Raw genomic sequence first — 288,358 nt, forward strand, 5'->3', positions numbered from 1 at the left:
ATAATTACAACAATACGTGATCACAAAACCCATTATGTATATAAGTCATGACTTCATTCATACCGATAACAATAATAATAATAATAATTTCACAACCATACATTTGGCACTAACAGTGATTATATAGATTATGGCATTTTAAGTGCTTCCATAGGCTATGTATGAAATATATGAAATATAGACTATAGACCTATACAATTATTTACAAAGTAAACGAAATCATACATTTGGCTCCAACACCCTTTAACTCTCCCCTTTTACAGGAGAATTATCAGTAGTTCAAGTATCTTATTGGGTGCATTTACCCTTTAACTCTCCCTTTTTACAGGAGAAATATCAGTACCCATATATACAATGTGCATCAATCAAATACAAAATACAATATCAAAATACAAAAGGTGAAATGGGGTCAAAAGCTCTTAGAAGTCCTTGTGTTCTTGTTCAATCAGTTCGTATCATAGAAAAGTTGTATAGGTCATAATATCCTTGGAAGTTCTTGTGACTCTAGTTCCATTAGTTCGTTAATTCCTGATCCACTTCCTCACTGGGAATGAGGAAGGTAATTCACAATCCTACCAGACTGTTGAGGCAACAGGGGTAACAGATCAGGCTTCTGGATATAGCCCTGATCTAGATCTGAGGTTCTTTGGGTTGGCTGCTCGCCATCTTGTGTTGGCCCGGCACACCGCCTCGTCCCGCGTGGGCACACATGATGAGTGGTGGTTGGTCGGGACTAATGGGAACTCTTCCCGGGGGTGGAAACGGGATGGTAGAAAACCTGGCCAAAACCGCTTCTGGAAGTGGTATGTTCTTTAACAGCAACAACCTCTTCGGTTTTGTAACTGGGGGAATCTTTTATGACTGTTTGATAACTATTTCGTGGTGCTAGTTCATTTCGGTTCCATCAGTATTCAGCATCTGGTCATTCGCCGTCAATCCAGCTGATCTTCTCCTTGGAAGCTGTCTGGGATTGCACTTGGGTGGAGGGCAAGTGATACCACCGATGCAATGGTGGATGGTGTCTCTTTAGAGCCGTTGTCGATCACTTCGCAAACTAAGTGTCTTTCACAGATGGTTCTAATGATGTCTTCATTCATGCTTGCGTGCTCTGGTTCAAAGAGGTGTCTTTTCGCAAACTGTTGTATTCTTTACATCTCTTTTCTCAATATTGGGTCATCAGCTGGTCTGCTGTGTGGTCGTCTGGACAGCCCATCAGCATCTTGATTCTGTTTTCCAGCTCTGTATTGCAGCTGGAAATCGAAGGTTGATAGATCGGATAACCATCTGTAGCTTGCGGCATCAAGCTTAGCAGTGGTAAGGACATATGTCAGTGGGTTGCTATCAGTGACAGCGAGAAATGGTCTTCCGTAGAGGTAATCCTGGAACTTCTCAGTTACCGACCATTTTAAGGCAAGGAACTCCAATTTATGGGCAGGATACCTGGTTTCACATCTTGACAATCCGCGGCTTGCATAACCGATGACACGCTTCTGTCCTTGCTGCTCCTGGTAGAGGGCGGCGCCGAGACCTAGTGTGCTTGCATCAGTGTGCAATATGTAGGACTGCTTGGGGTCGGCGAAACCGAGAACAGGGGCAGTTGTCAGCCTTTCTATGATAGCGTCGAAAGCTGTCTGGCAAGCAGGGGTCCATCTGTCATCGAAGGGATCTTTAGGGTTGTGATACTTCTCGGTGTTCACTGTAGATTTTCTGTGCTTCTTCGTTGGAGGGTATCCGGCAGTAAGTGCGTTGAGGGGTTTCACTATCTTTGAATAGTCTTTGACGAATCTACGGTAGTAACCGCAGAATCCTAGAAATGCTTTCAGTTCTTTCAGTTTGGTTGGCTTTGGCCAGGTTTTGAGTGCGGTTGACTTTTCTGGGTCCGTTTCGACTCCTTTCTCAGACACTATGTGGCCTAGATACCTTACGGAGGTCTGGAAGAATTTACGCTTTTCGGGTGATAGTTTTAGCCCATACTCTTTCAGATGGCTCAGGACTCGCATGAGCCTCTCCTCGTGTTCCTCTAGTGTTGAAGAGAAGACGATTAGATTGTCCAGGAAGACGAGGGCTTGCTTCAAGTTCAGTTCTCCCACGCACCGCTCCATAAGCCTATGCAACGTGCTTGGGGCATTTGTTACTCCTTGAGGCATCCTATTGAACTCAAAGAATCCCAGCGGGCAGACGAATGCTGTCTTGTGCTTGTCCTTCTCTTCCATTTCGATCTGGTAAAAAACAGATTTGAGATCCAGCACTGAGAACCATTTGGATCCAGTCAGTGCTGAAAAGGAATCCTCCAGGTTGGGTAGGGCGTATGAGTCCTTTACTGTTTGGAGGTTCAGTTTCCTATAGTCTATGCATAGTCTGACATCGCCGTTCTTCTTCCTGATGACTACAATTGGCGACGAGAAGGGTGATTCAGATTATCGGATGACTTCAGCGTCGAGGAGCAGTTGAATGTGGTTGCGCACAGCTTCTATATCTTGAGGGTGTATAGGTCTCACCCGATGTTTGAATGGCGTCTTGTCATTGAGATTTATGTGATGCTTTATCTTGTCAGTGCATCCGAAGTCGAGATCGTGGTGTGCGAAAACGTCTTGCATGGAGTTCAGCTGTTCAGTTATCCTCTCTTTCCACTCTTGGGGTACTGGAGAGTCTCCAAAGTCAAACTTGAGCTTTGATTTTTGGTTAGTGTAACTGAGGGGTACAATTCCCTGACTGTATTGATAAGTATGGTATCATTAAACCACTACCGCTTTATGTACTTTAATTACTGGCCATACAGTACATGATATCTAAATATAATGAACACTTCCCACAATGAACCGGTTCTACACAAAGTTGTCTTTAAGTATTTATTGCAGCAAAAGGTACATAATACTTCTCTATTATACTTTGAATGCACTTGTAAGGCAAAGGAATGTGCATAGGCAAATCAATAATGAATGTCCATTCTCTGGTTACGCAGGAGGTAATTATACAACCTGAATCTTAGGGAATTATATCTATGGTACACTAGTAATATATAGCGGGAGATACTGGAAGGGTCCCCCCGGTTGTAAGCCAGCAGGGGTAGAGGATCTGTCGGTAGTAGAGAGTCTGGTCAACGATGACTAAGGAGACTCCAAGTACAGGAGACGGTGCAATAGCCTCTTGATCCACAGACGAATACAGCTGTTCTCCGTAGACTGTAGCTCCACAGTGAAGAAAGCTAGCCGGCCTCAGGCTCTCTGAGGCGCCGACTCGACTTGGCTCCTCACAGGGTAAATCCCACACGTGTAGGCGTCGGCGATTCTCCGCTCCATAAATCACAGGACCAAAGCAAATATAATCCAGCCGCAAAGGGCTATGTAGTCGTCGGGTAGATTAATCCAGTGTACATGTCCACACGGTTCTCGTCTAGGTCTCCTCGGGTGAAAGCGCCATGAAAGCAGCCCAGCCTGGATAAGCACTCTAGCTGGTACGAGGAAGCGTTGGTGATGCTGGTCACTGTAGAACTTTAGCCGCACGATACACTATACACAAATAGACTATTACTGACTTAATAGAAATATGTCGCACTCGACGGTATAGCGCCAAACTCTGACAATTCAGTTATTAATTCGCACGCGGTCTCAATGCTCTATTTGGGGCCAAACAGGCCATACTTCACCGCACGTTGTATCGTGGGTGAGGCTTCAACTTATTGGGTAACTCTGGACTTCTGACTAAGTGCTTCTGTATTCACCTGCGCCATATTTATATGCACGGCGAACAAACTAGTGCCAACCTCATTTCTGTCTCGTAGCCCTGGGCAAGGCCGGGCATGTCCAGACATGTCTTAATGGTGACTTTGAACCTGACTCTGGAGGCACGGCTCTGGCGCCTGTGGACCGCTGTCCAATAGGAGAATGAAATATTATGGTCTGGGCTAAAGGGATATTCCGTGTATATGTACAAGGAATATACAAGGGATATCAAACGATATACAAATACTATGCAATATATATCAATAAATAAATATATATATTCGGTTTAATCTGATCCTTTGTAACAGTTAGGGTCTGTCAATAGTTCTGCGTCAAGTGTCTTGAGGGACTGGACACTCATGACTGCATGTATCTCGGCTATCACAACCTTCGGGGACAGGGTGATATCGTGGTCGGACTCGTTCTTGAGGATGACTGGTATACAATGCGGCAGTTTTTGTGGTAGCTCTGCTAAGCCATCTGATACCAGTATTCCACCTGGCAAGGCCGTTGACCTTGGGGACTCTATCATCACCCAACTTCCTGCGTTGGTTGCTCTGCAACTCACTAATACCTCGAGGACTTTGGTCTGACCTGGAGCGATAGTTTCAGGGTCTTTGCTATGTAGTTTCACTTCCCCCATGCTGGAGTCCACAGACTGTTTATGTCTGGCTCCAAGAGTTTTCAAGACTACCTTGTAACCATATGGCAGGGATTGGTAGTTCTGAGATGTGGTATCTGCATACTGCTTGTACAGGATATCTAGGGCGTTTGTGCCTATCAACGCTGATGACAGAGGGGAGCGCATATCAGGCACAATCAGCGCTAGGGTGGGTGCTTCGATGTCTACTCTGAACATGCTCTTGGGAAACTTGATTGTAGTTTCGACGTAGCCGAGGTAGGGAATTTCCTGACCGTTGGCCCCTTCCATTTAAAGCAGGTTGTATAAGGAGTGGATGGGTAGATGAGACATGTTCTCTTGATAGAAGGATTTCGGGATCGTTGTCACTTGGGAGCTGTATCGAGTAAGCAGCTGCACTCCTTACCTTCTATGGTTACTTGTGCAGTGCACTTAGCTCCAACCAGTCCTTTTGGTAGGGCTACTTCTTTGGTATGAGAGGCCGAGCACATATTGGAGGCTCGCCACTTCCGTCTGGGACATCTCTCTCGTAACTCAGTTCGAGCCTGTCTCTCAGCAGAAACTGTCTTTAGTTTAAATCGGGCTTGGATGCTCTATTTTCAGCGTCCCATGTATGCTGTTTCTCCTCTAGTAATTAATTTTTCGAGACCACCAGAGAGGGGTTCGGTTCACTCTCACAGTGAGGTCTTATGTGTCCATCTTCTCCACATCTGAAGCAATACCAGGGTCTTGGTCTATTGCTTGTGTTGCTCTTTGAGTTTGGAGTCTCTGACTTTTGGAACTTGGGGGTACCTCTGTCAGTCGTCGGCTTCGGTTTAACTGATGCCGGGGCTTCTTGCTTGGGAGCTGGCCTCGCTTGTCTTTTCCTGCTGTCGTTCGGTATCATTCTTGTGAGCTGTGTCTGTAAATCTGCAACTAGAGCCTTTAAACTTTGGACTTCGGAGCTGGTGTCCGGGATCGGCTGTGAAGTGCATTCCTCCTCACACTGGTTCCAGATGCCTTGGTAGTTAGACGATACCCTTGGTTTTGAAACATTTAGGTACTGGCTCATGCGGCATTCTTTGGAAGAGCGCTTGTCTTCTGCTGTGCGGAGTAACAGGAGGAACTCTGCAAAGGTAGGTGGATTTCTCTTTCTCTGTTCTAGCTGCAGCTCGGTTATCATGGTGTTGTCCCAGCAGCCTCTGATGAATTGTCTTAGAAGTTGCTGATCAAGGTCGGTTGCAGCGACGCCTCCTCTTCTGTAGGTGGTATTCAGCATCACCTGTAGTCGTGGAAGGTAAGCTGAAGGTTTCTCTCCATTGTTTTGCATTGTATGGAGGTACTTTGCAAAAAGGTCATCTCCATCTTCGACGGTTCCGAAGGCAGAGTCGAGGATCTCCAGGTACACTTCTGGAGGACATTCAGGTGTCAGGTGCTTTATGATGTCAATGGCGGGTTTTATCAGGAAATCATACAGTTCATAGTCTGCGGCAGTATCGGTTATACCGCTAACTATGACTGAATTAGGGATTTTCACGCTGCTAGTTTGAACTACGTCCATCACTACACGTTATTTAAGGCTTCTGGCCTCTAAGACTAGTCCAGTTAACTGAGATATACTCCTCCTGGCTGGCTCGCCAAATTTATGTAGCACTTGTGTCACTAACAGTAACAGCTGTTCGCCACGGACCAGTTCTAGATTCGAATGAGGAGAGGAGTAATATACACAGTTAAAGGAATGGCAGACCAGAGACAAGGTTATAACAATGACCGGTATTTTATTTTGCAATACATACAAACGTGAAGTAGTGTGAAGTATCCCTTTTTAGGTTCTTTCTCTAACCACTCCTTCTTTCAGGAGGGTTAGTTCGATATCAGGTTCTAGGTTGATTGTATCAACACATTTGGTTCGGTTCAGACGTCTAGTTGGTTTCTTGGTGGTCAAGGTGGCTGCATATTAGTTTTCCATTGTTGCAAAAAATACACTGTGTTCTGTTCTGTGTGGGACAAAACTATTGTGTCTCATCTCAAGGCATACTGCTGGCATCGCGAGACGGCTGACTAAGCGTGGTTCACCAGACCATTTGTGGCTAAAGCAGCGAAGGTGAGTTTGTGTTACGTGTTGAAACGCTGGTGGTCTCAATTTGCTTTGTACATCAGTGGCGTCGTTAGCCCTGGGCTTCCGGGGCTTTAGCCCCGGATGTTTTTCTCCTAGCCCCGGATCTAAAAAAAAAAAAAAAAAAAAAAATGGTTTACTTTTTTTTTTTTTATGTCAGCATCCCCATTGTCTTTGCTGAATGTTTGTTAGTGTTTGGTATTTTTTATTGGTTTTTAGTACTTTTAAACATTTTTAGTAAGTAGTTTTCATTTGATCCTATAATTTTTCATTCACCGATTTGTGGACTTTTTTTTAGTGTCCTGAAAGGCGCCTTATAAATCAAATGCATTATTATTATTATTATTATTATTATTATTATTATTATTATTATTATTATTATTATTATTATTATTATTATTATTATTATTATTATTATTATTATTATTACATTATTATTATTATTATTATTATTATTATTATTATTATTATTATTATTATTATTATTATTATTATTATTATTATTATTATTATTATTATTATTATTATTATTATTATTATTATTATTATTATTATTATTATTATTATTATTATTATTATTATTATTATTATTATTATTATTATTATTATTATTATTATTATTATTATTATTATTATTATTATTATTATTATTATTATTATTATTATCATCATCATCCAGGAGGGAAAAGACACTTTGGATAGTAGGGACTGCATCTCTGCCTGTCCTGACCAGGAAACACTTTGCAACTGTGATCTCCTCTGGCAATAGTTGGATATTGTAATGTGTGGCGAGGGGTTGCAGCAATTCCACTGAGGGAAACTGGTCTGAGGCTGGATAACATGCCTGTATGCCTCTCATAAGTTGTTATCCAACTCATGAGAACCTGCTCTCAAGCTCTGGATAGAACAGTCTCTGTCTCAGCTGATCTCCTGAGCTGAGGTCTGAGCTTGTGCCACAAGATGCCATTACATATGGCCTTTGTCCTGTCATACATGTCCACTGCCATCTCTGAGGTGCGATAACCTTTGAGTGTGTCCTGCACTGTGCTTTTAAATAGTACAGATAGGTATTGAAGATGTGCACTTTAACGCAGCAGCACCTGGAGCCTCCATACCCATGTCCAGTGTCCACTGACAAAGACATGCTCATGATACTGTGATAAACTATAATAAGCTTTAATCGAACCCTGGTTCATTTCCTCGGATAGTCCGGTTGGTTTGGGGTGGTGTGAAAGCTCATTCACTCTTGCAAGTGAACCCTGCATTTGAGATGTGAATGCAAAGCGGACCAAAGGCAGGAAAATACCCAAAAATCTAATATCTTTTTTATGAGACTTTCTTTTTCGATTGCTTAAGCATGATTTTTAAAACGGGGCCCGGTGTTTCAAAACACACAATTAGCACAACCACACACACAATTATCAGAACACCTCAGATCCTTTGCTAAATTAAACACTTGTCAAAACCATACACTAATTTAAAAAAACTACATTTTGTTACTATATGAAACACGTTTTATATGACTTAATTCTGTTTGAACCAGTTACTCACACTGCTGTGCTTAACATAAAACACATTTAGCTATTCTACTTCTCAGTGATTAGAGTACTGTAAGTGAAGTACGCAGAGAATGTGCAAATATACAATAAATTCACCAAACACTACACAAGACCAATGCTGTAGACTGATGAAAATATTATTTATTTATCTACATATACCCAAATCAATGATGCAGACTGCTGGAAAAAAAACATTTTCTCTCCATATACCCAAATCAATGATGCAGACTGATGAAAATATAAATTTTCTCGCCATATAACCAAATCAGTCAACATTTCAACATGGAGAATCACAACAAAACATGTCCCAGTTTTCATGCTACTATGTGCATAACACTGTAAGCTCAGCAAATATCAGACAAACATAAAATACTGTATCCAGTAGGCCTACAGGTTAAAATTACAGTAAAACAAAAACAATTTTGAAAAAATTTAAATAGAGTACAGAAAATACTAGACATTATCTCTTTGCCTAGCTGGATCTGGCAAGATACTTTTTTGCTCTGTGTATTGTTTTGCAAAAAGTGTGAGGCTGACATTGTGCTTATAGAGGTGCAAATCTGGGCCTATGTTTTGCTCCTTGAGTGTAATGTTTTGATAATTGTGTAATACTTTTGATTTGAGTGTTTATGCAATTGAAGAAAACTGTAAAGACTAGAGATTAACTGTTTATTTCTTTTGTACATAGGCTGTGCATATGTTTGTTTGTTTGTTTATTTGCTTATGTGTATGATTCTTAACTGTTTTATTTTGTTATTGGTGTATATGTGTGTATGTATGTACAGTATATGTATATATATATATGTGTATATATGTATATTTGTACTCCTGTTGGGGCCTCTTGGACCAGATCAATGTTTTATCTGGCTAAATAAAGGTTAAATAAATAAATAAGAAACTGATGATTTGGTCCTGTTAACTTTGAATTTTCTATGGGGACTGCCCAGATCCCTCTCATGGACATGGACCTCACTTTGAGAACCTCTAATGATTCTAGTTCTTCAGTATTCATCTCTAATTACTCTAAAATTGCGTATTACTGTGTTTAAAAAAAAAGAAAAAAAAAAAAAAAGGGGGGGGGGGGGGGGGGGGGGGACCCCCCTCCACCCCCCTGGGCTGAAGCCCCCAATGTTTTCTAACCCTAAAAACGCCCCTGTTGTACATGCTCCAGAACTTGGTTAATTAATAGAAAAAATGCACAATATCACTTAATAAGCTAGGTATCATTCTAGCTAGCTAGTGTGGGTTGTGTCTTTAGCCTGGCGGACGGACCACCGTGGCCAGTGGGGAGCACTGGAGGTAGTGGGCTGTGGAGGACACAGAGAGAAAACAAATAAGTATCCACAAAAAGTTAAAGAAATAAAGAAATAAAAACACCAGAGGATTGTATACGGAAATACAATGTTAGAAAACCACGAGAGAATGAAATGTAAAAAATCACGGGAGAGTTGTATACAGGAGAATACAACATCAAGAGATCTCAACAAATATCTGTAAACAGCATAATGAAAGATAAGATAGAGGATACTTGTCAGGCCATTCTTAGGGAATATCTGACGCTGAATGAACGGAGAACCAGGCTTCTTGTAGTGCAGAGAGGATGAGTTGGAGCAGGTGTGGAATCTCCATCCATCAGCGTAATTCCTATCACCGATTGTGCCGATTGCACGCCTGTAGAGCGAGCGCTGAAGTGCAGGGGGTGTGTGAGACAGGTATGGAGGGTTGTGGAGGTGAAACCGTAACATTCTAGACCCCCGATCAGATCATTCTTAGCAGCTAGGGGCATCATTTAGTGTTAATGTGGGCAGGATAATGTGGATAATGCCATTTAAAGTTGATGATTTTGGGAGAAGCAGAGAATGGTGACTACTAGAAGCACCAACATGACCTGTGATCTGCATCCTAAAAAGCATCCACATGGAAATACCATGATATTTCCATTGGTATTAAGTGCAAATATTGTATCATGGTGATACATTGTATATATGTATTTAACTGTATTTAAAATTACCATTCAAAACTCTACCTTTTTGTAAGGGAGCATTTGCTAATGGTCAGGACTGGAAGCTTTGCTGTCCTGGCCACGTCCAGTAGTTCCATAAACACAAGATAAATGAGCTATGGCTAAGCGTGGGTCAGGGCAGGGCTTCCCCAAACTGTCCCCATGACATCAGTCATTAAATCGAGCAGACCTGAACTCAAATACACAGCAACAGAACGCACCTTGTTCTACACAGTCAAGCAGCCGTAACCAGAGGGAAACAGGCTTGAGGTCCTGTGTTAACACTGCATGTGTCACACCTGGCTTGGAGGCCAGCTTGTTTAAAAAAATAAAATAATAATTATGATATTCGTTCGTGTGTAAACATCCAACAAGATTTTACAGATCCCAATAATGTGAAGTTTAAAGACTAATCATTGGTGTTGTAAAAGGCACCTGTCATATAAACATCCTGCATGGCTATATTAATATAACTGAGATCTAAGGGTCACTGATTTGCTTGAGGCCTCGAAGATGCAAGGTTTCTCTGTTGCCCTGGTATTGCTTCCATATAGATACCATGGTTAAACATTATGACACACCTCACATTACAAGGCACATACTATGTTGCCTTTGTAATAATGTTGTAGTAAAATAAATATTTACAGAATTCCTTTGTTACTACATGGTAATCCAGGTGAGGTTCCACTGAGGAGAGAGAAAAGTAGGTCAGACATGCTGCTTACACAATCCACATTGACAGTTACACACATTACTGCAAGCAGTCTTCTGAAACCTGAACTCGACCACTGACACCCTGCCCCTGAAGACCGAGCTATGTGTTTACTATGAAATCACCCAGGCGGCCTCTCCGGCATTACCACCCTCTGTCATCAAGAGATGACAGAGTGTCAGCGTTTGGCACTGGGAATTCCGTCACGTATTATATTCATACGGAACAGCTGCTGTTGCTTTTCGTCTCACTATCAGATTCCATATCGGTATCTTCTCAAGTCCTCTTTGCATGCTGTTCTGTCCTGCCTCTCTGGCATGGTTCCCATCACTGAGCAGTACCTGGTGCTGGTGGTGACCATGTTCTCCTGGATTATTTCCAAGTGATGTCAAGAAGTCTTGTCTTGTAAAAGGATGTCTGGAAATCATAACATAAGACTTTAGGAACCAAGACCAAGACAAGGTATGATGTCAAACATGGTACATACATGTAGAGAGAGGGCAGCTGAACTGGTATAGTTTGGGTTTCCTCAAATAGCGGTCAAGATGTACACTACACACAGGAAAATGATGGTTCTTCAGCAGTTCTTTGGGTTGGTTGAGGTGCTATACAGAACCTGAGGCCCTCTGTAGCAAAATTACAACATCACTTTTAGCTTTTAGCTATTTAAAAAAAAAATCTGTAAATGTTTATTTTGTATGTTCTAAGTACATTTACATACTGTAGTCAATGGTCCTATTGTTCAGCCTCACAATGCTATTGGATAGTAAATGTGTTTATCAGCTTAAAACCTATTTCTTTGCTCAGGCATGCTCAGGCATGCTTTAACTTTTTACTGATGCACTGCTCGGTTGAATGTTAAATACCCTGTTGTATGTCCGTTCTATTTTATTATTTTTAGCCTATTTTTAAACTGAATCAAACCCCAATTTTTTATTTTTATTTTTTTTACTCTGTCTATTCTATTTTTATTATTTGTATTACTGAATGAAACTGTAAACAGATAGGCTTATTGGGATGCTAGATCCTAATGTGAAACACTGTGATTTACCTTACCTTGCTACCTCTCTATCTTTTTTATGCTTGCTTATGCCTGTATTTTTACTGTTGTGAAGCACTTTGAAGTGCAACTTCTGTATGAAAAGCGCTATACAAATAAAGTTATTATTATTAATCGGTCCGACACACTGGCCTCTGAAGTTGCTAATGTCTTTTTTATTTGGGCCTAAGGATAGGTGCCATATAGCACCAAAAGAGGTCCCTCAATGATTACAAGCAGATGTGACATTCAAAATGGCTTAGATCAAACATATTATTCTAATTGTCATAGATCATGCCTCAAAAAGCCCCCCCCCCCCCCTTTTTCCCTATTGGTTTCTTCCAAAAGTTGCAGCAGGCTGAAATTAAACATGCAGTGCGCATCAGAGGTTGTAGGTTACACAGCTGACAGTGAGCCAGTGTTGCTGAACTGGTTAGTAGTAGTAAGTCCCTGTCCCTTCATATAAACAGTTCATGTTCATGGGTGTGTTAGGTGAATGTGTATATGTGCTCAGGAAAGTATGTCCTGCTTTGTGGAGTAATGAAGTGAATTACATGATGATGAGCTATTACCACACTAACCTTGTATAATACTAACTAACGACGAATAAGCTAACCATGCAATCCTCATAATAATGCTACTGTAATGCTAATGCTAGTTTCTACCACCACTATCACTGCATAGTTGAAACATTGAATTCCATGTGATATCTCCAGGTTAAGATGCAGAGAAAAATATCAGCATTATTAAAAATAAATGTCAGTCAGGAGGTTGATAATGCAAGAGGTAGGTTATCTTAGGTGAAATGTATAGTGATCTAGGCTATTTCTCCTTCATGGAAATGTATGTTGATTTCATTTAAAGATGTGTTCCCTCCTCTTTCATATGGCCATTTCAGACCAATCAAGGGATGATGATGATGATGATGACCAGGCAGTTAAAGTTTCTCATCTGTAGCAGGTAAAGTGAATAGGAAGTGAACTTGGAGAGTTAGGGATTTCTTTTGGAGTCTTGCAGACAGATGTTAAGGTAGGCATGACAATCCTACACTTGGCTGTTATTGCCCCCCTGCCAACTCTCTTTAGTTATATTAGTGTGTGTAGGTGGTCACAGGTTATATGTACTTAGACTAGTGGTGATGATGGATCTTTCAGGAGGCTGAGCAGTTTGTAAAATAGGTTACTGCTGCTCAGTCTGAGCTTTTATTGGCAATGGAGCAGACACTGCCTGCCATGTGATGTCAGTACAGTCTCATCTGTACTGTGCTGGTTCCTATGGAGCAGACACATGTGATGTCAGTGTAGCACTTGTGTCACTAACAGTAACAGCTGTTCGCCACAGGCACAGTTCTAGGTTCGAATGAGGAGAGGAGTAATATGCACAATTAAGGGAATAGCAGACCAGAGACAAAGTTATAACAGTGACCGGTATTTTATTCTCAAGCGCGCTAGCTAGACAGTTACAATACATACAATGAGGTAGAGTAAAGTATCATTTTTTAGGTTCTTTCATTAACCACTCCTTCTTTCGGGAAGGTTAGTTCGATATCAAGTCCTAGGTTGATTGGATCAACACATTAGGTTTGGTTCAGACGTCTGAGGTTATCTCTAGCTAAAAGCTAGGTTCAAGGTTGGATATTGGATGTATCCTTTTATCATCAGTAAACTCTAAATCAGTTTATCATTAGTAAACACTATATCAGTTTATCATTTCAATAGGTAAATGTTTAAACATATTAATTTAAACCTTTAAGTGTGCAGGGAATGCAAATACCTTATTAGGTGAAATGCTCCTTTAAACTCTTCCTTTGTAGGGTGTAACACAAACAAAGTACCAATAGAAATATTCCAGGTTATAGGAATGCAAATACCTTATTAGGTGAATTTACCCTTTAAACCATCTTTCTTTACAGGAGAACCATCAGTGATTCAACTATAATCAATATGTCATCAATGGGATTCAAATATCTTATTGGGTACATTAACCCTTTAACTCGTCCTCTTTACAGGAGCACATCAGTAGTTCAGGTATCTTACTGGGCGCATTTACCCTTTAATTCTCCCTTCTTATAGGAGAAATATCAATGGTTCAAGTATCTTACTGGGTGTATTTACCCTTTAATTCTCTCTTCTTATAGGAGAATATCAGTACCCATATATCAAATTAAATCAAATCAAATACAAAATACAATATCAAAATAACAAAAGGTGAACGGGGTCGAAGCCGTTGGAAGTCCTTGTATTCTCGTTCAATCAGTTCGTGTATCAGAAAAGGATATAGGTCAGTTCAATCCTTGGAAGTTCTTATGATTCAAGTTCAATCAGTTCAATCCTACCGGACTGTTGGTGTAACAGGAGTTGAGCAACAGGGGTATTCACATCAGGCTGGCATTAGCCTTGAGCTATATCAGAGGTTCAGTGGGTTGGCTCGCCATCTTGTATCGATCCGGCACACCGCCACGTGGTGATGGGTGGTCTGGAACTGCTCCCAGGGTGGAACGGGGTGCTGGAAAAACCTGGCCTGCGTCAAGCAGGCATTCAGAAAATAAAAGCAATTTTTCTTTTATAAAAGCTATCTTTTATTCATCATCTTTTCATTGCTTTCAGAATGAATAATCAATCAGGCTACTTTTAGCTATGCCAAGCTAACATAGGCTACCTTGTCATGGCACGTGGGAATATCATTTGTCCCATGCTAATTTAGGCTAAAGTGCGCTAGCATGTGGAACGTTCCCCACGTTCATATTAAATTCTCAAAAACATTCAAAATGTATATAGACCTTGTTCTTATCGTACAGCATATCAATACAATTATAAGTACTTCTGAAATGGTTTCTTTCTAGTTTTAATTTAACCAATTTGGGCTTGGAGCTTCGCTAGCATGACTCAGAATGAAGCTACGTTAATTAGCTTGTAGCATACAGTGATGGGCAAGCTACTTGGAAAATGTAGCAAGCTACACTACAAGTTACTCTCGATTAAATATAGCTCAACTACAATGGAAGCTATCCCCAGAGAAATGTAGCAAGCTAGACTACAAGAACATGGCAAAAATAGCTAGCTACATCGGCACTACTTTTTTTTTTTTACTTCGTGATCAAGTTTCCACCAAACAAATAGGCAGGCAAAAAAAATCTCAGTTTGATTGTTTATTATAAAACTGAAACAAGCCCTCGGTCTGGCTTTTTGTGTCATCCTTTTAACATGAACTTGTATTATGTACAAAATCCAGAAAGGCAAGTTTAGCTGGGTGCAGCCTCTACAAAAGAAAAGAAAGAGACCATTTGGTTTTATCAGTTTTTATAGTATAGTTTGTTGATTACTTTTGATGCAGTAATGGTCTTTTTCTTTTCTATTCTATCTTTATGTATTATTTATCCCTAAACTCTGCATCTTCTGAAACCTGCCCACTTTATCAACCAAAAACACACTTCTTCAATATCTGAATTGTAACTGTTTTACTTCATTTTACTAGTATTATGCTACCATGTATATACTACTACCAACTATGGCACTACAGGGTACTACATGTCTGCTCTTTTGCAGCACCACAAACATGGGAACTCTCTAACTCCCCCCCCCCTTCCCCCCTCTCCCTCCCCGCTCCCCCCCCCCCCTTCCCTCCCCCATCTCTTTGAGTGCCCGTCTCCTAGCGCTGACTAAGGTGATGGATGCCTCGGGGTCTTGGCCAAGATTGCAGTGACTGCTCTACATGCACCACAGAGGCCTTGGATCAGTTACTTACCGTTGTCTGTCCGTGGTCCTGTCAACTGATTAACAGTATTAACAGACTGTTAACAGATTAACAGTCAATGCGGTTTCATTGCTGGGTTAAGTACTTCTATTCTATTCACATAATATGCTTACTTCATATATCTACTCCATTCACATATATGCCTACCACTTGTATCTATTGCTATGTCCGCCCACTACAATCACATGAGCTGTCTAACGCCTGTCCTGTCTCCCTGTCCCCCTGTGAGTTGCTGTCCTGGAGTGCTGACCGGAGTGTCGGACGTCCCGTGATGAAGGCCGGGAGGATGCGACCCCCCTCTGCGTGCCCCCCTGTCTCCGGAGGTCTTGTAGTGGTGACCGGAGTGCCGGATGTCCCGCGATGATGTCGGGGAGTTTGCGACCCTCTCTGCACCGCCCCCTATCTCCCTGTCTCCGGCTGTCCCTGAGCAATGACCGGAGTGTTGAATGTCCCGTGACTAAGACGGGGAGGACGTGACCCTCTTTGCGCCGCCCCTGTGCCTCAAATAGATCCCCTATCTGTTCTATCTTCAATCTTTCAAAATGTTCAGTTGCTATCGCTATTAGCTCTATCTTTAATCTTTCAAAATGTTCAGTTGCTATTGCATGCACTCATCTGTGTTTTACTACACACTTGAGTGCATGCTTACCAACTGTTAGTCTGCAACACTACTATCACCGACATCTAAGAAGGGAGATCCCCCCTTGAATGGCCCTTCTAAGGTTTCTCTCCTCCACACTGCCTGTGGAGCATTTTTCCCTATTGTTAGGTTTTAGTGAGTTTTTCCCTACCTTCGCGTGGGGTATGTCTGGGAGTGCTTGCATTCTTTCATTTATTTGTATTTATCTTAAATTTTTTGGACCTTATGGTGTTCTTGTTCTGTTCTTGACTTATTGTTATGTTTTCTTCTTGACTTGTTTAAAGAAGACCTGTACGGCCCATGGGGACATTAACGTGTGTTGTCGGGCCTTATAAATAAATTTGATTTGATTTGATTTATGCTAATATGTCTATACTACTACAGTATGTACTCAGAGTATAACACTCAAGCTTGACACTGACAAACAATACTACTTATCCTTGGCTGCTAGATATGTACCACTCCTGCTGACTTGTTGTACACAATTTTTTTTTTATCCACTTGTTCTCCCATTTTTCTATATTTTTCTCCCATCCCAATTTTCGTATCATCCAATTCAACCCTCCCCTGTCACGGACGCTGTTTCTGCAATGTGGACTAAGTCATACATAGCACAAGTCCCCTCCGGTACTTGAGGTAACAGCAGTCGCATCTTTTCACCTGCGCAGCTCGATCTCTCAGTGGCGAGGAGTAACGCGTGGGAGGCTCACGCTGCCCCCGACACTTCCTGATTCTACTGCGCAGGCGCACCAACCGACCTGTGGGAGTCGCTGTCCACAACGCCCGATCCCCACCCATCAGTTTCCCACCCCCTAATACGGCCAATGTGTATTAGTACGGACGACCAGCTAAACTGAAAGCAAATGTGGAGCGCTGGGCTCGAACTAGGAGCTCGAACTCGAACTCCAGCATTTCGTGGCGAGCGTCTTGCCCACTACGCCACGTAGCCGCCCATTGTTGTACACAATTTGTAAGTTGCTTTGAATGAAAGTGTCAGCTAAATGACCAAATATATTTAAATATGTAACTCACAAAACATTCCATGGCTCCAAAATCATGTGGGACCCCCCCCTGGGGGTCCTGTCCCACAGGTTGAGAACCACTGCTTTTCCCTCTTTTTTTCTTTTCTCCACCCCCATAATATTGTTCATTTTCTGCCTACAGTGAAACATCATCATGATAGCAGCTATCTGTTTGCGGACGACTCAGCCCTGCTGGTCTCTGACAAGAACAAGTTACAGGTTGAAAAAACCCTCAGCTCGGAACTAGGCAAAATATGCATATGGCTCGCTGATAACAAACTATCATTACACATGGGCAAAACAGATTCTATTCTCTTCGGTTCAAATAACAAACTCAGCAAGACCGACGGCTTCTCAGTTACAGTGGGTGACAATATTGTCACAAGGAAAGAAGATATTACCTACCTGGGTTCCATCCTAGAGGCAAATCTTTCCTGTGACAAAATGGCATCCAATGTAATAAAAAAAGTCAACCAACGAACTCGATTCTTGTACCGGATCTCCTCACTGGTAAACAAGAATACCCTGAAGACTCTGGCAGGAGCACTCATTCAAGGGTACTATGACTATGCTTGCACCTCATGGTACCAAAGCACCTCAAAGGCGCTAAAAACAAAATTACAAACATCTCAAAACAAACTGGTCAGACTACTGCTTGACCTTACTCCTAGAACCCACCTCACCCCTGCCCACTTTGACAACCTAGGATGGCTTAGAGTAGACGACAGAGTACAGCAACTTGCAATGGGCCTGGTCTACAAGATACACTACACGACCAAGGTACCCATGTACATGTCAAAATACTTTCCAAAGGTCAGTGAATACCACGATCACAACACCAGAGGGAGCTCCACAAATCATGTTAAACCCAGATTCGGCTCAAACAAGGGACTAAACACGTTTCGCAATTATGCCACATCAATGTGGAACGCACTACCCAAAGCTGTAAAGGAATGTGAATCACTACCCACTTTCAAAAATACTCTCAAAAAACACCTACGGGAGACTGCAATTCGAATCTGGCCCCTGTAAATGTCCGAACACAACCCCCTCCAATGTACAGTAAAAATGACCAAGTATGGTCTTGTCAATATTCCAATGTACAGTGTTGCTTGTACAGTTGTACAGTGTCCCCCACCCACCCCTCCTACCCAACCTCCCCCCCACTCCTACCCAACCTCCTCCAATGTACAGTACCCCCACCCCCCCCCCCCCACCCCCCCCCCCCCCACCCCCCCCCCCCCACCCCCCCCCCCCCCACCTACCCAACCTCCTCCAATGTACAGTTTCTATGTCAAATGTATATACTTCTTTTGTGGACTCTTTTCGTATCACAAACAGTACTGTATTTGCAAATCTGGTATGTCATAAATGTATAGATGTAGCAGTACTGTCTATCTGTATGTCATATATGTTACGATGAATTGAAAATGGGGGACCCTAATGTAAACAAGATGAAAGTATTTCTCTGGTCTGCATCCCCTTAACAATTGTATGTATTGAGCTGTACTGTACTGTACCCATTCTGCAATCTGTTAATAAAGTTTTCAATCAATCAATCAAATGTTAGTTAAAGCTGTTGACAAAAAGTGTACTGACTTGTGTGCTGTTTGGGAACAGTTGATTTTCATCAGCTCACCTGAATGTGTTCTCAAGTTAGTGCTGGGCGTGTGGGAAGTTGAGAGCTGCATATGTTTTAGCCGTTTTTTCAGTCAAACTCATAAATGAGTCCCAGATAGGGCCATGGAGAGGCCTTGTTGTTATTGACATCATCATCTTCATCAATGCCATCGAACCCCTCTGCCATTTCGCACGGACTGGTTCATGTAATCCGTTAAATTGCATTCATTCATTCAGTACGTCTGTGTTTTGATTTTCACTTCCTGATTTGCGGGTTGGAGTCCCGCCCTATCCTGCCTCTGATTGGCCTACCCGTAATGTTTTGGCCTACCATACCCAATCGTGAGTCGTCATACTCATATCTAAACCAACCAACCAATCAATCATAGTGGGTTTTTTACGGGGAGTTTTTTTTTCTCCTCACAAATCTTTATACTAGTCTAGACTGTTTCTCCCGACAGTAGCGTGTAGCGTTTCCTCGTCGCTACGTCACTACTTCGTTCTATAAATAGCTCCGCTACAGAGACCGCTACCCTGGTTAAAAAGTAGCGACGCTACCATCACGCTACTGAGAATTGTAGTTAAGCTATGTAGCGTCGCTACTTGTAGCTAGCTACTGCCCATCACTGGTAGCATAGAGCTAACCGTTATGCACATTCGACACATGAACAGCACAATATTGATGAAACTCACCAAAACCGCAGGCTACTTTAACTGCAACGCTTCTTCGGTTTTGCAACTGGGGGAATCTTTTATAACTGTTTGATAACTGTTTTTATCATGCTATTTCGTCTTGTTATCCAGCAACATTCAGCTGCGTCATCTCCGTGGATGTGTGTGTCTCATCTGCGTAGTGCTAGACTCACCTGCCGCAAGGCAAGGCGTGGCTGTCGTGACATCTATCTCACGTCATGAAGTAAATTAAAGGGCAGTGCTGTAATTCAAAGGATTTGGTACCCAATAATATTAACTACTTATGTTCTTACATAATAGCATTAACTATTTATGTTCTTATTCAATTGCATTAACTATTTATGTCCCTATGACTAAATAGTTATGAATCTGAAACCTGGGTTACATCAGCATAGTCTCATCTGTACTCCTGCTGCTTCCTATGCATTTTTGTGAAAATACAACTATTACCATGTTGGCAGGTTCCTTTCATATGTGCACTTGCAGGTAGCACCCCTTGATTGTGCCCCTCCAGAATTTTGTCTTGCATGACACCCCTGATTTCAAGCCAAATAACCACTTTTAGGTAGTACTGTTTAGCACCATTTTTAGGTTATAGATCATATAGCTTTACACTCTGCTCTATTGGAACTATCCCTTTATCCATTCTAACAATGAAACACTTTCTCCACATGTACACACCTATTTACCTCCGCCTGGCCACACCCACATCTGCTCCTATATAAGCGGGGTCGTGGCCACACAATCACCTCCTTCCCTACTTTCACCACCGAAAGTGTCTGTATACACCACTTTAAGTTTAGTGCCAAAAGTAGTTAATAGTAAGGAAAAGAAGAGAAAAGGAGCTGCGTTGACATTGTATCTTTGTTTTCTCTCTCACAATTTTTCGAGAAAATAAAGCGATAATGTCTTCACCACCGGAGAGTCTAGAAGATGATGATCATTCTGACCTCCACCGGTGCTTCGCATTGGGCTGTTGTCTCCGGCTCTGCAGCTGGATACTATGCCTTGGGAGGCGGTCGGCTGTGTGAGAGCTGACGGTCTCCCTGGGCGGGTGATGTTTTTGCGACGCGAGCCTCGGGTGTGTCAGTTGTGAGGGGACAACTGTGCAGCTTGCGCAAGGTCGGCTCCAGGCTAGAATCCCTTTGTTGCCCCTTATAGCGGCGTGGAGGGGGTTCTAGTTTGATGCCCCACGATAACACAGTGCTCCTCCTCAGTGAAGTCGTAGCTTTGTTTTCCTGGGGCCGTGATTCCGAGTCTGCGGTTCAATTCCCAGAGTCTCTGGAAAACGGATACCCTCTGCCACCGAGCTGGCCCCATTTTTCAAGACGAAAACACCCGGCACGAGGGATGCAAGCTTGGTGTTTCATTATGAGAATATCTCCAAGCTCGAGTCGGCTGCAGCCCGCGTACAACGGGGCTTACTGCCGATGCCGCTGTGTCTGGTAAACACCGTTCTGTGAGAGGGACGTGTGTTGCCTTTTTCCCTTTTTTCTTTCGGATAAGAAGAGGAAAAGACAGCGGCTGTCAGAAGTGTTGGCCTGTATCGCTATTTCTCACGTTATACAGCTTCAGTAGTAGCCGCTTAGCTTGCTACTGCGTTAGCTAGTGGCTATCGATAGCCGGTAGAAGCTAACTGTTAGCCAGTTAGCTGTTAGGCTAAGTCGTTACCTGGTGGCTACGCTCGGCTAGAAACGTTAGCTTGATGCTATTAGTTAGCCTGGAGTTAGCTGTTAGCTTATGCTACAACCATTGGCGCTAGCCGTGAGGAGGTAGCGGGCCCTGGCACTCTGACTACGGCGTCATCTCTGGCAGAAGATGTCGTCGGGCCTGTGCCATGACCGGTCGCAGGAGGGGGGTGTCGCACCGGAGCGAGGCTCCAGCTGTCGCCGCTTCTGGCCCTGCCAGCGAGAGGCCTTGTCAACGTGGTAGACCAACCTGTGTTTGCGGCCATTTCATCCTGCGTACGAGGTGCAGGTAAGGTGTCCGTAGGACATTGCCCCACTCTTCCTTCCTCCCCCTCCCGAATGTTTTTGGTTAATAACGATGTCTTTGTTTAACAAAACATATGTTACTTCACTGCATTTGGAGATACGACATGTGCTGTGTGAAAATTGTTTTGCTCGCTTTTTTGTATAGCTTAGGCTAGCATTGGCCAAGGCTTATGTCTTTCTCTCTACCTAAAAACAGTGTTATTTTTTATGTGAGTAAAATGAACTGGGTTTTTTTGTTGTATGATGAGGAGTTGTGTGTGTGTTCATGTTATGTAACGTTAACTTTAGACAACGTGGCTGAGTCCACAACTGGCTGGGTGTTAACCTACAGCGCTGTACATAGTGGCATGTGATCAAGAGCCTGAGTCCCTCTCTTAGCTTGTTATTTTCTTTACTTAAGGGTAATGGTAAAAATAACGAGTGGCAAGTTTTCACACATAAGCAGAGCCGTGGATAAAATCCTGTTTTCGGCTGTGGCTGGCGTGCATAATGTAAAGCTTTTACTCTACAGGTGAGTATGTGCTTCATCTGGCGCGCCATGCACCTGGTGTCACGGCTCTGTTTTTCTTTTGGCGTCGTATCAGGGGTGAGGTGGTGAGGGGGTGGGTGAAATTATTCCCCGGTTTGCCCCTGTCCGTCCCCCCCCCCCCCCTGAGGGACCCTCAGCTACTGCTGGGGTTGTGCTCTTGCTTAGGGAGAGTGCAGTTTTCTTTGAAAATTGTTTGGTCGCTATTATGTATGACTTAGCAAGGCCTGTAGCTAGCACTTGATCGAGGACTTATGTCTTCTCTCATCATAAAAGACGGCGTTCCTCTTGCAGTAGTGAGAGTGAACTTTTGCCTTTTTTATTGTGTTATGAGGGTTTTTACGTTTAAGATAAACGTGGCATTGAGTCCACAACTGGGTTAGGTGTTAGCCTACAGAAGTTTACATGTATAGCTCTTGTACCAAGGCCTTTGGCCCCTCTCTTTGGTCTGTGTTTTTTCTTTACTTTAGGGTAAAGGTATACAAATTCAGGTGGCAAGTTTCGCACATGAGCCTGAAGCCGTGTATAAAGCCCGTTTTTTGCACAAATTAGGTTATCGTCTGTGGCTGGCGTGCAGAATGTGAATCTATTACCCTAACAGGTATAATGCGCTTTCATGTAGCACGCTACGACTGGTGTCATGGCTCTGCTTTGTTGTTGCATCGTATCAGGGGTGAGGGGTCATAAGGGGTGGACTAATAAACCCCTCCCCCCTTTACCGATTGGCCGAGAGGTGGGACCTCCTGCCTGTCAGTCTCCCTGTCAGCTGAGGGGTCAGCGTGTCACAGGGAGGGGGGGTTCCCTGGTTCCACTCCATGTTAGGATGGGTGGGTCACAGGATTTCCCCCCGGCCATGGAATACGTCACTGGGCACGTATTTCCTATTGGCCATGAGACATCCGTGAGTTTTCAGGCTCTGTGCTGCAGACCGCTGTCATTGTCAAAGTTGGATGATGCAATGCATTCGAAAACTGTTTGTTTTCTGCTCTGCTCTCTATTGAAGTGTGTATTGGGCCGTTGGTCACTTGGCCCAATTATTATGTATCTTTTTCAATTGTTACTCATGTAGAGGTCTCTCTGGGGGAACATCTGTCTTCCCCTCTCATGTAAAGAGCAGAATTGACAGGGTTTTACCCTCAGACGCGTCATATGAGACCCGTGTCTGTGTCTTATAGGCCGGCTTCCTGCTGCTCGTCCCAGACAGCATGGAGGAAATGTTGTCTGGTGTTTCTTATTAGAATTCGCCATCGATATGTTTCGGGTTCTCGACGTGCATATAGCGCTGGCCCTGGGTGCTTTCCATTTGGAACCACTTTATGGCTGGCGCGCCTTGGTTGCCCAATTCATAGAAACAGCGTTTTCTATGCGGGCGGCTGGGAAGGAGATTTTATCTCTACAGAGCGCCAGTGCACTAGGTTAGACTCGACGGCTCATGTGCATCTCCGGGGGGAGATGACGGAGTAGATCAAAACATTGGCGGAGGGGTCTCACGGCCATGAGGTGGGCCACCAGGAGCAGTGCATTCGCGTACTGACCGTCTTGGTGGCACCCTCTGTGATGTTTTGGATCGCCACGCGTACCTACCCCCGGCGTGACTAGGACGCGGGACTGGTTCTGGTCACGCCGGACCAGGTCAGTTAACCCGTTGTCCGCTGGGGCGCAGATCTGCTGTTCTGGTACCCCAAAGGACTTTGTGCTTTTCCGGGGGGAAAATGCCGGGTCGGGCCGGGCCTCGCAGGGATTGATGTTGTGGATGTGTGTGTCATATGTATGCCACCACGGGTTGCCCTTAACAGTGACGTGCTTGGTCCATACTGTGTTGTACCTTGTGCTGTGTTAGGGGGCTTGGTCCCTCTCCATTTGTTTCACCCCTCCCTCCCTGCTAGGACGGGGCTGGGAGGGGGCTGTTGGGGAGATTGTTGTCAACTCCTCTAGGCATCCCTGTGTAGGTCCCAGTCCGCCGGGCCCAGGTCCGAACTCATTCTCGTCAACCTGTTGGCCTGGGTTAACCCTTTGAAAACTGAAACACTTGTGCTGCTTGTATAGCCTGTGTATACACGCAGTTATGTTTCTGAGTTTTCTTTGTGGGTTAAGGGAACAACCGCCTCCTGTTAAACTAAACATAGGGGGGTGGTTGGTTCTCCGGTGTGTTAGTAGCAGAGTCGACTCTCGGGTTGAGGCCGGGCTTGACCCCATCTGCCCGAGAGTATGCCCCCGCATCTTTCATGACGTCTGCCAATTGTGTCAGCCTCTTCTTTGAACCTCGACCTGCTGGATTGGGCGGTCGGGTTTGTGGAGGTTATGACATGGTGCACAGCATACCGAACACCCCTTCCGCCGGGATACTGTTCTTGCAGTAGACCCTTTAGGCGCCTGTCTAGTCCGCAGTGCTCCAGGCACAGGTCGAGTTCTGCTCTTGGGGCCTTTTGCCTGGATTGAGGGATCAACCTCCTTGGGGGTTGTCTCCCTGGCACGCCGACTGGCCCCGCAGTGGTAGCCTCTTGAGGAGAGTGCTTTAGATCGGCGTGCCAAGGGGGGAAGGGCCTGCTCTTGATTTGGGCCCTTTCCGATACGCTGGCGATGTGGGGGGTGGTGTCACCTTCTGGTGGGGTCTCGATGCCGCGGCCTCGTTGGCCTCACCAGGCCCCCTTTTTTCGGGGGTTCCTAGTCCTCAGGTTGTCCTAGGGCTGGGACCTCCTCCGCGCTCCGCCGCTGCAGCCTTGCCATGGGGTTGGGTTCTTCGACCCCGTGATGTTGGGGGCTGTGACAGGGATTTTTTGGCTTCCCGTCCGTTCCCTCGTGGCATGTGGGATGCGCGCCCGAGTGGTCGCGGGTCCTTCTGAACGAAGGTAAGTCCCACAGTCTGCTCATCCTGTGCGTTTGAGGTGCTAAACCCTCTTCGCACAGTCGGATCCGACTCCCTCCCGTCCTCCACTAGGGAGGACTGGGGGGCTCGGGTCCTCCCCGGTTCTGATGGTTGTAGGGGGCCTCAGCGGGGTACATCTGTCGAGCGTTTCGCTCTGCTCAGCTCCTGGGTTCCAATAGAGCAGAGCGTAAAGCTATACGATCTATAACGTAAGGTTATCCTATAACCCTAGTTATATGAGTATAGCGAGCGCTCTGCTCTGACTCACTGAGGACCCCATGGTCTTTGCCTTCGGTGGCGAAAGACTTGGGAAGGAGCCGATTGTGTGGCCACGACCCCGCTTATATAGGAGCGGATATGGGTGTGGCCAGGTGGAGGTAAATAGGTGTGTACATGTGGAGAAAGTGTTTCATTGTTGAATGGATAAAGGGATAGTTCCAATAGAGCAGAGCGCTCGCTATACTTATATAACTAGGGTTATAGGATAACCTTACGTTATGCTGCACTGTGTAACAGGGTGATATCATCTAAATCAATGGAATCCGAGGTGAATAAAGGATGAATGTGTTTAGGCGACTTTTACATGTCTGGATATTCTGTAACCCTTGTAATAAATTAATAAGTAATAAATCATTTGGACATGAATAACGGTTGAGTGGTTTTCAGATGAGGCCACACACGTGGCTTATACGCACATTCAACATCAGACTAATAGTCTGATGTCTGAATGAAACTTCACTCCTCTGAATTCTCACACGTTTCACATTTACTGGTCTCATTTGGTGGTTTTGCAACAGTCAGGGTGAGTTTGACGAAATCCTGAGGCAGCTCCATTCTTTCCACTTGGATCATAAAACCAAACTGCTTTTCAAACAGAACATTCATTTGTAGGTCGAGCCACCAGGCATTGCATGCAGTCCACCGCACGGGCCATGGAATAATTAACCAGCCCCTTTACACCACACCACTTTGATTGATTGATTGATTGAAAACTTTATTAACAGATTGCAGAATGGGTACAGTACAGTACAGCTCAATACATACAATTGTTAAGGGGATGCAGACCAGAGAAAGACTTTCGTCTTGTTTACATCAGGGTCCCCCATTTTCAATTCATCGTAACATATATGACATACATGACATACAGATAGACAGTACTGCTACATCTATACATTTATGACCTACCAGATTTGCAATTACAGTACTGTTTGTGATACAAAAAGAGTCCAGAAAAAAAGAGTATATACATTTGACGTAGAAACTGTACATTGGATTGGGTAGGTGGGGGTGGGGGGGGACTGTACATTGGAGGTGGTTGGGTGGGGGGGGGGGGGGTTGGGTAGGAGTGGGGGGGGGGGGGGGGGTTGGGTAGGAGGGGGGGGTGGGGGACACTGTACAACTGTACAAACAAAACTGTACATTGGATTATTGACAAGACCATACTTGGTAATTTACTGTACATTGGAGGGGGTTGTGTTCGGACATTTACAGGGGCCAGTTTCGAGTTGCAGTCTCCCTTAGGTGTTTTTTGAGAGTGTTTTTGAAAGTGGGTAGTGATTCACATTCCTTTACAGCTTTGGGTAGGGCGTTCCACATTGATGTGGCATAATTGCGAAACGTGTTTAGTCCCTTGTTTGAGCCGAATCTGGGTTTAACATGATTTGTGGAGCTCCCTCTGGTGTTGTGATCGTGGTATTCACTGACCTTAGGGAAGTATTTTGACATGTACATGGGTACCTTGGTCATGTAGTGTATCTTGTAGACCAGGCCCATTGCAAGTTGCTGTACTCTGTCGTCTACTCTAAGCCATCCTAGGTTGTCAAAGTGGGCAGGGGTGAGGTGGGTTCTAGGAGTAAGGTCAAGCAGTAGTCTGACCAGTTTGTTTTGAGATGTTTGTAATTTTGTTTTTAGTGCCTTTGAGGTGCTTTGGTACCATGAGGTGCAAGCATAGTCGTAGTACCCTTGAATGAGTGCTCCTGCTAGAGTCTTCAGGGTATTCTTGTTTACCAGTGAGGAGATCCGGTACAAGAATCAAGTTCGTTGGTTGACTTTTTTTATTACATTGGATGCCATTTTGTCACAGGAAAGATTTGCCTCTAGGATGGAACCCAGGTAGGTAATATCTTCTTTCCTTGTGACAATATTGTCACCCACTGTAACTGAGAAGCCGTCGGTCTTGCTGAGTTTGTTATTTGAACCGAAGAGAATGGACTCTGTTTTGCCCATGTGTAATGATAGTTTGTTATCAGCGAGCCATATGCAGATTTTGCCTAGTTCTGAGCTGAGGGTTTTTTCAACCTGTAACTTGTTCTTGTCAGAGACCAGCAGGGCTGAGTCGTCCGCAAACAGGAACAAGTTGCAGTCACACGCTGACGACATGTAATTTGCATAAATTAGGAACAGTAGCGGACCTAGTATGCTTCCTTGTGGAACACCACAGCTTACTGTGAGGGGGGGGGATAGGGTACCGTTTACCTCCACCATCTGCTCTCTCCCCTCCAGGTAGGATTGCATCCAGCTCACTGATAGACTATCAAAACCAATTGCTTTTAGCTTGTCAATCAGAATGGTGTGATTGACAGTGTCGAAGGCCTTTTGTAGGTCCAGCATGACCATGCCGCAGTATTTGCCTGCGTCCACCTCTTGTTTGATGTGGTCGTTTAAATAGAGAAGGCATGTGTCAGTGGAGTGGGATGTTCTGAAGCCAGATTGGAATTCGTAGATTAGATTTTTTTCCGCAAGGTATTTTTCCATGACTTTCGAGATGGAGGTAAGGATAGAAACAGGGCGGTAGTTGCCTGGGGCTAATTTACTGCCTTTTTTGTGCAGAGGGGTCACTCTCGCAATTTTGAAGTCCTTGGGGACGTGTCCCTGTTTTATGGAGAGGTTTATTATGTGTGTGATGACTGGGGTGATGGCGGCTGCTGAGTCTCTGAGGAATTTGGAGGGGATGTTGTCATGGCCAGTGGCCTTGTTGGGTTGGAGGGTGCTCCGTTTTTTGAGTACCTCATCTGTTGTTACCATTTCCAGTTTGAAGTCGTCTTTGTGGACCCCTAGGTTCTTGTAGTATGCTACTATGTGTTCTACCCCATAATGCCCTGAGTGGGAGGGTAGTTTGTTTACCAGTGTTGTGGCTATGTTTGTGAAGAAACTATTTAAGTAATTGGCTACATCCAGCTTTTCTGTGATGAGCGTGTTGTCCGTCTTTATGTTTATGTTTGAGAATCTGGTTTTAAGTTTTTTACTGCAGCCTAGTTGGTTATTGAGTAATTTCCAACGTTCACGTGGTTTGTTTTTGTTTTCCTCGGTTTTGTCATTGATGAAATTCTTTTTTGCTGTTTTGATCATGGAGTTTACATCATTTCTTAGTCTGTTTCTTTCCAGTTTGAGTTCAGTCACGTGGGCTTGGAGTTCACTGCTCGTGCTTATGGTAAGCTTTGACTGACTTTTACGAAACTCAGAGCATTTTTTGTCTCTGGTTTTCATAGCGGTCAGTATTTCAGCGTGCATCCACGGCTCCGCGCGATCTTTTACCCTGGTGGTTCTTAGGGGGGCCATGTTGTTTAGTATCGTTGAAAATTTGGTTTTGAAGCCAAGCCATGTTTCTTCAACCAGTGTACAATTGAGCTCATCTGTCCAGTCCAGACCCTCCAGTTCAAGGTTAAAGGCCTCGATAGAGTAGGTTTTGAGGTCTCTAGATGTGACTGTTTTGTGACAGCCAGCCTTTTGTTTTAGCTTTTTGCGCGTACAGAATATCATATAATGATCACTTAACCCGCATGCTATAACCCCTTTATTGGCGATCTTGGACTTGTCAGAGGTCAGGATGAGGTCAATGGTAGTCTGAGTTGACTCACACACACGTGTGGGTTGTGTGATTAGCTGGCTGAGGCCGTGCAGATCACAAAACCTATTTTAGGATTTGAAGATGGGTGCATCTTTTTGTTGCATATCCGTGTTCCAATCCCCAATAAGAATAATTTCTGTATCCTCAGCTCCAGCTAAGCACGCATCCAACACATCATAAAAGCCATTTTGGTCTGGCGGTCTGTAAATTGTGCCGACTAGAACAGATTTAGCCCTTTCAAATAGAATTTCTACAAAAACAGTTTCAATAGCCTCATGATCTAGGTCTGTACGGTTAATAAATTTGGTGTCTTTATGGATGTACATACAGACACCTCCTCCATGCCTGTTCCTGTCATTGCGGACTAAAGAATAGTTCTCTAATTCAATTTCCGGGTCTGTTACTGATGAGTCCAGTTAAGTTTCTGAGAAACATAGTATGTTTACCTTACCGCTACTGAAATGTTGTCTTACTTCTGCCAGTTTGTGCCTGAGGCTATTTACATTAAGATGGAAAATATGTAGTCCGTTTTTATTTGCTGTGTTGTCAATATCCTTGAGATAAAGGTAGGGTTCTTCTTCTGTGGGAAGGGGGGGGGGCTCTGTGATGTCCGGAGGGGGGGGTGGGGGATCCTTTGATCAAGGTGGGTGTCCCGCGACGGGAGGGGGGTGGGGCTGTGTTGTTATTATTTGGTCCGTGTGTGGGAGGGGGGGGGGGGGTGGGTGAGACTCTTTGTCATGTTCATCTGCTGGCGTCGATTCCGCCTGGTGGTGGAATTCCGTGGGGAGGGGGCAGGGGCCAGGGGCTGTGTTTATTCCATCCCGCCGGCTCCCTGCTGTGGAGACGGCTCGTCCTCCCGTGTGTTCCTCTGCGGCGGCGCCGGGTGTGTTGATTGCTCCGGCATCGGGTGGAAAGTAGGCACCCGAAGCCATCGTTGCATCCTAGTGCCAGACCCAGTCGTCGCGTCTGGGTTTGCGTCCTGACGGGGGTCCTGACGTGGGTTGACACTGTTGTTGTTGTTGTTGTTGTTGTTGAAAAGGATGTTGTTGTCGTTGTTGATCGCGACGGCAGTCATCACTGCTCCGGTGACGGGTGGAATGTATGCACCCGACGCCGGTGTTAGGATGTTGGTGTCGTTGAAAAGGATGTTGTTGTCATTATTGTTGATCGCGACGGTAGCCGTCACTATTTGTGGGAGCCTCTGATTCATCACTTTCTGTTGTAGTCGTGTAGTCGGGCCCGGGTTTAATTTAATATCTCCCGCAAGGAGTAGATAAAGGATGATTATCGTCCTTCGATCTAGTTTACCTGCTGGGGGCATTTTCTTCCGCTCCGGATTTGCCGTTAGGAACCCGTGGATAGCTGCGGTTCCGATGGCCAGATGTTTCTGCTCCGAGCCGTCGAGGAGGTAAAAGTCATTGTGTCTACCGCTTTCTCTTCCGATTTCTCTTTTATCCGTTTGGTTTAGCTTTCTTGATGAATTAAAGTAATCTGTAATCCATAGTAGGAAGATGATGAAATGTATGAAAAACCTTGTTGGTTTTCCGTGTTGATTATAGTTGTTGCTGGAGTTCTTGCTGGAGCTCAGAGATTTGCGACCGTCCATGGCGAGCGTGTGTGGTGATGTCATGGGTACCTGGCACTGAGATACACTGAGATAAAGATCTTGATGCATTTGTAAGATCAAAATCAAATACAAATCTGATCGTCCCCTACACGTGTAGCTACACTAATGTAAGCATGTTCTAATGCAGCAACAATTTGCAGAGAAAAGCTAATTTCACTGTCATAACAGACCTGTCAATCAAATGTACGTGAGAAAGCAATAGTGCATAGCAGACCAGGGGTGATGAGGTCACTATAGGTTACCAGGGGAACATCCATCATGACGGGGCAGACAGGGAGACACTCAGGCCTTGTACAGGAGTTTGTTTATACAGAAGTGGTGTAGTTTGTTTATACAGTATTGTTTATATAGAAGAAGTGTCGTTTTCTCACACAGTGCTACCATCAGGTGCACACTACGACAGCTTTGTCACTTCTATTTCTGACCTTGTGTTGTTATGGATCGTATATGAAGGCGTATACCAAATTATTAGATACATACATTTTACAACGATAACTTTGGTAGCCTAATGTTACAGACTTAGAAGACCCTTAGAAGGTGAATGTATTACATCACTTTTACAGCTGCAAGATTACGGCACGGCACAGCGGTATGGTGGTGCAGTGGTTAACACTGTCGCCTCACAGCAAGAAGGTCCTGGGTTTGATTCCCGCTTGGGGACCAGGTTGCTGGGTTGCCAGGTACCCATGTCTCCTGGGCCTTTCTGTGTGGAGTTTGCACGACCCGACACCTCTGCATACTCTGGAGGGAGAGAGAGAGAGAGAGAGAGAGAGAGAGAGAGAGAGAGAGAGAGAGAGAGAGAGAGAGAGAGAGAGAGAGGAGAGACAGAGAGGGAGAGACAGAGAGAGAGAGAGAGAGAGAGAGAGAGAGAGGGAGACAGAGAGAGAGATGGAGGGAGCACTTGTGGGGGGGGGGGACCTGCCGCGCCACACGGGAGAGGGGAGGAAGGGAGGCCCCCCCCCTCGTTTTCGAGAGGGTCCCACCTCCCGTGTGGCGCAGCAGGTCCCCCCCCCCCCCAAGTGCTCCCTCCCTCTCTCTCTCTGTCTCCCTCTCTCTCTGTCTCTCCCTCTCTCTCTCCCTCTCTATCTCTCTCTCTCTCTCTCTCTCCCTCCAGAGTATGCAGAGGTGTCGGGTTTCAATCTGCTTCGCAGTATGAGGAAGTAGGCGGGCATTAGCTCCAACCACAGAGCCAATCGCATCACTGTGCGCTACCCAGCGGCCGAATGACGTCACTCAGCCGTTCAAATCAAAATGGCCTGATTTACTGGAGGAGGAAAGGGGCTGAGCTGAATCAGAGCAATCCGCCAATATGGTATTTAGACACTAAAAACACATTGATACGAACTCCTATTACTATAATACAATGCTAGAGACTGAAAAATGACATTTATAGTACATGTCACCTTTAATAAAAGCGTGGGGCAGCATGAATAACTTGGCTTTGCTAATGTATCGTGCATCCATTCAAACAGACACTCGCGTGATACTTCCGTCTTCCTCTACACTCTGTCAATCCCTAGCCAGGGTACTCCTGGGTCCTAGTGCCCCCCGGTTACACTATAGTCATGCACATGTATTTTACATGTTAATAAAATTGCATTTATCTATAGTCCTAATTCTGTCACTGTTTGATGTCACAAAGAAGGGTGTATCCGAAATCTGTGTATAACATTTGTAACAGGTGATGAAAAAGTAAACAAATAATTAACTGTATTAGACATTTGTTAATGATGAATAGGCTTCACTTCAGATTAGGGCACACAATAGCATCTGTAAATGATTTATAGATGTTTTATGAATGTCTTAACAAATCATTTGTTGAACATGAACAAATAAATGGAGGTACAGTATAGTCGTTTTTTGTTGATAATGAGTTATAAATAATGTCCGTCTTTATGTTTATGTTTGAGAATCTGGTTTTAAGTTTTTTACTGCAGCCTAGTTGGTTATTGAGTCATTTCCAACGTTCACGTGGTTTGTTTTTGTTTTCCTCGGTTTTGTCATTGATGAAATTCTTTTTTGCTGTTTTGATCATGGAGTTTACATCATTTCTTAGTCTGTTTCTTTCCAGTTTGAGTTCAGTCACGTGGGCTTGGAGTTCACTGCTCGTGCTTATGGTAAGCTTTGACTGACTTTTACGAAACTCAGAGCATTTTTTGTCTCTGGTTTTCATAGCGGTCAGTATTTCAGCGTGCATCCACAGCTCCGCGCGATCTTTTACCCTGGTGGTTCTTAGGGGGGCCATGTTGTTTAGTATCGTTGAAAATTTGGTTTTGAAGCCAAGCCATGTTTCTTCAACCAGTGTACAATTGAGCTCATCTGTCCAGTCCAGACCCTCCAGTTCAAGGTTAAAGGCCTCGATAGAGTAGGTTTTGAGGTCTCTAGATGTGACTGTTTTGTGACAGCCAGCCTTTTGTTTTAGCTTTTTGCGCGTACAGAATATCATATAATGATCACTTAACCCGCATGCTATAACCCCTTTATTGGCGATCTTGGACTTGTCAGAGGTCAGGATGAGGTCAATGGTAGTCTGAGTTGACTCACACACACGTGTGGGTTGTGTGATTAGCTGGCTGAGGCCGTGCAGATCACAAAACCTATTGTAGGATTTGAAGATGGGTGCATCTTTTTGTTGCATATCCGTGTTCCAATCCCCAATAAGAATAATTTCTGTATCCTCAGCTCCAGCTAAGCACGCATCCAACACATCATAAAAGCCATTTTGGTCTGGCGGTCTGTAAATTGTGCCGACTAGAACAGATTTAGCCCTTTCAAATAGAATTTCTACAAAAACAGTTTCAATAGCCTCATGATCTAGGTCTGTACGGTTAATAAATTTGGTGTCTTTATGGATGTACATACAGACACCTCCTCCATGCCTGTTCCTGTCATTGCGGACTAAAGAATAGTTCTCTAATTCAATTTCCGGGTCTGTTACTGATGAGTCCAGTTAAGTTTCTGAGAAACATAGTATGTTTACCTTACCGCTACTGAAATGTTGTCTTATTTCTGCCAGTTTGTGCCTGAGGCTATTTACATTAAGATGAAAAATATGTAGTCCATTTTTATTTGCTGTGTTGTCAATATCCTTGAGATAAAGGTAGGGTTCTTCTTCTGTGGGAAGGGGGGGGGGCTCTGTGATGTCCGGAGGGGGGGGTGGGGGATCCTTTGATCAAGGTGGGTGTCCCGCGACGGGAGGGGGGTGGGGCTGTGTTGTTATTATTTGGTCCGTGTGTGGGAGGGGGGGGGGGGGGTGGGTGAGACTCTTTGTCATGTTCATCTGCTGGCGTCGATTCCGCCTGGTGGTGGAATTCCGTGGGGAGGGGGCAGGGGCCAGGGGCTGTGTTTATTCCATCTCGCCGGCTCCCTGCTGTGGAGACGGCTCGTCCTCCCGTGTGTTCCTCTGCGGCGGCGCCGGGTGTGTTGATTGCTCCGGCATCGGGTGGAAAGTAGGCACCCGAAGCCATCGTTGCATCCTAGTGCCAGACCCAGTCGTCGCGTCTGGGTTTGCGTCCTGACGGGGGTCCTGACGTGGGTTGACACTGTTGTTGTTATTGTTGTTGTTGAAAAGGATGTTGTTGTCGTTGTTGATCGCGACGGCAGTCATCACTGCTCCGGTGACGGGTGGAATGTATGCACCCGACGCCGGTGTTAGGATGTTGGTGTCGTTGAAAAGGATGTTGTTGTCATTATTGTTGATCGCGACGGTAGCCGTCACTATTTGTGGGAGCCTCTGATTCATCACTTTCTGTTGTAGTCGTGTAGTCGGGCCCGGGTTTAATTTAATATCTCCCGCAAGGAGTAGATAAAGGATGATTATCGTCCTTCGATCTAGTTTACCTGCTGGGGGCATTTTCTTCCGCTCCGGATTTGCCGTTAGGAACCCGTGGAGAGCTGCGGTTCCAATGGCCAGATGTTTCTGCTCCGAGCCGTCGAGGAGGTAAAAGTCATTGTGTCTACCGCTTTCTCTTCCGCTTTCTCTTTTATCCGTTTCGTTTAGCTTTCTTGATGAATTAAAGTAATCTGTAATCCATAGTAGGAAGATGATGAAATGTATGAAAAACCTTGTTGGTTTTCCGTGTTGATTATAGTTGTTGCTGGAGTTCTTGCTGGAGCTCAGAGATTTGCGACCGTCCATGGCGAGCGTGTGTGGTGATGTCATGGGTACCTGGCACTGAGATACACTGAGATAAAGATCTTGATGCATTTGTAAGATCAAAATCAAATACAAATCTGATCGTCCCCTACACGTGTAGCTACACTAATGTAAGCATGTTCTAATGCAGCAACAATTTGCAGAGAAAAGCTAATTTCACTGTCATAACAGACCTGTCAATCAAATGTACGTGAGAAAGCAATAGTGCATAGCAGACCAGGGGTGATGAGGTCACTATAGGTTACCAGGGGAACATCCATCATGACGGGGCAGACAGGGAGACACTCAGGCCTTGTACAGGAGTTTGTTTATACAGAAGTGGTGTAGTTTGTTTATACAGTATTGTTTATATAGAAGAAGTGTCGTTTTCTCACACAGTGCTACCATCAGGTGCACACTACGACAGCTTTGTCACTTCTATTTCTGACCTTGTGTTGTTATGGATCGTATATGAAGGCGTATACCAAATTATTAGATACATACATTTTACAACGATAACTTTGGTAGCCTAATGTTACAGACTTAGAAGACCCTTAGAAGGTGAATGTATTACATCACTTTTACAGCTGCAAGATTACGGCACGGCACAGCGGTATGGTGGTGCAGTGGTTAACACTGTCGCCTCACAGCAAGAAGGTCCTGGGTTTGATTCCCGCTTGGGGACCAGGTTGCTGGGTTGCCAGGTACCCATGTCTCCTGGGCCTTTCTGTGTGGAGTTTGCACGACCCGACACCTCTGCATACTCTGGAGGAGAGAGAGAGAGAGAGAGAGAGAGAGAGAGAGAGAGAGAGAGAGACAGAGAGGGAGAGACAGAGAGAGAGAGAGAGAGAGAGAGAGAGAGAGAGAGGGAGACAGAGAGAGAGATGGAGGGAGCACTTGTGGGGGGGGGGGACCTGCCGCGCCACACGGGAGAGGGGAGGAAGGGAGGCCCCCCCCCTCGTTTTCGAGAGGGTCCCACCTCCCGTGTGGCGCAGCAGGTCCCCCCCCCCCCAAGTGCTCCCTCCCTCTCTCTCTCTGTCTCCCTCTCTCTCTGTCTCTCCCTCTCTCTCTCCCTCTCTATCTCTCTCTCTCTCTCTCTCTCCCTCCAGAGTATGCAGAGGTGTCGGGTTTCAATCTGCTTCGCAGTATGAGGAAGTAGGCGGGCATTAGCTCCAACCACAGAGCCAATCGCATCACTGTGCGCTACCCAGCGGCCGAATGACGTCACTCAGCCGTTCAAATCAAAATGGCCTGATTTACTGGAGGAGGAAAGGGGCTGAGCTGAATCAGAGCAATCCGCCAATATGGTATTTAGACACTAAAACACATTGATACGAACTCCTATTACTATAATACAATGCTAGAGACTGAAAAATGACATTTATAGTACATGTCACCTTTAATAAAAGCGTGGGGCAGCATGAATAACTTGGCTTTGCTAATGTATCGTGCATCCATTCAAACAGACACTCGCGTGATACTTCCGTCTTCCTCTACACTCTGTCAATCCCTAGCCAGGGTACTCCTGGGTCCTAGTGCCCCCCGGTTACACTATAGTCATGCACATGTATTTTACATGTTAATAAAATTGCATTTATCTATAGTCCTAATTCTGTCACTGTTTGATGTCACAAAGAAGGGTGTATCCGAAATCTGTGTATAACATTTGTAACAGGTGATGAAAAAGTAAACAAATAATTAACTGTATTAGACATTTGTTAATGATGAATAGGCTTCACTTCAGATTAGGGCACACAATAGCATCTGTAAATGATTTATAGATGTTTTATGAATGTCTTAACAAATCATTTGTTGAACATGAACAAATAAATGGAGGTACAGTATAGTCGTTTTTTGTTGATAATGAGTTATAAATAATGTAGAACTAATTTGTAAATGTTATACAAATATAGTTATAAATGATTTAATAATAATTTACGAATGTATATAAATGATTTGTTCAAGATTAGTCCATTATCTACAAATACCTTATAAAGGTCTTATAACTGAGTGTTATAGTGTTACAGACTTCTTCAAGTCCAGTTTTCATTAACTTAGGTTCTATTTCATTATGGCTCCGCTCAGCATCAGTTGCATATATCTCGCTTCAGTGGATATGCACTGAATAAATTTCAAAATGTACCTTTACATACCAACATCCGTCTGACCACACCCCCATCTGCTGCCTACATAAGCAGGGGTGGGGCCACACACTCATCTCCTTCTCAAATTTCATCCACAATATAGTGCCTGTATACCAATCACTTGGCGAGGAAGAAAGTATTAGCTGGAGAAAGGAAAACAGAAGAACAAGGAGATACGTTGACATTATATCTTTATTTTCTCTCTCACTATTTTCGAGAAAATACGGCGATATTGTCTTCGTCACTGGAGTGTCTGGAAGATGATCATTCTAAATCTCCACCGGTTTTTTCGTATTAGGGGCTCGCGTCGCTGATATACTTCCCACCGGCAGTCCTCCTTGCTGCGGCTGGATAGGTAATTGAACCTCTGGTTATACAGCTGGACTGTGGAAGGCACCGTCTGTTGTGAGGGACTGGTTGTTTTCGAGCCTGGTTGAGTAATGTTTTGCTTGCGAGCGCCAGTTGTCTGTTAGTGCTATGGGGGCTAGCTGACCATTTTTATGAAAGCCGGCCCCAGATTAGGGTCCTCTGTTCGGCCTCTTAGGCGACGGCGGAGGATCTTGGTCTGAAGCCCATGATGGTCAACTAGTGGGCCGCGACCAGGACCTGGTGAACCCAGGATTCTCTGGACAAGCGGATGCTTCTCTGTCCCGTGCAGGCCCCATCTTTCACTTGAGTGGAAGTACACCCTAAACGAGGAAATGTGGGCATGGATGTTCGTTATCGGAAAATCCATGTTCAAGTCGGCTGCAGCCCAGATGGGACTTGTGCCGGCTTCGCCGTATGTCTGGTAAAATCACCGTTGTAAACTGTGTTGACATTTCTTTTTCTCTTCTCTCTTAAAGGATGAGGAGGGTTTCAGACGGCGGCCTGTCTGAAGTGTGGCTTGTTATGTCGTTGTGTACAGTTCAGGTGATAGCTGCTTAGCTTGCGTGCTAGTTGTGGCCTACCTGTTAGCCAGTCAGCTGTTAGCTGCGGCGCTAGCCCATTGTGTCACTAGGCTAGGAAACGTTAGCTTGTTGCTATCAGTCGAGAGCGGCTGTTAGATTAATGCTACACTGTTGAACGTTGCTATGACTATAACATGCCTTAAACCAGGGGTGTCAAACAAATTTTCACAGAGGGCCACATCAGCATTATGGTTGCCCTCAAAGGGCCAAAGACCGTATAAATGTTAATGTAATGTAAAATAAATGTAGCTACACATTTACATATTGTTAAACATGGTGTTTCTGTATTTATTACTTATTCAAGTTATACATATTGCATATCCATTTGCATAAATGTAAAAATATATGTTTGCATCTGACAGTTCAGACAATATTTCTTCAACCCTTTGTTACCTATTCCGCCTGGATCTTTTTTGTATTTTGGGCTGTAAAATTGTCAAAGAATGTCTGAGGAGTAAGTGTTTTTTTACCTGAGCTCTTGGGGGGCCACATCAAATGACGTGGCGGGCCGGATTTGGCCCGCGGGCCGTGAATTTGACACCTATGCCTTAAACACTCTGACTACGACGTCATCTTTGACAGAGGATGTTAGTCGAACCTACACCGGGAGCCCTGCCAGCGAGGACTGCGTCAACATGGAGAAACGTAGCGGCTGGGTGGCGCAGCGACGTTACCCTCGTCGCCAACACAGGAGATGCCGTGTTCGACTTCGGTGTCCCGTTAACGATAGGTTATAACTATAACCAAGTTCTGTTAGTAATGGTGACGCTCGGCGTCACTTCCGCACTGTACCTCGCTTGTGCATGCGCACTGAATAAAATTCCACAATGTACCTTTATATCCCAGTATTCGTCTGACCACACCCCCATCAGCTTACCTTCATAAGCAGGTGTGTGGCCACCTACTCGCCTCCTTCCCAAGCTTTCACCACAAGGTGAGATCAAGGGCTGCAGCGGCGTCGGACGCCGAGCGTCACCATTACTAACAGAACTTGGTTATAGTTATAACGTATATCGTTCTGTATCGTAACGGCTCTCGCTCGGCGTCACTTCCGCACAAAGGGAGGCCGAGCAAGAGCCATCGGCCGACAAATACACCCCGCTGAGGCCCCCCACAACCATCAGATCAGGGAGGACCGAGCCCCCCCGACCCCCCCTAATGGAGGGTACCCCCCCTATTGGAGGATCACGGGAGGGCGACAGACCCGACCGTGCGAAGAGGCACTCAAGCAACTCAACGCACAGGGTGAGCAGACCGTGGCCTGACCCCACGACTACACACATGCATAACCCGCATGCCACCCGGGAACGAACGGAAGGCACGACCTCGTTACTGCCCCCAGAAATCACAGGGTCAAGAGCAAACCCAACCCCGTGGCAAGGCCGTAGCAGCGGAGCGCGAAGGAAGACCCAGACCCACCAAAGGGACTGGATCCCCTGGAAAACGGGGGCCCGGAGAGGTCCATGATGCCCAGCATCAAGACCCCACCAGGTGGTCACTTAGTGACACCGCCCCCCACATCGCCAGCGTATTCGGACAAGGCCCCTCACAAGAGCGGGCCCTGTCTCCCCAATAGCACACCGCCTGGCACACTGACCCTGCAGCACAGGTAGTCAGCATGGCCGTAAGCACCAAAAAAGGCTTACCACGGAAGCAGGCAGCGCACCGGGGAAACCAGGCAACAGGCTGTAACCCGAGCCTGGAGCACTGCGGACGAGACAGGCGCCAGAGGGGTCAGCTGAAAACAGCCGCCCCGGCGGAAGGGGCGTATGCTGGCGTTGTTGATCACCATGACAAAGCCTCCCTTAATGAGGCAGCGAAGGCTGACACAATTGGCAGACGTCATGAACGTGCAGGGGCACACTCAACCGGGCAACCCGGGAGTTGACTCTGTTCCAACACACCAGAAAACCAACCACCCAGTCGTTACCCTATGCCAGGGGTGGCCAACCCGCGGCTCGCGAGCCGCATGCGGCTCTTTGCCCGTCAATGTGCGGCTCTTCCATCCATAAAAAAAAATTAAAAAAAAATTAAAAAAAAAAAAATTTTACTTTTTTTTTTACTTTTTTTTTTTTTTTTTACTTTTTTTTTTTTATGTCACTCATTCCATAAGGACGTAGAATAAACATTTACAATTTTTTTTTAAATGGTCCATTTGCATGTTCTTGGTATCTGAATCTAGGGACATATATGGATCAGTGTCAGAAATAGTGTGTCTGTTACTAGGCTTGAGTAAATTGTAATGAACCAAAGGAGAATATCAATTCTATTTAAAAAAAAAATTATATTTGACTGTAAATAACACCATGCTAAAATTGACCAGACCTGAAAAATCTAAGCAAATGAATAAAGGGAAGATGATTAAACAGAAGGTTTTGTAGATACAGTACTGAATTCTGCCATCTTTTTTATAATGTAAATTTCTCCACCATTTTTCATCATATTGCAACACCGTTTTTTGCAAGACATTCACAGAAAGGTAGAGAAACTAACTGCGTTCTGTTTTATGGCAATAACGTTCAGGTTTGTGGGAGATAATCCCAAAAAATAAGAGAAATTAAAAAGTAAATCCAGAAGTCAGATGATTGACAGGGGCTGGTGTGAGCTGGGTAGGGTAGTTTTTCGAAATTTGAAAGCCCTGAGTCTCTTCCTTCAAAAGACTACACTCACTTTTGGCTGTGCCACTTCCTCCTGTCAATATGCGCCGGTTTCCGACTCAATGCCCTGAGATTTCTATAATCTTATATTTCACTAATAACAGTTAAAATAATTGGTAAACAAACATAATGCTGAAAATATACACTTTTACTGTATATCTCGGGCTTAAGAGGTTAACCCTGTGAGGCCCAAATTAAAAAGAAATTAGCAACTTCAGAGGCCAGAGGGTGGGACATATAAACACATTTACTATCAAATAGCATTGTGAGGCTGAACAACAGGACCAATTGACTATACATGTGCTTAAAGGGGAACTATCTTATACATGGCTTTTTTCAGTGTTTACCATTGTTTCTTAGCTATGTGGACTTATATTAATAGGATATATGTCTCTAATTCTCATATTGGCGAATTCTTCCAATTCTCCTCTCACAATATTCACCCTCACTGAACTGAGTCATCTGAAAATGTGCATATCTGTGATGTCAGAGATTTCTCAGCTGCATAATAATGTGGCAGTTGATGTGGCAGTTGGCACCAGGCCACACAGTGGTTGGAGCCCAGCCTCAAAACGGCTTAAGATCTTGAGGTAGAAAAATGCGGTTTTTAGTACTTGATTAGAAATACAAAACAATGCATTTTTTTTGAAAAAAACCTAGGTGTTCCATAGACTCACAGGAATTGTGTAAAAGTGCCCAAATAGTGAAAGAAATAGTAAAATAGTTCCCCTTTAACATTTTTTAAATAAACATTATTTTTTTAAATGGCTAAAAGTGATTTTGTAATTTTGCAACCGTGGGTCTCACAGGGTACTTTTAACCCTGTGAGGCCCAAATAAAAAAGACATTAGCAACTTCAGAGGCCAGAGGGTGAGACCTATAAACACATGAAGGGTGCCGTGACTGAAAAAAAAGGTTGAGAAACGCTGGTATATGGTGTGGCTCTTTGTGGTACCACAGTAATTTTTTTGTGGCTCTTAGTCTCTGACTGGTTGGCCACCCCTGCCCTATGCGGTGGTTGGTCCCATAACCCCTCAAGAAAAAACTCCAAAACGTACCTGCGGGCACTACCGCAGTACAAGTGTTTCAGTTTCCAACAGGGTTATCCCAGGCCTACGGGTCGACGAAACATTACTTCGGACCGGGCCCGGCGATACGGGGAGCACAGGGTCCCCCGAGGAGGTCAAAGACCACCCCAACAGGCCCCTCTTCGCCATGCGTAAGAGAAGAGCGAAAAGAATGGAGAACCAGCCCCAAGCACCCCGTACTTGGTATTCCCAGGAGGTCTCCCAACCAAGTACTAACCAAGACCAACCTGCGTAGTGGCCGAGATCTGACGAGATCGGGCGTGTACAGGTTGGCACGGCCGTAAGCCATTATGACAGTGCAGAGTACAACGTACCCAACAAGGGTCTCCATAGCACCTAACCCTGTGACACCCGGACCGACCTGGCATTTCTCCCCCTGGAAAAAGCCCAAGTCCCTCAGGGTACCAGAACAGCAGATCAGCATCCCCGGCGGACAACGGGTTTAACTGATCCGGACCAGCGTGACCAGAACCAGTCCCGTGCCCTAACCACGCCGACATGCCTACTCCAAGAGAAGGGGCAGATATGCGTGTTTGACCTTAAAACATGAAAAGAAGGCGCCACCCAGCCGTTCGGTGCGAACCGCGCCCGGTGGCCCACCCCCAGAGCGTGAGACCCCTCTACATATGTTCAGATCCATTCCGTCATCATCCCCCAGATATGAACGAGAATCCGTCGACAACCAACATAGGTCATCGGAAGAGGAAAAAAACCCCATCCCAGTTGCTTTATAAAAACGCTGTTTTAACCCCAAGCAACCAAGGCGCGCCAGTCAGTCGCCTGATGTTCAACAGAACACCCCGAGCTAGCACTATGTGTGCATCGGGCATATCCACATCAATAAACAGGCTATTTAGACCTTTCATTGAATCCCCAAGGCGCCCAGGGGAACGACAAGAGGGGTGTGATGCTCCCTAACCCCAACTCCTTTTAATAAAAAAGAAGGAAGCATCAACAGCATAAAACCCAATCTGCACAGCCGGGAGTAAAAACTGTTTATATTTTTACATCCAGTCACCCCTTATTTAGAGGGATTAGGCCGAAAATCCCCAGAAAGCCTTCCCACATGAGTCGTAGTATGAAAAAGACATGGCAACTATGAGTCACGTGACCAACTGACTCAAGTTTACACATAAAATCGAGCGTAGCAGACCCGTAAGCCCTACGCTCTAACCCGACACTTTGACACCACAGACCTTACGTAAAGATCTAACTCACGGAAGCCGTCGTCATAGCAACGTATATGCTATGACGGGGGGAAACCCCGCACACAACTCCTGTTTGTAATAGGAGCCGCGTCAGGACAACCCTCCCCCCCCCCCCCCCCTCCCCCGCCAAGTCGTTGAACGGCTCGGCCCTGACTGGCTCAACAGGAGATGAGAAAAATCCCCTTGACCAATCAAGTGGGAAGGAGGGGTTTATTCGGCACCCCCTCACAAAAAACCCTTTACCCCTGCACACAATAACAACTGTAGCATTTGAGACCTTTGGTAGAACGCTAATGCATAGCGTAAGCTAATACAATGCACGCTACCCACAGACTGTCAACAGGATTTATAACAAAACCAAGTCGTGTGTGTGTGCAAATCCTACACCCGCATTCTATGTTGTACATAGAAAAAACACTGACAGAGAGTATAACGGCTAGGCCGTGGAACGTGTGTATATGAGTATTACTGCAACTAACACAACAGTGTTGTGGATCAACATTACTTTGTGTAAGCAACAGATCATACAACCAGCTTCTACCTGCATGTGGAGCGTCAGGCTAAGATAGAACCTTTCTATGACTGAGTGTATGCTTGCAGACCTTGCTTAATCTCATAACACGAACGTAACTCATTCCTCAATGTAAACAATGCAGATTCACATTTCGCAGCCTCATCATATGTATTGGTGAAGAAACACACAGTTTGTTTGGCCAAAAAATACAGTCCCCCTTTAAGGGGACTTTTTATTTAGGCACAAAATATGAGAGGGCCGGGGAGGGGTATAGAGGGGAACACAATAAGTACCCCCCCTATTGGAGGATCACGGGAGGGCGACAGACCCGACCGTGCGAAGAGGCACTCAAGCAACTCAACGCACAGGGTGAGCAGACCGTGGCCTGACCCCACGACTACACACATGCATAACCCGCATGCCACCCGGGAACGAACGGAAGGCACGACCTCGTTACTGCCCCCAGAAATCACAGGGTCAAGAGCAAACCCAACCCCGTGGCAAGGCCGTAGCAGCGGAGCGCGAAGGAAGACCCAGACCCACCAAAGGGACTGGATCCCCTGGAAAACGGGGGCCCGGAGAGGTCCATGATGCCCAGCATCAAGACCCCACCAGGTGGTCACTTAGTGACACCGCCCCCCACATCGCCAGCGTATTCGGACAAGGCCCCTCACAAGAGCGGGCCCTGTCTCCCCAATAGCACACCGCCTGGCACACTGACCCTGCAGCACAGGTAGTCAGCATGGCCGTAAGCACCAAAAAAGGCTTACCACGGAAGCAGGCAGCGCACCGGGGAAACCAGGCAACAGGCTGTAACCCGAGCCTGGAGCACTGCGGACGAGACAGGCGCCAGAGGGGTCAGCTGAAAACAGCCGCCCCGGCGGAAGGGGCGTATGCTGGCGTTGTTGATCACCATGACAAAGCCTCCCTTAATGAGGCAGCGAAGGCTGACACAATTGGCAGACGTCATGAACGTGCAGGGGCACACTCAACCGGGCAACCCGGGAGTTGACTCTGTTCCAACACACCAGAAAACCAACCACCCAGTCGTTACCCTATGCCAGGGGTGGCCAACCCGCGGCTCGCGAGCCGCATGCGGCTCTTTGCCCGTCAATGTGCGGCTCTTCCATCCATAAAAAAAAATTAAAAAAATTTTTTTTTTTATTTTTTTTTACTTTTTTTTTTTTTTTTACTTTTTTTTTTTTATGTCACTCATTCCATAAGGACGTAGAATAAACATTTACAATTTTTTTTTAAATGGTCCATTTGCATGTTCTTGGTATCTGAATCTAGGGACATATATGGATCAGTGTCAGAAATAGTGTGTCTGTTACTAGGCTTGAGTAAATTGTAATGAACCAAAGGAGAATATCAATTCTATTTAAAAAAAAAAATTATCTTTGACTGTAAATAACACCATGCTAAAATTGACCAGACCTGAAAAATCTAAGCAAATGAATAAAGGGAAGATGATTAAACAGAAGGTTTTGTAGATACAGTACTGAATTCTGCCATCTTTTTTATAATGTAAATTTCTCCACCATTTTTCATCATATTGCAACACCGTTTTTTGCAAGACATTCACAGAAAGGTAGAGAAACTAACTGCGTTCTGTTTTATGGCAATAACGTTCAGGTTTGTGGGAGATAATCCCAAAAAATAAGAGAAATTAAAAAGTAAATCCAGAAGTCAGATGATTGACAGGGGCTGGTGTGAGCTGGGTAGGGTAGTTTTTCGAAATTTGAAAGCCCTGAGTCTCTTCCTTCAAAAGACTACACTCACTTTTGGCTGTGCCACTTCCTCCTGTCAATATGCGCCGGTTTCCGACTCAATGCCCTGAGATTTCTATAATCTTATATTTCACTAATAACAGTTAAAATAATTGGTAAACAAACATAATGCTGAAAATATACACTTTTACTGTATATCTCGGGCTTAAGAGGTTAACCCTGTGAGGCCCAAATTAAAAAGAAATTAGCAACTTCAGAGGCCAGAGGGTGGGACATATAAACACATTTACTATCAAATAGCATTGTGAGGCTGAACAACAGGACCAATTGACTATACATGTGCTTAAAGGGGAACTATCTTATACATGGCTTTTTTCAGTGTTTACCATTGTTTCTTAGCTATGTGGACTTATATTAATAGGATATATGTCTCTAATTCTCATATTGGCGAATTCTTCCAATTCTCCTCTCACAATATTCACCCTCACTGAACTGAGTCATCTGAAAATGTGCATATCTGTGATGTCAGAGATTTCTCAGCTGCATAATAATGTGGCAGTTGATGTGGCAGTTGGCACCAGGCCACACAGTGGTTGGAGCCCAGCCTCAAAACGGCTTAAGATCTTGAGGTAGAAAAATGCGGTTTTTAGTACTTGATTAGAAATACAAAACAATGCATTTTTTTTGAAAAAAACCTAGGTGTTCCATAGACTCACAGGAATTGTGTAAAAGTGCCCAAATAGTGAAAGAAATAGTAAAATAGTTCCCCTTTAACATTTTTTAAATAAACATTATTTTTTTAAATGGCTAAAAGTGATTTTGTAATTTTGCAACCGTGGGTCTCACAGGGTACTTTTAACCCTGTGAGGCCCAAATAAAAAAGACATTAGCAACTTCAGAGGCCAGAGGGTGAGACCTATAAACACATGAAGGGTGCCGTGACTGAAAAAAAAGGTTGAGAAACGCTGGTATATGGTGTGGCTCTTTGTGGTACCACAGTAATTTTTTTGTGGCTCTTAGTCTCTGACTGGTTGGCCACCCCTGCCCTATGCGGTGGTTGGTCCCATAACCCCTCAAGAAAAAACTCCAAAACGTACCTGCGGGCACTACCGCAGTACAAGTGTTTCAGTTTCCAACAGGGTTATCCCAGGCCTACGGGTCGACGAAACATTACTTCGGACCGGGCCCGGCGATACGGGGAGCACAGGGTCCCCCGAGGAGGTCAAAGACCACCCCAACAGGCCCCTCTTCGCCATGCGTAAGAGAAGAGCGAAAATAATGGAGAACCAGCCCCAAGCACCCCGTACTTGGTATTCCCAGGAGGTCTCCCAACCAAGTACTAACCAAGACCAACCTGCGTAGTGGCCGAGATCTGACGAGATCGGGCGTGTACAGGTTGGCACGGCCGTAAGCCATTATGACAGTGCAGAGTACAACGTACCCAACAAGGGTCTCCATAGCACCTAACCCTGTGACACCCGGACCGACCTGGCATTTCTCCCCCTGGAAAAAGCCCAAGTCCCTCAGGGTACCAGAACAGCAGATCAGCATCCCCGGCGGACAACGGGTTTAACTGATCCGGACCAGCGTGACCAGAACCAGTCCCGTGCCCTAACCACGCCGACATGCCTACTCCAAGAGAAGGGGCAGATATGCGTGTTTGACCTTAAAACATGAAAAGAAGGCGCCACCCAGCCGTTCGGTGCGAACCGCGCCCGGTGGCCCACCCCCAGAGCGTGAGACCCCTCTACATATGTTCAGATCCATTCCGTCATCATCCCCCAGATATGAACGAGAATCCGTCGACAACCAACATAGGTCATCGGAAGAGGAAAAAAACCCCATCCCAGTTGCTTTATAAAAACGCTGTTTTAACCCCAAGCAACCAAGGCGCGCCAGTCAGTCGCCTGATGTTCAACAGAACACCCCGAGCTAGCACTATGTGTGCATCGGGCATATCCACATCAATAAACAGGCTATTTAGACCTTTCATTGAATCCCCAAGGCGCCCAGGGGAACGACAAGAGGGGTGTGATGCTCCCTAACCCCAACTCCTTTTAATAAAAAAGAAGGAAGCATCAACAGCATAAAACCCAATCTGCACAGCCGGGAGTAAAAACTGTTTATATTTTTACATCCAGTCACCCCTTATTTAGAGGGATTAGGCCGAAAATCCCCAGAAAGCCTTCCCACATGAGTCGTAGTATGAAAAAGACATGGCAACTATGAGTCACGTGACCAACTGACTCAAGTTTACACATAAAATCGAGCGTAGCAGACCCGTAAGCCCTACGCTCTAACCCGACACTTTGACACCACAGACCTTACGTAAAGATCTAACTCACGGAAGCCGTCGTCATAGCAACGTATATGCTATGACGGGGGGAAACCCCGCACACAACTCCTGTTTGTAATAGGAGCCGCGTCAGGACAACCCTCCCCCCCCCCCCCCCCTCCCCCGCCAAGTCGTTGAACGGCTCGGCCCTGACTGGCTCAACAGGAGATGAGAAAAATCCCCTTGACCAATCAAGTGGGAAGGAGGGGTTTATTCGGCACCCCCTCACAAAAAACCCTTTACCCCTGCACACAATAACAACTGTAGCATTTGAGACCTTTGGTAGAACGCTAATGCATAGCGTAAGCTAATACAATGCACGCTACCCACAGACTGTGAACAGGATTTATAACAAAACCAAGTCGTGTGTGTGTGCAAATCCTACACCCGCATTCTATGTTGTACATAGAAAAAACACTGACAGAGAGTATAACGGCTAGGCCGTGGAACGTGTGTATATGAGTATTACTGCAACTAACACAACAGTGTTGTGGATCAACATTACTTTGTGTAAGCAACAGATCATACAACCAGCTTCTACCTGCATGTGGAGCGTCAGGCTAAGATAGAACCTTTCTATGACTGAGTGTATGCTTGCAGACCTTGCTTAATCTCATAACACGAACGTAACTCATTCCTCAATGTAAACAATGCAGATTCACATTTCGCAGCCTCATCATATGTATTGGTGAAGAAACACACAGTTTGTTTGGCCAAAAAATACAGTCCCCCTTTAAGGGGACTTTTTATTTAGGCACAAAATATGAGAGGGCCGGGGAGGGGTATAGAGGGGAACACAATAATGGTTCTACAATATCGCCGCGGTAGGTTCCAATGCTCACATGTCCAATAGTTCTGCTGCTAGGTTCACCTCGTGTTCGGATACTAATTACGTTAAGTCCACACACACTTGCTAAGGTTCACGCTAGTTACTAAACGAACGAACTGCTTGTTAATGCTGCACACCAAACGAACTGCTGTAATACGAGCTCTTTACTTCACGTTAGGTTAGGTCGAACTTGACTCTGCTACTAGACGAACTCGGTTAACGTTACTGCGTTAACTGTAATGACGAACTGCACAATACGTTAGGTTCAACTACTGCTGTTGCATTACTTCGGACGAACTGCTACTGTTTGCGCCTTCCACAATATATATACTTAGAGGGCTTTCTAGGGCGCAACCGAAGCTCTTGTCCGGAATCAATGCGCTGGCCCAGGGCATGTCTCAACTTGTCCAGACTCGTCTTTGAACTTGTCTGAGGGGCGCGATTCTTGGCGCCTGGCGTGTCAAGGGCGTTATCCAATGAGGAAAGCGACTAATGCTATGATTCAAACGGAGGCTTAAAGGGATATAGCTTATATATATAAATAATATACAAGTTATATAAAACAATAAAACGTAGATTCTCAGTGTTAATCTGGCCCTTCACAACAACATGCGTGTTGCCTTGTCAAAGATCTCCCCACGTATTGACGGTATTATTAGCCAGCAGCAGCAGACCTCACATTGAGCTAGAAATGTCCACTGAGTGAACGAGTGCTTATTTTCTGTATTTATTAATATTTTTTGAGAAATGGTAACTTGGTGATCCTTTTCTGTATTTAAAAAAAATACATGATTTTCTGTTTTTGAGAAATGGTCAAACTTATCCAAATATTCTATTTTTATGGAGAACAGTGCCGCTGCAACAGATAGCACTTTAGTGATCCTTTTCTGTATTTAAAAAAAAAATACATGATTTTCAGTTTTTGAGAAATGGTCACACTTATCCAAATATGCTATTTTTATGGAAAAGTGTGCAGCTGCAACAGATAGCACGTTAGTGATAATTTTCTGTAATTTTATTTAAAGAAATATGCTATTTGATTTACTACTACAAGCAGTGTAATGTCAACAGTACTAAGCCATTTAGACCTGAAATACCTGTTAATAATGCATTATATAGGCATATACACACAAATGTGTTTCCCGGTTTCTTAAATAAACATTATTTTGAAAGCAAGCACTTTTGTCATCATTGTAGCAAAAAAGACAGGACCGGAAAAGTCTTTATCGTATGTAGGGGTGCCCTGGAATATTTTATTGAACACAGGGGTGCCTTGGCAGCAGAAAGGTTGAGAACCCCTGCACTAGTCCAGAGGGAGCTCCACAAACCATGTTAAACCCAGATTCGGCTCAAACAAGGGACAAAAACGCCCTACCCACAGCTGTAAAGGAATGTGAATCACTACCCACTTTCAAAACCAAAAGAGAGCACCTACGGGAGACTGCAATTCGAAACTGGCCCCTGTAAATGTCCTACCCCAACCCCCTCCAATGTACAGTAAATGTCCTAACTCAATAATACACAAGATCCTTTTCTTGGGACCAAGTAAGGTTTCGTCAATAATCCAATGTACAGTCACCCCCCCCACCCCGCCTACCCAACCCCACCCAACCACCTCCAATGTACAGTTTCCCCACCCCACCTACCCAACCCCCCCCCTCCACCCCACCTACCCAACCTCCTCCAATGTACAGTTTCTTCGTCAAATGTATATACTCTCTTTTTTAGACTATTTTTGTATCACAAACAGTACTGTATTTGTAAATCTGGTACGTCATAAATGTATAGATGTAGCAGTACTGTCTATCTGTATGTCATGTATGTCATAAATGATGAATTGAAAATGGGGGACCCTGATGTAAACAAGACGAAAGTCCCTGCATCCCCTTAACAATTGTGTGTATTGAGCCGTACTGTATTGTACCCATTCTGCAATCTGTTAATACAATTTTCAATCAATCAATCAATCAGGATGCCGCGCCTCCTATAGCTGTATTATCCTTGGATGCGATGAAGGCCTTTGACAGGTTGGAATGGTCTTATTTATGGGCAGTACTTGGAAGGATGGGGTTAGGAGAGGGGTTCATTAATATGATCAAAGTACTATATACTGTACAGATCCATCGGCCATGATTTTAACAGGTAAATTCTGCTCCCCACACTTTCCTGTGTTGCGCTCGTCTAGACAGGGTTGTCCTCTTAGTCCCGGACTATTTGCTCTATCCCTAGAGCCTTTGGCACAGTACATAAGACAATCCCAGTCCATAGCGCGGATCTCAATTAAGGGAACACAGCATTACATTAGCTTATATGCGGACGATGTATTATTGTTTATGCAAAACCCTACCACCTCCCTACCTCATCTTCTCAAAGTAATAGATGATTTTGGCAATCTATCAGGATTTAAGATAAACTGGCCAAAATCGGCCTTCCTTCCACTCAATGTGACTGCAAAGGCTACCGCCCTCCCAGCAAATATACCCACGGTAGAACACTTTAAATGTCTTGGAGTTGAAATATTCCCCATTATATGCCAAACGGTGAAGTATAATTATTCCGGATTCTTAGATAGGATCACAAATGACTTTGGCAGACGGTCAAAATGAAAAAACTCATTACAGGCCCGAGCATCAATAGTTAAGATGGATGTTTTACCCAGAATAAACTTTTTCAGCTCAATGTTACCGTTACCCCCCCCCCCCCCCACCCCCCCCCCCTGTTGGTTACTGGAAAAAATTACACTCCGCTGCATATAAATTCATTTGGAACAACAAACCTCCACGAATAAAAAGATCCACTGCACAGAGAAATAAAGCCGACGGGGGTTTAGCATTTCCAGACTTCAACTATTATTTTAAAGCGTTCTCTTTAAGACCACTGATCACCTGGTTTGATTCTCAAGCATCTGTATCCTGGAGACCATTAGAGGAGAACATAGTGGCACCACATAGACTGCAGGATATAGTGTACACCAACTTATCAATTAAGCAATGCAACTCGAGATTTGGCCCTCTTATTACACATGTGATCCGGATATGGCGTGAAACACAGAAAAAGTGTACAAACAGTCATTCTCCCCTATTTAATAACAATTTACTCCTTATTGCACAACAACCTATCAGATTTCCTAAATGGGAAAAGAAAGGCATACATACATTGGGGGATATCTTCGATGACAATGGTTTCTGCAGTTATCAAGATATATTTAACAAATTTAACCTCACCAGCTCCACTTATTTTTTCTATCTACAATTAAGAGCAGCTTTAAAGGCTCACGGAGTCCCATTAAAGATTCCACTTGAGCACCACAGATTTGACAAATTATTTTATGAAAAGGAGACATCGAGAGGCTTCGTCTCTGACTTTTATCGTCACTTACTTACGTCCTCATATGAAATCCTTCCCCTAGACTCGGTTTGGAGGAAGGATATCCCAAACTTGGAAGTAGATTTTGATTGGGATGAAGTCTGGGCAAACGTACGGCTATCATCACGTAACCCAGATCACCAACAGATTAACCTTAACTTTGTTCATAGGACTTACCTGACTCCTAGACGTTTGCACCTAATGGGGCTCAGACAAGACCCTCGATGCTCCTTATGTTTAAACGGTGATCTTGGTACATTTATGCATATGTATTAGGAATGCCCTCCTGTTAAGATATTCTGGGAAAAAGTAACCACTCAATTATCAGAATTTTTATCTCTGGCCATACCTATACCGCCTTCTGTATTGTTGTTGAATGATGTTTCTCAGTTATCAACCTCTGTACATGTAAAAAGACAAATTTTGTCCGGTCTTACGGCTGCCAAAAAGTTGATAGCGTCACGCTGGATTCAACCGGATAAAATGTGCCGGAAGGTGTGGGTTCTTACCTATCTCGATGTGATTTATCTAGAGATATCTACTGCACGAATTTTAGGTGTTAATGAAGCCAGCATAGCAATCTGGTTAGCTGTGGTGGAGAAGATAAAGGGAAGCATATGAACATGTAATTTCTGATGTTAAATGGAATAGTGGATGTATAGTCGAGCTGGTTGGCGTCGGTCTGGTAGTCGGTAGAGAGATGTGAAGAAGACCGGATCCACGAGGGGAGGGGGTACAGCCAGGTATAGGGTCTATTCAGCGCTATCCACAGGAGCGAGTGGATGTCTTTTGAAAAGCAGCATCGCAGCAGAAGAAATAACACCGTGTGCCATAAGTTTGTTATCAATACCAAGTATGATTAGGTTATGCCAAGACGAAGAGGACGTTCGGCAGATGGGCTGAAGATGAAAGTTGTTGCGTGTTAGAACCTTCAGTCAGGCTATAGCTATGTCGGCTAGTAGCAATTAGCTAAAGGCAGGGACAGGTAACTAGCGTTAGCTAACGCTAGCTAGCTAGTTTTAGCATTAGCTAACGCTAGTTACCTGTCCCTGCCTTTAGCTAATTGCTAATTGCTACGTTATCGAGTGCTAACGTGTGGCAGATAAACTAGGACTCCCAAGTTCATCCCAATGGGGGGACAATATCATGGATGCGACTGGTGAACTTTTTCATCTCCACGGTAGGAAAATGCGTCGACGTCGTCTCCTTCCAACTTTGCCATTGATTCTGCGTTAGGGTGAGTTTTTCATGCAATCTATTCTGTTCCCGCCGTGGTCTCTGTCTCTCTGTCTCTCTGTCTCTCTGTCTCTCTCTCTCTCTCTCTCTCTCTCTCTCTCTCTCTCTCTCTCTCTCTCTCTCTCTCTCTCTCTCTCTCTCTCTCTCTCTCTCTCTCTCTCTCTCTTGCTATATGTTGACAATTGACTGTATCATGCCCAACCTCGGGCAGCGCTATTATTTAAGAATATGTTGACTGTATGCCCAGCCTCGGGCAGCGCTATTATTTAAGAATATGTCGCGTTTAAATCTCGCACAGGGCCTCGCATTCCTCCCAGGCGGCCCTGAAAGGAGGCACAGTATTCCAATACACATCTCATACATCAGCGCAGGTATAATCACTGAGGCCACGTCTGGTCTTTTGTGAGTCAGAGGAGCGCAAAGTGCCGCGACGTGCATGCGCGAGTGTGCGTGACAGCCCTGCGCAGGTATATCGACCGTCTGGTCTTTTGTGAGTCAATGTGTACTCAGATATTTGTGATCGACACTGTCTCGTAACTAAAGCACTTCCAGGGGTGGGGGGGGGACTTTCCAGGCCAAGCATATGAAGCTGATTTGATTCATTTAACCTGGACACTCGCAACTACGGTTTTAGAGCAGAGAAAACTGTGCTGAAAACGGCATCAACCGTCAACGAAAAAGGACTACATGCTTTGTTTATTGTTGCCAATTGGATCGCAAAGACTGGGAAACCCCACACACTTGCAGAGAGCTTTTGGTTGCCCTGTACCAAATATGTGGTTTCTGTCCTTTGTGGACAAAGTGTTGCAGAGCAGCTCCATACAATACCGCTGTCAGCTGACACTATTTCAAGAAGAATTGACTGCATGTCGGACGATGTTAAGAGCCAAGTTGTGGTAAAAACGTAAGCAAAACCCTGTATTTAATGATTTGAAGCCCATCATCTGTAGCCACGAAGGACTCATTGATCAATTTCGGAATTATTTCCCCGAAAGAAAGAGCACGGACAATTTGAACAACTGGATCCAAGATCCGTTCATTGCGCATGACGCAACAGGCCTCCCACTGTCTGAGCAGGAGGTGTTGATCGCTCTTTTGTGTGACGAGCTACTGAAAGTCAAGTTCACTGGACAGGCCCTTGCAAAGTTCTGGATATCAGTCCGGAACGACTACCCAGTGCTGTGTAATGCTGCGCTGAAAAAGCTTGTCCCGTTTGCGTCAACATACCTCTGTGAAGCGGGATTCTCGGCTCTGACATTAATACAAAATAAATACAGATCTCGCCTCAGAGTAGAAGCGGATCTGCGCCTCTTTCTCAGCACAACGCAGCCACGTATCATGGAACTATGTTCAAATGTACAAGCACACCCTTCCCATTAAGTCTTGTTTTTGTTTATTCTTGAAAAGCGCATGTGAACGCATAAAAAATGGCTAAATATGCCTTGATCGTTTGTGTGCAGAAACAATTCCGTTTGATAATATTCATTCATTTCATTAATAACATTCTTGTCATTCTTGTAATTCCTACACTACACCATTACAATGATATGTAAAATATCATATTATATACCCATTCAATATGCACATGACATTATGCCATATAACATTTTCTGTCATGTGCATATTGAATGGGTATTATTAATCTACTATTACTACTAATACTAGCCGAGAGTAGGTCAAATTTGGGCTGGTAGGTCTCGGCTAGGTGGCAAATTAAAAAGTAGATCTTGGTTCAAAAAAGGTTGGGCACCCCTGGTGTAACCCGACACTTCCTCAAACAGGTTTTGACAGAGGCAGAGAACGAACGAGCGAGTGAGAGAGAGGGAGAGTGAGAGATAGTGAGGGAGAGAGAGAGAGGGACCGGTGGGACCGGGCAGAAGTGTGTGTAAATGTGTGTGCGCCATCTCTCTCCCTTGTCAGAGCATTTACACACAAACTTGACTGCATGTGTGTCGGGACGCATCTCTCCTCTCTCTCTCCCTCGTCAGAGCATTTACACACAAACTTGACTGCATGTGTGTCGGGGACGCATATCTCCTCTCTCTCTCTCTCTCTCTCTCTCTCTCTCTCTCTCTCTCTCTCTCTCTCTCTCTCTCTCTCTCTCTCTCTCTCTCTCTCTCTCGTATGTATCACGCTGTGTGGGTGACTGTCACTGAAAGCGCTTATGGGCGGAGCCCATCCAATAACAGTCTGAAATCCTGAGGCTGAAAAATTATGCTTTTGAGTACTTCATTCGAAATATAAAACAATGAATAAAAAAATAAATAAAACTTACAGATGTCTTCCATAGACTCATAGGAATTGTGTAAAGTTGCCCAAATAGTGCAAGGAATAGCAATGCATGTCCCCTTTAAAATTAAAATAGGCTCTGATCTGGGACTCTTACGATTTTATGGACTTCCTTGTTCCAGAATGTTTGTTTGTCTTCCCATGCTCTGTGGTCATGCACTTAATACTGAATGATGCCAGTGTGTCCTACAACAATGAGATTAGATCAAAAAGGGAGATGAAATCTCAAATTCAGCACATTAATAAAAACAAAAAACAAACAAACAAAAAACAATTACGTGATTGTCAGGAGATGATTGTTGACTGGTAACGTTTGAATCATGGCCATATGAATGTATGGTGCATTTTGGGGGAGATTTTATGATATACATTCATACGGTCATCAGGATGATGATGACATTAGTCAGCAGCACAATGTGTTTCTTTTCAAGATCACTGACTCATGACCTTGAAATCCTGTGACAAATCCCAGAGCCTGTCTTCTTCAGGGATGTGAAGTGAACCGTCTGCCCCCTTCCCTTTTCCTGATTGTGCTAGTATCCCATCCGGAATGTTCCCTTTCCTTTTCCTGATTGTGCTGTATATCCCATCCGGAATGTTCCACTTCTGATATGGAAGTCACTTTGTGTCGTGGTGGATATACGGATTGCTATGGAATGACAAAAGCTCAACTGAGATTTTGTGGAATCCTATAGCACTGCTTGACAAGTTAGCTTACAGAATAGTATTGAATTACAGCACGTGGATCAAATGTCGTTATTATTGGAGATGTGAAGAAGTCAAGGTTGTTTAGAACGTGGCCATCAGAAAGGGTTTATTTATTTGTGAAATTTGACATTTTCCAGGAACACATCCTTAAAATCAATTAAATAATGACTGCAGTAATAAACAGAGAGGTGAGTCAATTAGCTATAGCATTACCACACAGGTGACTGTTAGGTTGGGTTGGCTTTCATTTTTGAATATGTTCTACTTTCTTTTACGAGTCTCGCCATACCAGCATTTTTCTGGGAGCACGTTTCCGCATCTTGTTCCCAGACGAGTTGGATAACAACCATGCGACGTTCTCAACATGCTCGTTCATTCACAGAGGCCCACCTGTGAAACCTGTGAAACATTTCCAATATGAACCCACTTTCCATGATCTCTCCCTGCATGTGGCGCCCTGGCGGCTTTAAAAGGCATTGATTGGTCAGGCGTTTTCAATATTGGAGTAACGTTTTCCTCTGACATTTTTATGGGACTTTGTTCCTGCACATGCCAGGGCTTAGGGGGTGGAAAAGACCACTAATCACTATAGCAACACTGTGGCTTTGGACCAGGACCAAAGAGTCAATCAAACACTTTCTAGAACCTGCTTTCCAGCCCACAGAGGGAGAGAGGCTCCTTCACCGGTTAGCCACAAAACTTAACGAGAGCAACGAGCGGAGGAGGAAGAGAAGGAAGATTATACTGCACCTGTAGGAGACAACATGTGCTGTACGGAGTATGCCTGTTTGTTTTGATCCGGGATGCCGTCAAGAGTCAAGCGTGTGACCAAAAGTTTTTTAATGTTGTGAAATACATTTCTCCTGCTCTTTTTGGTTCCATAATCTCCTGCCAGGATGCTTTTTTTTGCAACAAAGCCAGCTGTTGCATTCATACTGTAGCATCAGCATGTATTATGTAAATACCTGGATAGTTTCACTAGGAAGGTTCCAGTAGGAGAAGGCTTCTTTCATGGAAGGAACTAACAATTTCAAACAATTTCAACACATTATCCCTGGTCTGACCTAAGTGTTTATAATACACCTTTCCACGTTTAATTTGCTTCGGGGAGTCTATTTGAAGTGCCCATGTAAAAAGCCTTGCCTGTTCATCATACATATTTGAAAAATGTCAAAGCCAAAGGGCAACTGGCTACACGTAATCATTTTTAATTGCCTCGTCACGACTCAATCTACACTTTCTTACACTGTACTTAACATAACTACCTTCATTATACCACTATAGTATGGTTTATTACCACAATGTATTCATACACGCCTGTCCCGTCTCCCTGTCTTCCTATGACTTGCTGTCCTGGAGTGTTGACCGGAGTGTTGGACGTCCCGTGACGAAGGCCGGGAGATTGCGACCCCCTCTGCGTGCCCCCCTGTCTCCGGAGGTCTCGTAGTGGTGACCGGAGTGCCGGATGTCCCGCGATGATGTCGGGGAGTTCGCGACCCTCTCTGCGCCACCCCCTATCTCCCTGTCTCCGGCTGTCCCTGAGCAACGACCGGAGTGTTGAATGTCCCGTGACTAAGACGGGGAGGACGTGACCCTCTTTGCGCCGCCCCTGTGCCTCAAATAGATCCGCTATCAACTCTATCTTTAATCTTTCAAAATGTTCAGTTGCTATCGCTATTAGCTCTATCTTTAATTTTTCAAAATTTACAGTTGCTATTGCATGCACTCATCTGTGTTTCACCACACACATGAGTGCATGCTTACCAACTGTCCGTCTGCAACACTACTATCACCAACATCGAAGAAGGGAGATCCCCCCTTGAATGGCCCTTCTAAGGTTTCTCTCCTCCACACTGCCTGTGGAGCTTTTTCCCCTATTGTTAGGTTTTAGTGAGTTTTTCCTTACCTTCGCGTGGGGTATGTCTGGGAGTGCTTGCATTCTTTCATTTATTTGCATTCATCTAAAAAATGTTTGGACCTTATGGTGTTCTTGTTCTGTTCTTGACTTATTGTTATGTTGTCTTCTTGACTTGTTTAAAGAAGACCTGTACGGCCCATGGGGACATTAACGTGTGTTGTCGGGCCCTATAAATAAATTTGATTTGATTTGATTTGATTATGTGTTCCACTATAATAATAATAATGTACATTATAGCTTAGCTTGATTATATAGAGTATATTCCACATATTTACATGTTGTATAATACAATGCAATACTTTGCACTCTGGTTAGACACCAACTTAATTTTTGTTATACTAAAATAAATCTAATCTAATCTAAAGACAGAAGGCAATGCATCATATACATCAACATGACGGTCTCCCACTGCATGTACATGACCCATTGAAATAATTTGTAACTGAGTTACTTCTGCTTACATCTTTTTTTCTCACATTTATAGATTAATAATATGATCCAAAGATGTCCCAGGCACAAACAGAACTTCCAAATAGCTTTTCCTATTTTAATATATGAGCTCAAGATATTGACAAAACATTGCACTGTCTGACTTTGGGATTTAAGTGCTCACTATAAAACGGCTGTAAGAAGCATTATGGTTACATAACCTTCTGGAATTAATTATCATAAGACAGATGTAGGCTGACAGCTGTATACCAATTAAACACACTTTATAGACAGTGTTGGGCAGTAACACATTCATTAGTACTAGTACGTTTATTACTTGCCCAGTAACGAGTAAATGGCTGTACAATTTCCAAAATAGTAATTATATTACAGTTACTAATCTGCCAGAATGCAATGTGTTTTTTTTGGTTTAGATTACGTTTACGTGTGGGCCGGCAGGTCAGAGCGAGGTCATGTTGGCTACTAGCCCAAATGCAGCATGGAGGGTGAGCAAGAGAGGTAACATGTTCATTAGCAGTCCGTTGTAAACTATGTGGGGGGAGCAAAAGGTTTGCAACCGCCAAAAATATGACATCTAGTTTGATGAGGCATCCGACAGGGCAGCATGCCAATGTGAAACTTAAATGTGACGCATAAACACGTTGCTGACAGGGAAGCCTCTACCAGTGCCAGTGATGGATGTAAACAAAACAACAGAAACTGGATCTAAGATCAGGACAAACACCACCCCGTGAGTGGAGAAGGTCTGAAGAAGCTCGTCGCTGGGTATATTGTCGAGGAGATGTTACCTTTTTGCGGACCTCCCAAACTTTCAAACTTTAGACTGTTTTCTTTATACGTTTTTCTTTTTCTTTCTTTCTACCACAATACACGGCCACTGATGGATCCATGGGACTTGGTAAAGCACTATGGACCCAACTATGACCACTGATAAAAACGTAACTACACTAGCGTTATAAGAGCTAAACATTGCTACCATACAAGTGCATTGGTTTAGTGCACTTCCGGTTGCCACTGAGCGGAAATGTTTGTGCGGACCTGTTCTCCCAAACTGGTAAGCAAATGACTGTTTTTACGTTATTTTCATTTTTACGTTACTATTATTATTATTATTTTTCTTTTTTTTTTTTTTTATCTTAACTGATCACTATGACTTTATTGCTTTTATCGTTATATATGCCTATAATTGTGTACAGCACTTTGAGCTACATGACATGTATGAAAGGTGCTTTATAAATACTTACTTACTTACTTACTTACTTACTTACTTACCTATTTCCACAGTTGACTCACATTTATGTTTTGACGCATCATAGAAAAAATACCCACAAAGAACAATGTCAAGCTGCCAATAGAGAAAGACATTTGCTGGCTACCTCAAGAGAGAATATGCAGGGATGTAAGCTGCTTTGAAGGCCACACTCAGAGAGGTATAAGACTTTGTTTCCACCACAGCTGACATCTGGACAGCAGAAGCTACACAGGTTGTACATAACTTTTTCGGGGGAAGCTAAAGTAACAAGTAATGTAACTAATAAATAACATAACTAATTACTTTGATACAAATGACTTTGTATCAAAGGAGTAATGAGTAATAAGTAACTACAGTAATTACACAGAATAACTTGAATAACACTGCTTATAGATGGGTTTTTTTCGACCATGTCAGACTTGGTGTGTGTGCGCATCAAGGAGGCAAAAAGGAACATAATCCTGGTCAGAACAATGGGGCAGACAACAATATTTGCATGTGTTAGCCATGCTAGTGATCTAAACAATCAATCCATGCTAAAGATATATCTAAAAGGTGAAAGACTCACACTCACAGCCATGCTGATTTGACAAAATTACATCCAGCCCAGTGGCGTTGTGGTTTTTAGTACTTTTAAACATCCGTTTTTAGTAAGTAGTAGTTTTCATTTGATCCTATAATTGTTTCATTCACCGATTTGTGTCCTGAAAGGCGCATTATAAATAAAATGCATTATTATTATTATTATTATTATCATCCAGGAGGGAAAAGACACTTTGGATAGTAGAGACTGCATCTCTGCCTGTCCTGGCCAGGAAACACTTTGCAACTGTGATCTCCTCTGGCAGTAGGATATTGTAATGTGTGGCGAGGGGTTGCAGCAATTCCAATGATAGAAACTGGTCTGAGGCTGGATAACATGCCTGTATGCCTCTCATAAGTTGTTCTCCAACTCATGAGAACCTGCTCTCAAGCTCTTGCAGCATTCTGCTGAGGACTGGATAGAACAGTCTCTGTCTCAGCTGATCTCCTGAGCTGAGGTCTGAGCTTGTGCCACAAGATGACTCAACTACATACTCGTCCATCCTTTTCTGCTTCCTCCTTTGGCTGGTAGTATGTTCCTCAATCCCAAGGCCATTACATATGGCCTTTGTCCTGTCATACATGTCCACCAGTGGCGTCGTTAGCCCTGGGCTTCCGGGGCTTTAGCCCCGGATGTTTTTCTCCTAGCCCCGGATCTAAAAAAAAAAAAAAAAAAAAAAAAGATTGTTTAATTTTTTTTTTTTTTTTTTACTTTCTTTTTTTTTTAGATGTCAGCATCCCCATTGTCTGTGCTGAATGTTTGTTAGTGTTTGTTATTTTTTGTTGGTTTTTAGTACTTTTAAACATTTTAAACATAGTTTTCATTTGATCCTATAATTTTTTCATTCACCGATTTGTGGACTTTTTTTTTAGTGTCCTGAAAGGCGCCTTATAAATCAAATGCATTATTATTATTATTATTATTATTATTATTATTATTATTATTATTATTATTATTATTATTATTATTATTATTATTATTATTATTATTATTATTATTATTATTATTATTATTATTATTATTATTATTATTATTATTATTATTATTATTATTATTATTATTATTATTATTATTATTATTATTATTATTGTTGTTGTTGTTGTTGTTGTTGTTGTTGTTGTTGTTGTTGTTGTTGTTGTTGTTGTTGTTGTTGTTGTTGTTGTTGTTGTTGTTGTTGTTGTTGTTGTTGTTGTTGTTGTTGTTGTTGTTGTTGTTGTTGTTGTTGTTGTTGTTGTTGTTGTTGTTGTTGTTGTTGTTGTTGTTGTTGTTGTTGTTGTTGTTGTTGTTGTTGTTGTTGTTGTTGTTGTTGTTGTTGTTGTTGTTGTTGTTGTTGTTGTTGTTGTTGTTGTTGTTATTATTGTTATTATTATTATTATTATTATTATTATTATTATTATTATTATTATTATTATTATTATTATTATTATTATTATTATTATTATTATTATTATTATTATTATTATTATTATTATTATTATTATTATCATCATCCAGGAGGGAAAAGACACTGCCTCTCTGCCTGTCCTGACCAGGAAACACTTTGCAACTGTGATCTCCTCTGGCAATAGTTGGATATTGTAATGTGTGGCGAGGGGTTGCAGCAATTCCACTGAGAGAAACTGGTCTGAGGCTGCCTGTATGCCTCTCATAAGTTGTTATCCAACTCATGAGAACCTGCTCTCAAGCTCTTGCAGCATTCTTTCGACGACTGGATAGAACAGTCTCTGTCTCAGCTGATATCCTGAGCTGAGGTCTGAGCTTGTGCCACAAGATGACTCAACTACATACTCGTCCATCCTTTTCTGCTTCCTCCTTTGGCTGGTAGTATGTTCCTCAATCCAAAGGCCATTACATATGGCCTTTGTCCTGTCATACATGTCCACTGCCATCTCTGAGGTGCGATAACCTTTGAGTGTGTCCTGCACTGTGCTTTTAAATAGTACAGATATTGAAGATGTGCACTTTAACGCAGCAGCACCTGGAGCCATCCATACCCATGTCCAGTGTCCTATTATTTCTCCTATAATAAGCTTTAATCGAACCTCGGATAGTCCGGTTGGTTTGGGGTGGTGTGAAAGCTCATTCACTCTTGCAAGTGAACCCTGCTGCGGTTCATTTGACATGTGAATGCAAAGCGGACCAAAGGCAGGAAAAGACCCAAAAATCTAAAAAATTAATTATGACTGAAACATATGTATATAATGAAACACACAATACAGTTTTTTTTCGATTGCCTAAGCATGATTTTGAAAACGGGGCCCGGTGTTTCAAAACACACAATTAGCACAACCACACACACAATTATCAGAACACCTCAGATCCTTTGCTAAATTAAACACTTGTCAAAACCATACACTAATTTTGTTACCATATGAAACGTGTTTCATATGACTTAATTCTGTTTGAACCAGTTACACACACTGCTGTGCTTAACCTAAAACACATTTAGCAATTCTACTTCTCAGTGATTAGAGTACTGTAAGTGAAGTACGCAGAGAATGTGCAAATATACAATAAATTCACCAAACACTACACAAGACCAATGCTGTAGACTGATGAAAATATAATTTACCCAAATCAATGATGCAGACTGATGAAAATATAAATGTTCTCTCCATATAACCAAATCAGTCAACATTTCAACATGGAGAATCACAACAATACATGTCCCAGTTTTCATGCTACTATGTGCATAACACTGTAAGCTCAGCAAATATTAGACAAACATAAAATACTGTATCCAGTACAGGTTAAAATTACAGTAAAACAAAAACTAAAATAGAAAAAATTTAAATAGAGTACAGAAAATACTAGACATTATCTCTTTGCCTAGCTGGATCTGGCAAGAGACATTTTTGTTGTGATTCTCCATGTTGACTGATTTGGGTATATGGAGAGAAAATGTTTTTTTTTCATCAGTCTGCATCATTGGTTATCTTGTGTAGTGTTTGGTGAATGTATTGTATATTTTCACGTTCTCTGTGTACAGTACTTCACTCTCATTCCATTTTGGTTGAAGTCAGGTGAACTCACCTGCTGCATTTTTATAGTGCTTAAACCTGATTGGTGTATCTACAATTAAGCAATGGTGTGGTTGTGCATCTGATGGCTGTGTTTAAACCAATTGACTCATACAGTATGTGTGGTAATTTGACATTCTGTGTGTAATGTAATGCAAGTGTGTTTAGTGTTTTGCAAATCACTGTGTGTATTGTTTTGCAAAAAGTGTGAGGCTGACTTTGTGCTTATGTGAGGTTTTGCCCGCTGCTCACTACCTTTCTCTGTTTCTTTAAGCCTATACTGTTTATTTCCCTTCTATACTGTTTATTTTCCCTTCTCACTCACTCTCTCTAGCCCCCACCCTCTCGTTCCTTACCCTTAGTGGCCACACCTGTTCGATATTCTATTATCTCTCGTGGTGGCAGGCTAATTAGTCCCCCTGTGGGCTTTAAATACCAGGGCGCTTCCCCTCGTTTTGGCGTGGGGTCGTGTTGTATACTTGCCGAGTCATATTCTCTAAACATCTAGACTCTTTCGGGAGATCCTCCGTCTGCCTATGCTGTTCCATTCTCCTGCGTCGAGATGTTTTGCTCCAGCCTTCGCCTGCTGTCGCCGTTGCCTGAGAGTGGGACTGGTCTGCGCTCCCTAGACTTCCACGGGAGGCATCCCAGTCATCCACTTCAGACCCCCCGCGCAGCTGTCGTCCTGACGCACATCCAGACCAGCGCAGACGCTCTCCAGTCCTCAGCGCGCTACGCGCATCTTCCAAGGACGCTCGAGCTTGGCACGCTCTCCAGACCAGCGCGCAACGCGCGTCTTCCAAGAACCCTCAAGCTTGGACGCTCTCCAGTCCTCAGCGCGCAACGCGCATCTTCCAAGGACGCTCGAGCTTGGCACGCTCTCCAGACCAGCGCGCAACGCGCATCTTCCAAGAACCCTCGAGCTTGGCACGCTCTCCAGACCAGCGCGCAACGCGCATCTCCTAGACCTTCGAGCTTGGCACGCTCTCCCGACCAGCGCGCAGATGCGCATCTCCTAGACCTTCGAGCTTGGCACGCTCCCCAGACCAGCGCGCTGGAGCGCATCTTCCAGACCTTCGTGCTTGGCGCACTCCTCCTCGCAGACGCACCCCGAGGCGTCTCTCTGTTCCGACGCGCACACCAAGGTGTGGCGCGCACTCTGTTCCTCGGCTCCGACAGCGGCTACCCGGTGGACGACATCCTCGCCACCGCCACTGTTCCGACGCGCACACCAAGGTGTGGCGCGCACTCTGTTCCTCGGCTCCGACAGCGGCTACCCGGTGGACGACATCCTCGCCACCGCCACTGTTCCGACGCGCACACCAAGGTGTGGCGCGCACTCTGTTCCTCGCTCCGACAGCGGCTACCCGGTGGACGACATCCTCGCCACCGCCACTGTCCCGACGCGCACACCAAGGTGTGGCGCGCACTCTGTTCCTCGGCTCCGACAGCGGCTACCCGGTGGACGACATCCTCGCCACCGCCGTTGTTCCAGCGCTCTGTTCCTCGGCTCGGACAGCCAGCCACCCGGTGGCGATGCCCTCGCCCCGTTGCTGTCCCCTTACCATTACGCATACGCCGGGGTGAGTTTTGATTGTGATGTCACTCACCCAGCGTAGTGCCCTTGCCCCCGTTCCCGTTGCTGTCCCCTTACCATTACGCATACGCCGGGGTGAGTTTTGATTGTGATGTCACTCACCCAGCGTAGTGCCCTTGCCCCCGTTCCCGTTGCTGTCCCCTTACCATTACGCATACGCCGGGGTGAGTTTTGATTGTGATGTCACTCACCCAGCGTAGTGCCCTTGCCCCCGTTCCCGCTGCTGTTCCTGTACCTTTACGCATACGCCTGGGTGAGTTTTGATTGTGATGTCACTCTCCCAGCGTATTGCCTCTGTTAGTTAGTTTGGACATTTCATCTCCCAGCGTATTGCCTCTGTTAGTTAGTTTGGACATTTCATCTCCCAGCGTATTGCCTCTGTTAGTTAGTTTGGACATTTCATCTCCCAGCGTAATGCCTCTGTTTTTTGGTTCTCACTTAGAATAGTATTTTTGGACTTTACATCTCCCCCTGTGTGTTTTTCACACGAAGATATTATTACTTTGTTCACTTTGTTATTTGGACTGTTCTGCACCTGCTCTGTTTTTTCCCCTTTTGTGCATTAACTATCTCCTCTGTCCTGCAGAGCGGCCCAGATGATTTCCACCAGTCCTCCCAGTTCCTCCCTGTTTTCCCAGCCCGCCTCCGCGGGCCTCAGTCCCCTCCGTTCCCTAGTTCTCCCCTTTCTAGTTCCACCTAGTTCCTGTTCCCTAGTTCTCCCCTTTCTAGTTCCACCTAGTTCCTGGTCCCAAGTTCTCCCCTTCTAGTTCCACCTAGTTCCTGTTCCCTAGTTCTCCCCTTTCTAGTTCCACCTAGTTCCTGTTCCCTAGTTCTCCCCTTTCTAGTTCCACCTAGTTCCTGGTCCCAAGTTCTCCCCTTCTAGTTCCACCTAGTTCCTTGTCCCTAGTTCCCCTAGTCCCCGTTTCTCCTGTTCCCTAGCTCTCCTAGTCCCTAGTCCTCTCTCCCTAGTTCTCCTTGTCCCTGGTTTACCTAGTCTCTAGTTCCTCTGTCCCAAGGCGTTCCCTTAACCTTCCCTTTGGCGTTCCCTTTTCCTGCCCGCCTCTTAAAGGCACCTTTCCTTCCCCTCATATTATATTCCTGTATTTGTGATTCTCCCTTAAAGGGACAGTGCCCTTTTCCCTGTATTTCCCTTTTGTTCAATAAATATCTGTTTCTTGGCAAACCATCATACCTGTCTTGTGTTGTGCGATTGGGGTCGGTTACAAACCATAACAGCTTATTATAGGGGTGCAAATCTGGGCCTATGTTTTGCTCCTTGAGTGTAACGTTTTGATAATTGTGTAATACTTTTGATTTGAGTGTTTATGCAATCGAAGAAAACTGTAAAGACTAGAGATTAACTGTTTATTTCTTTTGTACATAGGCTGTGCATATGTTTGTTTGTTTGTTTGTTTATTTGCTTATGTGTATGATTTTTTTTTTTTTAAACTTTGACCAGTCAGCTGGTTCTTTTAGCGTTTATCGTTTTTTTCTGGTCAAGCATGACCGACAGAAACAGGTTGAATGGGGGTATAGATCGGGGGAAAGACACTCTGAGAAAATACGGCTAGTCCGGGAGTCGAACTCGCTACCCCAGATCCGTGACGCGCACGGTTGTCCCCGACGCCGAAATAGCGTTCGAGGTACGCGGTGAGCTACTGGAGCTCCCCTATGTGTATGATTCTTAACTGTATTTTTATTTTGTTATTGGTGTATATGTGTGTATGTATGTATATGTATATATATGTATATATGTATATATGTATGTATGTATGTATGTATGTATGTATGTATGTATGTATGTATGTATGTATGTATGTATGTATGTATGTATGTATGTATGTATGTATGTATGTATGTATATATGTATATATTTGTACTCTCGTTGGGGCCTTTTGGACCAGATCAATGTTTTATCTGGCTAAATAAAGGTTAAATAAATAAATAAGAAACTGATGATTTAGTCTTGTTAACTTTGAATTTTCTATCGGGACTGCCCAGATCCCTCTCATGAACCTGGACCTCACTTTACAAAAGGGGGGGGGGGGGGGCTGAAGCCGCCAATGTTTTCTAACCCTAAAAACGCCCTGATTCCAGCCATCTTTTGTTAGAAACAACTTTTAGTCAGGGGAGTGCTATGGTTTCTCCATAGAGCCCCATTGTTTTGAGTGCAGTCGCTCACGCAGGTAGGGGTCAACTTAGTCATGTGATTCAGCGGGTATTGCTGATTGGCTCGAACATGGTATGTTTATAAACAAGAAACCAGGGGTTGGGAGTTTGAATCTTTCTGTGGTCACCCATGCTAAAATATTATACACTCATGTTACTGTAGGACACTTTCGATACAACTTTTTTTTAAATATTTTTCACAGAACTTATTGACTGACTCTCATTAAAGGGGCACTTTACCAAAAAACAATGTCACACAAATCCAACACATTTTTTTGGCACACATTCATTTAGTTTAGACAGTTATTGAGAGTAAATGTGTTGATGAAAAAATAGCAATACCTCAGGCACGTGCACACATAGAGCCCAAGGGGTGCTTGAGCACCTGCCCTTTTGAGCCTCGTAAAAAAAAAGTGCCCTTAATTTTTTTTTACCGTTGCGCATATAGACTGCCCTTCCAACTGAAAAATGTCAGGATAGAATCAAAATATTAGGTAAAGAGAGAGAGATGCCCCATATTCCATTGCAGTTTGCACAGCCTCCTCAGCGTGCCTCTCCGCGGACCTATATATTTTATGCATAGCGTGGGTGGTGATGATGATGATGATAGAAACCGCTGTGGCGCATACAGTTGAATGCTGGTATTACACTCACTGAGGGACACGAAGAAGTCAAGTCCGATGGGATTTGGGAATCTCAAATACAAATCGGGATTGGAATAAAAAATGCATTTATATTAAACAATACAGAATATACAGCACTTCTTGGGGTCTGTAAGCACTTATTCCCTCCCCCCTGAACATTTATGGAGATGTATGGGCCTTTTAAGTCAGTGATAAAAGTGTCTTTCAAGGATAAGTGAGCTCCTGCACTGATTATTATAGTTCAATATTCAATATTTGATCACCAAAACCCCCCAAAAAGCATAAAAAGCCATTTTGTTGCTGACGTCATGGTGTTGGTTTGGTGTATACACTGTGGGTTAGCTGCATAGTAAACATGGACTGTCGGGTCAGTCAAACGTTACCTACCAAACAACGGGACCGCGTGGTTCTTTTTGTATTGCTCCTGGCTGTTCAAACTAATTTTACCGTGTGAAAGAGAGAGGAAAGTTGGTTAATTTCCACAAACTACCAGTGAAAAAAAGTGTTGTTGGCACGTTGGCTCAGGCTGGTTGCACTCAGGCGGCGCGATCAGCCTGTTGGACAGGGAATGAAGATCTCCAGCGAACACTTCATTGCCTCGGATTATGTTGTTGTTGTTGTTGTTGTTGTTGTTGTTGTTGTTGTTGTTGTTGTTGTTGTCCAGAAGACCTAAATGGCTAAATGGTCCCGACGCTGGTAGTAGTGGAGCTATGTAGCCAGCAGGCTAAATGGTCCCGACGCTGGTAGTAGTGGAGCTATGTAGCCAGCAGGCTAAATGGTCCCGACACTGGTAGTAGTGGAGCTATGTAGCCAGCAGGCTAAATGGTCCCGACGCTGGTAGTAGTGGAGCTATGTAGCCAGCAGGCTAAATGGTCCCGACGCTGGTAGTAGTGGAGCTATGTAGCCAGCAGGCTAAAATGGTCCCGACGCTGAACTGCCTGGCCCTGCGCCGGTCTGTCTGTCGAAGACCGAGGGAACCGCATCAGGCTTCAGCTGATTAGTGGTCTTCTGGACAACAACAACAACAACAACAACAACAACAACAACAACAACAACAACAACAACAACAACAACAACATAATCCGAGGCAATGAAGTGTTCGCTGGAGATCTTCATTCCCTGTCCAACAGGCTGATCGCGCCGCCTGAGTGCAACCAGCCTGAGCCAACGTGCCAACCAGTGGTGCAGTGCTGGTATAACTCGGTATAACGGCGTTATACCTCGGTCACTGAGGCTGAAGTACGCGCAATCGCTTTTTACATGGCATTATCCAACCGGACTCCCGGAGAAGCATGCAGCTGCAGAGCCGCAGAGCCAGCGGCGCTCTCTGGGCCGCGCGCTGACGGCCGCGCTGTGAGGCAATAGTATCCAGCTGCAGGACGAGAGCAGCCAAAAAAAACTGTGCATGCGCGCGCACGCGCGCACGCGCACGCGCGTGGAGCGTTTGACCTACTGTCAATTTGCCACTGCACCACTGGTGCCAACAACACTGTTTTTTTCACTGGTAGTTTGTGGAAATTAACCAACTTTCCTCTCTCTTTCACACGGTAAAATTAGTTTGAACAGCCAGGAGCAATACAAAAAGAACCACTGCGGTCCCGTTGTTTGGTAGGCAACATTTGACTGACCCGACAGTCCATGTTTACTATGCAGCTAACCCACAGTGTATACACCAAACCAACACCGTGACGTCAGTAACAAAATGGCGGCGCACATGTTCATAAATGCTACATAAATGGACATTACAAATAGTTTTTTCTTAGAAACGCCTTATTTTTATAACGTGATTTTTTTTTGTGGTTTATCTAAATACTAATTTGATGCTATGACTATGTGTTTATCGCTATGCTTCATCTCCCCTTTAAGCCTGCATCATATTTACAATAGGAATCAACAGCAGTGAAATTAAACATCACTTAGTCATTCTGATAGGCCACTGCACGGCCCTTTTTACACAATCCTGCTGTGAATGAGTTGTCCTCGCTGCATGGGAGACTATGAAGTATACTGAATAAACAATCAAAGTAGAAACAGGAAACCATTTAAGACATTATTAACTGGAAATTGGCTATCTGGCTCATATAAAAAATAAGAAAACAACCCAGAAACAACAGATGGCAGCCAAGTGAAGATGATCACCGCCAATTCTCCCCATGATTCATTTTGGAAGCTTTGGCACACACCTACTGTATGCTTTCCCCTTGTCTCAGCAACGTGCTGCGAATTATAGCAATATCCATCATTGTTTCTTCCATATCCAACAACAACCGTGTATAAACTAAGAAGAATGTGACGTGTGAATGTGATTGAGGTGATGTGTTTAGGTGATGCACAATATATCTGCCATTATATCAGTCGATGACCATATTGATATCGGCCGATGATTGTGATTTTTTTTCTTTTTTTTGTCTGATGAGCAGAAGTGGGCAGATGTGAACAGGTTTTGTTTGGATGCATGTGCCCGACAGCATAGACTGTAGAAACAGGTTTTGTTTGGATGCATGTGCCCGACAGCATAGACTGCAGAAACAGTTTTTGTTTGGATGCATGTGCCCGACAGCATAGACTGCAGAAACAGGTTTTGTTTGGATGCATGTGCACGACAGCATAGACTGCAGAAACAGGTTTTGTTTGGATGCATGTGCCCGACAGCATAGACTGCAGAAACAGGTTTTGTTTGGATGCATGTGCACGACAGCATAGACTGCAGACACAGGTTTTGTTTGGATGCATGTGCCCGACAGCATAGACTGCAGACACAGGCTTTGTTTGGATGCATGTGTACGACAGCATAGACTGCAGACACAGGCTTTGTTTGGATGCATGTGCACGACAGCATAGACTGCAGACACAGGTTTTGTTTGGATGCATGTGCACGATAGCATAGACTGCAGACACAGGTTTTGTTTGGATGCATGTGCACGATAGCATAGACTGCAGAAACAGGAAGAAAGACGTAAGGACGAGAGGGAGGATTCCTTTCTTTCAATTTGTAGCTACAGAATTGGATTACCATAGGAACTGTTTTGTTGTTGTACAGACCAAATAATATGGATATAGGTTATCGGCTATAACAGAAAATTAGGGCTGTCAAAATTAATGCTTTAACTCTGGAGATTAATTAAAATTATTTAAAGCGTTAAATATTTTTTATCTAGATTAATCTATGGAGTGAAACATTTCAATATAATATAAGAAAGCGGTCTAGCTGAGTCAATGTTGATGGTTTTGTTGAACATTTGTATTTCACAGGAGAGAAACTGTATTCAAAGAAAGCTATTAAAATAGTCTTTGAATCTAAATATACTTTCTTTGTGTTGATTTTACATTAATTCCATGATTTTACTCAAGTAAATATCTGTTACAAGCTTCGGTCTTAAATAGAAAAATGCGATTTTTTATCTAGATTAATCTAGATTAATTACAGAAAATTGTGAGATTAATTAGTAATTTTTTTTACTAAAATCTAATTTTTTTACTAAAATCTATTGACAGCACTACAGAAAATGTATTATGGGTTATTTTATATCGTTGCATTTGTTTGTTTGTTTGTTTGTTTATTAACACAGTTAAACAGAAGTAAAAACAATACATAATAAGTTATAACGATTGTGAAGGAGAAGTTAGAAGCCTAGAGGCTTATCAAGAACTTCCCCTGTTTTATAAAATCAAACATACAAAAATACAAAAATATGCATATTATAAAATACCAGAATACATTAAAAAGATTTGTGTTAATACAAACATACATACACACAGTACATAACTGCATATACTGTGTACATAATAATATATAAAAACCCACCCACCTGCCTACAAACCTACCCACCCACATAACCAAATGCATACCTACATGTATGACCTATTATCTATCTACTACTTTTGGATAAGAATTATTTTGTAGTTTGCTTTAAAAATAAGCAGAGATGGAGATTTCCTCAGCATAGGATCAGCTGCATTCCAAAGATTGGACCCTCTATACCTTACTGAGAACTGCCTAAGTGAAGTACCACAATAAGGTATATGCAGGTCCCTGGACTGACGTGTAGCATATGAATGAACATCTGAATTAAAAGAAAAAAAAACTATTAAAACCATTTGGTAGATTGTGATCATGAATGCATTTGTACACAAATATACATATCTGTAAAGAATTAACCTCAGACACAGTCAGAATGTTTAGTTTCTTGAAAAGAGGAGCAGATGGTTCAAATCGATCTGAGAGGGTTGCCAGTCTAACAAATCTTTTTGAAGTAAAATAATTTTTTGAAGATGAGATGAATGAGTGCTAGCCCATATTATGTTACAATAAGATATGTAAGGAAAGATAAGACTATAATACATTATTTAAACATCCTCAGCTGAATGCAATCCATGGGAGTTGTGTACAGCCTGTCTCACACCAGACGCACCTCATCTCTGTAGGCTATAATCTGGTGTCAACCGACCCTCAACCAATCTTGGTCTGGTCTGGTCTGGGCCAAACACCTGGAGCTGTTTCCTTCTCACGGGACGGCCTGTCATGTAGGCCTAATTAGGCTGGGTTGTGACATCACCACTGTCCTCTGCCACAGACACCAGCCCTAGCCAGAAATAGTGGTGGTGAACCAGAGGACAGAGGGGGCAGGGACTGGGAAATTGGAGTAGGTAGGTGTGTGTGTGTATGTGTGTGTACACACTTATGTGGGAGTGAGTAAGAGTGTATCAGTGTGTGTGTGTGTGTGTGTGTGTGTGTGTGTGTGTGTGTGTGTGTGTGTGTGTGTGTGTGTGTGTGTGTGTGTGTGTGTGTGTGTGTGTGTGTGTGTGTGTGTGTGTGTGTGTGTGTGTGTGTGCGTGCGTGCGTGCGTGCGTGCGTGCGTGCGTGCGTGCGTGCGTGCGTGCGTGCGTGCGTGCGTGCGTGCGTGCGTGCGTGTGTGTGTGTGTGTGTGTGTCGGTTGTTGGAATGAATGGGTGTGTGTGTGTGTGTGTGTATGTGTGTGTGTGTGTAGGGTTTGTGTCCCATGCTTGTGAATCTCCATGCCAAAAGAGATGAAGGGAGGAGAAAGAGGGCTGCCTGTTGCTCTAAATAAGAAATGTGCTCTTCGTTAACTTGCCTGGTTAAACAAGGGTTAAAAGGAAGAAGAAAGGGGGGGGCCCTGCAGCTCAATTTGTCTGCCTACTGAAACATTGTGCATTGTGCCAGAGGACTTTTCATCATTTAAATACACCAAGGAGAGAGGGGGGGGGGGGGGAAGGAGGGGGAGAGAGAGAGAGGGGCAGCGCAGCTGAGAGAGAAAGAGACTGCCTCTTTGAGCTGTGGGGTAGAAGTGATGGATTCAGCTCTCAGAAAGTGACAGTCTTTTCCTAACGGACCACAGAGAGAGAGAGAGAGAGAGAGAGAGAGAGAGAGAGAGAGAGAGAGAGAGAGAGAGAGAGAGAGAGAGAGAGAGAGACAGAGAGAGAGAGAGAGAGAGAGAGAGAGAGAGAGAGAGAGAGAGAGAAAGAGAGAGAAAGAGAACAATCCTCCCTGGACTCTCACTCTTCCTCACGAAACTACCTCCAACAGAAAACTCACCCAGTGTCCTTGTAAAGTCCTACAACGCCTTTTTCTTTTTTCCAACAACCTGCGTAATGTCTACAGAAGAGTTCCCAGCATGTTGAGGCTTCTGTCGGTCTAATGAAGGTCTTTTAATAATAGGCTTTAAAACCAAGGTTACCTCCGCACTGGTGGAATGGACTCAGGTGACAAAGAGTAAGTAATAGACATAGTGTGAGAAAGGGAGAGAGGGGGACACCACGGAGCTTTACCACTTGGGATGACTTTCTATCAGGTGGAACTTCAATCAACTCTGCCGGAAGGGCAATACAACTGAAGGAGCACATTCAACAGTCTACAATTATCTGGTAAGAACTATGTGGCCTTTGACTTTCACTCTTTATTTGATTGATTGATTGATCATTAATGACCAAGTTGATTGACTGAATGAATTCATTAACATGAGGTAATATACATTTTGATTGAAGTAACATTTGATTGGATTAATATGAGGAAACAAAGGGATGACCTCTTACACTTCCGAGCCAAATTAATGTTGAGGCGATTCTGTTGCCTTTTTCCTCAAAGTAAAAGGTATGATAAACCTGGGCTGCTCACTTTGCAATGAGTCTTTCTTCGAATAACAATTTCTTAAATATAGAGTTATGAGTATAATACAGTTTTATGGGGAATTCACGGGAATTCCACCTTCTGATAATTTGAACCTGGCAGCTGACTGAGGGATCAGTCCAGTACAGAGAGGAGAGTCCCAGGTGCTTGTTAACCAGCACTCAGCTTGTCAAAACACAACGTTCTAAATGGTGAAGTGACAAAGGGCAGAGAGAGGCCGCTAGTGAATGGGGACGGTAGAAGAACGCTAAGCTTCTCACCATCAACATCTTGGCAATTGTGACACAACTCAATATGCCACAAGCGAAATATCTTTCCATGAGTAATGCGATTCAGACAAGGCAGTCAAAGGAAGGCAACAGCTCACATGCCTGTCAAAGCCTCAGTCTTTCTGGGTCAAGGTCATGGGTTGACGTTGGTTCCCTGTCCCCTACTGACAATTATCTTTTGTTTCGTGCACCCTATCTTTAATGGTTGCAAATATATCTTGGAGGATGGACACACACAAAAAAAAACACACACACACACACACACTGAGCAGTGGTTGGTATTTGATATACTTGTCCCGGAAGGCCTGGTCCATGTACAGATCAAAGGTACAGCCTACTTCTATGACCAGCACCTCTCTGTGGCTGGTGTCAACAAAAACAACGTCCGGTGTATTTGGTATGTTAGCAAAAACATCGTTGGTAAGGCCAAACCACTCTGGTTTCACTCTGGCATGTTTGTACATTGCTGCACTAGATGGTGATATGTTCCGTCCACACACACAACACACACAACACACACACACACACACACACACACACACACACACACACACACACACACACACACACACACACACACACACACACACACACACACACACACACACACACACACACACACACACACACACACACACACACACACACACACACACACACACACACACACACACACACACACACACACACACACACACACACACACACACACACACACACACACAGGTGTTATAGATGTGACAAACACAGTACATATATGCATACACATAACAACAGAGCATAAATACGTTTTCATATTGTTAAGTTTCCTATTGTTTTTCATATTAAGGAATCTTAAAAGTGTCCTCCACCTCTGTGTACAGTAGGGTAAAATAAAAGAAATTATAACTTGCTTTTCAAAATGAGCATGTGAAGCTATACATGGCCTCAGGATGTTGCCCTGAGCTCTAGAGGACAGGGAAGTCTGGTGAATCCCTGCTTTGTTTCTGCTGCCAGAACAGTGTTTGGATAAGGAGGCTTTGAGGCAGAATGTTGGAGCTTATGGAAGCAGTTCCCCGACCCCCTGCCTCACCCACAAGTGACTCCCCAACTCTAGGTAAAGGAGTCTAGGTAATTTTTTGATAATAATAATTTTATAAAAAATCTGCACCATCAAAGATTTTAAAGGTAGTTGAGTTTGAGGTTAATCATGTTTCAATCATGTCATGTTATGGGCTTACAAGGATTACATGCTTGAGGAAAGAATGAGGTCACCCTCAAGGTAATGCAGACTTCCATGAGCAAATTGAACTTGACTGTGATCCAACACATATTGGGTGTCCATGCAAGGGGCTCTGCCAGGTCTCCACACAGTTGGCGCTAATTTGAACATGCAGCACTACAAGGCTGTGTCAAAGTGCCTGCGTCTTATCTGCTACTGCTGCTGCCAAACGAGGTGCTTTATGGATCTGTTTCGGTCCGATGATCCAGACGATGATGAGATTATGGCGCATTCATTCAGAAAGCGATGACTTGCGATGGGGATGAATAGGGATTAATTGGGTCAGCAAAAACAGACTTCTATGTAACGCAGGGCTACAGGAGGTAAAGGCTACTGTGTCTGCCCTATACAGGCTCTGCTCTATCTCCCTCTCTCTGTCTCTACAGGGTCTGCTCTATCTCCCTCTCTCTGTCTCTACAGGCTCTGCTCTATCTCCCTCTCTGTGTCTCTACAGGCTCTGCTCTATCTCCCTCTCTCTGTGTCTCTACAGGCTCTGCTCTATCTCCCTCTCTGTGTCTCTACAGGCTCTGCTCTATCTCCCTCTCTGTGTCTCTACAGGCTCTGCTCTATCTCCCTCTCTGTGTCTCTACAGGCTCTGCTCTATCTCCCTCTTTCTCTGTCTCTACAGGCTCTGCTCTATCTCCCTCTCTCTGTGTCTCTACAGGCTCTGCTCTATCTCCCTCTCTCTCTGTCTCTACAGGCTCTGCTCTATCTCCCTCTCTGTGTCTCTACAGGCTCTGCTCTATCTCCCTCTCTGTGTCTCTACAGGCTCTGCTCTATCTCCCTCTCTCTGTCTCTACAGGCTCTGCTCTATCTCCCTCTCTGTGTCTCTACAGGCTCTGCTCTATCTCCCTCTCTGTGTCTCTACAGGCTCTGCTCTATCTCCCTCTCTGTGTCTCTACAGGCTCTGCTCTATCTCCCTCTCTCTGTCTCTACAGGCTCTGCTCTATCTCCCTCTCTCTGTGTCTCTACAGGCTCTGCTCTATCTCCCTCTCTCTGTCTCTACAGGCTCTGCTCTATCTCCCTCTCTGTGTCTCTACAGGCTCTGCTCTATCTCCCTCTCTGTGTCTCTACAGGCTCTGCTCTATCTCCCTCTCTGTGTCTCTACAGGCTCTGCTCTATCTCCCTCTCTCTCTGTCTCTACAGGCTCTGCTCTATCTCCCTCTCTGTGTCTCTACAGGCTCTGCTCTATCTCCCTCTCTGTGTCTCTACAGGCTCTGCTCTATCTCCCTCTCTGTGTCTCTACAGGCTCTGCTCTATCTCCCTCTCTCTCTGTCTCTACAGGCTCTGCTCTATCTCCCTCTCTCTGTGTCTCTACAGGCTCTGCTCTATCTCCCTCTCTGTGTCTCTACAGGCTCTGCTCTATCTCCCTCTCTCTGTCTCTACAGGCTCTGCTCTATCTCCCTCTCTGTGTCTCTACAGGCTCTGCTCTATCTCCCTCTCTGTGTCTCTACAGGCTCTGCTCTATCTCCCTCTCTCTCTGTGTCTCTACAGGCTCTGCTCTATCTCCCTCTCTCTGTCTCTACAGGCTCTGCTCTATCTCCCTCTCTCTCTGTCTCTACAGGCTCTGCTCTATCTCCCTCTCTCTGTCTCTACAGGCTCTGCTCTATCTCCCTCTCTGTCTCTACAGGCTCTGCTCTATCTCCCTCTCTCTGTCTCTACAGGCTCTGCTCTATCTCCCTCTCTGTCTCTACAGGCTCTGCTCTATCTCCCTCTCTCTGTCTCTACAGGCTCTGCTCTATCTCCCTCTCTGTCTCTACAGGCTCTGCTCTATCTCCCTCTCTCTGTCTCTACAGGCTCTGCTCTATCTCCCTCTCTGTCTCTACAGGCTCTGCTCTATCTCCCTCTCTGTGTCTCTACAGGCTCTGCTCTATCTCCCTCTCTGTGTCTCTACAGGCTCTGCTCTATCTCCCTCTCTCTCTGTCTCTACAGGCTCTGCTCTATCTCCCTCTCTCTGTCTCTACAGGCTCTGCTCTATCTCCCTCTCTCTGTGTCTCTACAGGCTCTGCTCTATCTCCCTCTCTCTCTGTCTCTACAGGCTCTGCTCTATCTCCCTCTCTCTGTCTCTACAGGCTCTGCTCTATCTCCCTCTCTGTGTCTCTACAGGCTCTGCTCTATCTCCCTCTCTGTGTCTCTACAGGCTCTGCTCTATCTCCCTCTCTCTGTGTCTCTACAGGCTCTGCTCTATCTCCCTCTCTGTGTCTCTACAGGCTCTATCTCCCTCCCTCTCTGTGTCTCTACAGGCTCTGCTCTATCTCCCTCCCTCTCTGTGTCTCTACAGGCTCTGCTCTATCTCCCTCTCTGTGTCTCTACAGGCTCTGCTCTATCTCCCTCTCTGTGTCTCTACAGGCTCTGCTCTATCTCCCTCTCTGTGTCTCTACAGGCTCTGCTCTATCTCCCTCTCTCTGTCTCTACAGGCTCTGCTCTATCTCCCTCTCTCTGTCTCTACAGGCTCTGCTCTATCTCCCTCTCTCTGTCTCTACAGGCTCTGCTCTATCTCCCTCTCTGTGTCTCTACAGGCTCTGCTCTATCTCCCTCTCTGTGTCTCTACAGGCTCTGCTCTATCTCCCTCTCTGTGTCTCTACAGGCTCTGCTCTATCTCCTCTCTCTGTGTCTCTACAGGCTCTGCTCTATCTCCCTCTCTGTGTCTCTACAGGCTCTGCTCTATCTCCCTCTCTGTGTCTCTACAGGCTCTGCTCTATCTCCCTCTCTGTGTCTCTACAGGCTCTGCTCTATCTCCCTCTCTCTGTCTCTACAGGCTCTGCTCTATCTCCCTCTCTGTGTCTCTACAGGCTCTGCTCTATCTCCCTCTCTGTGTCTCTACAGGCTCTGCTCTATCTCCCTCTCTCTGTGTCTCTACAGGCTCTGCTCTATCTCCCTCTCTGTGTCTCTACAGGCTCTGCTCTATCTCCCTCTCTGTGTCTCTACAGGCTCTGCTCTATCTCCCTCTCTCTCTGTCTCTACAGGCTCTGCTCTATCTCCCTCTCTGTGTCTCTACAGGCTCTGCTCTATCTCCCTCTCTGTGTCTCTACAGGCTCTGCTCTATCTCCCTCTCTGTGTCTCTACAGGCTCTGCTCTATCTCCCTCTCTGTGTCTCTACAGGCTCTGCTCTATCTCCCTCTCTCTGTGTCTCTACAGGCTCTGCTCTATCTCCCTCTCTGTGTCTCTACAGGCTCTGCTCTATCTCCCTCTCTCTGTGTCTCTACAGGCTCTGCTCTATCTCCCTCTCTCTGTGTCTCTACAGGCTCTGCTCTATCTCCCTCTCTGTGTCTCTACAGGATCTGCTCTATCTCCCTCTCTCTGTCTCTACAGGCTCTGCTCTATCTCCCTCTCTGTGTCTCTACAGGATCTGCTCTATCTCCCTCTCTCTGTCTCTACAGGCTCTGCTCTATCTCCCTCTCTGTGTCTCTACAGGCTCTGCTCTATCTCCCTCTCTCTGTGTCTCTACAGGCTCTGCTCTATCTCCCTCTCTGTGTCTCTACAGGCTCTGCTCTATCTCCCTCTCTGTGTCTCTACAGGCTCTGCTCTATCTCCCTCTCTGTGTCTCTACAGGCTCTGCTCTATCTCCCTCTCTCTGTGTCTCTACAGGCTCTGCTCTATCTCCCTCTCTCTGTCTCTACAGGCTCTGCTCTATCTCCCTCTCTCTGTCTCTACAGGCTCTGCTCTATCTCCCTCTCTCTGTCTCTACAGGCTCTGCTCTAGCTCCCTCTCTCTGTCTCTACAGGCTCTGCTCTATCTCCCTCTCTCTGTGTCTCTACAGGCTCTGCTCTATCTCCCTCTCTCTGTGTCTCTACAGGCTCTGCTCTATCTCCCTCTCTCTGTCTCTACAGGCTCTGCTCTATCTCCCTCTCTCTGTCTCTACAGGCTCTGCTCTATCTCCCTCTCTGTGTCTCTACAGGCTCTGCTCTATCTCCCTCTCTGTGTCTCTACAGGCTCTGCTCTATCTCCCTCTCTGTGTCTCTACAGGCTCTGCTCTATCTCCCTCTCTGTGTCTCTACAGGCTCTGCTCTATCTCCCTCTCTCTGTCTCTACAGGCTCTGCTCTATCTCCCTCTCTGTGTCTCTACAGGCTCTGCTCTATCTCCCTCTCTGTGTCTCTACAGGCTCTGCTCTATCTCCCTCTCTGTGTCTCTACAGGCTCTGCTCTATCTCCCTCTCTCTGTCTCTACAGGCTCTGCTCTATCTCCCTCTCTCTGTCTCTACAGGCTCTGCTCTATCTCCCTCTCTGTGTCTCTACAGGCTCTGCTCTATCTCCCTCTCTGTGTCTCTACAGGCTCTGCTCTATCTCCCTCTCTCTGTCTCTACAGGCTCTGCTCTATCTCCCTCTCTGTGTCTCTACAGGCTCTGCTCTATCTCCCTCTCTGTGTCTCTACAGGCTCTGCTCTATCTCCCTCTCTCTGTCTCTACAGGCTCTGCTCTATCTCCCTCTCTCTGTCTCTACAGGCTCTGCTCTATCTCCCTCTCTGTGTCTCTACAGGCTCTGCTCTATCTCCCTCTCTGTGTCTCTACAGGCTCTGCTCTATCTCCCTCTCTCTGTCTCTACAGGCTCTGCTCTATCTCCCTCTCTCTGTCTCTACAGGCTTATCTCCCTCTCTGTCTCTACAGGCTCTGCTCTATCTCCCTCTCTCTCTGTGTCTCTAGAGGCTCTGCTCTATCTCCCTCTCTGTGTCTCTACAGGCTCTGCTCTATCTCCCTCTCTCTGTCTCTACAGGCTCTGCTCTATCTCCCTCTCTCTGTCTCTACAGGCTCTGCTCTATCTCCCTCTCTCTGTGTCTCTACAGGCTCTGCTCTATCTCCCTCTCTCTGTCTCTACAGGCTCTGCTCTATCTCCCTCTCTGTGTCTCTACAGGCTCTGCTCTATCTCCCTCTCTCTCTGTCTCTACAGGCTCTGCTCTATCTCCCTCTCTCTGTCTCTACAGGCTCTGCTCTATCTCCCTCTCTCTCTGTCTCTACAGGCTCTGCTCTATCTCCCTCTCTGTGTCTCTACAGGCTCTGCTCTATCTCCCTCTCTGTGTCTCTACAGGCTCTGCTCTATCTCCCTCTCATCCTATATTCCATGTGTGTCTGTCTGTGGCAGCTCGCTCTAATGAGGTGGCGAAGAATGTGAGGAATGCCATGCTCTCGCTGAAACGAGAGCGGCTCGGGGTGAGAGACGTGGGCTCAGGCTGCACATCTTCTAATTACTATGTGCTGAGCAGGACTGAAAACAGCGGAGCGCGACACGGTCAGAGACACATTGACCCAGACGCTGCTGCGCTGACCAACGTCATGCTGGACCACGGCTCCGGCTAGTTCACAACAAAACAAATCAAGTCAAGTCAATGGGGCTACTGAAAACACTTGAAAGTGCACCCAAAGCAAAGTGATTAGCCCCTGGCTGTACAGTGGAGGAGGTTTCAGAGCTTGTTGTACAGAGTGAAGAATGGCCCAATTAATTTACATTCGTTTTGTGGCTAAACTAACCGGAGCCGTTATCCAGCAAGAAGCACAGCATGGGTTGTATTGAGGAAGGACTCTTACCGACAACATCATTGTGTGTCCAAAATTCTGAACTTACCCGTAAAAAACCAATACATTGTGATATAAAATAAAACCCTATTAAAGACTGCACATCAAGGAACTTCTGATCACATCAGGTAGTGAGAGTGTTGACTTTATTCCTCACCAAGCAGTGAGGCTCCAAAGTGTCCTCTGTGTGTTTCCATATATAACATTTCTCAACACCAGGGAATCATGAGAGATTGGCCAGTCAATGGCGGCTTGCTGAAGTGAACTAATTATCACAGCAATACGTGATGAGGGTTGTAAGGTAGGAGAAGGGTTGGAGGTGGCAGACAGTGGATGGCTTTAACAGACTGTTTCTACTGGGGCAGATGGAACTCTCTCTGGTCCCTGGGAGCCAAAGTGCTGCCAGCGTTGTTAATTGTACGCACACACACACACACGCGCGCGCACACACACACACACGCACGCACGCACACACACACACAAGCATACCCCTAAATCCAGACTTCACCACAAGCTGCTGACAATTTAAGGTGTAAGGGAAACCGGGAGACTCTAGAATAGAATAGAATAGAATAGACTTTTAATTGTCATTGCACAGTATACAACGAAATTTCAGGGGAGCTCCCACAGACCGTAGTACATAATACATACATGAACACATAACACATAACACTGTACATAACAGAATATTTTAAATAATAAAGTGCATAATGGGTGGTAATCAGAGATTATCAAGTGCAGTGGTAAGTGCATGGTGCACGTGAGGGGACAGTCAATGAGTGTTTAACAGTCTAACTGCTTGGGGGAAAAAGCTGTTCTTAAATCGTGTACTCTTAGCATGTATTGACCGGTATCTCCTCCCTGAGGGAAGGAGCTGAAAGAGGTGATGTGCTGGGTGCGACTGGTCCTTGATGATACATTTGGAGCGGTGGAGGCAGCGGGAGGTGAAGACGGAGGTGATGTTTGGTAGAGGAGTCCCGATGATCCTGCCTGCCGCCTTCACCACCCTCTGTAGAGCCTCTTGCTCTGCCTTTGTGCAGCTGGAGAACCACACAGACACACCGTAGGTCAGCACACTCTCAACCGCACAATGGTAAAAGTTGACAAGGAGATTTCGGGGCTGACTGCCTCCAACGTGGGGCTCCACTGTTGTGGAGGGGAAGCACACAGCGTGTCTCTGACAGGCATCAGGTTCCAGGGAGAGAAGCCACAGCAGCCACCGGCCAAATACAACCATCAGCACAGGAGAGGGAAGAGGAGCCGGGGCTATTCTGGTCCCTTTGGTTTGGGTTTACTTATAGGCTATTCTTAGACTAATAAGGTTAATAGGTTGTTATTATTATTAGACTTTTCCCCTATAGGAATTGGATCTGTTGTATGAGACATAATCACAGCATATAATTATTGTACACTGCGAGACTATCTCTTTTAATAACATTGAACACTGTACTGACAAAGAGGATCTGTCTTATCTGGACAGTGTGGTTAAGTCGTAATGATGCTGTCAATCAGCGGGTGTTGAGGTGATGTCATAATAATAATAATACTAATTCATTACATTTATATAGTGCTTTTCTAGACATTCAAAGCGCTCCCCAAAATGTAGGATGGAAATGGCCTCCTTCACCACCACTGTGGCCAGGCTTTGTCGGCAGGATTAGTGCTATGGATACGGCCCCTTGAGCTTTATTGATGTGAAGGGTTTCTAAATAAAGTTGATTCGGAGTCGACTTTGAATCTATGCAAGTTTCAAGTTTCAAGTTATTATTTGTCACAATAAAATACATGTACTTTACGGTGAAATGCTTGGTTCTGTATGAGCCCCTGAGAGTGTGCTTCATACAGTAACGAAGTAAGTAAAAAAGTAAGTAAATGAGGAATATACTATACAATACAATGTACAGTCTAAGTACAATCTAAGTACAGTGAGTAAACATTTGTAAACAGTGAGGTACAAATGTAGACAATGAGGTACAACACTTTAGGGCAAGGTGCAAATGCAAATGAGGTATGAATGTAGTGCAAATCTCTTTAGTAAATAGATAAATATACTGTAGTGTTAAAGTGTCTAAAGTGAGTGTTAATAAGGTGAGTGTTTGTTTAAAAGTGAGTGTGTGCATGTGGATGTGTGTGCAATGAGTGTAGATGATGGGTTGTTAGAGTCATTGAGCATCCTGATGGCCTGGGGATAGAAGCACCTTCTGAGTCTCTCTGTATAGTCTCTCTGCATGCACAGAGCATGTACCTTTTTGGTCCGTAACTGTCACCGACTTGTAGGCGCGGCTTTGGTGACAAAACGGGGTTAACACACTGCAGTACAGCCACGAACCAAAAAGGTCAAAGGCTCAAATGCTCTTGTTCTCGGAAAGCTCTGCATTTCTCTTCTCCACGTATCCAACCTAATGTGCTGGCAGAACGCCCAGAGTCCCAAGACAAAAACAATGTCTGCTCCCTTCTGCTTTTGAGGGCTTCCTGGGCATCATACGGTTGGTTATCTTCCTTTGTAACAGTTACGTAGGGGTGAGTGGAGCGCAATGCTTGATTTGCAAGTCATACTTAGGTAGCCAGTTAGAACTGGGGGGAAGTATATATGCACGTCTTTGCCAAGTGTTTGGATCTGACAGGCCTCTCTCTGGGCTTTGGGGAGGTGTTGCACAGGGCTGGTCTGTAATCCAATCTGCAGCAGCTTTCAATTAAGGAGCCCTGGGGGTTCAGGGCCTTGTTATCCTTTACACAGGAGTCACATTCTCCTCTTCAGTCAGTGGCATCCCCTCCGCTTCTAATAACACCCACATCACCTTCAAACGCTGCCCTCACTTATTTTTCTAATAAAAAATGCCCGCTCTTTGAAATCCGGGACCAACTACCCCGCTGCCTCGTTTCCATGTACTCCTGCAGGAAAGTTATAGGTTGTATTTCAAAGGCCACTCACTGGGGCAGTACTCCCGAGGAGATTATAATCTAAACACTGTATTATTTTCACTGAGGCAGTACTCCAGAGGAGATTATAATCTAAACACTGTATTATTTTAACCGAGGCAGTACTCCCGCAGAGATTATAATCTAAACACTGTATTATTTTAATTGAGGCTGTACCTCCAGAGGAGATTATAATCGAAACACTGTATTATTTTATTTAACTGAGGCAGTACTCCAGATGAGATTATAATCTAAACACCATATTTTAACTGAGGCAGTACTCCAGAGGAGATTATAATCTAAACACCATATTATCTTAATTGAGGCTGATAAGGGTGATGTTACATAATGTTCCTATTAGACTGTTTAATGTGTGTGCACCAGGTGGTAAAAGATGAGAGAGCAATCTCTTTAGAAGCTTCAAGTCTGGGTGAAATTTCAATGTAAAAAAAAAAAAAAAAAAAAAAAAAAAATGCTTTAAAAAGCTATCCTAATGAATAGTGATTATCTGTCAGTGCCCGAATGCATAAATACTTTGCTTCGAGTCTGATGCAACTAGATCATTATTTCAAAACAGGACCATGGATAACATCATCATCTGCTGGTGTCTCATAGTTTCCATTTACTAGAGCTGTCCAGGCCTTTGGAGGAGGGATGCAGATACTGTAGATGTGTTTTTTAATGTGTCAGGGCCCAACAGTCACCCCAGAACCACCTGAGCCAGGACGCGTCTATATTAATCCCAGCCCAAGAGTGCTTCGCGTTGCTCTGATTGGCCACAACGCCCATGTGACCGCGGCGCGCGGCAGAGCGGTAGAGCGGAAATAGGCTGCTGCCTCCGCGTCAAGAAAGACAGACAGGCATTCTATTGCCATGCTCTGCGACAAACTCTAACCTTAACCAACTCCGAAAGAATGCCTAAACTTAACCCTAACCTTAACCAACTCCGAAAGAATGCCTAAACTTAACCCTAACCTTAACCAACTCCGAAAGAATGCCTAAACTTAACCCTAACCTTAACCAACTCCGAAAGAATGCCTAAACTTAACCCTAACCTTAACCAACTCCGAAAGAATGCCTAAACTTAACCCTAACCTTAACCAACTCCGAAAGAATGCCTAAACTTAACCCTAACCTTAACCAACTCCGAAAGAATGCCTAAACTTAACCCTAACCTTAACCAACTCCGAAAGAATGCCTAAACTTAACCCTAACCTTAACCAACTCCGAAAGAATGCCTAAACTTAACCAGCGAAAGAATGCACGTTTATATAGAGAGATGATAAATTAACGAAACAAAGGAAAAAAAATTATAATTGAAGTGATTCGAACTTGTCACCAACGCACCGCAGGCTCCACAGCAACGCTCTGCCGCGGGGCGTGCTAGGCGTTGTCGCGGCCAATCAGGGAAAATGCGGAAGCACTCGGCAGCACTCTTGGGCTGGGATTAAAGAAGCTAAACTAAGCACACTCCCCGGCCTGGCAGCCATGTAATAAGCTTTAAAAAAAAAAGTTCACTTTCACTACCACACTACCATAGGGTTAACCCTTTAACTGCGACAATACAGCTGGTTAACACTTTCACTGCCACACGGCAAATGGTTAACCCTTTCACTACCACACTACAGAAGGTTAACCCTTTCACTACCACACTGAAAGGGTTAACCTTCTGTAGTGTAGTAGTGAAAGGGTTAAAACAGCCACTTGGGAGATCAGTACATCATTTGAAAAAGGGAATATTTTCCGTTGGAGGAATGAGGGAGGATTAGTGTTGTAGTTCCTGTTGAACATATTCAATAATGACACACACTCACGCTGAATTATAACCATTGAAAAGTCAAAAGGTATGATATATCTTTAGTAATGAATGCAAAAATGTCTAAAGAGAAAAACCGGATCCCGAAATTATCTGTTTGGCTGTGGTGGTCCTGCCCTCCTACCAAATTTACAATTGACCTACAGCAGGGGTGGGCAACTTTGTATATGGTGAGGGCCACTAAATTTCCACAATCAATCTGGGGGGCCGCATTGTTTATCAGCAGTCCCGCCATGAAGTAGTACCCCATCACTCAAATAGCCCATAATAGTCACAGATGTGATAAATAAGGCATATAAACTATTATAATTTGTTGTAACTTTGTTTTTATTCCATTTAAAACGCATTTAGTAACTGTATGAATTTATAAATACAGCTGAATTTGAAAGTATTGCTGTGTAACCAAAATATATACAAAAGTGACCAATTATAATGAAGGCTTCTATTAAAATAAATGTATGAACTTAAAGCCCACTGCTCAACAAACACAAAGCAGCATTCCTGCTGCATTTCACTGCAACAGTAAATCAAAAGTGCAATAATAAATGATTTTGTTAAATGTATAAACTTTTATCCTGCTACTAAACAAAACATTCCTGAGTGCCTCCCATTGACCCTTTATCAAACTGGCATGACATTCACCCTCCCCCACAGTGGGTCAATAATGGTTCTGTCTTTAATGAGAGACTTGTGGTCTCTCCTGTTGGCGCACAATAGAAGGAATGTCAACTTCAATGTTTGTGCATGCAATCTGCATCAGATGAAATAACATTTCATTTTTGTGTGCACGCGCGTACACATCCGTGCACGTACTTCTGCTCAGAAAAGTGCTGGGATGGCGTGGTACCGCGTGGCATGACCAGTGCACCCCTGATTATTAGTGACCCACAATAGATGGAAATTATGTTAGCGAACTTACCTGATGTATAATGCAGTGCAGCATTGGACACTCAACGCCACTCTGCCTTAGAAGCCCGGCGAATCCTGTGTGTTTTCCTTTCATTGCGGGTGCTCCATCGGTAACAACAGCGGACAGTTTATCAAACCCCCCATAAGTTTATCAAACCCCCCATATTGCTGCAGGGCACTTTCAACAGTGTTGAATATGTCCACACTAGGGCTGACCCCTATTAGTCGAATAGTCGACTAATCGATCGAAAGGAGCCATGGTCGACTGCCAACCTCTTAGTCGAATGCAAAAAAATAAAAATAAAATAAATAAAATGGGGCCGCATGGAGTGTCGGTGAGGGCCGCATGCGGCCCGCGGGCCGCCAGTTGCCCCTCCCTGACCTACAGTATCTGCTTCCCTCAGACAAACAAAGTTGGTTGGCTACAATGATGCACGTGTTGGGATTTGTGTTGAGTGAATAGAAGTATCCTGTACTACACAGTTGTAGCAAGTGCCCTATCTCAAGCCCCACCCTCTTTTCTTGATCCTACAATCACAAATGTTGCTTTTTCTCCCCCAAACTACATATACATGAACTACACTACCAAAACCAGGGTTGATGCCAAATATATTCAATACAATTAGACAAAACAGCCAATGGGAATACTTGTGGTATAGTACATATGTCAATAACGAGTAATATAGCAACAATGAGATTCTTAATTGATATTTAGGCAATACTGTGTCCTATACAGTATGTATTGCATAATTCAAAGTCACAGCATCCATTGACATGCTCAGCAGGAGATGTGTGCATGCTTTCATTTTGGTTCTGGTGGCCTATATTTTCTAAGAGCTCCAATGACCTACAGCCTCCCCCAGGTTGAACCGGGATGTGTAATGTATAGGGCTTCCCTGCACAGAACAACTCCCTGAGCTGTGTGCCTCTCTGCCTCTGTAATGGAGACTAGGATCTGGGCATCCTGAGGGATAACCACTTTGCCTCTGGTCTCAATCAGCCATGCTGTGAAGGACTTCATTGATGTCCTGTCAGAGTGAGTGTGCCCCCTCAGTCCTGAGAGGTTTCAACCCTACGAGCAAGGAATGGGTTTCATACAGCTCATTCTGAAGCTCTTTGGTCGAGGCTTGTCCATACTTCTGCTCGGTTCCTATTTGAGGATGCAGTGACACATCGACATTGTCTCCTCTTAGTAATACAAAATAAAAGTGGGTCAGTTTTGGCACAATGTTTGCTTTATAATATATGAATGTACCTCCTCCTTCTCCTGTTTTCTTTCTCCCTAACCATTCTCCTCAGGCTTTGGCGAGTTTGACCTAAACTTATGGAGTGCCCTCCTGTGGTCCTGCTGGGGGTGATTCTAGTGTATGGTCTAGTCTGTGGGGCCGAGCAGACCAAGGGGAGCCCTCCTTCCAGCCATGCCAGGGACCAGGCTGGAGCCAAAAAGTTTGAGACCAGCGAGGATGTCACAGACAGGGGGTTCCTGCACACAGGAAGGAGCAGGCGAGCCCCACCGGACCCACAGCAGGAGAAGTGCTCCTACACCTTCATCGTCCCCCAACAGAAGGTGACCGGAGCCATCTGTGTCAACTCCAAGGAACCCGAGGCTCTGCTGGAGAACCGGGTCAACAAGCAGGATCTGGAGCTGCTGAACGGGGAGCTGCATAAGCAGAAGAGGCAAATAGAGACCCTGCAGCAGCTGGTGGAGGTAGACGGAGGCATCGTCAACGAGGTGAAGCTGCTGAGGAAGGAGAGCCGCAACATGAACTCCAGGGTCACCCAGCTCTATATGCAGCTGCTGCATGAGATCATCCGGAAGAGAGACAATGCCCTGGAGCTGGCCCAGCTGGAGAACAAGATCCTGAACCAAACCTCCGAGATGCAGCTGCTCACCAGTCGTTACAGGGACCTGGACCATAAGTTCCACCACCTGGCCTCCCTGGCCACCAACCAGTCGGTTCTTATCGCCCTGCTCGAGGAGCATTGCCAGACTCGGCCTGTCCCCCACCCTGTCCCCCCCCAGCCCCAGCCCCGACCACGGCCCCCTCCACCGTCACCACCCCTCAGCAAGCCCTTCCAGCCCCCCATCCTCCCACGCATCAACAACAACCAAATCACCAACGAGATCCAGAGTGACCAAAAGTCCATACCGCCTGCCCTTCCAACCATGCCCAGTGGCACCCACAGTCCCTCCACCACCAACAAGCCGTCTGGTGAGTCTTTCAATTTCAGAAATGAATAGGGCTCTTTCTTCTAGAATAAAGGGATTTTGTTAACTTCCATGTATGTGGAAAAAGTGAAGCTGGTCATTTCCAATGAAATCGCACTAAAATAGACCAGTCAGCATCATTAACAGAGGTCAAAAAACAAGTGGGCCATGTGTCTGGACCTGTGTCTGAGTTAGTGGGTATATATATATATACACACACACCCCTTTATGTGCGTATGGCTCCACATTGGACCTCTTCAATTAATAATTAATCACAAGACAACAGCAACTAGCCATTGTCAGTTTAGATAATATGTCTCCTGGGAGAGAGGCTCTCAAGGAGAACAGAGATTCTGTCGTCGTCTAGACGCCTTTGAGATGCATACTGTATCATCGGGGCTGGTTAGAGCACATAATACAAAGTATAGTAAAAGGCTAGAACATCTTGGGCATCCTTATGGATAGTTGGCTCACCAGCTCGCAAGTCTTCTAAGCATATACAACCAGATGATACAAAAGATATATATAAAGTGGGTGTGAATAGTCCTTTCATTTGATTAATGGACGTGAATGGTCCTTTCATTATTTGCTGCCTGTTTTGATTTAGACAATCCTCCTTTAGTTGTATGTTAGGAAGGGGAAACAACCAAACTATAGTCTCAGTGTAACCATGGCTCTAGTTGACCCCTTTTCCATTGACATTTTGTGCTACTGCTTGCCCTTTTCACTATGCCACTGTGTGTGAACAGTACCCTCTGTGCAGAATGTTTGCAAGGTGACTTGCAATTTCCTGCCCAAGGGCTGTGCAACTCACACCCCAAAAAGTTACATAATAACTCCTTAACATGGAACGGGAGTGCTAAACAATGTGGTTATGGAGGGAGAGAGGGATCCTGGGAAGAATGAGAGAGAGATGCAGAGAGTTAGAGGCAGACAGGGACAAGAGACGGGAAGGAGTGGAGCAAGAAATACAGATACCACCAATCACGGTGATGTCATTTGTTCCACCAAAAGAGCAGACTTTTATCAGACAGGGCAGGGAAATGCAGCGCTCTGGCTTGTGTCTGCTCTGCCCAGACACACCTTATAAGACTCAGTGGCTGGTAAATAACAGGCTAGGGGATGGAGACCATCCAGAATAACCTGTGGTGGAAGAAGTACACAGTTCCTTCAAAGGTAGAAATAACCAGGTAAAGTAGTACTCTGGTGAAAGTCCTTCAAATTTCTACTTGAGTAAAAGTAGAATAGAATATTTGATATTGAATGTACTGTGACGAACCTGGTGGGTTTCAGGCTCGCCATGGTTCAAATACAAACTCATTTGAATTTCCACACAAGAGCAATATCAATCAATACAAGTATTTATTGAATTCAGGACAGAATCCAGAGGGAAAAGCAAAAGAATGGTCGTGATTCAGTCCGAGGGTCAAAAACACAAAACAGGCTCGCTGAAAAAAAGGGATTGTTCACAATTCAGGGTAGTCGTCCAGTCCAGGGTCAGTACACAAGGGGGTATCTCAGCCCGTCCAGGGTCCAGTACACAAAGAACACCTACTCGCCTTTACCTCTCCTCTTACTACCTCTCACCTTCACAACTCCGAATATAACAATCTCTCACTCTCTCAATACAACAACTCCAACCTCACCTCCGCTCCACTTACGGTGTGCACGTGAGATGTAGGTGGACTAATGATGCGCAGGTGTGTTCTATCAGTACTAATCAGCTACCTAATTGACTCTACCCCCTCCAGTGGCAAAAGTATCTCCCATCCTTCACATATCCATGGGAGGGGGGGGTGAGATCTGCCACAGTACTTAAGTATCAAGGTAAAAGTAAAAGTACACATTTTATATGACATTCTTCTATTTCCTTGCTTGGGAATGTGCAATCCTTGCTCCATTGACCTCTAAAGGTTATGTTAAAGTGGCATGTGAGGCGACAGTGGCTCGGGAGGTAGAACAGTCGTCTGGTAATCCGGAGGTTCCTGGTTCGATGAGCAAGTAGGCAGTGTAATCAAAGGTGCAGATGAGGGTCTGTATGCCCTATGAGTTAGATTATAGGTTACAATAAATATGGTCAATATATAATTTACTGTGTGGTGGAGGGGTTTCTTGCTCCCTCTTAAACACCAACAGTGGCTCAGGAGGTAGAGCAGTCGTCTGATAATCCGGAGGTTCCCGGTTCGATTCCCGCTCCTCCTGGTCAGCATGTCTAAGTGTCAGACACTTAACCCCTAACTGCTCCAGATGAGCAGGTTGGCACCTTGCATGGTTGCCTCCTCCGTCGGTGTGTGAATGTGTGAGTGAATGGGTAAAATGTGAGGAACAAATTGTAAAGCGCTTTGGATAAAAGTGCTATATAAATGCAACCATTTATCATATGTGGTCCAGATATGCTGGTTCTGATTATTATTATTATAATTTTTTTTATCCACTTTTTCTCCTCCTGTTTCTCTGTGTTTTTCTCCCATTCCAATTTAGTCGTTATGTCAATTCCCCCCTCCCCTTCCTGGTCGTTGCTCGCATGTGCCCCCCACTGGTCGGTCTAGGGAGCCCTGAAGTCTATCAGATGCTTCCTCCGAGACATAGGAGACAGCCAGAAGCATCTTTTCACCTGCCAGCGCGGACTCTCATTGGCGAGGTGTAACGTGTGGGAGGTCACACTACCCTCGCCATCTCCCTCCCTCGCTGTGCAGGCGCCCTGACCGACCTGTAGGAGTCGCTGTTTACAACGACCAGAATACCACCCCACCGGCTTCCCTCCCGCTGACTCTGCCAATTGAGCCAGTATGACGGCCGGCCAAGCCGGAGGCAACGCTGACAGCCGGATTCGATACCAGTGTCTCTCGCGTTGGTGACGAGCGCTTAGTCCGATGCGCCACCCAGCCGCCCTGATTATGTCCTCTTGAAGTTAGCAGGTTGAATTTTATTTTTATTTTTTTATCTTTCTTCCCCTCTTTTTCCCGATTTTTCTCCCATCCCACCCTTCCTGGTTGTTGCGCACTTTCCCCTACTGTTGGTCCGGGAGACCGGAGACTGTCACATGCTTTCCTCCGACGCATGTGCAGCCTGCCGGCAGGCCAGCCTGGCCTCGCAGATTCTCACCGGGGAGAGTGTAGCGTGTGGGAGGCCACACTATCTCTCCCTAGATCCTACCCTTGCTGAGCAGGCGTCCCGACAGAACTGTAGGGGTCGCTGTCCACAACGCCCAGGACCCACCTTTCAGCTTTCCCACCCTCTAATACTGCCAATATTAGTGTGAGCGGCCAGCCAGGCTGATAGCAACGCCGGGAGCTGGATTCGAACAGGCGAATCCAGCTTCTCCGGCATTCATCATCTTATGCCACATTTTGCATTCAATTTTTTTTTCTTCAAATTGACTGATGGGTTCAGATAAATGTAGTGGAGTAAATAGTACAATATTTCCTTTCCTTTCCTCCCAAGTAAAGTACAAGTACCTCTAAATTGTACTTTGATACAGTACTTGAGTGAACGTGTACTTTCCACCACTGAAAATAACATAGTACAAATAATTTGGCTTACGTGCTCTTTCTTCACTTCCAAATACTGATAGGATAATATGGATTTAATTATTGTGGCTTTGATGACTATATTGTGTCACTTCATATTTCTATATATCTGTCTGTATATAGTTATTCTATAATAATAGTAGCAGGAATTCTTCACACAAAGTGCCTCTCACCAGCCCTCTGCTTGCATTGCTATTTCACTCTGTCACAAAGTCCTGATGCAGACCCTTCTCTAATTCTTCCTGTAGCTCTATATGTATTTTCTTTTAATCTGTGTCCATTATTGCTATGCTTTGTAAACTGGGACAGTTAGCAAACTGAATAGACGTGACATCTTGAAAAGGTAAAACACTTTCACAGACAATTTAAACAATGCCTGCAGAGTGGGGAAATTCTTGGGTGTGAATGTAATGGAACACAGGCAATGTACCAATTTGTTTTAATTGATATGAACTCATTTACACAGGAAGGCCAAGTGAGACTAATAAACTAAAACTAAACATGTGCCGAGAGTCCAACATGGAAAATAAAATCCTTGTGAAATCACACATGGTGTAACATAATTAAATCCAATCCTTTGTGGACTTTGGTTACTGTCACTGTTTCTATTCATGTCTATTTTTCACAATTTTAAATCATAAAGCAGATGTAAATGATGCCATAAGGTAAAATGCCACTGAGCAATTATTGCAACCTTAGATTAAGTACATTTTTTAACGTGTTTCATTCCTCTTCACAACATACTCATGAAATACTACCTCACACAAAGTTTGGCAAAATAGCAAACTATGAGATGAAGGGGAATGTGAAGTGGAGGGCTGTGAAACTTTTGCAATATCGACTTCCTGGTAAAGAGCTGGTTGGGTAATAAGGCAATTTTCTATTTTCTTAAATTCTGGAAAGCTCTCTTCAGTTGAATGATAGATCTAGATTTTCTGTCTGATTTTAACAGTCTATACTCCCATTGAATATCAACACAATTTTAATTAATTAGGCTACCTACTGCTAATTCCAAGGAATAGGCTTAATCGGAATGGCTTATCATCCCCCAAAGGTCTAAATGGCGCAGAATTAACTCATTTGAATCAGTCATTTGATGTGTTATTACAGAATAAAACAAACTCTTTACCAAAAGGATAAAAAAAACATATCTTTTTCATTAAGAAGGATCACAAACGGTGATGTTTAGTTGTTGCTACTGTTTCATCATTGAGCCATCAGGTCTCCCTTTGCCCACATGCCAGAGTTGCTTTTGGCTGTACAGGCTGCAGCCATTTCCCTTGTGGAGAAGCAGCAGCCAAAGTCAATTCCAGTGTTTAAGCTTTTCTCATTGAAACGTGGGATTCCCTGTGACAGAGGATAACAACTCTTTATGTGCAGTTCATTCCCTTGAGATTGGGATATTCCAATTGAATGTTATGGAAGGAATTCATTGAATAGTTTTTCAATATACCTTGTTTTATTGCAGGTCCATTTAAGGACTGTCTGCAGGCTCTGGAAGATGGACACACAGCGAGTGGCATGTACCTGGTGAAACCGGAGAACGCCAACCGGCTGATGCAGGTGTGGTGTGACCAGAGACATGACCCGGGTGGCTGGACGGTGATCCAGAGGAGGGTGGACGGCTCGGTCAACTTCTTCAGGAACTGGGAGACATACAAGGTATTTAATAAAACCTCACACAAATTGAAAACATTTTAGGGTGTTTTATGTATGTTGTTTTCAACCAGATGTGAATGAATAATGAACAGGTAATTGTTGAGGTATTAGAGTGGCATTTTCCATTGCCTGATCTGTTACCTGTATCACAAACAGTACTGTATTTGCAAATCTGGTATGTCATAAATGTATAGATGTAGCAGTACTGACTATCTGTATGTCATGTATGTCATATATGTCCTGATGAATTGAAAATGGGGGACCCTGATGTAAACAAGACGAAAGTCTTTCTCTGGTCTGCATCCCCTTAACAATTGTGTGTATTGAGCTGTACTGTATTGTACCCATTCTGCAATCTGTTAATAAAGTTTTCAATCAATCAATCATGCAAGATTCTACCTCTGTCAGTCACCTTCTATGACTTGTGACTCGTAACAACCAGTAACATCAATTGGCTCTTTGAGAAATGAGTCCATTGCATAGTAACACATAGTAATAAGAAAGTCATGTCACAATCAGGGGGGTAGAAAGAAATTCTGGGCCCTGTGCACATGACATGTCTCTGCCCCCCCCCCCCCCCCCCCCCACACACTTCTGAGGGACTCCCCCAGTTTGGGGCCCCTGGGTAGTCAGTTTCACCACCCCCCCCCCCCCCCCCCCCCCCCACACACACACACACACTTCTACGCCCCTGGTCACAATACGGTATAACAGTTGGCCATGTCAACATTTCTGATACTCTGATAGTCATGAAGAACATGTCATTGGCAGCATGGAATAGTGGGGGAACACTTACCAGAGGCATATTCATTTCCTTGATCTTTTGAAAGTGCTAGAGCACTTGAACAGAGGGTGAATCAGTTCAACAGAGAACATTGGCAGGGGCTGGCAGACGATTTGCAAAGGCCCTGATTAATTCATTGGCAAGTTTAGTTAAGGGATCTTTCCAAGACCTTTAAACCACATGGAGCTCAATAATTAAATGTGCACATTCGTCATCTGAGTGAGTCTCCCCATGATTCAAAGCATGTGCAGGTTAATGGACGCCATACTAATACATGACCAGAGCTAGAATTGTGCAGTCCAGCTACATATTCTGTTACAGGATCTCAGATCCTCATTACACAAACTGACAGGCCAAGTTGTTTTCAAACAGTGGAAATCTGGGCACTCAATCCTAGCTATAAACAAAGATCATGGACCATTTGTTGTAAGATTTCCTGATAATAAACAACACTCTCTATTGCTAAAAGTACTGTAGGGCCACCTCCAGGACATACAACTGGTTCTGAATCGTCCTCAGACTAAACTAAACTAACCTTTCAAAGCCATTCAAGAGGGATTTCTCCATTATGCTGATGATGTTGTCTTCTCTCTGCCCCCTCACAGCAAGGCTTTGGTAACATTGATGGTGAGTACTGGCTGGGCCTGGAGAATATCTACTGGCTAACCAACCAAGCAAACTACAAGTTGCTGGTTACACTAGAGGACTGGTCTGGCAGGAAGGTGTTTGCAGAATACGCCAGCTTCAGACTGGAGCCTGAGGCTGACTTCTACAAGCTAAAGGTGGGACGATACCATGGGAATGCTGGAGACTCTCTCACCTGGCACAATGGCAAACAGTTCACAACGCTGGACAGAGACCACGACATATATACAGGTAGCCACTACTGCTGCATGTACTGTACATGTCTACAGCCATCTGTGTTCCTGGCCACTTAGTACCCATTGAATTCTGTGCGCAACTAGAGCTCTAATAAATAGTTTGTTGCATATCTACAGTAAAACATTTATATTTTCCTCCCTCATATACAGGTAGTAAATTATGGTACAACCGTAGACATCCTAAATCCTATAATAATAAAAATTACCTCAATAGACTACACAAGAATGCTCTTCTATGTTTATATATATGTAGGCTATATATATTCTCTATATAACATGATGTATATGCTACTGTACTGTGCAGTTCCGTATGTTTACTTTTCTTTTTCTATCTTTTCTTCCCCCGTTAATGTATCCCTCTTTTCCAGGTAACTGCGCCCACTACCAGAAGGGAGGCTGGTGGTACAACTCTTGTGCTCATTCCAACCTCAACGGAGTCTGGTACAGAGGAGGACACTACCGCAGTCGTTACCAGGACGGCGTCTACTGGGCCGAGTTCAGAGGAGGGGCCTACTCACTGAAGAAAGTTATCATGATGATCCGTCCTAACCCAAACACCTTCCACTAGGCGTCAAAAGGGTATTCCTATGGCATTTGCACCACTCCAGAACTTTGTATGCAGCTCCTAAGCTCCACCTTTTTTTAACGGAGGGGTGCTATATAAAACCAGATAACAAATATGTTGAAAGTGCAATAATTGATTAACTGTACCTCTGGTACCTCCTGACTGTCCCCATCACTCCACAAACAAAAAGGACCTTCCTATTGCTCCTTTCCCATTGGACGCAGAATAGTGATGTGCTGAATGTCTCAGGGGTTGTGTGAAGTATATTGCCTTTGATTAGATGATAATCTGCTATTTTGGCTGGATATCAACAGAGGTTTCCTTTGCTCTGCGTTACATAATGAAACATGTAACTAGATTCAACTTTAAAAAGGCCATAACTAATTCAGTTGAGTAGCTTTAGGATAGCAATCCTACAGTATATTGTAATTATAGTATGTATCTGATGCTGTATAATGCAATGACATGCAAATGCAGATGACACAGGAAACAATATCCAGTGACTAGTTTTTATTTCCCCTTAAAATAAACTCTTCAGGTGTGTAATTTATCAAAACAATAACAATATTTCTCAAATTATGATACAAGCATCTTCTCCCTTTAACACTTCAAAATACAACAACAAAGTTGTCCTAAATCTGTTACAACTATTATGATTATTGCCAGCACAATTCCTGACTGTAAGTGTAGCACACTGTTCCTCTGATGTGTATTACGCTCAGAAAGCGGAAAAATACATTTGCTTTAATTAAACATGTATTAATTTGCTTGTATAAAGCGAGCAGTGTACGTACTGTAAAGAAATTGATCGGATTTGTTAATGTCAACACATTGTGTCTGTACATAAAAGATATTTGTAATATAATGTAACAAAATCGGTCATGTATCAGTAGCAAGTTGTAATAAATACATGCAGCTCATCTTTTCTCTTTGGTGTCTCCTTGTACAGACAGCTTTCCTATTTGATACAGTTTTGGAAGTATGGTCACTGCAGTTCTGTCCGGTTGCTGACAAGACAGGTGCTAATATGAAAATGTCATTGTATAATTATTATCATGGCCAAAACTATTCATCGTATTATCTTGGTGGATACTAAAATAGGCAATAAGGAATAAGCAGTTTTGGTACCCTCTCTGCTTCTGTAAAATGATTTGCTCACACTACTCATGGTTTCATTACAATAGGTGTTACTTCTTAAAACAAGCCATGGCAGCTGTGGGGATGAAAGTGGTGATCATAAACGTTGTAAGCTTCTCTTTCTGCCCTGTGGACAGTGTTATGAGATGCCAAATCACACTGTCTGTGATCTATAGCGTGTATCAACCACCACAGACAGAGTCTTGGAAGGACAAATACAATTTGACAGGCTGGAAAACCTCAGGCTCCACAGCAGTTCCTTCTCCTCTCTGCCGAAACCACCTTTATTCCACTGTGTGTGTATCAGGCTCTTGAGAACATGTTTGGAAAATGTACCAAGAACGGGGAGGGTTTGGCGGACTCCCTAATATGCACTATACTGAGAAGACTTTGACTTCACACAGACTTGAGTCTTATGACTTGAAAGACTTGATACTCTCCCCAAGCTAAAAAATAAATAAACAATGCCATAAAAAGGACGTTGTCTTGTCAGTGCAGAATAATCTAAATGTAATATACTACTAACTATTACTCTGTTGGTTTTAAATATTTTTTTTACAAAGAATGCATTAGGACTTGTTTAGGAAAGGAAACCCAAAGTTTCAGACTTGCCTGTCCTGACTTGGGCCTTGACTCAGAACTTCAGTGTAAAGACTCAAGACTTACTTGGGACATGCAAAACAAATGACTTGGTCCCACCTCTGCTGTAAGATAAGATGCAAATAAGACACAGAGTTATAAGTGAGATATCACACCTCTTAAAACAAATTGGGCGCCGGGCATTGTGCCCATCTTATACCACTTTCTGCCAGCACTGTAAGTCTATGGAGATGTTTACCTTCTTTGCAGGGCTATAACTTTTTTAATTGTATTGCTATATTGACATTACTATGGCCCATTCAACATCGATTATCTATCGTTCAGGATGTGGGAACGTTATATTTTTTCATTCATACATTGTTGTGTTATTAGCGCCGAGAATATAAGTATGTTTTTAATCTTTTCTGCTGTAATTCCAAAAACAGTAGTTATAGGCCCTGAAGCATATATAGATTATCGATTGGCGTTTCTTCCCTATACACGCTATATTAAAAAATTCAAATGTATATGATCGGTATACATTATGCTTCATCATGTGTGAAGGAAAGGGTGGGGGGGGTCGTTTATAATTCCTTGATCGTCAGTAATGGCTTTATTTACTATGGCTTGATACGTTGATCAGATGGTTTGCAGTGAAATGAATAAACAATCAGGCTGAAAATAACGTTACTGTCCTCTTACCGTTCGCCGATGAGACTGGAGGAGAAAGATCCCAATTATTTGACGCCGATCTCCTACATCCATTTCCGGTTTGTATGGCGCAATAAACGCCGAAATCATATCGATTATTGCGTTATGGCAGCGATCCATATGCACTATAGTGTTTGTCTGTAGTCCCGTAGCAAGATATTACTGCCGGAGGAATTTCCTCGACGCACCGATCACAACATCCGGTTTTGAGAGTGTAACTCGCCCGACCATCCACCAGGCGGCGGTATTGAGGCGTTGCAGTCTCATTCAGGGTCCTGCTGCAGCACCGGAGGTTGGCAGGATGAATTATGAATGCCATGGCGAAAAAATGAAATATTGATCTAAAAAACGCTCTACAGCGTTGTTGCCGTTCAACGCATGGCGGGCAATAACGCTGTACAGCGTTTTTGGCGCCCATTGTGTTAATATATTGTGCAGAATTGGACACAGAGAGGTACGCTTGTATCGCAGTGAATTGGAATGAGTTGAATCTCAAACCCTGCCCTCTTTTCTTGATCCTCCAATCACAACTGTTGCTTCCCTCGGAAGGTCAATTGAGGTTGAATTCATTATTCTTGAAGTAATGGACCTAAGATAGACCGTGTGCCAACTGAAGAAGTGGTCATTATACACTAAAGGTGCAGAGAAGTGAATGTTATTCCTGAAAATAAAACAAAGCTTAAATAAAACTTAAAGCTCAATATCTTACACTGCCACCCGCCAGAATGAAGATGGATGGTTAAGTGAAAACAGTGAAGACACTGTGCCTACTGTATATTAGGCCGACAAACGTTGGCTGCTTCGACTGGCTCACAATTCAAAGGCTGCTGGGCTTTCTTCCCAGAGACAAAGAGAGCTTTGGATAGGCCAGAGGAAGACATCCATCTGTGGGACTGTCACTGCTGTCAGCTGTGCTTTCACTACAGATGGATGGGACAGTAAAAGCGGCCCTCAGACTTGCTTCCCCAGAGCCTTCTGTCTTTCAACAGGGGTCAATGCTAATGATGATATTTTGACAATAGCATAAAACAAGAGTAAATAACAACGTTGTTGAGAATAAATCAATCAACATGGTAAATGGACTGCATTAATATAGCGCTTTTCTAGCCTTACAAATAAGCCACACACACACACGCACACACACACACACACGCACTGCAACAACCTGTGTGAAGGGGTTCAGTATGGGTCACTTCAACACACTGCTGGTAAGAGCTGGGATCAAAGAGGGAACCTTCAGATGACCATAGTGGAGACACAGCAAAACATTGACCATTTCCAGAAATAATGACACTGAATAACTGCCCCAACTATAGAAGAAAATCCAAGGTGACTATTTCTTTTTTTTCTATTTCTATTTCCGAAATAATAATAAATATGAAATACTCATTTTTATTTTTTATTTAATAAGTTAGTGCATGTTGCAGAGGATACATTAAGTTATAGTTTATCAATCCCAGTAGGGACATTATTCTCTATATCTGACCCATCCTATACTCCGGTTGTAATGCCAGGATCTTGGTCAAGGGAAATGGCAGGAGTGCCTACTAGCGTGCCTGTCTTTTTGTGTGGAAGGAAACCCATGCAAACACGGTGAGAACCAATTGGACCTTCTTGCTGTGAGGCAACAGTGCTAAACACTGCCCCACAGTGCCTCCCGTCAATAAAACACACTAATGCACAGAAGAGAATCTTTTGTTTTCATGTGATGTCATAATGCCCCTCTGCACTTTATCAGCTGCCATTTTGTGCCCCTCCGTGGAAGCATTGCATTCAATAACATGTGGGACACAAAATGGCACCATGTGAAAAGAGTTAACTGCAAATGTCAGCAGTCTGGCTTTTCTTTGTGCTTCGCTTGAGGCAAATGCACAGCAGAAAAGGGTATGTTTCATTGTCTCCATAAACAGAGTCTCTCTGGATGCGGTGTCTGTCTGAGGAGGACTCACCGCTATGGAAAACCCTCAGTGAGGGTGGCCTAGTCCCCGCTCCCCCCTCCTTCACCAACATGGAAAACCATGCACCGACACATACTGCTCACTCAGCACAGACAGAACCACTTTCACAGAACCTACATGGGTTTAGCCTGTTTTTATCTTCTTGTTGCTAGTAACTATTATCTTAGTCACATGAGTTCTGAGAAACAGTGATCTCTGACAATTTACTGCAAAATATATGAATCACAGTGACGGGGCGATTCCCTTCCACTTACAGTAACGGAGCCTCTAATTTATGGGTTAAAGATATGCCAGCACTCCTTTCCACCTCTGAATTGAACACAGCTTCATGTACAAGGAGGACATGTTGATTCAGTGAACATCAGACGCTAGAGAGACGCTGGGTCAGTGGAGTGGAGACGGTAGTTCTTATTTTCCATTGTATCCATTTCAAGTTTTCCAGTCATTTGTGGACCATGGCCCTATAGAAAGCATGTCTGTTCATGCATATGGTCATAAAATTAAGGCTGGGGCATATAATCATAAAATAGAATTCTACATCAGCAATATTACAATTTACACTTTAAAACCCAGATTCTCGTCTTGAGAGAATCCGAACGTACTTATTTTTATTTCTGATATTGTTTTTTACAGGGACAATGCATATTTTTTTTTTATTATCTACTTTTTCTCCCCATTTTCTATTTTTCTCCCATCCCAATTTCGTATTATCCAATTCTACCCTCCCCTGTCTCGAACGTTGTTAGGCCATGCCTCCCACTGGCCGGCTGCAATGTGGACCAAGCCTTGCATCACGTGTCCCCTCTGGTACACGAGGAGGCAGCCGTCGCATCTTTTCACATGTACAGCGCGACCTGTAGGAGTCGCTGTCCACAACGTCCGATACCCACCCACCGGCTTTCCCACCCCCTAATACTGCCAATTGTATTAGTATGAACGATCAGCCAAGAGCTGGGCTCGAACCCAGCATCTCCTGCGTTAGTGGCGAGCGCCTTACCCACTGCGCCACTTAGCCGCCCTGGGGACAATGCATATTAATCAACATTGGTGTACATGTACGGGGCGACTGTGGCTTGGGAGGTAGAGCAGTCGTCTGGCAATCCGTAGGTTCCCGGTTCGATTCCCGCTCCTCCCGGGCAGCGTGTCGATGTGTCCTTGAGCAAGACACTTAACCCCTAATTGCTCCCGATGAGCAGGTTGGCACCTTGCATGGTTGCCTCCGCCGTCGGTGTGTGAATGTGTGTGTGAATGTGTGAGTGAATGGGTAAAATGTGAGGAACAAATTGTAAAGCGCTTTGGATAAAAGCGCTATATTAAAAATACAGCCATTTTGCCATGTGCCAATGTTAGCCAAAAAGCTAATTTTCTAAATAAGACGTAGCAGCATGCAAACAATTAAAAGCCAATAAAACTATAAAGGCAAAGCCAATAAAATAAGCCAAATAGTTTTCACAGTATGACACACATGAAGCAGACAATTATACATGACAAAACACAAGCAATTAGCCACAAGACATAGTTATATACAACACTAGAAGCATTAGCAGACAGGACACGTCAAGACATTTAACTGACAGACTTGCTGCAATGCCTGCAGATATCATTACCCTCCTTCTGTCAACTCTCTTTCTTCATATTTCTCTCTCTCATTTAATTGTCTTCTACATTGTAAGTATTGCTCCATCTTTCTGATGATTACTCACCGCACAGTGACACGGGCTGTCGGACTGAAAGTGACATCATGTTATTGTTTTAGTGTACATCACCTTCACCTGAAGTAGCAGGGCTCTCTCCACTGAGGAAGTATGGACACTAGTCAGCCCACTAGTACACAACATAGGCTATAATCATCACAAAAAACACAACTCTGAAAAAAGATGGAATCAGGAGCCAATAAAAGCTCAGATATAAAATAAAATCAGAAGATCTGGTAGGGCACGTCCCCTACTATTGAGCATGGGGTTATTTCGTTTTCCAAAGACTACATTTATATTGACTTCAAACTGTGGTGATATGCAGATATGCTTATGGAATCTGGGCAAAAAACCGACATTGTGATCACAGTTTCAAGTTCCTCAAACTCCTACTGTATCTGTGGTGTCTCTGCAAGGAACTGACAGGAAATCTGTCACATTTATTTTCTTGCAACAAAAATGCCATACAGGCACTTCAATACAAACATTCACGCATATAGTAGACCTTTAAACTATATCTTACTTTGGTACAATATTTAAATTTAAACTTACTTTAATTAACATAGCTTCATGAACAGTCAATCTCCATCTTTAGCTGCCCCTGGACTATCCTATATATTGAAGGCACTTTTCTAAACTCGATCAGTCGATCATTGCTAATGGGCAAAATTACTACTGGTAATTTGGTCTTTGTATAGTAACTTTGGTCAAATGTGTCAATACAGCAAGCATGAGGTATAGTATTGGTGCATAATATTTATTGAGACTGGGATGTCAATTACCTTCTGTTTGTAGTACCTTCTAAACTTCTAAAAATATTGCCCCCGACAAATACTATAATAATAATAATAATAATAATAATAATAATAATAATAATAATAATAATAATAATAATAATAATAATAATAATAATAATAAAAATGAAAATAAAACTGATACTAATAAAAACTAAACTAAACATGTTTAACTGAAACAAACACACAAACCCACTGGAAACAAATTGAAATTACATTAAATTAAAAAATATATATAATAAATGAAAAATGTAAAACTATAATAACCCTGGTGTGTAGTAGTGTGTAGCATAGCGTATGTTAGAATTATGGTTTTCAGATTGATCATTAATTCAGATTAATAGTAGCAAAATGAATGGCAGACTATTCATGAGGTCACAATATACATGACCATAACTCATTACCACTTTAACACTATAATCGCCATGGGTTAAATTCATAATTTACCATCCCTCGCCAGCTCTATTTGTCTATGGAGAAGTTCCCCTTCTTTGCAGGGCTATAACTTTTTAAATTCTATTGCTAAATTGCCATTATTATGGCCCATTCAATGTCCTATATGTATTGTTCAGGGTGTAGCAACGTTAAACTTTTTCATTCACATATTCATACTAAAATATGGTCTAAAGTATAAGTATGTTTTTATCGTTTTCTGCAGCTTTCTCCAGAACTTGATTTATAGCTCCAAATGCATTATATGCATGATGAAATACAGTTTGATAGCGATCTGTGCCAGATAATACATTTCAACTGGAGGTACTTCTAGAAGTTTCTACGTATCATCTGATGATGACCGGATGGGCGGGGGATCGTTTATAATTCCGTGGGCAGCGTTAGATGATTCATCCAGAGTGGGTCATATGTTCATCAGATCAGTTAGTATAGAAGACGTTAGAAAATAACGTTGAAACTCACCGTGGCTTCCTCGCGCCGCTGGCAGATGAGCGTGGAACAGAATTTTTTCTATTATGGGATGGAGAAATGCCTGATCCATTTCCAGGTTGTATAATAGTATATACGTCCAAATCATGTTGTTTTTTCGAGTTATTTGCACCGATCGATGTTCACTGTGTCAATACGGAGTCTCTCTAACGATAGCGAGTGGCCGGACCACATATGGATGAGCACTACCGGTTCAAAGGTTAATTTCCGGCTGCCGATCTGCCGATCGGCCACCAGATGGCGCTCTTGAACCGCTAGAGAGTTGAGTGGAGCTTTGCACTGTGTCTCAGGGCTCCGGAAAGGAAATATGATTTCGATGACAGATTTTTGAAATATTGACATCAAAGACGAGTTACGGCGTCTTCGGCAGAATGAGCATGGCTAGGAATGACGTGTAAACTCGTTCCCGGCGATCATAGTGTTAATCATTTAAAGTTGGAATATTTGGCTCCATCTCCCCGAGTCTGGTTAGGAACAACGTTTACTAGCCTGTAAGAACCACCAGGGTAAAAAATTGCGCTGAGCCGTGGATGCACACTGAAATACTGACCGCTATGAAAGCCAGAGACAAAAAATGCTCTGAATTTCATAAAAGTCAGTCAAAGCTTACCAAAAGCACGAGCAGTGAACTCCAAGCCCACGTGACTGAACTCAAACTAGAAAGAAACAGACTAAGAAATGACGTAAACTCCATGATAAAAACTGCAAAAAAAAATTTCATCAATGACAAAACTGAGGAAAACAAAAATAAACCACGTGAACTTTGGAAATTACTCAATAATCAACTAGGCTGCAGTAAAAAACTTAAAACCAGGTTCTCAAACATAAACATAAAGACGGACAACACGCTCATCACAGACAAACTGGATGTAGCCAATTACTTAAACACTTTCTTCACAAACATAGCCACAACACTGGTAAACAAACTACCCTCCCACTCAGGGCAGTATGGGGTAGAACACATAGTAGCATACTACAAGAACCTAGGCGTCCACAAAGACGATTTTAAACTGGAAATGGTAACTACAGATGAGGTACTCAATAAACTGAGCGCCCTCCAACAGAACAAGGCCACTGGCCATGACAACATCCCCTCCAAATTCCTCAGAGACTCAGCAGCCGCCATCACCCCAGTCATCACACACATAATAAACCTCTCCATAAAACAGGGACACGTCCCCAAGGACTTAAAAATAGCGAGAGTAACACCCCTGCACAAAAAGGGCAGCAAATTAGACCCAGGCAACTACCGCCCTGTTTCTATCCTTACATCCATCTCGAAAGTCATGGAAAAAATAGTATACGAACAGGTCGAAAAGTACCTTACGGATAAAAATCTAATCTACGAATTCCAATCTGGCTTCAGAACATCCCACTCCACTGACACATGCCTTCTCTATTTGAACGACCATATCAAGCAAGAGGTGGACGCGGGCAAATACTGCGGCATGGTCATGCTAGACCTACAAAAGGCCTTCGACACTGTCAATCACACCATTCTGATTGACAAGCTAAAAGCAATTGGTTTTGATAGTTTATCAGTGAGCTGGATACAATCCTACCTGGAGGGGAGAGAACAGATGGTGGAGGTAAACGGTACCCTATCCCCCCCCCCTCACAGTGAACTGTGGTGTTCCACAAGGAAGCATACTAGGACCACTACTGTTCCTAATTTATGCAAATGACATGTCGTCAGCTTGTGACTGCAACGTGTTCCTGTTTGCGGACGACTCAGCCCTGCTGGTCTCTGACAAGAACAAGTTACAGGTTGAAAAAACCCTCAGCTCGGAACTAGGCAAAATCTGCATATGGCTCGCCGACAACAAACTATCATTACACATGGGCAAAACAGAGTCCATTCTCTTCGGTTCAAATAACAAACTCAGCAAAACAGACGGCTTCTCAGTTACAGTGGGTGACAATATTGTCACAAGGAAAGATGAAATTACCTACCTGGGTTCCATCCTAGAGGCTAATCTTTCCTGTGACAAAATGGCATCCAATGTAATAAAAAAAGTCAATCAACGAACTCGATTCTTGTACCGGATCTCCTCCCTGGTAAACAAGAATACCCTGAAGACTCTGGCAGGAGCACTCATTCAAGGGTACTACGACTATGCTTGCACCTCATGGTACCAAAGCACCTCAAAGGCACTAAAAACCAAATTACAAACATCTCAAAACAAACTAGTCAGACTACTGCTTGACCTGACTCCTAGAACCCACCTCACCCCTGCACACTTTGCCAACCTAGGATGGCTTAGAGTAGACGACAGAGTACAGCAACTTGCAATGGGCCTGGTCTACAAGATACACTACACGACCAAGGTACCCATGTACATGTCAAAATACTTCCCAAAGGTCAGTGAATACCACGATCACAACACCAGAGGGAGCTCCACAAATCATGTAAAACCCAGATTCGGCTCAAACAAGGGACTAAACACGTTTCGCAATTATGCCACAACAATGTGGAACGCCCTACCCAAAGCTGTAAAGGAATGTAAATCACTACCCACCTTCAAAAACACTCTCAAAGAACACCTACGGGAGACTGCAATTCAAAACTGGCCCCTACAAATGTCCTAACCCAAGTTTCAAGTTTTCAAGTTTCTTTAATAGTTGTCATACAGAAGTACAGAATACTTTTGTACAAAATGCTTCTTACTGTTGCGCTCCAGAGACTCCAGTTGTACAATAAAGACCAAGCATGGCTATTCCAATGTACAGCCCCACCCAACCTACCCAACCTCCTCCAATGTACAGTTTCCATGTCAAATGTATGTCAGTATTCCAATGTACAGTGTCCCCCCCCCCCCCCCCCCCCCACCTCCAATGTACAGCCCCACCCCACCTACCCAACCTCCCCCAATGCACAGTTTCTATGTCAAATGTATATACTCTTCTTCTGGATTTTTTTAGTATCACAAACAGTACTGTATTTGAAAATCTGGTATGTCATAAAGGTATAGATGTAGCAGTACTGTCTATCTGTATGTCATGTGTGTCATATGATGAATTGAAAATGGGGGACCCTGATGGAAACAAGACGAAAGTCTTTCTCAGGTCTGCATCCTCTTAACAATTGTATGTATTGAGCTGTACTGTACTGTACCCATTCTGCAATCTGTTAATAAACTTTTCAATCAATCAATGTCTTAGTAAGTAAAGTACTATCTATGGGCTGGTAAAGTTTCCATCCGTGCAGACTTTCCAGTGCATGAGACAGTAAACACAGAGGCAGTTTTACAGTACAGGCTTGAGAGGAAAAATGTGTGCACTACGTTCGTTTTTATCTGAGATTAGGAACCATTCATTATTTCAGCACAACCACTCTTCTCATGAAATAGGTTATAAGGTCTGAGTTGCTTTTCAATTTCACCACAACAAGCCCAATTCAAACATTTTAAATAAAAATAGGATTATAGAAAAAGATGGAAGATATGACTGAGAACACGTTTTACAACGGTGCCAGATATGCGTGATACCGTTACCGTATAACCACAACGATTCAGTCCCTCCTTTGAAATATTACACCAGCAAGACCAATATTATGATACAATATGAGATAGATGAACATATCAACAACCAACTGAGAGAGAGAAATACAAGCAGACAGACAGAGAAACAGACACAGAGAGATGGACAGGCAGACAGACGAAGAGAGACTGACAGAGAGAGAAACAGACACAGAGAGATGGACAGGCAGACAGACAGACAAAGAGAGGGAGAGTGGAGAGGGAAATGCCTATAAATTATTTCCTCCTGAATCTTTGAACATTTGTTTTAGTTCAATACATTTGTCAGATAAGCCTACTGGGCCAATGTGATTAGCTTGGTGTTAATTGATCATTAACAACTCGACTCTTGTCAATCATTCTCCTCATTATGAGACACGATACTGTAGCTACGTTTACAATGCAACTCTATAAGCTGCACAACCCAAGAGGTTTCAGAGGTTTGTTCCTCTTCTGCCTATAAATCACTTGGAGCCATTTGGGCAGTATAGTTGTTGCATAGCTTGATGAATATAACCCCCATAGGATGCATTTTTCAACACAGTGGGGACAGAGGCAACAGCACTGCTGAACATTAGACAGAGCATTCCACTGGAGAGCCAGCAGGAAAATGGCTCTGCTGCTAGGTAGTAAATTGTGTTAGGTTAAAAACGCATTATTATTCTATGTTCTACTGGGCCTGATATTCGTGAAAGCTTGGGTTCCATAAACCCTGGATATAGCATGAAAACTCAAATGGTCAAGTTCAAAAGCAAAGACAGCCTCTTTTCATGTATTCCAACACTGTTCTTTTCCTGAAGATATCAATGGAAATCATAACTTGCAACCTTCCTACAATAACAAACTTTATAAATGTTGAGAATGCAAAACGAATTGAAGTCTATAAGTGTTTCTATATGATTGTTGAAATCTCATGGTAACTCATTAGGGTCATGGTGAGATATGGCAAGCCATATTGCTTATTCTCTACCTCCCTCTAGTGGTAGAACGGTATGGTCACATCCGTTGAACATCCATGAACTATACTTTGAAATACAACTTTACATGTTACTAGCAACACACAAATACCGTTATTAACAACTAGTGCACAACACATGGCTGTTGGTGGATTCTTATGGATAGTGATGCACTACATCCCTAGTTATGGGAGCCTCAGCCAACATACAGCAGTGTTGTCAAATGTATGTCTTGCATTAGATGTGTCAACACTAAACGTTCAAATTCCTGTTTGCTTTGTCTGCAATATATTTCTTGGGTTGAGTAAGCTGCCTGTTAATCAATGTCCCCCACTTTAACTCAAGTTCCTCACATTCCAGACGCTTTGACCAGATTGAGTTGATTAGGTGAGGACCTTTAGGTTATTTATTTAAAAAAAATATACACAAGATAAAATAAGATATTGCTTTATTGATCCCGTTGAGGGAAATCAGGCATCATAGCAGCATGGGTGAGGGGAGGTACAGGTACGGGCATGGTAATAGCAGAATACATAAATATAGGCAATACAATTATAGTAGATAAAAATAATGATATGTCTACTCTGAATATAGACAAATGAGCAAGTAGGCAGTGTAATCAATAATAAATATGACCAATATATTATTTACTGTATGGTGGCGGGTTTTCTTGCTCCCTCAGTGCTCAGGAGGTAGAGCTGTCATCTGGTAACCCAGTTCAATTCCCACTGCTCCCGGGCAGCATATCGAAGTGTCCTTGAGCAAGACACTTAACCCCTAACTGCTCCCGATGAGCAGGTCGGCACCTTGCACTGCCGTCTGTGAATGTGAATTTGAGTGAATGGGTAAAAGGTGAGGAACAAATTGTAAAGCGGTTTGGATAAATGCGCTATATAAATGCACCATTTACCAACACACACACACACATACCAGTACATAAAGGAGAAAAACAAGTTAGAGCCAAATCAGCATCTTTATTTTACAAACGAACGCATTATTCTATTGACATGTTTTTGTATCATAAAAAAGCAATTTACAAGCTTTAAGAACCAAAATAAAGCAGCACAGAATGATTATGAGTAAAATATATAATTTGAATAAATATACTTTTTTTTATTTCATGCTATAAAATAAATTCATAAATGGCAAGTTAATAGATACAACATCAGCTCTAGCTAGCTTCATTTACTTCATAGTTGTACAAAACAGTAACATTAGAGTTCTGAGGTTCACAGTTGGGTTGTGAGGTTGTATGTATGTGGACAAAGACCTGCTCTCCTGTCTCAAGTTCATGGTCCCCCTGGTTCCTCTGGCTTCAGTTCTGTGGAAAACATGGACTCAGTGAGACCTTGAGGCAGAATGTTTGGGAACCACTGACTTGAGGACTAGTTTCCCCACCTGAAGAGAAGTGCACATTGATACTATGGACATAAGCTGTACGCCCAATGAGACCACATTTTAACACTATAAACCCTGAGTTCTACTTTGTCTTTTTGCCTTATATAACCAAATACATGAGAGCAAGAGGTTAGGGAGTTTCACAGAAAAGAGACAGTGGACTAAGACTGAAAAAAAAACAGCCCTGGCCACTTCCCTTCCGACCCTGACCCATCTACAGTCTGAGGGGGTGGGGGTGGTAGGAGAGAGAGAGGGGGGGGGGGGGGGGGTAGGAGAGACCAATGAACTTCAGCATAGGAAACAGGTAGCCATTCCCCAAACAATGGCTGTACAGCCCCCCAAAATCCCTTTCATTATTTGCCATAGATGGAGGTGCAACTCTAACCAGTGCCAGCGAGTTGATGACTGAACCACACACACGCTCAGTTATTTGTGTCGCGATTCACCGGATGCGGGTTTAGATGACCGGCAAACACTGCATCTATCTGAGGGGTCCAAACTGTCCAAAAAGAAAATGTATAAAAAATGTAATTGATATCAAATCGTCCTGGTCCTACTTCAATTCAACAGCTCCCTGACATTCATTCAGTTGTGTTTGAGACGTGAGAGATTTTCAATTGGCTCAATGACACCAATGCACCACGTTTTAAAAAGGTTATTGCTTTGTATAATACACAGTGGAGAGAAACCGACAGAAAAGCTATGGAAGACTTAAGATTTTCTAAGTCCGTATCAGTGTTCGTAAACTACCTGAAGTGAGTCTTTTATAAAAGTAATAGGACGAGCTGCAAATTCAAAAAGTAGTCCCAACAGCCTTCCCAGTAAACACTTCCTTTTGATGACCTGTGGCCCATCATTCACCTCCTGTTCATCTCAGGAGTCTAGAACATAGTCAACGTGAGTGTGTCTAGATGTTCAGATGATACTGTAGGCTAGCATTGTGGTTATTAGTAACTCTAGTTCTATTACCCCCTCCATCCACTGATAATGTAATACATAGATGACTACTCATTGGATAAAAATCAATAAATAACCTGACTAGTCTAAAAGCACCATTTCAGGAGGAAAAGGTCCGTCCCAAGATAAAGTGATTGAGGCCATTGTAGCGGAGTCCCTTAACACATTGGTCGCCAAGAACGAGTTACGCCATTTTTGCCCGCTATGCGTTGAACGCCAAGAACGACTTATGCCGTTTTTGGGATCAATATTTCATTTTTTCGCCATGGCATTCATAATTCATCCAGCCAACCTCCGGACTGCAGCGGGACCCTGTATGAGATTGCAACGCCTCAATACCGCCGCCTGGTGGATGGTCGGGCGAGTTACTCTCGCCAAAACCGGAAGTGCCGATCTGTGCATCGAGGAAATCCCTCCGGCAGTGATATCTTGTTACGTGGATCCAGACAAACACTATAGTGCATTTGGATCGCTTTCTAAACGTAATAATCGATATGATTTCGGCGTTTATTGCGCCATACAAACCGGAAATGGGTCTAGGAGATGGGCGTCAAATAATTGGGATCTTTTTCCTCCAGTCTCATCGGCGAACGGTAAGAGGACAGTAACATTATTTTCAGCCCGATTGTTTATTAATTTCACTGCAAACCATCTGATCAATATATCAAACGATACTAAATAAAGCCGTTACTGACGATCAAGGAATTATAAACGACCCCCCCCCCCCTTTCCTTCACGCATGATGAAGCATAATGTATACCGATCATATACATTTAAATTTTTTAATATAGCGTGTATAGGAAATAAACGCCAATCGATAATCTATCATATGCGTCAGGGCCTATAACTCTCATTTTTGGAATTACAGCAGAAAAGCTTAAAACATACTTATATTCTAGACGGTATTAACACAACAATGTATGAATGAAAAAATATAACGTTCCCACATCCTGAACGATAGATAATCGATGTTGAATGGGCCATAGTAATGTCAATATAGCAATAGAATTTAAAAAGTTATAGCCCTGCAAAGAAGGTAAACATCTCCATAGGCTTTCAATGGTGGCAGACTGGGTACAATGATGAGCACAACCCCCGGCGCCCAATGTGTTAAGGGTGACACAAATTAAAACTAAAAGTTATTCCCCTTTGGAATAAGTATGTATTATATAGACAGCTTATCATAAGTGCATGCCAAATGACAAATACAAGAGAATGTATGGTAAACTACAAAAATAGTCATTGGCATTTTTTCTATACAATTTTGAGGGTGAGCGACGTGCAATTTAGCTCCAGTATATCAGGGCAGGCATGTTTTTTCTTCTTCTTTTTTGTTTCGCTCCACAAATTTCCAGAGTCCGCTAAATACAAAAGCAGCTGCTGTTCCCTGGCCAGATGTGTTCCAAAAGAATCATGGCAGGCCGGGGAGATAGTCTTAACTCACTCATCGCTTCATCATTAAAAGGCCTGACACTAAAGTAGATTGCTTAGATTGTCCTCAGTGCTCGGAGAGAAAGGATACAAACGAAACAGTCTCTAGGCATGGGACAAGGGGGCAGAGCTATGGAACAGGACTGCCTTAGACCTATCTCAAGCTACGCCCTCTTTTCTTGATCCTCCAATCTCAGCGGTTGACGACAGGGTTTGAGATAGGACAATTGATTGTGATCAGATGCCATGCAATCATATGACTATCAAATCTGTCCATCCCTTGAAAAAAACAAAAGGAATCAAATGGCAGATGAGAGGAGTAGGGTAACGACTTAAAAGTGAAATGAGATAAAAATGGGCGATAGTAATAAGGGAATTTTTATGTCTATTATATGGATCTCAATCCCACTAGAATAAGCTAATGTAGTCATATTTGATTATAAACTCTCAATTTAATCCATTTAAGTGTAAAGAGGCACAGAAGTCTAAGTGCCAGAGTCTAAGAAATAAAGCTTGTAGGCAAGGCACTCATTTTAAGATGCCACTTTTTCTGTGAAGAATTCTTTCTCTTGTGTGCATTGGCCTTTAGAAATTACAATATCTATTGCACAACTTAGGCTCTTAGGCATATTATTAGCTTTATTATGGCTTACTAAGATAGCATGGCTGCATAATGCCTTCGTATAGCAACTTGCTATTGTGAGCAGGTGGGAAAAGAAATCCATTGGAGATAGCTGGGGTCAGAAAGTGGGAGCTAGGCCTACATCAATTTACAAAACAAACTCTCCTAGGCAAGCATTTAGTTATACTATATAGTTTACATTTGCTGTAAATAATCAGCTATTAGATAAAGGTCTTTGGTGTGAACTCTTGGCACAATAACTTAAAGTAGTGTGTACCTCTTATTCTATTACAGCAACCCATGAATTACTCAAATAAAATGCAAGGACAGATTCACTGTGAGCTGATTAAGACTTTGCAGAGACAGATCGTGGTTAGGTTAGATCTGCTGTAAAACCTGCACAGTAAGATCATGACAAAAATCATCTTGATTTTGCAAACATTCTGAGGAAAGGTACTGTATGGTATGACATTGGGTGATGAATGATGTTCAAACTGTATATTGATTTAAAAAAAATACATGCACAAAAAGATAATGAAGAACTAGCTATTATGATCCTTGCAAACGGTCAATGTTTTGAACAGAGTTGGGTTGTTAAATGAACAATATCCTTAACTGAACCAAGACAATGAGTGTGCATTCGATGGACACGGACTGCACTTGTGACGTAACATAAGATGGACATAAAAGCAACAAAACATCACCATATCCTCCAACTAAAGTAATGATCATAAAAAGAAAATCAACAAAACAGAATTGAGCAAAATGACACAAATAGACATACTGGACGGGACAAAAAAAAAAGTATATGGCAGGGGCTCCTCCTCATCCTAAAAAAACAACAACAAGGCATTCAACTTCTGGATGGCAAACAGCCCTGGATAAAAGGGCCCATATCCCAGCTGTGCTTTACATTTACACCAAGGGCGATTGTGCTGGGATAATCAATCAGACCTCTTAAGTGCCATGTTTGTACATTTACTGTGAATGCAGATTGTTTTAAAGCACAATAGAAATAAAGACAGGCATCTACAGGCAAACTTGCTTATCCCTGGTGCCCATGGCTCAAATGATATGGATGCCATAAAATATGTTCTTATATGTATAACTTATGGCATTTAGGTAATTGAGAATTGCGGAGTCTCATCTAAGCTCACATCAGTGATGTCTTAAAACAACCTGTAGAACGAAGCTCACATTTACGAAGGTAGAGCGAAGCTCAGCAATGACCACCACGTGTTGTTAAAGCAGAATCGCAGAGATGCAGCGATACAATGTTCCTCATTTGAATATGACTCTGGTGACTACTGCTGCTTCAGACAGGCACCCAAGCCACTACCCAACACCAAAGTGCACCAACACTTTGGATCACCAGCCATCTATAAAATCCTTTACCTTCCAGCCCTAATCTTGCTATACCATCTTTAGGCCAAATTCACTAACTAGGACTGACTGAATGAGCAAAACATGACCCAAGTCCTCGAAAGACTGAAGATACAGAGTGCACAGCAGGGTTTCTCACCTGGGTCAGATTTGCTCTGTGCTCCATTAATAAAATAGTGTGTGTGAATCCAAGTATCCTGGTGCACTGGAATATTGTTTTTGGGGGTTTATTATGACCCAAGTGCTCATTTGATCCAATACAGAGAACAAAACTCTGGGATAAGTAGAGTTTCCCCCCAGAAAGAGCCTGGTGGCAAGTGTTTTGGCTGGAGTCCCAGTATGGACTGGTGGCAGATTGATAGGACCCTATCATTTCTGTAATGAATGATAAAAGATTCCATGCGGCCTTAGAATAAGCGTTGAATTGGTCAGTGAATGCTGTGATACTTTGGCCTGTTTGATTTGTTGCGGAAGTACAATTTCACAAAACATTTAGAAATTGCAAGTTTGAATGTGTGGTTGTGGGGGATGGGGAATAGAGAGAGAGAGAAAGAGAGATATATAGATTGTGTGACTAGTAGCTGTCAAAAGGCTAATATGCAAGTTGTAAAAATGAATCCATAATAAGGACACTATGCGTGACCTAGAGCAGGTGAGGAAAGAGGGACATTTAACATCAAACCTTTCTGTCCACAGCGAAGCTGATGGGGAGAGGAGTGTGTGTGTAGCCTGTGTGACAGGAGCAGGGTAGCGAGAGACAGAAAGACAGAGGGAAAGAGCAGCTGCAGCATAGTTTAACTACCACACTGTGTTAATAAAGACAAATTAAAAAGAAGCTACCCTTCGGTTAGCTAGCCTTGTGCTAGGTTTCTTCGTTACATACAGAGGACTCAAAAGACATTACCAGAGTTCTTCTAAACAACAGCTAATCTCCCGCATTTCGTTTCCATCCAGTCTCGTGCAAGTAAGGCACTTACTGACGAGGATGAGTCGAAGTGAAACGCCAGCTATGTAGCCTACTAAAATAACTAATGTTAGCTAGGTTATTAACAAACTCAGAGTTGTGATGGTTGTAAGCATCATGTGTTCACATCATTCCACGCACGGTAACATTAGCTAGCTACGTTCATCCTCAAGACTGATATTGGATGATAGGTAAAGATAATTGATCTCAGACCCGCTGTCACCTGTAGTGCGTTCATGTTGTAATCAATATATGTCACTGGTGAATTGTCCAGCTAAGCCGCTCTGCTTTAGTAACTAACTTTAGTGAAAATAAATTTATATATACCCCCCCCCCCCCCCCCCCCCCCCCAACCCTGGATGAGTCATCCCATCATAAGAAGAAAGCTAGAGAATGAAAAATAAAAAAAGGAGATATGCCATGGCAAGATGGCTGAGATTCCTTTGTTCATTCAGTTTGCATATTATTCAGAGTATGTCGATTACACACACAGAACAGTCCTCTGCTGTTCCTGCCGTGCTAATGAGGGCAACTCTACATTAGATGCACTGATTATTAACCTAGAAGCCTATCTCCAGACAAATACAACAGTTACATGTCGAATGGTAGATAATAAAACTGCCATCAGAAATATAGAACATAGCAAATTACTTCACTGCATTAGGATAAAACCATACATCCCTCAGATGATAGCATCTAAAACCATGTTGGCCAACAAGAGTGAGATCTCCAGTAGTGATAATGAGAGATATAGAAGGAAAAAGGTGTTTGAGAGAAATAAAAACAAAACAAAACAAAAATAACAAAACTAGAACTTTGTCATGTTTTGAATGTATTAGAGGGCCATTCTCTTACTCTATTCTTTGCATTTGCCAAATACAAACACGCAAGTAAGCTAACGATACCAATGCACTCCTAACATAGCACATTCTTTGTCAACAATTTAACCTGGCTGAGACATTTGACAGGGACTTAGTCCAATAGCCATACTGTACAATCAGCAAGGAATATTTCACCTAAGTATCAAGGCTTTGTGTTGAGAGAATGTTCTTTCCAGGGTTTGGCAATTAAATACATACACCCTAAGAAAACGGATATGGAACGGCAAACTCTTCAGTTCCTGGTAGGTTCTTGGCTATGAGGTAGAACCCGGTGGAGTTTCATAAAAGTTAAAATACTGTCTGTTATGAGTATGTAGTTGTATATCATGAGGTATTGAACAGATATGTCACACGAAGCTTTGCACTGGCAGAAAAATCATTCCTTGTGAGTAAGTGACCTCCTTTGGCCACATGTGCAAAAACAGGTCAGGTAAAAAGGTGATATGACAAGCATCTTACCAGAGCTTTCACATTATCAATTATTGCAACATGCCTATATAACTCTGTAAATATGTTTTAAAAAACATGGAAAGATTAAAAAACAAAACAAAACAAACAAGGGGCCTTGATTATTGGGGCCGCCTCAAAAATAGTAAGTTGTTACTCCCTTTCCTTTAAAATAATCACATTTCTAAAAAGCACCAATTTGCTTTCTGCATTCAACAATTGACTTTCACAAAATTGACAGGCAGAAACCATCGCCGGCAAGATACAAGATAGGTCCAAAGTTTGAGGGAGCGGATTCAAAAAAGGAAAAAAGTCCTTTAGGTTTGAGAGTTGAAATAAACATTTGTTAAAGCTTCCTAAACCTGAAGCAGGGCCTAAAAATCACACCGGGATGCCTGGGCCTCCTCTGGGCTGCACTTTGAACTCTCCTCCAGGTCATTAGCAGGTGCCTCCTCTGCATATTGCGCCTCGAAGGCCATCTCCTCCGAGGCGTCCTCTGGGTCCTTCTGACCCGAGCTCTCCTCCGTCCTCTCTGGAGAATCCGTATGATTGATGCCCTCTGACGCCCCCATGTGCTTCTTCCTCAGGTGCTGGTTGAGGGTGCCCTGAAAGGGGAAGCATTTGCCACAGATCTGGCAGTGGAAGGGCTTGTTGTCCGTGTGGCCACGGATGTGGTACTCCAGCTGGTCTTTCCTCGTGTACTTCTTGCCACAGAACTTGCAGACGAAGGGTGTGATCCCCATGTGCAGGCGCATGTGCCGGTCCAGGCTGCCCTTCTGGTTGAAGGTCTTGCCGCAGTAGATGCACACGAGTCTCTCGTTGTAGGGGAACCACTGGCTTTGCAGGCTCCGCTCTCTCACGTCGTTGTCGAGGCCCGCGGTTCCCAATGCCTGCTCGCTTTCCTCCGCGCCCGTTTTGAGGTGACTCAGCACCCCCGCTGGGACGGCCACGGGGCGCTTGGCCCTGGCTCTCCCACCTCTGAAGCCACTGAGCATGGACCGGGAGGGACTGGAGCTGTTGAGGCTGAGGAAGCAGGGGGAGGACAGCCCTGAGTAAGAGTAGCCAGCCGGCTGGATGACGGGACCGTAAGAGCCCACACTGACAGCTAGCACCTGCTCTCCGTCTACCAGCTCAGTGTGGTAACCGTCATCACCAGCTGAGGAGCTGTCTGAGTAAGTGGGCCTGTCGGTCTTCTCTATCTTCACATGCACATCTGTCACCTGCCCGTCCTTGCCGATCAGTTCCACTTGCTCCGTCTCTCCCTCCATGGGGGCATCCTGCTCTGACACACCATCGCTACTGCCGCGGTCTGACTGGCCCTCCTCTTGCTGCTGTCGCCCCCTGCCCAGGCCTTTCCCTGCCAGCTCAGAGCGGGCCTCCAGGGACTGGCTCTGCCGGGAGTAGTAAGGGGGGGAGATCTGGGTAGGATTAATGAACAGGTTGCTGTCATTCACTCCATTGTGGCTGACCTGAGAGCTGTCCTTCTCTGGGCTGCCAACGCCGGGCGGGACGCTGATTTTGGAGTGGATGCCCTCCAGTATTTGGGTGCACTTGTCAATGATAGTCTGCATCTGCAGGAAGCTGGCAGCCGTGAGGAAGCTGATGACATCCTTCAGCTGCAGGGACATGTGGCCCGTGTAGCAGAAAGCCAGCAGCCGCTCGAACACCTCAGGGCTTTTGATAACCGAGATGGAGAGGCCGCTCATGGTGCCGAGGGCCGAGTGGTCGCGGAAGTAGGGCGAGCTGGCCGCCAGCACGGCCTTGTGCGCTCGAAACGGCTGGCCCTGGATGTGGACGATGATGTCACACAGCTTCCCCTGTAGCCGCAGCTCGTTCAGCTGGCTCAGAACGGTGTTGCTGAACTCCGGCACGTCAAACTCTATGTAGCTGCTGCCTTCGTCCATGTCTTGGATATGTCTCTCCAGTTTGACAGCCTGATGGGGAAACGAGAGAGAGAAAGAGAGGAAACATTAGTCTCTAAAGAATAAGAAATAGAAAGGTGTGCTCAGTAGAATGCAAATCTCCACCAATCAGAAGCCACACAGTTCTTCTCTCTCTCACAGAGTGAACACACCTACAAAACGAATGCAGATTGCAGACTATTACACTAGCACAGCACACTATTACATGAATGAATGAATGAATGAATGAATGAATGAATGAATGAATGAAAACTTTATTAACAGATTGCAGAATGGGTACAGTACAGTACAGCTCAATACATACAATTGTTAAGGGGATGCAGACCAGAGAAAGACTTTCGTCTTGTTTACATCAGGGTCCCCCATTTTCAATTCATCGTAACATATATGACATACATGACATACAGATAGACAGTACTGCTACATCTATACATTTATGACATACGAGATTTGCAAATACAGTACCGTTTGTGATACGAAAAGAGTCCAGAAAAAAAAGTATATACATTTGACGTAGAAACTGTACATTGGAGGAAGTTGGGTAGGTGGGGGGGGGGGACTGTACATTGGAGGTGGTTGGGTGGGGGGGGTGTTGAATAGGAGTGTGGGGGGGGGGGGGGTGGGTAGGAGTGGGGGGGAGGTTAGGTACGAGGGGTGGGTAGGAGTGGGGGGGAGGTTAGGTAGGAGGGGTGGGTGGGGGACACTGTACCACTGTACAAGCAAAACTGTACATTGGAATATTGACAAGACCATACTTGGTAATTTACTGTACATTGGAGGGGGTTGTGTAACTTGTGTTAGGACATTTACAGGGGCCAGTTTCGAATTGCAGTCTCCCGTAGGTGTTTTTTGAGTGTTTTTGAAAGTGGGTAGTGATTCACATTCCTTTACAGCTTTGGGTAGGGCGTTCCACATTGATGTGGCATAATTGCGAAACGTGTTTAGTCCCTTGTTTGAGCCGAATCTGGGTTTAACATGATTTGTGGAGCTCCCTCTGGTGTTGTGATCGTGGTATTCACTGACCTTTGGGAAGTATTTTGACATGTACATGGGTACCTTGGTCGTGTAGTGTATCTTGTAGACCAGGCCCATTGCAAGTTGCTGTACTCTGTCGTCTACTCTAAGCCATCCTAGGTTGTCAAAGTGGGCAGGGGTGAGGTGGGTTCTAGGAGTAAGGTCAAGCAGTAGTCTGACCAGTTTGTTTTGAGATGTTTGTAATTTTGTTTTTAGCGCCTTTGAGGTGCTTTGGTACCATGAGGTGCAAGCATAGTCGTAGTACCCTTGAATGAGTGCTCCTGCCAGAGTCTTCAGGGTATTCTTGTTTACCAGTGAGGAGATCCGGTACAAGAATCGAGTTCGTTGGTTGACTTTTTTTATTACATTGGATGCCATTTTGTCACAGGAAAGATTTGCCTCTAGGATGGAACCCAGGTAGGTAATATCTTCTTTCCTTGTGACAATATTGTCACCCACTGTAACTGAGAAGCCGTCGGTCTTGCTGAGTTTGTTATTTGAACCGAAGAGAATGGACTCCGTTTTGCCCATGTGTAGTGATAGTTTGTTATTAGCGAGCCATATGCAGATTTTGCCTAGTTCTGAGCTGAGGGTTTTTTCAACCTGTAACTTGTTCTTGTCAGAGACCAGCAGGGCTGAGTCGTCCGCAAACAGGAACAAGTTGCAGTCACAAGCTGACGACATGTCATTTGCATAAATTAGGAACAGTAGCGGACCTAGTATGCTTCCTTGTGGAACACCACAGCTTACTGTGAGGGGGGGGGATAGGGTACCGTTTACCTCCACCATCTGCTCTCTCCCCTCCAGGTAGGATTGCATCCAGCTCACTGATAGACTATCAAAACCAATTGCTTTTAGCTTGTCAATCAGAATGGTGTGATTGACAGTGTCGAAGGCCTTTTGTAGGTCCAGCATGACCATGCCGCAGTATTTGCCCGCGTCCACCTCTTGTTTGATGTGGTCGTTTAAATAGAGAAGGCATGTGTCAGTGGAGTGGGATGTTCTGAAGCCAGATTGGAATTCGTAGATTAGATTTTTTTTCGCGAGGTATTTTTCGACCTGTTCGTATACAATTTTTTCCATGACTTTCGAGATGGAGGTAAGGATAGAAACAGGGCGGTAGTTGCCTGGGTCTAATTTACTGCCTTTTTTGTGCAGGGGTGTTACTCTCGCAATTTTGAAGTCCTTGGGGACGTGTCCCTGTTTTATGGAGAGGTTTATTATGTGTGTGATGACTGGGGTGATGGCGGCTGCTGAGTCTCTGAGGAATTTGGAGGGGATGTTGTCATGGCCAGTGGCCTTGTTAGGTTGGACGGCGCTCAGTTTTTTGAGTACCTCATCTGTTGTTACCATTTCCAGTTTGAAGTCGTCTTTGTGGACCCCTAGGTTCTTGTAGTATGCTACTATGTGTTCTACCCCATAATGCCCTGAGTGGGAGGGTAGTTTGTTTACCAGTGTTGTGGCTATGTTTGTGAAGAAACTGTTTAAGTAATTGGCTACATCCAGCTTGTCTGTGATGAGCGTGTTGTCCGTCTTTATGTTTATGTTTGAGAATCTGGTTTTAAGTTTTTTACTGCAGCCTAGTTGGTTATTGAGTAATTTCCAAAGTTCACGTGGTTTGTTTGTTTTCCTCGGTTTTGTCGTTGATGATTTTTTTTGTTGCTGTTTTGATCATGGAGTTTACATCATTTCTTAGTCTGTTTCTTTCTAGTTTGAGTTCAGTCACGTAGGCTTGGATTACACACTGTTAGACTATTACACACCAGGGTTAGAAATTAACAGGGGCTTGGGGCAAAATGCCCTCGAAAATTGACCAAATGCCCTTGAAAATCAGTTAAGGGGGGAGCTCCAGTAGCTCACTGCATATCTCGGCGCTATTTCTGCGTCGGGGAAAACCGTGCTGCGTCACGGATCTGGTGGACTCCGAGTTCGATTCCCGGACCCGCCGTCATTTGCCAGAATGTCTTCCCCTGATCTATATCCCGTTTCACCCTGTATCTGTCGGTCATGCTTGACCAGAAAAGCGATAAACGCTAAAAAAAAAAAGTTTAAAAAAAAAGAAAATCAGTTAAGGGGGGCAAGAAAAGCCCCAGACAGTTTACTAATTATATATATAATTATATATATGCTCTACAGTGCAAGCATTTCCCTCGTATTTGCCCCTAATAATATGTGTACACGAACCGGAAAAATCATTTACTCGCAGTGTGCGAGACGAGTGAAGATTACAAAACAGCTCCGCTATATATATTGCAGAATTTGCCCTAATCTGGACTGAAATTCCGTTTTTGGGTGGAACGTTTGTTGCAAGGAGGGAGGGAGGCGGGGACTGCTGCGTGTTACACACAACACGGAAAAATGTCCAAGCGTCTAGCTGCTTCGGTGCGTCGTTAACGTTAACATCGGAAGAAATTCCGCACTAAGCCCTAAATTCAAAAGCAGAGCAGTATCCTAATGACTTTTATGCTTCAGTCGATAAGGTGTTTTGCTAATTCTGTCAACATACCGTGGGGACTGGACCCGCAAAAACACTTGCGAAGATCACTTCAAAAGCCATGTCAGGAACAAGGACTGTGCTTCCCAAAACACACCAGCTCTCTAACGATGATCTCTGGTGATCACAATAGATACAGCTTGATTGATTGAAAACTTTATTAACAGATTGCAGAATGGGTACAGTACAGTACAGCTCAATACATACAATTGTTAAGGGGATGCAGACCAGAGAAAGACTTTCGTCTTGTTTACATCAGGGTCCCCCATTTTCAATCCATCATAGAGGGCGAGGCTAATCACTGACACTATTGTGATTTAAATAGCTATGTAACGTTACAGTATATAGGACTATAGATGGAAATGACAGCTTCTTGCTAAATCTGGTGCACCCATCTACAGTATTTGCAAATTATTGTCAGTAGGCCTACACTGTCCTTTATAAATGAAATAAACTAAAGGCGCATAAATTAAGGCTACTGACATTGTGATCACTTGAAATGTGTATTTTTTTATTGTCACATTATTTGAAAAATATTGTGTAAAATTGAACTGTATTTCTGTGTTGCAGCACTTAAAAACATTAAATGGACTGTTATATCTTATTAAATTGTGGACATTTATTCATTCCCACTTATTAGACACCATTTCTGATGGTAAAATGGGCGTAAAAGGCAAAATACAGAATTCTGAAGTATTAAAATGGAAAAAACGGAATTTGGGAAAAAATTCAATGGAAATTGGAAAATAATAAAAATGGATTTCATATGGCTCTACGTATCGGTGTGTGTGTCTCGCTCTCTCTCCCTCTCTACATCTCTCCTGAACCTATTTAATTAAAAAGGAAGACATTGATGGACAGTAGCTATAGTATAAATTATAGCTCAGTTGTAGCTGTAACAGAATAATTGTATTAACTATTAATTAACTATTATTCAATAGTGTTTCAATTATAATGAATTAAATAATTGTATGAAGAATTTTCAATGTTCTGTCATCTAATAATATATTTCATTGCCTTTCCTATCTGTATCAAAGTCAAAATGTTGGTATCATAACATCACTACAACATACAAAAGCAGCTTGACAACCGATATCCTTTGCGTCTAGTAGGCATGGGCCAATTTGTGATTTTGGTGGTATGTGCTATTTGCACAGATGTTTAGCCCTTGAATTAATGAATTAATGAAAACTTTATTTAACAGATTGAAGAATGGGTACAATACAGTACGGCTCAATACACACACAATTGTTAAGGGGATGCAGACCAGAGAAAGACTTTCGTCTTGTTTACATCAGGGCCCCCCATTTTCAATTAATAGTGTACTGTGCACACGCACAGTATAATATGCATGTGATAAATAGTTTGTTAATAAACTCTGTGTTACTTGAACAATTTTCACTGTGCTCCTAAATTTGTATTTAGATTTAATTTATTAACATTTTATTGTGCTCCTTGGGGAAAAGGTTAGCGTAGAGCCCTATGTTAGCGATAACGATATGATAATTTTATTTTATTTCTCGATATCGATAATTATCGAATTGTTATAAGCATAAAAAAAAAAAAAAAAAAAAAAAAATTTAACAACAGATGTATGTTTATTTTGCAGCAATTCTTTGTCATTGCCGCCATCTTTAGTGTTACATCCCCTCACACTCCAGTTCTCAGGCTGCAGCTGGTTTAAAAGCTAAAGTAAACCGGCTTCTCTGCTGGCTGTGGCTCCAGAGGAGTTGAACAGTTCTGGCTCTGCTAGTTTATTTTCGATCTTTTGGCGCTTTTTTGGTGGACAAACCACCGCACATGTGCACTGTGACTCGTGACTGGAGTCTAGTTCTGCTAGCACACATAGCCTACTGTGTACAGACGGTTTCAAAATGTATTTTAAATTAGAAAGCAAACAAAATAAATGGACAAGAGAAAAAGAAATCTGAATTTGGTCAGTATTGTCATTTGGACAAGCAAAGCCATTACTTTAAGTTGCAGGCAAGAAAGACAAGTCTGTCCACTGTCTCTGGTTTTAAAACTGCCCTGTTGCAGGTAAAAAAAAAAAAAAAAAAAAAGATTTTTCGATATTTTTTTTTCGATATTCGATATCGATTATTAAAATATATCGCGATATTTATCGTTATCGTTATATCGCCCAGCCCTAACACATCATTCAATTTAGCTGCTGCGGCTTATATTCAGGTGCGGCTTAGTGCGAAAAGTACGGTATATATATATATTTTTTTATATAATTTTTTTTTTATGAAACTACTGTATTTTGTATGTCTCTAAATGTTTTGATGAATTGAAAATGGAGGACCCTTATGTAAAAAAGCCGAAAGTCTTTTTCTGGTCTTCATCCTCCAATCCACTGAGCTGTACTGTATTGTACCCATTCTGTAATCTGTTAATAAAGTTTTCAATCAATCAATCAATCAGACAAATGTATAGAAAAGCTTTTATTATAACCATATAACAAGAAATTATATTATTGTTTATGAAAATGTTTTAGCCCTATGCTTGACTATTATTTTAGGCATGGCAACAAATAAAATAATAATAATAAAATGAATAAATAAAATAATAAATAAATAGGCTACACGTCTCTCTTTTTGTGTTACAAATTGTGCTCACCGATATGAACATAGGCCTCTTTACTTACTTAAAAAAAGGAAACATCAAGAAATATGTTTATGGTATTAATTCCACCATGCCATGTGTGTTTTTATTTTATAATGCTCATGAGTCATGATTATTGCTGAAGTCTGGCTTTCATAACAGACTAACTTGTCTTGCTCAAGACTTGTTTATTCGTTTTAATAAGAGAGCACTATCTCTCAACCAAAGCAATGCAACAGAACTATTTTGATTAACAGTCGATTCTGCCGATTACGTCACACCGCTTGCACCTGCGTCTGCTGTTCTTACCACCAATCGGCAAGCGCGTATTCGTTTACTTCCGGGATGTCAGCCATTGATTTTGACGAGAGCTCAACAACAAAGCTAATAAAGTTAGCTCCCCGCCGGCCATGAGTGGACTACCAGCGCTCCACAGGAGTACTAAACGAGGCATAATGATATTACTGCAACGAATGTTATAATAAAAGCTTTTCTATACATTTGTCTGATTGAAAACTTTATTAACAAATTGCGGAATGGGTACAATTCAGTACGGGCTCTCTGAGCAAAGGAAGGAACTGAGATATGAATGAGTAATGCTTGCTATGGTCGACTCGGGTAAATACGCTGATGTTATTGAACGTGTAACTATATAACGTTAATGCCACAAAACGAATGCCTTTGTTAATCATAAGTAGTAACTTTGATGCAGTAGCGTGTGTGTGTGGGGGCGGCGTTGTGCAGGTCGCTTGACTGAAACTTTTTTCAAAGTTTGAATGTGTGGACCAGATTGACGCGACACAAATTGATGGATATTTATCGGCTACTGCCATCGGCACATTTGAGTTTATCGGCCGATAGGCTGATGGCAGTCAACAAGGCACTTATCGGCCGATACCGATACCCGACCGATATATCGGTGCACCCCTACATATTTTGATTGCCTTCGGCAGACTTCAAATGAGCCATTTTAATCTAGATTAACTCCAGGATTGCAGATAGATTCATTCTAGATTACATTTTTTTTATCTATGCCCACCTCTAGTTATAATTTTATAGGCATTCTTGACTCTCCACCAATAACTAAATGACCCCCCTCACTTCTTTCCATTTTCACTCTTTCAAAGTTGCCAACATACTGGTCAGGCAGAAGCAGAGAATACAGCCTGCCGTATTATGAGCAATCTGGGAGTCTGTGCCAAAGGTAATAATGCCAACAATGACCACATTACAGCACGCAGCGTTTCACACTAACACTAGCCTGAGAAAATAACAGTATGTTTTCAACATAGACTCGTTTATGCCAGTTGGCTTTTCATTCTTTGGCAGGAAAAGCATAACAGTAGGTCCATCTAATCTCTAGAATGAATGCATTAAAAAAATATCTGCCTAAACTACCCCTGTCACTGTAAAATAAAGATTGTGCTGACGGGGGGGGCCGTCACAAGGGGAAAATCTATTTTAACTCTAATAAAAGTTAGAAGAACTCTAAGCAACACTGAGCCTACAATTTTCAAACTGAAACGTCGTGGAACTGATCGAGTGATTGTTCCTAAAAACCCACGCGAGAGGGTTGCCTGAGAGTTAGAAAACACCACCTGGTTCTCCGTAACCGGACAGGTCTCCCCTACATTTTGACACTGGTACTGGTGTTTTATGACCCCGGGTGGCAGAGCAACGAACCCAGAATGAGGAGCGGGCCTGCCCGGTTTGGCAGTTTCCCTGTGTCTGATGATCGTTAAATCGACGAGCTATGCTAATACGGTGGAACTCAGGGCTTTCTATAATGTTACTGCAGCCCAACGTCCGGCGGCCATGGACCCGCGGCGCTACCTGCATATGTGTCTGCATATCGTCCGTGGGTGTGAATGAGTGAGTGAGTGAATGAATGAATAAGTCGATGGGTGACAACAATTTTCCATGCGTAGCCCACAGCAGGAGTCCTGTGCACGCCGTGGGAAAGAAAACACCACAGTTTAGGCTATCCAGATTAAAAGTCTAAAGATAATGGTAGATTTGACCAATGATCCATTAAGAGCCTTACTCAGTCAGGCAGACTGGCTTATACAGTTGACCTTACTGAACGAGTACAATCTGGGAATGGAGACTTGAAATAAGACCCGGCAGCTGGCCAATTTCAGTCATTTGCCAAAAATAATGACTCTTAGGGATAACAGCAGCCTCATCCAAGTTTTTACACAGTATACAGCTAGTCCCATCCATTTCAGGATCAGCGTACTGTGGGTGCTAAGTCATCTGCAAAACCACTGGCAGTGTGGGTGTCCAGGCAGCCTATATTCTAATACCAACGCAGTTGTGCGTTTTGCGAATCTGATTAATGGCCACTGACGTTTCTGGTCATGTGACATGTGCACCAATCGTGTGACGGCAAGTTCTTTCGACGGTTAAGCTTAGGCACTCTTTCGAAGTTGGTTAAGGTTAGAGTTTGTCTTAGAGCATGGCGATAGAACGCCAGGTAGTTTGCAGGCTGTTCGACGCGGAAATGGGCAAAGACACAGCTCGTCACGCCATTGGGCGCACATGTCACATGACCAGAAACGTCAGTGGCCAATCAGATTCGCAAATCGCACAACTGCATAGACGCGTCCAGGCAACACCATGTTTAATCTGGGCCGGGAGCAGGCTGAAAATCAGTCATTTTTTTTGTATCTACTTTTTCTCCCATTTTTCTATTTTTCTCCCATCCCAATTTCGTATCGTCCAATTCTACCCTCCCCTGTCTCGAACGCTGTTAGGCCATGCCTCCCACAGGCCGGCTGCAATGTGGACGAAGCCTTGCATCACGTGTCCCCTCCGGTACACGAGGAGGCAGCCGTCGCATCTTTTCACCTGCACAGCGCGATCTCTCAGCGGCGAGGGCCTGCGTGAGAGGGACATGCCGCCCCCGTCGCTTCCTGATTCTGCTGCGCAGGCGCACCAACCGACCTGTAGGAGTCGCTGTCCACAACGTCCGATCCCCACCCACCAGCTTCCCACCCCTAACACTGTCAATTGCGTTAGTATGAACGACCAGCCAAGCTGGTAGCAATGCCGAGAGCTGGGCTCGAACCCAGCATCTCCTGCATTAGTGGCGAGCGCCTTGCCCACTGCGCCACTTAGCCGCCCCAAATCAATACGTCATTAATGACATTTTACATTTACATTTAGTCACTGATGCTTTTATCCAAAGTGGCCAGCATGAGGAATGTCACGGTGAGGACATTTCCCCACCGGTTAATAAACTCAGGACAACACCGGTGTTACTGGTAACACCAGACATTTGACAAGATAAAATATTCATAGATGATGCTCAATATCTGTAGAGCTTACTTTCATGAGCTTTATTACCAATCAACTGGTGTACTTCACCTGCTCGCCATGTCTGGGGCGCTCTCTGCACATGCCTGCTTCTCTGGTTATCAACCAGGCGCACTGGTGCTGGCTTATCAACATGGAGGCTGTGCTTGGTAGGGGTGAGGACATTTCTCAATTCTAAGATGCATCGCGATGCGGACGTGGACGATTCAGCATCGATGCAGTGACAGAACATAATAGATTATTAAAATAAAAAATAAAAATGTATGTTCTTTTACAATGTAGAGCTTTGGTATTTGCTCCACAACTATAAAACGCCCTACAAATCAAATATATTATTATTATTGTATTATTAAAGCTAGTGCTCTGGTCATGCATCCACTCAACTCATAGAAAATACAGCATCAGGCTATTCTAAAAGTATTGATACTAATACTGATACTAATAGTATTGAACCGTTTTTAAGAGCTGGGTATCGAGACACCTTTTTAGTATGTATCATGCAACACTAGAAATACATTTATTTTGACATTCTGATTTAAGAACTTTCTAAATAAAAGTTAATTCATCTGACTGCTTGTATTAATTGATGAAAAAGTAGCCATGTGCAGTAATATAGATTATAAAATTGAGGATGTAATATATTATTGAGCTGCATCGAGATGCATCGTAGAATCGAATCGAGGACAGCTGAATCGTAATCAAATCGAATCTGTGAAGATTCACAGCTCTAGTGCTTGGCTAGGCCTACACTTCACAACCTATGCTCTCAAAAAGGGCTGGTGTCAAGGTCTTCCAGCTGCTCCGCTCTCTCCTACCAGTGTTTCCCCTAGGATGGTGTTGTAGCAGCGGTGATGAAGCATGCAAACCTTTAATTCATTTTTTATGCGCTTGCAAAACACATCCTGCCAGGAGGTATCTCTATGTGTCTGCCGGCACCAGAAAGGCTCTCAAGCAATGTTCCCTCTAAGGCGCACATGGCAAAACGCTCCCGCGCACATCTGAAATCTGTCGCGCACAGAAACGTTTGTGTAAAATAAGCATGTAGTTAAATTGACTGGCGCGTTGCACAGAATACTACGGTACCCTACGGAAAATAATTTAAAGCGATTTTGATGCCTCAAAATTATGTTTTGGTTTGATAAGATGCTTGTTATGATACAATCATTCTAAGGATTATGTGTGTAATAAATTAGTTTTGTACACCAATTGCAAGTTATGCAAATGTAACAAATCCGAAACTGCATAGTGCACTTTTAAATTTGTATATTTGTGAGGTTACTGTTTTATAATTTGCATTACATTGAAAAGATAAAGATATATTTTTTAAAGCTGTATTTTCTAATACAGAAGAGGTATTATTTAGAACATTACTTCATATTTTTCTTGTTATTCATTTTGTCCAGTAAGACTTGAAAATATATATTATTTTGGCATAGGTTGATTTAGTTATTTTCTTGAGATTTGTCAGATATACTTTAGGCATAATACAGCATGTTGAGTAACTTTGGTTATAGAGAGATTATTTTGTTATAAAATAATATAAACAATAATTTTATATCCATACAGAGGAGGCATACTTTAAATATATTAAAATGATAAGACATCTTTGAGTAAACTTCGAGTATCATTAAGTATCTTGAGAAATCACAATATGGTCACCCTTGAAGTCGCATGATAATTCACTTAATAAAATAATGACGAGTCAGCCTCCTAAAAAGACAAAAGTTAGTGACACGACTCACACCGCCGCCGCCAATAAAGCCAAAGTAAGAACTTTGCTCTGTATCATCAATGGTCAAATAAATATTTGATTAAGGAATATAATATGCCTTTTTGTATTATTTCTGTGTATCAGCAAAATGTATAGATTTTTATGTTAGACCATTGAGGGAAATTAAGATTCTACGATTTTTCCCGCTTATCAACTAACCGGTTAATCGGCAGGTGATGTATGTTGCTCAGTTTGTTGATGTCTGCTCAGTAGGTTTGAGTGTTTGCTCAGACCGAAAAAAAATTAGAGGGAACGCTGCCCCTGTGCCTCAAATAGATCCGCTATCAGCTCTATCTTTAATCTTTAAACCCAACTCCTCGTCCAATCAACAGTCATCTCCCGCCTCGACTACTGCAACGCACTGCTCGCTGGCCTCCCGGCCACTGCCACTAAGCCTCTTCAACTCATTCAGAACGCAGCGGCCCGCCTGATCTCAAACCTACCGAGGTCGGCCCATGTCACCCCACTTCTTAGGGACCTGCACTGGCTCCCCATTGCTGCACGAATCCACATCAAGGCCCTCGGCCTAGCATACCGTGCGGCAAAGGGAACCGCTCCCGCCTACCTCCGGTCAATGGTCTCTAACTACACACCCTCAACAGGGCTCTACAGTGCGACCAAATTGCTCGCATATGCCCCTAAAAATACGTGTGTGCGAACCGTAAAAATCAATTACGCGCACGCTGTGCGAGTACAGATTACAGCCTCTCTCGTCTTTTTTTCCTCCTTTCCTTCCTTTAACGAAAAGAATCGTTAAAAAACTACAAGTCCCACATTGCACTCAAGCCAACGGTCCAATCACAGTAGAGTGACGTGACTGGTTTCATGATAAAGAAAGCAAATTACCAATCGGAAGCTCTCATTTGGCTTGTTTACTTCCTGAAACGCCACCATTGCGATATGCGAGTTTCCAGAGACATGTAACTAGGGATGCACCGAATGGGAAATTCTTGGCCGAAACCGATACCGAAAATAGGAAACAGTTGGCCGAAAACCGAATGCCGAAAGGCCGAAAATGATTAATATAAATATATATATGTTTTTTTTATTTTTTTTAGCTACCTGATTATGGCAAAAGACATGATTATGGCTAAACTTAACTAATTAAATAATATTAATAATCACTATTATGGGCCCATAAAACATTTATTCAGCACTTTTGAATGCATACATTAATTCCAGACTGTTAAGACTAAAAGACTACAACGATTGATGACTACTTCCTGTCCTCGCATTTCCATTTCCGGTTTAACGATACATTTTCAACAACAGATTGCTGCTAATTAACACTTTAACTGCCGGAAGACGCTTTTAGGCGTCCTTCCCCGCCATGCTCAAGTTGCCGAGGACGCCGTAACTCGTCTTTGATATCAATATTTCAAAAATCTGTGATCGAAATCATATTTTCTTTCCGGAGCCCTGAGATGTACTGGTGAACTCCCATCAACTGTTTAACGGTTCGAGAGCGCCATCTGGAGGGGCTCGCCAAACAGGAAGTGCTCATCCTATGTGCTCCGGGCACTCGCGATCGGTAGCCGGACTCCATCTCAACACACTGGATGATCAATCGCTCGCCCTAACTCAATAAACAACGTTATTTGGACGTATATAGTATTATACAACCTGGAAATGGTTCTTCAGGATAAACATCCCATAATCGAAAACGGTCTACACCACGCTGATCGTTTAACGGCGCGAGGAAGATACGGTAAGATTCAGCGTTATTTTTTAACGTGTTCGATATAAACTGCTCTGATATGACCCACACTAGATGAATGATATAACGCTGCCCACGGAATTATAAACGATCCCCCGCCCATCCGGTCATCATCAGATGATACGTAGAAACTTCTAGAAGTACGTCAAATTGAAATTTTTTATATCGCGCCGATTGCCATCAAACTGTATTTCATCATCAATATAATGCATTTGGGGCTATAGATCACGTTCTGGAGAAAGCTGCAGAAAGAGATGAAAACATACTTATACATTAGACCATATTTTACTATGAATATTAGGGGTGGGACAATACATCGATCCAGATCGATATATCGATCTATTATCAATAATCAAATAGGATCGACGCAACGTAAAAAGATCGATTCATATTGCGATACTCTTATTTTGAAAATCCCCGCGAGTCATATCCGCCGGCGCCCAGTATTGTGAAACTCCGTGTAGAAATTACAGCAGTGTTTGCATAGATATATGAGTGTTTGCGTCTGCTGTAAAGCACTACAGAGCGTCTATTTTGCGAGCCGATATAAGTCTGTGCAGTTTTTTCCCCGCAACGGGTCAAATGCATATAACAGGCGTTGCATCGTCGCCATTCCTTTATGCCAACGTCGCGTTAAATACCTAAATGAACGTCGCGTTGGCTGCTAAAAGCTAAGCAGCTAACCGTGAGAGAGAACAGGAGAGTGGAAAGGGGACTTGGAAGGAGGAGGGGTGGGGGCTGTGGGGGACTGTGTGTGTGTGTGTGTGTGTGTGTGTGTGTCTGTGTGTGTGTTAAAGCTCAATATATAAAAACAAAAGTGAACAGGAGGTCTATTTGTATTAAAAACAATAGATTGTTTTTCATTTAAATGTCTGGAAGAGCTCAAAAATAAATACATCAATTGATATTTCCGTAGCCTTTTTTTAGTTGATCTAAATGTGACTGATTGTGTTAAATGGGCACATAATATCGCCTCATATCGATCGCAGACACCTGAATTGAATCGTATCGTATCGTATCGTATCGTGGCAGACTTTGTGATATCGGCAAATATCGTATCGTTGTCCAAAGAATCGATATCGTATCGTATCGTGATGAAACTGATGATTCCCACCCCTAATGAATATGTGAATGAAAAAGTTTAACGTTGCTACACAATGAACAATACATATAGGACTTTGAATGGGCCATATTAATGGCAATTTAGCAATAGAATTTAAAAAGTTATAGCCCTGCAAAGGGGTACTTATCCATAGACAAATAGAGCTGGCAACCTATGGTATATCATGAATTTAGCCTTAGGCAATCAAAGTGTTAAACACTTCATTTAAACGGAGTAACGTTAACGTTATGTCGAGTTCATACGTGTAGTGTAGTATGAACTCGTCATAACGTTAACATTACTCAGTGTCCACTGTTGCTGCCACCGTTGCGTCGCAGATGGATGGTACACTGTTAGCTCCGTAGCTAATCCGCTCCTAGACTACTGATAGCAGTACCGGTAACGTCGGAGCTGATCAATACTCCGGTTTTTTCTAATTTAGTTTAGAACCGGGTTTCGGGGGGCATCCCTACTCCCAAGAGGAGTTAGTTATCACAGGCTGTAGGCAGGATGCAGGAAGAGTTGCCAAGCTGCTCACCAGGGGCGGATTTAGGATTGTAGGAGATCCGGGGCTTAGCCCAGATGGGCCCCCTATTTTTTTTTTGTTTTTTAATTTTTTTATAATCTTTTTTTTTATTTTATTTTTTTTGTTTATTTTTTTTCTAGGTCAGGCAAGGGGTGGTTTGACGACAGATTTTTTTTGAATTTAATGAACCTGTACGTGCAATTTCCTGCAATATAGAGCCTTCAATCTTGACCAATAAAGCTGCTCTTTTCACTATAAAACTCAGTTAACCATAACGTAGTTATGGTTAGATTTATATATTTGGGGGGGATATATCATATTTTTCATATTATCAAAAAGTGGTGGAGCAAGATCATACCTTTGCTCCCCCAAGTTCAATAGTGGGAGAGCAGAGATGCTCCGAATGCTCTTATGGCCAGGCGTCTATGATTCACTGATACAAAGTAAAATAGTGCAGTGCAATAAAATAGTTAGTAAAATAGAATAAAATAATGCAATAGTGCATTGCAATAAAATAGTTATCATCGTATTTTTTCGGGAGGCCGGTAAGGAGTGCATTACAGTAGTCGAGTTGGCTTGAGATAAAGGCATGGATCTGGTTTTCAGCGTCCTTTTGATTTATAAATGGTCGTACTTTAGCTATGTTTCTAAGGTGGAAGAATTAAGTTTTTGTCAACTTGTTGATTGTGATTTAATGCTTAGGTCTGAGTCTACCATAACACCAAGACTTAACTCACTCAAATACAGTTAGCAGCTGGATAGACCACAGATGGAAATTAGCTTCTGCTAAATCTGGTGCAAACATATTTTCATGTAACAATGATGAATTGTAAAAAAAAAAAAAAAAAAAAAAAAAAAAAAAAAAATCTTTTTTTTTTAAAATAGATTCGGGGCTTTTCAGAATACATCCGGGGCTTGAGCCCAGGTAGCCACCCCCTAGCTCCGCCCCTGCTGCTCACATTACATGTTGCGCATGCTACCGGTATGTCTGTAGTCGCGTTTTGATGACGTCATCACAACAACACGTTATTTGACTTTCGGTCATATATTTTCGGTGCTAAAACCGTTTTAACCATTTTCGGCCGATAATTTTCGGTAGCCGAATTTTCGGTGCATCCCCCTACATGTAACTTCTAGTCTTACCAATAGCAATATATTTTAGAACACCTAGATTTAGCAATAGTAATATAACGTTAATACAACAAAACGAATGCCTTGCTTTGGTAATCATAACGTTGATGCAGTAGCGTATGCCGTTGTGTTGACTGTAACGGACATGATAACAACATAACACTGTGTACACATTCAAATTGCGTTAATCGATTCTAACATTTTGAAATCGATGCAGTTGAATTTTCCCCTTAGGATCGATGCATTGTTACACCCCTACACCAAAGTAACTGGCCCACTGTGTATGTGTGTACAGCTAACTTGGCTAGCGTTATGAACAGCAGAGGTGGGCAATAGGGCCCAGCTGCAGCGCCGGCGGCCGGAGTGCAAGCGGTGTGACGTAATTGGCAGACTCGACTGTCAATCAATGGTCTACCTGACATGCAAACTCATAAACAATGTTTCTGTACTGGAGGTGTACAGTATTTCAATAGACAACCCTGAAACGATTATTTCTCTAGAAGAGCAACACAGCCAAAACATAGGCATTGTATGCATAAAAGGGGCTAAAGTTAAGTGACTGTTACTTTTGTAGCAGTAGTTTGATTTGATAGTTTATTTGATAGGGACAGCACATGTTAATGAACATCAAGTACAAAATACAAAATGTAAACATGCAGGGTTGTAGCAAGAGCTAATTTACACACATGCACGCACAGTACAAATATACATTTATTTTTGAAAAAAAAAACTCTTTTACTTTAAATATTTTCACTGTGCTCCTAAATATTTTTGGGTGCTCCTAAATTTCTTTGTGTGCTCCTAAGTTTTTTCATTTAGGAGCACCTGTGCCCCTAGTGAAAAAGGTTAGCGTAGAGCCCTGGGAAGGAGTGACCATCACTTTGAAGTACATGGCTTTGATGTACAGGTGTGTGTGTGTGTGTGTGTGTGTGTGTGTGTGTGTGTGTCATATAGGCCTTGATTCACATGTGATCTGCATCTAACTAATGTGGGGGAGGTCATGGCCTTGTTGAATGTAATTCCAAGTTCTTTTATTTGGAGATTATATCGTCATATATGCCTTGCTTTATATTTATTCACTACATGTGCTCTCCATTTCATCTAATATGGAGGGAGGAGTGACCATCACTTTGAGTACAATGGCTTTGATGTACAAGTTTTTACAAGGGTGTGTGTGTGTCATATAGGCCTTGATTCACATGTGATCTGCATCTAACTAATGTGGGGGAGGTCATGGCCTTGGTGAATGTAATTCCAAGTTCTTTTATTTGGAGATTATATCGTCATATAGGCCTTGATTTATATTTATTCACTACATGTGCTCTCCATTTCATCTAATATGGGGGGAGGAGTGATGGGGGGAGGAGTGACCATCACTTTGAAGTACATGGCTTTGATGTACAGGTGTGTGTGTGTGTGTGTGTGTGTGTGTGTGTGTGTGTGTGTGTGTGTGTGTGTGTGTGTGTGTCATATAGGCCTCGATTCACATGTGATCTGCATCTAACTAATGTGGGGGAGGTCATGGCCTTGTTGAATGTAATTCCAAGTTCTTTTATTTGGAGATTATATCGTCATATAGGCCTTGATTTATATTTATTCACTACATGTGCTCTCCATTTCATCTAATATGGAGGGAGGAGTGACCATCACTTTGAGTACAATGGCTTTGATGTACAAGTTTTTACAAGGGTGTGTGTGTGTCATATAGGCCTCGATTCACATGTGATCTGCATCTAACTAATGTGGGGGAGGTCATGGTCTTGTTGAATGTAATTCCAAGTTATTTTATTTGGAGATTATATCGTCATATAGGCCTTGATTTATATTTATTCACTACATGTGCTCTGCATTTCATCTAATATGGGGGGAGGAGTGACCATCACTTTGAGTACAATGGCCGCTGATTTATTTTATGTGCATTACAGGTAGGGGTGCACCGATATATCGGTCGGGTATCGGTATCGGCCGATAAGTGCCTTGTTGACTGCTATCGGCCTATAAGCTCAAATGTGCCGATAGCAGTCGCCGATAAATAACCATCAATTTGTGTAGCGTCAAAAGGCAAAAAAAAAAAGTTCACTCGCAACCTACCTGCACAACGCCCGCCGTCCCACACACACACAAGCTACTGCATCACAGATGCACCATCCAGGCATCAACGCGAGCTCCCGGTACGGTAGCTAGTTAGTTAGCACCATCCAGGCATCAACGCGAGCTCCCGGTACGGTAGCTAGTTAGTTAGCACCATCCAGGCATCAACGCGAGCTCCCGGTACGGTAGCTAGTTAGTTAGCACCATCCAGGCATCAACACGAGCTCCCGGTACGGTAGCTAGTTAGTTAGCACCATCCAGGCATCAACGCGAGCTCCCGGTACGGTAGCTAGTTAGTTAGCACCATCCAGGCATCAACGCAAGCTCCCGGTACGGTAGCTAGTTAGTTAGCACCATCCAGGCATCAACGTGAGCTCCCGGTACGGTAGCTAGTTAGTTAATAACGTTATATAGTTAGTGTTACACGTTCAATATAACATCAGCATATTATTTACCCGAACACAGCAAGTAAGCAAGGCATTATTCCGTTCATAGTTCAGTTCCATTCCGTTGCTCATTCCGTACCAAACTACCCATTCTGCAATCTGTTAATAAAGTTTTCAACCAGACAAATGTATAGAAAGGCTTTGTTTTATTATAACATTTGTTGCAGTAAAATCATTATGTCTCATTTGGTCATGCTGTGGAGCGCTGGTCGGCGGGCAGCAGCTAAGGTATTAGCTACGTTAAGTTTGTTGTGCTCTCGAGTGATTCGCAAGCAGATCAATGGCGGCATGCCCGAAAGTAGAAAATGAATAAACACTTGCCGATTGGTGGTAAGAACAGCAGGAGGTGGGTGCTAGCGGTGTGGCGTAATTTGCCGAATCGACTGTCAATCAAAATGGTTCCATTGCATTGGTTGAAAGCTCTGGTTGAGAGAATAGTATCCCGCTGCAGGCCGCCAGAATGGTTCCATTGCATTGGTTGAACGCTCTGGTTGAGAAAATAGTATCCCTCTGCAGGCCGCCAGACGATACTGGGAGAGAGATAGTGATACCATAAACATATTTCTTGATGTTTCCTTTTTTTAAGTAAGTAAAGAGGCCTACAAATACAAACATACACATACAAATATACAGTAGTTTCATTAAAAAAAAAAATAAATAAAAGAAAAATAAATAAAAAAAAATTACAAATACTTATATACAAATATACAAATATCGGTATCGGTATCGGCCGATAGTGTTAGTTGAACAATCGGTATCGGTATCGGTGGCCAATTTTCATATCGGTGCATCCCTAATTACAGGATCCGACACAGATTCAGCGTCCGGCGGTGTACACCCACATACTTGGGTATGTACTAACTGCATTCATGTATGTAAATGTATTACTATTGTGTTTTATGAGACTTACTTACTGAATGAATTCAATCCAATTCAGATTCTGGCGCAGAGAGTGACGCAGAGACTGGCAATGGCCCACACAACATAGCATCACAGTCTACTCCTGCAGGTGATTGTACATAAAATATAACACATAATGCTATATATATATATATATATATATATATATATATATCATGTAAATAAAATGACAATACGTTGCTCTAGTGTAATGTATTACATCATGTGATTCTAGAACTGGATGATAGTCGGGACATGTCGGAACCCGTTGCAGGGCGGAAACGCACATCTAATCGCGGTATGTTGGCCTCACTCTGCAAACCAGTTCCAGCTCTGACATCTCACCCCCACACCGCGTCCAGCTCTGACATCTGAACCCCACACACTCACTCATTCACTCACACACAGTTTGTAACTACGTTGACAGGTCGTGGCGTGCGACGCGGAGGAGCGAAGAGCAGGTCTGCGATCCGTCAGGACCAGGAGAATGCCTGGTCTCGTGAGGGCTGGGTGCCTCGCAGGATCCCCTTCACATCCCAACCGGGGCTGCTCCAGGACGCCGCGGCACTGAATTCGCACCGGCCTGCAAAATGGCTAGATCTGTTCCTGACAGATGACTTTCTCAACGCCATTGTTGCCCAGACCAACCTCTACGCTGATCAGTTCATTGCCCGGCTGGATCCCACGCTAACCAGTAGCAGGGCACTGGGTTGGAAGGCCCTCACATTGAAGGAGCTGAAGAAGTTCCTTGGACTCATTTTCCTGAGCAGTGTCCTTTGGAAGCCTCGCGTGGACATGATGTGGACCACTGATGAGATGATGTTCACACCGTACTACTCAGCCACCATGCCACGCAACCGGTATGAGTTGATCTGGCGATTCCTCCACTTTGCAGACAACACATCCCTAGATGTTAGAGACAAACTATGTAAGGTACGCCCTGTAGTCGACCATGTCAACATGAGGTGCAAGGAACTGTACCAGCCCGATGTGAGCTCGCCATTGACGAGGGGATGATGGCATGGCGAGGCCGCCTGGCTTTCCGTGTCTACAACCCCAACCCGGTATGGCATCAAGTCATACTTCCTGTGCGAATCACGCACAGGATATTGCTTCGCGTTCAAGCCATATTGCCGGGATAGCGCGAACCTGGGGGACACGGTCGTCGGTCTGCTTGGACGTTTGGCCGGAGCAGGGCATTCCTTATACATGGACAATTTCTATAACTCGGTGAGCATGTGCGCCAGGCTCCGACAGTTGAGGACCGACGTCTGTGGTACCCTCAGGAAGCACCGGGGGGAGCCAGCCATCGTAAAGAACCTGACCAATGCTGACATCGGTGTGGGGGAGCGCATTGCTGTCAATAGGCCTGCCACGATAACACATTTTGCTGGGCGATTAATTGCCCCCGAAAATATCGCGATAAGCGATATTATTGCGACCGCTTAGAGAATTTTTTTTGAGAAATTTATTTCCCAAAACTTTTATTTTGAAGCCCACCGCTCCGTCTTTTCCGGTTTAAGACTTTTATTTTGAAGCCCACCGACCGGACCGGAAGTATTGTTGTGATTATCCTAGCCGACAACTTGTCTCGTCCGGTTGTGTTTTTTAGTTTTAACGTTAGCTACTAACGTTAGATGCAGCTACTACAGGCAATCAACGATGAGGAGGAAGCGTCAAAGCAGTATATAATAGAATAGCTGTGGTGCGTAGGCACTGCAGCACGACTCGAAAACGACCCGTTATAATAAATGTATTCATGTTTAACTTGTCCCCGTCTCCAGTGCTTTGACTAGCCCCACCCATTCATTGTAAACAATGATGCATGTAATTGTATTAACGTTATTCTGTGTTATTCTAACGTTACACTACAAATAACGCTACTTGGTTAAAAGGAGCAACACTATTGAGAAATGTAGTTAAGCTATGTAGCGTTGCTACTGCCCCACGGAGCTCCCGTGCTGTGCTCTGTAGTAACGCCAGCGGCCCCCCACACGGAGAGAGACTGCAAGGGGCACTGGTTTCGCCTCATTAAAACAAACGCGCAAATAGCAATTAATCGCGCCCGTCAAAATCATTGCATTCATTTTAATTATCGCGGCAATTAATCGATTTATTGCTTATCGCGGCAGGCCTAGCTGTCAACAACAAGCAGGTCATGATCGTGGCATGGCGCGATAAACGGATCGTGAAGACTATCACCAGCTTCCATGAGGACACCATGGAAATGGCGAAAGTGTGGCAGAAGCAGAAGGGCAAAGCAGTGAGGGTGGAGATGCTCAAGCCGTCAACCATCATGTGTTAAGTTCAAGTTTCAAGTTTCTTTAATAGTTGTCATACAGAAGTACAGAATACTTTCATACAAAATGCTTCTTACTGTTACGCTCCAGAGACTGTGCTAGACAAGATAGTATCAAATAACATAGTATAGCATGTAGTTTAGAAGAAGAAAATGAGGTCACAGTGTTCGGTATAGACATATGTACAATGTTCTGAGTTACCATATAATATACAATACTATGCAGTGTACTAATGTACAGTACTATATAGTGCAAAGCAGAAATGGGATGAGGTACAATTTAGGTACAATTTACAGTAAGGTGTACGAGTTGTAGTGCAATCCTTCATCAATAAATATAAAGTGTGGGGAGTGGGTGCTACAGTGTGTTTGTTTAAAGTGGGTGTGTGCTATAAAGTGTGTGGAGTGGGTGCTACAGTGTGTTTGTTTAAAGTGAGTGTGTGCGTGTGGATGTGTGTGCTATGTGCGTTTGGTGGTTGTTGTTGTGTAGGGGAGGATCTATGGTGGTTGTTGTTGTGTAGTGTTCATTCATTGTTCGTTTAGCAGCCTGATGTTGCTTTACAAGCCTTACAACCGCTATATGAAAGGAGTCGACCAGCTGGATCAAAACCTGGCGTACTATCCGGCTACACGTAAGACTGGAAAGTGGACCAAAAAGTTTGTGCTGTATCTGATCCAAATATGTATGTTCAACTCTTTTGTCTTGTACAAAACCAGGCACCCACAAGGGTATTATTACAACCTCTTCCGGTACACCAGGGCTGTGGCACGGACCTACACAGGGGCTCAGGAGTTGAAGATTCCTGGGGTGGCAGAGGAGGAGGAGGGCGGCGGTGGGGGTGAGGAGGAGGAGGCAGGGGCTGAGCAGGTGGGGCGTGACAGGCAGCGCGACCCTAGGGCCCCACCGGGGGACCCGCAGAGCAGATTAGTGGGTGGCTTTGGGAAGCATGTAATGGTGGCATACAAAGCCACCCCCAAGCGAAAGCTACCATGTAGGAAATGTCGGGTCTGCCTTAGGCGTGGCCTCAGGGGTGAAACCAGATATTTTTGCACATCGTGCAAAGTCCCCCTGCATCGTGACAAATGCTTCACTCTGTATCACACAAAGAAGGATTTTTCTAAATAGTTTCTTTATTAGTTGTCATACAGAAGTACAGACTACTTCTAAATAATCCGGCACACAGAAGTACAGAATACTTCTAAATAATCCATCATTGTGTGATACAGACAGAACCATGTGTACCACTCCGGTACATAGTATAGCTAGCTGAGAGTAGTATAGTATAGTATAGTATAGTGTATGGGTAGTTGCACTGTTTTCTGTACAAGACAAATGCGTTGAACACATGTATTTGGGCCATGGTTGTCGATATTGCATAGGCATGTTTGGACTACTTGCAGATGAGACGTTATGTTAGCGTTCTAGCTGTGTCGACTCCATTCATCATTTGCATTGTGTGTGTATATAGTTTATTTTTTTATTTATCTTTTTCCCCCCCTCATTTTTACCGTTTGCACAGAACCAATGGTTGCTGACAGTCACCCAGTTTATAAAAGTATATACTGTAGGTAACGTACCACACTTTTCTAATGCAGTCCATTGGCCTCTTATTTATATACTTTGGAAGCATGTATTGGATATTTTTTGGTCCACAGATCATCTGGCGCTTCATCCATTTATCAATGGACAATGCAGTCATTGGCTGCGTTTACATGGACAGTTTATTCCCCTTTTCATTCGGAATTAACGTTAAATCCTATTTAAAGTTATCATGTAAACATCTGAAAATACTTAATTCCGAATGAAAATGGCCATTCCGAAATAAAATCCATTCCGATGTAAGTGGCCGGTTTATTCCGTTTATCATTCCGAATTAAAGCTTTTTCTGTCCATGTAAACGCTTTTTCGGAATTAGTTCCCCCCGGTCTTTCTGCACATGATCGCGCATAGGCTACAGTACACATAGATGATCGCGAACATGGGCACATATTGTTCCATAGCATACGCCTTCAGTTGATCATGACAAATCCTCTCTTACCTTGACGATTAAAAAGCCTCCATAATTTAGTAAATAAAGCTGTAGCCAGCCAGCTAGTATTGATGCTATACAAAATGCTATCCACAAAATAGCTACATAGCTAACCAACTAAATACAATGGTATCCTGAGGTAACGTTAGATACAACGTTTGCTAGTCGAAATGACTGGACACACACAGGGACAAGTTAAACATCAATCAATTAATTTATTCCAACAGGTAGTTTGAGCTGCATGTGAGCCGCGGTCTTTCTCTCCTCTCCTTTGGAAACGAATGATGATACGTTAGCTAGAAAAAGCACAGAACCGGCCGGCAAAAGTGAAGCTGCTAGCAACAGACACTATAATACTTCCGTCGGGGGATTTCAAAATAAAAGAGCGACGTCTAAAAGCACCGTAAATAGGTTTATTTTGTACATTATCTAACGTTAACACGAACCTAAACTAACTTTAGATTAGTTTAGGTTCGTGTATAGATATATATATTAGATATTGTAAAGAATAAACGTATTTACGGTGCTTTTAGACGTCGCTCTTTTATTTTGAAACCCCCCGCCCGGAAGTAAAAATTATGCTTATTTGTCTGCTTGTTATCAATGGGTTGCTACATACGGGGTACAATGTTACATAGGCTGTGCGTCGATGTTGCAGAAGCATAAAGGCCTGCAACACCTTTGCTTTGTCGATGTTGTGGTGCAGTTGCTTTGAAGTTGCTGTAGCATTTAGAGGCCTTTAACGCAGGCCTGTACATTGCGACATATATGTCGCACGTGCGACACTGACGTCAGTCTGTGCGATGAATGAATTGACTTCAGTAGCACTGGTGCGATGGCCCGTGGAGCAAGCAAAAAAAAATAAAGTGTGACGGTAAATTGAATGGACCACAGCGCCACGCTATCCACTTGGTACTTGTAGTCTCGTGCGATTAAAAACAATGTCCCGTCTCGCGTAGAGTCCATAATCAAACACCAAATCCCATAATCCCTAGCGAACAATATCCCCGCGACTAAGTTGCGAGCTCAATGTACACTGACTGAGTGACTTCGACAAGATGAAGCGCTTTTTTAAGGTATTAAATCCAACAAAAGAAGTACAAGATCAAAACCCCAAACGAGCCCGAGAGGGACCACCGTTAATAGAAACGAGACAAAAGGAGAAGATTAACAAGATGTACAGATATAACGCAGAGTGGGAAAATGATTTTCCGTGGATATTTTTTAATGAGGAAGCACAGCTATTATTATTCTGTCACTGGTGCCGGGAGACTCCGGAAAAGATCCGATCAGAGAATCCCTTGACTCGCGGGTAACAATATCCTAAAAAGGGATAACATTAATAAACACAATACGTCCCATCGACACATTCTTGCCCGGGATGCCTTCAACGCTAAACAAACTCCTGAGCGCGGGCCGGCACCCTCTTGCACTCGCTGAGTAAACAGACGACCAGAGCGGATGATGCTGATCTCCGTGAGGTAAAGTTTAAGATGAATGTGGCATATTGCATTCATGCAGAGTTCCTTGTACTTAGTTCTGATTAATGCAATAGTGTGTGTGTGTGTGTGTGTGTGGATCTGAAAAAGTGGCCAGCAGACATGATGCTGGAACTGTGACACGTGTGCAGTGCACACACACACGCACACACACACACGAATAATTATAATAATAATAATAATAATAATAATAATAATAATAATAATAATAATAATAATAATAATAATAATAATAATAATAATAATAATAATACATTTATTTATTTGGTTCCACAAATATGTACAGGTGTTTGTATGCATTATATCTATTTGTTATGTTGGTTTCTAGGTGTTTCTAGGTTGGTTTCTAGCTTTCCCTGTAATCTGAGTCCACACCAGCGCTGCCTGGTCTCGGACTGCTTCATATCGGTTATATGGTTATGTCCTTGTTCTTTTTGTTTTACATTATGGGCAAATAAAGAAAGAATGTCTAAAAGCATTTCTTGTTAAAGTTTGGATTTTGTGTGCCCTGTATGCAAGATTCATGTCCCTTGCCAGTCACATACCTATTTAAGTAATGAACTGCACTACTTGTGGTTGTTTTTAGAGATTTTAGAGACGTTTTATACTCGTGCTACAAGATTTTGGCCTGTGCTACAAAACTATCAACCTCTGTAGCACCAGTGCTATGTGCAAAAAAAGTTAACGTACAGCCCTGCTTTAACGTTAGCAGAATAGACACACCGAGAGTCTGGTTAATGTTGTTTGGTACGCTAGCACAGTAGCTGAGAATACCGGTCGCAGCTGTTTGTTTACTTCTGGTAAACGTAATGACGTTAACATCCTGTTTACGTTTACCCAATCAGAAGCCGTCCCAGCCCCAAACCTTACGATGACTCAAAAACTCCCGATTAGACAGTGACTTTCATGTAAACACCTTGTCGGAATTAAGATTTGACATGTAAACTCGCATGATTTTTTTTTACATCCGAATGATTTGATTCTGAAGTTATAATTCGGAATTAAAAGTCACCATGTAACCGCAGCCATTGATGCGAGAGACCAACTGTAAGATATGCCCTGTAGTTGATCATGTGACGTGCCTGTACTGTGAATGTTACCAGCAAACTTCTAAATGCACTGAAACAATAGTTGGTTATCATCCAGTGTTCACTTTTTATAAGGTATTGTCTTGGTAAATTACCATAATCCTATACTGTGAATGTTACCAGCAAACTTCTAAATGCACTGAAACAATGGTTGGTTATCATCCAGTGTTCACTTTTTATAAGGTATTGTCTTGGTAAATTACCATAATCCTATACTGTGAATGTTACCAGCAAACTTCTAAATGCACGGAAACAATGGTTGGTTATCATCCAGTGTTCACATTTTATAAGGTATTGTCTTGGTAAATTACCATAATCCTATACTGTGAATGTTACCAGCAAACTTCTAAATGCACTGAAACAATGGTTGGTTATCATCCAGTGTTCACTTTTTATAAGGTATTGTCTTGGTAAATTACCATAATTTTATACTGTGAATGTTACCAGCATATGTGTCTAATGCACAGCAACAATGGTTGGTACTGATGACTGTCACCCAGTTTATTGAACATATTGTGAAATAAAAATGTCACTTCATCAAAGTTTCAAGTTTTCTGCATTGTAAAGTATTCTGTATTTTATAATAATGTTTTCTGGACCTACACCAGTAGTTATAACTTACTTGTTCGTTAGCGCCAGGCATGGTGGTTGATAAGGTAGTAGTATTTCCAGGTGAAACTAATTGATATATTATCAATACAAGATATTATTACTTTATGAATGTGTTCATCATGTATGGACGAATAAATTGGAAAACAGGTAGGTACAGAGCAACACAGTGTCTACAACACAGGAGCAGATTATGCACAGTACATGAATGAGAAACAGTCGAAATGTTTGTTTTTTTTGTTTATTGCATGCACATGATCTATAATACTTGATCGGTACAATATCTACTAACCTGATCAATACAATATATTCCCACCTGATCGATATAATATTACTGCATTTCAAGTTTGTCAGTCAGTCAGTCGGACTGTCAGTCAGTCAGTCGGACTGTCAATCAATCAAACAATCAATCAATCAAACAATCAAACAATCACACAAACAAACAATCAATCAATCAATCAAACAAACAAACAATCAATCAAGCAATCAATCAAACAATCAATCAATCAAACAATCACACAAACAAACAATCAATCAATCAATCAAACAAACAAACAATCAATCAATCAATCAAACCATCCATCAAACCATCCATCCATCCATCCCAGTCTAAATTGCTTTATAACAGGTAACTAGAGCTGCCGCGATTACCGCATTACCGCGGTATCGCTGTTACATCACGGCCACCGCAGAGTAGGCTGAATACCGCGTCACCGCTGTTTTTTATAATAATAATAATAATTTACCCTCCTCTCGTTGGGCTTGCGGCTCTGCAGATATACCCTACTCGTCTATCGAGGTTCCAAGCGACCCTATTGGGTACCAGAAAAGTCACGTGAAACATTGCAGACCACTGATTGGTCAGAAGAGAGACGCGTCACACGTTTTTACGTCCTGAATGTCAGTTCATCACAACAGCTAATAACGTTAGCTTTAACTCTCCGCCGGAGTGGACTATCATCGCTCTTCAGGAGTACTAAACGAGACATAATGATTTTACTGTCTGCAACGAATGTTATAATAAAAGCCCTTCGTTCTATACACTTGTCTGATTGAAAACTTTATTAACAGACCGCAGAATGGGACAACGCAGCACGCTCTGAGCAAAGAAAGGAACTGAGATATGAATAGAGTATTGCTTGCTATGGTCCGGTAAATACGCTGATGTTATTGAACGCATAACTATATAATGTCAATGCCACAAAACGAATGCCTTTATTATAAAGTAGTAACTTTATAGTAATAATAATAAGAAAGGGTCGGGGGGGTGCCCGCGACACCGAGTGAACTGCGCATCCGTGTTTCACTTTCAATAACTAATGCGTGCTTGCCGAATCCCAAACAATATTCATGCTGCAAAGTCATCCTCTAAAGATAGACATTTAGACTAGAGGCAGGCTATATGCTATAAAGAGTAGACTACTACTAAAAAAAAAATGCATTCAAACTTTTTTTTAAATTTTTTGTGTGCGTGCGGTAAAAACCGCGGCGGTAGGAAATATTTTGCAAATTTGTGCGATAAGGAAATAATCAATACCGCGGCAGCTCTACAGGTAACTATTATCACCCCCCGTCATTTCCGGATTTCTGGCTGGCGACCAAAGTGTTAAGGGGGGGCAAAAAAAGCCCTTGTAATTTCTAACCCTGCCGTTCACATTTGAACCGATACGGTACCGGTACCCAACGGTACCTTTTTTCGGTACTTTAGTCTCTAAAAATGTAATCTACCTACCTCAGTTGTGAAAAGAAAAAAATCTAAACTTCAAATAACCACACTTTCGACCGTTTTCGGCTTGCCATTGCCCCGACTGCTTTGTTGTTGAATCAAGTCAAATCCTAGGTAAGCGTATATTGTGCGTGTGAACGTTAACACTTTGGCGACCACTGGGCTTAGTCTAATTAGTGGCTAGAGGACCGGGCAATGTAAACAGACGTGACCCTGTTTGTTGAGCTATATCTATACTTTATATTATTGCTATCTGTCCATTCTCATTGTCAATTGAGTTCATAAACGTTCCCTTCAAAATGGCTTAAAAAAAATTCATCGGTAGGTTATCATTTTATAGCGCCGTGAATATAAGCTTTATCGCAGATTTTGTCTCATATATTTTCTGGAAAGCTAGTTATGGAGCTAATGGCTACTAACGTTATATTCAACGGCATTTCCGTTTTATATATGCTAATGAAATAACTCAAACTGCATATGATCCGGGCTGTCCCAGAGCATGTATGGATGAAAGGGGGGGGGGGGGGGGGGGGGCGGGAGACGTCGTTTAGTATTATTGATTACCAATACAGTGTCCGTGTAACTAGCCACATTCACTGATCGAATGCTTGCGTCTCACAGCAAGGTCTGATCCGGCTGTAATTTAGGTGAATAAGGTCTTACCGTGAGCCCGTGGGATACCCCCGGGCATTTCCCCGTTATCGATCAGCATCTGGTAGATCGATATGTCCATTGGCTGATGATAAATCCCATTATTCCATGGTGAAATCTGCAATTCGAAACGTGATCCACAGTACATTGTGTTTGTTCAGGATCCGGGTACTAGGAAACTGAAACTGAATGAAAAAAAAGTTTTCCATTTGCCCACAAGGCATACTGCAGTGGAGCGATGGCGCCCCTAAGAGGATCTGGCCGGTATTGCATGTTCGCGATTCCACAGACGAGGGTAGATCTGCAGAGCCGGTTATTAATATGGAATAAAACAATAACAACTTGCCACAGCTATATACGTGCCTCTGGTCCACAACGCATGGCACCGAAACCCGTATAAACTTGTGGCTGGTCCTTAATGTGTTAAAGTAAGAAAAAAAAGAAAAAATAGTCATATATATATATATATATATTTTTTTTTTTACAGTACCGAAATCTGGCACAGACGGATCTCACGTGAATCGGTACTTGGTAGTACCGACGTGATTCGGTAGATGTACCTTTAAAAGTACCTAATTTGGCACCCATCCCTAATGCCTATGTGCCTGTAGAGGCAAATACTATGTTCTCCACCCTCTTCTCCCATTCCATCTGCCCCTCTCTCGCTCACACTCCCTCCCTCCCACTGCTGCTGCTCCTCCTCGACTCTGGCTGGCAGCATGATCTTCTGCGCATTGAGTCTCTGTCAGCACTTGGGGGAACGTAAACACTTTCTCCAATTGCCAAGCCTTGCCAAGACACCTGTCCCTCAAACCATATGTTCTCATCCGGGCACAGGGGAGAAGCAAAACACACTGAATAGGGAAGAGATTAACATTATGTTCACTCTGCCGTACCAGGCTTCAAATATACTATGTATAATTAAGCATGCTGGTGATGTCTGCCAACACACACACACACACACACACACACAAACTGACAGCCAAGTTGAAGTGCAGCCAAAGAATGCATGCTCAGTGACTGAGATGCACTCAGTGAGCGAGGGTCACATGCAAAGCTCATGTGGGAGAAGCCAAAATGCTTTCAACTCAGCTGAAAAGCTCTGGCGCTCAAAGTGCTTTGCTCGATAATAACGGGCCTACGTACTCGACTCAGCCCTTTCTCTCACCTATACAGTATGTATGTCATCTGATCTAAGAACTCTTCTTCATCTTATCCAAGATCAAGAGTGTTATGACAAGCTGATTGTCAGGTCAGCAGCACGGCACAAGTATTGATGGCTTCTACTCATCACCCAGAATACTTGTCCTCAAATCCATAACGTGGGTGTGCCCCACGTTAAGGAAAAAAAAGAGATTAGAGGAAAAATGAAAGTCAGCGAGCAGCGAATGTTTTCTTCCAAGATCAGCAGTACTTCACCTTATTTTCCAAAACAGCTTATGGGGCACAGCTGGTAAAAAATTGCTTTACATGGGTGGAGAGGAGTAACAGAAATGGATGACAGAAGATAAGAGAAATTAGGGGTGGGCAATATGACAATATTTAGAGCTGCCACGGTTACCGCATTACCGCGGTATAGCTGTTACATCACGCCCACCGCAGAGTTTAGCTGAATACCGCATCACCGCTGTTTTTTATAATAATACTCTCAACCAAAGCAATGCAACGGAACAATTTTGATTGACAGTCGATTCTGCCAATTACGTCACACCGCTTGCACCCGCCTCTGCTGTTACCACCAATCGGCAAGCGCGTATTCGTTTTTTACTAACTGGATGTCAGCCATTGATCAGATCTCACAACAAGGCTAATAACGTTAGCTCCCCGCCGGAGTGGACTACCAGCGCTCCACAGGACTAAACGAGGCATAATGATTTTACTGCAACAAATGTTATAATAAAAGCCCTTTGTTCAATACACTTGTCTGATTGAAAACTTTATTAACAGACCGCAGAATGGGCACAACTCAGCACGCTCTGAGCAAAGGAAGGAACTGAGATATGAATTGAGTAATGCTTGCCTTGCTATGGTCCGGTAAATACGCTGATGTTATTGAACGTGTAACTATATAACATTAATGCCACAAAACGAATTCCTTTGTTAATCATAAGTAGTAACTTTATAATAATAATAATAAGAAATGGTCGGGGGGGGGTAACTGCCGGGCACTACGACCCCTGCCCGCGACACCGAGTGAACGGCGCACGACCAGAGAGGAGACTTCGAATCCGTGTTTCACTTTCAATAACGAATGCGTGCTTGCCGAATCCCAAACAATATTCATGCTGCAAAGTCATCCTCTAAAGATAGACATTTAGACTAGAGGCAGGCTATATGCTATAAAGAGTAGACTACTAAAAAAATTTAAATAAATTAAAAAAATTGCATTCAAACTTCTTTTTTTGTGGTAACCGTGGCGGTAGGAAATATTTTGCAAATTTGTGCGGTAAGGAAAAAAATCAATACCGCGGCAGCCCTAACGATATTAAATAAATATCAGGTACAATTCATTAATGATACACTTTTTAAACATAGTGGACATTGCGATGTTTTGCACAAAACCTCACGTCAGTTTCTAAGCCGCCGCAGCTGAAATGACTTACTTTAGCGCAGCACTTTCCTCTCTCCCTCACAGACACTCGCCCAATTTACATCACGTACACGCACATACACACCTAGAGAGGTGGTAACTAAGTTAGCCGTTAACTAAGCTAAGCTAACTAACGTTAGCCGCTAACCCTGGAAACGCTCACAGGGGAGTGATCCACGACACCAGTTCCATTAGTGAGAAAAGGGGGGGTGGGGGAGGGGGGGGGGGTTATATTGACAACAGAGGTTTATATAATCATCATATTGGCGTGACTGTATCCATCAAAGGGTTAAATCAAGCATTTTTAAGTGCTTTAAAGTTTAGAGGAAATATCAAAATATCGCAATATATATCGTGTATCGTGATAGAGCAAAAACATATTGTGATATAATTTAGAGGCAACATCGCCCAGCCCTAGGAGAAATAGCCTTAATTTAGGTCAAATTAGAGGTGAGGGACACAGTGAGGAACTTAATTGCTACTAAGAAAGACAAAAGTTGTATAGTGTGTGTGTGTGTGTGTGTGTGTGTGTGTGTGTGTGTGTGTGTGTGTGTGTGTGTGTGTGTGTGTGTGTGTGTGCGTGCGTGCGTGTGTCAGGGTTTCCGTTAGAAAAAATTGTTGCCGGTCTCCGTGACCTGCAAGATTTCAATCTACCGGACAAATGAGATTAATTCCGGTCATAGTTTATTGAGCTTTAAAACAATTGAATAAAGAATGTCATCCTCAAGGCATGTAGATTTATAATATTATTACTTAAAACTATAGGCAACTTTTGCGTATACAGTCATTAATATATTCCAAATAAAATAAGTCCCTCGATACTCCGTGCTGCTGCTGACTTGAAATAAAATAGACCGCGTATGTGGGCAGTCGGTCCGACACTAAACAGCAGTCTGTTATAATCACATTTTTATGAGCTAACGAATTCCGTTATATTGGACATTTGTATTAATTATATCAAGCGAAAAACTGAGAAATTTTGCATCATTATCGTGGGTTTGCGTTAGGGCTGGGCGATATGGCCTAAATATGATATCACGATATTTTCTGACCTTTCGGCGATACACGATACGCATCACGATGTTTTTCTTTTTTTCCCCCAAACAATTCATTATGAGGCTTACCAAGACAGTATTTGAGTTTGCAAGCTAACATTAAAGACAAAATAAAATACCCATGCATTTAGCATTTTTATATTATATATTAGATTTAGATTATTGGATTATTAGATTATATATTGCATATATTTAGCAATGAGATATTATATGATTTAGATACGAAATATGATGAATTGAAAATGGGGGACCCTGATGTAAACAAGACGAAAGTCTTTCTCTGGTCTGCATCCTCCAGTCCACTGTTGACTGTTGTTGTATTGAGCTGTACTGTATTGTACCTATGCTGCAATCTGTTAATAACGTTTATATTCATTCAGTCGGCAAACAGAATCAGTTTGATTGACAGTCGCGTCTGCCAATTACGTCACATCGCTTGCACCCGCCCTGCTGTTCTTAGCACCAATCGGCAAGCGCGTATTAATTTTTTACTTCCGCTATTGGAGAGCTCAATGAAAACAACAATGGCAGCGGTAGCTCGCCGCGGCCGACTTTTACCTTTTAGCTCTGCAGAATGACTAAACGACTGGAGGCATAATGATTTTACTGCAACGGATGTTATAATAAAAGCATTTCCATACATCTGTCTGATTGAAAACGTTATTAACAGACCGCAGAATGGGCACAACGGAGTCAGCACGGGCTGAGATATGAACGGCTAATGCTTGCTATATCTAGGTCGACCTCGGTCGTTGCTATGTAAATACGCTGATGTTATTGAAAGTGTAACTATATAACGTCAATGCCACAAAACGAATGCCTTTGTTATCATAAGTAGTAACTTTTGATGCAGTAGTGTGTGTGTGGGGCGGCGCTGTTCAAAAGTGTCAACGTGTGGACCAGATTGACGCAACACAAGCCTCTTGGGCAAAACATCACGATATCCACGATACGTTTAAAAAGTGTATCGTTAATGAACTGTACCCGATATTTATATAATATCGTCATATCGCCCAGCCCTAGTTTGCGTGATGTATATATCCACCTCCCAACGACTTGGTGCTGGTCATAATGTCCGGTGAAAACAACTCCCTCCAAGCACAACTTGACCACCCGAACCGTACCAAAACAGGCCAAAATTAAATAGCCCATGCGACGAACGATTCATTACATTCGTTTCATCGTTGCTCCACCAAGCAGCCGGTCCAACAATGAAAGCTGTTATCAGCGCGAGTCGGCCGCAGTTAGTTTGCAAGAAGCATCCAGCTGCAGACCCGCAGAGCAGCTTTCCAGGTCTGGGGACCGCACTGTGCCAGCAAAGCTGGTGGGTTCTGTGGGTCTGCAGCTGCATGCCTTCCGCAAATCCAGCAGCAAGCTCTCGCTGAGCGAAGCAACGACAACAAACGCAATGATTGTTTCGTTCATCGCATAGGCCACCCAACTCCAGCCCATCCAAATACAATTCAAATAATCAAACTGTGCCCAGAGGGAACTATTTTCACCGGACACTATGACCGGAGAGATTAAATATGTCGGACTTCAACAGATTTTGCCGGTCAAATACCGGTAATTACCGGCTAACGGAAACGCTGGCGTGTGTGTGACAGTGGGAGCTAATGTGGTTCAATATTTTTATTCTACCCTGGTCATCAATCTCCAGATTTTGATTCGATAAGCATTAGGGCTGTCTTAAATACTTCGAAGCTTCGTTCGATGGCACAAGCTTCGAACATTAAAATTTTTTTTTTTTTTTTTTTTACTTCGGTGTGTGTGTGTGTGTGTGTGTGTGTGCATGGGGCCATTGGGTGGGGCCGGGGGACAAATACACTGGAGGAAAGGAACCCAGCTCAGCACTGCCCAAATTATATCATCACTATTGCCTGTTTGAAGGATATCATCCTCAAACACATATACACCACCTACACGCCTATTCTCAGTCCTTGCCCCACAATGGTGGAATGAACTACCCACCCCAGTTAGGACAGCCGAATCCCGTCCAATCTTTCGCCGTCGACTAAAGACGCACTTCTTCAACCATTATCTGAAATAAAATAAAAGAAATAAAATAAAATAAATCTAACCCTAACTAACCTTACTGTCATGCACTTGTCCTAATAAACTAACCTACACTGTAACACGCAACACTTTGATGAATATTGTTACTCAGCTGATAGAGTTGTATCCTTCCTGATGACCTGTCATACAGAACTTGTAAGTCGCTTTGGATAAAAGCGTCAGCTAAATGACTAAATGTAAATGTGAATGTAAATGCCTTGTAGAATTCCACACATAAGAAAGAAAGATACTGGGATGAATAAACAAAATAGGAAATAAAATGTAGAAATGCATGAAATACATAAATAAATATGAATCTCCATATATGAAATAGAACATTTAGATAAGGTGCTACTGAGATGTTTTGGTGAGTTCTTTGTTTTTTTGTGGAAGTAGCCCTTCTTAAAAATGCATGAACATTCACTGATAATTGGTCTGTAGTGGAGTCTACAAGGTCTACATTGCCGGACCATGTAGAATCCGGACCTTGTAGACTGACATTAGGGCTGGGCGATATGGACAAAAATCATATTGCGATAACGATATGATAATGTTATCATATTTCTCGATATCGATAATTATCGAATTGTTATAAGTATTTAAAAAAAAAATAAAAAAAAAATTAACAACAGATGTATGTTTATTTTGCAGCAATTCTTTGTCATTGCCGCCATCTTTAGTGTTACATCCCCTCACACTCCAGTTATCAGGCTGCAGCTGGTTTAAAAGTGAAAGTAAACTGGCTTCTCTGCTGGCTGTGGCTCCAGGGGAGTTGAACAGTTCTGGCTCTGCTAGTTTATTTTCGATCTTTTGGCGCTTTTTTGGTGGACAAACCACCGCACCGTGACTTGTGACTGGAGTCTAGTTCTGCTAGCACACATAGCCTACTGTGTACAGACGGTTTCAAACTGTATTTTAAATTAGAAAGCAAACAAAATAAATGGACAAGAGAAAAAGAAATCTCAATTTGGTCAGTATTGTCATTTGGACAAGCAAAGCCATTACTTTAAGTTGCAGGCAAGAAAGACAAGTCTGTCCACTGTCTCTGGTTTTAAAACTGCCCTGTTGCAGGTCACAAAAAAAAAAGTATATAAAAAAAAAAAAAAAAAAAAAAAAATTATTTCGATATTCGATATCGATTATTAAAATATATCGCGATATTTATCATTATCGTTATATCGCCCAGCCCTAACCGACATAATTCTGTGCATAGTTTAGTCTACACAGGCCATATTTCAAATAATCAAAATCTTACTTCATTCATCTTAAACATTCTTGATTTGGGGGATTGGTAGTTCCCATGAAATCTGAAGTTGCGATCCACCTTGAATTAAATCACACAGCCGTGTTGGCTGCGTCACAGTCACGAAAGGGGCTACTTAATTCATTAATCCAATCCACTTTATTTATAGAGCACATTTAAAAACAACAAAGTTTACCAAAGTGCTGTACAAGTCCCACGACATAAGATAAAAAAAATAAATAAAAAATTATATAAAAAAAAATTTATTCAATTTTTTTTAATTCGAAGCTTCGAATTAAAATCGAAGCTCGGCCCCGAAGCTTCGATTGCCAAAAAAAAATTCGAAGGTCAGCCCTAATAAGCATCAAGTTTAGAGAGAAAAGCTTCTCATTAGGGGTGTATTTCTGCCACAGATCCTGATCCGAGTCATTTAATATTGAGTATCTGCTGATACAGTCCCGATCCCATGTTTATATTTTCCTAGATAAAATAGCAGCACAGTGCACACTTAGAAGTATATTAAAGTTAGTAAAACCATTTCAATGTAGGTAAGATAAGCTTGATAATTGAATAGTTCTGCTTAAAGAAAGAAAATGGCATACATCACAGCTTTCCCTTAACTCTTTCTGCACCATTCACGTATACGTGTTTGCTCGCCAACCGTTGAGTGCCAATCACGTATATATACGTGATTTGGTCCGTTCAATTTTAATAATCTATGCAGTCACACGGACCTCTATGTTACTGTTGAAAGCCATACTGAGACCCTGAGAGTGCAATACCGGCCAGGTCCTGCTAGGTGGCAGTATCGCCCACCCTTTGAAACCCTGTTCCAGACTGTGTGTCACATCTAATGTCGTCCGGGCGGAGAATTTTGGCCCAGGCAAGTCTAGCCATTCATCTGAGCACATTGGAACGCGTCCAGGACACTCGATCCATGTGTTGTGCCAGATTATGTCGGGGACCCGATGGACATCAATACTGGAAATCGCGATCAGACAATTGGAATATTATTTTTGGAATAACCCCGATCAAAGGTAAGGACTATCTGACGTCAATTCCACCTTGATCCTAAAATGATTTCATATCGATCCTGCCGATCAACGTATGTAGTATTCAAAACGAATGCCGTTGCTGGTGATCAGAGCATCAAAAAAACGACCCCCCCCCCTTTGATGCATTCATGATGAAACATAATACCTATATCACGATAACGATATGACTCGATATTGATAATTATCGATATTGTTATAAGTATTAAAAAAATAAAATAAAGTTTTGAATTGTTTTAAGAACAGATGTATGTTTATTTTGCAGCAATTATTTGTCGTTGCCGCCATCTTTAGTGTTACAGCCCCTCACACTCAGTTCTCAGGCTGCAGCTGGTTTGAAACCTAAAGTAAACAGGCTTCTCTGCTGGCTGTGGCTCCAGGGGAGTTGAATAGTTCTGGCTCTGCTAGTTTATTTTCTATCTTTTGGCGCTTTTTTGGTGGACTAACCACTGCACATGTGCACCGTGACTCGCGACTAGCTCTGCTAGCACACATAACCTACTGTGTACAAACGGTTTCAAACTGTATTTTTAATTAGAAAGCAAACTAAATAAATGGACAAGAGAAAAATAAATCTCAATATGATCAATATTGTCATTTGGACAAGCAAAGCCATTACTTTAAGTTGCAGGCAAGAAAGACAAGTCTGTCCACTGTCTCTGGTTTTAAAGCTGCCCTGTTGCAGAAAAAAAAGGAAAAAAAAAAGATTTTTGTATCGATTTTTTTTTTTATTATCGATCGATATCGATTATTAAAATATATCGTGATAATTATTGTTATCGTTTTATTGCCCAGCCCTATTATATACCTTTGATTTGGAAACTGTAGCGTGTCCAGGCGAGCAACGCGAACGCATTTAGTAAAATTCACATATCGCTCCATAACGCAGTTTCCAGGAATTTAGCCAGGATCACTCTGAAACAATATTCACGACGGGATAACACGCAAACAACATATACATGAAAAAATGTATTCTTTTTTACATGTTGGACGAGGGATAGTTACGGTCAAATGAGCCATAGTATTGTCTCCATAGCTATAATATAGAATATAGATATAGCCCTGCAAACACTGCGACGCACAGTGAAAATGCCTATCTTTTAGCGTGGCCCAGTGAGAACGGGATAAGGATAATAGCTGGCAGTGTAGGGCTGGGCGATATAACGATAACGATAAATATCGCGATATATTTTAATAATCGATATCGAATATCGAAATAAAAAAAAAAGGTACCGTTGGGTACCGGTATCGATTCACAGGTACCGGTATCGGTTCAAATGTGAAAGGTACCCATCCCTACCAGTCACGAGTCACGGTGCACATGTGCAGTGGTTTGTCCACCAAAAAAGCGCCAAAAGATCAAAAAAAAACTAGCAGAGCCAGAACTGTTCCAACTCCCCTGGAGCCACAGCCAGCAGAGAAGCCGGTTTACTTTCGCTTTTAAACCAGCTGCAGCCTGAGAACTGGAGTGTGAGGGGATGTAACACTAAAGATGGCGGCAACGACAAAGAATTGCTGCAAAATAAACATACATCTGTTGTTTAAAAAAAATTTAAAAAATTATAATAATATATATATTTTTTATACTTATAACAATTTTCGATAATTATCGATATCGAGAAATATGATAACATTATCATATCGTTATCGCGATATGATTTTTTTCCATATCGCCCAGCCCCATGGCAGTGAATGAGTTAATGGTTTTCATTTGTTGTTTTTTAACAAAAAAGGATCTGAATTTGATTGGACTTAATATACCCAATACCAATCAATACTAAACCATTCAAATATGCTGTGAACAGCTCCCATTCCGATCCAATCAGGACATCCCTACTTCTCATCTTTAATTGTCTCCTATTTATAGACTAACATGTTGGCCAGATGAACACAGGGGATTTCACTAATGTAGCCCACTGTTGTCTTTTCTCTCTATACATAAACCACGTCCACTGTAACCTCTAGAGGAGCTGCACAGTTTAAAAATTCCAACTGTGGGTTAAAAAAGGATTTTCAAAAAGCAGTTTGGTATTGGTTTTCATGATACGACAAATTCACCCTATGATGCTAGACCAACGCCCAACCAAAGATGGAAACACCCAAGAAATCCCCCATTCCTCACTTAACAAGACTGAAATAATTCACCAAAGACTGCAAGGAACAACTTAGGACAGTTAGGAGGAAGAGAAAGAAGAAGGAGTCCCAACAACAATGTAGCCTAATTTACTCTAATTGTAATGGTCATGTGAGTATTCAGTAGACACGAGAGACACAATACCAGAAAAATCGTTGGACTAATTCTAATGTGATTATGGAGGAAGGTTGACTGCCCTACTGCCCATATAAAGTAGGACCTGTCCTCCAGAACTAGAACTATAGAGAACAGCACTATGAGTAGGATGAATGCATCAGTGGAAGGCAGGGATATGGTAGTAGAGGGGAAGACACTCCAGATCTGTCCATCTGTCCACAGTAAAAGGCCTCAGAATACAGGGAAAGAAGAAGTGCTTGGTAGAGGGAGCCTAGGGCAGGGGTCAGCAACCTTTACTATCAAAAGAGCCACTTTTCCCCCGTCCCACAAAATAAAATGCTCAGGGAGCCGCACAACCTATTTACCCTTAAAATGAAGATAACACAGTGTATAACGTTTTATATATCCCCAAGCATACCCCACATTTAGCATAAAACGCCTGACAATTGCATACCCAAAGTAATTTGCGATGTATTATACTTTATACTTATAGCACACAGTTTGTTGCATTAATGGGATTATAAAGCAACAAAAAGAAAATGTTTGACTTTTTAATTGCTGTTTTTACCTGTTATAACAAAGGAAAACCTCAAACTCTTATGAAGAGAAAAAATACTGGCTGTGTAGACCTATTTTTAAATAAAACACAGAAGAGACAAAACACTGGTGTCTGTAGACCGACTTTGAAATAAAACCCGGAACTATTAAGGTATATTTGAGTCTTTCCCTTATTTGTGGAACATTTATAAAATAGAAATTAGTCCACTTTGAAAAAAGAATACCATGTGTAGACCTACTTTGAAATAAAACACAGAAAAGGAGAAAAAAACACTGGAATCTGTAGACCTACTTTGAAATAAAACCCTGAACTATGCAGCTCTATTAGAGTCCTTCCCTTATTTGTGGAAAATCTATAAAATAAAAAGTAAATTTTTCATTGTTCGCAAATTTCGCACCACATATCAAATTGCTCGCATATGCCCCTAAAAATATGTGTGTGCGAACCGTAAAAATCTATTACGCGCACGCTGTGCGAGTACAGATTACAGCCTCTCGTCTTTTTTTTCATCCGCTGCGAGAATCGTTAAAAAACTACAAGTCCCACATTGCACTCAAGCCAACGGTCCAATCACAGTAGAGTGACGTGACTGGTTTCATGAGAAATAAAGCAAATGACCAATCGGAAGCTCTCATTTGGCTTGTTTACTTCCTGAAACGCCACCATTGCGATATGCGAGTTTCCCGAGACATGTAACTTCTAGTCTTACCAATAGCAATATATTTTAGAACACCTAGATTTAGCGATAGCAATAGTAATATAACGTTAATGCAACAAAACGAATGCCTTGCTTTGTTAACACTTTAATCGCCGGGAACGCCGTAACTCGTCTTTGCTCGCCATGCTCATTCTGCCGAAGACGCCGTAACTCGTCTTTGATATCAATATTTCAAAAATCTGTGATCGAAATCATATTTCTCCTCCGGAGACATGAGATGTACTGGTGAGCTCCACTCAACTGTCTAACGGTTCAAGAGCGCCATCTGGTGGCCGATCGGCAGATCGGCCAACAGGACGTGACGCGCCAAACAGGAAGTGCTCATCCATATTTCGTCCGGGCACTTGCGATCGTTAGCCGGACTCCATCTCAACACACTGGATAATCAATCGCTCGCCCTAACTCAATAAACAACATTATTTGGACGTATATAGTATTATACAACCTGGAAATGGTTCATCTATATCAACATCCCATAATTGAAAACTGTCTACTCCAAGCTGATCGTCCAACGGCGCGAGGGAGATACGGTAAGATCTAGCGTTATTTTCTAACGTGTTCCATATAAACTGCTCTGATGACCATATGACCCACACTAAATCAAGTTCTGGAGAAAGCTGCAGAAAACGATAAAAACATACTTATACTTTAGACCATATTTTAGTATGAATATGTGAATGAAAAAGTATAACGTTGCTACACCCTGAACAATGGATATAGGACATTGAATGGGCCATAATAATGTCAATTTAGCAATAGAATTAAAAAAGTTATAGACCTGCAAAGAAGGGGAACTTCTCCATAGACAAATAGAGCTGGCTAGGGATGGTAAATTATGAATTTAACCATGGCGATCAAAGTGTTAATCATAACGTTGATGCAGTAGCGTATGCCATTGTGTTGACTGTAACGGACATGATAACAACATAACACTGTGTACACATTCAAATTGCGATAATCGATTCTAACATTTTCAAATCGATGCAGTTGAATTTTCCCCTTAGGATCGATGCATTGTTACACCCCTACACCAAAGTAACTGGCCCACTGTGTATGTGCGTACAGCTAACTTGGCTAGCGTTATGAACAGCAGAGGTGGGCAATAGGGTCCAGCTGCAGCGCCGGACGGCCGGAGTGCAAGCGGTGTGACGTAATTGGCAGACTCGACTGTCAATCAATGGTCTACCTGACACACAAACTCATAAACAATGTTTCTGTACTGGAGGTGTACAGTATTTCAATAGGCAACCCTGAAAGGATTATTTCTCTAGAAGAGCAACACAGCCAAAACATAGGCATTGTATGCATAAAAGGGGTAAAAGCTAAAGTTAAGTGACTGTTACTTTTGTAGCAGTAGTTTGATTTGATAGTTTATTTGATAGGGACATCACATGTTAATGAACATCAAGTACAAAATACAAAATGTAAACATGCAGGGTTGTAGCAAGAGCTAATTTACACACATGCACGCACAGTACAAATATACATTTATTTTTGAAAAAAAAAAAAAACTTTTACTTGAAATATTTTCACTGTGCTCCTAAATATTTTTGGGTGCTCCTAAATTTATTTGTGTGCTCCTAACTTTTTTCATTTAGGAGTACCTGTGCCCCTAGTGAAAAAGGTTAGTGTAGAGCCCTGAGTAGGGCGCTAAAATATTTGGAATCATAGATAGAAAGAGGGTGGGGAGATTGCAGCCAGCTAAGTTCAGACGCCAGAGAGAAATGTGAAGGAGAGGAGACAGTGGAGAAAGCAGTGGAGAAAAGCTACAGTGGATGAGAGAGAGGGAATTAATGTTTTTCAGGAATAACTAAGTCGGTTAGTAGTACTAGTACCAGCGTTTCCGTTAGCCGGTAATTACCGGTATTTGACCGGCAAAATATGTTGAAGTCCGAATATTTAAATCTCTCCGGTCATAATGTCCGGTGAAAATAATTTCTCTAAGCACAATTTTATTATTTGAATTGTATTAAAATAGGCTAAAATTAAATAGCCTATGCGATGAACGAAACAATCATTACATGTTGCTTCACTCTGATAAAGCGCGGATGGCGCCGCTCGGATGTGAATCTTTTTTTCTTTCTTTTTTTGAGCCTGTCTGGCCACCATAACGACAAACAGGTATACGAGCGAGAGAGAGAGATGGCCAAAACAAGCTAAGCAGAGCTTAACAAATATTTCATGAAACCAAGCACAAGCAGGTCTAATAATAATGACAACGAAGATGAGTCTTCTGAACTTGAAGTCACAGAGACCGCTGATGCCGTGGTGAAAGAAAACAGAAACAGAAATGTCGAGCGTTCAGGCCCGAGTGGAACGTTTAATTCTCCTGGCTGAGGTGCGACATTATATCCACATTTTCCAGTTCACTGATCCAGCCAGGGTTACCACAGTTCATTCTGGAACCTCAGATCCCCGCTGATCATGGAGTTCTACAGTATCGCGTTGGATCCATACACGTATCGATTTTTTCGAATGGTGATCAGGAATTGGAATATACCAGTTGGATACCATCTGATGTCAGGTAAGGACTCTATGTTATCAGTGTTAGGATAATCAGAATAAGTTTGATGAAGTTATAAGCTGTTTTGTGAAATGTCTTCTTTCGGTTTCACTGTAAAAGTCCGAGAGGAAATCAACGGGGCGATTATCCGCGCGCGGCCGTAATGTGCTTGCGTGCACGTATAATATTGATCATCTAGCGTTTACTTGAAAACGATTCATAAAAAGGCAGGCGAATATCAACGTTGTGGAATATTCCACTAAAAGACGATTTTCATAGAATGCTCCAGAATGAGCTGTTTTTTATCTGAAAACGGGGGCTTTTCTAAATGCTCTGAAACGGAAACGACGCGATAAACAGCCTTGACAGCACTGACTGGAAAATAGTCTTTGATAATGCGATGGGCAGATTAGACACATAGCCATAATTTAAAACATAGATTAGGCGATATTAACGTTAACATTGGCGCCGATGGTGGCATTCAGCCGGTAAAAAGGAAAACCAGGCTGACCGGAATTTCTCGAATATGTCCGGGGATAGAAATCTTGCAGGACACCCAGACCGGCACGAATATGTTCTAACGGAAACGCTGACTAGTACTCAGGTGGGCAGAACAACTTAGGAAGAAGAGAAAGAAGACGGAGCAAGTCAGGACAGCATTTTATAGGGATCCATTTAAGTTTGTTAAAGGAATGTTCATCCAAGGAAAGGGAGGGCAACTCAAAGCTTCAAAGCAAGAGGTAGAAGAATATTTTTTAAAGACTTAGTCAGATACAGGAAAGAATAGAGAAACGGGCCTTCCTCCAGATATACCACTGTTAGGAGATGTAGAGTATACAATGGATGTTAGGCCACCAAGATGGAAGGAAGTGGAAGCTGTAGTAAGGCGTGCAAAGGCTTATTCAGCCCCAGGGCATGGAGTCCCTTACCGGGTTTATAACAGTGTGACAGTCAGATGTACTTAGATTCTTGTGGAGGTTATTGAGAGTAGTATGGGATAAAAAGGTTATACCAAGAGCTTGGTGTAGAGCAGGGGGAATCCTAATTCCCAAGGAGAAAGAGTCCTCAGTTTTAAGCCAGTTTCAGACTATAGCCCTCCTGAATAGAGAATGGAGAATAGTTAGCACTTGGTTGAGGAGAAATAATGTCAACTGGGGGCCAAAGTAAACAATGGGTAAGAGTATTCCTTTACTTTTCTGTTGTTGTGTTTCATGTGCGATATTGTTATCAGGAGTAGTTCTGTTTTCAACACAAGGATAGGATAACACAAGGAACTGTTCTGCATGTGGGTATCATGGACAGTGAGAGCTAGTATGGAAGGGAGTGGTTCTAGCACGCTGGAGCTAACTGTCGAGCCTTCCTGAGGTGCCGTGGGCCTAACTTGAAACACAAGTAAAGGGAGGTAACCCTGGTTGGGTTGTGGTGGCCATTAGTGGCCATGTGGTAGGGTAGCATTGTCAATACCTGGAGCTCGCAGAACGGGCATGGGTCTGTTGAAGTTGGCAATGCTGTTTGGGGGCCATTGTGGGCCATCTAATACATTTGTAGTGTGTAGTTTCATAGAATAATTATTTATAGGCATGTTATACTTACTTTTAACAATGGGATTTGATTTCTTCATTGAGCGCATATCCTTATCATTAGGGCAAAAGTGTCTTGTGTTTATTATAAATCAAAATATGAATCACATCATAATGAATTGTTTAAGTCATTGGAAAAGGAAAAGGCTTATTAGTCATACCAAGTGAACATTTTGTTCAGTAATAGACATTACTTAACACTTTGGTTGCCTAAGGTTAAATTAATGATATACCATAGATTGCCAGCGCTATTTGTCTATGGAGAAAGTCCCCTTCTTTGCAGGGCTATAACTTTTTAAATTCTATTGCTACATTGCCATTATTAGGGCCCATTCAAAGTCCTATATGTATTGTTCATTGTGTAGCAACGTTAAACTTTTTCATTCACATATTCATAGTAAAGTATGGTCTAATGTATAAGTATGTTTTCATCTCTTTCTGCAGCTTTCTCCAGAACGTGATATATAGCCCCAAATGCATTATATTGATGATGAAATACAGTTTGATGGCAATCGGGGCGATATAAAAAATTCCAACTAGACGTACTTCTAGAAGTTACTACACGTCATCTGATGTTGACCGGATGGGCGAGGGGGCGTTTATAATTCCGTGGGCAGCGTTATACCAATCATCTAATGTGGGTCAAATGTTCATCATAGCAGTTAGTGTCGAACACGGTAATATTACACGCTAAAACTCACCCCAGTCTCCGCGGGCCGTTGGGCGATCAGCGTGGGGTAGACAGTTTTCCATTATGGGATGTTGAAATAGTCGGTCCATTTCCAGGTTGTATAATAATATATACGTCCAAATCATGTTGTTTTTTCGAGTTATTTGCAGCGATCGATGTTCACTGTGTGAAGACGGAGTCTCTCTAACATTAGCGAGTGCCCGGACCCCATATGGAGTGAGTCCTACCGGGTTAAAGGTTGACATCCGGTTTCGATCTGCCGATCGGCCACCAGATGGCGGTCTTGAACCGCTAGAGGATTGAGAGGAGATCACACTTGTGTCTCAGGCCAGCGGAGGGACATTATGGATCAGATCGCAGATTTTTGAAATATTGATATAAAGACGACGTAAAGCGTCCCCCGGCAACTTTAGCATCGCCAGCAAAGACGTCTAAAGACGCCCCCTGGCAGTCAAAGTGTTAAAGTGGAAATGAAGCAGTGCGATAAATACATATTCATAGCATCACATTAGTATTTAGATAAGCCACAGAAGAAATCACGTTATAAAAATAAGCCGTTTCTAAGAAAAAACGATTTGTTGTGTGCATTTCTGAAGCATTTAGCATTATGGGCGCGGCCATTTTGTTGCTGACGTCATGGAGCTTGTTTGGTGTATACACTGCTGGTTAGTTGCCTATAGTGAATGGGTCAGTCAGTAAATAAAATGTTGCCTACAAAACAACGGGACCGCGGTGGTTCTGTTTGTATTGCTCCTGGCTGTTCAAACTAATTTTACCATGTGAGAGAGAGGAAAGTTGGTTAATTTCCACAAACTACCAGTGAAAAAAACAGTGTTGTTGGCATGTTGGCTCAGGCTGGCTGCACTCAGGCGGCGTGATCAGCCTGTTGGACAGGGAATGAAGATCCCCAGAGAACACTTCATTGCCTCGGATTATGTTGTTGGGGGTGGAAGGTTTGTCCAGAAGACCACTAATCAGCTGAAGCCTGATGCGGTTCCCTCGGTCTTCGACAGACAGACCGGCGTTAGCTCTCGGGAGCGATCGCTAGCTAGTTGGCACCAGCCGGGGACCGGCGTTAGCTCTCGGGAGCGATCGCTAGCTAGTTAGCACCAGCCGGGGACCGGCGTTAGCAACCGGGAGCGATCGCTAGCTAGTTAGCACCAGCCGGGGACCGGCGTTAGCAACCGGGAGCGTCACGGAGCATTCAGCCTGCTGGCTACACAGCTTGTCGGTGTGCTAATAGCCTCTGCAAGCTAACGGTAGCTGGCTACACAGCTTGTCGGTGTGCTGGAGCCTCTGCAAGCTAACGGTAGCTGGCTCCAGGCTATTAGCACATCGACAAGCTGCTGGAGCTCCCGACGCTCGGCTGGTTGAAGTGGATCTAGGTAGCCAGCAGGCTGAATGCTCCGCGACGCTCCCGGTTGCTAACGCCGGTCCCCGGCTGGTGCTAACTAGCTAGCGATCGCTCCCGAGAGCTAACGCCGGTCCCCGGCTGGTGCCAACTAGCTAGCGATCGCTCCCGAGAGCTAACGCCGGTCTGTCTGTCGAAGACCGAGGGAACCGCATCAGGCTTCAGCTGATTAGTGGTCTTCTGGACAAACCTTCCACCCCCAACAACATAATCCGAGGCAATGAAGTGTTCTCTGGGGATCTTCATTCCCTGTCCAACAGGCTGATCACGCCGCCTGAGTGCAGCCAGCCTGAGCCAACATGCCAACAACACTGTTTTTTTCACTGGTAGTTTGTGGAAATTAACCAACTTTCCTCTCTCTCACATGGTAAAATTAGTTTGAACAGCCAGGAGCAATACAAACAGAACCACCGCGGTCCCGTTGTTTTGTAGGCAACATTTTATTTACCGACTGACCCATTCACTATAGGCAACTAACCAGCAGTGTATACACCAAACAAGCTCCATGACGTCAGCCATGACGTCAGCAACAAAATGGCGGCACCCATGTTGAAAACAGGGATATTATATTTGATTTTTCAGACAAATAAGATAGATTTCACATTTGATTATAGAACCCTGTCTTACACAAGGTACACAACAAACAAACTAGGATCACATTGCTCACTGCTTCATTTCCACTTTAAGCTGCAAGGCCCACATGTGGAGGACGATTTGGCGACCACTAGTGGCTCGGGTGTGCATATTTTGTAATACAATATATATATATATCGAATTAAAGCCCCATTTATTGCCTGTCGGTAGCCCTTTCAGGTGACAAAATCCGCTCAGCGGTTCTCGAGTTACATGCCGATATTTGAGGCTTGCGCAAAGTACACGGTATTGCGCAAATACCACTCCCGACTCTTGGGGCTCTAGTTCCGTCAATCATTTGGCGATCTCGAAAATGATTGGACAGGGTTGTAGGGTTGCCCGATCACGTTTTTTGCCACCGATATCGATCACCGATCGTCTATGAGTCATATCAGCCGATACACTGCCGATACCGATACCGATCGTTTTTGGTTTTCTTATAGCAGCTGGCAGTATTATACTGTAGGACAGGTCTAACACAGGCATTCTCAAAGTCCGGTCTAAATGATCTAATCTAATCTTAGAAATTAAGTAAAGTGAATAGTACTGGGCAGGGTTTCCGTTAGAAAAAATTGTTGCCGGTCTCCGTGACCTGCAAGATTTCAACTACCGGACAAATGAGATTAATTCCGGTCATAGTTTATTGAGCTTTAAAACAATTGATAGGCAGGCTCATGTCATCCTCAAGGCATGTAGATTTATAATATTATTACTTAAAACTAGGCTACTTTTGCGTATACAGTCATTAATATATTCCAAATAAAATAAGTCCCTCGATACTCCGTGCTGCTGCTGACTTGAAATAAAATAGACCGCGTATGTGGCAGTCGGTCCGACACTAAACAGCAGTCTGTTATAATCACATTTTTATGAGCTAACGAATTCCGTTATATTGGACATTTGTATTAATTATATCAAGCGAAGAACTGAGAAAGCAGAGACACGGCAACATTATCGTGGTTTGCGTGACTACTCTCTCCACCTCAATGTCACGCGGTCGAAAAGGGCGCTTGTCTATTGGACAGTGGAAATGTGTGTGTGGCTGCGATCCTGTGTGTGCGCGCGCGCGTGTGTGTGTGTCTGTGTGTGTACTGCGGAGCCCAGATCAGCGGAGCCGAGTTTTGACATGGCATTTAGGGATGTCCCGATCGCCTTTTTTTGCTTCCGATCCGATCCCGAGCATGTGATTTTAAATATCTATCGATCCGATCGTTTCCGATCCGATCTTTCACATTAGTAATCAATTTTGACGCATTTTTGTCAGAAACTGGCAGAGCGAGACAAGCCCAGTATAATAGTTGCCTAGTATAATAGTCCGGGGCGCGAGAGCGGAGGCTTTTGTTATTACATTCACCCTGAGAAATGTGCTTCTGCTTCATATGAGAAATATTAAAAGTTTCAATATATGTTTGCACATTAGTATACATTCAGTGTTCGACTTACGTAATGGTCCATTCTGGTCTGAAACGGCGACGATAGTCTCAAAACTTCGCCTCCAGCCTGCTGCTTCATGAGTTTTTCCTCCACGCGGAATCTCCTCCTTGCAAACATTGCAACTGGCTTGACTTTATATTTTAAAATGCTTAGTTCCAAACCTCTGACATTAAGTCTAGCTGCTCAAGTCAGTGGATATTAACCGTGTTTCGGGAGCGACGTGTTGTTGTTGTGATCAATTCAATGTGGTCGCGTGTAGCGTGTAGCGTCTAAATTAAAGGGAATGTTTGTTGCAACGGTGAAAATTAAAGGGGAATGTGTTTGTTGTGGATAATTATTCTGCTCTGTGTGACAATAAATACATTAATGATGATATATTATATGTAATTTAAAACCAAAACTAAGGCCTCCGTATGAGTTTAAGACGTGGACATGGTCATGTTTGTTGAATAAAATTTTTCTTTTTTTGACTGCCGATTTTTATTATTATTTTTTCCCGATCCCCGATCCTCTGAAAAGCACGTGATCGACGCCGATTCCGATCACGTGATCGGATCGGGACATCCCTAATGGCATTGATCCATTGTTCTATTGAAGCACATTATTACCACCATCCTCTCGCTAAACAACTTGTAGACCACGGTGTTTTTATGAGTGCCCACAAGTAGCCGTTTTAATAATATAATAAGCCGCGCGCCTCGGTAATAATAATAAGCCGCGTTTTTTCTTCCTTCTTCCCAAGATGCACAGACATAGATAGATAGATAGATAGATAGATAGATAGATAGATAGATAGATAGATAGATAGAGAGATAGATATAGATAGAGAGATTAGATGCAGTGTGCTTGTTTTGCAGTGAGTGCTGCGAGCAGTGGTAATAATAATCACTTCCTATATTTGGTTCGCGTTTGGTCCGATGAAGCGAACCGAGACCTACGTTTTTAAAGCTCTCGCTGACAACGTCGTTGTCATTATTAGAAGCAACGAGGAAACAAATGTAATGATCGTTTCGTTCATCGCATAGGCTATTTAATTTTAGCCTATTTTAATACAATTCAAATAATCAAATTGTGCTTAGACTCAGGGAATTATTTTCACCGGACATTAAGACCGGAGAAATTAAATATGTCGGACTTCAAGAGATTTTGCCGGACAAATACCGGTAATTACCGGCTAACGGAAACGCTGGTACTGGGTGTTAAGTAGAGCCATATGAAATCCACGTTCACGGAATCGCGGAATTGAGCAATAAAAACGGAATCAACTGTAAATGTGGAATATTGCAGAATTTGCCCTAATCTGGACTGAAATTCCATGTTCGGGAGAACATGGAACGTTTGGTGCAACGCGAACATGATCGGGGACGCTACAGCGTGTTACACACAACACGCAGCAATTTCCAAGCGTCTAGCTGCTTCGGTGTGTTAACATTAACATCGGAAGAAATTCCACACTAAGCCCTAAATTCAGAGCAGCGCAGTATCCTAATGACTTGTATATGACCGGCGATAAGGTGTTTTGCAAATTCTGTCAACATGCCGTGGACTGGACTCGCAAAACACATGCGAAGTTCACTCTCCAAAAGCCATGTCATGAACACGGAAAAACACTGTGCTTCAAAACAGAGTAGGGTATATCTGCAGTGCCGCAGCCCCATACACACCAGCTCTCTAATGATGATCCCTGGTGATCACAATAGATACAGCTAGAGGGCGAGGCTAATCACTGACACTATTGTGATAAAATAGCTATGTAATGTTGCAGTACATAAAGTACACAGGACTAGAAATTATAGCTTCTTGCTAAATCTGGTGCACCCATCTATTTGTTTAATGCAAATGATTGTCAGTACACACTGTCTTTTATAAACTAAACTAAAGGTGCCTAAATTATGCATTAGTATATTTCATCACAATAGAATAGATATAGCTAGGCTACTTACATTGTGATAATGTCAGTAGTAGCTAGCTGTATCTATTGTTTGTTTACACTTGAAATGTGTATTTTTATTTTGTCACAATATTATTTGAAATATATTGTGTAAAATCAAGTTTCAAGTTTCAAGTTTCTTTAATAGTTGTCATTAGGGATGGGTACCGAATTCGGTACTTTTGAGGTACCGAACCGAAACACGTCGGTACTACCGAGTATCGAATCAAGTGAGAAACCAAAAAAAATAAATTAAAATTTTAACTTTTTTTCTTTTCATGTCAACGTTCACACGCACAATATATGCTTACCTAGGATTTGACTTGATTCAACAACAAAGCAGTCGGAGCAATGACAAGCCGAAAACTGTCGAAATTGTAGTTATTTGAAGTTTGGAATTTTTTTTTATACGACTGAGTTAGGTAAATAAAATGTCTTGAGACTAAAGTACCGAAAAAAGGTACCGTTGGGTACCGGTATCGATTCACAGGTACCGGTACCGGTTCAAATGTGAAAGGTACCCATCCCTAGTTGTCATACAGAAGTACAGAATACTTTTATACAAAATGCTTCTTACTGTTACGCTCCAGAGACTGTGCTAGACAAGATAAGTATCAAATAACATAGTATAGCATGTAAATTAGAAGTAGAAAATGAGGTCACAGTGTTCAGTATAGACATATGTACAATGTTCGATGCAGAATAGACGTAACTGAGTTACCATATAATATACAATACTATGCAGTGTACTAATATACAATACTATATAGTGCAAAGCAGAAATGGGATGAGGTACAATTTAGGTACAATTTACAGTAAGGTGTACGAGTTGTAGTGCAATCCTTTATCAATAAATATAAAGTGTGGGGAGTGGGTGCTACAGTGTGTTTGTTTAAAGTGAGTGTGTGCTATAAAGTGTGGGGAGTGGGTGCTACAGTGTGTTTGTTTAAAGTGAGTGTGTGCGTGTGGATGTGTGTGCTATGTGCGTTTGATGGTTGTTGTGTAGTGTTCATTGTTCGTTGAGCAGCCTGATGGCCTGGGGATAGAAGCTTCTTCTGAGTCTTTCTGTGCTCGCCTTGAGACTCCGGTATCGCTTGCCTGACCGCAGCAGTTCAAAGAGGCAGTTGTTCGGGTGACTGGAGTCCTTAATGATTCTCTTAGCCTTGCCCCTGCACCGCTTGTTGTAAATGTTCTGGAGGGTGGGGAGCCCCCCTCCAATTGTGCGTTCGGCTGAACGCGTCACTCTTTGTAGTCTGCTTCGGTCTTGTGCAGTGCTAATCCCAAACCAGGAGGTGATGTTGCCAGTCAGGATGCTCTCTATTGTACATGAGTAGAAGTTCTTAAGGATCTTCTGACTGACTTGGAACTTCCTTAGGCGCCTGAGGAAGTAGAGGCGTTGTCGTGCCTTCTTCACAACACTGTCAATGTGTGTGGTCCATGTCAAGTCCTCGGATATGTAGGCTCCGAGGTACTTAAAGCTGTTCACTCTCTCAACCGGTGCCCCGTCGATGCTGAGGGGGCTGTAGTCCTTGACCCCCGACCTCCTGAAGTCCACAATCATCTCCTTTGTTTTGCTGACGTTCAGGGAGAGGCTGTTTTCCTGGCACCATCCCGCCAGGACCTTGACCTCATCCAGGTAGGCCCTCTCGTCGTTTGCAGAGATCAGGCCCACCAAATAGGGTTGGGCATCGTTTGGATTTGAACGATTCCGGTTCCGATTCCGATTCTCCATATCGATTCCTGTTCTAAACGATTCTCGATTCCGATTCTTTGAGGTGCAGGTCAAAACAGGTCACAGCTTATTTCGAAGGAGATTTTTTATTTTATTTTTTTTTTCAAAAAGATAATCATACTATTCACATTTTCAGTTGACTTGATACAGTTTAATTTGGTTGCTGTACTGTAACTAGGGTATTAATTAACAAAGTAAAAAAAAAAAGTTAAAAAAAAGTTAAAAAAGTTAAAAAAAAAATCGAAATTTAGAATCGAAATTCAAATATGTTACTTCCGGTTCCAGAACCGGAAGTTAGGAACCGGTTCCTATTAGAACCGGTTTTCGGTGCCCAACCCTAACCACCACTGGGTCGTCAGTAAATTTGATGATTGTGTTGCTACTCCGCTGAGCCACACAGTCGTGTGTGTACAGGGAGTAGAGGAGGGGACTCAGAACACAGCCCTGGGGGGCCCCTATGTTGAGGGTGATGGATGAGGAGGTGCAGTTGCCTGCTCTCACCACCTGGGGTCAGCCCATCAGGAAGTCCAAGACCCACTGGCAAGAAATTGAACTATTTCTGAGTTGCAGCACTTAAAAACATTAAATGGACTGTTATATCTTATTAAATTGTGGACATTTATTCATTCCCACTTATTAGACACTATTTCTGATGGTAAAATAAGCATACAAAGCAAAATACATAATTCTGAAATATTAAAATGAAAAAAACTGAATTTGGAAAAATATTTAATGGTATTTAGAAATAAATCAAATGGATTTCATATGGCTCTAGTGTTAAGCATAACAGTATCTAAGTCAACACTTTAATCGCCGAAGACGCTGGAACACGTCATTCCCCGCCATGCTTATTCTGCCGATGACGCTGGACAGCGTCTTTGATATCAATATTTCAAAAATCTGTGATCGAAATCATATTTCTCCCCCGGAGACATTATATGTACTGGTGAGCCCCTGTCAACTCTCTTAACGGTTCAAGAGCGCCATCTGGTGGCTGATCGGCGGATCGCCCAGGGAAGAAACAGGGAAGTGGAAGCTGGTGCTCATTTCAATTTGGTCCGATCACTCGCTATAGGTCCCGGGACTCGAGCTCGACACAATGGATATCGATCCGTTGCCAATAACTTGATAAACAACATGATTTGGACGTATATACTATTATACAACCTGGAAATGGATCGGGTATTTCTACATCCCATAATAGAAAAAATTCTGTTCCACGCTCATCTCCCAACGGCGAGAGGAAGCTACGGTGAGTTTCAGCGTTATTTTTTAATGTCTTCTATACTAACTGCTCTAATGATCATATCACCCACACTAGATGAATGATATAACATTGCCCACGGAATTATAAACGACCCCCCACCCATCCGGTCAACATCAGATCATACGTAGTAACTTCTAGAAGTACGTGCAGTTGACATTTTTTATCTCGCACAGATTCCTACCAAACTGTATTTGATCATCAATATAATGCATTTGGAGCTATAAATCAAGTTCTGGAGAAAGCTGCAGAAAACGATAAAAACATACTTATACTTTAGACCATATTTTAGTATGAATATGTGAATGAAAAAGTATAACGTTCCTACACCCTGAACAATAGATATAGGACTTTGAATGGGCCATGGTAATGTCAATTTAGCAATACAATTTAAAAAGTTATAGCCCTGCAAAGAAGGGGAACTTCTCCATGTTAAATAGGGCTGGCGAGGGATGGTAAATTATGAATTTAACCCCGGCGATCAAAGTGTTAATTTACTTCTGACCATTATAGACAAAGTATTTTCCTATGAACTGAAACTTATAAGATCACATAAGGCTATCATTGGCGTTCAGTTACAGCTATGAAGCACGATAGCTAATTAGCCAATAGCTGCAAAAACGAATGTCAATGATGTTATAAGACATTGATATCAGGAGCTATCTGTAGCTACTGCTAGCCAGCTAGATAACGTTAGACAACGCCTCATGTATTAAACTAAAGTGAATAGTTTACTGGGTCATTTTGTTCAAACAGTAACGTTAGCTAGGTAGCTAACGTTAGCCCACGAATCAACAATAGCTAGTTAGCCAACGCTAGCCAACAACTGCGAAAACGAATGACAAAATGATGATATCAGACATTGATATCAGGAGCTATCAGTAGCTAGCCAGCTAGATAACGCCTCATGTATTAAACTAAAGTGAATAGTTGACTGGGCCATTTTGTTTAATGCTTCAGTTATGTTGAAAGAGGAGCTCATTCACTCAACTGTTGCCGGAGCATTTGTTGACATGACGGGTCTGTGAGGGGGAGGGGCAAGGCGTGCACTGCAGCAGCAGCTGTGTGCAAGAGAAGACAGCGAGTGAGAACTGGATCATGTTTTTCGCGTGTGTCATCGATCGGTTTTCGCAATCGGCGAAATATCGGAATTCACCAATCTCATATTTATACTGAATATCGGCCAATACCGATCGCTGGCCAATCGATCGGGGCATCCCTAGTTGTAGCCAATGAGTGTGTCTTTCCAGTGATACCCCACCTGGGGATGTACGAATCAGGGATCTAGGTGAAAAGTCACAAGCGAAAACAGGAAGAGAAAAAATGCAGAATGAATTGAAGTCTATGAGAAAACTGCATTTTCTTTTGTACACAGTTTACCAAAATCACTCCTAATCACTCATTTGTCATTTCTGAACAGATCTTTATGAAATTTGGACATGTACTTGACCAAATTTGATATGCATGACCTTGGTGGGCTCTAGGTCAACTCCTGAAAAGGGGGTCAATGTCAGACCTTGCAATCAAAAGTTAGGGGGCGCACTGAAATTATGGCAAGGGTTATTAGCCCCCTAACTTTTGATTGCAAAGTCTGACATTGACCCCCTTTTCAGGAGTTGACCTAGAGCCCACCAAGGTCATGCATATCAAGTTTGGTCAATGTCAGACCTTGCAATACACTGTAAGGCACTGTAAGGCTACTGTCCTGCCTCACTTCCAGTGATGAAGCTAAGCTATGCTAACAGAGCGTCTATTCCTACGCACCCAGCAGGGTTTTCGAAAACCGAAACCTGAAGGTCGGCACCAAGGTTGCCATTTACAACGCAGTATGTCTCTCCACTCTGCTCTATGGAGCAGAATCCTGGACCCCATACCGCTGGCACATCACCAACCTGGAGGCCTTCCACATCCGCTGCCTACAGAGGATCCTCGGCCTGTCCTGGGAAGATCGAGTCCCCCACACAGACATCCTCAACAACACCAACTCAATCTGTATGGCCGCAGCTGTGGCCAAAAAACATCTTTGCTGGATAGGGCACACCATTCGTATGCCTGACCACCGCCTGCCCCGCCAAGTCCTCTATGGCCAACTGAGAGGAGCAAAGCGGGCTGCTGGAGGCCAAAAGAGACGCTTTAATGACTATACCAGGGACCTCCTAAAGTGAGCAAACATCAACACCACTCAGCTTGAAACTCTGGCACTCGACAGATCAGCCTGGCAAGTAACTTGTGCTACTGCAGTTTCCCAAATACACCAAACGAACCAAGACCGAAGATCTGAGAGGCGCACACAACCACACCAGTGGGCGGTTGGCATCCCCCCTGGTATCTGGCTTCATCTGCGGACGAGTGTGCGACTCAAGGATTGGACTCAACGCCCACGAGAAGTGGCACCAGCAGCAGCATTGATGAACCCCCCCCCACCATCCCTGGAGCAAGCGTCATCATTGAACACGATGGAGAGTGTGTCCAGCCTCTGTGTCCCTCTCAGAGTGAAGAAAGAACTGGTGAGAAAAAGCTTAGCTGCTTATTTTTCCAGAGCTGGTGAGGAAGTAGGAAAGCAAGTTTTTGTTTTGCTTAATTTTTTTTATTATACATTATCTTTCGACACTTTCTGTAGTTCTCTGGCCTGTCTCTTCAGCCCCCCTCCAGTGACAATGTAAGTGTGTTGTGCCACAGTAATAATCATATGTGCAAAACACAGTTCGCTGTAGATAGTTATATGGCTTAAACAAAGCCTCAATCAATGCAAAGAATTTGCATTTTAAATAGCTTTTTAGTAATCAAGTTACTTTCAAGTTAGTTTCAGGGAATCGTTTCAGCCCCAATAAGTATTCTATTTCTGAATTTGGTCTTGACTCTTGATATTTACTTTCATTATCAATGGCCTTAGTGTAATCTTTAGTAATACTGACTGAGGTGAAGCTGAGAACAGATGAACATAAAGTTACTTGATGGCTTTAATATTGTCATATTATTGCTTCTTATTACCCAAAGAAGCAATAGTGGATTGTCACAATTCCCGCTTTTAGGCTTAAATTCCAATATGAAAACACACAATCCCAGATCTTTACAACATTCAGTTATCTCTGTTATCTTTGGTACTAGTATTTCATGCATAACGTCTTTGAGAACCAATAGCATATCTATGTGCCTTTTAAACAACACTGCAGTGCAAAACTACAAGTAGGCCTAGGCCTTGAGTCCTAATTAAAATGGCTGTCAAAAATAGCTGCATGGCCTAATAACTGCTATTGATAAAAATACTTCCCTGTAGCTTGAAACACGTTGGGCAGGGGGGAAATCCTTCTCAATAGCCTAAGCTTAGCCAAGTCAAGATAAAGCCAGGATTAATCTTAAGTCATATGGTTTTTCCTTGTCTACAATACACCACCATAAAGACCTCAAAGCAAAAATGATCACAATTTAGTAGTACAAGAACATTAAGATCGGACTCATACAAGACCCCTGTTTTCAGCAGACATGCCTTGTGCTCCTTTAAACTAAGCTGTGTTATTGCTCAATCAACATTGATGACAGAAAGTGGCTTACACCAATACAATTTTACAGCTTATCCAGAAGAGAACCAGGACTATAAAATCCAGGGTTTAACGGGTGCAAAGCCATAATGCCTACTCATGCAAAAGGCTTAATTGGTTTGGCTCCCGAGTCCCTGCTGTTCTGACAAGCCTTGTGGTGAAAATATTCTGAGTGGGACGTGCCTGGCTCCAAATGCAATTGCCAAGGAGAACTCTATCCTATCTGATCCTGTACGCCGGTAACATTGGAGGCTGCAGATTTCCAACACAGTCAGTCAAGGTAGGGTATGTCACATAAATGTTGAACACAACCCTGGGTGAACTCATGTGCACTGAATAACCTGCCATAGCCCTGCACTTTTGCCCCATCCTGTCACTACACCCTGTGAGCCATCTGTGTTTACACCATGAACCCATATTAATGGAAATGGTTTTTTTTTATCACTTGGCTTATGTCAGCTATCAACAGAATCGCTGGAAGAATCCTTATGCAGTTCGAATATGTCACATTGACAGTGTGATCCCATGTAGGGAGGGATATCCCATAATATCTCTACTAGTACTAGGCTCCAACACACAGATAGATAATTGGGTCTCTGCTATATGAGCCGTTACCAGCTGGTTATGCCACGATAGTTGTATCGTGCACGGTGATATACGTACAATGTTAGCAAGTTAAACATAGTTATTGTCTTATAAATGTACATTCACTTGCAAACGGGTGCTGTTTCCAAAAGTGTACAGTCATAACGCCAGCGCTTTGGGGTTGGCTCGATCTGCAGCTAGTCATCACGTCCAGCATGTGGCTGCTTGTTTCTACCAAATCAGATGTGTCATTTTTAACGTGACATCAACTTTACCCGCTGTCAAGGCCGAACAACCGACACAGAACGCGACACAGCTCGCTACCTCTGCCTAGCATCAAGCAGACGGTGCGAAAAATGGCTAAACTTTCGGTCCGAGTTGTTGTATCTATCTCTTGTCTGCCCAGCTGACGCATTATCTAACCCTAAATGATACAATGGCCTGTTAACTTGATCAGTTTAATGTGTTGTTAGGACTATAGGGCGGGCGCTTAACATAGTCAACGTGACGTTAGCTACTGTGGCAAAATGGCAATTGTCATAAGCAATGCTACTACTAGCGACATGCATAGCAGTCATTCCACGTTAGCCAGGTAACTCAGCGAGCTAACGCTTAGCACTTAGCAGCAGCTAGCCGACCAGCTAGCAGTGGCTAACATGAGCTAGCGAGCTAACGTTAGCTTACGATCGCGAGCAATATTTTCCTTTTTATTGACAACAAATGCAAATACGAGCGGACAGAGTAACGGCATCGCGTTTATCAGCTCAAGTCACTGTTGAACTGTGTCGAACTCACCGTTGCTTGCAGATCAGACGCGGTCCATTCCCCCAGTAGTTCTCGTACTACAGTCAGGCCTCCCCCCGCTCTCTCTCCAGTCCAGATGTGTCAGAGTTACTGCTGCTGCAATTTTTTCATAACAGGAAGTGTTCTTTTGGTTCTCTTTGCATTCATTCTTCTGTCTGTTTTGCAGCAGCCCCTCCCTGGTTTTTGTACAGACATTATGTTCTTGTTATGGCGCTGGGGAAGAGTAGACGTGTGCATGTCAATGACAATGACACGTACATTTAGTTTAAATCTAACAATCTGAGCTCAACAAAAAGTAACTGAACTAATTTGGTTGGTGTCACCACCCGGTGTACTGTATGCATTCGGCTAATTAATTGACACGTCTTCGATACAACATCACGCGATGAGATGGGGGGGATACTTTTCATTACATTTAAACCGACGTCCCTTTATGATTGAAATGTAGAGTTGATCCAGATGTTGGCAGTTTATCACTTGACATGCCTCAATGCCTGGTACTCATTGTCATTGTTTTAACTGACTTGTATGTTTTACTTGTATTTTCATTGTGTTGTAATCAATGCCAATTTTAACGTTTAACGATATTTTACAATATTTTTTTCTTTTGCCTTTATATTCGCCTATTTTATTGATTCATTTATTTTGAAACTCGACTCAATAGAAAATGAGGGCAACCTCAAATTGTTTTTCAAATTGAGTTGAAATAAAGGTCAATTTTAACGTTTAACGATATTTTACAATATTTTTTTCTTTTGCCTTTATATTCACCTGTTTTATTTATTCATTTATTTTGAAACTCGACTCAATAGAAAATGAGGGCAACCTCAAATTGTTTTTCAAATTGAGTTGAAATAAAGGTTTGATGATTGCTTGCCTACGTTGCCAGAGAAGATAATGATCATGCAAATTACAATACATAATTTATTTACTAGAATGATATATTCATGAAGCAAACCAGTTCAAGAAATTCGTCACAATTGTATCAGTCTATTGTATCCATTTCTCCTTCAAAAATAACTTGAAGTGCAAAAACGATGTTGCATCAAAAAATTATGTTGTCAATCCACTGTTTCAATAGGTTTCAACCTATTTGAAACCTCTGGTTTCAACTAACCCTAAATTAATTAATTCAGTTCTCTATTGATACCACAAAGGGGCGCCAGAGACTAACTAAATTGATCATAACATGAACTCTATTGCCCCATCCTTTACTTAAAAACATTTTTCAAAGGTTGGGATGGGTTTGAGCAAGAAGGTAAATATTCCAACTAACCAGCAAACCAACCTATGGAACAACTTATGTCTTGTTTGTTCCTAGCTGACATAGATTGTGGTGACGTTCAGAACTTTAAAACATCTTCAAGTATAACAAGTTGAAGCATACATGATAAATATATGCAATTATTTGTGGTACAAAATAAATATGTTTTGTATTATTACCAGAATATGTTGGTTTTGTTTCTCTGGGTCACACATGTATAAAATACAGTTAAAGGCTCTTCGAGAAACTATTCACACAATAGAAAATAACAAGATGTGTCATTTGGACCATGAAAGAAACACCTCAATTTATATGTGCATCTTTCCCAAATAGTTGTACAAATTCATAATCGATAATAATTCTAACATTCATTCAGGAGCTCAAGAAAACAGGACGTACTGCTTCATGTTCTTTGGCTGTGGACCAATGTATGCAAAGACATGAGTTTGCAAATCCAGTTTATGTATAGAGCTTTGTATAAAATGTTTATTAATTGAAAATAAATGCCTCTATAAAAGTATGCTTTGATAATCTAAATCTTACTTAGAATTTGATATGTCAGACTATCTGCCTTTCCAGCCTACAGCAGTCGTATACAACCTTTCACCGATTTACATACATACCCAGACATTGCAATATCTTGAGATGTCATAAGACGCGTCTCAAGACTACTGTGAAGAGATCATCAAGTAGACGATTGCATCTAGTATTGAATATAATGTGTTGTTGTTGTTGTTGCTGCTGTGTGTAATTTTAAACAATGTATTTTTCATACATACATGTTCTTCTGTTGAAAAGAGGGTAGATTAAAATAGGTGGTGAGTAAACTTTTGCCCATAGAGTTAGTGTCTAGGGCACTTTTCCTGCAGTACTTATAGTTGAAAGAGATGAATGCAAGTCTGTGTGTGTTTTTTTGTGTGTGTGTGTGAGTGACAATTTGGCAGCTCAGGTGAATATCTGACCTAATCTCGGTGCAGGTGGGTGATCAGCGTACAGTGAGAATCTCTTTGTCATCGCACGTGCTTCTGGTTAAACAAGTCACTCCTCTATTCTCTACAGCAATTTTCTTCTTCTGGAGATTGACACACAACCGAGGGTGCAGCCAAGGTATGGTGATTAGAGATGGTTTTGTTGACCTGCAGGAATGATCACGGTATTGATAAAAATTTCAAACAGACTCCAAATCAAAGGGTTTCCTGTTGAAGTTGTAATCTTTCCTGAAATGGGGCTGTGTTAGCCTATAGTGTCATTGCTTGGAATGATTTGGTGGTAAGCTAATGGGGCCCGGTTTTGAATGGTACAGGAGCAGGGATCATATAGGGGCCCCAGATGGTGTGGCCTATACGGCTATGATGTGCTACTCCTTTTTAATCCCAGATGACATAGCAAAATCGCTAAAGCCCCTGCTCCTGTAGAAGACTGCATAAGAGCAAAGGCCAGGTGATTTTGTTTAAGGACCAGATATCATGTGTCAGGCTGAAGGAATAGGGAGCGCCACTGTTCTGTGCTACAAGCCTGAGAGACCATAGATTCTTTAAATATTGAAGATTAGCATTTTTGTTAATTTCCTGCATGATATTTTGTCATATGCTGTTAAGCAATACTAACCACTCAATGACATTATACAGTTGCCAATATATACTTCTATCATTATAACATGTAATATGTGTGCATGCAGCAGTTTTATTGACTGTTTTAAAATCCCAAATTTCATAAATGACCACTGTGCAGCAATCTTCCTGTCAGTTTTCAGTGAAGCAATACTGAACATGCACACTAAGTTGTTGTTAGTGTATCACACGAGGAGCCCAATCTTTAACATGAATAACACATTGTGCTCTAGTAGTATGTGCACCAGGAGTCCCAAAATACCTTGGCCGACAGCACCGTGAGAGAACAATGGCCCCCCAGTGTTCCTGTCCAGAAATAGGCTATAGCTCACTGATGGAGAACATATTTCCCAGTAGCAGGTGTTTGAATCAGTCAGTGCCTGGTCGTCACCAGGACTGTACATGAAAGGGCCATCTGCAGGTGCAGGAGCACCTTTCCCAACGCACTCAGATTTCGTCTGGAAGGAGAGGGCTTTTGTAGAATAATAACCAAAGGATATATTGGTCTTAATTAATGTGTCTATACTAATGTTAAAATGGTATACAGCGTGCTTGATATGTTCTCCCTTTGGTAATAGAATGTATCTCACTTAAACACCATTATCTTTTTAATGGATGATGATTTTCAGCCTTTTCAATAAATATGATTCATTGCTGTCATTCATGTGACAGTTTTACTTGCATGCAATTCGCCATGTCCAGCTTTCATCTCAGACATTTCAACAATATAGATACAAAATAAAAATAAAGAAAATAACAAAACATTGTTACATTGTTAAAACTACTGTTAATTTCAAACAACCAAGGGTAGCAAAGACAAAACCAAAAAAACATGCATTACAATGATAATCATAATATATTTGCCTATAAGAAATTAAGGCTAATTGTGGGATTGATGCCCTAGGCTTGAGCGAACAGCGGCTGACTTGTGAAGATGAGTGATATCTGGCTGACTTGTGAAGATGAGTGATATCTGGCACATAGCATGAAAGGAGGAAGGTGTGCTGCCTGGTGCTTAGCGCAAATGAAAGCTCTGATTAGTGGAGCAAGGATCAAAATGACAGAGCGACAGAGGCTTCAGGTGGGCCTTTGTTATTGATAAGTCTGTCAACCCTGCTGATATTGGAGCAGTAATGGCAGCTGATGATTAGGCCACTCCTGAGCTATTAACTACATTTCTTATCCTTTTACTGGGGCCCGGGAGAGCCCAGCAGAGAGACAAAGACACCCTTTATGCGGCTGACTTCTTAAACGGCATCCACCTGACCTGAATAGGCACAACTGTTACGTCTTTCTGCAAGGCCAAAGAAGTAGGGGACGAGATACATGTCAAAGGTCGCAATGTGCCGCAGTTTGAAATGAAGGGGTTCTGAGTGACTGGTCTGCTGACAGAGGGCTGTGGCAAAATTACAGAAAATTGCCTGTTTTGTCAACATTTCATCAGCAGATTTACAGAAAGCTGACCCCCCCCTTTCACAAGGGTCAGAAGGACTGACAGACAAACAAATCTCCCCTTTATTCTTTTCTCGCTTTCTCTTTCCCTCCTGAGAAGTGATATTCAATATGATCTCTTTTTAATGATCCTCAAGTGGCTGAAATTACATATCTCAGTCACAACACATTATGGCTATGACTGTTGAAAAGGTTCCAGGTGTTATTACCAAGGGCATAAAGAATAACTACCACAAAATGTTTCAAATGTGCCAACATAGAGTATATTGACAATAAATAGTAGAGACTTAAATGTCCATTATGTATAATGTAACTTGAACAATCATGTCAGATTCTTATATTAGATGTAAGATAATGAAAATGTCACATAATTAAGAAGTTGGTAGTAATGTCACATTCTTACATCTGACCAAGGGAAGATTAAAAGGGGGGCATAGAAATGTTGGCACGTTCTGAACTTCTGACTTGATTTCACAAAAGCTTGTTTTGGGCTTATCTGTTTCCATCCTCAGCTCAGAGTCTTGTCTCTGACCTGCACTCTGTCCTTCCTCTGTCTTTGGTATTCCCTCACAAAGGCCAGCAGGAATCCTAGGCTTGTTGGTTTAGTTCAGTTGCCGGAGGCAAAGCATCTTTCATTAAAGCCTAAAACCTCAGGAATAAGATACTGGCCTCATGATAAGATCTGGTAATGCAGTAACATGGAATTATGGAAGAAGAAAATTGCCATTTTGTAAATAAGCACCTGTGATCTCCCATGAAAGCCCCCTGTTCTTGGGTTGCATCGGTCCCAGGAGAGGGAGAGGGTCCTGGAACCCAATCTATCCAGCAGAGGGGAGAGATTTGCAGGCTGAAGGCCTGGGGCAGTGTTGGTGATGTGGGACGGTCAGAACCAGGAGTACCAGATAATGACCCCATGCATACACCCACCAGAGAAAACCATCTCCTACCCACAGAGGGAACGCCCCTGGATAGATGATACTAGGTCAATAAAAAATAATTCATGTGACACCTCAGGTATTTCATTGTTAAACAACTTTTTCCATTTACCAATAAGTGTGGACAATCAGTGAAGTGTGAGGCTACGGGAGCTCTTGTTTCCTCTGCTGCTCATAGAAAGGTGGTTGTGTCTTCATGCCGTTCCTAGAAACATTCTGATGTCTTTGTTATAATTGAACAAAGAATTTGGAATATCAAATCCAAGTGTACACATTATTATCATGTATCTCTGTGGTTTGGAAGTAGTTTGTCTACACCCTTCTACACACACTCTCAGGTCAAGTTCAGAATCATCAAAGAGCAGACACAGAGTGCAGGTGCTCTACTTGCAGCAAAAAAACCTGAAGAAAAAAAGTTGGCTCTCTTCTCCGCCCCTCCAGTGCAATCACAGAAAAGGCCCATACAGAGCTATGTTCACATGGCAATTAGAGGGACTAGCTAGTTTCCATTAGCTGTGGCTTGCAGTTTTGGCATGTATCTAAGTAAATCTTGCTGGTCATTCACTACCAGATGACCATGGCCAAGCCATGGATCTTTTTTTATTTACATATTATGCAGCGTATATTAAAGGAACACACCAACATTATGGGAAATGTGCTTATCTTCTCCAGAGATACCAATTTCCTCCCTAATGCGTTCAGTAGAAAGTTATCCAGCTGCAAGCTAGCCTAGCTTATGGAATGGGAGCGGGTAAATGGTAAATAGTGCATTTATATAGCGCTTTTCCCCAAAGCGCTTTACAATTTTGTTCCTCACATTCACCCATTCACGCACACATTCACACACCGATGGTGGAGGCAACCATGCCAGGAGCCAACCTGCACATCAGGAGAAATGAGGGGTTAAGTGTCTTGCTCAAGGACGCATTGATACACTGCCCGGGAGAAGTGTGAATCGAACTGGGAACCTTCCTACTACAAGACGACGGCTCTATCTCCGGCTCTATCTCCTGGATTTCAGGAAGAAAGCAGCCCTGCCCCCCCCTCCCATCATACTGGGAGGCACTCAGGTGACCTCCGTGGAGTCATGCCGATTCCTCGGCATGACCATCTCCCGGGATTTGAAGTGGGAGCTCAACATCACGGGCCTGCTCAAGAAGGCCCAGGGGAGGATGTTCTTCCTCCGGCAGTTGAAGAAATATAAACTGCCGAGGACCATGATGGCCCAATTCTACACGGCCATCATTGAGTCCATCCTCACCCACTCCATCATCTCCTGGTTCCCTGCTGCAGCGGCAAAAGATCTTGCCAAGCTGCAGCGGGTGATTCGCTCCGCGGAGAGGGTGATCGGCTGTCCCCTGCCCTCCCTCAGGTCCCTGCACGACTCCAGGGCGCTGAAGAGGGCGAGAAAGATCATGGCCGACCCATCCCACCCCGGTCACAGCCTCTTCACCCTGCTCCCCTCTGGGAGAAGGCTGAGGATCCCAAAGGCTGTGAAAGCTCGACACAGACTGAGCTTCTTCCCCTCAGCCGCCAGGCTGATCAATGCCTCAGGCCCCCCCCCCCCCCCTCGGTACCCCCCCCCCCCCCCCCCCCTCGGTACCCCCCCCCCCCCCATCTGCCCCCAAGTGACATTGGCACAATGACATTGACTGCACTGCACTAGTCCGTACTGGATCTCTGCACACTTCACTTTATATATATATATATATGTATTTTATTTATTGATTAATCCCCCACTGCACTGTTTTCGTTTCTTGTCTGTGTTGGTGTTTGTTTACTGTGAAAAAAGAAAAAATGCATACACTGTATTGCTGCAACAATTACCAATGTGTTTTACACAAATGGCTCAATAAAGGAATCTGAATCTGAATCTGACCCCTCTATGGACCACTAGCCTAGTTTAAAGCTCCGGAAGAGGTGTTTCTGGCCTACAGTTAGGCTAGTGGTCCATATCGGCTTCCATTAATTTGTGCTAAACAAGGCAAGCTTGCAGCCGGATAGCTTTCTATTGAACGCTTCATCTTCTATTTATCTTCTTGTCTGATGATAAGTGCATTTCCCATAATGTTGGCGTGTTCCTTTAACAAATTCTTCATATCTGTTCATAAGTTGCGGCTGTACGGATATTTCACACTGAATATTATACATTAGATTAGATCAATTAGATTCAAATGTATTGTCATTATACAACACAAGTACAGTACAACGAAAAGAAGTTTGGCATCCAACCAGAGTGCAAATGTAGCAGTAAAGTGCAACAGCAATATACAGGTGATTCAACTAGATACAAAATATAAAAATTTGTACTACTGAGTGTAGTGCTATATGTACCTCTTAGAACAATTAAAACAAGAGTTTCTTCCCATATGCATAATAACCCCTGCTGTCAGTTGAACGGCCAACTGTCTGAATAAGAACAGGTTCAAATGGCTGGCAAAGTGGGCTCAGGGGTAAAGGGATCAACTACATAGGAAAGGTTGTAGGGAAGGAAGGAACAGAAAAATGCTATTGTGTTAGAACTGATCTGTTTTTGTCTCCTCTGGATAATTTCTTCATCACCTCTTTAAATGTTAAAGCATTTTGCAACACACCATGTGGCCGGTTCTCTTGAGGAAGCAGAGAAGCAACGAGGGTCAACGGTGCCATAAATCTTAGACTGTCCGGCATGGAATCCGCCAAAGACACTTGAGTTATGCACTGTGTTACCATGGTAACACAGTAGCGTTGGTGGCGTGGCTTGTGTTACGTACCCCCGTAGGGAGATGCAACACTAGGCCACAGACAGGATAGGTGAGGGTACAGTGACACAAAACACATGAGACAATTTGCAAAATAATATTTATTTCACAATATTCAAAACTCGGCAACACAGAGCACGGAGGACCTACCAGTGAGCACCAAATCAAATATAAAAAAGAAACAAAAGCCCACCCCCCTTACAGGCACGAACGCCCCAAAGTACAGGTGGTGGTGCTCACTCTAAAGCTGGTGTCTTTAACACTTTGAGTGCCACTCGAGATTTATCAGGGTTTTTTATAGGTGGTTGCATGCCACTCACGAGATTTCTCGGATTTCTTTTTTTTTTTTTTTTTTTTGCGATCTGAAAAATTATTGCATCACCCGAGCCTACCCGAGTATAGCCGAGGGGCGCCGGCGATCACTGTGGAAAAAAGCGCCCCCTGTCGTCTCCCAGATGACATAAGTGATTTTGGAATGGACTCAATGAAAATGAAGGGGAAACAAATCCGGTACTCCACATTTTCCAGTTCACTGATCCAGCCGGGGTTACTAGAGTTCATTCTGGAGCCTCAGATCTCCGCGGATCATGGAGTTCTACTGTATCGCGTTGGATCCATACACGTATCGATTTTTTCGAATGGTGATCAGGAATTGGAATATACCAGTTGGATACCATCTGATGTCAGGTAAGGTCTCTATGTTATCAGTGGTAGGATAATCAGAGTAAGTTTGATGAAGTTATAAGCCGTTTTGTGAAATGTCTTTCGGTTTCACTGTAAAAGTCCGTGAGGAAATCAACGGAGCGATTATCAGTGCGCGGCCGTAATGTGCGTGCGTGCACGTATAATATTGATCATCTAGCGTTTATTTGAAAACGATTCATAAAAAGGCAGACGAATATCAACGTTGTGGAATATTCCACTAAAAGACGATTTTCATAGAATGCTCCAGAATGAGCTGTTTTTTATATCAAAACGGGGGCTTTTCTAACTGCTCTGAAACGGCAACGACGCGATAAAAAAAACAATCTGCCTTCACAGCACTGACTGGAAAATAGTCTTTGATAATGCGATGGGCAGATTAGACACATAGCCATAATTTAAAACATAGATTAGGCGATATTAACGTTAACATTGGCGCCGATGGTGGCATTCAAGCGGTAAAACGGAAAACCAGGCGTGGCGCTGAAAGTGTTAACAGTTGGTCACCTACGTGATGCAAAATGTAGACCCAGGGTATATTCCTGCCCTCAATGTCCCTGTGTGCGAAACAAAAGGTTAATACAAAGCAAAGCAATCACCATAGGCTGGGTGACACAAGGAATAAACAAATACACAAACAGGTTATGGGTTAACAGAAATGTACAACAAAGAACACACAAACACAATGGAGTGAACCAGAGCTTTCGCCAGCTCTACCAAATGTACCTCTACCTGGACATCTCTACCTGGACATCTCTAAGAAACACCCACACCAAACAATGAGAGCAATAGAGCATTTAACTAGCTCACACACCAAACATTAGAGCAAATAGAGCATTACCTAGCTCAAATATACATACCCCACATACAGTGGTAAATGGCAAGACAGGGCCAACAGCATATATACCCCACACAGGGTTTGGTCCACGTATGCACACACAGAATTATCACTAGAGCATTACCTAGCTCAGGCACACACAGAATTATCACTAGAGCATTACCTAGCTCAGGCACACACAGAATTATCACTAGAGCATTACCTAGCTCAGGCACACACAGAATTATCACTAGAGCATTACCTAGCTCACACACCAAACATTAGAGCAAATAGAGCATTACCTAGCTCAAATATACATACCCCACATACAGTGGTAAATGGCAAGACAGGGCCAACAGCATATACCCCACACAGGGTTTGGTCCACGCAGGCACACACAGAATTATCACCAAACACAGAGAGACACCCACCACCACACTGAGCCAAAAGAGCTAACCAACACTGCACACAATTGGGGTATATGAAGGGATGTGGAGGTTAATTAGTCTGATGAGCCTCAGCTGCTGCTGCTGCTTCTGCTGCTGTAACTGGGAGACACCTGAGAATGGGATATGTTACACAGGAGGGAGACAAAAACAGAACCACCAAAACATGCCTATATACACACACGCACAACAGATAACATACATAACCCCCATATATATACACATAAGGACACCGTCCGTAACACTTGGATATCAAAGTCAAATACATCTTATATTAGACAACTGTGGGTAAATGCGAACAAGTGAGTGCACAGTTATTTACTCATTGGAAATGCTCAATGCTAAGGAGTCCTAATCTGAAGTTTGACTGATGAAGCAAAATAGGTAACATGGCAGCCATGTTTTCGCACCTCATTCCAGAGCGATGCAATAAGTGACATGACTATGGCTTTAACCTATAGGAATGAGGCTAACACTCACAGACAGGCTCTCTCCCTACAACCTCCTCTGTCCTCCCTCTCCTAGATCATACCTCTAGATTACACTGCGCAGATGGACTGTATGCCCTCTTGACTGAAGCTTAATAGAATGCATATTATCAGGCTCTTCAAACAGAATATTTCAGGGCCAAAACACAGCAGGTGTTTTGTTCTGAATAATCAAGAAAAGGCCTGCACATGCCAGAACTGAAATTATCAAGGTAACCTGCTTTGATTTTTTTCTTGTGTTCTTATGGACTATAAAAGCCGACCATAAAAGAAAAAACATGAAAAAAAGCCAGTTTTTTAATGAAAAGGTAAAAGAATAAAGATTAATAAAGTAAAATATATATTATTATATTGTATATTGCTGTCTAAATGTATGGTACATTAATTTACTCACTGCTCTGTCAATCTAATACACTATCAGATGCTTGTCATAATCAGTCTCTTCAAATTATGAGGCCAAGCATAATTTATTTAGTTTGAATGCCATTTAGATCATTCTCTTTAGCCTAAAGTTGATGAAAACCCATGTAAATAGTATATGGCAACAAAGAGGGCAGAAGTTTAAGACAATATTTACCAAGTAAGGAGAATGACGGTAATTGAATTAGTCAGGAATCCCCAGCCGGTCTGTGGGTCAAAGTCATCCATGTTGCTCAGTAGAGGCCAGAGACATAAGCTCCTGGTTTCCTGCTGGGGGGACTAGTCTGTCTGCACTGCTACCATGAAGCTTATGTCAAAACCTATAGTATGTCAATGAAGAGTCACATTTAAAGGTAGAATCTGTAATGATGTCAAACAGTGACCTCTAGGCAAAAGAGTATTGCACTTTGTCTACTTTTTTGGTTTTGGTCTGATGTGTGGGTTGTATAGTAAGATTAGTAACGTATTATACTGTGTGAATTTCTCCAGACCTATCTTGGCAGAACCTGAGGTGTGGCCAGCAGCAACAACCCTTCCCCTATACCCACTGAAATCCAATTGATCTGGCAATGAGAGCTTGCATCTTCTGACAGCAACACCCTGCTAGACAGGCAGGAGTCCACCATTATCCGAAAGACCTTTCCTTGAAATGGTCTTGCTGCTGCAAAGTCAATGTGGAGTTTTGACCATTTCTGAGTAGGCCATCCACTCTTGTGGCCTTAGGGACCACCACACGACTCCCCCACAGTACACAGCTCTTCTGCACAGACAATTCATGTTGTACAAAAGGCTTGAAACGCTCCTCCTTCATCTCACAAGGCCATCCGTGCAGAAGCCAGTAGTGCACATGTGACAAAACAGGGTCCATCAAGGTGAGGTTCCCAATCCACTGGACATGTAGTGGCCGGGGCCTCAGGCACCTCTACCATTAGTAACACTTCCAGGGTGGGTGGGGTTTCAGCCACTGGATGAACTAAAGGCAGGCAACTCAGTGTGTTAGCCAGCATCTTACCAGGCCTGTAGTGGTGCTCATAGCTACAGTATATAACATCAGGCTCCATCTTAGCATGTGTGGAGAGATCATCTGGGGCCATGGGCTTGGAGTGATGCAGCAATCCCAGCAACAGTTTGTGGTCGGTGTAGAGCAGGGGTGCCCAACCTTTTTTGAACCAATATCTACTTTTTAATTTGCCACCTAGCCGAGAGCTACCAGCCCAAATTTGACCTACTCTCAGCTAGTATTAGTAGTAATAGTATTAGTAATACCTATTCAATATGCACATGACAGAAAATATTATATGGCATATCATATATTTTCTGTCATGTGCATATTGAATGTGTATATAATATAATATGATATTTTATATATCATTGTAACGGTGTAGTGTAGGAATTACAAAAATGACAAGACTGTAACTTCTCACGTTGGGCATGCAGGCAGCATGACCCATTTATTTCACACTCTGCATACACACTGACAACACACACACTCAATTCAATGGGCATGAGAAAACATATGTTTACATTGCCAAAGCAAAAGTGGAACAATACAATCAAAACAAAAATGATATGTAGGCTACAATTATTAAAAGGGAATAGGAATGATGTGTAAACAGAGCTGTCACATTGCAACTGACAATACACACAGTCAATTAAATTATAAAAAAAACATGTTTACAGTGCCAAAGCAAAAGTGGAATACAATCAAAAAACAATTCCACAAAAAGGTCTGTCAACAGTCACTGATAGTTCTCCTTTATCTCTTTTTTAGTATAATTAAATGTCAATCTCTATAGTGAGAACGCTGGCACTGGGAAGAGGAAGTTAGTTTTACAAAGTCTGGGTTGTAGGAGCAGGTTGCAAGCCTCAGGCAGTCCACAAGATGGTCATCTGTCATTGTGGTTCTGTACTTGGACTTGATGATCTTCATGTGAGAGAAAGCAGACTCACACAGGTAGGTTGATCCAAAAAATGCTGTTAAATTCATGGCACGTCTCCTGAGGTTGGGGTACTTCTCAGGCAGCAGTAGCTCCCAGAACTCTGCCTTCATCCCTTGTGTTGCCCTGGCTTTAATCTCAATGTCAGATTAAAGTGTGAGGATCTCGTTCTCCACAGCAAGGCTGTCCAGATTAAACAGTGTAGCCACTTTGGATGTGATGTCATCCACATCTACAGTTCCAAATGGAAAACACATGTAGCTTGCAACAGGTTCAAGTGTTGAAAAGTCTGTGAAGCGCTTATCAAACTCTGACAAGATGCTTTGAACTTGCTCCTCATAATGTGTGCAATCAAACTGTGCTTTGTCCTCACCCTGACATTGAAGTTCTGCTTGCATGTGAGGAAAGTTGCGCAGGTCACTGCATTGCAGTCTTCTCGCCCACATGGTGAGCTTGCTTTTAAAAGCATTCACTGAGCTGATCATGTTTATTACACATTTATCCTTTTCCTACAGCTCTAAATTCAGGTTATTCAGCATGCCAGAGACATCGGTTATGAATGCCAAATTCAAAAGCCAGTTGTTGTCCTCTAGATGTGTATATCCGGCATGTTTAGCAAGCTTGAGAAACTCTTTAATTTCAGGCAGCAACTCACTGAATCTCTCCAGAAATGTACCTCTGCTCAGCCACCTTACATCTGTGTGCAGCAGCAGGTCGGTGTGCTCTGCCCCGTCTCCTCCATATGTGCACGAAATAGCCTCCTCTGTAGGCTCCTTGCCCGGACAGAGCACACAATCTTCATAGCGATATCCATAACTTCCTTCATAATTAAAATGTTACCACACAGTACTTGTTGGTGAATTATGCAGTGGTAATTAAGGAAGTCCGGGAAAGCGTCGCTTTTTTTGCACAGTCCGACAAACCCATTATTACAGCCAACCATGGCTGGTGCACCATCGGTTGTAATAGAGATGAGTTTATGGAGGGGCAGTTTGCTCTGCTTAGCGAACTCCATGAAGGCTTGATGTCTTCACCTTTAGTGTGTCCTTTAAGAGGCAATATGGTGAGCAGCTCTTCTTTTGTGCTCATGTCATCAAAGGCCATTTTTTTTAATCCTCTTTTTCTCCGCCTGATTTTCTATGCTTTTCTCCCCATCCCAATTTAGTCGTTATGCCAATTCCCCCCCTCCCCTACCTGGTCGTTGTGCGCATGTTCCCCCTACTGGTCGGTACAAGGGAACCCTGAAGTCTACCACATGCTTCCTCCGACACATGCGGAGACAGCCAGCGGCTCTCTTTTCACCTGGCAGCGAGGACTCTCATTGGTGAAGTGTATCGCGTGGGAGGTCACGCTGCCTTCACCACTTCCTGCCTTTCGTTGAGCAGGCGCCCAGACTTGACCTGTAAGCATCGCTGTCCACAACGCCAGATTACCACCCACGACTTCCCTCCCGCTAACTCAGCCAAACTAGTTAGTATGACGATCGGCCCAAGCCGCAGGCAATGCTGACTCCGGGAGTCGAGACCGCAGCCTCTTGCATTGGTGACGAGCGCAATCTCCGCTACGCCACCCAACCGCCTCTTCATCAAAGGCCATTCTAATGTAAATACATAGCTGTGCCACATCTACCATATCAGTCGATTCATCGAACTGCAGGGAATAACACTTGCATGTATTAATGTCCCTCATGAGTTGCTCGTAAACATCTTCGGACATTTCCTCACAGCGGCGGGTCACAGTATTACATGACAGCTGAAGGTCTTTGACAGCATCCATAATCTCTGTGTGATACTTGGAATCACCAAAGAGTGAATCGGCAGCCACAGTCAATGCTTCTTTTACACAGTCGCCGTCTTTGAAGGATTTTTTCTTTTTAGCGAGAACGTGACTGACACGATAAGATGCAATTGTTGCAGCTTTTGCCTTGGTTTTGGGCTTCGTAATAGTGGACTGTTGTCCCACTAGTGAAGACTTCATCTGCTGGAGTTCTGTTCTTCATAGGACTGTTTTTGGAGGAAAATCAGCGTGGTGTTTCTTGTGCATCGTTGTATAATGCCGCTCCAAATTACCCTTTTTTGGCACGGACACGGTTTGTTTGCAAATCAGACAGACTGATTTTGCGTTTAAATAAACAAAAAAGTAAGCCTCCTCCCACTCTTCATGGAAATTATATGTTTTTGGTATTTTGGCTGCTCCGGTTCTGCTGGTGGTGGTCTTGCTTGCGGCGCTGACGCTGGGGCTTTCCGGTAGCTCTGCACCGAATTCAATGATTTTCCAAAATAATCTCGCGGTCTACTTGAAATCAGCCTGCGATCTACCGGTCAATCGTGGTCGACTGGTTGGGCACCACTGGTGTAAAGCATGAGCCTTCTTCGCAACAGGTACTGGCTGAATTTATTCATGCCAAACACTATATGGCAAGGGCCTCCTTGTCAATCTGGGTGTAGTTCTGTTCTGTTGTTCGGAGTGTTCTCGAAGCAAAGAAAACAGGTGCTTCCTAACCATCTGGCTCTACGTAAGGTAGGGCTCACAGCCCATATGGCGAGGCATCACACACCAAAACGAATGGTTGGCTCTCGTCTTCATGAAGCAACACTTCATCGTCCTGTAGCAGCTCTGTGGCCTCTTTGTAAGCGGTATCATGAGGTGTGTGGTCCAATTCCATGCCGCTTTGTGATCAAGGAGTCTGTGTAGTGGCTCCAAGATCATAGCCTTGTTCTTAGAAGTACCTTTGACTTTTTCTGAAGTTGGGTGCATCCCATCTCTGTCCACCCGGAAGCCCAAGATCTCAACCTCTGTTTCAGCGAACACGCATATGTATCTCTGAAGGCGCAGGCCCATTTCAGACAACATGTGCAGCACCTCATGTAGTTGTGTGTCATGGTCCTCCTGAGACTTGCCAGCGATCAGGATATCATCCAAGTACAGTGGAGTGTCTATGAATCTTTGAAAGTTTGACACTACAAACTCTAGCCTTGTGGGATGGAAAAGTCCCCTGTGAGTGTTGGTCATTAACAGCTCTTCTGATTTGTCATCCAGGACCAGCTGTAGTATGCCTACTTGAGATCCAACTTGGTAAACATGGCTCCCCAGCCAGTGTTGAAAACACTTCAGTAACTGTAGGCAAGGGATATAGATACATCAGGCACAACGGCTGTGTTCACAGTTCCCTTTTGTACTCCACAGATTTGCACGTTTACATTCTTTTTTGGAATGGGCACAATGGTATTGCCTTACTTGGAACTTTTCACAGGAATTACCACATCTTGTGCCACCAATCAATCCAAGCCATCATCCACTCTTTTGCGCAAATGCAAAAACCGGTCACGCTTTGAAGAATTTGGGCACCACAGCATGGTGCACTTCAATGGAAACAGGTGTCCCTTGGCAGGCCCTCAATTCCCCGAACACCTCTTCCCAATCATCCAACTAGGGTAAGTTGGACCTCACTCAGTGCACCCCACACATCTGAATATCTAAAGTTTTAAACGAAGCTCTGCCTAGCAGACTTATGCCTTGCCCCACCATGACAAAAAGTGGAAGTGTTCCTTTGAATGCCTGATATTCCACGCGTTCACAAAGATTTTGCCCAGTACCTGCAGACTGGCCTGGGACCACTGACTAGCACATAGTGACCCAATGAATCTTTGGGGGCTCTTCTGGCCATGGTAGGTCTCCTCACTCATCAGCAGTGATGGGAATAACGGTGTTATAAATAACGGCGTTACTAACGGTGTTAGTTTTTTCAGTAACGAGTAATCTAACGGATTACTCTTCCAATCTTAATAATGCTGTTGCCATTACTGCCAAAAAATGCGGCGCGTTACTATGATTTAATCTGTTTTTTTCATTAGACAGACCTCTGCGCCGAGAAGCAATACTTTTTTTTTCTTGTTAGTGGGCAGTGCGCGATTGGCTGAGGTTGAGTAAAATGTCATGGTAAGCCAATCAGAGGTAGAGGTGGGCGGGTGTTTGAAAGCATCCTGACACACAGCGACAACACAAGCGACTCAGTCAACGTGAGACCGCTGGTACGTGTACGTGTAGATAGTTTGTTTGGCGAGCCCAAATAATCCAAAACTAATCCAATGAACACCACAAGCGAGCAGTCAACGACAGACCGCGGGTCCATGAGCGTTTTTGGTTCGCTCTTGTGTTAGTTCAGTTGTGTTGCAGCGCAGGGCACTATACAGTAGTGGAGGCTACAGCCTTATCAACAGTGCTGCACTTCCTGGTTTAATAGCACGGTCTTCAGGTGCTCAGATATATATATATATCTGTATGTCATGCATGTCTTAAATGTCATGATTAGAATAGTTTAGATGATTAGATTAGATTCTTATATCTGTATGTTGTGTATGTCATAAATGTCATGAATTGAAAATGGGGGACCCTGATGTAAACGACGAAAGTCTTTCTCTGGTCTGCATCCCCTTGAAAATATCAAAAGGAAATGAAAACCCACCCCCCCCTTACAGGCGCGGACGCCCAAAAGTACAGGTGGCGGTGCTCACTTCTAAGGCTGGTGTCTTTAACATCAGGTCACCTACGTGATGCAAAAATGTAGACCCCAGGGTATCTTCCTGTCCTCAATGTCCCTGTGTGCGAAACAAAAGATTAATACAAGAGAAAAAAGGAATCACCATAGGCTGGGTGACAAGGGAATAACAAAATACACGGGTTAGGGTTTAAACAGAAATGCACTACAGGCAGGAGAAAAATACACAAAAACAACTGTTGCTGTTGCTGTTGCTGGAGTGAGATGGTGATTGACCAGCTGCTGCTGGAACTGAGAGACCCTGAGAGATAGATATGTTACACAGGAGGGAGACAAAAAACAATAAAACAACCTGCCTACATACATAACACATAACATACATAATTCCCTATACAATACAATATAATATACAAGGATACATACAAGGGAAATAATGATACAAGGACAGAGTCCGTAACATGTACCCATTCTGCAATCTGTTAATTAAAATGTTCAATCAATCAATATATATTTGTTATTTATTTTGGTATAGTGCAACCTGTTCCCCCCCACGGGGTCGGTACCGACCCCTTTTTGACATTATTATCATATATTAATATTTTTATGAGTGATGCAATAAATTTGCGTTTTTAAAATCAAACGTTTTCAAGTATTATTATCACTACTATGTCACAAATACATGTAGAATGTAAAACGTTAGGTTGGCAATAGTTTAGCAATAGGTTAAAAGTGAGTTTTTATCATTTTAAGTTTTTATTTTTCAGTCGCGTTTTTGACGTGGAAGCGGAAATGGAAATGTTGGTCTGCTATGGACGTTCAAAGTTCGGCGTTCTGAAGGAATCATATCAATAATTGTTATGATTCGCGATAATAAGCTACAAAAGGTAACGTTTTTGACAAATATTAAAACGCAGTCAGTTTCTCCACACTATTGTAATCATGTAGGAATAATTAGATCTGAAATTAGTTACAGAATGATTACACTGTGGGAGAAATAAAAAAGTACAGTCGATTACATTAAATATCTGTATATGTTATTACGCATGCCTGGTGATACTATATCCAAATTGAACTCGGCCATTTGAAAGATACTATATGTATATATATATAAATGTGCGAATTGGCTATAATAAGGTAATGTATAAGCATATATTCTATATTCTATAATAATATTTCAAATTGCATTGGTCCGGATGGGAGAATTCAGTACTGTATATACAAAACCTTCAATTTTATCATCTTCCCTTTATTAATTTCCTTAGATCTTTTGTACACATGATCTCAAGAGGGTACTGAATTAGCTCAGTGGCAGTTTTTTAAGTTTGGTCATTATTATCATGGTTTTATTCACTGTCAAAGATGAAAAGAAAAATCATAATTCATATTTTCCTTTGTTTCATCAGAATTTAAGCAAGCCTAGTAATAGACACAATATTTCTGACACTGAGAATACATTCATTGAGGTCCATAGATGTTCCTAGATACCAAGAATATGCAAATAGCCCTTGTAGAAGTGGAGCAATATTCCATTTACCTAGGTATACATTTTATGCAGATTTTCACCTGGGGTGGAACAGGTTAGCGTAATTTAATGTTGCCCAGTTGTGGCCTGTTGAGGGGCAATACATATCAAAAGTTCCAAAACATATATTGTGTTTGTATTTGATCCACTATATAAACATAGTAATGATTATATCTACATACATGACATTTGATTGGAGGCATTTGATTGTCCCACAGCAACATTAAAATAGTTTAGATTTGTGTATGTTGTTTATGTAAAAGATTTACTTGAAAGTAACGAAATAGTTACTTTCTGAAGTAACTAGTTACTTTTATAATTTGTAACTGAGTAAGTAATTTAGTTACTTTTTGGAAGAAGTAACTAGTAACTGTAACTAGTTACTTTTTAAAAGTAACTTGCCCAACACTGCTTATCAGTGACTTTCCTGATCCAGAATCCACTTCTGGACAATGTCACCATATTCAATAGTACATTGGCCCTTAATTGTCACTGCTGAGCTGAAGTGAAGCTGCCTCTCTGGCAATGCGCAGATCCATGCACATCCCATTGTGCGCACCAGAGTGCTTTTTAGCAGCTGGGGGCAACTTTTGTGTTGTTAATATCTTGCAATTGAAAGTGGGATAATGCAGTTCAAGGATGATTTAGGGAGATGCAAAGAAAGGCAGGCAGCTTTAATCTGGCATAGCCAGACCTCTCTTCACACTATGTTAGTACTGAATCGTGTACAGTACATGATCTGTGCATGCGTTCAACTAAATGTTCCTTGCAGAACGTCCATGAGTGAGTGCATCTTGAAACTCCATAATCCCAAATCAATTGGGATAAACATAGAAAATGTGTTACGTGGTTATGTCAATATTGGCAGCCGATGAACATTCTGACCACATCATCATCTGTCTACCATCCCAGTCTCCGCACTACATGATACACTGTGAACCTCCTCTGTGCCTGGTGACCAGGGTGGGAACCATGGGGGAGCTGGGGGAGCCATGGCTCCCCTATATGAGACATCAGCCCCCCTGAAAACATGATTTGTGAATTTTTGGGGGCTCTCTAAAATACTGACAATAAATGCTATTTTTGCCATGCATTTCTAATTTTTCTGTAATTTTCTGTATCGTCATCGTGTATAATAATAAAATTAGGCTATTTTGATGTATGATTAATGATTTGCGCACTAATTCACCATAATAGACAATAGCATAAATCTATGGGGTTGCGGCACTGCAGATATACCCTACTCGTAATAGACAGTAAAACATGCATGCTATTCTTGCGTTTACCATTCAGAGCGTGGCGGCGCTGCAGCCTGCAGGCACAAATCAAACTTCACCCGCCGTTTAAAAAAAATAAAATACAGGTATTCAGGATAATGTCGAAAGTTAAACGAAATATCAAAGAAGTAAGCCTTCTAACCAATTTTGGTTTTACAAAGAAGGTGAAGCAGCCTGCTGCGGGGACTACTTCTGTGACATGCAGATTTTGAGAATTGGGCAGATCTTCACCATCAGGTGGGTGGCGATAATGTTGCATTTGCCTACTATAATAATGTTAGACTCGATGTGTTTGGTCGTGGACTTGTTGTTCAGTATTGGTTCATCCGTGTGTGTATGTGTAAATAGTTTCAAGTTTCAAGTTTTCTTTAATAGTTGTCATACAGAAGTACAGAATACTTTCATACAAAATGCTTCTTACTGTTACGCTCCAGAGACTGTGCTAGACAAGATAGTATCAAATAACATAGTATAGCATGTAATTTAGAAGAAGAAAATGAGGTCACAGTGTTCGGTATAGACATATGTACAATGTTCTGAGTTACCATATAATATACAATACTATGCAGTGTACTAATGTACAGTACTATATAGTGCAAAGCAGAAATGGGATGAGGTACAATTTAGGTACAATTTACAGTAAGGTGTACGAGTTGTAGTGCAATCCTTCATCAATAAATATAAAGTGTGGGGAGTGGGTGCTACAGTGTGTTTGTTTAAAGTGGGTGTGTGCTATAAAGTGTGTGGAGTGGGTGCTACAGTGTGTTTGTTTAAAGTGAGTGTGTGCGTGTGGATGTGTGTGCTATGTGCGTTTGGTGGTTGTTGTTGTGTAGTGTTCATTGTTCGTTTAGCAGCCTGATGGCCTGGGGATAGAAGCTTCTTCTGAGTCTTTCTGTGCTCGCCTTGAGACTCCGGTATCGCTTGCCTGACCGCAGCAGTTCAAAGAGGCAGTTGTTCGGGTGACTGGAGTCTTTAATGATTCTCTTAGCCTTGCCCTTGCAACGCTTGTTGTAAATGTTCTGGAGGGTGGGGAGCCCCCCTCCAATTGTGCGTTCGGCTGAACGTGTCACTCTTTGTAGTCTGCTTCGGTCTTGTGCAGTGCTATTCCCAAACCAGGAGGTGATGTTGCCAGTCAAGATGCTCTCTATTGTACATGAGTAGAAGTTCTTAAGGATCTTCTGACTGACTTGGAACTTCCTTAGGCGCCTGAGGAAGTAGAGGCGTTGTCGTGCCTTCTTCACAACACTGTCAATGTGTGTGGTCCATGTCAAGTCCTCGGATATGTAGGCTCCGAGGTACTTAAAGCTGTTGACTCTCTCAACCGGTGCCCCGTCGATGCTGAGGGGGCTGTAGTCCTTGACCCCCGACCTCCTGAAGTCCACAATCATCTCCTTTGTTTTGCTGACGTTCAGGGAGAGGCTGTTTTCCTGGCACCATCCCGCCAGGACCTTGACCTCTTCCAGGTAGGCCCTCTCGTCGTTGGCAGAGATCAGGCCCACCACCACTGTGTCGTCAGCAAATTTGATGATTGTATTGCTACTCCGCTGAGCCACACAGTCGTGTGTGTACAGGGAGTAGAGGAGGGGACTCAGAACACAGCCCTGGGGGGCCCCCATGTTGAGGGTGATGGATGAGGAGGTGCAGTTGCCTGCTCTCACCACCTGGGGTCTGCCAGTCAGGAAGTCCAAGACCCACTGGCAGAGGTCATAGTTCAAGCCCAGGTCCCTGAGCTTGGCTATGAGTATGGAGGGGACTATGGTATTGAATGCCGAGCTGTAGTCGATGAATAGCATTCTCACATAGTTCCCCTGCCTCTTGTCCAGGTGTGATGCTGCTGTGTGCAGCACATGGGCTATGGCGTCCTCCGTGGACCTGTTGGGTTTTTTACCTTTATTTACCCAGGGTAGGTTCGCTGAGCACAGATGCTCTTTTTCAGGAACGCCCTGCTTCACATTCACACAGTTCCATTCACACCTGGGAGCTGCCCAGTACAACCACAGTTGACACCATTGGCCACTGAGCAACTCCACTGGAGCAGTTGATTCAAGCCATGTCACATAGTTCAAGTTTGAAATGATTCTTTCTGTTTTGCTCCTGAGAGTGTGCTAGATACTGTACTGTACTGGTAATATTATTTTTTTGTGTTAACTTCTGAATAAAACAACTTATTAAACACAAGTACATCTTATTGAACATTATTTTGATATTTCATTACCAATTATCATAGCAAAACAGCTTTTTCAAACAGTCTGTAATGCATTTTGGAAACGGGAGATGGGCTCATGGTGTAATGGGCCACCTGGCCTGAGAAACATAAGGAGGAAAGAAAAAGTAAGGACTTACTTCTGGTCATTATTTGGGTAGAACACACATATTTTGAATGCCTTCGGCAGGTTTTTTTGTTTTTTTTTTAGCCATTTTAATCTAGATTAATCTAGATTAAATCCAGGATTGCAGATAGATTAATCTAGATTAAAAAAATGTATCTATGCCCACCTCTAATATATATATATATATGGTCGGACAGATCCGACCAGCATTGCTGGCTCCTCACAATGCAAACGCGAAAATGTACATTACAGATGAACTGCAGAGAAAATTTCCAATTTATCATCCCGGTCGAGACTAATTGGAACAGTGGCGTCGCGTGGGTAAAATAACAGGGGAAGCCAAAAAAAATTATTAAAAAAAAATTATTAAATATTTTTATTAATTTTTTTTCTTTTTTTTCTTTTTTTTTTAGTCAAGTAGTCACCATGTACACTACAGTATGGCTCGGCGGCCAGTCAAACTTTCTTAACAGATTGCAGAATGGGTACAATACAGTACGGCTCAATACACACAATTGTATAAGGGGATGCAGACCAGAGAAAGACGTTTGTCTTGTTTACATCAGGGTCCCCCATTTTCAATTCATAGTGACATTTATGACATACAAGACATCATGACATCAAATATACAGTACTGTTACCCATAGATCCTGACAGAGTATATACATATGATGGGGAGGGGACTGTACATTAGGAGGGGGTGGGTGGGTGGGAGAGAAATATACATACGGCCGGGAGAGAATATGACTGTCTATTAGACAAACGTGACAAGACAAACGTATTTCTCTGGTCTGCATCCCCTTAACAATTGTGTGTATTGAGCCGTACTGTATTGTACCCATTCTGCAATCTGTTAAATAAAGTTTTCATTCATTCATTCATTCATTCATTCATTCATTCATTCATTCATTCATTCATTCATTCATTCACGTGTCTGTTGCGCGGCGTGCCCAGCCATCAGAGCGCTCCTACTGTAAAATGCGGAAGCAGCCATTTCAGCCTCAGTTTTACTCGTTTATAAAAATGATTTAAAATGTTTATTAGCAACGCCGAGCTTTCAAACCCCGCCGCATCTGTGTGTGAAACCCTAATGGAACGCTGGGTACCTTTGACATTTATATCCGATATATTTTGGACCCACCGCTAGCTTTTAAGCAGTGCTTGATGGTGCACATTAACCTGGCTACTACGGAGGAATAAGTGACTGCGTATTCCAGCCCCTCGCTTGCATTGCAGTCATGAAAGGGTATACAAGCTTGCCTGCAGGGGAGGAAACTAACTTTTTGGCTTACCAGCCAACTGGCGAGTATCTGATTTTTTTTACCAGCCAAACAGATTTTTTACCAGACAAAAAAAATCGCTAATTGTGATAATTACTTCTTTGTATGTCAAGCCGTGTCAATGTTGTGTATGCATCTGGGTAGGCACACTGTGCCTTTAAGACAGCACGGTGGTCTTACGACAGTGCTGTGAAGTACCGTCAAGTGTTGTGGTAACGTCAGTTGGGTTGGTGTGCTGTTGTGCACAGTGCACTGGTTGAGCTAGCCCCTTTCGTGACTGCGATGTGCAAGCCAGGGGCTTTTGAGCATGAAATAAAATGTCTAACCTTACGTCGTAGTCCGGTGCTTTTTTGGAAACATTATAGGCATAACAGATACACCTAGCTGGCTGCTTTGAGCACACGGGGCTAACGTTAGCTAGCAAGCAGCTATAGCTAAAACGCTAACTAGAAGCTAACCACTGTATACAGTTCCAGTAGACTAACATTACACCTCTGTGATTTAAATGTGTCCTTAGTAACTTATACTCGAGGGTTGTACTAGGGTTGGATGCAGTTCCCCGTTGGTCAGTCTGTCTGTTTTCCATCTTCTGCTGTGTTTAACGTTATCTGTTTGCGAGTGCTCCTGATGGCTAGCCTAGTACCGCGGGACTTTTATTATTATATGTCCGCGGGTTGGCCAGTACTGCGCAAACGTTTATTAAACATTATATGTCCGCGGGTGGTCTTGTGCAGTGCTCTCGTGGCACTGTCAACTAAAGCGAACACTCAGAAGACGCGCACCGTTTGCCAGTGCAGTGATTGCAGAATGTTTTATTTTTTTGTATACTCGCCAGCAGGGGAGGAAACTAACTTGTTGGCTTACCAGCCAACTGGCGGGTATCTGATTTTTTTTACCAGCCAAACGTAAAAAATACCAGCATTTGGCCAGTAAAGTGGCCTAATTTCCTCCCCTGCTTGCCTGATAACGTTAGTTAGTCAGTCAGGCTGCTCAGTGCTTACCTGGTCAATAATGTGGTCCTCCTCTTGCCAGATAGATTTGTTAAATCATAATATCCACAGTGGTGTGCTCTGCTGGTCCTCAGAAAATAAGTTGCTATTAAAGTGCTAAATGTTAGATACACTAATAGAGGATTCGAACGTGCCCGCTCTGTTAATAACATTTTCAATCAATTCCGCGAGGGGATGATGTTCAGACATGTTTGTAGTAGACTACTAGACTGAGTGACGCCAGACAGTTTTATACTACTAATGGGATGTCACGTTAGGTAGTCAGGTGGAAACGTGAACTTCTGAGTGCCCCGCCTCCAGGGGGAAAAATATGCTGAGTGTTTTCCTCCCAGCTCCGTTTTAAACTTTTAGGGTGTGGCAGTCAGCTCGAATCTGATTGGCTAGGATCGGATTTGGACTCTATAATGCTGGAAGCCTGGAGAAAGAGACCTACCCACTGCCTCTCTCCTATACTAGCTGCAGTGAGCACAGTGAGTCTGACAGTGTGTTAGAGGGAGTGAGAAGGAGAAGAGGGAGACATTTAAAAAAAAAATATATTTCATATTTGATATGAATTTATAGGGAGGCATGGCTTCCGTTGGCTTCCATAAGGATTCGCCACTGAATTGGAAGCGGAGTGCAACGCGTGCAAAGCTTGACCATATGTTTATGTGTCTAATAAAGGTGCTGACGATCTCAAAGCTCACATGGACACAGCAAAACATTACAAAGGCGAGGCGAGAGTTTGATGGCAAAGTTGACCAAATTGATTGAAGAATGCAGCTATACAGAGAGACAAAGAAAATAATTGAAAACTATTTTGATGCTATTTTGGTTTGATAAGATGCTTATGATACAATCATAAGGATTATGTGTGTAATAAATTAGTTTAGTACACTAATTGCAACAAATCTGAAACTGCATAGTGCACTTTTAAATTAGTATCTTTGTGAGGTTACTGTTTTATAATTTACATTACATTGAAAAGATAAAGATATATTTTTTAAAGCTGGATTTTCTAATACAGAAGAGGTATTATTTAGAACATTACATCATATTTTTCTTGTTATTTATTTTGTCCAGTAAGACTTGAAAATATATATTATTTTGTCATAGGTTGATTTAGTTATTTTCTTGAGATTTGTCAGATAGATTACTTTAGGCATAATACAGCATGTTGAGTAACTTTGGTTATAGAGAGATATTATTTTGTTATATAAATATAAACAATAATTTTATATCCATACAGAGGAGGTATACTCAGTATACTCTACTGGTGACGATCACTACATGATACACTGTAACCTCCTCTGAGCCTGGTGACGATCACTACATGATACACTGTAACCCCCTCTGTGCCTGGTGACGATCACTGCATGATACACTGTAACCTCCTCTGTGCCTGGTGACGATCACTACATGACAGTGGCGGACTGGGACACAAATTCAGCCCGGGACATTCAGACGCACCAGCCCACACACCGGCCCACGCACCGGCCCACGCACCGGCCCCGAAACCGGCCCACACAACAGGCGTTATGAAACACTTGTCCAGTATTAAACAACCCAAGGCTGTGGCTAAGGAGTCAACATCAGGGAGACCAAATCTACACACCGCCCCTAGATGTGCACTCATGCACAGTGCACACACACACATACATATACCGTTACTTCCCGTCATTGGCATATGTTTTTTTTTTACTAACATCTTAGTGCCTCATTAGCCTAGGGATTAAGGATACATGAAGTATTAACTACACCATAATAATATTGAGGTTTTGATCCATAGAAAGTAGGGATGTCCGATATTATCGGCCTACCGATATTATCGGCCGATATCGGCATTAAAATGTGATATCGAAAAATATCTGTATCGGTTTTAAAGAAATAATATTTTATTTACATTTCTATAACCTTTATTTACCCAGGCAAGCAAGTAAGAACCAATTCTGATTGTATTTATTGTCAAAAGTATGCATAATGTTGTGTTAATTCCACAACAAGAGATATGTAATGTTAATTACCTGAAATTATTCCATTTCTTGGGGCGGGAAACCCTGCATATATCGGTATCGGTTGATATCGGTATCGGAAATTAAGAGTTGGACAATATCGGTATATCGGTATCGGTAAAAAAGCCAATATCGAGCATCCCTAATAGAAAGGTCTGTGCTACACAATTTCAGTTAGATTGGATTTATTGTCCTTTAATTTGGCACTCATGACATTAGTTGCTTGCCGTTTAATCAACATTGAAAGACCCCCCACTTCCTCCCAGACACCCATTCCAAGAGCCTTTTCTCTCTCTCTCTCTCTCTCTCTCTCTCTCTCTCTCTCTCTCTCTCTCTCTCTCTCTCTCTCTGTGTGTGTGTGTCTCTCTCTCTCTGTCTCTCCCTCTCTCTGTGTGTCTCTCTCTCTGTGTCTCTCTCTCTCTGTCTCTCTCTCTGTCTCTCTCTCTGTCTGTCTGTCTGTCTGTCTGTCTGGACTGGGCTCTCTCTCTCCCCTCAGGGTCAGCTGTGCTGGACTGGGCGCTCTCTCTCCCCTCAGGGTCAGCTGTGCTGGATTGGGCGCGCTGAGTCAACTGCATAAGAAGAACATCAGCAATCAATAATAATGGCTTGAATTCATACAGCGTTTTTCAGCCTTTTGAAAACACCCAAAGTAGTAGTAGTAGTAGTAGTAGTAGTTTATTCAGTCATCATCTCACACAATACAATATACCCCATCATTTAACAATATTTGATTTTACAGTGACTGAAAAGGTACAGACTGAAGCATAATGCTTATATATGCCTGTCCTATATTCTTAACAAAAATTAAAAAAATTGGCGGCTACGTGGCGTAGTGGGCAAGGCGCTCGCCACAAATACTGGAGACGCTGGGCTCGCCTGTTCGAGCCCAGCGCTCCACATTGCTTTCAGTTTAGCTGGTCGTTCATACTAATACACATTGGCCGTATTAGGGGGTGGGAAACTGATGGGTGGGGATTGGGCGTTGTGGACAGCAACTCCTACAGGTCGGTTGGTGTGCCTGCACAGTAGAATCAGGAAGTGTCGGGGGCAGCGTGAGCCTCCCACGCGTTACTCCTCGCCACTGAGAGATCGAGCTGCGCAGGTGAAAAGATGCGACTGCTGTTACCTCAAGTACCGGAGGGGACTTGTGCTATGTATGACTTAGTCCACATTGCAGCCGGCTTGTGGGAGGCAAGAAACAGCGTTCGTGACAGGGGAGGGTTGAATTGGATGATACGAAATTGGGATGGGAGAAAATGTAGAAAATGGGAGAAAAAGTGGATAAAAAAAAAAGAAATTAAAAAAATTAAGACTCCAAAACAGTATTCTAAAAGAAAATAGCAAAAGAAAACAGTATTATTCACCCCTGTAGTTTTCAAAAATAGCTTTACAAATTTTTCTTAAAAACCAAAAGCGAATTACTCATTCTTAACTGTATATCAGCATTGTTCCACAAAGCGCTTCACAGAAACCATCAAGCATTCACACTCACACAGTCATACGCTACTGGTGGTCGTGAGCAGCATCAGCAAACACAGCTGCCCTGTGGCAGACTGACGGAATCATGTCTGCTAATCAGCGCCAACCACCATCAACAACCTTCATAAATACATTCAACATTAATGGAATAGGCTAACTACCAACTTAGCTGTAGCAGTTAGCTGTTATATGCAATCACATATGTTTAACTACGGGGTAGTAGTTGACCTAGTTGTTAGCTTAAGCTAGTTAGCTGTGGTTATTTACAAACATGTAGATGAGACTAATCATATACAGATCGAGAACATGGCTAACAGTTGGGAATTCTAAGGTACATCTTATTTAAGCATGTAAAATGGCAACTAATCAATTCAATCAATTAGATTACCAATAATAATATCAACATGAAAATTTGGAAGGGAACATAATAGTATTTTATTTTAGTATTTACTATTATAATATTAGTAGCCGATTAATTTGCAGCCCGTCCTAGGTTCTGATTGGCTCTCTAGGTTAGCACTTTAGCTTCTGATGCTGTGGTGGGCACTAGTCCTAACATTGCTAACTAAACTTTTAGTCAGAGAAAAAACGTCACGAGTCACAACTATTTACGTCCACGTGCTGTAAGGAATCAGGAATACGGAAAGCACATTGTCTTGTAATAGAATGACTGAAATCACTGCAAGAGCTAGTATAGGCTAGCTAGCCCTCATGAACCGGCAGACACCAACAGTAGAATATGCACTAGGCTACTGCATGCACCTGTCATGTTACTGTTGGTTCCTTCCACTTGAACTTCATCATCATTAGCAGCAGCAGCGGGTAAACATGTCTGTAATTTTAGAACATTGTTCTGCGTCTTTTACTAGCAATTTTAGTTTTTTAATTCTAGCTTTTTCAGCTCCACCCTTTCTTTTTTTGCATTCTCCATTTCTGCGCTTCTAGGCCTACTCTCGGTTGGGAGGAAACGTGAATCTCATTCACTGATGTCTCATGTCTCATTCAAGACTGGCTAACAAAAGCATGTCTTTCACTTAACACCAAGAAAACAGTGTGTATGATGTTCACAAAGTCACCAGTAGAGGTCACTCACTCTAATGTGTTTCTGGGAGAGGCGGAGCTGGACATTGTACATTAATTCAAGTATCTTGGGGTCACATTGGACTCTACATTGACCTTCAAAAAGTCATGTGAAGAAAGTGACAAACAGTCAAGTTTAACATCGAAAACTTCAGGCAGATCAGGCCCTGCCTGCCAGTTAATGCTGCAAGGATGTTTCTGCATTCAATGATTTTATCACACATCGAGTAGGCCTACTGTTTTATCAACTGGTCTCTTTTATATGTCACTACTCTTACACCAATATAATTACTCTACAAAAAAGCCATAAAAGTATTTGATAGGAAACCAATTTCATTTCATCACTGTAATGTTTTAGAAAAACATAACATGCTAAGTTTCGAGAATTTCCAAGTTTTCAAATATACTTGCTTCATGTACAAGGTTCTGCATGGACTTGCCCCTCCCCCATTGAATGAGTTCATCCAACAGAAAGCAGACACTGGCATTACCACCAGGGCTATCAGTAGAGGGGACTGTAAGGTGCCTTTTCGGTATACTACCATTGCAAAAACTGTGTTCTCTGTTAAAAGTGGTAACTACTGGAATAGCCTGCCAGTTGTGATTAGAGAGTGCCCTACATACTCCATGTTCAAGACCCATCTTAAACTGCATCTTAAGGCAAACCAGAACTGTGATCATTTTTAATCTGATTTAGTTTATGCAACTTGTTTATTGTTTTATTGCCGGCCCACACACTGGCCCACACACCGGCCCACATAATGGCCCACACACCGGCCCACATATGGCCCACACACTGGCCCACACACTACACCGGCCCACACACTACACCGGCCCACACACCGGCCCACATTAGTGGCCCACACACTGGCCCACACACTGGCCCACACACCGGCCCACACACTGGCCCACATACTGGCCCACACACCGGCCCACACACCGGCCCACATACTGGCCCACACACCGGCCCACACACTGGCCCACATTAGTGGCCCACACACCGACTCACACACTGGCCCACACACCGGCCCACAGACTGGCCCACATACTGGCCTACACACCGGCCCACACACCGGCCCACATACTGGCCCACACACCGGCCCACACACTGGCCCACATTAGTGGCCCACACACCGACTCACACACTGGCCCACACACCGGCCCACACACTGGCCCACATTAGTGGCCCACACACCGACTCACACACTGGCCCACACACTGGCCCACACACTGGCCCACACATCGGCCCACATTAGTGGCCCACACACTGGCCCACACACTGGCAAAAAAAAAAAAAAAAAAAAAAAAAACGTATATTTTTTTTTTTTTTTTTTTTTTTTTTGGACCAGCCCACTTTGGTCCCGGCCCATCGGGATTCGTCCCGAACGTCCCGATGGCCAGTCCGCCACTGCTACATGATACACTGTAACCTTCTCTGTGCCTGGTGACGATCACTACATGATACACTGTAACCTCCTCTGTGCCTGGTGACGATCACTACATGATACACTGTAACCTCCTCTGTGCCTGGTGACGATCACTACATGATACACTGTAACCTCCTCTGTGCCTGGTGACGATCACTACATGATACACTGTAACCTCCTCTGTGCCTGGTGACGATCACTACATGATACACTGTAACCTCCTCTGAGCCTGGTGACGATCACTACATGATACACTGTAACCTCCTCTGTGCCTGGTGACGATCACTACATGATACACTGTAACCTCCTCTGTGCCTGGTGACGATCACTACATGATACACTGTAACCTCCTCTGTGCCTGGTGACGATCACTGCATGATACACTGTAACCTCCTCTGTGCCTGGTGACGATCACTACATGATACACTGTAACCTCCTCTGTGCCTGGTGACGATCACTACATGATACACTGTAACCTCCTCTGTGCCTGGTGACGATCACTACATGATACACTGTAACCCCCTCTGTGCCTGGTGATGATCACTACATGATACACTGTAACCTCCTCTGTGCCTGGTGATGATCACTACATGATACACTGTAACCTCCTCTGTGCCTGGTGACGATCACTACATGATACACTGTAACCTCCTCTGCGCCATTTAGCAGCAGTTATTACCTGCACTTCCCCCACTCTTAGTTTGACTGGTGCGTGAGAGAAAAGGAAGGATGGGGACAGGCTATGAGAAAGAGAGAGAGAGAGATGCGCTGTCATCCTGGCTTTCAGATGAAAGCATCCTGGGAACCATGGTGACAGCAGATGGAGAGGAGGAACATAATGGAGAGGAGGAACATAATGGAGAGGAGGAACATAATGGAAACGGGAAAAGAGAGATAGAGAGAAAGAGGGTGGGGGGGTTACTGCACTACCAGAGTACAATGTACGTATATTACTGCTATTATAAGTATATTATAAGTATATACGTATTCTTTATGGATGTTTAATGATGTTAAATATACTGTATACCTGTAGCAATCAGTTTTCATTTGAGAAAAGCACATTTCTTTGAACCATTTCTGAACGTATATATGATTTTCACAGATGGCCAAGGCCACCAGAGTACATAATATACAATATTCCTGTACAATAAATTGTGTTTCTAATAGAAAATGCTGTCATTAAATACATTGTTTTGACTGTGTGTGTGTGTGTGTGTGTGTGTGTGTGTGTGTGTGTGTGTGTGTGTGTGTGTGTGTGTGTGTGTGTGTGTGTGTGTGTGTGTGTGTGTGTGTGTGTGTGTGTGTGTGTGTGTGTGTGTGTGTGTGTGTGTGTGTGTGTGTGTGTGTGTGTGTGTGTGTGTGTGTGTGTGTGTGTGTGTGTGTGTGTGTGTGTGTGTGTGTGTGTGTGTGTGTGTGTGTGTGTGTGTGTGTGTGTGTGTGTGTGTGTGTGTGTGTGTGTGTGTGTGTGTGTGTGTGTGTGTGAGAGAGAGACATAGAGACAGAGAGAGTGTGTGTGTGTGTGTCCTGCTGTTATGGCAGTGCAGGAATGTGTGGGTGTGTGTGTGCTTGTGTGTGTGTGTGTGTGCGCATGCGCGCGCGCGCGTGTCCTCCTGCTGGGTCTGGTTGTGGTGGTCTGCGGCACCCAGCATTCCTCCTCCCACAGACACGCTGACTGGGCCAGGCCGGGCTCAGGTATCTCCACTAACCTCCTCTTTGTCCTGCTTTAAAATAGACCCTTTTGTCTGCTGTTTTCTGCAGGTCATTGTGAGGAGCGCCTCTTAGTGTCAGTTTTAATTCACACTGTAACCCTATAGCCATGATGCCCCCCAACTATCCATGCCGCCTACCTGACATTCAATTGCTCCTGGGGAACACCGAGGGTGCATTACCACAGAACTGCACTCTAGGGACGACTTGTTAACTTTGTTGCTTAAATATTTAAATAGTGCCTTAATTGACATCCGTCAGACCTCACCCAGAGCAGGGCCTGAATGGTTCTTTGTATCTTTCAAGAGCCCATATTATGACCATTTCCAAGTTTAATATTTTCATTTGTGTGGTCTATTTACAAACATTTGCAGGTCAAAAAGCACATAGTTACAGCTGTACAGGCTGTGCCATTCAACAGCAGCTTCAAACAGTTGTGGCTCCTGTCTCTTTAAATTAAGATGAGTTATTTCTCCCCTGTGTTGGTACTTCCTGGTTCACAAATTCAGATCAAACTGTAAAACTAGGTACTGCAGATCAGATCCAGCAATTGGCTATCTTATTTCTTGCCTAAAGAGATATGTGGAAAAAGAGAAAGAAAAGAGTTAAGAGTGAGCTGCCATCTTGACAAACAGATACAAATTATTACAGGAGTCAGACCAGAGCATATGTTTTTTTTATTGCAAGAGTGAAGAATAATAAACATCAATAGACATATATGCCAAGAGTAAACTATTGTGTTAACATAGTGACATAGATTAACAGAAGAAAAGGATCGACTAAAAACAATGCATTCTTAGGGCTTGTGTCCATAGCGGACGTTTTATGAGTTGTCAGCTCCTTTCTGTCATTCATTTCTATGCTGGAGAAGCGACAGGCGCACTCCTCTTCCCAGAGCCGCGCCTCGCTTTTTATGAGCTCTCGGCGGCAGCGTTTTTGGTCGGAGCGCTCCCAGCTCATAAAGTTGAAACTAGTTCAACTTTTTGGAAAGGAGCGCGCTCATCAAGGTAACTCATCGAGGAAGGGGCGGAGCCGCGGCTGGCGGTCCGCCTTGAAAAAAACGTCCCTGGTGGACACATAGCCTTACGGAAGCCCTAAGAGGCCATACATTCATACATTTTATTTACTCCGTTTTCCCGTGATAACGAGTTAATTTAATTTGTTTTCTCGTGATAACAGGATAATTTTCTCGAGATATCGAGATAACAAAGTCCGTTTTCTCGTGATAACGACTTATTATCTCATTATCTCGAGATAACGAAGTCCGTTTTCTCATGATAACGGATTAATTTATCTCGAGAAAACGAAGTCCGTTTTCTCGTGATAACGGATTAATTAATTTCAGGGGGGTACATGACATACATACATACTGTTACATTTGTGACATACAAGATATGCAAATACTGTTAAACAGAGATCCTAACAGAAAATATACATACTGTTAGGGTTTGTGGCGAGGGGAGATGTGTAGAACCCAAATGCTGGACAATGGTTATGAACCAGAGAGACGAGGCACGAGTCAACGTTGTAAAGTTTTACTGGAGTAGCAGTAAACAAGGAACATTATAGGGGGAAACAAAACCGAACTTGAAAAGCACGAAAGAAAACCTCAGCCAAGCTGGAAAACGTGGACTAGAAAATAGAGGAACGGACTCATGAGGAAATACAGGAATACAAGGCTTTCACGAGGGGAACACAAGGTAGGCAGAACAGCACGGAAAGGTGCTGGGGTGAACAACAAAACAGATCACAGCACGGGAAGGTACTGGCACAGGAGACAAAACAATGCCGCGACACTCGTAGACAGGGCATGAATATATACAGGTACTAATTAGACAACAAGGAACAGCTGGGCCTGAAGGCTAGGACACAAGAATAATAATACAACACTGGGAATACAGGACTAGACGAACATATGAATATACACAATGAATACAACAGGACAAGGACACAAGACTAATAGGCAGGGACATTACACAGGGAGCATGATAGAAATGATAGACAACAGACTTGACAGAATAGGTAAATAAAGACTCATACAAAGGGTGGCGGCCTGTAGTACGTGTAGTACCGCGAACAGACCGCCAGAGGGCGGCAGAGGAGTGTCTATGTTCAGAGCGTTCCTGAGTCCAAAGGGCAGATTATGACAGTACCCCCCGGACGGGGGACACTCCAGGTGCAGATCTCGGGACCGGGCGCAGGACCCCGGACAGGGGTCCCTCCCGGCATAGACCTCGGTGCAGACCTCGGCGTTGACCACGGCGCAGACCACGGCGTAGACCACAGCGCAGGGCTGGGCCAGACGAGGAGCCGGGACCAGACGAGGAGCCGGGACCAGACGAGGAGCCGGGACCAGACGAGGAGCCGGGACCAGACGAGGAGCCGGGACCAGACGAGGAGCCGGGACCAGATGAGGAGCCGGGACCAGACGAGGAGCCGGGACTAGACGAGGAGTCGGGACCAGATGAGGAGCCGGGACCAGACGAGGGGCCGGGACCAGACGAGGAGGAAGGCCCGGGCGTGGAGGCCGGACCGGACGTAGAGACGAGACCCGACGTGGGAGCCAGACCAGACGACGAGGAATGGCCGGGCGCGGAGGCCGGGCTGGACGTTGAGACGGGACCAGGCGAGAAGCCGGAGGCAGGCGACTCCCCGGGGACAGGAGCAGGAGCACGACCCGGACTAGACATCAGGGTCTCCCCGGAAGCCGGAGGAGGAACAGGGGCCATAGGGAATGAGCTAGCTGACGGGGCAGTCCTAGCTGTGGGAGCCTGGCAAACTGCAGGGGCTGAGCTAGCAGACGGGGCTGTACTAGCTGTTGAGGCCTGATTAGCTGCAGGGGTTAAGCTAGCAGACAGGGCTGGACTAGCTGTGGAAGCCTGCTTAGCTGCAGGGGCTAAGCTAGCAGACGGGGCTGGACTAGCTGTGGAAGCCTGGTTAGCTGCAGGGGCTAAGCTAGCACACAGGGCTGTACTAGCTGTGGAAGCCTGGTTAGCTGCAGGGGCTAAGCTAGCAGACAGGGCTGTACTAGCTGTTGAGACCATGGGGTTAGCCGACGGGGCGGCTCCAGGTAAACTGACCTTGCTAGCTGAAGGGGCAGTCCTAGCAGTGTGGAAACTGACCTTGCTAGATGAAGGGGCAGTCCTAGCAGTGGGAGACAAGCTAGCTGAACGAGCTACACACACAGTGGGGCTAGCTGTAGGAACCATGGGGTTAGCCGACGGGGCGGCTCCAGGGAGACTGACCTTGCTAGCTGAAGGGGCAGTCCTAGCAGTGGGAGACAAGCTAGCTGAATGAGCTACACACACAGTGGGGCTAGCAGGCAGAGCTGAGTTGTTAGCAGTAGGTACTCTGGCAGGTGAGGCTATGCTAGCTTTCTTAGACTTACTAGCTCTCAGAGACTTGCTAGCAGTACGAACTACGCTAGCAGATGGGGCCATGCTGGCAGTAGAGGCTTCACCAGCAGAGGAGGCCATGCTAGCTGTGGAAACTATGCTAGCAGTAGGGACTGGACTAGTTACCTGGGTAGTGCTAGCTGCAGGACCTGTGCTAGCTGCAAGGGCTACACTAGCGAGGGCTAGGTTAGCTGCCTGGGCTGTGCTAGCTGCAGGGCCTGTGCTAGCTGTAGAGGGTACACTAGCCGAGAGGGTTCGGGTGCTAGCTGCAGTGATGTACCCGAACGCGTTCAATGAACGATCGTTCAATGAACGATCGTTCATGAACGCGTTCGTATTTTGGGCGAACGTGAACTGAACGTACAAATGAACGCAATTGAGAACGCGTTCATTATCAGCGCTGTATAACGGCGTTCAAACGTGCGTTCTTTCTCAGCACTCTATTATAACGGTGTTCAAAGATGTGCCAGATTTCATATGAATTTCAGCCGAAAACCCAGTTAAAACACACTGTAAACAGGCTTCAAATGTATGCGGAAAAACCACCCGATCTGGCAACGCGCCTGTCACCCCTGGCTACGTCATCAGACTCCTCACAACAAGCAGTGGACCAGCGGAATCGGCGAGCAGTATCATGGACGAAGCCGAGAGCTGCAGCAGCACTCGCTCAGAGTCAGACTCTACCTCTAGACGTCGGCGTTTGAGCATTTAAAAGAGTTTAACGTTAAAGTCAGTACTGACTCAGACGGAAACAATCTAACGTTTGTCTGTAAACTTTGTCCACCCGGTTTGAAGAAGCAAGTCCGCACATCGACGTCGAGTCGTCGACAGCAACATTGAGAATATTGATTGATTGATTGATTGATTGAAAAGTTTATTAACAGATTGCAGAATGGGTACACTACAGTACAGCTCAAAACATACAATTGTTAAGGGGATGCAGACCAGAGAAAGACTTTCGTCTTGTTTACATCAGGGTCCCCCATTTTCAATTCATCATATGCAAACGTCCTGTTTTAGTTTTCATAATAAAGACAATTCAAGCAAAGTTTTTCCTCATGTTTTTGAAAATATACTGTAGAGATGAAAGCTGCAGCTACTAGTGTGGACTGAATGGGCGGCAGCAAAGCGTTATGGAAATGCCAGTATTCCGATTGCTGTCTGTGGTTCAATAATTTTTACAAATAATAGCTTGCAGCAACATATTGAAAAAAGAACTAACAAAATGGGCCGTTCAATATCTCCTTTATATTCGAAATGTCAAACAGACCTGGGTACCTACAGTCTATCACTACTTTTGGGAATCTAAGTGTTTATCCAGGTTCTGGGGCCAAGTGATTGATTGATTGATTGATTGATTGATTAAACACTTTATTAACAGATTGCAGAATGGGTACAGTACAGTAGCCTACAGCTCAGTCATATATGATGAATTGAAAATGTTAATTGAAAATGGGGGACCCTGATGTAAACAAGACGAAAGTCTTTCTCTGGTCTGCATCCCCTTAACAATTGTGTGTATTGAGCTGTACTGTACTGTACCCATTCTGCAATCTGTTAATACACTTTTCAATCAATCAATCAATCAATCAATCAAACATACAATTGTTAAGGGGATGCAGACCAGAGAAAGACTTTCGTCTTGTTTACATCAGGGTCCCCCATTTTCAATTCATCATAATATGACATACATGACATACAGATAGACAGTACTGCTACATCTATACATTTATGACGTACCAGATTTGCAAATACAGTACTGTTTGTGATACAAAAAGAGTCCAGAAAAGAGAGTACATTTGACGTAGAAACTGTACATTGGAGGAGGTTGGGTAGGTGGGGTGGGGGGGACTGTACATTGAAGGTGGGGGGGGGGGGGGGGGGGTTGGGTAGGAGGGGTGACACCCTTTACAATTCAAACTATTTGATAAACTTCTACTTTCAGCCCGGAAATGCATTCTGATAAACTGGATTAAGGATAAGCCTCCATTTTTACAAATGTGGTATAGAGAGATCTTCGGTGTGCTGCCCCATGAAAGACACTGTGCAATGCATAGAGGCAACGACGCTTCCTTTCAGGAGGTGTGGGCCCCACTATTAGACTATTTTCCTGCTGAAATTTCTCGAATCCTTCTAAAGGCCCAGTGCCCCATTGTATGGACAGACCTAGGATTGCTTGCTTATGGTGTGGATGATGGCATAGAGATGAACTGGAGGACCCCCCCCCCCCCCCCCCCCCTTGTCCCAATGTTTGTTTTGTAATGTAAGTAACTGTACGTGAAAAATCTATATAAAAAAAAAATTCAAAAAAGAACTAAAAAGAACTAAATTCGTTCATTTTTGAAACCATGAACTTTAGTTAAAAATTTTGAATTATGAACTATGAACTGAACTAGTTCATTTAAAAAATTGTGAACTGTGAACTGAACTAGTTCATTTAGAAAGTGAACTTTCCCAACACTGGCTAGCTGTAGGTGCTACACTAGCGGGGAAAACTGAGGTGCCAGCTGCAGTACCTACACTAGCAGGCAGGGCTACAGTAGTAGGTGAAGTCAGGGGGGAAGCTGCAGAAGCTACAGGGGCTGAACCAGCACTAGGGGCTATGCTAGCAGCAGACGCTAAGCTAGCAGTTGAGTCCTGGTTCGCTGTAGAGGCTAAGCTATCTGCAAAGGGCCTGACAGGGTTAGCAGCCTGGCAGTCGGCTGGGGAGTTGGGGTCCTGGAAAAGCACCCTAAACATGTTCCCGGCCAGTAACCGGAGTTTGCATGCTCTTCCAGGACTCCACTTCATCATGGAGAACACCAGGCGATAAGCGCTCTTTTGCTCCTCCAGACTGCAGGCCGGAGAATAATTGCCCAGGAATTCTTGTAAAAGGGAATGTGCCTCATGAAACCTGTCCCAGAGGGGGGCTACGGGACCAGTAGGGGACGCTATACTAGCAGAGAGGGCTATGGTGCTAGCTGTAGATGCTACACTAGCAGGAAGGGCTAAGGTGCTAGCTGTAGATGCTACACTAGCAGGAAGGGCCAAGGAGCTAGCTGTAGAGGCTACACTAGCGGGAGGGGCTAAGGTGCTAGCTGTAGATGCTACACTAGTAGGAAGGGCTAAGGTGCTAGCTGTAGATGCTACACTAGCAGGAAGGGCTAAGGTGCTAGCTGTAGGGGTTACACTAGCAGGAAGGACTATGCTAGTCTTCTTAGCTTTGCTAGCCTTCTGAGACTTGCTAGCAGTGCATGCTACGCTAGCAGACGGGGCTCTAGCAGACTGGACTGAGGCGGTAGCTACCGAGGCTACACTAGCGGCAGGGGCTGTGCTAACCATGGAGGGGCGGTCCCAGCATCTGAGGCTACGTTAGCTATAGGGCCTGTGCACGCGAGGGCAGCTAGCTAGGTAGCTACTGCAGAGGCTGCTCTATCACCAAAGGTTCTGCCAGTTGCAGAAGCCTCGCTAGCAGTAGCAGGAGGGAGTAAGCTAGTGGTAGAGAACGAGCCTACACTGAGTCTCCTAACAGAAGAAACCATAGTCTTAGCTGTGGGGACGGAGGTTCTGCTAGCTGCACTAGCTACGGGAGCTAGGCTAGCGGCCGTGCTAGTAGGCTGGGCTGTGTTAGCAGAGAGGGGGCTAGCTGCACTAGCTACGGGAGCTAGGCTAGAGGCTGTGCTAGTAGCCTGGGCTGTGTTAGCAGAGAGGGGGCTAGCTGTACTAGCTACGGGAGCTAGGCTAGCGGCAGTGCTAGTAGCCTGGACTGTGTTGGATACAGGCGCTAAACTAGCCGTTGCTGCGGTAGCGTTAGGGACCTTACTTGCGGGGGAGGACGTGCTGGTAGCAATGACTTCGCTGAGGGCAGGGGTCCAGAGCGCCCGAAGCAACCCTACGATCACACGGCCATGTGCCTCCAGCTGAAGCGCCTGCTCCGCGCTGCACTCACTCTCACTCACGGAGGTGAGCAGCGTGTACATGGTCCACCTCTTCTCTGAGGACAAGGAGAGAAAATCCCCCTTGAGGAATATCTCCATAGCGAGCAGCGCTTCGCTTGCATTGTCTCTCTTCTTGACCGCTGGGTTCAGGCTTGGTCGCGCCATTCTGTTAGGGTTTGTGGCGAGGGGAGATGTGTAGAACCCAAATGCTGGACAATAGTTATGAACCAGAGAAACGAGGCACGAGTCGACGTTGTAATTGACAACTTTTACTGGAGTAGCAGTAAACAAAGAACATTACAGGGGAAAACAAAACCGAACATGAAAAGCACGAAAGAAAACCTCAGCCAAGCTGGAAAACGTGGACTAGAAAATAGAGCAACGGACTCACGAGGAAATACAGGAATACAAGGCTTTCACGAGGGGAACACAAGGTAGGCAGAACAGCATGGAAAGGTGCTGCGGTGAACAACAAAACAGATCACAGCACGGGAAGGTACTGGCACAGGAGACAAAACAATGGTGCGACACTCGTAGACAGGGGGCGGCATGAATATATACAGGTACTAATTAGACAACAAGGAACAGCTGGGCCTGAAGGCTAGGACACAAGAATAATAATACAACACTGGGAATACAGGACTAGACGAACATATGAATATACACAATGAATACAACAGGACAAGGACACAAGACTAATAGGCAGGGACATTACACAGGGAGCATGATAGAAATGATAGACAACAGACTTGACAGAATAGGTAAATAAAGACTCATACAAAGGGTGGCGGCCTGTAGTACCTGTAGTACCGCGAACAGACCGCCAGAGGGCGGCAGAGGAGTGTCTATGTTCAGAGCGTTCCTGAGTCCAAAGGGCAGATTATGACACATACGAGGGGGAGGAAACTGTACATTTGGAGGAGGTGGGAGGGGTTTGGACATACAGGGGCCAGTTTCGAGTTGCAGCCTCCTGTAACCAGGTGCTCTTTGAGAGCTCACTTTGATTGCGCCGCCGGCAAAGCTGAAGCCTTTGCTAACCGTCTTCTTAGATGACGCACACACTAATGTGTATATATATATTATCTGTAACAGCAAGGCATAAAGCTATTTCAGCCTGTGTCAGGCCTTGATTGAAGAGATATGTGACACGGTGATCAATATCCTTCTGTAGGAGGATCAATATCCAACCTGCTCCTCTGACATTGCGACACTGAATGATGTTTCCTGTAGTGATTTAATATACTAGACTATCGTTTTTCGTTTTCTCGAGATCTCGAAAAAATTATCCAGTTATCACGAGAAAACAAATCAAATTAACTTGTTATCACGCCCATATGCATATAAGCGAGGGGCGTGACCGTACTCCACCTTCCCGAGTCTTGACCTTCGGTAGGAAGACAATCAGGGGTCCTCAGTGAATGAGAGCAGAGCGCTCGCTATTCTACTCCTATAACTAGGGTTATAGGATAACCTTCGTTATATTTCGTAGATAGCTCGGCTCTGCTCTATGGGACATAGGGCGGAGCAGGGTGGAGAGCCCGACAAATGCATCCGCTGAGGTACCCTACAACCATCAGAATACCGGGGAGGGTCCGGGCCCCCCCCACCCCCCCTAGTGAGGGGTGGGAGGGGGACAGGACACAGACTGTGCGAAAGAGGGGACAGCACCCACAAACGCACAGGGTGAGCAGACCGTGGGACAGAAGGGCCTGTGACTACCCAGTTGCACGCCCCGCACGCTACCAGGGAACGTACATGAAACAAAAGCCCACGTCACAGCTCCCACACCTCGTGGGGTTGGGGTTGTCAGATCCCGACGCAACCCGCAAGGTATTCCAAGGGGTTGGGATTCAAAAACCCCGATCCTGCGGGTGAAGCCGTAGCAGCGGGGCGCATAGGAGGTCCCAGCCCCAGGCCACACAAGGTGCACTTACAGCAGAGTCCGAGAGCCAGGACCCCCAGAAAAGGAGGCTCTGAAACTCCCTGAGGAGGAGGCTATGAGGCTCTCCGAGGAGGCTTCCCCCCCACAATCTCGTGGGGTCAGCTGATGCACCGGGGAGACAACACTCCAAGGAGGTTGATCCCTTAATCCAGGCCGACAGGTAACAAGAGCAGAACTCGACCTGCGCCCGGAGGACTGTGAACTACACAGGCACGCCTAAGGGGGCTGACTGTAAGAACAGCATCCCGGTGGGAAGGGTGTTCGGTATGCCGTGCACAATGTCATAATCTCGTGGGGCCACGAACCTCGCGGAATCTGGGTCAACCGACTCTGCTAGTGAACTAACTCTGCCACGAACCCTGACACTGCCAATTTATTAATCCCACGGGCTCGGGGTTCAGAGAAAGAGTTTGACACAATTGGCAGATGTCATAAAACATGCGGGGGCATACTCTCGGGGAGCCGGGGTCAAACCCAGGCTCTACCAGAGAGTCGACTCCGCTACCGGCACACCGGGGAGACGACCATCTCAACAGAAAAGGGTTGTTCCCTTAGGCTTAAAAAAGGGTTAACCCAGGCCAACAGGTAACAAGGGCAAGGCCAACCCGTGCCTGGAGGGCCGGGAACTACACAGGGGCACTTAGAGGGGCTGACTGATAATAAGCAGCCCCCCGACGGCCCCCCCCCACCCCACGGCCGAGCGGGGAGGGAGGGGTGAAATGAATGGAGAAAGGAAAAACCCACTTAACAGTTTGTTAACACATTGACCGCCAATCACGTTGTACGACGGGTTTGCTGGTCATGCGAATTCTGCCAAGCCACGGCGTACGACGTTATTGAGATTGTAGCTAAGGGGCTACACAACCCTGACTGTATTGAGATTGTTAGATTAAACCACTACTAAAGAATATTAATTTAGCCAGACAGTACAGTTACTCAAAATGGCGGACACTCCATTAACTGCGTGGGGACAGGGATACAAGTTGAACAAGCATCATTTTAATGTCAATAGCAAACATACATATTATTTATCACGGTTCTCCTTTAATAATAGAATGTCAGTGCAACAAAGTCAACGGTAACGAATAGTTCCTATACTACGGATACTCGACCGGTGGAGCTCTGAATGGAGTGAGACGAAGCGAGGCGATACAGGGAAAAGCAAGATGGTGGCTGGAGACGGTTGGTTCTCTCTAGAGCTCCTGCTCCAGAGAAACTGTAGACTGGTCGGATAATCCTGTCGTCGCTGGGAGAAGGGGTCTCGTACGGAACCGGTCCTTGTATTCCTAGCGCCTGATGGCAGGGTTAATAGCTATTAATCCAAAAGCCCGTTGGCATAGATGGTAGCTAGTTATCTTCGTTTGTACATGAAGCTAACCCGCAGACGGTCTCCAATGAGTAGTTATATCCAACCGTCGCTGGGTTTAACTATAAGTCTCTCCACGTTACTTCGCTTACACAAGTCACTATACTGTGCCAATAATGGCTCGACAATATTATAGTGGTATCTAATTAGCCATTAGCTCTCTATAACGATACACTGCTATCGGTCTGTGTACAACTGCACCAGACGTCTTCTCTCTCGCTCTGCTAGTTTTCCTGTTATGCTGCTGCTGCACATCGTCTACCCAACGTATATATATTAGTTCCCTGTGGACTCCGCCTGTTCACCTGTACAGAATCAATGCGCTCGCTCTGGGCTTGTCCGGGCATGTCTGAACATGTTCTGAAAACATGTCTAGGGGGGCGCGCGCTCTGGCGCCTACGGCGTTAAGAATGGGACCTACAATAAGCGAATGAAGAATACTGTTAGGCAAACAGATGACGTAAAGATATATATCTTATATATATAAACAATATATAAGTTATACAAATAATAAACGCAGACTTTCAGTGTTAATCTGGACCTTCAGTACAGAGATCATATTTCATTTTTTCGCCATGGTATTCATAATTCCGCCACCCAGCCTCTGCTGAGACAGTGGGACTCTGCACAACAGTGCAACGCTTCAATACCGCCGCCTGGTGGATGATTGGGCGAGTTACAACCGGAAATGGATCTGGTGATCTCGGTGCATCTGGGAAATCTGTCCGGCAGTCACATATCGTTGCGGGACTCTAGACACACATCCGTGTATATGGATCGCTGCCATAACTCAATAATCGATATGATTTGGCCATTTATTGCGCCATACAAACCGGAAATGGATCTAGTCGATCAACGTCAAATAAGTGGGATCTTTTTCTTCCAGTCTCATCGGCGAACGGTAAGAGGACAGTAACGTTATTTTCAAGGCGATTGTACATTTCTTTATTTACAAACCATCTGATCAATAAATCAACCCATACTACATAAAGCATTTACTGACGATCACGGAATTATAAACGACCCCCCCCCCCGTTCATCCGCACATGATGAGTCATAACGTTTAGGATCGTATACAGTTGGATTTTTTAATATAGCATGTATCGCGAATAAACGGCTATCGATAATCTATATATGCGTTTAAGCCTATAACTAGCGTTCTAGGAATTACTGCAGAAAACGATAAAAACATATTTATATTCTAGATGGTATTTTCGTATGAATGTTTGAATGAAAAAGTATAACGTTCCTACATCCTGAACGATAGATAATCGATGTTGAATGGGCCATAGTAATGTCAATTTAGCAATACAATTTAAAAAGTTATAGCCCTGCAAAGAAGGTGAACATCTCCATAGGCTTAGAGTGGTAGCAGAGATGGGCATGAGAGGGGCAAACTGCGTGGCTGTTAATGTGTTAATAGTGATTGTTTTAAAAAAAAACTATTTTTCTCCCATCCCAATTTTGTATTATCCAATTCTTCCCTCCCCTGTCTCGAACGTTGTTAGACCATGCCTCCCACTGGTCGGCTGCAATGTGGACCAAGCCTTGCATCACGTGTCCCCTCCGGTACACGAGGAGGCAGCTGTCGCATCTTTTCACCTGTACAGCGCGATCTCTCAGCGGCGAGGAGTAACGCGTGGGAGGCTCACGCTGCCCCCGTTGCTTCCTGATTCTGCTGTACAGGCGCACCAACCGACCTGTAGGAGTCGCTGTCCACAACGTCCGATCCCCACCCACCGGCTTTCCCACCCCCTAATACTGCCAATTGTATTAGTATGAACGACCAGCCAAGCCGGAAGCAACGGCGAGAGCTGGGCTCGAACACAGCATCTCCTGCGTTAGTGGCGAGCGCCTTGCCCACTGCGCCACTTAGCCGCCACTCAAAACATGGATTATTGTAATGTAGGTCAAAGTCCTGATTTATGGGATGATAAAAAGAAATAGCCACAATCCCTTCTGTAATAAGTGAATTGTGTTATGTGTCAACATCATGAAATTGGCATCATCCAATGTTGGTGATTCTGTTCCTGGCGATATTTAATTAGATAACACCTATTTTGCATATATAAACATAAAATTGCAGAAAACTTGCAATCAATTTTTTCATAACATACTGGGAATGTTTCATAGTGATATCTATTAAAATATTTGCTGTCTCACCTTAAATTGACAAACATCATACTGTAGCCTATGTGTAATTCAGTATGCATAATTCAAACAGGATCAGAAAATGATTTGTCTCTCCCTGTTGACTACCATTCATATCTTTTCTGAAATAGGATCCCATGGTGGTCCAGCAGAAGGGGAACACTAAAGGTAAACATAAAAGGCATAATGTGCATATATTATATTCTGTCTATATAGATAGCATATTTAAAGTATATATAAATATCCTATATTTTAAATACTGTATCTATCATTTCGCTACTTGAGAGACCCATGTAGATTGTTGTTTGATGCAGGGCCATCTGCTGCTTATAGGATCCCATTCAATGGGGGCGGCTCCTGGAGGTAGAGCAGTCGTCTGGTAATCCAGAGGTTCCCAGTTCGATTCACGCTCCTCCCGGGCAGCATCTCGAAGTGTCCTTGAGCAAGACACTTAACCCCTAATTGCTTCCGATGTGCAGGTTGGCACCTTGCATGGTTGCCTCTGCCATCGGTGTGTGAATGTGTGAGTGAATGTGTGAGTGAATGGGAAAAAAATTTGAGGAACAAATTCTAAAGCGCTTTGGATAAAAGCGCTATATAAATGCAGCCATTTACCATTTACCATTTATTCAGTTTGAAACACTGAATCTAATTGTGTTTTGTTGTTTTGGCAGACATCTTCATCAGTCCTAAATCATTTCAAATTAAGCAGTGTCTGCTTTTTGTCAGGAAATAGCTTCCTTCTTCTCCTTTAAATACATGTTGGCAGTGACTTCTTAAATTAAATCACAAAGCAGAAATGTATTTGTTTGCATTGGAACTGATACTTGTAAACTTTTGCCACACATTGTGCATCATCCAGACGCTGCTCAGCATGCTAAGGCTCACAGGTGTTTAGACGGCCCCCGTGGAGGAAAATAATGTTTCAACATATGTGAGTTTAAAGGGAACTTGTCCTGAATTATAACAACAAAGCCATGAAATGGGAAATGGCTCATGGATAACATAAAATGGAGACGCGGTGAAGGAAATGAGCCAAAAGTGAATATAACAGCGGTGTTTTCCTTTAAGATCCTAACCTAAGGTCCGCAGCTAGGGAGCAGCCCTCAGGCCCTGTCTGCATGGCCATCCTTGAAGAGCAGAAGAACACATCGGGAGGAAAAGAGAACAGAGGCTCGTATTAAAACGGCAAACATTACAACCCGATATCGAAACACAGCTGGAGTTCGCTTTCGGTGGGGATGTTCTGCTACTTGTGTCATGTTGGTTCTTTCTCCTGGGATTGGTACACAGGCTTCTTCAAGCCATCACATAGCTAGAAATGAATTACGCATCCAATTGAAGGATGAAGCTACTCGGTTGTTTTTTTTGTGTGAGATGAAGTTTACCTGATGAAAAGTGATACGATGTGATCAACCCAAATTACCGGTATAAGCAATTATAGTCATCATGATATCAATATTTAGATAATTGAGTCATAATTGACTTAGCTGAGACATAGAGTACCGTAGCTGTTCATCAAAGACTTCATCAAACATACAGTATCTGGCACGTATACTGTATTTGGCACATAGCTCCAACAGGTTGGGGCATAGTTTGATTCATACTCAACATATAGGCTACTAATGTACATACTGGTACCAACATGTACCATATCAAGGCACAGTTTCCCACTGAACACTGACAACAGAGGATTTCTGTTGACTTGTAGTGTAGTGTAGTGTAGCGGAGTGGAGGGCTTGTGGGACTCCGTCTCAGCCCAGTTCCCCTGCACAGCTCACATTCTCTGGGTGAACCCGTGTCCCGGGACCAGTTGGGCGGCACGGTCTCATGTCTCAGGTCCTCACAGTTCACTGGGCCTTTTAAAGTCAACACACCCATCAGGGGCACCAGGCACTACAAACGCTTGGCTGTCCAGCCTCCTATCTGAGACATGCACATGCACACGCACACACACACACACACGCACACACACACACACACACACACACACACACACACACACACACACACACACACACACACACACACACACACCCACACGCACACACACACACACACACACACACACACACACACACACACACACACACACACACACACACACACACACACACACACACACACACACACACACACACACACACACACACACACACAACCTTCTTAACATGGCTATTTTCCTTTGGCACAATTAAGACACCACCAAAGGAAAAGCTTTTGTTGCATGGTTCTGTAATTTCACTGCTCAGAGGCACAGTCACTTCTGGGTAATATTCCTTTTTTTTCTTTTTTTTTCTACTTCACTTTCAAAGGAGAGAGATGGATCCAGAGATGGTTATGAGGAGGAGAATGCCGGTAGTGTGGATCAGTTTTCGGACATGGCACACTCCGGTGAACATACGCACAGAGATCAAAGGGACCCCCGTTGCCTACCGCAGTGCATCCCCGACAGATCTGACAGAGTGCCCCCATTGTGTGACCCTGACCTGTTACTGATAATGGATCGCCTCCAGAACCCCCCCCCCCCCCCTCTGCAGAACCGGTCCTTCACAGAGAGAGAGAGCCCCCTCGGCTCTGGCTGGAGGGGTGCTGCGTGTCGATGATCATACATGATATGACATGTCAGCTCTCATGCTGTATGACAGCTTCAAACAGATTATGCTCAATGTGCAATACGCAATGTTTTTTTTCTTTTTTCTCTCGTATCCGTGTCTGCCTCCAAGAATGTGATTGTTGTGGACCTCCACGACCGTGAATGTTATTAATACCATGCATTGTACCTTCACAGCAAACCTGTAGAAGCCACTCGGCCTGTAATCTTTGACTTACCGTGACTGTTTATTCATTGTAATGTCGGGAGCCTGTTGTAACATCAAAGAGCAGGAACAATTGCCAAGTTTTTTGGGGGGCGATTTCCGTAACTGAAACGGTTTTCTGCAGTTGTTTGATATTTCTGCTGAAGCAGCAATGCACAGGATTTGGTTTCCATCAGAACCATGGACCACTATTCCATTTCTTTCTCTTGCTAAAGAAAAAAGAAAAGAAGAAAACCCACATCTGCCATTGCTCAGTGTTTTACACTCTGTTCCATTTCATTGTGTAGCGTTACAGAGCCGTGCAAAACCCATGTTTATTATTATATCTCTGAAGACAATGCCGAGGATATCATGGATTTAAACCCTGTCCACCATCGGCCACCGCCGTAGTTTTTCTGTGTGAATGTGATAACTCAAATCCTTCCAAATTCGCTGTGCACATTCATGACCCCTAGAGGAAAACACCTATTGATTTTGGTTACCCCGTGAACTGTACTTTAGAGCCACCATCAGGCCAAACTTTACATTCTAGAATTAGTGTATCGAATACCTTTTAACTTTTTCAAATGAGCTTATCTCCGGATCCGGTAGTCTTACAGTCATATAACTGGTATCCAGAGATGTGTCTACTCATAGACAACAACTTTGCTATAAGTCTCCATATTGGAATTTCTGTTCTGTTTACCTGATTCTCAACAAACGTGCTGTATGGAATCTGGGGACTAACATCTTCAAATGTGTCATTTAGATAATTGATATTATCTAAATATGACTGCCATATCCAATACAATTTTGGAAAAATGCATTGGTAAACAGGAAATTATTTGTTCTTGTGAATGCATTGTCCGATTTCCACCAAACTTGAGAAATATGTTTGCCTTATAATGGCACGGAGGCTTGTGATTAGGGGAGTGGTCAAAAGGCCATATCCCGTTTGGGGATATACCCCGAATGTCGGTCACCGACAGAACATCTCTAGTTATGTTGTTTGGACTCTAATGTAGGGCTAATCTTAAGGTAATCTTTGTACAACAAAGTTTACACCTGGACAACTTATGTTACATTTGGAATCAGAATCAGGAATAATGTTTGGATTACGACTACAAACATGCTCAAATGCATGCACAAGTGCATGCACGCACACACACACACACACACACACACGCACACAGGGCCGCCTGGGAGAAATGCGAGGCCCTGTGCGAGATTTAAACGCGACTCCCAAGCGAAGACAGACTATACACCCACTGCACACAAGATGAGGTGGAAACCGAGCTCCACTTCTTAACAACCTGCCCACTATACCGGGACATCAGAGACATATACTTCCCACAAATTGCAAACACCCAAAGAGACTTTGAAAACATGGACAATAACTCAAAACTCCCATACTACTGGGAGAAATACAAGAATGTGCAAACACAGCAGCCAGATTTGTGAGCTGCTGTGACAAGAAAAGGACATCCAACGGAATACAACCACCATAAAGACTGTACAAGAAATTCCTTCTGTAATGTACTGATTTCTTTTGTTTTATCTGCTATAGATTGTTTTGTTTTGTTTGGCTTTGGCAATGTAAACGTATGTTTCCCATGTCAATAAAGCCCATTTGAATTGAATTGTGTGTGTGTGTGAGAGAGAGTGTGTGTGTGTGTGTGTGTGTGTGTGTGAGAGAGAGAGAGAGAGAGAGAGAGAGAGAGGGGTGGGGCGTGGGAGAGAGAAAGATTGAAAAAGAGAGCTTCATTAGAATGTAGACAGGGTTTAGAAGGTTCCATTACAGCAGAAAATATTGCTATCTGTGACATAATCTGTTGGATTACACCAAACCAGTAGTGAGATCTGATTACCTCAGAACTCATGAAAAGAGTGAAGTAGCCCCAGACTTACTTCAAGCAGAAAGAGAGAGAAAGAGAGAGAGAGAGAGAGAGAGAGAGAGAGGGCGAGAGAGAAAAAGAAAAAGAGAGAGAGAGAGAGAGAGAGAGAGAGAGGTGAAAATGTGACAAGGATAATAACAGGTATTGGAGGTGAACTGAATCCATCATTTGTGACGTGCGTTTGTTTTCCCCTCTCTCACCTGGTGATGATGGCCAGGTGGCGTGGAGCCATGCAGGCCGCAATGAAGAGGACCACGTTCTCGTGCCTCGTCTGTCTGTAGTTCATCACCTCCTTCTTAAAAAGCTTCAGGTGGTCCTGGTTGTTGCCATGCCTAGTTAGCTAGCGTTAGCTAATGCTAGTTAGCCTTTAGCTAAGCTACTAGCCGACATGGCTAGACCGACTGAACCACACGTTAGCAGTCGATAGCTAGCGTTAGCTAACGCTAGTTAGCCTTTAGCTAAGCTACTAGCCGACATGGCTAGCCTGACTGAACCACACGTTAGCACTCGATAGCTAGCGTTAGCTAACGCTAGTTAGCCTTTAGCTAAGCTACTAGCCGACATGGCTATCCCGACTGAACTCGATACCGTAGCTAAAGCTAACTAGCTGTCCCTGCCTTTAGCTAAGCCGACATGGCTAGCCTGACTGAACTTTCTAACATGCAACAACTTTCATCTTCAGTCCATCTGCCGAACGACCGTCCTCTTCGTCTTGGCTGGCATAACCTCCAATGCTGCACGCGTGAAATAGTCAGATGCACGCCGGCCGACTGTGCTTACCTGTAAAGGCCTCTGCATGCTACAGAAACTGCAAAGCAACTGCAACACAACATTGACAAAGCAACGGTGTTGCAGACACTCTGCCTTTATGCTTCTGCAACATCGACGTGCAGCCTATGCAACATTGTACCCCGGATGTAGTATAGATGAAACTTCCCTTCTCAACCAACCCATTGATAACAAGCAGAAAAATAAGCATAATTTTTACTTCCGGGCGGGGGATTTCAAAATAAACGAGCGACGTCTAAAAGCACCGTAAATACGTTTATTTTGTACAATATCTAACGTTAACACGAACCTAAACTAATCTAAAGGATTTTGAAATCCCCCGACCGGAAGTATTTGTGATGTATTCTGCTTGTGTAACTTCTGTGTTTGTTGATGTCTGTAGAATAGATCGTTGGTGAACAACTAACTTTAGGTTAGTTTTAACGTTAGCTAGCAGCAGGGATGGACGCCTTTGTGCAAATGCAGGCAGCTACAGGCACTGGAGGTCGAGGAAGAGCTGCTGAATTTAATCGGCAGGAGAGAGAGCTCGTCAAAGCCGGATATATGCCTGTGGCTGTGGTTGTAGGCACGAAAATGCAGCCTGAACTACCTGTTATATTAAATTAATTGATTGCTGTTTAACTTGTCCGTGTCCAGTCCTTGTAAACAATGATGCATGTAATTATATTAACGTTACTGTGTGTTGTTGTAGCTATGTTAATAAATTCTGAATGGCATTAACATTAGTTGGGTATGATGGCATTGAATAGCATCAACGGCACGCTAGCTGGCTGGCTACAACAATGGAGGATGGTTCCTCCCTGTGGGACCAATATTATTCTATGACAGCCCCGCCCCCATTCGCTAACCAACCAATCACTGCTACGCAACATCAACGCAAGGTTGTTCAGATTAGATTTTGGGGAGATGTATGCAACATCCTCGCAACACAGTCTACAAGACCCTCTGCAACATGTTGCATTGAAGTCGTGCTGATGTTGTGTTGCAGTTGCTTCGCAGTTTCTGTAGCATGCAGAGGCCTTAACCCCTCCCCTCATTGAAACCAATAGTATATCTGCTACAGAGCCTCAGAGCTCCAATAGTGCAGAGCCAGGAACAAGTCAGACACATTCTACAAACGTGTCTAATGTATAAGCAAAACTAGATTTTAGGTCTGTGATGAAAAAGGGCCTCGCGGGAAGGGGGGCCTCGCAAAAAAAAAAATAATAATAAAAAAAAAAAAAAAAAAATGTGTGCGAGGTCCCCCTTCCCGCGAGGCCCTGTGCGACCGCACTGCTCGCACACCCCCTGAGGCGGCCCTGCACGCACACACACGCACACACACACACACATTATCTGTCAATCGCACCACCCAGGTGTAGTGTATTATTTCTCAGTCCTTCCCCTCTCAAAATGACTTGTAATGATCAAGGCAGAACCGGCACCCTGCAGTGAACTCTCTCTACACTCCGGCTGTGGAAGCTGATGCACGGCGTCATGCACACTGTCATCCACAACAGGCAAGTGAATTAGTGCTGGCGGGAACCTGACAGACTAGCCTTGAGGAGGATTTGCTGACATCCCAGCCAGACGCTATACTCCTGTGGCAGGAGACAGTGAGAGCATGAGGGGGTCAAAAATGCAGAGTTATCAAATGATCCCGCTCCCTCTCTCTCCGTACCCCCTGCCTGGGCTTACAGGAACAGCACTGACGTCCACAGCACTCCCTGCCAGGCTGACAGCCCTGGGGGCTCCTCCAGACGGCTCAGGAATTTGGGAACATGGATCCAGGTTCTGCAGCAGAGAGGAGAGTTTCTTCCCCTCCTCTGAGTCACTCGTCTGGGACATGGCCTCCTTGGTGTTAACCCTGTCTGGCTCTATCATCTGGTTTGATGATGTTTTTGTTCAGGGGTCAAGAGTCCTCTCTCTGGGCACTCTGAACTTGACAGGAAATAAATTAAACCATCATCGCAGTGGGGGGTGAATGTTCAAACTGCAGTTCAATGCAACAGAGAAACAATAATTATGAAGGAGGGTTTTTATTACTAAATATGCTAATTATACTATAATCATACCCCATGCTTGATATCCTGATAATCCTTATGATGAACACATTCATATTTTTGTATGACTAGTTTGATTAAGTAGCATACATTTTAGGTTACATAATCTGCCTCCGTGTGTGTGTGTGTGTGTGTGTGTGTGTGTGTGTGTGTGTGTGTGTGTGTGTGTGTGTGTGTGTGTGTGTGTGTGTGTGTGTGTGTGTGTGTGTGTGTGTGTGTGTGTGTGTGTGTGTGTGTGTGTGTGTGTGTGTGTGTGTGTGTGTGTGTGTGTGTGTGTGTGTGTGTGTGTGTGTGTGTGTGTGTGTGTGTGTGTGTGTGTGTGTGTGTGTGTGTGTGTGTGTGTGTGTGTGTGTGTGTGTGTGTGTGTGTGTGTGTGTGTGTGTGTGTGTGTGTGTGTGTGTGTGTGTGTGTGTGTGTGTGTGTGTGTGTGTGTGTGTGTGTGTGTGTGTGTGTGTGTGTGTGTGTGTGTGTGTGTGTGTGTGTGTGTGTGTGTGTGTGTGTGTGTGTGTGTGTGTGTGTGTGTGTGTGTGTGTGTGTCCACATGTCCACATGTCCACAAGCATCTTTATGCACCTAGTTCATTCACTTTCTATGACTGCAGTTCAGTGACTGCTTTCCAGGGGGCACTATTGAACTGGGAGAGAGACAATTGGGCCCAGTTTAAGTTTACCACAGGAAAGACAAGAGGCCAATGAACAAACCCGTCTGAGTCTCAGCCTAGATATGTCATAAACTGATTGTTTACCATAGCGTTGATGTTCACTCCTGCATTAGAAGCATCAAGGTAGGCTTTGTCATATGACTGGAGTCATTATTAGAATAGAAATCGGATTTACAATGTAAATCAAAATTCTTCAACTATTTCTTTCTCTATGTCTGCAGAGACTAGATATAGTATATGTGAAGATATTGATTAGATGGTGCATGTTGCTCGTACACAATGATTATATGCATTATGTCACATTTTCTTTCATCCTTGATATCATAATTGTTATGTATTTTGCAATCATTTTGACGGTCCAAGGTGTGTCTAATTTAATCTTTTTCTGACTGATGCTGTCACATGATGACAGGGAGGGAGCCGGGGTGGAGTTGCATTGGAGATACAAATCTTTCCCCACAGACGTTGTGTAATTTATAAAAACTATTATATATTATACAAACTTAAAAAGCAGATCTGATTCAACAATGTTTCAAATAAATTTCACGTATAATCAACCTCTGAAGGAAAATGGATAATAGTACATTCTTAATCTCTAAATCGGTAACACAAGGGAACAACACATTGCTGTTAAATCTGAACAGTGGACAGATGACACCACAGTGACAGAATGAAAGGACTGATCACAGCTGAGGCCGCAGTGCTGCTGTCACAAAGACCTCAGAGCAGCATGATGGACAGATGAGATGGGCTGGAAAGATATTAGTGTGGGACTGGGGTATATGGCTGGTATGCAGATGAGGCGCATAAAAGCGGCGTGGAGGAGTGGGTGGAGGAGTGGGTCCAGAGAGACTCATCCAGCAGCAGTATGCAGGTGGTGGCTGGCTGGTGCTCCTCAGATGGGCCTGTCTCCAGCTTGGCCCCTGGCTGGTGCTCCTCAGATGGGCCTGTCTCCAGCTTGGCCCCTGGCTGCTCCTCAGACTGGCCTGTCTCCAGCTTGGCCCCTGGCTGGTGCTCCTCAGACTGGCCTGTCTCCAGCTTGGCCCCTGGCTGGTGCTCCTCAGACTGGCCTGTCTCCAGCTTGGCCCCTGGCTGGTACCCCTCAGACTGGCCTGTCTCCAGCTTGGCCCCTGACTGCTCCTCAGACTGGCCTGTCTCCAGCTTGGCCCCTGGCTGGTGCTCCTCAGACTGACCTGTCTCCAGCTTGGCCCCTGGCTGGTGCTCCTCAGACTGGCCTGTCTCCAGCTTGGCCCCTGGCTGGTGCTCCTCAGACTGGCCTGTCTCCAGCTTGGCCCCTGGCTGGTGCTCCTCAGACTGGCCTGCCTCCAGCTTGGCCCCTGGCTGCTCCTCAGACTGGCCTGTCTCCAGCTTGGCCCCTGGCTGGTACCCCTCAGACTGGCCTGTCTCCAGCTTGGCCCCTGGCTGCTCCTCAGACTGGCCTGTCTCCAGCTTGGCCCCTGGCTGGTGCTCCTCAGACTGGCCTGCCTCCAGCTTGGCCCCTGGCTGCTCCTCAGACTGGCCTGTCTCCAGCTTGGCCCCTGGCTGGTGCTCCTCAGACTGGCCTGTCTCCAGCTTGGCCCCTGGCTGGTGCTCCTCAGACTGGCCTGTCTCCAGCTTGGCCCCTGGCTGGTACCCCTCAGACTGGCCTGTCTCCAGCTTGGCCCCTGGCTGGTGCTCCTCAGACTGGCCTGTCTCCAGCTTGGCCCCTGGCTGGTACCCCTCAGACTGGCCTGTCTCCAGCTTGGCCCCTGGCTGGTACCCCTCAGACTGGCCTGTCTCCAGCTTGGCCCCTGGCTGGTGCTCCTCAGACTGGCCTGTCTCCAGCTTGGCCCCTGGCTGGTACCCCTCAGACTGGCCTGTCTCCAGCTTGGCCCCTGGCTGGTACCCCTGAGACTGGCCTGTCTCCAGCTTGGCCCCTGGCTGGTACCCCTCAGACTGGCCTGTCTCCAGCTTGGCCCCTGGCTGGTACCCCTCAGACTGGCCTGCCTCCAGCTTGGCCCCTGGCTGGTACCCCTCAGACTGGCCTGTCTCCAGCTTGGCCCCTGGCTGCTCTGGCTTTCTATCCAGCCCTTTGTGTTCCATCCCAGGGAGGTCAAGACAACCTCATGTCTCGTCATACACAGAGATGAGAGCAATGAGTGACAGGGTGTAATGATTCACCTATTTCACTGTATAAACATCAAAACAAGAGATCAGCTGACTCATTTGTTGAATCTAGTTTTGACATGTTAAGAACTTCTCGTAAATTGTTGACTGTGTTTTTTTTGTTGTTGAAGTGGTTATTAATTGAGACAGTTTTACTGTACATTACTTTTAATGTCTTTGATTACTAAGAAAATACAATACATCTTAGTCAATATAGCACATTTTCATCCACTTGATTTGGAAATGAACAACTAGGAAAATAACACACATGCACAACTAAAAACGATTTAGGCACTCAATTTGACATATCAAGAATACAGATAGATTTGACATGGGTTAGATTAGAATAACAGTAGCTTATTTCTATTCTGTATTTCCTAACATAGATTGTGTTTCAGTACAAGACAATAGCATAATTTATACATATAATCGTGTGTGTGTGTGTGTGTGTGTGTGTGTGTGTGTGTGTGTGTGCTATTTAAAATGGTTTATTTTCAGAAAAGATACAACCATTCTGTATTCTTTTCAACTTAGTCCACCCTCTAGTGATTAAGCATTACATCACGCGCAGGAGTGGTTTGTGAACAATAAACCATGCCTAGGGGTGGTCGTTAGACCCCCCTAGGCATGGTTTATTGTTCACAAATCACGACTGCAAGTGGTGTAATGCTTTTATACAACTGCCATATTCATCCAACCTTATTGCTATACAATAAACACACATTAATCGAAGATTTATTGAAAAAAACCATCCGCCAGAAAAAGTAGTTCCCACAACTACAAAAAAGACAAGTTGCCTCCATGTGGAAGCAGCTTGAAGTGCATCCAACCAACTAACACATCCAACTGTGTATTATTGGAATGATTGAGAGAAGTTGCCTCATGTGGAAGCAGCTTGAAGTGCATCCAACCAACTAACACATCCAACTGTGTATTATTGGAATGATTGATTGAACATTTTATTACCAGATGCAGAATGGGTACAATACAGTACGGCTCAATACACACAATTGTTAAGGGGATGCAGACCTACTTTCTATAGAACTTCATTCTTAGATGCTTCTATAGAAAGTAGGTAAAACAAATTAAAAAGTTTTCTTTGCCCTATAGGGAAAAAAAGTTTTCTTCGCCCTATTTTTTTATTTATTTTTTTAAACCTACTGTAGAGGGCCTAAACTTAACCAGTTGGAAACCAAGCGTAAAGTAATAAAATTAGCAATCAATCAATCAATCAATCAACTCAATAGGCCATGCTCACTTAGAACAGCGCAGCACCCAGCTCTCTCTCAGTCTGACTATCCCCCGCGTAACGTTGCAGACAGGAGTGTGTGTGTGTGTGTGTGCGTGTGTGTGTGTGCGTGTGTGTGTGCGTGTGCGTGTGCGTGTGTGTGTGTGTGTGTGTGTGTGTGTGTGTGTGTGTGTGTGTGTGTGTGTGTGTGTGTGTGTGTGTGTGTGTGTGTGTGTGTGTGCTTGGGGTGGGTGGAGACTGAGCCAGCGTCGGACAGTGTGAGAGTGAGGGCTGCAGAAAAAAAGAATTGAAAAAAAAATTGAAAATTAATCAATCAATCAATCAATCCGTGATTTTTCTTTTGTTACACAATGATTCAAGACCCATCAATTACATCTTCCAACATTGTTTAAAGGACTAAGCCATTCGCTGTGACAGAATCGCTTGATATTTAGTCGTTTAGTCGTTATCAACATATCCATTTGTTAAATTATTGTCCGGCATCTTCTGATCCGGCGGAGTGATGTGATGTGATTCGGTTGTGGGCGGGTCCTGGGCCAGCAGCGTGGAATTGTGAAGAATAAACACGTGTAAAATGACTGTTTCAGCCAATCAGAATCGAGAAATTTGCATGCCGTTGTATAATATGCAGTAATTGATGCCTTCCGAGGAGAAGTGATTGGAGAATCAAGAAAAGAGGGCGGGTTTGAGATTGGTCAATTGAGCTGAGCAAAGAACTTGGGTATTATCTCATACGCAATCAGTGAAATGTGTAATTAATTATATAGACACATCTCTCCAAAGCTAGCGCACATTGCTACAGGAATAATTGTCTGTGGGTATATCTTTTTTTGTATGAATATGATATCAAAGTTGTCAATATGTCTACTTGGGCCAGAGGCGTGGCCAGGCTGTAATGAGGAGCAGGAGCAGGGAGGTGGGCGTAGGATACGGCTCTGGTGGAAGGGGGTCATATGGGGTTGACTATCAAAGATGAGTGCAAACCTATCCCTGTGGAAAAGTCGGAGAAGAAAACACCACCCTGGACATGCTACCCCCCCCCCCCCCCCCCCCCCCCCCCCCCCCTCCGCCCCTGCCGCAACAACCCGCCCACTTCCCCCCAAACTAGGAGTTTCTCAGCTTAATTAATCACACAAGGCACAAGGCCCCCCCCCCCCCCGCCCCCCCCGGAAGGAAACTGCTCCAGTCCACTGAGGAGTGGGACACTAACACCCTTTAGTCCCATGGTAATTATAGCTTACAATCCATTTTTCCATAAGTTAACATTGTTGGTCAACTTTTACAACAGTTAGCAAATAAGCAATTTGCTTGCTGTTATGCTATAAAATTGATTTGTTTTTGGTTTAGATCTGCGTCATTTGACTAGAAATACTACATCATCAGAGCTTTGCTTGTGTGAGTATTTCATGGTCAAAAGAAATTGATATATGTATATTTATTCTCTTGGTCTGTTTATTGAAAAATATGAAGGGAATGAATAAAGTATATATGGTTAACCATGGCAAAATATGATAGTAAATTTATTATAGGAGTTGGAAAGATTTATGTGGGTATTTTGAGAAACACCCAGCAAATTTGGAAACCACATTGTGATAGACAGTTAAAACCCATAGGAAAATAAAGACAGATGTGGAAGTCTAGAATTAAGCTTGTCAGAAATAGTGGCAGCAATGAAGTTGTCTAGACATTTCTTTTTTATGGTGAAAAATGACCTATATTAACACAATAATGTTGATTAAAAACAAGTTAGCTCAATTTGTCAGATCCTTTAGTTTATACTGTTAGATGTGTGCTTTATTTTTTCACAAACTGTACCTTGAGTTTTCTGAATGATTAACCACAAGCTTCAGTGTCATTTTGAACATTGAATTGTTTATTTCTTTATATTTTAAAATGATTACAACAAGATCATTCATGCTATGATCAATATAGCTGTCAGCGGTTGTCATCGCAAGGTTTGATCGTTTCTTTCCTCCATCAAGCGCTTTACATACATGGCATTATATAGCAAATGACAAACACAGTACAGGGACAAACACAGTACATGGACTTTCACAATAACGACATAGTGGGGATAATACAGAGAGAGGGAGACAACTTAGAGACAAGACAGAGAACATTTTTAAATAAATAATAATACTAAAATATAGGTGTGTACAGATGTGAGAATGTAAGTGATGCAGGGGTTGGGGGGTCAGGAGTGAGGGTATGCAAGATTGAACAGGTGGGTTTTGAGGTGGGACTTAAATGTTTCTACAGATGGGGCTTCTTTTATGTGTGATGATGGGAGTTGATTCCAGAGTCGGGGAGCAGTGGAGGAGAATGATTTGTTTTCTGTGGATTTACATATTTACACTTTTAACATATTTAAAAGTTATTTTGAATTATCACAATGAGAGCCATTTTTTTTACTAATACACACCATGCACACACGCACGCATTCACGCACGCACGCACGCACGCACACACACACACACACACACACACACACACACACAGCCTATCTCGCCTCACAGAGAATCTTTCCTCCATACAAACGCATTAGTCTCATTCAGCATGTCCAGACAAGGATTCTACTGGTAATGGGCTTGTAATGGGCTGCAGCTCCTTGGGCATATAGGGAGTAAGGGGTATTTTATTGAACCATCGCTTGACTGTCAATTAGTGCTGGGTCTTTTGAAATTGCTAGGGTGGCAACTGGAACCATCTGATCAATCCACCAATTGAACACAAGGTTTAAACTGGTAAAACCCAGATAAATCCGTTCAGGTATACATTTTTTGGAATGTTCTCTTGGAATTCTAAAACTTCATGTCTGCCAATGACCGGCAGCCATTGTTGCATCCCGGTTTGCGAACTCTCCGTTCTCCAAATTTCGTCTCACATGCAAGATCATAACCCCTCGAAGGGTTAAAATCCCCTGCAAGGAGACCGAAGTTCCCCAGACAGAGCTGTGTCAGCTCCACTCATCCAGAACACGCTGGCTTTCTAGTTTGCCTTGGAGCAAATAAATTCCTGTCCAGACATGTAGAAGACTTAAAAAGACCCTCCTTTGAAATCAAAGCAATTTAATGAGAAACAGAAAATAATCATTATCGGCGTGGAGTAAAGAGAAGAAAGACGCGATGAGTGTTCTGCTTCTCTCTGGCTAACCAGCAGGAACCAAATGGGAGCTCTGTGCCCATTAGGACATCATTCAACACTGGCAGCCCCTTCTGGGTCCTTAATGCTCCAGTAACAGGAGTTGTTGCTACATATCCTCACTGGAGATTAGTTTATTGTTTTAAACCAAGCCCCCCACCCCCGCTCCTGCCGAGATCATTAACAGTTTTAGATTGTTTGAGGCTGAAGTCATGCTGAAATTCAAGCTTCCAGACATCACTGATGAATCCAATTTGATCACAGTGATATCATTTGCTGGGGGAGCTTTGTCATAAACACTAAAGATGGCTGACACCTGTCTATATTGATACTGCACAGCGGCGGCACCCTCATGTACTTTGCATATTTATGTTTTAATTGTATTACAACCCGCATGGCCTATTAATGTTGTTCCATTCCAATTGCTAGGGTGACACAAATATGCCATGTTCCCCATCATCCCTGGTACACCGTATGTCTGTTTGCTTTGGCATGTAGCAGACAGCAGCTAGAACACCTGGTATACCTGGTCTGTTTGCTTTGGCATGTAGCAGACAGCAGCTAGAACACCTGGTATACCTGGTCTGTTTGCTTTGGCATGTAGCAGACAGCAGCTAGAACACCTGGTATACCTGGTCTGTTTGCTTTGGCATGTAGCAGACAGCAGCTAGAATACCTGGTATACCTGGTCTGTTTGCTTTGGCATGTAGCAGACAGCAGCTAGAATACCTGGTATACCTGGTCTGTTTGCTTTGGCATGTAGCAGACAGCAGCTAGAATACCTGGTATACCTGGTCTGTTTGCTTTGGCATGTAGCAGACAGCAGCTAGAATACCTGGTATACCTGGTCTGTTTGCTTTGGCATGTAGCAGACAGCAGCTCTAGAATACCTGGTATACCTGGTCTGTTTGCTTTGGCATGTAGCAGACAGCAGCTCTAGAATACCTGGTATACCTGGTCTGTTTGCTTTGGCATGTAGCAGACAGCAGCTCTAAATACCTGGTATACCTGGTCTGTTTGCTTTGGCATGTAGCAGACAGCAGCTCTAGAATACCTGGTATACCTGGTCTGTTTGCTTTGGCATGTAGCAGACAGCAGCTCTAAATACCTGGTATACCTGGTCTGTTTGCTTTGGCATGTAGCAGACAGCAGCTCTAAATACCTGGTATACCTGGTCTGTTTGCTTTGGCATGTAGCAGACAGCAGCTCTAGAATACCTGGTATACCTGGTCTGTTTGCTTTGGCATGTAGCAGACAGCAGCTCTAAATACCTGGTATACCTGGTCTGTTTGCTTTGGCATACGCCAGAAGCGCGTACAGCAGCTAGAATACGATACGATACTAAATACTGTATTAATCTTGCAAGGGGAAACTCAGTGCACCCATACATATAGGACAGACAGCAGACAAGACAATAGAAAAGGGGATACAAGGCAGTACAAAGGGGCGAACACAGCACCATAATAAAAAATGTAACAGTGTGACTGTACCTTGAGTATATGTTAGTAATAGATGACATCAACATCAACATGTTCATGAACACCAATATTACCACAATCCTCAGTACATCCACCATCCTAGTCATCAATCAGATCATCATCATCATCATCATCATCATCATCATCATCATCATCATCATCATCATCATCATCATCATCATCATCATCATCATCATCATCATCATCATCATCATCATCATCATCATCATCATCATCATCATCATCATCATCATCATCATTGTTGTGAAGGGCCAGATTAAAGCTGAGAATCTACATTTATTGTTTTATATACATTGTATATTATTTATATATACACGGTATATCCCTTTAAACCGGCGTTCGAACCATAGGAATATTCGCTCTCCTTATTGGATAGCGCCCTAGGCGCCAGCCCGCAAGCCCCCAACGTCAGGTTCAAAGACAAGCTCAGGCATGTCGTAACATGCCCGGAGACAGCGTATTGATTCCAGACAAGAACTGAGGTTTGGGACTAGATAATCACTTAAGTATATATACGGCGCAGGTGCGCACAGCAGCAGTTCGTTCATCAAGTTGATCCCGAGTCAACGGGTAGTGAAGTGAGCAACCGTGCGTTGAGAACACGTGCGAATAGAATAGTAAAGTGTCAGAGTTTAATGCAGTAACGTCAAGTTCGACCTAGTTTAATGTGAAGTAAATAGTCGTTCATTTATTGTATATCGTGCAACCACAGTTCGTTCGTGTGTAGCATTACCTAACGGTTCGTTCGTATTAGCTAGTGAACCTTAGCCAGGGTGCGTGGCCTAAATACGTTGGTGCCAGTACCCGAGGAGGCCTAGTCGGAGAACCGTTGGACATGTGCACAGGAGAACCAGCGGCGGCGATTGCAGAACCATTACTGGTTGGATTATATTGATTTGGAACGTGTTACCCGGAGAAGAGCCTCGTTGATTTCCACTATCGTTTGGGATTTAACCTCGTGAGGATTACACTCGGGCTGGCCTCATGGACAGAGGCTGGCTAGCTATCGTCGTTTGCTATCGAGCATTGGATTACAGTTATTGCTTTTGCTGCTGATCGTTGGATTTACAAGGACTGGCTTCTGTACGTGGAGTCCCTTTATTCTTCATTGAATCAGACTGAGTATCCGAACATTCCTCTATCCTCTAGACCTTACAACTCTGAGAGGAACCCAGTGTCTCCAGGCGGTACCAGCGTTGCCTTCTATAATTGCTATTATACGCCAGGTGGCGTCAACCTAGTACCCATCGTAGGAATCCTGCTATTCCCAGTGACTCATGCTACTGACTGACTTTATGCATATTCTTCGCCATACAAGCGCGACCCTAATTCTCATTCTGTAACCTAATGTTGCATAATAATAAAATACCCTCAAATACTATTTCTTTGTCAATGCCGTGTTATTATGAGTGTTCACCATCTATATTCGATGTACTGTCTGGCCAGTAATTAAAGTACATACCTAGCAGTGGTTTAATCTATCACAATCTTTAATACAGTCAGGGTTTTGTAACCCCTCAGTTACAATCATCATCGTCATCAGTGGTAGTCATTGACATTGGTCCTCATTCTCGAACGGACATACGTAAAAGGAATTCCTTCGTAACTCAATTTACATACTTATTCGGCATTCTCGAACGGCTTCGTATAGTAAATTTGTTGTAGGGTTTATGTAGGATTTATGAACTCGAAAAGGCAGTCGTAAATCTGACAGACCGGTGTGTGCCCCTGTTTTCAACAGCTTTCTCTGGGACAAGTCATTGCGATTGCTGATACTACAGACATCTGTGACCGTGATAGATATGTGCACGGACTGCGCATGTGCACGGACTGAGCCTTATATGCGCGCTGATGACGCCTGCTGGAAAAGCAAAATGGACGCTCTCTTTGACGAACGATTGTGCAAAGAAATCCGTTGCTACCCTCATCTGTACAATCCGTCGCTATGCGAGTACAAAGATAATATATATAAACATAGCCGCATGCGTAGCAGTGTCTGCAACCGCATGTACGTGTCAGTTTTCTAGTATATCAGCGCCTTTAGGGAGGCAGCCTCAGCGCACGCACACACACACACACACGTACTGTATATGTGCAAAATTAATCGTTCCAGAAAAGTAGGCTTCTATTATTCTAATGACTTGTTTTATTAGGTATTATAGTAGTAAGTCCTACTGTAGAACATGACATATTAGCATGACATCTGATTTAGTAATGTCAATACTGAACAACTGCGCGATTGGCTCTTGACAAGAGCTGAGGCGCTGAGGCTGCCTCACTAAGCTGTTTCTCCACACATTTATTTATTTCTGGAGCATTTATTTATCCACTCTGGTTGGATGGTGTATTGCACTTGTGCTGTATAATAACAATACATTTTTATCTAATCTCATTTTGAGATCAGTCGCAAATCGCTTCCGCGCTACCTGAATGGGTCAGCAATGGTGCAGATGCAATGCTGACCCTTTTGCTGTTTTGCATACGGCCCTCGCCGTTTTGCACACACCTCATTCACCTTATAAGGACCTGGCGGGGCGTGTCTGTATGCGAATTCAGGTGAACGAGAATGCGCTTTGCAGTTTAGGAATGAGTGACGTATTTAATTCATGGGAACCCAGCTGCAAAGATTTTGGCCTTATGGAGACCGTTTCACGTGTTCAGGAATGTTTGTAAATTTGTTGATACTACATTTTTACCAAGATATTTACAAAGGTACTTACGAACACGTTCGAGAATGAGGACCATTGTTCATAAAAAAAATTCACTGCAGCACAGGTACAAAGGACTTCCTGGATCTCTCTGAAGAGCACCTTGACATAACAAGCCTGTCGGGCTCTTCTAAAAGAGCTCTTCAGCTCGCTAAAATCATTGTAAATTGGATGATTCTTATTTGACATAACACTCTTGAGCTTCCTACTCATTATTTGCTACATGATCACATCTAGCGAGTCAGGGGTCAAGCCAATAATGGATCCTGCCTTCCTGTCCTCTGAGCTTAAGCCGCACCCCCAACAGACAACGGCATAAAATAGGACATTTGCTCAAATGCTTTGACAAAACATGTGCATGAGTGACCTGCTGACATCATCCTGAGGAAAAACAGCTTGGACGGGGAAAATATGGCACTGCATGTTCTCTTTCCAGTCCAGCCTGTTATCCACATGGACACTGAGGTACTTGTAAGAGGAAACCACCTCAATGGCCTCCTCTTTAATCAGGACAGGGGTCACTGCAGCCTTTTTTCTTTTTACAATTATTTCAGTTTAAAATGAAGTGGTTTTCATCGCACCTACCTCTTGTTGGGTGGTTGTCTTTGAGGATGTAGTGAACGAGTGCAGAATCATCTGAACTTTTTTGCAGGTGGCAGCCAATACAGGAAGTGGCAGCCAATACAGGAAGGGGCAGTCAATACAGGACAATACCATGTTATTCTTCACACCACAGTAGATCATGAACACATTGCAGCATGAGACTCGGAATTTGAATTGGATAGTCAGGCCAGCATCAGGTCAAGTTGAGCAAAGGCATTTTGAAGACAGTTGTTGTCGTTGACTCTAAGGATTCATGAATTTGTACTTCCCTTGCATGACATTGAGTAGGCTTATCTTTTTTCCACTTCCAGACAGCTTAAACACAAACTTATTTTTACAGTATCGAATATTTTGAAAATTGTTACGTTTGCTGATGATACTAATTTACTTTGTTCAGGGGAGGACATAAAATAATTATTGAAAACGGTAGAAAGGGAATTGATAAAGTTAAAGAAATGGTTTGATAGGGGGCAGCTAAGTGGCGCAGTGGGCAAGGCGCTCGCCACTAATGCAGGAGATGCTGAGTTCGAGCCCAGCTCTCGGCATTGCTACCAGCTTGGCTGGTCGTTCATACTAACGCAATTGGCAGTGTTAGGGGTGGGAAGCTGGTGGGTGGGGATCGGACGTTGTGGACAGCGACTCCTACAGGTCGGTTGGTGCGCCTGCACAGCAGAATCAGGAAGCGACGGGGGCGGCGTGTCCCTCCCACGCAGACCCTCGCCGCTGAGAGATCGCGCTGTGCAGGTGAAAAGATGCGACAGCTGCCTCCTCGTGTACCAGAGGGGACACGTGATGCAAGGCTTGGTCCACATTGCAGCCGGCCTGTGGGAGGCATGGCCTAACAGCGTTCGAGACAGGGGAGGGTAGAATTGAAAATGGGTTGATAGGAATAGTCAGTCAAGTCAAGAGTTTTATTTGTCACGGCATACAAGTATACAGTGAAATGCGGGGGGTCTCGCCCACAACGATTGTGCATAATACAATAATAATAATATAATAAGAATCCAATAGAACGACATTGTGCAATAATACAAGTAATCAAAGTAGCGCATATCGGTATATGTACATGAGTTTTTACAGAGCATGGTAAGACATGCTAGGTCCTTTGATATAGATCCTATTATTAAACTACAGAAAAGAGCTATTAGAATAATAAACAAAGCTAGTTACCTTGAATCGACAAATCCATTATTCATAAAGTCCTGCACATAAAAATTTGTAGATATGGTGTACATAAAAACCTTGGAGATAATTTTTCGTGCTAAGAGTAAGAACCTACCAGTTCAATGTCTCTTTCAACCAAGAGAAGGAAAGTATAATTTAAGAGGGTTGTGTATTCTTAAAACATGTAAAAAGGTAAGAACTAATGTAAAAGCTAGATGTGTTTCAATTTTGGGAGTTCAATTGTGGAATAGCCTTAGTGACGGGTTGAAGTTGTGTACTTCTCAGGGGAGATTTAAAAAGGCCCTAAAGGATAAAATAATTCAGGAGTACAGTTTTGAGTAAAACATCAAACATTTGTTTTTTTTTCTTAAAAAAAAAGAAAAAATCTGAAGCAATGCCACTTGGGACACTTAAATCCATTCCGATCCTGCCCGAGCCCTTCCCATTTTGCTGGTCGCCCTCCGGCTTTGTTTACTTAGGAGTATTTGTGACACCCACCTATGATACATTGTTTAAGGCCACCTTTCCCCCCCTTTTAGACACCATAAGGGCAGACTTAGTTAGATGGGCCCCTTTACCAATCTCCTGGCTGGGTAGGATAGCCCTCGTCAAAATGAACGTACTCCCCAGACTATTATACCCTCTCCAAATGATTCCAGTGCTGCTGACGAACAAGGTTATCAAGGTGCTAGAAGGCTGGCTAAGCTCATTCATTTGGAATGGGAAGAAACCGCGTCTCAAAATGGCCAAATTACAGATGGATAGTGAAGATGGGGGTCTAGCCCTACCTAATATAAGACACTACCAACTAGCAGCACACCTTATGGTGCTTGTCGGTTGGTTCAGATCAGACCCACTATCAATCTGGCTAGACATTGAATCCTCGCAATCTAAGTCCCCCCTGTGGAACCTACTGTTTATCAAAGACTTTAAGTCTGTTAGGAAAATATGCTCTAACCCCATCACACTATGCTCCGTCAAGGCATGGAAGACTGTCCGTAAGGTGGAGGGCCGAGCTAAGCTGACCTCTCCTCTTACCCCGATCGTAGGCAATCCTGACTTTAAGCCAGACCAAATTGGCGGCGGCTTCAAGACCTGGCATACGCAGGGCATAACTGATCTTGGCCACTTGTTTGATGGCCAGACCCTAATGTCCTTTCTACAGCTGCAGCAGCGATATGGTCTATTGAAAACGGAATTTTTTAAATACTTACAAATTAGGCAGTTTATCACCAAGGACACCTCACTGCTAATTAACAGTTCCACCCCGCAGGTGGAGAAAGCCCTCTCCTTGCAGATTCCTAAAAAAACAAATATCTATTTTCTATAGTACTCTAAACTTTAATTCATCTTTATCTTCCCTTGTCACTAAACAGTCCTGGGAAAAAGACTTGGACATAGAGATCACGGACGAGGACTGGCAGGATGCATGGACCTACGCAAAAAAAATCTCTGTTTGCAACCGTACCAAGTCTATCCAAGTTAGAATCTTACATCGCATTCATATTACCCCTGCCCTTAAGAGTAAAATGGATCCCAATGCATCCCCACTCTGCTTTAAATGCAAGATAGAGATTGGAAACCACGTCCACTGCTTTTGGTCCTGTGTAAAGCTCCAGAGCTATTGGTTCGACATCGTAGAGGAACTATCTGATATATTCCAGACCCCCATCGAACTGGATCCCCTCTGCCTCTTACTAGGCCTCCCAGATATTCATATTGCCAATTTCAAACATAAGAGACTGTTCAATTTGTTGACATTTGCTGCTAGGAAAAACATTCTGTTGCTCTGGATCAAGGACGAGGTCCCATCAAAGAGGTCATGGCACAACATTATTATGGACTGTATTCCCTGTGAATACATCACATGTATGTTACACTCTAAACTAGACACTTTCTATGAGATATGGGACCCTTATCTGCTCATATCGGACCTGCACTATACTCAGTGGGTTTCCCCATTACCCATAGCCCCCCTATAGACCAATGCTGCCTTGTTTTTGTCTGATTGTGCTGGTATCGTTGCTGAGGGAACCATAATTACTGTAAATGTGCTTACATATACACGCACACATACACACGCTCACACCACACATATACGCATGCACACACATAGAACATGCACACGTAAATTACACAGGCATATTAAACATTCACACATAAAACACGCACATAGGTAATGCGCACACACACATGGGTAGAACACACATATATAAAGCACACATAGGTAATACATACACACATAGGTAAAACACGCATCTACAAAGTACACACACTTATACACTCCGTACACACACAGTCTATCTTTGTCTAATGGTCCTAACACAGTTTAGTCAAGTCCAGTCAAGTCAAGAGTTTTATTTGTCACGGCATACAAGTATACAATGAAATGCGGGGGGTCTTGCCCGCAACGATGTGCATAATACAATAGTAATATATAATAGAATCCAATAGAACGACATTGTGCAATAAAACAAGTAAACAAAGTAGGGCATATCGGTATATGTACATGAGTTATTTACAGAGCATGGTAGGACATGCTAGGTCCTGTGGTAGTGCAGTACACTGTTAGCTACGGATGAGGCACTGGGTCTTTATGTACACTGCTATACAATGCTATATTATACAATCTCAAGTTATACTATACTATTCTTAAAGTGACCTTTCCTTTTGTAAAGTGACCATAAGTGTGAGCGTGTGCAGCATGAGTGTGTGTTTTCCTCATGTTAAAGTGGTATAGTGTGTGAGCGTGTACAGTGTGTGTGTCGTGTGTTGTGTGTGTGCTCATGTGTGCTTGTGTGTGGAGAGTTCAGTGTTCAAGGCTCTGATGGCCTGGGGGAAGAAGCTGAGCCGAAGTCTCTCTGTCCTAGTAGCTGGTGTCCGCAGGCGTCTGCCTGACCGCAGCAGCATGAACAGGCTGTTGTTGGGGTGGTGAGGGTCTTTCATTATTCTGCAGGCTCTGGATTTGCACCTCTTGTTGTATAGAACCTGCAGGGGTGGTAATGCAATACCTGTGGTACGCTTGGCTAAGCGCACCACTCTCTGTAGGGCCTTCTTGTCCTGTGCCGTGCTGTTTCCATACCAGGCAGTGATGTTTCCAGTCAAGATGCTCTCTACAGCTCTGGAGTAGAAGGACTGGAGTATCTTCCCAGATACTCTGAACTTCCTTAGCTGTCTCAGGTGGTAGAGGCGCTGCTGTTTATCAGTACACTGGGTGCTATCGTGGACCAGGAGTTGACTCCCTAACCGCCACTTCTGCTGTATATACAGTACAACATGTGAATATTTGAGCCATGTCTTTGTTGTTTGTCTTTTGTCATGTCTGATAATGTACTTTTATAGTTTATATTCTGTATTTATAATTTTTACTATCATTTCTGTTGATATTATTGTTAGTGTTATTGTTGTTAGTGTCTCTATTATTATTACCGTAAATCTATTGTATTGTGATGTCTTGTTCTATGTATGTGAAAATAAAAACATTTACAAAAAAATAAATAAAGGAATGTATATCTTGCAGCATATTTTAAGTTTTTCTTTCTTATATTAAAGTATATTTAGTTTTTAAGAATTGTAAAGGATAGGCAAAAATAAGCATGTGCTTCAGCCTATTCCTTTTTTCCGTCATTGAGTTTGGATTTTGTGTGTGAGTTTACTTTGAATATGTACATTTGTGATTATTTATTATAATTTTCTTTTTCTTTTGAAAGTCCACACAAGTGTGTTTTTGATAGATCTGTAAACAAAGACAGAAAATAAACGATTCATCATCATCATCATCATCATCATCATCATCATCATCATCATCATCATCATCATCATCATCATCATCATCATCATCATCATCATCATCATCATCATCATCATCAGGATGGAATCTAATGTTCCCAGGGCAAGTTGACAAGAAATGACATGCACCTTTAAACGGCCAGCCACAGGCAAGGGTTTGTGGGTAGCGTTGTGCTATGTGCAATGGCAGCTCTCTGTCAGGGCTTGCTGCTTCTGTCTCAGCCTGACACCTGAGAAACAAAATCAGGCTATGCTGCCAATCTACGAATTTACACCACTTCTGTGGTACAAATTCCTCTCACACCAGTGTGTTCCGACAACAAATCACATTTTTATGAAATCGTTCATCATTATGTATGTCGGGAAATCCTGAGTGTTTGAAACAATCCCTTGAAAATAACTACATAAAAAATAACTATATAAAGAAAGATATAATAAAAAGTAAGGCAAACTATATCGCAGATTTCTGTGGTGCATGAGTTTTCAAATGTCACCCCTGCTCTCAGAAACAGTCTATATTTAGGGTAGAACTACAGTAGCCTATACAGTATAACACAAAATGTGGCAGTGTAAAGCACTTCAAAACAGAGTCTTCCTTATTCTGCTTCATGGCTCTGCTCGGTGGTTAGCGCTCATCACCATGGTGCTGTTGCTCGGGCCTCCCTTGTCAGCAGAGGAAGTCAACAAAGAGCTTCCAGTCAGGAGGCCAATCTGATGATATGTATGGAGGTGGGGAAGAGGCCCACACGAACCCACGTACCTCCCTCGTCACCTTGGGAGTCAACCAGTCAGTGGCCAGCCCTGAAGGAGCCTGAGCAGGAGGAGGAGGAGGAGGAGGAGGAGGAGGAGGAGGAGGAGGAGGAGGAGGAGGAGGAGGAGGAGGAGGAGGAGGAGGAGGAGGAGGAGGAGGAGGAGGAGGAACAGGAGGAGGAGGAGGAAGCTCTTCAGAAGCTTACTCAGCCTCACTCTTATGAAGGTTTGGGAAACCTACGCCTGGTGCACGGTCTCACGAATACACAAGAGTACACGTAGGTGTTCTGCTCTGGTGGGTCCTCTTACCTGGTTGACTTCAGGGTAATCAATATGTGGGAGGGCGTGACCTTTGGTATTTGTGATTGGTCATTATCTTGAGTTAAGGGCTTACAGGTCCTGATGGCATGTATTCAACTAGAACAGTTACTGATAAGCAGTCAATAATAATATCATTGTGCAGGGATTTTGAACAGCTCCGCAGTGCCCTCCCGCCTTTGGTTCTAGAGGAAGTTTCTCTATTTGTAAAGCGGTTGCATATTTGATCTAAAATTAACATAATAACTGATAATGAATGATTGTTTGTTTGCTGTTTTTGATCACTGTTTCTTTCCTGGTTTAAACAGTCACAAAATACATTTATTTGATCTATATGTGAGATAAATGTAAATATAGCTATCTGCTGAACGATCTCAAAGGGTTTATATGTTCTGCAGTAAAATTATTGTGGCTTAATTTTCCCCAGAGGCAACAACCATGGAGACAATTCAGAGAAGAAGTGGGCACTATTTTGCATTCTAATTAAGATGTACAATAGCATTATTTCAGTTTATCAGAGCAAACAAACAACAACCAACAGATAGTAATAAACTACTACATTGAAGAACTAGAACCTTGTATTTTTACTTTATTTCTTGATGCAGTTGTCAGTTCCTCACAGCAGTGTTTCCCTGGCTTTGCGGGACGGTCTTAAAGGTCAACCTGTCTGTGTTTATTACACCCAGCTCTTCATCTTTAAATCCATCTTCATTAAACACAGAGGAGGGACAATGGGCTCCTCTTCAACACTTAACCTCACTATAGGCACAACAACATTGTAAAAGTGCAAAGCCCTCTTCAAAATGGCCTGCACACAGTTAATTATTAAACCATGACATTTGGGAGAGACACCAGAGAAATCCATATGCTGAAATGTACTAACCTTTTGAAGTGGCTAGTCTGAGGAGGGTGTTAATCTGGGCGTCTCATAATAAAACTGTCAATGATAACAATGATAGCCACTGTTAGCTAGCAGAGAGCATGAGGGTAATCAACGCCCTGGGAATTACAGCTCTATTAGCACAGTGTCCAGAGAGAGAGAGATGACAGAGAGGGCCACTTCTAAAGAGACACACTAAGGACAAATGATATTTATATCTAACATTATGGATTATAAGAGCAATGATGAGCTGATAATGATGCTGGCTCTCTAATACACAGAAAGGTCACAGCTGGTCACAGAGACACTGACCCTGGTCTTCTAACAATACTATACTATGGCGATGTGATCTATATGCATGCTCCTTCCTCCCTGCTTAAAAAGCTGGATTATGCGTACCATACTGCCATACGTTTTTTGTATTTTATTTTTTTATTATTTTTTAAACAAACACATAAACAAACATGACAACACACGATTAGATATACAAGCATTGTAAAACAGTGTACATCAGTTAACTCATCGTTTGGATAAATGTCTTATACAAGATATACCCCTAATACCTGCTATCTATTCCCCTACACACATATGCTCTTGCTCGCACCCCCCGCCCTGGACCCCCCAATGGATAATCCATCCATTATCCTTCGCTCCTAACCAGACACTACCATTAAATGCTAGCTTTTATTCTCTCCACCACTTCTAACCACATTGTCAATTTGGATTCATTGAGACCCAAAATTCTTGCTGTAGATATTTCTAGATAAATCACATCGAGATATGTAAGAATCCAGACCTTTCGGCACATTTTTTCCGGTTGAAACCATCGTGATGCTATCAGTTTTTTAGCCACTGTAATACCAGATAAAACCAATCTCTTTTGTTGTATAGGTACTGCATATTCAAAAACATCATTCAGCAGTAATATAGAGGGGTGTACAGGTATATTCAGAATTAAGAGATTTGATAATTGCTGGCTCACTTCTTCCCAGAATATCTTAACTGGTGGGCAGTCCCAATACATGTGCATAAATGTCCCCTCGTCCCCATTTTGTACATAAGGAGCATTTGGAGTCTTGTTTAAGACCCATTCTGTTCAGTCTTATAGGAGTCAAGTATGTCCTATGAATATAGTTAAGATTGATTTGTTGATGGTCCGGGTTCCTTGATGCAAGTCGAACATTTGCCCAGGCTTCTTGCCAATCAAAATCTTTTTCTAGGTCTGGTATATCCCTCCTCCAAACAGAGTCTAGGTGGAGGGTTTCATACGAAGCCGTTAGTAATTGATGATAAAAATCTGATACAAAACCTCTCGATGTCTCTCTTTCATAGAAACATTTGTGGTATCTGTGGTGTGCAATTGGTATCCTTAATGGAACACTGTGAGTCTTCAAACATAATAATAATTGTGCGTAAAAAAGATATGTGGAACCGGTGAGATTAAACTTTTTTTCTATTTCATCATAGCTACAAATACCCTGTTTGTTGAAAACATCTCCTAATGTATGTATGCCTTGCTTTTCCCATCTAGGGAATCTTATAGGTCGTTTTCTAATCAGGAGTGCATTTTTATTGAATAAGGGAGTATGATTATGCCATTTATGTGGATTAGAATATTTTTTTTGTGTTTCACGCCATATCCGGATCGCATGTGTAATTATGGGGCCAAATTTCAGTTCGCATTGCTTAATTGATATTTTGGTGTATACTATGTCCTTCAGTCTCTGTGGTGTTACTATATTTACTTCTAAATTTCTCCAGGATACTGATGCTTGGGGTTCAAACCAGGTTGTCAGTGGTCTTAAAGTGTACGCCTTAAAATAGTGGAAAAAATTTGGGATTGCCATCCCTCCGTCGGCTTTGTTTCTCTGTGCGGTGGATCTTTTTATACGTGGTGGTTTGTTATTCCAAATAAATTTATATGCGGAAGAGTGTAATTTTTTCCAGTAACCATCTGGAGGGGGTAACGGAAGCATTGAGCTGATGAAGTTGATTCTAGGTAAGACATCCATCTTAACTATTGAAACCCGTGCCTGTACTGAGTTTTTAAGTTTTGACCACCTGTCAAGGTCGCATTTTATTTTATTTTGGATTTCTATGTAATTGTGTTTCACCGTTTGGCTTATGGTAGGGAATACTTCAACTCCCAAGCATCTGAAGTGTTTAACCATTGGTATTTCTTCTGGAAGACTTGTATTCTTTGCAGGGGCGTTCAGTGGAAGGAAAGCCGACTTTGGCCAGTTTATTTTAAATCCCGATAGGTCGCCAAAGTCATTAATCAACTTGAGAAGATAAGGCATTGCGGTGTTAGGGTTTTGCATGAACAGTATTACGTCGTCCGCATATAGACTAATTTTGTGTTGTGTGCCCTTGATTACGATTGGTTCTATGAGTTGGGATTGTCTTATATATTGTGCTAAAGGTTCTAGTGATAAATCGAATAGTCCGGGACTAAGAGGGCAACCCTGTCTAGAAGAGCGTGATACCGGAAATATTCCGGAGGTGATTATACCTGTTGTAATCATGGCCGATAGGTCTTTGTATAATACTTTAATCATATCAATGAATCCTTTTCCTAACCCCATCCTTTCTAATACCGCCCATAGATACGACCATTCCAGCCTATCAAAAGCTTTCATTGCATCCAGGGACAGCATCGCCTTGGGTGTGGTGTCGTCCTTGCTGGCATCTAGTACGTATAGTAATCGTCTTATGTTGTCAGTGATCAAACGGTTTCTTATGAAGCCAGTTTGATCCGGATGAACTAAAGACGTCATATGCTTTTGAAGTCTGATGGCTAATACCTTAGAGAACAGTTTGATATCGGTTCCGAGGAGGCTTACGGGTCTATAACTACCGCACTCGGTGGGGTCTTTGTCTTTTTTAAGGAGGACTGTTATGAGTGCAATATTGTCGTTCTTATGAAAGTTCCCCTCCTTGACTGAGTATAAAATCATATTAAGTAATAGGGGTCCAATTATGTCCCAACATGAGAGGTACATTTCTGGTGGGATACCGTCTCTTCCAGGAGCCCTACCACTTTGCATTTCGGATATGGCCTTCCTGAGTTCCTCTAGTGTGATTGGTGTTTCTAACTGTTTAGCATCATCCTCTGAAAGTTTGGGGAGGTTAATTTGATTAAGATATGTGTCCATTTTGTTTTGATCGAAGGTCGTTTCTGATTTATACAAGTTGGAGTAGAATTCTTTGAATGTCGTGTTTATTTCTTTGGTGTCTGTTACAAGTCCTTGTTGTGCTTTAATGGAGGTTATATCTGCAAATTTTGCGTTAACTCTTAATCGCGTAGCTGCCATACATTTTGTAACGGGTGCAGGCTCTCGCACCCACCACTGCACTCTGTATCATCAGTCCTTAGGATGGTCCTCTCTCTACCAAAGAAGACAATCACACATGTTGATTTTTATCCTTAAGTCATTGCTAGGTAAGCTGCCCTTATATATCTCCAGACTTCTGTCCTTTTATACTTGCTTTTTTAATACCAGACGAGCAGAAAATGGGATGCTTTTAAATGTTCCTTTGATGCAGTCAGAGCTTGGTAAAGCTGCATTCTCCCACTATGCTCCCTTTTTATGGAATACGCTGCAAGTAAAACTTTGTCTAGAGGCACTTCCTACTGTAAATGCTTTTAAAGGTATGCTACGATTAGCCCTTCACGAAACATGTAACTGTTTTACCTGATGCTATTGCTGATCTGATTATGCTCCTTGCCACTGCACAAATTACCTTCTGTATTTATATTTGAATTATATGTTTTTTGTTTAATGCCCTGTTTTATGTTGAAACTTGTTGTGTGCCGTGTTGGTCAGGACTCCCTGGAAGAAGATATCTTGTATCTCAATGGGACATTCCTGGATAAATAAAGGATAAATAAAAATATGTATTATCAGGTCAAGACGAAAGTCTTTCTCTGGTCTGCACTCCTTAACAATTGTGTGTATTGAGCTGTACTGTATTGTACCCATTCTGCAATCTGTTAATACAATTTTCAATCAATCAATCAATCTGAGCAGCTCATATACAGGAGGTCAAACATGGCTCAGTGGCCATTAGATGTTCTTTGTGCAGTAACTCTTAAGCTCTGCTTCACTCACGTCCGTGTGGCACTCGTCAGCAACTGATTTAAGGTTTTATACAGATCTCCGGACATGGCCTAAAATTGGAGTTAATTTATGTAAACAAATACAAGACCTTTTAACAGGCTTGCTTTTATAACCCCCCCCCCCCCCCCCCCACATAAGGAACAGAGTCAAACCCTTATTTGGAGAGCAAATGTGTGTCTTACAAGGCAGCGATGGCTGCAGGAAGCCGGGGCAAAAAGGCTTCTCATTGGAGCTACGAGGCATGTGTAATAAATAGAGACTACATGACAGGATGTGTGCCAAATACAGAATTCCTAACAGTTTGGTTTAGCCCTTATTGGCTGTTGACTTTCAGATTTACTATCCACAGTCGGTTCTAAGCGCACAGTGCCTGTGATTTATCAGCCTCGATGGTGAGCTCTCTCGAAACATCCAGGGGTGAAAAACACAGCCAATGGCGCACCTTGTCCTGCACTATCCTATCTCAGGGTTTAGGGCTGATGTTTGTGGGGGCCAGTGGATAAACACCACTGCCCCCAAATCCTTCAAAGAGACAGAAGAGAGTCTCCTTCCCTCTTTGGTTTCACCTCTGACAAGTGTAAAACGATCATTGTGTGCAGACAGACAGACAGCATCAGACTTTAACAGGCTATCAAATTAAACTGATAACGTCTCTCCATTACATGCATACATCTTTTAGGGAGGAGGGACACAACACTGTAAAAAAAAGGGATCTTTATTCGCCGGATTTGTAAATTGTCTGGGTAACCTGAAACCACACGCACGCTCGCCGGCCAACCCTTGTGGTTAGCTTGATTGTTGAGTTTATCTTGTGACAGGTTCAATTCTCCATTCCCTTTGACAAATACCCGTACGTTCAACAGTGCAGATGAACATTCCTCTGTCAGATGTTAGCTTAGTTAAAGGCTGGTGTCTTCTCTATTTGTCAAAAGGTAACTTTAGTAAATGGAATACCGATAAGCACACACAGGTATCAGCAGTGTCGGCGTCAGAACGAATTTATCAGGGGGGCATATGGTAATTTTGGGGGGGCATAAAATATACGCTTCAGAAAACGCATTTCCCGCAAACCAACACGCATTTCAAAACATGAGCGCACTGCAGGCATAAGAGATAAGACAGTCTCTCTCTCTCTCTCTCTCTCTCTCTCTCTCTCTCTCTCTCTCTCTCTCTCTCTCTCTCTCTCGCACGTCACGTCACAAACACACTGGCGTCTTGCGCACACACACAAAGTGAAAGATCACGTATTTCGTTTTCGTATTATTATACACCTGGCTGAGAATCTTTGACGAGTCCAAACCAGCATTCTTTTAGCCCAGCTAAGACTGTGTCTGTCAATGTCCGTGCATCACCTGCGTCAGCTGTCACTATGGTTACCAGGCGCTCTGTCACTTCAAATGACTGGTCTACAAAACAAATGACAACAGATATATTTTCACATCCCGTGGGATCGCGTGTTCCGTCCACTTTTAATGTGTAATGCGAGTCGCCTACTTCTTCCACTATAGCCTCAGTCACCACACTGCTAAGTGTACTTATAAGTCCCCGACCGCCAAGAACCTTGGTGTTGTCCTCGACGACCAGTTGAACTTCTCTGCTCACATCGCAGCGACAACCAGAACCTGCCAATTCCTCCTGAGCAACGTCAGAAGGATCCGCCCCTTCCTGACAAAAGAAGCCACTCAACTCCTCGTCCAATCAACAGTCATCTCCCGCCTCGACTACTGCAACGCACTGCTCGCTGGCCTCCCGGCCACTGCCACTAAGCCTCTTCAACTCATTCAGAACGCAGCAGCCCGCCTGATCTCAAACCTACCGAAGTCGGCCCATGTCACCCCACTTCTTAGGGACCTGCACTGGCTCCCCATTGCTGCACGAATCCGCTTCAAGGCCCTCGACCTAGCATACCATGCGGCAAAGGGAACCGCTCCCGCCTACCTCCGGTCAATGGTCTCTAACTACACACCCTCAAGACCCCTACGCTCTGCATCTTCTGGCCGCCTCAGACCTACTCCTATCCAAGCTCCGGGAGGGTCATCAAAGAGAAGTCGCCTATTCTCAGTCCTTGCCCCACAATGGTGGAATGAACTACCCACCCCAGTTAGGACAGCCGAAACACGTCCAATCTTTCGCCGTCGACTAAAGACGCACTTCTTCAACCATTATCTGAATAAAAAAAAAAAAACGAACTAACCTTACTCTCATGCACTTGTCCTAATAAACTAACCTACACTGTAGCACTCAACACTTTGATGAACATTGTTGCTCAGCTGATAGATTTGTGCCCTTCCTGATGGCTTGTCGTACAGAACATGTAAGTCGCTTTGGATAAAAGCGTCAGCTAAATGACTAAATGTAAAATGTAAATGTAAGTTCATTTTGCATGTCATGACAAGTGTATGTGGCGTTTCGAGGGATAGTTTTCACTATGTCAGCCAATTCTGGGTCCTTTTTAATTGTGTAGTCCAATAAGGACAGGAAAAGACCACTTCCCCCCTCAGACATGTCACCAAAAGCATCTAGGTTTCCACGTAAAGGCAACTGGTCTTCTACCAGAAACCCGACAACATCCACGAGAGCCGAGAAGTAGTACCTGTTCCTTCGTAGCTGGTCTGTGTTGACAAGTGTCGAAATCTCCTTGCCGGTATTGCCGTGAAGAAGCCTTAGGTGCGCCTGCCCCAGCCAACCATTTTCGTATATCCATTTTATTTGTATGTCCGTCTCCAAGAAGTGATTATTATATTTTACCTGAGTCTGACTCTATCTTTGACTTTCGCGCTCACTGACCTCACTCAAGTCACGCCCTACCCATATCAAAATCAATTCAAATGCAGTCACGCCCTACCCGTCAACTCAACGTGAGCAATAATAACGCGTGCGTGAGCCGTGGCGTGAGATCAAACATACACTTCCTTTAAGACTTTTTGTTTAATTTAGTTTAATAATAGGCTAAATAGCCTATTTATAAAGGAAAACATCTGACTTTTACTATAATAAAAAAAATTTATGTTTAATTATTTTATTTTTTTATAATAATTGACCATGCCGGTTGGAGGGGCACAGTGCCCCATCTGGTGGGGCATGGCCCGCGAATGCCCCCCCATGGCGCCGACACTGGGTATCAGTTCACTTTTCATAATGATACAGTTAGTCAATTTACAGTATTTGCCTTTGTGCACAACAACGGCTCAACGGTTGCTCTGTGTATTGTCATAACCTCATCATTATTGAAAATATGTCTCCAAAGAAGAATAAACCTGTTGGGTACATTTTATTCTATCTAATCTAAAATTGCATAGAGGATTTTGTCCAATAACATGTCTTAGAAATATGACATTGGCAAAAATCCCAGAACAACGGAGGCCTATAGGTAAAAGCATGCAGGACCCTGTAGCACCAGTGGTTAGCCTGCTGGAGGTTAGGGGTGCTGGAGGTTAGGGGTGCTGGAGCCTGGAGGTTAGGGGTGCTGGAGGTTAGGGGTGCTGGCTTGTGTTTGTCCTTAAGGTTATCATTCCTTCTTCCAATGCCTCTGGCAGCGCCATTCTCCCTGACTTCAAACAACTGGGCTACATTCCTAGACTATGTACCAATAAGCACTAATAATGCAGAAAAATGAAAAGCAAAACAGATGGGGCTCCAGTAGTGCAGGGGATTACTGAGCCTATCCGAGGCTATAGCCAGACCCCTGGGCGCAGAGAGGTGAATCCCTCTCCGTCTCTTTCTCATGCAGCAGAAGAGAGGGAGACCTGCAGGAGGAGGGAGTGCGGTGTGTTTTTGATTGACAGTCTGAAGCAATGTTTTGCTGTGAGGACACGCTCTGATAGCTGGCTGTGACCCTTCTCTTTGGTCATGACCACAGCACTGTCTGTCATCGATTTACTCACACAAGCCCTCAAGGCTCAGAGAATATGTGTCAGACATTGGTTACAAAGTCTCCCGACCAATAACCACACAGCCATGGAGGATGCCCAATAAAAACACCAAAGAGCTCCCGTTCTCCCAGTTGGACTAGCTGTGAACTCTCTAGGATCATGAGAACAGGTCTGGGCCCTGCATGCCCACTGCAATGCATTGGAATTAGTCTGTTCCCCCAGAAATGTCATGTGTTCTAATGTAATGTTGAGCAATGATGATTGAGAATACCCATTATAGGCATAGTAACAAAATATTAAGACAAAACATAATCATAAGAATGAATGGATGGTGTGAGTTGATTGTGTCACCAACTAACTGACTGATCGATCGATTGATTGATTGACTTGATGGTGGGTTGTATACTTCAAACTAGGCTACTGTATTTTGGTCATGCGTTGCCCTTATGGAGTGAGCTACTGGTGAGAATCTGTCTTTCATTCAATTCCTTAGATACCTTTGATTAATCGGACAAAGTCATACATGCTTTTTCATGGGAAGGAAAGAGAAGAAAACTGAAAGCGCTTGGATCACAGCCTACAACTGTCTTAGTAAGAAAGATAATTAATTAATACAATTCTGGTTATCTAAAGAAAATATGGTCCCTAGACTAATTTCCTATGTGGTGCCAGGGCAGCAGAAGAGAACATGTGTTCACTGATGGCCAATTCTTAACACTCCTAGTGTGTATAGTATATAATGTGTCGCTGTGTGGAGGAGGGAGGGAGGGAGGGAGGGAGGGAGGAGAGAGAGAGAGAGAGAGAGAGAGAGAGAGAGAGAGAGAGAGAGAGAGAGAGAGAGAGAGAGAGAGAGAGAGAGAGAGAGAGAGAGAGAGAGAGAGAGAGAGAGAGAGAGAGAGAGAGAGAGAGAGAGAGAGAGAGAGAGAGAGAGAGAGAGGAGAGAGAGAGAGAGAGAGAGAGAGAGAGAGAGAGAGAGAGAGAGAGAGAGAGAGAGGAGAGAGAGAGAGAGAGAGAGAGAGACGCCTTGGGTTTCAGCTGAACTGTTTTCGTATCCAGGCCACACTCCTTCAGCCTCTAGTCGGTCCCAGTGACACTGAACATGCTTTGACATACAGTAGGAAATAGGAATAGACATTCACTGAATGTTCTAATTCAATTAGAACGGTGAATGCTAAAACAAGCTGTTTAAGGGCAGCATGTGCTTTAATTCATTAAAAAAATATTTTTTACATTTCCAGACATCCCCCACCAAAAATAAGAAATAAGAATGGAGACATGTTTTCATTTGAACTGACTGAGTTCTTGATACAAGGACTAAAGGTGGTGATACACTGGCCAACCTTTTGAGTAACATAGTTGAGCAATGTTGGACAAGCAAATCGGTTTGTACCGATTGCATGACCATTATGAATTGAAAATGGGGGACCCTGATGTAAACAAGACGAAAGTATTTCTCTGGTCTGCGTCCCCTTAACAATTGTGTGTATTGAGCCGTACTGTATTGTACCCATTCTGCAATCTGTAAAATGTTTAATCAATCAATGACAACCTCTTATTGCCCTTGTATGTTTTCCCCTATCTCTTCATTTCCTAGTGACAAGCGCATTGCCCTATCTTGTTGCCCAAAAACAGTTGACCAATGTATTGCCACCTGAACACTAGACCAGTGGTTCTCAACCCTTTTCATGTCAATGACCCCCAAATGTATACGTAACAAGCTATGGACCCCCTTTTGATAAGATTCTGTCCCTGTACATTAGTACACTGCATAGTATTGTGTATTGTATATTATATGGTAACTCAGAACATTGTACATATGTCTATACCGAACACTGTGACCTCATTTTTCTTCTTCTAAATTCATGCTATATTATGTTATTATGTTATTTGATACTATCTTGTCTAGCACAGTCTCTGGAGCGTAACAGAAAGACGCATTTTGTATGAAAGTATTCTGTACTTCTGTATGACAACTATTAAAGAACTTGAACTTGAACCCAGGGACCCCCATTTGAGGAGATCTCTGTTGTTAGATACAACATGTTTTAGTTGAGAATTCAATTACTGTCTGGTGTGGAGACAGTAACACAGAATACAGTGAAACCTATCATCTTAGTCATTTGTATTCATTCTCTCATTGTGCCAACTAGAAATTATCAGCAATAATTAAATTCCCCATTTTTCTGAGGACCCCTTGGATCCCCTTCGAGGACCCCTGGGGGTCACCGGACCCCATTTTCAGAACCACTGCACTAGACAACAGGTCAATATGAGTTTTGAATTGTATTCACTGTGTTTTGTGGAAGTAAATGTACATTTGTTTATATTGGTAATGTTTGTATTCACCAGAGTAACAACATATATTCAGATTTACAATGGGCTAAAGAATGTTCCTAATCCATCTCTACATCTCCTGACTGCAGCTGCCCACTGCTCCTTAATAGTTAGGATGGTTTCAACGGAGGACACATCATTTACATTTAGTCATTTAGCTGATGCTTTTATCCAAAGCGACTTACAAGTTTTCCATGGTATACATTCCATGGTATATGTAAATGTACTACTTGGAAAATAAAGTGTTTCCTTTTCTTCAAATCAAACTCTTCCAGAATGGATGTGAATATACCCCACATTCATTTGGTTTTATTTGGTAAATAAAACACACAAACGTTTTTACATTACCCCTCACCATATTTTATATAATATAATATTATTCTGTGGCTTACCTTTTAAAATGTTTTGCTTTATCTTAAAAAATTTAAATAAACAACTATTGTGTTGATAAACCATAGTTAGATAGAGAGGTGAAGTCCCTCTGCTTCCTCTGACCACCATTATATAAATTGACAAACATCATAATGTGTAATTCATGGCACAATTCAAAGGGATCAACAAAAATGATGTCTCTCGCCATTGACCACGTTCATATTTTTTCCAAAATAACGTCCCATGGTAGTCCAGCGGAGGGGGAGGGACTTCCTCTCTATTGGAACCTAACTCATCTCCGGTCATGCTAACAAATTGGTTGCTCCTCAGAAAACATGTTTCTTTCTCTTTCTGCACGCATACTTCCCTGTTTACATCGGTAAACTCACCGCTTTCTGTAGTGTCTTTCTGGTCCAATACATCAAAAGAGACAGGCCTGTATTAAGACTTCATAGTGCCCCAGGGCACCAGTGAGTACTTGGGTGCCCTGCTTGCACAGAGCAAACCGGGTAATACAGGACTCTGCATATTACATTTAATGTATCTTTATTATAAAAAAGAAAAATATTATATATATAAACATTGGTTGCTTGGTGCTCTGGAATTCTTGGTGCCCCTGGGAACTTGCTCAGTTGTCCATATACTGGCCTTGGAAAGAGACAATATTTTGTTAGACCAGGAGATAAATGTAAGGTTTCTCTGTACGTTCCTTTACACCTGTGGTGTGAGTTTATCTGCACCGGTACGGTCCTTTAAACCTGTGGTGTGTGTCTCTCTGTACCGGTACGGTCCTTTAAACCTGTGGTGTGTGTCTCTCTGTACCGGTACGGTCCTTTAAACCTGTGGTGTGTGTCTCTCTGTACCGGTACGGTCCTTTAAACCTGTGGTGTGTGTCTCTCTGTACCGGTACGGTCCTTTAAACCTGTGGTGTGTGTCTCTCTGTACCGGTACAGTCCTTTAAACCTGTGGTGTGTGTCTCTCTGTACCGGTACGGCCCTTTAAACCTGTGGTGTGTCTCTCTGTACCGGTACGGTCCTTTAACCCTCATCAGTGGTGTGTGTCTCTCTGTACCGGTACGGTCCTTTAACCCTCATCAGTGGTGTGTGTTTCTCTATACCGGTACGGTCCTTTAAACCTGTGGTGTGTCTCTCTCTGTACCGGTACGGTCCTTTAACCCTCATCAGTGGTGTGTGTTTCTGTCCTCAACACCTAAAATCTACTCTATGGTTTCACCTGGTCTGACCTGAACAGGGTGAGATTCTATCCGCCCACTGCAAAGGTCTTCACTGGACAAAGAACTTTGGTGCTTGACACATCAACAAACGGTTTGTTGGGGCAACTGAGTGTGAATACTTTGCATTTCATGTTCTATTAATGCCCAGCACCCAGTATGTATGATGTGTGTATCTATTCCTACTCAGATATGATATTATACAAATCAAGTAAAGCCTATGGATATCCTCCGGCAATGAGGAAAGGAAACCAGGACAACCCCACGGCAACATGACAAACAGCGCTAAACCCATTTCCCATTATAAACAGCTCATCCAATAAGCTACGACACGGAAAGGATGTCGTTATTTGCCCTTTCAGGAGGGTCAGGGATACTGGCAGAGTGACAGGTGAAGATGTATGGCAGTACATTCTACCTCTCTCAACACCTGGCTGTCAGATCCCAGGCTTGATAAGAGAGAGATATATTCTACACTAACACACCGATGCAGCAGTCTTGGAACTGTCAATATCACAATGGCATTATCAATCAATCCCATGGCCCAGGATTCCCAGCCAACATCACGGTAACCTGGTGGAATATGACTATACCATAGAAATACACTCACTATTCATAAGTAATACAGAAGAGCTCAGGCCTGTGATGATCATACAAAAATGAGTATCACATCATAAGACCGTTTATACCAGCATCTGTATAATTACACGATGCGCAAATGATTGCAATTCTCTTCTGCCGCTATATCACACTCAATGGCCCATGACTGTAAGACTTCAGGTACTGCTTGATAAGATAGGGAGCTCAGATAGCCTTTTCTTGACAAGTAGATACAGGGTGCTGGAATAGCAGGGCTGTGTGTATGTGACTGGGGGGCGGGGGGTGTATATGCAAGGTTGCCTGACCACATTGGAGAGCTGTCAGGCGGATGAAGAAGCACCCAGATGGTACTTTCAAGCTGCTGCGCCGAAGGCCCCCGGGTTGTGGGCGGGGCTGTTCTGTTCTGTGTCGGTGTGTCACCTGAGCGTGGGCTCCGTACCAGGATGTCCCCCTCGCTAGAACTCTGAATGAAGCCTTGATATCCTCCACATTAGTTCACATATCCTGTAAGGTCATGAACGACGGATGTCGATTTGAAATGTTGGCATTGGAACAATCACTGAAATGGCATTTATTAGGTGTTTATCATCAGGAGAAGGACACTGTTTTTATTCACTGAACCAATCAACTTTGGTCATTTAGCAACTTTAGAAATGTTTTGAGAAATGCACATCATGACAATGACAAGGTGTCTGGTCTGTATGAAATAAATAGCATGACGCTTATTTACAGCTTGGCTGAAAACAAACAAAACAAAGACAAAGGGTTAATCTTCATATTAAAAAGGCATGGAGATGAGCTGTGACACTCACAAACTCGCTACTTAAAACGTTCTCCTTTTTAAATAAAGCTTTTTTTTTTATATGTACCTTCATGAGCATGTTATAGTTAAATAAATAGAATGTTTTGCCATTTTTTTTTAACATGCACATCCAATTTGCCAGGGGAAAATATTTACACTTTAACCCATCCTACATGTCCACCACAATTCTCCACTTTTTTTCCCTTCTTCTAACACAAGTCTTTTTCTCACAAACTCTCTCATTCTCTCTCCCACACACACACACACACACACACACACACACACACACACACACACACACACACACACACACACACACACACACACACACACACACACACACACACACACACACACACACACACACACACACACACACACACACACACACACACACACACACACACACACACACACACACACATTTACATTCACCCCTGCACACATGCTGTATCTATTTACTATCAACACAGTATCTAAACCTATGAAAGATCATAATGCTAGTGCTGAACATGGAGATCCACGCAGCATTTTAACCAGGAGGGGAGGCTTAAAAAAGATTTAGTTTACATTGATCATGCACTGTAAAGATCTGTGACTTTGTTATTTGGTTTGAGATGGTGTAATCAGTGGCTTCGATGAGCAAAGAAAGGAGTAACATCTCCCATGACAGAGATCATACCAAATGATCTCTAACAATATTTTCAGTCTTTTTCCCAGGATTCATCACTGTTATGACGACAGTGGTTTCACTAAATCTGAGCCAGCATCTGCTCATAAACCAGGAGATACTCAGAGCAGTTGTTCCTTCCGTCTTTTCCATGTTAGCGTTGAAAACCCCTGGCCACATGGCATTGAGGTGAGTTGGACAGTCCGTTTTTTTTTTCTGTCTTGATAACTCGTCTCCTATTTCACGACGCAAAGTAAGAGTTCTGCATGGAATAGAGCCGGTCGATGGGGTTCCCCACGCGCGCTTGCATGGCGCTGACTTCTGATGACGTCATGAAGCAGTCACTGAGGCTGGTTAAAGACGTGTCGCTGTCTATGTCGTGGAACACTGAGTCATTACCTGCGGAGACAAGGGAGGAGGAATGGGCACGGAGTAAGAGCTGTGGCTCTGCAACACACACATTGTTCACAGGCACAAGAAAGCTGCACTGTATGCTATTGATAAAAAAGTGTACACAATGCATAGTACAAGAAATATTACATTTATGACAGCGTTGCAAAATGATAATTACTAATAGTCACTTTGAGACGCTGCTATTGTTTGTCATCACAATTGTGAAGACTGTTTTGTTAAATATCATTAAAGTTCCCTTTTTGCTGCCCTCACTGGGACAATTGTGGTCTACGAGGAGCATGTAAACAAGGGCGATCGTCCTCAAAGATCGGGCTAATAGCAACTGTTTACGCCTTTCATAAAACCTCAGCATATTATTTCTCTTGAGGGAATAGTTAACTTTATTATACTCTGGGTCGTAATGATAGTGTTGCACAAGGCGGGGACAGTGTGATGAGACGTGTCTTTAATGCCTAGCCAATATTGTTCTTCTTTTCCCTGAACCAGAGCGGCGTGATGAGGCCGGGGATTTGGGTTGTTGCCACTGAAGAGAAACTAAATGGAGGCAAATTATAAGGAAGTTATGAACTTCAAGAAATGGTCCCTCTGGGAATTTGTTGAAGACACGCTGCTCACAAACGCTGCTTTCATTCCAGTCCAGGCTACTACATCCCATGTAGACTAACAGTTGACGGACGGTTTTCATCTCTCGCTTTAACATCTGTATTCCTCACGCTGCAGTCTGTGGAAATCGAGGAGAAGTGGGAAGAATTCTCACGTCACACAACACGCCGCCACTTGGTTTGATTAGGTTTCACCACAAACTATCTCCACCGACCCAGCGGTCTTGACACGGCCTCCGGTGGAAAACCGTTGTGCAGTAGGACAGTACATGCCACAGAAGGGGGGGCGAGGGTTAAAAACACATATTGAATTGATTTGGAAAATCAACTTCAATAACCAATGGCCTGTGTGTGCGCTTGTGTCATCTCATGTGGGAGGGGGAGCTGCTTGTACAAAAATCCGCGGGCTGTGGCCTAAACATACGTCCCACACAAGGGAGCATGTGAGGTTTATCAGGGCATGGAGGATGGGGTGGAGGGTGGCAGGGGTGGAGAGTGGTGGAGGTTTTGGGATGCTCACCATATGGGTTCATGTGGTCACCGGGCATCTGTGGAGGGGTGAGCCCCTGCTGGAAGGGGTCCGTACTGTAGCCGTTCTGATCCAGGACCAGCTGCTGCTGCGGTGGGACCAGAGGCGTGAAGGAGTTCATCATCCCCTCCATCCGATTGGACATCACCTCTGTGAGACAAAGCCATTAGAGAAAATATTACAACATGTATTCTACAGCAACGAGACCCTGGGACCGTGCCATAGAATGTATATCTGGCAAAGGTCTGTACCCACGGCAACCACTTCTCTATTGTGGAGGGGAGAGGATTCTCCCAGAATTGCGTTCAGAAACAGCTGCTCTTGGGACCCACAGTGCTCTGCGGCTTTGTGACCGGAGCCCCTCCCCCAGCACTTCTCTTTGCAGTGGTTGTTGCTTGTGAAATGATGTCTGCCATTCATTGCGTTTGGCTTCCATAACTTTTCCAACTCGTACTTTTGATGTGAATCATTCTTGTTTACAGTCACTGTACAGCTATGGAACCAGTGAATGTATTACCTCTATTCTGTCTCTTTCCTCAAAGAGAAGAGAAAAGAGGAAGAAGAGAAGGGAAGGGAAGATGAAGAAGAAGAAGATAAGGGAAGAGAAGAGAATAGAAGAGAAAGAGGAAGAAGAGAATGGAAGAGAGAAGATAATAGGAAGAGGAAGAGGCAGAGGAAGAAGAGAAGAGAAGAGAAGAGAAGAGAAGAGAAGAGAAGAGAAGAGAAGAGAAGAGAAGAGAAGAGAAGAGAAGAGAAGAGAAGAGAAGAGAAGAGAAGAGAAGAGAAGAGAAGAGAAGAGAAGAGAAGAGGAAAAAAGCCAAAGTCAATAAAAAGCCCTTTCACAGAATGGTTAGAATGCCCATTTGTCCTCCATGTTGGAAGATGTGTTAAAATGTTGTACTTTGGTGTCTTATTACTGGATATTGTAAACAAGTCACAGTGGAACAGCAATATTGTGCTTTTTCAGTGTGTTACCAACTCTACCATTGCAGTTGGTTGTTGGGGTCTTTAGTTGACTGAGACATTGCATTACTGAATGAGCTATTTCTTGGAAAACTATAAAAACATCCCATCTCTGGAATCATAATAATATTCAAAAGTATGCAATAAGCACTAGGTTGAAAGAGGTACTTCTGCCTTACTGCAATAAGCACTAGGTTTAAAGAGGTACTTCTGCCTTACTGCAATAAGAACTAGGTTTAAAGAGGTACTTCTGCCTTACTGCAATAAGCACTAGGTTTAAAGAGGTACTTCTGTCTTACTGCAATAAGCACTAGGTTTAAAGAGGTACTCCTGCCTTACTGCAATAAGCACTAGGTTTAAAGTGGTACTCCTGCCTTACTGCAATACGCACTAGGTTTAAAGAGGTACTCCTGCCTTACTGCAATAAGCACTAGGTTTAAAGAGGTACTTCTGTCTTACTGCAATAAGCACTAGGTTTAAAGAGGTACTCCTGCCTTACTGCAATAAGCACTAGGTTTAAAGAGGTACTCCTGCCTTACTGCAATAAGCACTAGGTTTAAAGTGGTACTCCTGCCTTACTGCAATACGCACTAGGTTTAAAGAGGTACTCCTGCCTTACTGCAATAAGCACTAGGTTTAAAGAGGTACTTCTGTCTTACTGCAATAAGCACTAGGTTTAAAGAGGTACTCCTGCCTTACTGCAATAAGCACTAGGTTTAAAGAGGTACTCCTGCCTTACTGCAATAAGCACTAGGTTTAAAGAGGTACTTCTGTCTTACTGCAATAAGCACTAGGTTTAAAGAGGTACTCCTGCCTTACTGCAATAAGCACTAGGTTTAAAGAGGTACTTCTGCCTTACTGCATTCACTTGCGGAAATACAATAATGTGAGGAATGCAATTTTACACATTTGTTGATTAAATGGACTTTTCGATTACTCAACAAAATCCTATGACTATTAAAACAACTGAGGTCAAGAACAATTCTAGATTCTTGTTGTTCTATTAATAGTATGTTTATGGGTGTGTAGTGGTAACAAAGTAATAATGATTTAAAGCATTATTATTCTGTTATTATAGTTATTATTCTGTGTATACATGTTTCACACTACTATATTCCACAAACCTGTATATCATTGATAGAATATGCATATCATTTAAAAAAAATTATTCCATATATAATTATTGATGCAGCAGCTAAAACAATTGCACAGATAATTGTCTTCTCCACTCCATGTAGGTTATGTAGTACCTTGGCCAAGCCTTTGAGAATTCTGTTGTTCTTGTTGTTGCTGCTGTCGTCGTGCCAATTTCTTCATCTGAAAAGAAGGAGTCAAAGGTGTTAGGAACTCCCAAGACTTCATCTCAGAAGGATGCTCCTCGTTGCTCACCCTGGAATGAACTACATAAACTTGCGTTTGAGTGCACTTCATTGTCAAATATCAAAGCCTTTTCAAAGATAGCATCAAAAAGGAGGTGGGTGGGGCGCCCCAGTGGCGAACCACATAGCACGCTCAGCCGCGACACGGCCGACCCGGGTTCGACTCCCGAACCCGTCGTTATTTGCCGAATGTCTTCCCCCCACTCTGTCTCCCATTCCTCATCTGTCTCTCCCTACTGGACTGCCCAGTAGAAATAAAGCGATAAAACGGCAAAAAAAATATATATAAAAAAAAAGAAAAAAAAAAAAAGGAGGTGGGTGTAGACACTTAACGTGAAAGCGGAGTATATCCGCTAGGCCTTGCACTTGTTCTTTTTTTGCGAAAGGAATGTTGTGAGAAGCACAGATAATTGTGATTTATACGTTGGATTATCAGTTGCCCTTTCCTGATGATTCCTGATGGAACTAAGCTGTTGTCTCTCCTTGACACTATAACCTCTAAATAACCCAGTGATATTTCATAATTCACAAGTCGTGTGCGCCCCACTGAACTGACCTTAGCTCTCTGGTTCTGGAACCACACCTGCACCACGCGGACACTGAGCCCGGTCTCTGCAGCCAGCGTCTCCCTTACCTGGAACAGGCAATAAAAAGAAAGTCTTCCAACGATCAAGAAAACAAAACACATTGAAATAATTTGTGTTCTTTATATACCTGGCATATATCCCAATGGGCTCTCTGCCTCTTTCATTTGCTTTGATTTCAATGAATGTTGAATTAATGCGGCGGTCTTTTTGGACCTAGTTACTGCCTCTTCAAAGCCTTGGACCGCGGGGGCAGCGCATGGCTTTTAGGGCCTAGGCTATGGAGGCAGCTCTCCTCCGCTCTCAGAATGTCATTTGGCGCAGGCGGACTGTGTTACACCACTACCTCAGTTAACACAGAACAGAATGCTGCTTAGCCACTTCAAAGCACAGCTCTGAGGTAGGGGAGATTTTTTTTGAATTTGAGAATTTTATTTGTAGAACTACTGTAGGGTAGAGTGGTATGCATTAAATCCCCCCATGTGTCCTATATGCCCAGCCCAAACCAAGGACATTATAAACGTTTGTATTAAAATACGCATTTAAAAGATATGGTGCAATAATGTGCAATTGTATGCCAACACAGCAATGCATGTCAGTTGAGTGGCTGAATGAGACGTGTTGTTGCTTGTCTTTGTGATTAAGCGTTGCCTTATCTGTCATGAAGGCTCATACAGTATCATGACCTCAGGTCAGACACTCACCTTTCGGCAGGGTTTGGAGGACACCTCAAAGGAGGCTTTGAAGGCTCGTCTCTGCTGAGTGGTAAGGATGGTCCGTGGTCGTTTGGGCCTCCTGGGATCCTTCCCATCATCCCCCTTCTCCTGGCCCCCCGAGCCTTTCCCTGGCTTGACGTCCAACTCCTCCTCGTCACTTTTCTCTGCGGATAGAATCGTTTTTCTACAACATCAGCGTCAGGTTTTGAACTGACTACACCCCTGACAGTTTGCTGATGAATTGATTTTTCTTTTTGTTCTTCTCTATATTCCAAGAGATTCAGACACCACAACTGCATAATGAAAGGAGACACATGTGTTTTTAATATTTTGTTATCAATTTATAACAAAAATAAATAGGCCGCATGCCCGATTACACATGCAGAGGACTGTATCGCTTGCTAGGAGAGCATGGGGAAATATGCACATTTGTCACCGGGTTGGACGTGGTGTCATTTATAATTCATTGCGCTCAGGTTTGGCTGATTTACACTAAATCAATCTTTGATACGAACACTACAGATATACCATAACATGAAAGGGAACCAGAAGTACGCATAGGAAAATGCATCCCCCCCAAGAAAGAAAATTACATTTTTGTACTGTGTTTCAGAACTCAAAGGGATGACCCTTTCTATACACATTGTTAATATGTTAGCGTCCATAGCAGGACATTAATAAGAAAGGGACCATTTAATTTGAATGTATCTCTATCCTAGGATGTGCTGTTACGAGAATCACAATCATAATCTTACATATTACATATTCACAATGTATTCAACACTGTATCATTGTAATTGATTACTTAAAGGATAATTCACACTTTTCCTCATGTGATATTCAGAAGATTCTCAGATTCAGATTCAGTCTATGGATCAGGAAAACCCATTTAATGTTTTTCTGATTGTAGCACAAACCTCAACAGCACGAACATCAGCTAAATATTGCCATTATTAATAGTACATGAGTATGAGTGATGAAGTAATTGCTTTGAATTGTAGGTAATATCCTACATTTAAAATAAAATGTAGTCCTGCTGGTGATGTTATGTTTATTTCATCTAACGTGACATCACGGTGACTCCCATTCATTTAGCATTAGTGATGGCAAAGTGTTGTTGATGTTTGTGTGGTAATTACCACCAGGGAACCAAAACATGAATTCTATATTATCAGGCCAAAGAGACATCTGGATATCAGATGAAGAAAACTGGAATTATTCTTCACTATTAAAGGTCAGAGGGACTGAGCACAAGCCTTCTCCAACCCAAACCGGCAGCATTGCTATGAAGCCTAGTGATGTGGGGTTCTAGCAACTGCTGGGAGATGCGTGTACGTGATGGCCCAGTATCTCATGTCATCTGGTTCTGATGACGTTCCTCCACTACATTTCATCTGCCACATGCCGAGGAGGTTAACCTCTGTTCATGTCAAACATTTTCTCCATTTTGGATTTGGGAGTCGTGGACAAAGACATGCCCCCCCCCCCCCCCCCCCCCCCCCCCCCTGTGATGGACTGATACACTGGGACACAGATAGGAAGTAGAGAGCAGAATATTCACATAAGTTGACAAAACTTGACACAGGCACAGATGTATTTGACAAATTCCCTGCCGTCGTGCGTCGTGTTTAAATGCGAGCCAGATGGTAGCGAACAGTGAGGCTTGGCGAGATGCCTCACTGTGTGGAGGCTATAGGCGAGGAACACTAGAGCTGATAAGAGCTGAGGCGCTGCTTGGCTTTCTGCAGAAAGGCCCCAAATCCCTCTGTCACTCAACATGATACAGTGATTTAATTCTTTCCAGCACCAGATCCCTCCCCCACCCAACCCAGCCACCCACCCACCCACCCACCCACCCACGCACGCACGCACGCACGCACGCACACACACACACACACACACACACACACACACACACACAAACGCACGCACGCACGCACGCACGCACGCACGCACGCACGCACACACACACACACACACACACACACACACACACACACACACACACACACACACACACACACACACACACACACACACACACACACACGGATAGCCATTAATAATACAGGGTGGCTTGGCTGTGTCCTGTTCCCACTTCCTACTGTATATCATAAACCTTAGCATCTTGGCGCAAATTAGAATTCCTCTACAGCATCAACCACCCAAAAGCTAGAGATGGAGCCATTCAATGAGTCTCACTTTTTGCTGCATTCACCGAATTCAACAGTTAATCACTGCTGCATTAATGCTCTGTACCTGAGAGGAATTGTTTAAACAATCAAATAAAATGAAATAATAACAACGTTAATTTTGTTCACTGGTCTATTCTCAGGTGTAAGTGTAACCTGGAATAATCTCTGGCAAGTGGCAACCAGTTTATTCCCAATGGATTTCATGCTGCAATATGCCTATTCATCTCAACAGGAAGAATAACAGGATTTAGTGGCTGCATCAGTAATATGATGGAGGTTGGATGCTCCTATGCCTGTACTTGTGTGAGAGGCCGCAGAGAGCTTACCTGAGTCAGAGTCATCTGGGCTGACGGAGCTGAGCAGGTCCTTCTCTCTCTCGTAGTCGATCTTACACAGCAGCTGACCTTCCTTCAGGACAAACTCGTCCCCTTTCCTCAGCTGCCGGTCGCACACACAGCAGCAGAAGCAGTTCAGGTGGTAGACGCACTCTAGAGCGCGCATCACAAACTCCGTGGGGGCGATCTTCTCCATGCACCCACTGCACTTGGTAGCAAACAACCTATAGAGCCAGAAAAAATGTAAACAATGCATTGTGATCAAAATGTTTTAAAAGTCATAGCACTGACACCAGTCATGTCCTTTAGTGTGGTGTAGTGCTATGAGTAGTTGTCCTCACACGGACACACACAAAACACGCAGTGGTCGGAAATCATACAGCAAAAGAAGGAAGAACCTTCAGCTTCAGAGTCAGTTGGAGGGCATTCCAGGTGTTGGAAGAACCTTCAGCTTCAGAGTCAGTTGGAGGCATTCCAGGTGTTGGAAGCATCAAAGGAAAAAACTGTTCAGAGCTAGTTCTATTTCAGAGCAAACTCGAGGAACCCTAAGAACCAACCATTTGAACATGTAGAATAGGTTCCAAGATTCTATTCCAATCAGTGTTGTGATGTAAGGGGGACGTTTACTAATAAGGGATTTAAAAATTAAGTTTGACAGCAGCTCATCTGTGAAACAGGATAGACCCAGGCCCTATCTCACTTTATCTATCTCACAATATCTATCTCGCTCCAACTGAGCTCAGTCATGGACACCCAAACCCTCTCAAAAGTGACTGGATTATTTTACAATGAATACAAAATAACGTGGTCGAACATGATGGTCCCAAACAAGTCCATTCTATACCCAGCAGAGATCACATGCATTTATCTATGACTGCTGTTGATTCATCTCTTACTACTGGGCCACCGTATGGTAAATTCATATCTCCTCCTACACCTACAGTCTAATGTCATACCTTTACTCTATGGCGCAGCGCTACCTCTATCATCATATTATTCATTCATTATCTGTTGTTCAGAAGAAGCCACATTAACTGGAGCAAGAAGGCAGAGAGTGTGGCTGATCTTGAACAGGCGTAAAGCCGGATTTATTGGTGGCCTCTGTGTTTGCCTTGGTCTGGAAGACAGCTGGCAACCGCCTATCTATTTGTGGTGAATGTCTATTCATTGTGCAAGGCAGGGAGGCCAGGGGAGCAGCGACTGACATCATCTGCTGGTTAAGGGATGAGCGATAGTGATGAACATAATGTGTAAATATGAGAGGAGAGACACACACACCAAAGGATGGTTTTGTTATGGTAATGCTGATTGAGAACTGACAGTGAGCATGTGGGGTGTGTGTGTGTGTGTGTGTGTGTGTGTGTGTGTGTGTGTGTGTGTGTGTGTGTGTGTGTGTGTGTGTGTGTGTGTGTGTGTGTGTGTGTGTGTGTGTGTGTGTGTGTGTGTGTGTGTGTGTGTGTGTGTGTGTGTGTGTGTGTGTGTGTGTGTGTGTGTGTGTGTGTGTGTGTGTGTGCGTGCGTGCGTGCGTGCGTGCGTGCGTGCGTGTGTGTGTGTGTGTGTGAGATTGTGTATTTGTGTATGTAAAACACAGCTTTGTATAGCAGCTGAATGCACAGTGGAAACAAGATAGTGCAAGTTTTGTTTCTGACTGTATGGCATTATAATATCTTAGCTTTGCTACTGCCCATCAGATCTGTGCTGAATCTACAGGTTGGTAGCACATGATTTCAATGTTAGGTTTCACATGCTATAGTGTCTTCATTTCATCAATATTGGTAGGTTATATATATTTTTTCTGAATAGTTAGTGTCTTAACTCTTCAATTAAAGGTTGTGTCTTAACAGGCAAACACAATACAATGGAAAACCTTTCTTCTTCTAACGATCAAGCAACAGCAAAACAACGGAGATGTCAAAATTGGCACATGCAGGGCTCATGAAATCCTTTAATCTTTCATTTATTATGATAAACTAAGAAGATTATTATGGAATTATGGAAAAACCTCAAGGATAATCCCTTGGAAAAATAACTTTTGGCATGTTTCACAAACAAGCTGAGTCCTTGTTTAAGTGACTTGCCAAGCCAGATTTGTCTTTTACATAAAACGCCAAACTGTAAGAAAAATATCTTTATAAAATGTTTTGTCAACTCGTGTCTCTAAAGATAAACCGGGAAACGTTCAAGAACCGCAATTGTCTCCTGTTTAGGATTAGCCTGTTGAGGGGATAGGTAATGAATCTGTCAAGACGAGCTCCAGACTCTAATTCTAATGTTTAGCTCATGATTGGCAGCTTAGTCTTAAGACTCGGCAAGGTGGAGGAAATGACTTGTTAGCGTGGTTTTGATACGTCCCGGATGCTGCATTCACACCGATGACCGCCCTCTCAGACCCCCTCATCCAGATGAAAACGTTCTCATTCAGCTTTTCCTTTTCTCTCCTCCTTCCCCTCTCGCCAACTTTAATCTCGTAAGCCATTATTCATTTTCTATTTCCCCTCTCTTGTCACTTTGCATTATTTTTGCTGCTGTAATTCCTTATTCGTCGCCTTCTGGAATCTTCCTGTCCTGCCTTTGTCCTCCAGTCTAATCCGGACTTTCTGCCTGTTTTCAGCCGCCGGTCCTCCGTTCTCAGCGGGGGGGGGGTTCAGATGGAACAGCCACGCATGACGCCCCTCCTATGGCAACCGCGCCTCCGCAGGAAGGCCACGGCGACTTCTCGGATGGGCAGAGAAGGCCTTTGAGAAGTTGGCAGCAGAAGTAAATCCTTCTCTAAGGAACAAGGAGAATTAGCAGGGAGTAGTGGACTAGGGATTTAACCATACCCCTCTCCTTTCAAAGGCACAGTCGGGCCCAGCTCCCGCAGCTAGAGCCACAATCAAACAGGAGGAGGAGCGGGGAGGAGCGGGGAGGTGGCGGCGGGGAGAGGAGAACACAACTCCCCTCCAGTGACACACAAGCAGTGGATTGTGGAGGAGTCTAATCCCACTTTAATACCTTTCCAAGTTCAGCCGCTAAAGAATGCTCTTTAAAACAACACCACTGTGAGAGCAGTGGAGGCTGACAGGGGGAGACACACTATTCAACCTCCCTAACATTACCTGATTACTGGACTGAGGCCCGGGCCAGTGGACCAGCATGCCAACACAGAAGACTCAGGAAGAGGGTGAAAATGATGATAATTACGTCTTATTATATTCTGATATACGTCTGATATGTAAAAACATCCCGGCTAATAAACCCATTGACAACGCGGTTCTGCTGGCTCCATCAAAGGCTTTAGCTGAACCGGAGATGGCAGTTTGTTGTTGTGTAGGCTCTGTGTTGTAGGGCCTATTGGGACATTTTATACTGGGACAATATACTGATTTTATATGATTTTAGGGCAATCATATACACAAGCTTCTGCTTCTGTTTTTACACCCCTTTTGACCCAGCGAATAAATGCCATCAAGACCGTAAAGGGAAAATCCACACCTAAAAAAATTATTCACATACTGTATGTTATTAGTATAATATGAATAATATGAACAAGTCTCAGAGAGACAGGATTCTCGTGATGATGTCATCAATAATTTAGCATGTCTATTTTTATCATGCACATCTTATGTCTTACCTGTTTTTTTTCCTATGTCTATTTTATTATTGTATTTTGCACAATCGATGTGGGCATGACCACCCGCATTTCACTGTATGTGTGACAAATAAACCTCTTGATTCTTGATTCTTGAAGAGATAAATCCTGGAGCTGCACCATAGACAGTGACTGAAACAACTCATAGGACACTATGACAATAAGATGCTGTAAGCCCTACATTTAAATACAACTCTTTTGGATGTAATAGCTCAAATAAAAGTTATAAGGGCCCACAAAGTCGATCACTAATTCACTGTCAATGGAGTGATATATATATATTGTATATATATTAGGGATGTCCGATATTATCGGCCTACCGATATTATCGGCCGATATCGGCATTAAAATGTGATATCGGAAAATATCGGTATCGGTTTTCAAAAAAATATAAAAATTTCTATAACCTTTATTTACCCAGGCAAGCAAGTAAGAACAAATTCTGATTTTATTTATTGTCAAAAGTATGCATAATGTTGTCTTAATTCCACAACAAGAGATATGTAATGTTAATTACCTGAATTAATTTTAAAAATGTGGGGGGGGGGGGGGAACCCTGCATATATCGGTATCGGTTGATATCGGTATCGGAAATTAAGAGTTGGACAATATCGGTATATCGGTGATCGGTAAAAAAGCCAATATCGGACATCCCTAATATATATATTAGGGATATATATATGAATATTTAGGGATCTTTAACAACTAGTCCTATAAGAATCCTTCCTTTAAATCCACTTCCTCCAGAGTACCGACCACAGTGTTTGGACTGCTTGGTAATATGACTCCCATTGATGCAGGAGCGAGTCAACATCCTTGTGATCTGCACCTCCTCTTGTCTGTTTAACAAGGACACACTGTAGATAGAGGCCCACAGTGGTGGGAAGAGTACAGAAATAGAGTACTCAAATAAATTACTCAAGTAGAAGTTATGTTACTTTAAGAAAAGTAAGTAAAAAAAGTAATGAATTGTTTAATTACTTAGTTAATTTAAAACAAAATCAGAACATAATTTTTTTCATGTTCCCATGTTGTCCATCATAAAGATGAGCTGATGACTTGGAGTGTTTAGTTTTGGAGTGATCGGTTCACATTTGTATGGGTCAATATACGCTTTGGGTGTTTTAATGATGTAAAAAAAGGCTTGTCTCATTAATGGAAGGTATGTCCACAAGTAAATTAATAAAACTTACTCAAGCATAAATAATAATAATGATATAAATATAATATAGTGACTCCATGTTGGAAGTTCTAAAAAAAAAAGTTGTGTTACTGAGAGAAAAAAAATGTCAGTAATTAAAGTAGTTGTAATGAGTTACTTTTCACCTCTGACCAAGATGAGACGACCAGCAGCATCACCATGTGTCCCGGCTGTCGCTTCTCTCCTCCCACACCTGAGCACATAGATGAGACCCCCCTCTGTGCAATCAATAATTGCTTCTCAAGCTGAAAAGTGCCAATATTTACCCTGGCCCTCCCCAGAACTGGACCTCATAAATAAATAAAAAAGAGCTCATCTCAGCACATACCTTTCCTCCAAAGGAATCATTATCTCTGTCTCCTTAATCCTATATGTCTACACAACGTTTCCTCCACTCGTTCTGCACTCTATCTCTCTCTCTCTCTCTCTCTCTCTCTCTCTCTCTCTCTCTCTCTCTCTCTCCTCTCTCTCTCTCTCTCTCTCTCTCTCTCTCTCTCTCTCTCTATCTCCCTATCACATTATATCACTCTCTCTCACTCTCTCCCTATCACATTATATCACTCTCTTCTCCCTCTCCCTATAACATTATATCACTCTCTCTCTCCCTATCACATTCTATCACTCTCTCTCACTCTCTCCCTATCACATTATATCACTCTCTTTCTCCCTCTCCCTATAACATTCTATCACTCTCTCTCTCCCTATCACATTCTATCACTCTCTCTCTCCCTATCACATTCTATCACTCTGTTGAGGATCCTAGGAACCACAGCAGTCTGGCTTTTGGAATGAAAACCAGTCTCTGGCGCAGTACTTGAAATCTGTCAGAGAGGCGACACGGAAGAGACTAATGCAAAACAACAGAAGAAAAACAAACGCAGACAAACAAAACAGCATTACGGAAAATGAATACTTCATCCGAGCCAAGTACAGCTAATAGACTTCAGTCTCTCCTGTTCTTCCTCCCTCTCTCTCTCTCTCTCTCTCTCTCTCTCTCTCTCTCGCTCTCTCTCTCTCTCTCTCTCTCTCTCTCTCTCTCTCTCTCTCTCTCTCTCTCTCTCTCTCTCTCTCTCTCTCTCTCTCTCTCTCTCTCTCTCTCTCTCTCTCTCTCTCTCTCTCTCTCTCTCTCCCTGCCCCCCCATTTAAAAGCCCTTTGGAGAAGTATGTACTTTCCCTTTGAACAGATTATAGGCAATTTAGAGTGTGACAACATCTTAAGCTCTCGCCACATGTTGCCAATGATTTCCCTCTACAGACTTTATTCTCAGTGCTTCTGCCTCACTGATAAGGATCAGGATGGTTGGGTGGGATAAAAGAGAAGCCAGAAAGAGTGAGAGAGAGAGAGAGAGAGAGAGAGAGAAAGAGAGAGAGAGAGAGAGAGAGAGATGGAGAGAGAAAGGGAAGGGGGTTATGGAGGAGTTTATAATCATGCTACATTTAGTAACATATGCTCAGAGTCTCACCTACTCCCCTTTGCTATTGAAGAGAGAAATACCATAACACTTTGAGGGAGAATGGAAGAGCTATTATGTCACGTCGCAGCATCCCCTTCAAAGATAGGGAGTGCTGAGGATTAGCCCATGGTGCAGCTGTAAGCCATCACTTTGAAGATGTGTGTTCTCTTGTTGGGAGAGGAAGCCCGTGGGCCTGTGAGGCTGGCCTGGTCAGCCACGCTGAGGTGTGTGAGGCAGGTCGTCAAACGAATTAAGCACCTAGAGCCCGGATCAGTCAACAGAGCATGCTCAATGCTTCCTGATTTACGCACTACTTCTCCGATGTACAGGCTACCTCCATCCTCCCTTTCCTGGTATTTATCTGCTCAGTCTAGCTTCAAGTTCAAAATGATCGAGTCTTCTGGGAGACAGGAGCGGTTCAGAACTGGCCAGAGTCAGGATACTAGCTTAACAGACACACTTCAGCCCCCTAACAGCCATCTTATGTAAGACATTATGAGCAACAGTACAAATAGCTTGGTGTGTGGATGTATACTAAATAGAGCAACATTTGATTCCCAGATGTTTCACTGACTGCACACAGATGAATGAAGACTGAAATCGATTCAACTGCATCTGCTGTAAAATCAATGTGTTTTGGTTCTGCTGTAAACTGGATGTGTTCTGGTTCTGCTGTAAACTGGATGTGTTATAGTTCTGCTGTAAACGGGGTGTGTTATAGTTCTGCTGTCAACTGGATGTGTTATAGTTCTGCTGTAAACTGGTTGTGTTATAGTTCTGCTGTCAACTGGGTGTGTTATAGTTCTGCTGTCAACTGGGTGTGTTATAGTTCTGCTGTCAACTGGATGTGTTCTGGTTCTGCTGTAAACTGGATGTGTTCTGGTTCTGCTGTAAACTGGATGTGTTATAGTTCTGCTGTAAACGGGGTGTGTTATAGTTCTGCTGTCAACTGGATGTGTTATAGTTCTGCTGTAAACTGGTTGTGTTATAGTTCTGCTGTCAACTGGATGTGTTCTGGTTCTGCTGTAAACTGGTTGTGTTATAGTTCTGCTGTCAACTGGATGTGTTATAGTTCTGCTGTCAACTGGATGTGTTTTGGTTCTGCTGTAAACTGGATGTGTTATAGTTCTGCTGTCAACTGGGTGTGTTATAGTTCTGCTGTCAACTGGATGTGTTATAGTTCTGCTGTAAACTGGATGTGTTATAGTTCTGCGGTCAACTGGGTGTGTTCTGGTTCTGCTGTAAACTGGATGTGTTCTGGTTCTGCTGTCAACTGGGTGTGTTATAGTTCTGCTGTAAACTGGATGTGTTATAGTTCTGCTGTAAACTGGTTGTGTTCTAGTTCTGCTGTCAACTGGATGTGTTCTGGTTCTGCTGTAAACTGGATGTGTTCTGGTTCTGCTGTAAACTGGATGTGTTATAGTTCTGCTGTAAACGGGTTGTGTTATAGTTCTGCTGTCAACTGGATGTGTTATAGTTCTGCTGTAAACTGGTTGTGTTATAGTTCTGCTGTCAACTGGGTGTGTTATAGTTCTGCTGTCAACTGGATGTGTTTTGGTTCTGCTGTAAACTGGATGTGTTATAGTTCTGCTGTCAACTGGGTGTGTTATAGTTCTGCTGTCAACTGGATGTGTTATAGTTCTGCTGTCAACTGGGTGTGTTATAGTTCTGCTGTCAACTGGATGTGTTCTGGTTCTGCTGTCAACTGGGTGTGTTATAGTTCTGCTGTCAACTGGATGTGTTATAGTTCTGCTGTAAACTGGATGTGTTATAGTTCTGCGGTCAACTGGGTGTGTTCTGGTTCTGCTGTAAACTGGATGTGTTCTGGTTCTGCTGTCAACTGGGTGTGTTATAGTTCTGCTGTAAACTGGATGTGTTATAGTTCTGCTGTAAACTGGTTGTGTTATAGTTCTGCTGTCAACTGGGTGTGTTCTAGTTCTGCTGTCAACTGGATGTGTTCTGGTTCTGCTGTAAACTGGATGTGTTCTGGTTCTGCTGTAAACTGGATGTGTTATAGTTCTGCTGTAAACGGGTTGTGTTATAGTTCTGCTGTCAACTGGATGTGTTATAGTTCTGCTGTAAACTGGTTGTGTTATAGTTCTGCTGTCAACTGGGTGTGTTATAGTTCTGCTGTCAACTGGATGTGTTTAGGTTCTGCTGTAAACTGGGTGTGTTATAGTTCTGCTGTCAACTGGGTGTGTTATAGTTCTGCTGTCAACTGGGTGTGTTATAGTTCTGCTGTCAACTGGATGTGTTATAGTTCTGCTTATAGTTCTGCTGTAAACTGGATGTGTTATAGTTCTGCGGTCAACTGGGTGTGTTCTGGTTCTGCTGTAAACTGGATGTGTTCTGGTTCTGCTGTCAACTGGGTGTGTTATAGTTCTGCTGTAAACTGGATGTGTTCTGGTTCTGCTGTAAACTGGTTGTGTTATAGTTCTGCTGTAAACTGGATGTGTTCTGGTTCTGCTGTAAACTGGATGTGTTATAGTTCTGCTGTCAACTGGATGTGTTATAGTTCTGCTGTAAACTGGATGTGTTCTGGTTCTGCTGTAAACTGGTTGTGTTATAGTTCTGCTGTAAACTGGATGTGTTCTGGTTCTGCTGTAAACTGGATGTGTTTTGGGTCTGCTGTCTGCTGAAAGTTCTGCTGTCCACTAGATCCAGCAGACACTGCCTAATTGACCTATGCAGATTTAGTATTCATTAACTGATCTATCTTTCTGGATGTCACATCAATGACAGTAAGGACCGTAAAAATTTGCATTTGCATGAACACATGACTGTAACATATTTTACAAAGTGATTGAAATAACACTATACACATTAATAACCTAAGTAGCCAACCCATTTTCATGCTATCAGCATTTCTCTTCAGAGCATAGATTCATGGAAAGTAATGAAGCCAAATAAAAAGTGCCATCCTTCCCATCCCCGGGGCCAGCTCCAGTCAGCTTTAAAAGCTGCTTAATCACCATCCCGCTCTTACCACATTAGCATAATAATGGCCTTTAAATTGAGGCTCTTTGTTTTTTAATTAAACTCCCAGCAGGTAAAAGTAAAACACATTAGAGGGAGGTGTGCAGCAGCACTAATGGCCCAAAGGTGCCTTCTCCATCACCGTGGTCTGTCCACAGGGCTCTGCCTGCTCCCTGCACGAGCTGCCTGGGAGGAATGAGACAAGCTGATTGCACTTGGCATAGCAGAGATCTACGTAATAGCTGGGATGTGTTAGTGTATGCAGTGCACCTGACCTACATTACAAAAACAGCACATATTGAGATAGTTGTTTAACAGAATGTAAAAATAGTGGCATGAGTATTTCTAGTATCATTTAACCCATGATTTTTTTCTTAATGCCACTTGATCATGACAGCATGATCTCCTACATGTACAGTATGTGCTGAAATGTGAAGCCCTTCAGAGAAACCCGTGGCCACACAGAAACCCAAGCATCTGTAGTACTGTGGTGCAAAAAACAATCCGAGCCCTTTAGTCATTTGAGGAATTCAATTCCAATGGCTGTGTGTTTCATGAGTAAACCGGTCAAATATGGCTACATGAATGGGCATGTCCGTCAGCATGCATCAGATGTAAGATATGATGTCAAATGAAGGGTTTCATTCCAAGAGGTTATAAATCCACCTGGTACAAAATGAAAATATTAATAATGACCTAATTCAATATCATGTATTTCATAAAATACAAATGATTGCACAGAAATGTTACTGTTTTGTAAGCAAATGTCCGGTGACTTCAGCAATACAAAATGCCTTTTACCGTCATTCCAACTATAATTTGGTCAAAGTAGGTTTTACATGTTTCAAATGTTTTTAGATGGAATCTTCAAATTGTTAAAACAAAGTTACGTTTTTTTTTTACAATTGTATACAACTTCCTTGACTCTGTGGAACATGTTTGTTACATTTGTTACAAGAAAACAAATCTAAATCGAATTGTAATTATTTATCTTCCAGCACCTCTTTCTTCCCTTGTATTGAACACAGTGTTTTGGTATACCACATACCAGTTTTCAACTTAATTCATTATTTCCTTCCCTGCCCCACACCCAAAATATTTTACAAACTGGCTAGTAGATCAGGTAGGCAGTGTTCCTGGCTCCAGAAAGCACAGCTAATTGATTCATCAAAGCTAATTCATCCCATTGTGACATCATCAAGGGATAAACAACTCAATAAATACAATTTCAGACTGCCAAATCAAATCCTATACTCCATAATATGTCCCCTTTAAGTATCTCTGAACCTGATCAGGTGTTAATTATAGAAATTTTTTTTAATGAAAATTATCATTATTATTACTATTATTATTACTAGTGTTATTGTTATTATTGTTATTTGTATTAATATTATTATTATTATTGTTGTTGTTGATATTATTCGTATTATTCTTATTAGTAGTAGTAGTAGTAGTAGTAGTAGTAGTAGTAGTAGTAGTAGTAGTAGTAGTAGTAGTAGTAGTAGTAGTAGTAGTAGTAGTAGTAGTATACATTTTGTTATTATTATTAGAATTATTATTATTATTATTATTATTATTATTATTATTATTATTATTATTATTATTATTATTATTATTATTATTATTATTATTATTATTATCATCATCATCATTATAAATTAGTAATGGAGTATTAACAGGAAAGAGAATAATGCAGTTAGTCACTATCCAGCCTATTGGTAGAACTTTTATATAGTGTTACAACATACATTTCCATTGCAACTTTGAGTCACTGATATAATGTATTCATAATGAAAACATAATTAAAACATTATTAGACATTACAGGCATGTCAATTTGAAATTAATAGCCCAAATCGCTTAATCACACACAATGTTTAAACAGAAAACCTGTGTAAAATGTATGGGAAGAGTTGGATGATATCATGTTCTTCAGCAGAGGTATGAAATGAGGCATTTAAAGTATCCAATGGAGTTTTTGACTACTAGTTGCATATTATTTGTACCACTGGCTAGATTGGTTATATTAACCATAGTGTATTCATTCTCATACCACTGTATATAATAATACTGTACATAGATTAGTTTAGGTTTTTCATATTATACTCCATACATACATGTACACTAAAAACAACTTTACTGCCTCTGCACTCTGGTTAGATGCAAATTATTTCGTTGTACTCTGTACTTGTACTTGTACAATGATAAATAAATCTAATCTAATCTATAGCGCACAGTAGGAAGAAAGGGGTCCCTGAAAATGTGATAATTTCAGCACGCGCACGAGGACGCACGTGCACGACATGAGCTCAGGGTGCACTGGAGGCATGTAAGCATGCCTGGTTCTTTCATTTGATTGGTCTATATGATCTTCCTCGACATTGCGAAAGCAAAGAAAACGACTTTTGCAGACATTATTTGAGATATGACATTTATTCAGCTTGTAAACTATAGAACAACAGAAAACTGTCTATTTGGATGGAAATGGGAATGTAAACAAAAGCGAGTTGTTTACAAGAAACCTCAGTTGGATACCTTTAAAGGGGAACATACATTTAAAAGTATATTGTATAGGGGGTAATACAACATGTTCGAAAAAAGCCCACGCTGTACTCATGTATGCGCATTCATTGACAACATGCTTCAAAACCATTTGGAGAGAGCGTCATCAAAGTAACCTCGCCAGGCAGCTCAACGAGGACATTAATACAGCTCAAAATGACAGTGAAATTAAAAATAGAAAATGAAATACATATTCAGTAATAAGCAGAGTACCATTTTCTGGAAGATGAAAAGCTTCTAACCTAGCACGTAGGGCAGGTATATCTAAGTTTGTTTGTTTTTCAGTGTCCATTGATAGCTCGTTTTACTCGCGGCTTGATACATTCTGCAGTTACTCTCAATGTGCATTTCCTGACTCAAAATGACTAAATATTGCGACCAATATCACCCTTGCTACTCTCACTCAATCCTACATAACACTTGTACAGTAAGCATGACTTCTGAATCTGACTTGTAAACAAAAAGCAAATCGGTCAAATTGACGACAGCACCACTCGTCTGATGTAGCCTTTGTACTGCAACCACACAGCCCTCTGCCTGCACTGTTCACGCTTTCCAGAGCGTGCTCCATTCAGCTACCTGGTGAGATTCCACTCTCCCCACAAGGTTCTTTTCAGTAGGGTTGGGTATCGTTTGGATTTGATCAATTCCAGTTCTGGTTCTTCTTATTGAATCCGGTTCTTATCGAATCTCTGTTCCGATTCGAATATTTTTGGTGGGGGAGAAAATTATATATCAAGAACCAAAACTATCCTACCTGCCATCCTTGGTAGATATATAGCTATTGCCTAAGGAGACAACTGTTGCCAAGGAATGTAAGCCGTTCACCTTAAATCACTGCTCAGTGACATTCATTCACTCTTTCTGTGCTCATCTTCCCCTTAACACATTGAGTGCCAACGACGAGATTAGTCGTGCTAACTCGCCATGCATTGAGTGCCAATGACGAGTTTTCTCGTCGTTTAATCGTTATTTCTTTTATTAGTGATATCCATTCATTTTTCATCCATCCAGCCTGACGTTATCATTGTGAATGAATACAAATTTTTTTGTGTATTCCACTAAAGAGCTATTATCGCGGAATTTCTCTGGAATTACTAGAACTCTCCAAAACTATACTTGTATTCAAAACGGTATAAAACGGAAATGTATAACCAATGAAAAAACAATTCGTTTCATACATGTTGACTGCAAGCAAGTCATTGATAAGTGAGGGGTGTTTTAGACCCATAGCCATCATTTAAGATATAGTTTAAGCCTTCGCAAATTTCCCCGGCCTCCCATTGACTTCAGTGCTGGCACTCTAGCCCATATATGGTCAAAGGGGTGTGGCACTCAATGTGTTAAAGTGAAAGGAGTTTTGTTTAATAGGGGATGTCTGGGGAAGAACTGGAGGTGATAGGGTGCTCTGTGAACTTGCATCTAGGATTATTGGGGTGGGGGGTCATTGAACTGTCAGCGTGTAGGATGTAATGTTTACTTGCACACTGAGCTCGTAAATAATTTTTCCGATTCGCACACATCTATTTTAACGAGTGAAATGCTCGCCCTGTCGAGCCCTGCACAGGTATGAGTACAGTGCAGGCTTTTTTCTAACATGTTATAGTGCCTACTAAATAATGTACATTTTCATTTACATTGTTAAATAAAGCCCAGGCATTTTATTTATGCCTGACATAGTACTACATCCGTCAAAATGTATTTCACAGTACTGTAAGTGCCTAAAGCAACATGGCAACAACTGTCTTCCAAGTGCTGAGCAATCTCTGCCAATCAGTGCTGCCGGTCTATTGCTACTAATGAGTCATAATAACCAATGAAAGTAAGCACTTACTCTGCATGTTATGGAGAGGCTTCTACAGTCTGAGCAGGCAAGTAGAACAAAGCTTGTGTTGAGAAGTGAGCAGCAATGAGTGATACGCAGAAGAAGAGGTGTTTGTTTTAAGCACACAGCTAAACAGAGTAAGTAGACAAGTACACTATGTTGTTTGGCCAGCTGCTGTTGCTGAGTATATACAATGAATGCAACATCACATTTTCCTCCGACTCTCATAGCTCAAAACAAACGATACCACCCACTCACAGGGAATAATTAGTGTGAGTGAGGAAATCACAACAAAACAAATCTCATGCGGCTTTCATTTGGTTTCGTCTGCATATCGTTACCTGTTCTCAAAACGGCTAAGCTTATCCTTACACAAATAGGGTTCGGGGACTGTGAATTACAAGCCTGGTATAAAGTGCCTTGCTCTGCCTCTTGTCATCACCACAGGCCCGGTTAGTGAAGCCGTTTGTAAGGGCCATCTCTCCAGCCACCCAGCGGGAGGTGTGACATCTTTACAGCACATGCTCTCTCTGAAAACGGGCGCTTAAGAACAGAGGGGCTGGGATAGCTCCCATTTAAAGCCACTGTAAATTCCTCTGCACCCTCTTTATATTTTTAATAACTCCATCACCAGGCCCTCTCTTTGTCTGCCCTTTCCAAGCCAATCTAGGTGAGGAGGTGCAGAGCCGCCCATTAAGGGCTCGGCTGGTCAACGAAATGAACCGTCCTGGCTGATTGCTACCTCTGAAAGAGCTGAGAAGAGAGAGAGAGAGAGAGAGAGAGAGAGAGAGAGAGAGAGAGAGAGAGAGAGAGAGAGAGAGAGAGAGAGAGAGAGAGAGAGAGAGAGAGAGAGAGAGAGAGAGAGAGAGAGAGAGAGAGAGAGAGAGAGAGAGAGAGAGAGAGAGAGAGAGAGAGAGAGAGAGAGAGAGAGAGAGAGAGAGAGAGAGATGGTTACAGTGGGTCTAATGGCTATCACATGTTATAGAGCTGGTGCTGTCTGTAACGGCCCACAGATACAGTATAGGTTTTAATGAGAGTGGGGTTTCAGGCCTGCTCAGCTGAAGAGGGCTGGGGGGAGTGCAGGCAGACCCCCGCTTGCCGCTCACTACACCACAAACCACAGGGCTTCGGCAAAGCAAAACCAGCCATTGCCCGGTGACGGTGTCCAATTTAAACCGCAAAATCTTTCTCAAAGACAACACTGAAACAATATGATTTCTCTATTGTAATTAAAATACGAAAGCCTCGACCAATAGCACACATTCACTTCACCTATAGGAATTAAATGTAGGCTCTGCTTTATTTTTTTTGCCGGCGCCGAGCAACATTTCAAGTGGAGGGCTTCATCATTACTGTTGACCCCAAAGGTTCTGGGTCTAAGAAATAAAACAAACAGTAATATGAGGTGTTTCTAAAAAAGAAAAGTGCAGGTCCGCAAATATGCAAAGACAGGGTCTGGTGGAGAGCATCACGCTTTGGCTTTCTCTCGCCGTGCCTAATCTGTGGGCCTACACAATATTAAGACGGCTTTGGAGCCACTTGTGTCCCAGCTGTGCGCTAATGAAAAATTCCACAGCTCAGCGTAGAGGCCAAAGGAGCCTGACCCCCCCCCTGCCCCCCCCCCCCCCCCCCCCCCCCATCCCGCCTACCCTTTCCACCCCAAACCAAGCCATGTCCATCTTGAGCAGTTTACCAGGGCTGAATGACACCAGATTAATAGGTATCGAAGGAAAGAGAGAGAGAAAGAAAGAGAGAGACAATCTGAGAATAAAAGCCCTTGTGTCGCCCTCCTCTTCCTCCTGTCCCTCCTCTTCCTCCTGTCCTTTAGTATTATTGGTGTGAAGTAGTGTTTGTCCAGGTTTTAATGGGCAGAGATGATCCGCAGATCATTGTGATGGTGGCTCGCTGTATGAGAGAGGCTCTGTTTATTTAACACAGGCCCCATCTAAAGCCCAAAATTAGTTTGGAGGGAAGAATGCCAGGCAACCCCCAGGACGATCTGTTTGTGCTCCTGCTTCACCCCCTTGATTCTCTCCGCATCTTTAATTTTTTTTTATACCAGCACCAACCACTGATTGGTCTATCGCTTCCTCAGTCACACAGATGCATTCATCATCCACACTCTGCACACCCTCCCAAGCATCTATCTATCACTAGTTGTTGCACTCATTCTCTTTTGACTGATTTGTATTTATTTCTTAGCATATGATTGAAAGGAAAGCTTGGTACGTGACGTTGCATTAGATGTGAGAAATGGGTGCCATGATTATTATCATGAATATCAATGAAAGAGAGGCGTTTTGAGAGGTCAAAATCTCCTTTTGAAGCTGTATGTAAGGTGACCAAGCCGTATGTATCCACCTTCAGTAATAATGCTCATAAAATTATTATTTGTGAAGCAGCATATCTCTATGGCAGCTTAACCGCAGCCCAGAACATAAATTATGTCTGAGATGAATGGATGCGTTGGAGGACCTCTATGGATGTGAGCAGACCTTTGCACGGTCAGGAGAGTGCACTTAAAACCCCTTTGGTTAGTACCTATACGTTAACCAAGGGGATACTAGAGGCGTCCTGCTGCCTCTCCTCAGGGAGCTGCAGGGAACTCAGAGTTCTCATCAGAGCCAACAGCGCAACGCGCCCAAACTCTCCGGCGGTATCCAAATCACGGGATGCCCTCAAATGGCCTTGTGCTTTTGAAGATGAGCCCCTGATGCTCTTGATAGTAACCATGAGGGAATAGATTACAGAGAACGTAGGAGAATGAAAAGGGCAAGCAAATGAAAAACAAACAATCTCATTGAAAGACAGGATGTTGCAGGACCCGGGGGCAAAGGATTAACATTCAGATTAGATTCAAATAATATATTTGAATTTCTGATCAGCGAGTCGTCTTCAAAGGGCTAAATCCAGAGATTAGCAGGTGTTATGCTAAAAAAAGCTGCTTTTGTGGGACGTAGTTACACTAGCCAAACAAATATGTCTTTTGAATGCGTGTGAAGGGGCCAGCGTGGATGTATGGCTGTAACCATAGAGATGGAATGGTAGTTAGGAGTGGTGGAGTGGAGCGGTGTGGTGTTGGAATGTGCCATGCAGACAGAGGGGCGCAGAGCCACCGCAGAGCAAACGACAAACCTGCTGTTTCACTAAAACCTCATCAGCTACAACGCAGAGACCACCTACGAATACGATGGACATTTGTTTGAGCGGGAGAATAAAAGGTCACTGTGTAGCTAATCTGAATTATTTACATGCAAGCTTTGCAATTGCTTTAAAATGGCTGATTGAGGGAGACTGATGTGACACATTGTAATACATTCATCTTTACGCTGTGAAGAAGGATATGGTGAAATCACACATAACATGGAAAACTTCAGATGCCCGCCATGTTCTCAGTGTTGGCTGATGGTTCAGACGAGATGCTTTGATGTTAGCGAAAATAGGAATTACACACAATTATAAAGAAAACTATACTTTAATTTTAATTACAGCCTATAACTGCAAAGTCATACTGTAGGAGCCCCCCCTTCTTTGATTATTATGTACTGGTAAGTGAAGTGACCAAAGTGGGCCAAAGTGTACCATGGGTGGCGGACCGGGGGCCAAATAAAGCGACTGGACATTGACAGTGTGTCTGGACCATGACAGATTAACAGTGTTAAAGGGGAACAGCCATTCCCCTTTTAAATCTTTAAAAAAAAAAATTATTGTTTTTTTTATGTATATTATTTAGTAGGTTGTTATTTAGGTACTACAACATGTTATAAACAAGCCTGCACTCATGCTGCACATTCACAGAGAACACGTTTCAAAACCTTGTGGGGAGAGCGTCATCACCGGAATCTCGCCAGGCAGCTCAACAAGGAATGGAGTAGAAAATGAAAGTGAAATTAAAACTTAAAACTGAAACACGTGTAAGCTAGGACAGGTATAACTTCTCAGTTTGGTAGTTTTCCTGAAGCTATTGATTTTGTAAGCATACTCTCTGGGAAGCGTGAGTGGTGCAGGCAGAAGGCTGCTTGACTGGAGTACACAGGCTAGGCTACATCAGATGAGTGGCGCTCTCGTCAATTTGGCGGATTTGATTTTAGTCAGATTCAGAAGTCATGCTTACCAGTGTTATGTAGGGTTTTGCATGGTTGAGTGAGAGTAGCAATGGTGATATTGGTCGCAATATTTTATCATTTTGAGTCAGGAAATTCACATTGAGAGCAACTGCAAAATGTATCAAGCAGAGACCATGCAGTACAATGAGCCCTGCCTGCACTGATGCCGGACACTGAAACACAAACACACTCAAATAGACCTGCCCTAGATTAGAAGCTATTCATCTTCCAGAAAATGGTACTCTATTATTAAATATGTATTTTAAGTTTTAATTTCACTGTAAAAATTACTAAATCTCTACTGTCTTTAGCTATAAATAAACACAACATTTCAACTTACCCTGTTTAGATAATCAGGTTTGGAAATGTTGTTCATCTGAAAACTTAAGAGTGGTTCTTAGTCTGAGGTACATTCAGTTAGAGTTATGTATTCGCATGACAGTCTATTTGATTGCAAAATCAATAATTTGTACTGTATTTACTTATTAATCATCTTTGCTGATATTGAGCTCAGTTGTTATTTACAGTTATAGCCCAGTTATAGCCCACCCCACCCCCTACCCCCAGAGGTCCACAATGGAAATAAGCCTTTTGACTTTTTTGTGTTTTTAACCATGGTGATTTTTTAAATGTATGTATTCCTGCTGGGCAGTTTTATATGTATCTTTTATGAATTATCAAAGAAATTCAATCAATCA

General features: G+C 43.3%; 3 protein-coding genes across 4 annotated transcripts in view; 1 reads left to right on the plus strand and 2 right to left on the minus strand.

The window, feature by feature from the left end:
* The first annotated feature begins 72,532 nt into the window (after positions 1-72,532).
* angptl2b (angiopoietin-like 2b) lies at positions 72,533-96,553 on the plus strand. The gene is made up of 5 exons (XM_084321746.1): positions 72,533-73,062; positions 87,305-88,218; positions 93,213-93,406; positions 94,793-95,063; positions 95,437-96,553. The coding sequence occupies exons 2-5, from the start codon at positions 87,330-87,332 to the stop codon at positions 95,634-95,636; spliced, it is 1,554 nt and encodes a 517-aa protein (XP_084177872.1). The 5' UTR covers positions 72,533-73,062; positions 87,305-87,329; the 3' UTR covers positions 95,637-96,553.
* Positions 96,554-115,071: 18,518 nt separating this feature from the next.
* zbtb34 (zinc finger and BTB domain containing 34) lies at positions 115,072-176,632 on the minus strand. The gene is made up of 2 exons (XM_084317756.1): positions 176,564-176,632; positions 115,072-117,939 (listed from the first exon to the last, which is right to left on the minus strand). Exon 2 carries the CDS (start codon positions 117,907-117,909, stop codon positions 116,380-116,382), a length of 1,530 nt encoding a protein of 509 aa, XP_084173882.1. The 5' UTR covers positions 117,910-117,939; positions 176,564-176,632; the 3' UTR covers positions 115,072-116,379.
* Positions 176,633-262,430: 85,798 nt separating this feature from the next.
* lmx1bb (LIM homeobox transcription factor 1, beta b) overlaps positions 262,431-288,358 on the minus strand; it is a gene marked incomplete at both ends in the record, with an annotated part of 88,903 nt that continues 62,975 nt past the window's right edge. The window contains 6 exons of one of the 2 annotated variants that reach the window (XM_084312527.1): positions 262,431-262,588; positions 263,747-263,884; positions 265,948-266,014; positions 266,633-266,710; positions 267,365-267,540; positions 269,898-270,130. In XM_084312527.1, coding sequence (XP_084168653.1) covers positions 262,431-262,588; positions 263,747-263,884; positions 265,948-266,014; positions 266,633-266,710; positions 267,365-267,540; positions 269,898-270,130 — 850 coding nt within the window. Of the gene's footprint in view, positions 262,589-263,725; positions 263,885-265,947; positions 266,015-266,632; positions 266,711-267,364; positions 267,541-269,897; positions 270,131-288,358 lie in introns of both variants that reach the window. The other variant, XM_084312526.1, reaches the window with a different exon arrangement.

This window comes from Notolepis coatsorum (genome assembly GCF_963971535.1).
Source record: "Notolepis coatsorum genome assembly, chromosome: 1".
In the NCBI taxonomy this organism is placed as follows: Eukaryota; Metazoa; Chordata; class Actinopteri; order Aulopiformes; family Paralepididae; genus Notolepis; species Notolepis coatsorum.

Bases quoted from the DNA above. Each gene is read 5' to 3' on its own strand.
- zbtb34 (XM_084317756.1), bottom strand. From the start codon at position 117,909: ATGGACGAAGGCAGCAGCTACATAGAGTTTGACGTGCCGGAGTTCAGC.
- angptl2b (XM_084321746.1), top strand. From the start codon at position 87,330: ATGGAGTGCCCTCCTGTGGTCCTGCTGGGGGTGATTCTAGTGTATGGT. The intron at 88,219-93,212 runs GTGAGTCTTTCA...GTTTTATTGCAG, and splicing joins CACCACCAACAAGCCGTCTG to GTCCATTTAAGGACTGTCTG. The intron at 95,064-95,436 runs GTAGCCACTACT...CCTCTTTTCCAG, and splicing joins AGACCACGACATATATACAG to GTAACTGCGCCCACTACCAG.